The 288358-nt window shown below is 46.9% G+C and overlaps 1 protein-coding gene across 1 annotated transcript; it reads right to left on the bottom strand.

Moving 5' to 3' along the window:
- Positions 1 to 36725: 36725 nt before the first annotated feature.
- FAM135B (family with sequence similarity 135 member B) lies at positions 36726 to 191290 on the bottom strand. Its single transcript, XM_045508452.2, has 19 exons — positions 191214 to 191290; positions 156678 to 156757; positions 126434 to 126573; positions 123122 to 123192; positions 117888 to 118061; positions 114514 to 114640; positions 75037 to 75190; positions 72923 to 72972; positions 65973 to 66128; positions 65134 to 65207; positions 58154 to 58308; positions 52299 to 54318; positions 50234 to 50400; positions 45893 to 45984; positions 45116 to 45213; positions 43935 to 44086; positions 41330 to 41440; positions 39647 to 39760; positions 36726 to 39302 (listed from the first exon to the last, which is right to left on the bottom strand). The coding sequence occupies exons 1-19, from the start codon at positions 191288 to 191290 to the stop codon at positions 39097 to 39099; spliced, it is 4218 nt and encodes a 1405-aa protein (XP_045364408.2). The 3' UTR covers positions 36726 to 39096.
- Between the last annotated feature and the right edge of the window lie 97068 nt (positions 191291 to 288358).

The raw sequence follows: 288358 nt of genomic DNA on the forward strand, positions 1-288358 counted from the left end.
CGCACTGATGGCGCCACACAGACAGCTTTGAATTAAAACAGTGAGAATAATTGTATCTGATTGCTTCAACCCTCCTGTGTCTGAAATATCTCGTTCTTCCTCTTTGTATCAGTAGTCAGACGAGTTGGTGTCTCAAGCTCCATCTCCCCAGCCAGAGATCAAGCTTCTTTAGGGCTGATAACGCTTTGTGTACCACGCAGTTCCAAAGCCCCATCCAGTCCCACCACTTGGCCACGCAGAGTTTGCCGCTGCCCGGACGCACACCCAGACATGCCTCGCTTTCCCATACTCCTGATCTCCATGTGCCCTTCTCAGTGCCTGGGCTGCCCTTCTATGCCATGCGAGGTCCTGCTACTTGTCCTTCAAAACTAATTTCAAACATCAGCATACTCTCCCCTCATCCCAGCAGCGAGATACTCACTGATTTCTTTGGTTCAAATGGCACTTTTCATCTTCCTTTATCATTCCTCATCACAGTAATTACACGCCTGCCTTTCTCATTCGCCTCTCTCCTTGTCTAGCTAGACTGTAAGCTCTTTGAGGGCAGACACCACGCCCCCATGTCTATGACCTTATCTTCTGGACGAATAATTTCAGTCACATGGTTTCAATATCTCCTTGTGGAGTATTGTTGGCTGCCAATATTCTGGTTTATGTTTTTTTAATGGGTTTTTATGAAGAGAGTGATAATTTCTTTGTCTAGACAAAATATAGGATCAGTGATTCTCTTAAAAGCACCTTATTTCTACAAGCCTACTTTTCTGTGGCACCCACTTCCCAGATAACTTATTTTTGAACCAGTGCTTGAGAGGCTCCTTTTTCAGGTTAAGGATAGTGAGTGAGGAAGGGAGAACACAGCTGCTCTTTCTTTCTTTCCTTTTTCCTCCCTTCAGCCATAAACCTCAGGGTGAATTATGGTATGATTACATGAGTACAGAAGAGAAAATGAATCACGTATTTTTCGCAGAAATGGATTTCATCATTTCCAGCAGGTAGGCTCTGAAGCAGAACTTCCCATCACCGGCTGAAAGGCGTCTGTTTCAAAAGAAAGAGCTGCGCTCACTGAGGCCGCTCAGCCCCCCGCCGAGCCTTCTTCTCTCTTTACGCGAGAACCCCCACTCCTATGGCCAGAAGAGGACTTCAAAGTCACATCATCTAACTCCCTCAGGAGCAAAGAAGATGCCCCAGAAGGGGGAGAGGACCACACTGAAGTTATTCCAAACTAAATTTGTTTTGCATGATTAATGGACTCAGTATATTAACGGTGGATTCTGGATTGAATCTCAGCCCACTGTCTCACCCAGTGCCTCTCCCACTGCCCCACGATACACCCCCCACACCTCTGAAGACCACACCTCTCCATGGCTGCCTGAACTTCTTTTATCAGGCACCTTATTGGACTTCTCTCTGCTGGAATGTCTCATTACACCTTCAAATTTCCTTCTTCTGTGCTGGACTGTGGGCTCTTCAAGAATGGGAAGACTGCACATGATCTTCCTCCCTGTCCGTCACACCTGACCCGTCGTTTGTCTCATGAAGACACACGGTGACTGTTTGTTGAATGACTGCAGTAATCATAAATCAGGCTTCTGTCCTCTCTCTCGCTCTCTCTCTAGCAGAGGACTCTAATTTCCTACCTAAATCCCCTCTAAGAAGAATGTGTGAGGGCTGATGCGTCCCAGGGACCGTCCGACTCTCCCTAGTTAAAACCCTGTATTTCACCAGGACCTTTATTATCATTACCTAGAAACAGTTTGCCTGAGGACATAGAAGCAGAGGTATGTTACTCAGAAATTGGAAGCCACCTGAGAAAATACCTAACTATTTTGATAACTTTGTCTCAATGTGCCCCAGAGGCCTTGACTCCCATCTTGTGATTTCTTTTCTCCTTTTTGTGGGAAGGGAAGATATTAATAGAAGAAGATCATGATTCTTAAGCAAGACAGACTGAACTCACGATGACCTTTCCCGTAAAATACCTGAACTAAGGAAAAACGAGTATTGCTCCAATTCTCCACTTACTTGTTTGATGTGCACATTCTCATATAGTTGAAGAAGAAACTTGTCCCTTCATTTCCAAGTAAGGCAAAAAGAAGTAGAAGATGGATTTTGCTGTGAACGCAGTTTCCACCTTGAGATGGTGTCATGGGAAGATTTTTGGAGCCCCAGAGATGTCCTCGTTCCAATCCCCAGAACCTGTGCGTGTGTCACTTTGCAGGACAAAGGGACTTTGTAGATGTGATTAAAATTTCAGGCTTCGAGATGAAGAGATGATCCCAGGTTTTCCCGATGGGCCCAGTGTCGGCACAATGCTCCTTCAGAGCTGAGAAGCTTTTCTGGATGTGGTCAGAAGAAGTCATGACCAGACGGTCACAGGAGAGGCAGTGCTGCTGTCTTTGGAGATGGAGGAAAGGGGCATGAATTAAGGCAGGCAGGTGGCCTCTGGAACCCCCAAAGGCAGAGAAACATCCCCTCCCCTGGGGCCTCCAACAGACGGCAGCCCTCCCGACACCATGTCACAGGTAACCCCCATCAGACCCCCAGTGTGGACGGCCGTGGGATAATGTATCTGTGCTATTTCAAGCTACTAAGTGCGTGGTAGTTTGCGACAACAGCGTATAGAGAACGCATGCAGGAGGGTAATGGAAAGGGCCTGGGAAGCCCCTCTCAGCGCTGGAAGGACAGAGCTGCCTGGTGGAGTGTTTGGCTTCTGGTCTGTTAGGCTGAGGACGAGCACTCGGTTGTCACACGCTTCCGGTCACCAAGCTCAGGCTCAGGACCGTTTCACCGGGTCCGGATGCTCAGCTTCAGGTGGACGGCTGAACGCAGGATGGGGCTGTCTGACCCAGCAGCACGCAGCGGGGACCCCACTCACCACCCTGTCTCCCCTGCCTGGCTTATCGCCAGCAGGCGTGGAGAAATGTTTTCCAAAGAATAAAAACTACTGGGGCAGTGCAGTCGACCTGCAATAAGAGAGTGTAAAACCCTTGGATTGATCTCAGTCATGTGATATCCTGCTATGTGATATCCTGCTATGTGGTCTATTTTTTTAAGAAAAACCAAAGCATGGTCACATGCACAGAAAGAGAGCCTTTCTCACCAGCCTAATTCATCTCAGAAGTCAACAAACTGAAATTCTGAGACAGTAAGTGATTTGCCCCAGGATCACGTAGTAAATTAGGGAGGAAAAGAGACCAGGGATCTAACCCCTTGACCCTCTACAGTCTGCATTTTAGTAGCCTGCAGGAAAAACTGGAAACTCCATTGAAGAGGCAGAGCCATGACTATACGTAGCACAGGAGATCATTTAGAGCATGAACTAGTAATTTTGACACAGCACCCATGTGTCAAAAAGACGTATTTGATGACCACTTGCAGAAGCCTTAGACAAAGCCATGGGTGGCCAATCCACCCTCCAGTCCCCATAGGAGCAGGGGCTGTTTCTACAGAGAGGACAGTTACACCCACGAACGGTACCCATCCAAGTTCATGCCGGCATTCTCTGGAAACGTAGGGCACTGGAGCTGAGAAGAACACAGGCTTGAAATTTGGAAGGAGCAACATTCAGATATTGACTTGGCAGCATGAGAGTGTGGTAGGCAAGCGCTGGCCAGGAACTCCACCTCCGGAGTCCTCAGTGTGCTCATCATAAACCAGGGATAAGAGTGCATGCTCTGCAAAGTGATTGTAAGGATTTATTCATTCAGTAACCATGAAATGAAATCGCATAAATGCACAAGTGTCATACAGCCGTTCAATAAAATAAGAGCTTCTCACTTGGCTCTTTCTGAATTTTTCCCTAACATCTGAAAAGAGAGCTTGATAAAACACATATTGTGTGAGAAACGGCTTGTCTCCGTGCTGGGTAAATTCCAAGGCTCGGTTGCCCCCGCCCCCAAGAGAGGGGCTCGATGTGGTTTGTCCGGGGTCTCAGTCTCTGGCGCGCCTTCTCCTGGATGCCCTGTTCACTGTTCACTGCGATCGTGGACTCAGAGCTCCATCTCGTGGGCATCTGTGGACTTTCCTTTGCTTGTTCCAGACTAGAAAATCCAACAACGGCTTCATCTCTGCCAGACACAGAGGATAGAGAGGCCCCAAACAGCCTCCCTGACTTCAAGAAGTAAAATCCCTCGTGGAGAGATGTGCACGTTCACCACTGGCTGAGAGAGAAGGAGGGGCCCATTTAGCCTGTCAGGAGGGTGTCTCCCGCGCACCGGGGAAAAGGTGCTTAGGGGGGTGATCGGAGGCTTCCTGGAGGAGGTGGCAGGTCACAACAATAAGCGACATGCATTGAGGAAGGCTCAGTCCCGACATTCTTCTGAACACTTTATGTGAGCTAGCTCGTTTATCTTTACAAAAGCGCAGTGAGCACACGAGGAAAGCTGGTCTTCAAAGCCAGGTGGTCTGACTCCCGAATCCCTAAAGACTCAGCAATAATGCCAGTTGGTAGCAGCTACATAGCAGTTTGCGTTTCAAATCAAAGACAGAAACTGAGAGGGCCTGAGATCCGAGTTCCTTGACTCCAAACCCCCTGATTCCATATGAAGAGAACTACCTTCTCTCAACCCAGCCATGGCCAACGGACAAGATCTTTTAAAACTAACTTGTAACAGTGGGCGGGTGAGGTGGTGAGGCTGCGGTTGGGGTGCATTCCAGGGGGAGAAGTAACATGGGAAAGAAATGGCTATTGAAGTAAAGAGTGACTGAGGGTGACTGTCACTAGGTCCCACGGAGAGAGAGGCAGCAGGGAGAACGGGAGGGATGTTTTGAAGCATCTTGAACGCCCAGCTCTGCAGGGAGGGGACGAACACTGGACGCTGAGGGGCAGACTCCAGGTTGTACGTCAGCTCTTTGTTCACGGAGCTCTGTGACCCCAGATAAACTTATATGTATGCGCTTACAAACTGGGCATCATGCTTCCAGCCTCAGACAGCGGCCTTCTGGCGTACGGAGAACACCTTGGTGAATTCCCGGGACGGCAGATAGAGGGCAGTAGTAGACGAAGAAGCAGAACAAGGAGGGGGAAGGACAGAAGCCAGAACAGGGGGACATCTGCGCCTCAACACGAGGCTTTTACTCTGAATGTGATTTTTTAAAAAAGCATCAGAGGGTTTGGGGGCAGGATAATGACATGGTATGAGTTATGTTTTTAAAAGGGTTTCACGTGCAAGACACATAGACTTCACAGATACACTGTAGAGGGAACATGGCACAAAAGAATACACACTGTATTTACTTGTGCAAAGTGGAAAAGTGGGCACGGCCCCTCCATGCTGTCAGAAGCCAGGATGATGTCGAGAGCAGATGGTGCCTGGCGGGGAGCAGGAGGCAGCTTGAGAATGAACGAGCAGGTTCTAATTCTTACCTGGATGCTGGTTAGAAGGAGCGTTCAATTTGTAAAAACTTATCCTCCTGTGTGCTCATCCCTTTGCTGTATGTAAATGATATGTTAATAAAAAGTTTAAAAGGAAATATTCCCGTGGGTCCTGTAGGGGTAAGAGGTGGCCAAGAAAAGATACAGGACTCCAGATAAGAGGCTAACTCCACCATCTTGGTGATAGACAGCGAGGACCAGGACGAGGTTAGCTGGTGGAAGGTGCTAAGAAGTCGTCAAAGCCACTCTCCCCGTCTCCATCACCGCCTACCCCAAGCCACCATCACCCTCCGCTTCTAAGGTGTCCTTCATCCTTCACGCCTCCCACTTCTGTGGCCCATCTTTCCACAACCACGGTCAGCCTTCGCCCTCTTCTCTTCCCTCTGCTTACTCGGCTACAGCCCCCTTGGAGCTGTTGGCTATCTGGCCAAGCTCCGTTCTTTTTTTTTTTTTTTTTTTTTGACCTTTGCCTTAGCTGCTCCCTCTCTTCAGGATGCTCTTCTTCCCAGGGATCTTCATCTTAGTGCTTGACTCGGGGTTCAGTTTTCCATTCTGTAAGGCGCCTCCTCACTGTCGCATCTAACGCAGTCTCTCACACTCTCACTCACCGTCACCGTACCTGGCCTTGCATACTTTATAGCACTCATCATTTCTGAAAATGCTTCACATTGTTTACCAACAAAAATATAAGTCCATGAGAGCAGGGGCTTCACTCTTCCCTACCGGGTCCACAAAGCCCGGAACGGTATACAGCCCATAAAGTGCTTAAGAAATATTTGCCATGTGCTTGGCCATGGGCTATAGGAAGCTGCTGCATGGTTTGGCTTCTGCCAAATCTTGCACCTTCGTTGGTCACTACCTGTCCTTTGCCACTCTAGTCCACACCCTGACTTCTAAGAGTTTCTAATATACCCCCGTTGTTCTCCCCAGAGTGCCTTTGCCATTATTACTGATCTGGCACAGTCCCGCCCTGATGCTAGGTCAAGGATCCTTCCCCTGGGAATGCCCCAAAGGAGAATTGTCACCTCTGTCCAAGGTACCGGCCTTGTAGGCGTTCACAGCCCCACCACACCCACTGCACACGGGGCCACGACAAGGGGATACGTGTGTTTTTACCATGGGGCCAGGTGATGGTGGCCTCACAGTCTGGGGGGGCAGAGAAGATGTACTCATTAAAAAGTGACCACAGTGTGGAAATAAAGAGACGCAGACATAAATGATGTTCACATGCTGGGCTCTGAGAGGGATGAGGGAAATGAACCCATCTGGAGTGATCTGGGTGCCTTAGAGAGGAGGAGCTGCCCAAGGGAGGTTTGGAACAACGGTCAGGATAGAAATATTTGTAAATAGAAGGAAAAACATCCTACGCTGGTTGTACGTCGTGCACAAAAGCAGGGATGGAACATGCATGGTGGAGGGCTGAGGAAGTCCTCTGACGTGGACTTTCCAGTTACGCACGAGTGTTTCCCTGGTGCTAGGCTACTTGCTGGCAATGGTCAGCTTGAAGGCACAGAGTGGCAGGTTGTCACTGTCACGGACCCAACGAAGAGTCTTTCTGTCTTGGCCACATATCCTACACCTAGACCCTGTCGACAGGAAATTGAAGGTGTTCTTACAACTGCCTGTCTACCCTATATATCGTTTCCAAGTATTTTCAAGTATGAGACTGAGGCCACTAGAAATGAGACATTGTTTTCTACAAATGGGCAGCACCTTGAAGAGCCGAGCATTTGTCCTGGGTGTCGGTGTCCTTACACACCATGTTGGTGACCCAGAGCTGCGGACAGCAGCTGTTAGTCTGAGTGAATACACCACACTTTTCTAAACATGAAAGCCCCTAGTTAGTTCCTAGAATATAGGTGACCAAAGCTCCTGGTTCTGAGGATGGAAAGAAAGCCAGCTGACAGTACTGATTTAACGAATCCATGCGTTTATTGTTTCCCCCTCACCCTTATTAGCACCTGGCCCTGCACACAGGAAGGACACAAGGCCGAGCCTCGTTACTCAGAACAAACGAAGCACGGCCTGGATGAGGACCCCACAGAGATCTCCCGATAAACCACCATCCAGCGTGCAAGTCACGGCCTCTCTCTTCTTGGTAAGTGAATAAGGCAAACCTAAAACAGCCATCTAACAAGCGTCTCTTATTCCTCCTTATAAGGTAAAGTCTACCTCTATCTATTTCGCGAGGTGTGCAGTTTGAGAAATCGTAAGTCTAGGCCCCTGCATTCAAGCCGGATAAATCCAACCCAGGTTTTCCCAAAGTAGATGTTGTGAAAACGGACTCCACTGTGGAAAATCTGGATTAGTGTAAATTAAAGCGGATTCTATCGCCAGGACTTGGTGGGTTAAAAGCACGTTTTGACTCTCCAAAGGGGACTGAAGGGCGTTACCTTCCCAGCCACACTGACTGCAGGCCTTCCAGTCCAATATACAGCATCCTGGGGGTTAATGTTTCCTGAAACCCTCTGACACTTAACTCCCTGAGCTAAGGGGAAGGACTAGATTCTGTCAGTGACACAGATATCTCCATCTAATGTTAAAACTGAAATAGACAATAGTAAGTGTACTGGCCAATATTGTTTCACAGGGTCTGAGATGCAAATTGTGGTAGAAATTGCTGGATGTGAACATCTGTTTTTGCAGATAAGGTGTGAGCTCCAGGCTGGTGCAAGTTCTTGTCCACATTCGGAGCTACTGAGGTGGAGTCAAACTGGAATCTCCTGTCTCCTGGCCTAGTAGTATTTCTGACTTCCCAGTTTGGGTGGCAGCCTTGAATAGTCCGTATTGAAAAGGGCAATAATGCAGAATTAAGGTTCTATGCTTTAAATCCATATAACATCTGAGTGACAGATTGACTTAATCATTCAACAGTGTAATTTTAGATAAAATATTTAGTCTCTGAATCTGAATTTCTGCATTTATAAAAATGTTGAAAATAGTGTTAATAATCATCTGCAAAAATAGCAAAACAATATTAACAGCTCTTTTATGAAATTAATGCGAAAGTATTTGTGTAAAACGTGGTACCATCTGACACACAATGAGCACCAAATATTACTTCAATATAATATTTAAGATAACTACATCATAAAACTGGTGGATAAATGTATTTAAATGGTGGTAAACTCTCTACATACAACTTGAGGTGAAATTAAGGACAGAATAGAATTCAGTCTGAACAATGGAGAGAAAATACACTGAAAAACAAATGAACAGAATTTTGTGGAACTTTGGAACAGTAACTAAAGAGCAACATTCGCATTACTGGGGTTTCATAAGAAGAGGAAAGAAAGAGAAGGAAGAAAAAAATTTTAAATAAATAACCACTGTTCCCTTCCCAAATTGGGCAAAAGAAACCTACAGATTTAAGAATCTGAGAAAATACTAAATTGGATATACACAAAGAAATCCACGCCAATCTACATCATAATTAATCTTCCAAAAAACAAAAGACAAAGAAAAATTTTGAAAGCTGTCAGGGAGAAATGTGCAGGGGAACCTCTTTTCCAAAGACAGTAGATTTTTGTATATGAAAACATGGAGACTAGAAAGAAGCGGTCCAGTGTCTTCCTATTGTTAAAATGATTCAGGAATAAAAAGAAAATATAAACATTCTCGAATGAAGGTCAACTAAAAGCATTATTTCTTAACAAGGATATCCTTAAAGAATGCTCTCTAAATAGGAAGGAAATGTTGAAGGGAAGGTTGGAACTGCAACAGTACATCAGTACAACCTGGTCCAAAAGCCTCTGGGTTTGTACACCCCTGTGCACACACACACACGCACACAGAGATTGCAGACAATATTTAACCTTCCTAACTGGGATGCGCTCTGATATTGTTTATTCTCATTTCAATCCCTGGCATCCAGTATATTAAGTTAAAATAGTGTTTCAAACCTAAACACATTTCACTGTATAGTGAACACTAATGACTTTCTGCTCACTGTCTGGAAAGCCCCTGCTGAATGCAACGCCCAGATGCTTTATGAACCTGCGGCAGTGTGAGCGGTTGAGACCCACCACCAAGGCTCCCACGAGGCTCCTCTCCCACTTTCAGAATCAATTGCTTCAGCACTCGAGAGTTTCGATGAATTTACAAGGCGGCAGGAGAAAAACTGGTGTGTAGCCTCCACTGGATTTAAGCGTATTTTCCCCCCAACAATGACTTTTCACTAATTTCAACTGGATGAACAGAATGAGGAGACACATCGGTTAAGCACTGATTCTACAGTTATTGCTCTGCCTGAACAAGGATGACTTTCTTCTTTTTTTAGTTCAGCAGCGAATTTTCAAGATACATAACTATTCGGTCTCCATTCTATGCTTTATCTGCCAGCATATCTCAAAATGTGTTCTGTGGAACACCAGTTCCCCTGTACATATATATGTGTCATAAGACAAAAAGGTTTCCTAGCCAAATTGCTTTGGGAAACTCTGGGCCAGATAATGATAAAGCAGCTTGCATTACTGCGGAACTTCTTAGAGCTTTTAATCAACTGCATATATATGCAGTTTCTTGATGCCGTACCTAGGTCATACATCTACCTGAATAAATAAGCATCTTAACTTCAACACGGACAAAACAAACCTTTGGAGTCTTCCTTCCCCAGTGCTTGATCCTCTCCGTGAATCCTTCCTAACTGACAGCACCATTTTCCAGGTCCTCAAGGGAAAATATTTAGTTTTATCTTTGACTGACTTCTTTCTGATATAAACTCAAGCAGTCATCAGTTTCTGCCATTTCGTACCTTCAAAATAAATCCCAAATGCGCCCCATCTGAACTAGTCCAAATCACCATCACTTCTATCCTACATTCGTATAACTTCTAAATGGTCCCCTTCCTAATAGAATTGATTCCCTCTACCTGTGCTCTGCATGGGACTCAAAGTGGAGTCCTTCTATGGTGTAAGTAGAACCCTCTGCTCAAAATCTTCCACTGCATTCTTTCCATATTTGAATAACATTCAAAAACGTTCCCATAGACTTCAAGGACCAAGGTCACTTGGAGCCTAGCTACCTCGCTCACTTGGTTTCCTCCCTTTTTCCACCCTCAGCTGTTGCTTCTTCCTCTTTCTCATGCGCGCTAAGCGCTGTCCCTGGGCAAGGCTTTGCGTCTCCTTATTCTGTGCCTGTGATGCTGTTTTCCTTCTTCTTTTTGTGTTTCACGCCCCTGCATTATTCCGACGCTTGCTTGTTCACCAGTTTCGCCACCACTCTGCCCGTAGTCGCATCTTTCCTTAATCCTTACCCTCTTTCACTGCTTGACTTTCTTTTCCTTGACATTTATCGCTACCTTATATTATTTCTTGTATCCATGTCCACTTCCTGTTTCTGTATCTTCCCAACCAGAATGGACGCTCCCCAAGGACACTTCATTGGTATTAACAGCCACGCCCCCGGCACCTAGAGGCACACCTGGCACGGAGCAGGCATTCAACAAGCAAGCGCTGGGAAATAAACACAGCAATCTGAGTTATTTAGCATGGCATCTTCTCAACAAATTTTACAGTAATGCACCCCCCACCCAGAACAGCTCTGCCACCAGAGAGCCTTCTTTTTTAAATTCTTCTCCCAGAAAGGCCTCAGCTTAAACTACAAATGGGTGCTTTGCAGGGAAGCCAATTTATTATTTCATCTACAGTGACCACTGTCTCGGTCCACCTCTGTCTGTCCTACATTGACTTACAGCACCTGTTTTTGGTCTATGTCATCACCAGATGAAGCACAGAATCTTTCTAATAGTCTCAGCCAACTTGTTTTTGATGACCTTGTATAAGAATGTGATGAAAATAAATCTGGAGGAAGGTCGTTGGATGTAACTTCTTTCCTCTTGGGAAATACTTTGGATTACGAAGCTTTCCCCCCACCCCTTGGAGTAAGGCACCTGGAAATAAGTCTAGGCTGATAGTTCTGTCCTATCTCAGATTTTGGGTATGATGGCAGTAAGCAGTCAATGGTGTTAGATGCTGAGGACTGGGAAGAGCAGAGAAGCAGGAGGTAGGGGAGGAAGTGGAGCAGAAGGAGAAAGGAGGGGAAAAAAGAAAATAAAGGAGAAAGGGAAGGAAGGAAGGAAGAAGGGGAGTGGAAGAGGAAAACGAGAGAAGTCTCGAGGGAAATGTGGAGACTGCGGGTGAAGTAAAAGTTAAAAGAGACGGGAAAGGGGAAGGAAAGGGTGAGTCGTGAGAGAGGAGGAGGTGAGACAGAAGGTGGCGGAGATACAGAATCACTCCTCATCCTAAAGACCCAGCTTTCTGCAAAATCATTACAGTGGTTATAACAGACGACCAAGTGTCCTTGAGAAAGAAAATGAAGAGGAGGAGACGTTAGTGATCCCCCATCTCATGGGGGAGAAAACGAGGCTCGGGGACATTCCTCACAGTTCAGCGCAGCAGGAAGCAGGAGAGACAGGGTTTGAAGTCGAGTCTCTCCGTTGCTAAGCTTCTGCTCTCAGTACTGTATCTGCCATCTTCCTTTCATTTTCATTCACCGTATATTCACTTGAATTTCCAGAAGCTGAATCTATTACATAATTAATAGGAAAACAAACAAACGAAAAACACTCACCTTCCAGTGGGAAAAACAAAAGGCGTTGTCATGGCTGACTTATCAGGAGAAGACAAAGGAGCTGACAAGCCCGGAGCCGCAAGAGGGACCTTGCATAATGCGGGGGTGCACACTGAAAAGCGGGGCACACTGGAGACCAAGCAAGCAGATGGGTTCATTAAACAACCTTTGCACTTTATGAAAAGGATGCTAATAACTGCAGTATTTTCACTCCAAACAAGAAGAGTGCTTTGCATACTAAGAGTCCTCCCCATGTGAGTTTTTAGGGAAGGCCATTTCTTCTTAGAGACCAACCTTGCTGCCAATGCCCGCCCCGGGGGGTCATGGTCTTATGCGAGGGGGTCCGAGTCCTGGCTCCAATGCCAGCTCTTCCCAGCTAGTCTGCTTCCTTCCTGGGAAGCTTTGAAATTTCTGGTTGTGAATATTAGAGGTGGGGGTGGGAAGAGGACCTTTTCTGTGTGATCACGGGGAGGACACTTGGGATGATGTGGAAGAGAAAGAAGACTCGACTTAGAATTACCCACCAAGCCTAGTGCTTCCGGTTAACATCTGGGGAGAACTGGGCACATCGTTTACCACACTAGACTCAGCTTTCTCATCTTTAAAATGAGAATTACTTTCTTAGTTGTAACAAGATGGCGTAGACTCTAGTTTCCCTTCTTCTCCCAGCTGATTACAACTACAAACCCTGGAAGTAATATAAGAAACAACCAAAGGAGGGCTTGCGGAAGATTGTAAGGGGGGGTGAGTAAGTTTGGGACCCCAGAAAAGTGATGAAACGAAAAGTTAGTTCTTTAAGAAATAAACTTGAAAAATCTCTATCAAGTCTAATAAAAAAAAGAAGAAAAGGCACATATCACCAGCGAAACAGGGTGTTATCACTTCAAATCATCAATTACTAGAAGGCTAATGGACCCCTATGGTGATGGACTGAATAGTGCCCCAGCCAGAAAATATGGCCAAGTTCTAACTCCCTAGTTCCTGTACATACAGCTTACTTGGAAATAGAGTCTTTGTAGATGTCATTGAGCTAAGGCTGCCCAGATGAGACCGCCCTGATCAGCCCTCTTGTTGCTCTCCGTTGATTGTGTACTTAGCAGGGAAACAAGTGACTCAGGCATCACCCTCTGAAGCCCCAGCGCCACATGCTGAGATGACTAAGGAGCTTCCATGTCTCCATGAAATGTGAAAGGGGGTGATTGGTTGGGAATGGGAGGCGAGTGGAGATGGTGTGGAAGCAGGTACAAGATTGGATTAGGAGAGTGTGAGGACGCATTTACTAAGCTAGCGGGACAAGATGGTCTGTCTGGATTGACCGACAACCTGAAATCTGTCCTTCCTACACCTTTTACCTGTCAATAGCTAACACACATTTGCATGGTTTATTTGAGCTAATCAAACGAAGAAATGGCTTTTCTTTTACACTTCTTTTTCACCTAAGAAATTATTGCTTCCAGTTCTCCTGGGACCTCTCTGTTTTTCACCTCTGAAAAAGCATAAAGAAGACTGCAGAAATGCCCAGGGTCTCCAACCTGCACCAACTGAGCTAAACAGCCCCTCGTTCCTGCAGCAGGCACCCTGACCCCAGCAGGCCTCCGTTCCTTGTCAGAGTCCTGATCCACACCGGGGCTGTTCTTAGGGTTAGAAAGTTAGAAAGCATACAGATGGCTCTGCTCACTCATACTAACTCTGTCCCGTGAGGACATGCGTAGTTACTAAGGCCTTCCTTTCTCCCTTTTCTGTATGACAGCCCCTAAGATGCTTGAAGACAGAACCTGTTTCCTGCTGTACAGGCTGGTTTGGATTAACAGGTTTAGTCTTTAGAATTATATGTATATGAAAAGGCACGGATTACCAGTGAAACAGGGTCTAACACTTCAAGTCACCAGCTTTTAAAAGAACAGTGGACTTACATACACGTATACATGTACACATGTACAAGCACCTCTTAGGCGGTCAGCACGAGACTGCGCGTAACCACGTGGCTTCTCTGTTCCCTGAGCAGAGACGGAGGGAGTTTTGACAGAACAGCACTTTGGGAAGAAGAAAGTGTGTTGTCTGTCCTCTCTGCCAGAGTAAACTCTGTCTCGCTGGGTGCCAGGCACAGGAGAAAAGGGTTGGCCGAATGAGGAAAGAAAGATTCATATAACAAAAAGCACACAGACTATGACGCTTAACAGCTCTTCAGTCAAATTTCAGCTTTTATATTAATTGGATGACCCAGGCCAGGCCACTGTGTCCCCCTTGATTCTTAGGAAAGGACGATACCTATCTCTTGGGGGAGGGTGGGTGTTGTATCGATTACATTTTAAAATCTACCACACATCATCCTGTTTCTGGATTGACGTTTGTCTACTGGGTAGACCAGAGACAAATGCAAATTTTGCCTATTTTTAAATTTTGCTCAAATTGAGTTTACACTCAGAAAATGTGCAAGAACTTCCTTTACACGTATTCCCTTTGCTTCTGCTTTTCTAAACGGGCCTTAGGACTCAGATCGCAGGTTACAAGAGAACACAGTCCAGCTGTATTATGAACTAAAGTGGCGTCTGCGGGCTGGCCCGGGAGCCGGCCCGCTCATCACACGACTTTGATTGGAGTATCTACTGGAAAAGTCAAGTAACAGAACTTTGCCGGAAGTCAGCTTAGCCTCAGAGTGAGCACAGCTTGTTCCCGGGCCCAGCAGAGGAACCGGATTTTCTTCCTGTTTTTAAATGTATATATTGAATACTTTATCAATCAGGGTTCATTGGCTGAGAACAGAATCTCCTCCAGCTGGTTCCAGGGGACTTATTGCAGAGTGTGAAGGAGGTAATAGAATCACGGGAGAGCTGCTGAAACAGAGCTTCTAGACTGGGCTTCCGGGGCCCACCGGGGCGCTGGCCCGGCGGTGCAGCCGCGCTTGCAGGGCCTGTGGGCGTTGGAATGAGGACGTCGCCTGCCAGTCAGGGAAGCCGCTTCCAAGGTGGGACCCAGAGCCAGGCCATGGCCAGCTCACCCCGCAGATGCCTTCTTAGCTCCGCTCTGAATTTAGGTGAATGCACTTAATTGGACGCTGCAAATCATATCCAGAACTTTAGTAACAAGCAGAGCTGAGAAAAACGAGCAAAAACTTAAGTTTCTGACCCCTGCAGGACGGGCTGCTCAGGAAGGAGGTTGCCGTGGATATCAGCTGAGCCAATCCACGGTATTTACTAGAAGCAGCTTTTGGGGTTTTTTCCCTCAAATAGCTCTCAAGTTAAAAAAAAAAAAAAGTTGAGAATCCATTATTTACTTTTTCCCTTTTTTCCCTTCTTTCAAAATTTTACTATGCAACATCCAAACCTGTAATAATGTATAAATAATAAAGAAATGAAAAGTCATCTGTCTACAAAGGGGTCTATTTGTGCTAATCTCAGAAAAAATGGCCTCAGCGTTTCATGCTGGTATACACAGTGAGATACTGGAGAAAGTCTAAAAGAGACTTGGCAGAGTCCAGCCCTCTCTCCACGCTCTCCACGTTCATTTGCGCTCATTCTTATCTCTCTGCAGACACCTGCTGAGAACAGAAGAGGAGGCTGATGTTTTGAAACAGATGTTCCCCCAGCATCTGGAGCTCCTGCATCAGCTTCAGTGGCTCCAAGATGGTCATTATCCAAGATTTTTAATTGTGGTTTAAAAAGTACAAACTCTTAGGACTTCTGCAATATGATAACTATTCTTTTTTGTGGGGGGGAAATGTACCAGCAGCATGTAGTCATTGCACTCTGTTCTCCTGGGAAACGGGACAGTGAGCTTATCACTGACATGATCGCTCTCCCGTGTGCCTAATGTAGTAAGTGGGCTCACACAAAAGTGATGTCTGGACGTCTCTGGGCACCTCCAGGGTCTCGTCATTCGGGAAGGTTGAGACAATTCAGGGACACAAAACTGTAAAGAGACGATGACAACGACAGCATTGCTCTAGGGAATGACTTAGGAAAGAACACCGCCGTCCCAGGAGAGAACTGTGAGGCTGGTGTTGAAGCGAAGCCGCCAGGTAAACCAGCGGGCGTAAGGTCCAGCTGAAGAAGTCTCACTCCTGAGTGGCTGGGGCGTTTCTTCTTCTGTGATCTCCTTGTTAGTGGGGAAACCATTTGTGCCTCACCCCCATGATTCCATGTGAAGGTCCTACTTAGTGTAACAACCCTCTCCTCATCCTTTACTCTCCTCTCCTAGAATCAATGCAAAATTGGTAATTTTAGCATCACTCCTTGGCGACGCCAATAACAAAGGCATGGAAAAGCACAGCCCTTCGGTCACCATCTAAGCTTTAAGAGAAGACTGGTCACAGCCATTAACCAGCTTGTTCAACATACAATGACTTTAGGTTTAGGGCAATAGAATGAATTTCAGGACTCCCTGACTGATGGTTGAAAGGTTTTAATACATTCGGAGCCCTCCGCAGGACCGGTTCAGGACTGAGTGTGGACTGGCCCTGCACTGGAGAAGGCCGGGGAGGGCAGGGGGGACAGTAGGACCCCGAACCAAACAGACATCATGCTCTGTTGTGTGTCACAAATTCTCGATCTTACGAAGGGTGTGGCATTGAGACTTGCATGACTCTGGGAGTCAGGAGACTGGTTTGCCAGCTCTGAACCTGCGCTGTCCTGCCCCGCGGCCTTGGGTAAGTCCCTGAACATTCTGGGGCTTTAGCGTCCTCAGCAGTAATATCACATACAGAAGACTTGAAAACAAGGCATTTTACTGAAGATAAAGAGGGACACTACTAAATGATAAAGGAGTCGTTTTCCAAGAAGGCATAATACACCAAATTTTATATCCATCTACCAATACAGCTTCAAAATACATGAAGCAAAACCAGTAAATCTAAAGTTAAAAATAGGCAAATCCACTGTTATCATTAGAGATTTCACTACTCCTCTCTCAGTAATCAGAACAAAACAGAGAAAAGCAGTAAGGATACAGAAGAACTTAACCCAACGTCAGCCAGCTTATCTATTTGATATTTATAGAACATCCAGCAACAACAGATTTCTTTTCCCCCAGTGACTAGAGATTATTCACCAGCATAAACCATATTTTGAGGGGAATGGGAGGCTGTGGGTGGGGAGGGTGGTGGGATAAACTGTATGTTCTTTAGTCACATGGATTTAAATAAGAAACTGATAACAGCTATGTGGGAGAAAAATAGTCAAATATTTGCAAATTGAAGAACACATAAATAAATCAAGGGTCCAATACAGAACCAGACGGAAAATTAGAAAACATATTAAATTGAACAAAAATAAAAATAGAACATAGTAAAACACGTGGACGCATCTGCAGCTGGGCTTAAGGAGACATTTGCAGCATTAAATGTTTATATTAGGCAGGAGGAAGTTCTTATACCAACGATCTGAGCTTCCACCTCAAGAAACTAGAAAGCAATGCAAGTGAACCCAAATTAAGCAAAAGAAAAGAAAAAATAAAGAGGGGAAAAAAAATCAATGAAATTGCAAAGAGAAAAAAAAAGAAAATCAATGGGGGAAAGGGGTTTCTTTGAAAAGATCAGTAAAAATGATACACTGCTGGCCAGGCTGAATAAGGGAAAAGGAGAGAGGACACAAGTTGCTAATGTCGGGACTGAAAGAGGGGAATTCTCTAGACACCGGCCCTTCAGACAGGGACAGGATTAGACGAAACATGACAGATGAAGTTACACCCATACATCAAACAATCTAGTTTGATTAGATTATTTGATGTAAACTCCTTAAACTCCTTAAAATACATGCACTGCAAAAGCTCAACCAAAACGACATGGATTGTTGAATATCCCTTTATCTATTAAATAATTGAACTCATAGGTAAGTGATAGTTAAGTACAAAATAAAAGGAAAAATACTAAAGATCAGTCTTCTGAGTATGTATGCAGAATTTAGAAAAAGAAGAGCAGACGAAAGCCAAAGATAATGAGCAAAAGGAAGGACCAGTGTAAGAATACAATGTAACAAAACAGGAAAAACAGACTTTTAGGGCATAAAAATGAACAAAACACGCAGTTGGTTCTTTGAGGAGACCAACAGAATTGAGACCCCCAGCAAGAATGATGGGAGAGACAGAGAATACAGGGAAATATCCAGAGCGATCAAAACGGCCAGTATTCTAAATCCAAAGACATTAACAATATGTATATGATAAATAAATTACTAACATCTGCATTTGAAAACACAGATAAAATGGACAAATCCCTAAAACAAATCTTCCCCCAAACTGAAACAAAGTGTAATAAAATCTGAATAATCCTACTAAATATGTCAAAGATATACATGAAAATATCTTCAGGACAGATGGCCAGACCAATAAACTCTTCCAGGCATTTGAGAGAAGGTATTGTACTAACGGCACACTTCTTTCTGCCCCTCAGAAAATGGGAAACAGAGAAAGTTCTCTAACTCTCTTGATAAAGCCTAGATATAACTTCAGCACAGAAACTAGAAAACAGAATCACAAAAAATGAAAACTACTGGCCAATCTCACCCACAGACAGAAAATTTTAAAATTTTAAGTAAAATACTAATGGATATGTAATAGACTTAATAAAAAATGGGCATCAAGTACTTTTCAATCAAGTTGGGTTTATTTCAAAAATGCAAAGGTGACTTACTGATTGCAAATGAATCAATATAATTTACACATTCACAGAATAATAAAGCTGTCACATTGTCATCACAGTCAATGGAAGAAAATTATTTTATAAATGTCAGCATCACTTCACAATAAAAATGAAAAACTCCTAGCAAAGAATAGAAACAAACGTCCTTAATAGACAGTATTCACAAATAATTCTATAGCCAGTACAAAGAAATAAAATAAAAGAAGATGTATGGATTGGAAAGGAAGAAAAAAAAGTGATACCTTTTGCAGATAATATAGTTGCAAAAGTAGAATAATACATAGCAATGCTGACCAACCATTCTTTAGAATTAAGAAATGGATTTAGAAAGCCTTTGATGAGATCAATATACAAAACTCAATTGCATTTCTATACTTCATCAAAAATATGCATTTTGAAATGTCATTTAAAATACCATTAAAATGTCAACTGTCTAACAGTAAATCTAATAAGTGTCATATATGACCTAGATTCGTAGCACTGCAAGACGCAGAGGAGAAAAATATATGGATAAACGAATGAATGAATGAATGAAAGGAGAGAGAGATCCTAATAATGAATTGGAAGAACCACTATCATAAATATTTCAACTTTCTTCAGATTGAACCACAGGTTTGTGGTGATTGTAATCAAATACCAAACACTTAAAACTGGGAACTGATAAGCTGATTCTAAATATAGACGGGGTTACAAAGTGACAGTAACGGCTAAGGCAAACTCACACAGGGACAGGAGCTGGATGGCTCATTAGCAGGCAGTGAGACTTGTTACAAAGCTACAGTAGGAGCTGTTCATGACATTGCGGTGTTAGAACAAGTGTCAACCAAGAGCCGTGGCCCTCAGGCAGCTTCCCAGGGTTAGCGGCGCAGGATGGAGTCAAAAGGCTCAGATCTTGAGTTTTCACTTTTTCTTGTTGTGGCTTTGGGCATGACACTTAGTATCTCCAAACCCGTCCTTCATCTGCATATAGCAATGACAATCGTTCAAATGAAGGAATTATTATCAGGAGTAAGTTAAGTCATGTATTTAAGGTGCATAATATTTAACACAGCGTCTGACACCCCATATACCCCAGAAATTTTATATGTAGTTGTCAATGGGTATTAAATAGTTATGACAATATCTGGCCCGTGGTAGGTAATCAACGTTAACAGCAACCCTTATATTAATATTAGCAAAGCTAACATGGAAATAATTTTAGCCCAGTGCCTAGCACTTATTTCTTCACTCTTTAAAAAGGTTTGTGTATGAATATTCAAGAGTGACATGGAAATTTTAAAGACAAGCAGACTTATCCTTGGTCCTGAAGTAGGTTAATTGCTCCACATCTCCTGGTTTTCTGAAAGACCTGGAGATTGCAGGGAAAAAATGAAAACAGCTCTCTGGTAGTTACCCCTGAAGTATGGGGACCATGTTGATACTAACTAAAAATTGCAATTAGAGGAATTTCTTCACAGTGCCTCTGGGTCCCATCACCCTGGCTTCACTACACGAGTGTTTAGCCATTTTCAATCTGTGCCTCATTAGAGTCAGCAGCATGTGCGTTCTGCACAGACGCTTGGAGAGCAGCTTTGTGAGAAGGGGTCCCCCCTCACCCTCCCAACCTTTTCTACTCTGCAAGTGCCTGTCCTGCAGATGCTGGGGGACACCAGAGGGTGCTCTGGGACAGAGCCACCTCATAGCTGAGCCCTCCCACACCCCACACAATCTCCTTCTCTCAACGTGTGTGTGAGCAAAAGGCACGGGAGACGTTTGCCGTTTCATCACATCACTGATTGCTCGGCTCTTGTGGAATTCCTTCACTTTCCTGTGACCTGACCAGACGCCCATGTGGTCTAAGAGCTCAAATGCTCCAGTCAAAGGCAGGGGCTTTATTCCTGGACGGAAGAGACATAGAGGAATCCCACCACGCCCCCTGTTGCCTTGGGATAGCCACTTAACCTCTACATACCTCGGTTTACCTTTCTGGACAATGGGAAAGTAAAAACCATCAATCTGGCCAGTTGTGAGGATTGAACGCAACCCTGGGGTTATCAGCGTTGCCAGTCTACCTCTTCATGTTTGGACCCCAAGGAATTTCCTTAGTTAGACGGTCACCTTCATCCATCCACACCAGCCTCCAGGATATTTCCCAACTTAAACCTTCCGGGCTCTCCTCCATGCCTTTGCTCAAGACGTGACCCCTCCCAGATATGCTCTGCCCTTCCAGATGTGCCCATGGGACTAAAACATTGCTTTCTAGGGCAAGTCCCAGTGGACCTTGTTTTTCCCAGTTAGAATCAACCTCGCCAGAATCCAGTGGTTCTCAGCCCAAGGGGTTCCCTGCTGCAGCTCCAGGGGATGCTTAGCGGTATCAGCAGACACCGGGTGTCACAGCCAGGGCACTTTATCATGCGGGTAGAGGCCAGAGCTTCTGCTACACATCCTATGGGGGAGAGGGCGGTCCTCCCCAGCAAGGAATGGTCTAGCCCAAAATGCCAGCAGTGCTGAGGCCGAGAACCCAGCCATAAACACACGTGTGTCAGACCCCGAGCCTGGCACGCAGACCCTTCTGTGAACCCACTCTTGACACGCCAACCCCATTTTATACCTCAGCCCTTTCGCGTGTTGTTCTTCCATCCTCCTGACCTCACGTCTGAAACATTAAAACCTGTGAACTCCAGGAGGATGGGATTTTTTTTTTTTTCTGTTTTCTTCACTGCTGTATCCCCAGGTGCTCAGCACACAATGGCTGCAGGGGTAAGTGAACACTAAACACAGCGCACGCCCCCAGGGGTTTGCGCAATCTCTCCCCTCTTCCTGGAGTGCCTTCTTTTCTCCGTGATGATCTAACAGAGCCCTCGTTGTCATTCACCAGCCAAGCATCACCTCTTTGGGATGTTCCTCCGTGCTCCAGACGGAGGGGCCCGCCTCCTTCGCGGGGCTGTCTTTACCTCTGACATCCCTCTGCTCTGTTTTGTCTCACTGCGCTGTCACTCACGTGCCCCCACATTCATCTTCTCGACGTGACTCCAAGTGGCTTATTTATTCGAATACCCCCAGCACCGCTCCCAGCACCTGACGCTGAAGAGGATCTGAGCAAAGACGTTCTGAGTGAATGAGGGAACAGGCAGTGGCTGGACAGGTGACAGGCACGGGGTCCGGGTGAGGCTGGAATGGCGGAGAGGCACTTCACCTCGTTAGTGAGCAGAGTCTACCACTCAGTGTGCATTTATGATGCTCCTCCTCACCAAGGAGGTGCAGGGCCCCGTGCAGGGCACCAGCTGTTTACTAGCACCTTTTGTGGGCATAAACTGGGGTTTGTGAGAATAGAGAGTGAATTCTACAGACTTCTAAGAAAAAGAGAAATAGAGAGTGTGTGTCAAGACAGATGCAAAGTGTAAGTTGGGCCAGTCTGGGTAACGTCGTTGCTTTTCATGGAGGAGATGTCCCAAGGGAGAGCTGTTTGTGGGTTGAGGCAGACACGCAGAGGACTGGTTGGAGGCGAGGGGTCAGGTGGTCCCACTGCGTTTGGTTACAGTGAGGGTGGGACTCCGGGCAGGGCCGGGGGGCTGAGGAGGCTGTGGAGAGAGGAGAGGGAAGCAGCCCCGAGTGAGGGTGCACACTCACCTCCGGGAAGCTGAGCTAGCAGCGAGCCCGGTGCGGGCAGCAACTGCGAAAACCCCTCAGAATTTAAGGTGACTCCGCAGGGAAACAGAGTGAACGTGGCCGTCCAGCACTGCCGCCTTTGGCCTGTTCGTGCACGCCCAGAGTGAGGAAGAACAGACCCGGTGCCGGCCCAGGTCCAGGGGCCGGGGCACGAGAGGGGCCCAAGGAGGTCATTGTAGAAAACTGTTCACTAAAGATCTAAACAGACTCAGGAGTCTCACAGCTGGGCTTTGAGGCCTGTCTGTCTGACGCCACAGCACTTCAGATGAATGAGTAACTGGATGGATGGATGGATGGATGGGTCAGAGATTGAACAAATGAGTAGATGAAACCCCAGTTACCAGGCTTGACCGTCACATCAGAGTCGGAAGCGGTGGTTCTCAGGCCGGGCTGCTCGTTCGCACAGCTGCCGAGGCTTAAAATTATAGGGGGGAGGGTACAGCGCAGCGGTGGCACACGTGCCTGGCAAGCGTGAGGTCCTGGGCTCAATCCCCGGTACCTCCATTAAAAAGTTAATTAATTAATCAGTGTAATTACCTTCCCCCCCAAAAAACAGAAACAGTTTAAAAATAAATAAATTAAAATCCTATATTACATGGGCTTCACCCCCAGAGATTCTGGTTGAATTGGGGTGAGGCGTGAGCATTCGAATTTTTTTTTTAAAAAAAGCTCTCCAAAAATAGACAAATTAAAAGTTAAAAAATAATTTAAAAAAAAAATAGAAACTCCCAGATGACACTGCCGTACACTCAGATTGGGGAACCGCTTGGTTAGCGGAGAGGACATTCTCCCCTGGGCCTGGCTGCGTGGTGAAGCGGGCAAGGCTAAGGCTTGCGTGGCTGCTTTTGGAGGCCGGGAACGTGGATTTTTAACAGTCACACCCGGTGACTGTTGCCTTCCAGCAAGCCTGGGCATCGCCGCAGGAAGCGCGAGGCAGCTGACACGGTACCTCCCGTCCTAGGATTAGGACGAGGCCTGGAAGTGGCAACAGGCCTGATTTTGCAAGAGGCTCAGAGGATGTCAGAGCCGCCGGCCCCTCCTCCCAGTGACGGCCCCGCAGAGGCCGGGGCTGCTCTTCAGACGGACAGTCTTTAAATATTTAGATAACATTTATTTAATAGGGGCTTGGAGTGACTGATTTGTTAATAATGCAAAATGTGAGCACATCGATGCGTTTGTTTTGGGCATTTTACGGCTGTGACAGCGTTTTATAAGAAGACAAAATCGTTTAATAGAGAAATGTTGGGTTTCTGTTTTGTTTTGAATTTGGTTTGTATTCATTTCTACCTTTGGCAGGGATGGCGTCAAATTACACCAGGCAACTTACTCTGTGGGTATTAAGAACCCCTTATTGACCAAAGGGGTTGTTTATACTGCCTGGGGCATCATGCTAAATAAACCCTTTGAAGGACAAATAAAAAGAAGCGGTGTACTCTGCCCTCTAGTGGAGAAAAGTCTAGTTGCAGAGACTCATACACTACATAATAAAATCTCAGCCTTGTTCAGGGCACCACTTTCAACCAGCAAATAAGGAGGAGGGGGCTTAATCTCACCTCAGGGCGTATTAGAGGGGTTATTGTGTGTCTGCCTTATGCTGCATATTGTCCTAAATGCCTGGGATAGAGATGAACAAAACAGACAAGATCCTGGCTTCCATGAAATTGATATTCTGGTTGGAGAAGAGAAACTGAAAACTTTTTAAAATCCATATAAAAAAATGGGCAAAGGACCTAAATAGACATTTTCCCATAGAAGAAATAGGCCCACAGGTCCTGGAAAAGATGTTCTACCTCAGTAACGTCAGGGGAGAGCAAATCAAACCACAATGAGACATCACCTCGCACTGTTAAAATGGCTACTATCAAAAAGAAAAGAAAGAAATCCTGCATGGTGTCACTTACATGTGGAATCGTAAAAAAAAAAAAAAACAAAAAAAAACTGCTCAACTCATAGAAACAGAGAGTAGAAGAGTGGCTGCCAACTGCTGAGGGAGCTGGGGAACTAGGAAGAGTTTGGTGAAAAGATACAGACTTGCGGCTTTAGGACGGATGAGAGCCGGGGAGCTGGGGAGCCGGTGTAGAGCCCGGGGACTGCGGGTGGCCGCGCCGCAGTGCACGGTGCTCCCAGGGGCGTCTTCTTACAGAGCCGGGACTCTACCCTCATGGGGAGTCCAGGCGGGACTGGGCGGACCTGTACCTGGATCCTCAAGATTTTTTGTCCTTGGGACTTGGAACTTTAAATGAACTGTATCGGTTCAAACTCTGCAAATGCATTCATTCAATTAGGTGCAAGATCGGCTCTGTCCTTTTAAATTCATTTTACCAAAGGTACTGGCAGGAATAACAGAAAGCCTCATTGTTGCTCTAACTAGAAGCAGGATAAACCAGCAGCTCAAAAAAAATCTAAATTAAGTGCACGTGTTACGGAGAGGTTTCTTTTCCTGCTTCACCTTCTTTTATTATGGTAGCAGAGGAGGTGCTGACGGAATCTGTGCAACAGATTAAGGAGGAGTTTGTTTTTGTTTTCATTTTCCAGATGTAGAAGTTGATTATCTCCTATCCAAAGTTGGTTTGAGCAGTCATCATCTGCAGTAGCGATGCCCCTAGTTTTCAGAAAGTCAAGATTTTATAGATTTCCAAGACTGCTTTTTCACTGCCCAACCAAGCCCCCCTCCTCTAACTCCCACAGAAGAATCGTGGCGGGGGAAACAGTGGTGGGTGGGTGATGATATTCAGTGTAGCTGTGTTATCCTAGACAAGTCCCCAAGCCTCTCTGAATCTTATTTCCTCCAACTGTTAAATGGGAGTTGCCACCTCTACTTTGTCATCATACGACGTTTCTGCAGGCATCAGGAGAAGTCACCCAGCTGTGAGACAGCTGGTAAACCGGGGAACCCCCACATCGGAGGGGGAACACTCAGCCTCCATCACCTTGGCCCTTTGGTGAGCTGTGTGCCTCTAGGCAAGCTCCTTCTCTGAACTGTGGATTCTTGATTTATAAAGTGGACATCAGAGAGGACTCGGTGTGGCATGTTGCAGAGCATTATGGGTGTCAGTTGTGTGTGTTAGCTTTCCATGCTGCATGACAAGTTACCACAAACTTGGGGGCTCAAAACACCACACCTTTTTTATTCCATGGGTTCACAATCTCCTCTGCTCAGGGCCCTCCAGGGCTGCAGTCATGGTGCTGGGTGATCTGTGTTCCCTTCTGAAGTTCATAATCCTCAGGAGCTCGCATGTTATGGGCAGAATTCAGTTCCTTGGGGTTGCAGGACTGACATTCTGTTTTCATGATGGTCATCATCCCGGAGCCTCTCACACTGTGAGTGAGCTGGGATGGGAGAAAACTGGCCTCACTATTCTCGGGCACCCATGCCTGGGGTAGACCTTCCGCAGGACACGTTGGAGCTGGGTGGAGGAAGGAAGAGCCAGTCTTCTCAGCTGTGCCTGCCTGGAATACAGTCTCAGTGTCTTGGGGCTGGGAGGGGGCAGGGGGGTGGAGGTAGGAAACATTAGCAGAGCTCCCCTCCCAGGGTGAAGCCACAGCCCCAGGCTGGGGCTGAAGGGACAGGGAGCCCCCATCTTCTCGGCTGCATGTGCCCAGGACAGAGCATCGATGACAAGGAGCTGGGGAAGGGACAGCTAATCAGATTCAGGCTCAAATCCTGTGCACTGCCGCTGTTCTTGCTGAGATTTAGTAAAACTTCTTAAGTGAGTGCCTCTCCAGTTCTGTACGCCCTTAGGACAATTTCCCAAATCCTTTGACCCAGGAGGCCTTCAGGTTTCCCTCAGCCTGACTGAAATTCAGGTAGACTTCTTCCTGACTCTGGGCCCCTGACCTCCTTTTTCATAGAGCAAGTCTGAAAACTTGCAATTATAAATTATTCCTCTGCCCCTTTGAGATGTAAATCTTCTTAAAAGCCTTTTCCCAGTTTGACTACCGAGGGAAGTCTTTCTCAAAGACCCGGGAAACTTCTCTTTGAAATGCAATCATCAAGGAAGACAGTGTCACTTTGTCCCGGTCTCCGTGAAGGTTTAGGAGCCCAGCTTGGGGGGTGCCCCGCTCCAAGCTGCAAAACTCCCTCCTGCCATAACTTAGGACAAACCCTCCTTCCCTTTTGGATAAAGCCAGTTAGCAAGCAGGTGGCCCATGAGCTCCCTCTTGCCCAACCTCAGCTCAGCCTGAGTTCGGGTTTATCTCCCCTGTTGCAATAGCCCTGCAGAAAATATTCTTTGTCTTTAACTTGGTCCAGTGCCATTGCTGTGACACTCTGAGTGATTGTTTTCTATATACTTTTTACCAATTAAATTGCTGGGGAAGGTGTCCGCTTCGCTGCAGATTCCACCGTTCCAGAAGTCTCAACTCCTTGTGCGCGATGTTTCACCCTAGGCTGAGGCAATTCCCAGGTTTACTTATCCCCACGTGCATTCTTTTTTTAATGGATTTTTTCTTTTTTTTTTAATTTTTGGGGGGTAATTAGGTTTGTTTGTTTGTTTATTTATTTATTTATTTATTTATTTATTTAATGGAGGTACTGGGGCTTGAACTCAGGACTTAATGCATGCTAAGCACACACTTTACCACTGAGCTATGCCCTCCCCCACCACGTGCATTCTTTTTTTTTCTAAATTGTTTATTTTATTTATTTATTCATTTATTTTTAATGGAGGGACTGGGGATTGAACCCAGGACCTCACACATGCTAAGCACGCACTCTACCACTGAGCTGTACCATCTCCTGCCATGTGTATTCTTGATGCCAGTCACAAAGTAGGTTCATAGTAAATGGTGGGTGAATGGATAATAGTGAATAGTTACAAAGCCCCGCGGCCTGTGCTCTGTGCTAGGTTCTAGAGCTGTACGGATAAGCATGAGACAGAGCTCATAGGTGGCTGGATCAGGTCAGATCTTACAAGAAATTTAGTTTTTGTCCTAAGAGCAATGGACACTCATGGAAGCGTTTCAAACAGGAAGCAACATATCACATTTGCATTTTTAAAGATGAATTTGTGAAATGAGATTTTACAAATATAAGGGCTGAATTCCCCCCCCCATGGTGTTCTGACTCCGATGTTCATTAATTACACTGATTCGTTTATAATTATCATCCTCAAGACAAGAGGAGAGGCCACCATAGCCCTGTTGATAAGGGTGACTATGGAAAGGACATGGAAAACATGGCCAAAAGTTATTTCTATTGATTGTATGAGAAAATTTCATTTAATTTATTGGAAAATATATTATTGGCAGGATTAATAATGATATGACACCAAAAAGCAAATGTCAATGTTCAACCTACAAGCCCAGGACTTTATGAGAACCCATCTGACTCCTGGTCTCCCATTAAAAGGGCTTAGAGATCCTTCTTGATTCATATAAGAGTAAAAGCCACTCTCTGCCTTTCTGTCAGGAGTACATTCTTTTTTTAAGGGACAGGATAGAGCAAAGGAAACTTGGAGCAGAAAGCTTTATAAAAACAGGGTCCTTCAAGAGGCAAGAATGTCACCAGTGCTTTACATGGGCAAAGATTTTAGAAACACACAGGAGTAGGGGATGGCATTGGGAGGGGCTCTGGAAGGTGTCCTTGTGAGGCACTGCAGTTTAGCCTTGGGGATGGACGGAGACTCCAGTTCCCTCGGGGTGAGAGACAGGGGCACAGAGTCAGGGAATGGCTATGAGACAGGAGGAAGGGAGGCAGGGCACAAGCACTGAAGGGATGACACAGCCATTGAGGACAGGACCACCTGGCTAGAACCAAGATGGTGGAAGACTCAACTTCCAGTAGACCTTGAGCATCATGGCCCACCCACAGGTGCCATGACAGTGCCTAGGCTGACCATAAAAGGTCCAGAAGGGCAGGGGCCCAATTCCTGGAAATCCCTGCCCCTTCCCCAACATAGTTGGAATAATGTTTCTATTCATTATCATATGAAATCACCAAGCCTATAGAAACTAGTAATGCCACCCCTCGTGGTCGCTCTCTCTTGCTTTCTGGGACGGCCCGCACTCTGTCCGTGGAGTGTGTGTCTGCTTCTACTTTAAACTGAACACCCCACACCTCTTGGCCTCTCTCCCTCTCGTCTTTTGAGAAGGCCTGCATGCTGCTTACGGAGTGTGCATCTCTTAAGTCGCTCTGCCTTCTGTACAAGACAGACCCCATTCTGTCTGCGGAGCATGCCTCTCACTAAATCAGCTTGCTTTCCCTTTACTACGCCTTGCTGTTGAATTCTTTCCTGCACAAGGCAAGAATCTTTTCTCCCATTCTCCGGCAACAGTTACAGAACGTCCTTCTTTTACAACATCTACAAGCGTAAAGCTGATTCTCGCCCCTTGGGGGAAATAGAAAACTAGACCAGGAGATCTGGCCTGGCCACTGCTTTGGTTGCTGGACCCACAGCTGCCTCTGAGATTTAAATGATGCTTCTTCTAATATTTTTCATGGAGAAAAAATAGGAGGACTAAAGGGGTTAGATTGAACGGACACAATTGTATTAACCGAATTGATTTTTTCCATGAAGAATTTTTCACCCTTGCTTCTTTGCAAGTTGCTTGTGGGAGCTGAGGTCCAGGAATTAGGGCCCATGAGTGAGCTGCATCACGTGGGACGTTTGTCTTCTGAGCCCGGCTGAGTGCTTGGGGAGGAACCCCTCCCACTGTCCCGCCCCTGCGCTTCCCAATGGGATGCAACAAAGTTGGGCAACCTTACCACTTTGTCCGGGATCTCATGGGACAGGTCAGCAGAAGCACAAGAGAGAAAAATGAAGGACAGGGAAGGCCCACAGGACCAAGGAGTGGTGGGGAAGGGGTGGAGAGCAGGGAGATTTTAGACTAGACGTTCTCGGAACCCAAAGAAGGCTGGCGACTTTGCAATGAAGACCAGAAGGAAGGGAAGGAGCAGGAGAAAGAAGCAGTGACTGCAGGAAGGGCATCGGGAAGAGGGAACAGCCAGTGCAAAGGCAGTGGTGTGCCATATGTTTAAGGAACAGCCGAGAAGCCCATGTGTCTGGGCGGGAGCCAACAAGGAGGGAAGTGGGAGGGGGCACAAGGAGGGAAGCAGACTGGACGGGAGAAGTGACAAGGGGCAGGTGAAGCAAGGTCTTGTAAGTCATTATCAGGAGGAGATGAGCCTCAGAGACCAAGGTAAGCTTCAGCGTGAACTCAGGCACATTGCTGAACCAGCCTTCTGAGACAAATGACATTGGAAATGACACTGGCTCACAGGATTAAGAAAGTGCCTCTAGGGGCGGGGGTATAGCTCAGTGGTAGAGCTTGTCTTAGCATGTGTGAGGTCCTGGGTTCGATCCCCAGGGCCTTCATTAAAAAAAAGTGCCTGGCCACTGTCCGACACTGCAGGGGGGTCCAGGGAACACTGCTGACCCTCAGAGCCCATGCACAGCCCCTCCTATCACACCTGCTCAGTGATTTCGCATCTCTGAAACAGAAGCCCGAGGCGGGTAGTGAAACCAGTCCTGCCCTCCATTCGTCCTGCACCTGGGTGACCTCCCGCTTCCTGGTCAAGGTCACTGTCTCTCCCTGGGGTGCTGTTCTGAGACACCAGCCACCGTAGGGCATCTTCAACTGCATCTCCACTAACATTTTAGCAGAAAATACAGCTAGACCTGGAAGGAGGAAATAAGGATGGAGTGCTTTATTTTTTTCATTTATTGGAGACATACTTTTGGTCGAATACTTAAACTCCTGTACCTTGGACTCCTCACCCACCAGACGGTCCCGTCTGATAGAGCTTGGCAAGGGCCCGGTAGGGTAATGGACGTGAGCGCCATTTGTAACCTGTGATGGCTGCAGTGTGTCTTTACCTGACACCGTCCACATCAGTTTCAGGTTCCAGAGACTCTTACAGTGTTTGCATAAAATTAGAGTTGGATTAAAGTCTTGACTTTGTCACTAATTATCTTGGAAATAGATGATTAATTTCTTAAGCCTCTTAGAGTCTCAGTTTCTTTCCATCTAAGTCAGGGAAAATAATATTTCCTGCTTTTCACATTTCAGACTTGACTTGGAACAACGTGTTAAGGATCTTAAAAAAAAAAAAGAACATAGACTATTAAACTGGGAAGAATGTGTTTAAACTGGCAGCTTAAGCCAATGCTTTTTACTCCAATTTGTTTACCTTTGAACTCTCCTTGTCCGGGGCTCCTGGACATCACTCAGATGCAGAATCCATGCTGGGAGACCCAGGACCGGGTTCTCGGGATCCCACGGAGACTGGCAGTAGGCATCCAGGCAGCTCCAGGCTGGTTACCTTGCCATCTCCTCTGTGATCAGAGCCTCTGCTCACTAGCGCCCTACTTGGCAATGACTCCGCCATCTGGTCAGGCTCTTCCTTCTACAAAGACCTGGCCCCTACTATATTCTCTAGTCTAGCTTCTAGAAATATAGAGATATCCTTACTGGTTTGGCTAATTCTCCCCACCCGTGTTCTGCCTGTCTGTCTATTACAGATCACTGGCCAGTCTACAGCAGCTCTGTCCTTGGCTCAGCTGTTCATCCCCGATCCTATGAGCTGTGGCCAGTGGGAGTAGGGTCAGGTGGTGTAGACACCACACCGCACAGATTACAGAACTGCCCGGGGGCTCCTTTCCAGCAGGGGCTGTCTTCATGGGCAGTTTCTACTGGAAGGGGCAGTGGGTACCAGTACTTCTCATGAAGAACCTCTCCGTGTAACAGGAAACCGTGGGCTCTCCTTCCCAGGACAAGCTGCTTCCGATCCCCTAGGCATGCTCAGCCAAACCCCCAGCCAGAGACCAAGAATGCGTCCCTCCAGGGGGCATTTTGAATAAACATCTCTGACTGTTAAATTGTTCAAGTAATCAAGGAGCACTGAACATGGGGATGAAGACCTGGGCCTCATCCTCTCCTGTCCTGATCCTCCTAAGTTCCAGTTCAGAGTCTCCTCACTGCTCTGCTCAGCCATCCCAGGGTACCAGGGGCCCTAGTGTGCATCCCAGAAATAACACTGTTACTGTGGGCACATGTCCTCCGACTGAATACAGAAATGACTTCTTCAGCCGTCAGTGCATTCCTAAAGAGTGGCTGCTGTACATTCCAGAAACACGGAGTATTAACAAAAGAAAGTCAAAGGATTTTTTATTATTGTTTATCATTGATACACATCACGAGCTACACAAAATGCCAACCAAAGAGCAGATGTAGAAAAATAGTAGAATTGCATTGGTTCTGACGACTTATTCCCATCGTCTCGATTTTACAATTTCCAAGGGTGTGGGGGAGGTTGCAATTACTGTATATAGACATTGTCCCCAGAATAAATACGCATTAGGAATTCACAGTGGCATCAAGCTACACAGTCAGGTTCTTTTTCAGAGAAAGGGACCGTGCTGAAGACCCTGCCTCTCTTTACCTCCTAGAAGGTAGGAGGTCACACCGGAAAACTCAACGAAAATAGAGTAAAACGGAATAAACCCCAGAGCCCTGTGTTGCAAGATCAATACACAAAAGCCGTAGGCTGGTTCCCTCGGTCCAGCCTGAGTGTGAGCCTGTTGATGGACACTGCTGGTGGGCCATTTTATAGCTGATAATCTTATTTTTGTCTCTTAATTTGAAAATAAGTAGAAAGATTATTCACAGAGCATCCAAAGACTCTGCACTACAGATGCAGGACAGGGTGCTTTGTGACAGGCTGAGCTGCAATCTGCACCACTGAGCTCCTTCTGCTAATTTCCTATTGACACGGACTGGGGGACGGCAGCCCCAGGAAGCTCTGATGTCCTGCTCGAGCGGCACAGCAGAGATCACGGCGGCATCTCCTCTGGGCTGGTTTCCTCCATCCAGACCCTGCTGGGATGCTGGAACGCCAGCATCAGGAGATGGACCTCTTCTAAGGCAATGTTCTCAGTGTTTCCCATCTGCTCTCTGGCCATATTACTCTCTCTCCGTGAACATTCGTCTACTTCTGTGGGTGTCCAGTGCCCCCACTAGACTCTAAATTCTTACATGGCAGGGTCCCATCTGATTCATTTCTGTAGCCACCAGGGCTCCGCACAGAGCCAGGCAGAGACTAAATAAACTCTGTTTAAAAAGAAGTGCATCCAAGTGAAAGTTATAGGGAAATTGGGAATGAAAGTGAAGCCACAGACTTTGATTTTGTTCTGTACAAACAAGACAGTAGTTGGGACAGTGCGGTGCACTCTTCTAAGAAAAAAATTGAAAAAAAAAAAAACACGTAAGAGACATACACACAGGTGGTCAGATCTACCTGGGTTATTAGTAAATTTCCTTGGAGCAAAAAAGGTGAAATAGGGAATTTTGCCAAATGCAGTAAGCTTAACCTTGGGAGAAAAGACATTTCAGCCCAAGGGTTCAAGTCTTTTCAGTTTGATGCATTAAAAATATTCTGAGTGACATTCACAGAATTAACTCTTCCAAACTCCTTCACTTTGATACAAAGTTGTTCTCAGCTGTGTGTCAGGTCTCAGCCCTTCCTCTCCACAACAGGCTTCCCCTACACCCTGAGCAGGAAAATCATTCTGCTGCATAGGTCACACCTTCACGCACCGAACGGAGCTGGGAGAGTCCGTGCGGAAGCTCTTGGAACCACAACAGAACGTTCTGACTTCTGGAAGCTTACGCCTAAAGTTTCAAACAAAGTAACTTAATGAATCAATCTGAGGCCATGTGAAAACGTATTGATTGATTATAAAGAAAATCCCTTATAGGGCTAAGCCCCGCCACCCCCTCTACCAAATGTTAAGATGTTTCCTCGGCACAGGCACTGCTCCAGACGCTCTGTTTCTCCTTTTCTCATCCAGACCCTCCAACTGCCTTTCAAAATAGACATTTTTAAACCTGTTCTATAGATGAGGAAACTCGACCTTATCCCCCTCTGTATGCCCCAGAGATACAGTGGCTGTTGCCATTACAGAAAAATACCACCACGATGTCCTCGCTCATCAAACTGCTTTTCTCTCGCAAACACAGAAGCCAGAGGGTAAACGTGAGCCGAGGTCAGACCCTTCCTGCATGGGAGCCAGGCGCTGTGCATTGGATGAGAGGCTCAAGAAGAAAACACCACGTTCCAGAGGCACAGCCTCTTCTGCACTGACTGACTGAACCCCGGCTCTGCGCCTGGCGCTGGGGAGAGCGGCAGGGAGGCGCTGACAACCAAGACGTGGTTCCTGCTCTGAGGAGGACACGTGCGGGAGACCTACACAAACACAGGAATGAGGGGGAGTGGGCTAACGGAGCCATGAGAAAACCAAGGTCTGATGGCAAGACATGGAGCTGAGACTCAGCCTGATGCAGGAATCTATGGTTCATGGACCATCGAGGGCAGGTTCCAAACCGATCGTACAAGGGACTGATCCCCAGGTGGGCCTGACCAGCCACTCCCATGTGGGGAGAGCAGATGGAAGAGCACGGTCTGGGGCAGCTATGGAAGGGCCTAGGGAGGGGCGGCCTTGGGCTGCAGGAGAAAGAGGATTTGAAACAGTGATTGAGAAACATAGATGATTAACCCAGAGCCAAACAGGCCAGCCAGCCACCCCATCGTGCTCATGGACAGGGCTTCATAAAACCCCCTTTGCCACTGACTTATGTTCCCCTCTGCTGCCTAAGTTATTGGTTATGTGGGTGCCTTGTACAGGACTATGTGACAAGAAAAAAACTCGTAAGATTACGGTTGAAGAGATGAAGGCTTGAATTCCAATATTGATTTTAACAGATGCGAGACTCTCACAATTTATTACCTTCTCTGCGTTGGAGGAATTGTAGCACAAAGGATAAAATGGAGGGAAATGGAGGCTCACGGCTCCAACTTCGACTCTGCCACTGACTTTCGTCAAGTTACTTGACTTCTCCCAACATCCTCTGTATTTTGTGTGAGTTTTAAAGGACACATGAAATCATACAGGCACACGACCTAGCAAATCAAAGTTGAGCACTGGATGTTTCTTTCATTCCTTTGCTCCTTCACTTGTTAAAAATAAGGTAAATGATACAAGTTTCTACTGTAAAGCACAGGGAACTATATATAATATCTTGTTGTAACTTATGATGAAAAAGAATATGAAAAGGAAAGTATGTATGCATACACATGACTGAAGCATTATGCTGTGCACCAGAAATTGACACAACATTGTACTTCAATAAAAAGGTTTCTAAAAAGGTAAATGAGAGCCCACATGTGTCTTACCTCTAAAAATCTCTGAAATCTGTGTTGAGTCATGAAGTTTTGGGTTTGAGGATTGGGTCTTACAGTCATACAATCATAGCCACATCTATGAAATGAAGCCACAGACGTTCTCCACTTGACAATCTGGTTGTGAAAAGATCAGCTGTAGGGAAATAGCCTGGTTTAGATACAAACCCGCACGTCCTTACGTTTACATCTGGTCTAGCAGCCCCGCTCTCTATGGTGAGGACATCCCTTTGTGTGACTGGGTCACTTTTCCCTAAAATTAAAACCGGTTTGCAGAACTTGGCCCACTGAGTAGTGAGGTGCGTTGCTACCAGTCAACATGAGAAGAGTCTCTGGGAAGAGTCCAGCTTTTCTAGATGTTCCACAGAGCTTTCTATTGGGGTATCTCTGGTATGATGTGTAACGATAAAGAGATATCATGGAAAATAAAGCTTTAAAAAAAAAGGTAAAAGAGGAAGGGACTCAGAAAGACTTCAGAAGGCACCCTGAATGTATAGAAAAGTCTTCATGGGGACAGCTCTTCATCTAAAAAAAAAAAAAGCACGCATGCATGTATTATTGTCAGTAATGTCACCACTCTCACTTTGTCACACTTGGATGAAGACCCCTGGGGTCAGTGGAGGTTGGAAGAGCACAGCTCAGGACGCTAAAGATCAGACAGAGTCTGGATTAAACGACCCATTGTTTCTCTTCCAATTCTGAGATTCCACGGTTTTAATTTAAAAACTCACGGCTAAGAATAAAACACTACATTGTGTCGTTGCTCCGGACCCTTTCAGTGTTTAGGACTATACGATGTATCTTAATACCTCTACAGCCTCATACAACACCCAACATAAAATAGATTTTCAATAAAACAATGAAAGAAAAATTAAATGAGAAAAAAATCAGGGGAAAAAAGTTGATCAAGTTGATCCAGACGCCAGGACATGGTGCTTGGCTTATTAAAGAACACCATCCACTCTTCCTAAGGATGTTGGGACGGACACCTGGTAAGAACGAAGTAAGAAAGCACAGCTTTCTTCTTCTATGTGTTCACTGCCACGACCACTCTTCTTTTTTACACAACCTGTGCACCTGTACAGGGCAGCCCTGTGATTACCAATGCTCAGAAGTAAACACTGAAGTCAGAGAACAGCGTGGCAGAAAAAGTGTCAATTACATTTGGGGCTTTGCAAGTACCCAAGGGTATGCTTCCAATTCAACAACTCTGGAGAGCGAAGTGATGGCAGGGGGTGGACCTTCCTCTCCCGCAGGACCCTCATTACCGAGCAGAAATTTTCCTACTAGTGTCAACCATGGAGATTTCCTCCTTACATAAGAAGAAAATCCCGCGTGGCAGCTGACTTCTCACTCCTCCTCTTTGTCACTCTTGTACCCAAATCGTTTCTCCATCTGCCTGTCCAGCGCACCCAAGGCTCCCAGCTCTCTCTCTCTCATCTTAAACCTTTTACTCATTCTGTTCCCTCCCTGAGGGCCCCAGCCAACTCTTCTCCAGCCTTGTGTCTGTGTTTGGACATCAAGTCTCCCACAAGGCCCTTCTTGACCACACGCCACCCCACATCCCCAGTGCAGGTTGGCTGTCCCCCGTATGAGCCCCATCAGATCCCTACCACCTCCCTGGGGCCTTCCTGCTCTAATTTCCCATTGACTGTCCTTTCCTAAACTATAAACTCCCGATTCTTACCAATACACCCCCAGCACACAGCAGGCCCCCATTACGTATTTGTTGAATGAATGAATGATTGAATGAATAAATGAATTGATGAGCAGGTGCACTTGGTGGTAACAGACTGTGCAACGGAAGTATCTCATTTTTCAAGTCTCACTTTCAAAGCCCCCTTTTCAGCCTCCTCCAGGCAATGAAGACCGGACCTCTAGAATCACCTTGCACCGGCACATGCCCCACCAAAGCCCTCACTGCATCATGTGGTAATAACACAGCCAGATCTTCCTTGCGTTCTTCGAGGGCAGGGACTCTGCATTCTATCCCTGGGCCCCCACCTGGCACAGGTGGGAGTTGCTCAGTAAATATCTGCGGACTCTAGAAATTAACAGAGTCTGTTCTTGCCCCCTCTTCTCCCCAGGTGCATAGCACTCTGGTTGTTCTCAACCTGGCATGGAGGTATTTATTTTGCCCCAGCGTGACTTTAGATTTGCATCAACTTCTCTGGGGATATTTGGCTCATGAACAACAAATTCCAATTCATCTCAACATCAGTCATTTTTACTTCTAAATAGTTCTGAGAAACTTAACAACTCATTAAAAAAAACCACAAAAAAAACAAAATTTACGTTGAGAACGAAGACATACTAGACTATTTTCTTGGCAGGCATTTTGTTTATAATTTTATAATCAATTAGACAATGTCCCTGTCTTACATTACATATATATTTTTTCTGTGTATATATATTATATATCTATACTTTGATAGAAAGAGACATAAAAAAGCCTTTTCAAATGAGGCATGACACGCAACACTGGACACTCTTATTTATAATATAGAGATGTACTTTCTACACAATTATAATAGATGCTCAGAGGCCAGAGAGGGTTTACAAAGACAGCAGAGCACCCCTGTAAAAAAGAGGTGCACCATGCGACTGGACGTTTATTGCCATTAGTTCTATGTCCAGACAGCATATTGACGTTAAAAATGGCATCTGGTTATTGGAGAAGACGATGGTCATTGATTCACCCTGGCTCCATAACCGCTGGCTGCATGGTCTTTCAAATGACCAGGGAATGACAAACTTTGCTGATGGGCACTGGAAACACGAAGATGAAATGCTCACCAGAGGGGCAGAGCTCCTCATCTGGCCAAAAAGCAGAAGTTGCTACAAACATACGGTCCGTGGGCACTTGTCTGGGCCGGGAAACACAACATCATGGGCTGCTCTACAGGAATCAAAGTCTTCCTGGGTCACAGGTAACCAGGCTATGCCCACCAGGAACTGGAAAAATGCCCAGTGGCAGAGTGACCAGGGGACTTACGGACCCTACACATGTCAAGACTAGGATTCACTGAGAGTTCCAAGAAGACACACAGAAACCCGCAGTCTGCTGCGTGGAAGTCTGTCTGTCAGCTCCCTCCCCACCTTTTCCTTTCTTAAGAAATTCCTAAGTCTGCTCTCCTCAAAGTCGTCTGCCTGGACTTGTTTTCCATGGTCTACTTTGCTTTCCAGAGTCACATTGTTTAACATACGAGAAACTAAAATTCTCAGATGAGTCAAGAATCACTTGGCTTCTCACCACGGCACTGGTGACCATCACCAATCTTACGGCCCAGGAACCTGGTCCCAGACGAGTTTCCATACTTTCAGGAGGGAATTTTGCAGCAGGAGCTTTTGCCTCCAGACGACAGATCTCCCAGGTCAGCTATCCCTACGGTCCTAGCTCATGTGTCCCTGCAGTATGACTAATGATGCTTCTGCAGGCTTCCTTTAGCCCACAAAGTGCACTCAGCCTTTGGGACCGTATTAAACACCCTGGTAACTCCAAACTTCCCCTTAAGTCACCGACCAATAACAACTGGGGCTGAGTCCTCGATCTGACTGCTTCTACTCTCTGCTCTCACGTTTGTCCCCATTGTCTATTGGTTTTTAATCAATGGTGACCTTTCCTAGCCCTTTTATTTTCCTAAGGCAAGAAGACATTTCCAGTGCAAGATAACCAGCACCCTTCTGAGAGCTCCCCTGAGGTTTGAAACCCAGCACTCCTCCAACGAGATGTCTTTCCCCTTGCACGGAGAGGAGAGCTGGCCATGGTAATAATGGTCTTAGTTTTTTGCAAGTGCGTCAAATGCTAACATAGCATGTCTTTGGAAGTTTATCAGCAGGAGCTTCACACATGTGTGCATTAATCTCAGTGCCTCCTTCTGCTAGCTTTAGCTCAGTCAGTCTTCTCTATTGCAGACAAAGATTCAAGCCATCACAGAAACGACCTGTGGACCAGGGCTATGCATAGAAAGAGTCTGGGGAAGAAGGTGGAGCAGCTAGTTTACCCTGTCCCCCTCCAGTTACGTTCTTTGTAACAAACTTGCATTTACCGGTAGCACTGCCTGTATCTCCCCCAATACCTTAAATTGCCCCGCCCACTGCTGTTACAAAATCAAGTTGGAGTTTCTAAAGCCTCGCTTTGTCCCTCGTTGAGAAAACATGAGGAGAGAATGAGAGAGTGGGCAACACACTGCCTTGAACCAGCGGCACATTTGAATCTATGAGGATTATATTTACACAAATATGTTCCACTTCTGCACAGAGGTTAACCTGAGTTCTGAAATGCTTGTGTGCATCAAACATGATAAAGCTATGAACTGGTAACAGACTGGACAAATCTAGTTAAACGGGAGTGACCTCCCTGTGAGCCAGTGGTGGCAAGGAAGGTGGGCTCACCAACTCCAAGTATTCTGTTTCTTTATTTTTCCCAAAATTTTCCTAGAAAGCTTCTTGAATGAGACTCCAGGTGGCTAGCCAGGTTCGGCCAAAGTCTGTTGTCTGTTACACTGTGGGTTCAGCTTTCCCCAGTCTCCAAATGAAAGCACCTCGGCTGTCCGGTCCTATCCCCACCCTCCAGCCCTCAGTGCCTCCCTCTCTGAGCGCCACCCTGGAATGACGGAGGTCTGTAAAAGGATGTCTCAACCAGAGCTCTCACGGGTCTTAAATGTTTCCAGCAGAGCCCCCCCAAAGCCACTACTTGAAGTAATTGAGTCCCGCCACCAAGAAGAATTTCTCGAGGAAGAGTTCAGAGTCCAGCACAGCGATGTGAGCGGCTCGGCCAATCAGGGCGTTGGCCGTGTTGGGCAAGGCGTGGAACACGTTGTGTCGGACTAAAGTGCAGCCCTTGGCTTCCACCAGCGGGCGGAGAAGGTTGTCGATCATTTCCGCATAAACGGGCCCTGCAAGGAGGGAAGACAGATAGGAGGTCGGGGCAGAGTTCAGCGGCAGAATCTAGAGAAAAACAACACCGGATGGGTTTTCTCCTATCCCTGGGCAGAACAGCAGATGTGCCTCACAGGCATAGTCACTCTCACGGGTCCCTTTGGCTTTTTCAAATTGGGAAGTCACTAAAAGAGGAAAAAGACAAAGACGAAGATGAAGACAAACACAAAACGAAAATGAAGAAGAAAAAGAAGGAGGAGAAGAGAAGAAGGAAGATGAAAAGGGAAAGAAAAAGAAGAAATGAAATGAAGTGAAGTGAAATGAAATGAAAAGAAAAAAAAATAGAAGCAACGCGGCTCACCTGTGTGTCTGTCTTTGAGGGCAGTTTTACACATTTCGATCCTGGCTGAGTGAAATGGCACGTAGCGGTCTTGGGGAGAAGCAACCAGCACGACGTTTTTAAAATACTGCAGACCTGCAACAAGCCAGGCGGGCACTTTTTATCCAGGTTGTTTCAACTTACAGTCTCAGCTTTGCACACTTTGTGCAAACTTGCCCCCGAGAGAGGGAAAGGGGAAGACACCAGGCACAGCAGCCGAGCCGCTGCGGAGGACCTCCCGCTCTGGGAGGCTGAAAGGGGATTTGCACGTTAGTGGGAAGATGATGGCTTTGTCCTCATCGGCCTTGGAAGCTAGGGAGACACACAGCTCGCTACTGTGAACACTGAGTAACACGTAAGTGGCAAGAAAGCCTTTCTGGGCAGGGAATGCCACGGGGTCCACAAGGAAGTCAATGTAGTGTGGGGCTCCTCCTTCTCAGCCCCACAGTGCCCTTCATTCCAGCCCCGATTGTGTCACCTGCTTCAGGAAAAGTCTCTGACCTCATCCCCTGCGTGTAGTCTTGCCTCCCTGCAATCAGTCTCTCGCACTGAGACAGAGCCTCCCAGCCTATTCCTTCTGCCCCCAGAGCCCATCAGGGATCTCCAGGCCCGGCAGCGCTCCACCCCAGTCCTCCACCTGGACTCAGTGACCCTGTGCGGCTGCCTCCACTGAATTGAGTCTTCTCATCCAGGATCACAACCCCAGACCGTGTGCTGGGGGCTGGCTGGCTGGCCTCAGTAACCCGCAGGTGCAGGGCAGGGGTATAAACACTAGCCCTTTGCCCTCACTCAGGATAACTGCGGGGCGGCCCCAGGTCCCGAGCTCCCAGTGGGTGGGGCCCACTGACATCTCCAGGGTGACCACGTTGTGGTCCAACTGCCCGCCCTGCCCAAGCCTGCCTCCCCATGGAGGGATACCCTGCGGGCTCAGCACAGCACACAAAGACGGAAGTGAGTAAGGAGCCTGGCCACAGTTGTCATCAGCCCAGGGCTATGCCGAGCTCACATGCAGGGAGGCAGAGGTACCATCAGAGTCAGTGTCTATAAACTGATGGAAGACGCGGACCGCGAGACAAGACCCTGGGCCAGGAGAGCTTCCTCAGCAGGACGGGGCAGGACAATGGGTCGGCCCCTCTGCCCCTTCTGTGGACAGGGAGGTCATGCTGTGCGTGACCTGCTCATCCCCAGGGCAGGAAGGGTCTTCAACAGCCATGTGCATGTCCTCACCCCAGAATGTGGGAGGAGGTGTGACACCAAGCCTGCGGGAAGAACCCCCATCTCCCCCAGCACTGTCAACAGAAATGCACAGTGTCTCCCTGCCCCTTTTTGTGGTGGCTCTGCACCTGGGTGAAGGAGCTGTGAGCGGCGCACAGACCTCGGGGCTTGTGCCATTGGGACATTGAAAGCCTGGCAGGACATAGGGGCTACAGCTCGGCTGCAGAGAGGGCACTGCACACCAGCTCCCCTGGCGACGCCGCTCACAGCCAGGGGCAGACGGCCCAAGGGCTGCCGCACTCCCGAGGGGCCCGCGGGCCTCTCCACGCCTCCTGACTCCGCCCTTCCAGGAGCCAGTGAACTAGCGCTGACGCTAATCCGGGTCTGGGGGTTGGGATCTCCAGTTCACACGCATCACTGCCGCTAGGGGCTGCGGAGGGGGCCGCGCACCTGTTTTTTGGCTTAGTTGGTAGAGGAAGCATTTGCGCAGATCTGTGTTATCCCTGAAGGTCAGCTGCAAAAGGGACCCGGATTTCTTCAATTTCTGCATGAGCCACAAGCCTAGAAAGACAGAAACAAAACAAAGCAAAAATCAAACACATCAAACAAAAGGCAAAAAAAGAAACAGGGAATGATTAACATTAAACTGTGGTTTTTAGTTAACTTAAAAATGAGAGTACGCTGGGCAATTTAGCAAATACTTGTGGAGTCAGAGGGACGTCCGACTTCTCATGTCCTGGTGGCAGTGACGGAAAATCATATGGGACAGGCTTCGGGGGTCAGGAACTACCCAAATCGTTTGATTTTTCAATCCCCTTCCATAAATCTAGCCTAATGGAACACTCCTAAATAAAATTGAAAAAAAAAAGTAAGAATGTTCCTTAAAGATCTATTTAGGAAATGGAAGAGGGAAAAGCAACCATCCTTTAATGAGTCCACCCATTTACAGTGGCTACACTGACGTTAACACTGAGGAGTGTGAGCATATGTCACCACCTCCAAAAACTGAATTTGATAAAAATGCAAGGAAATAAACAAGGGTGTGTATATATCATGGTGACTGCCACGTAAACGTGTCTGCATGCGAGATCACTCTGGACACGCTGCACTGCAAGCATTCTTGGTAATGACTCATTTTTCAACTCTTGGTAGTGTTGCAAGGTTATTTTATTATTATGGGAAAAAGTCAAAGGTGGTTAAAATCATTTGTTTCTGCCTAAAGGAGCTTCCCTGGTTTGGGAGGACAGACAGCGTGACAGAGGGAAAAGAATCTCATTTGTTACGTATCAATGTGTCAAAGAGCTCGGGGTCACAAATGATGTCCTACAATAATGTAAAAGCAAACACATTGGCCCCACCTCATGTGAGGGCAGCAAGCAGCCCGGTCTGGCCTGGGTGTGGGGCAGGTACAGGGGAGCCGGGGTAGAGAGCCAGGAGCTGGGCAGGGCGCTGGAGCTTACTGGGGTGACCCCCGGATAACACGTAATGGATTTGGCCGACTGGGGACCACTGAAGTCTTTGTTAGGAATGACTTAATAAACTATTCACTATCGTACAAACCCCAATGACCCACTTCGGCTGCCAACACCAAATCTCGTCACCTGCCAGTAACCACCCCATCAGTAGCATCCATACGGTCTAGAGGGTCAGTCTAACCCCCGTCACATCACACGAGGTCCTTTATCACCATCAGGCTCCTCCTGACAGTGTCACTGCCATCCTGTGCTCCTGTCACAGAGAGCCACCTGCAGTTTGCTGATGACACCGTGCTCTCAGTTACTAAACACACTATTTCTTCCGCACAGAAAACTCTCCTACCGTCCACTGTCTTGGAAATTCTACTCATCTTCCGAGATTCACTGGGCCTCACTTCTTTGCCCTCCATGACGTCCCTCCCTTACAACACAGAGGAAACCATGAGAGCCTCAGGCTGCAGAAAGAAGTTTAGAAGCTGGCTAAAGACGACCTCCCATACATGTCAGTTAACTTCTTTTTTCCTTCTCCTGTTTAATCTTCAATAATTCTGTAATACACACATTCACAAAAGCACATACTATATATATATATGTGTGTGTGTGTGTGTAAACATATATGTGTGTATATATAATACACACTTATAGACATGTATATACACATGTATACATATAAAATATACATGCTTATAAATAGCACACACACATATATAATGTGCATGCTTACACACAGGCATATATACACATACAAGCATATACCATACGTGTATCCACACTTACACACACACATACATATCCACATTGGCCTCATCTGACAAATAAGGAAACTAATGGCCTCATCTGACAAATAAGGAAACTAAGTAGCATGGAGATTAAAGGTCTTGGCCAGAGGAGGCCCCGAACGTCTGGGTTAGAACTTACCGGTAGGCCTGTCATGGAAGTGACTTGATTCAAAGCCCATTTTGATAGACTGTTTGTTTCCACAAAATCCGTATGCTGAAAACTAAACCCTCAGTGTGATGGTGTTTGAAGGTGTGGTCTCTGGGGGGTGATTAGGTGATGAGGGTGGAGCCCTCCCAAGTGGGATTAGTTCCCTTATAAGAGAGACCCTTCCTCCATGTGCGGACACAGTGTGAAGACGGCTGTGTGTGAATCAGAATGTGGGGCCTCCAAATCTGCCGATGCATTGATCTGGGGCTTTCAGGCCTCCAGAAGTGCTAGAAATAGATGTTTGTTGCTTATAAGGCCCCCACTCCAGTTTATGGTGATTTGTTGCAAATTGAGACACCCACGCTCTCACCCCCACATCATTACACCTCTTCAGTTTTTTCCAGCCAAAACCCCAGGGCCATCACCTATTTATTCACAGAAAGTTGAAGCAGAAGAGATCCGGGGAAACCTCTAATCTAACCTCACCCAGCTCACGACCGGAAGAACGCCTTTCTAAGCCGGGTCTCCTGCCACCTCATGCTCTGCAGAGGCTCCAAAGTCCCAAGGAGGTTCCATCAGGCAGCGAGAGCATCTGTCTCGGCTGTCACCTCCCCTCTGCCCTGAAGGAACCGAGGGGGTGGGGAGAGTCTCACCTGTACTGACCAGGGTGCTGTTGTTGTACAGGGTCCCCAGGTGAGGCCCGGACAGCGACAGGAAGGTGTGGAGTTTGTTGAGGTAATACCGGAACCGGGGCCGTGTGAGGACCGATCGGATGATGATGTTGCCGAGAGAATGGCCAATGAAGCTGTTGAGAGGCAGAAGTGGTCCACGTGAGTGCGACAGCAGGAGGCCAGCTGCCCGGAACGCGCTGCACTGGGAACACCAAGGGGTGACCGCCCTCCACCTCCCATGGCACTTAGGGAAACCGCCAGTCCATCCCCACAGGGTTTCCGGACGCTGGCCACATGAAGCCTGAGATGGAAGCTCTGGCCCACGGTGGCTGGAGGAGGAGTGTGGGCATCTTCCCAGATTTGTGTTAGTAGAGCAGCCCCAACTCTGGTCTCCACGTCTCCCTCGGTGCACTGGGGGGTCCTCTCTGACATACGCATCTCAGCACTGACATCCCAGTCACTCACAGGGTAAAATCCAGCTCCTGAGCTTGGCTTATGAGGTTATTCCTGACCTGACCTCTGCCTGCATTCTCTGACTTTACTCAGGACACAGCTCTGAGCTGCCCGCTCTCAGCCCACAACAGCTCTGCTCCGGCGGGACTGCTGCCACAGGTCTATGGGTTCCACACATCACTACTTTCAGTCAATGTTAAGTAATTTTGTTAGAGAACAAACCACACAAGCTGTTGACTATCACCTTAACCACGTCAACAGTGACCCTGAGTTGTCATAGTGGAAGGACCCACTTAGCACTGACTGAAATCCTTTTATTGGGCAGGCAATACATCTCTCAGTGCTGGTCCCACTTAGTCAATGGGAAAACAAAGGCTCAGAGATGTAGGAAGCTTGTAAAAGGTTACACAGTGGAGCTGGGACGCAAGCTTGTAAGTGTTGGCAGAACACATTTAAAACCTAGAGATGGCTGTTAAAGTCCAATTCTCTTTCTACTGAGCTACAAAATGTTATAGTCCTGCACACAAGTATGGGCATGTCAAGCAGCCCTGGCCTCATTTCTGCCCTGAAACTAAACCACTCCATCAAAAGTCACAAGTGAACTTGTCCCAGACTCGTACACAAAAGGCATCACGCTGAACTTGTACACAGCAAACACTCAAACATGGCACCCCTCCCCCCGGCATTAACTACCTGTGGTTTCCTTTTACCTAATTCGCGATATGGAGAGGTTGTACAGCTGAATGTGCTGAATGATTTCATCCAGTAACCGATCCGTCATGGTGTCAAAATCCGCAAACGTGTCCATCTGGAAGGAGAGGGAGGAGACGGGCGCTGGGCGGGGCCGGGCGCGGGGCGGGGCCCTGGGCGGGGCCAGGCGCTGGGCGGGGCCGGGCTCTGCGCACAGGCCCGGCTTCCTCGTTAACCGTCAGGGCGCGTCCCGGGAGGGCGCCCAGGCCCGATGGGAGGGTTACCAGTGAGGAGGCGGCATCAGAGTGGGGCTCTGGTGAGGAGCCTTGGGGACCCTGGAGAACTTTCAGTTGGGAGGGTGGAAAGTAAAGGGACAGGAGGAAGAGACGGAGAAGAGCGGGCGTGCCGTGCCGGCTGCCACGCCACGGGCCGGGGGCTCACATGGGCGCACGGGTACCGCTGCCCCGCTTCGCAGAGGAGGGAACAGGCCCGAGAGGCGAGCCCCGGCCCCTTCCCCAGCGCAGACCTCAGACCGCACTGCCCCGCCACGTCCCAAAGGCAGGCGTCGGCTTTGAGAAGGTTCCAGAAGACACCTGACTCACACGTTCACACTTCTTCCTATTGCCTCCTCCCAGAAGGAAGCGAGTCCCTTGTCCCCAGACCTTCCACGTGTCTGGTCAGTGTTCTCTGACAAGGTCCCCTCCCACCTGTGTGGCCATAGACTCTCATGGCGACTTCAGGAGCCCGTCTAAGACCTGAATCAGGGGTTGTCTCAGTTCTGAAGTTTGTTGTCGTACCTGATTCTTTTCAGACATGAGGAAGTCCAGTTTTCCTCCCGGAAGCCCCAGTTCTATGAAAGTCTTTACCAGCCGGAGGTCTGCACTGTTCCCTAAAAACGACAAGCAACCCCACCAGGGACCCACAATTAATCACATAAAAGCTGACGCACAAGGATTTACTTCTCACTCTTCTCCCATCCCCCCACTTCCCATTTTTTTATTAAGCTGATAATAAGAACAACTGGTCCTGTGCTGCCCCCTCCCCCTGCCCACACGGGTCAGGCCCCTCCTGGTGGTCCCCCCTCCATGGAATTATTCCTCCATCTATAAATATGTGGCTTGTGAACATTCTGACACAGCAATGGCTGCAGACTCTCCACCCCCCTTTTCTTCCAAGTCAGTTCTGTTCACTCAGGATAAACAGAGTGGTGGCCCTTGCGGCTGATGAGGCCCAGTGTGACATCGACAAGTCCCCTCTCAAATCTGCTCCTCAGTACAAAGACTGTCTAGTTCTGCCACTTACATGTAGCCAGCAAGTCCCTCCCAGAGGCCAGCAGGGACATAGTTATCCACAGCAGAGCAAGGGTCACCCTTGGGAACCCGAGTCAGGTAAGTGCAAACTCCATGGGTACCATCTTCCAGAGTGACCAGCAGGGGCTGAGGAACAGGAGCTTAAGAACTTGAGGCTGCTGCTAAGCGCAGAGGATGGAGAACGCATCCCCGAAGTAAAAATCAGGTGGGAAGTGATTCTGATACAACAGAACAAACTCCGTATTCAAGTTTCGTTAAGCAGTAAACTTCATGCAGGCCACGGGGTTCGGCTGTAGCTTTTGCTTTTTAATTGAAGTAGAGTCGGTTTACAATGTTGTGTTAATTGCTGGTGCACAGCAGAGAGGTTCAGTGATACATTATACATGTATGTCACTTTTCATATTCTTTTTCATTATAGGCTGTTACAAGGTATTGAATATAGTTCCCTGTGCTGCACAGCAGGACCTTGCTGTATTCTCTGTTCTATATATAGGAGTCAGTATCTGCAAACCCAGAACTCCCAGTTTACCCCTCCACCCACCCCCTTTCACCCCGGGGCCAGAATTCAGTTGTAGCTTCATGAATTTTTTAATCTGTTCCTCAAAGGGATCCCTGCAGAGTTGAAAGTCAGAAGTTGCTTATGTGGCCAAATAGGTGACCCACTTCGCCACGTCACTGTAGCTTCCGCGCAGCTTATAAACTATAAACGATACCATTTACAACCAATTTTATGTTGTTCTTTAGGAAACTACCACACAATTCAAAGGATGGTGAAAATGCCACACAGGATATGGGAGACTTAAAGATATTTGATAGAATCTCTCTAATCTTTAAGGATGACCCAGTATAAATAAACACCCACCCCGCGACGGTGGCCCGTCTGAGCACAAGGCCAGGGATGCAGGGCAGAGCTATCAGACACTTAGGTGCTTCTAGGAAGTGTTTCGGTGTTGTATTAAGTTAAATTTTATTCATTCCTTCCATTCCGGACAATGAAAGCAGGCTCTTTGGTCCTTTTGTTCTTGTTTAAAGCTACCTAACGACATTCTAAGATCTGGCCTTACTATATATACATGCAGATAGACAGATATCTCAAGTGTCTATATTAGTGTAAGGAGTCTAAACAGGAGATGCCGGGGGCCCCTCTTCTTCAGCTACTGAGCAAGAAAGAACTTTCTGCAACTTAAAACTTTTTCAGAAAATATGATTTGATAGTGTGTTCAATTGAGGACATCTACAAGAATGTACCTCTTGGGCTTTTTGCACATGAAGAGTTGTGGAAATGTTCATGCCCATTACCAACGTCTTCAGTCCTCTGTTCATGTAAATACACCCTTGGAAGTAGAATTTGAACAAACGGATCCTGTGAAACTCTGCAGAGTTTAGGCACATGCACCTTGAACTAGAGGCATCACCTTCAAGAGAAACGGGTGCTTGATTGCTGGCTGCCTTTTGGGTGGCTTTATGCCCGAGGGATAACGCTAGGGCTGACAGCTCACTTTTCTGACACAGACACTGGTGAAGCTGCTCTTTCTCTACAACATTCCTCTTCTCCCACCTGAGTGATGGGAAAAAAATAAAAGTCTGTGGCCCGACCAGATTTCTTATTTTAACAAAGAGATGGAGAGGCACATCTCATTTTAATTTAGTATCAGGTAAATAAGAGGTGGACACTCGTCATGCAAGGCATGAAGCTAAGTTGTCCACAGATCCTGTGTTTAAAAACTCACAGGGTGAGTGAGAAAGTTGTTCCTTGTCTTTCTTGAAATCTTTCTGATTGCAAATCCCAGTTAAAAACAAGCCTGTCTTCAACACCTTAATACTTTTTAAAGAGAAAGTGAATCTCAAGCTCAAAGTCTCCTGGCAATGGGACAAGTCAGACTCCAGCACAGTTATTTCCTTTATAAGTATTTTCAGTGTGACTTTGTGTGTTGCATGTGATTGTAGTATTTAATTTGTGGTAGTGATTTGAAGTTTTATTTTATTTTATTTTTTGATGGGGGTACTGGGGACTGAACCCAGGACCTCACACATGCTAAGTATGTGCTCTACCACAGAGCTATACCCAACCCCTTGAAGTTTATTTTTTTAATAAATATATTCAAAAAATAAGACCATTTCAACACAAATTTTGAAATTAATAGTACGAGGTCCATGGATAGAGTAAATATGGGGAAGGGAATGTGTGAATGGCTGAGACTTGGGGGGCGTAAGAATCAAAGCAGAGAGAGGAGAGCTCACCAGAAAGACAGACAGACACCGCGGTGTGAAATGGCCTCTGTCCCTGGAGATGGGAGCGAATTAGTGCAACTGAATGAGGAAAAGAACAGGAGATGAGAATGGGGGGCGGATGCAGGGGTCAGACATAAAGAACATTTTATGCCAGGAGTTTTCTAAGCTTTCTAAGATAGGAGTTTATTTTATTTTGTTTTCTGAGAGCTACAGAGAAAGGTTTTAGGTAATGGAATGGCATGACCAGATCTAGTAAGATTTTAGGAAGGTGACTTGGGGGTGTGGGTGAAGGTCTGGGTAGGGAAGAGATGAGCTTGTTGGGAAAATGAAGAACGAAACGTGGGCTCTGGAGCCTGAGAGCTGGGCTGTAATCCTGGCTCAATCGCATCAGCCGTGGGACCCCGTACAAGGGACGTAGCTCCCTCCTACTGAGTTCTCCCACTTGTGAATGGGGGTAGCAATAGCAGCTCCTCTGCGGGGCTGTTGTCAGGATCAACAGCACTGATGTATGCTCGGCATCTAGAATGGCTCCTAGTCCCGGGTGAGTGACGTAAACTTTCCGGTCTCCATCATCATCACCATCTAGAGTGACCCACCACGGGATTCCTTAACACTCCACCAAACAGACCTGCTGACTTAGCGGCCTGATCTGTGATGCACGTAGCCAGAAGTTGATGCAGACAATTACATGCATTAGCCCCAAGAGCGAGAAAAACTCAGGATACCGAGAAGACTGTTATCATGCAAGTAAACGCATCCCCGTTCCCTAGTTGATCATCATAAGAAGGTAACCACAGTGCGGATCAAATATTGATCAGTCAATCTAAGAAAGAGATGGGGCGTGTTCTCTAAGCCCAATTTGAGGATTATAACCCAAGAAGAGCATCCCAGAAAGCCTCGAGAGTTGTTCCTCCTGTTAGAAGTCAAGGCATGTAAGTTTTTCGAGACAGAGAGAGCTGTACATTAAACGACGTATAATTGACAGTGCACAGATCTGAGCGTCTTCGTGGTGCGTCATGTGACCTCTCCCAAGGTCAGGAAGGAGTGTTATCTTCAGGGAGTTGTCTTGCTGATGCTGGAAGAACACTGCCCTTTGTGACTGAGCGGGCATTTCTGCCAATGGAGAAGGTTTGGCTGATGCATAATGCAGGTGCCCAGGTGAGGGGAGACAGCAGGCCAAAGGGCGGAGATTTTTTTGTTTAAATGTTTCTTGTCTTGCCATAAAACACGAATTTTCTTTCACAACAGGTTTTGCTCTTCATCACCAGTGACGCCCTAGAAAAGTCCTTCCACTTCTCTGACCCTCAGTTACCTCCCGGAGTCCATGTAAAGTAGACGTGGTTGATTTATCCCATTCATTCCTTGATAGTATTCATTCATTCATTCATTCATTTCTGCACTTCATTAACTCAACATACTTTAGCGCCAGAGCAATCCTCCCTTTGGGAGCAAGGCCACGCCACTGTCCCAGACCCTGCACACTGCTACTGTTCCACACCTGCTAACTGAACATCTGCACCTGATTTGAATTAATTCATAAATACTCTCATTTTTTATAGCACAAAATGTTGAGGAGGAAACCTTTTCAGAACTCACCATCCAGGCCATGGACACAGACTACCAGGTGAATCCCATCTTCCAAGTTTTCTTCCTCTTCCTCTGGTGGGAAATACGGCATATCAGAAGCTAGTACAGATAAGTCACTGTACAGAAATCCATCAATCTTCAGCTCTTTTTTAAATTTTTCTTTGGCCTGATAAAAACTGGAGAATACACTAATTAATCACAAGCCAAGCTGTGGATTCCATGTTGAACAGGTGATGAGTCGAGCTGGGATGTGAGAGAGATGAACACCTACAGGGAGGCATCAGCCACGTGGCAAAGGCTGAGTGTGAGACGTCAGGGGAGCCACTAGTGAAGGAACTTTGTTCTGAACAAGGAGGCAGGAACGCACCCCAGGAAAACCAAGGTCTGTAAGTATGTGAGTTCTGCGGTTTTCCATGTGGTTCCTGCAGGGAACAGAACTTCTAAGATTCCATCCAGCTTCAAGGATCCACACAATCTTTAAGACATCTCCTGGGAGTGAAAGTTTACTAACCTGGCCTCCATCTACTTCTCCAGCATCATCTCCCAGCCTCCAAAAAGAACACATTTCTCATAATTCTTTGCCTGAATCACATCTCCTGTCTTGATTTCCATGCCTTTGCGCATCTGGGTCTACCTGTCTGAAATCCCGCCTGGTTACCATGTCCTACGCCTGGCTATCTGACACGGTGGTGGTTAAGCGCACGGTCTCAGGAGTCAGACTTCCAAGGTCAGAATCTCAGCTTTGACACTTACTAGCTGTGGGCCGACTGCTTAACCTCTCTGCATCAAGTTTCCTCATTTGTAAAAGAGGAATAACACCCTTATCCGACTCACAAAGTCATCTTGTTTTGTGCATTCAGTGACATAAGCTACGCAAAATGCTTAGAACACTTGAAATCAGATTAAATACTTAAAAAAAATGTTATCTATTACTAGCAACACCATCATCACCGTCATCATCATCAACATGACGTTTCATACTTTGTCCTCAGCTTAGGTGTCGTCTCTGAACAGCTTCTCCGGGTCACCACCTCTATTCACACTCACTGTCCCCAGCCAAATCAGGTCCCTCTCTTTCTGGCTCAGCTGTGCACACAGGGACCACCCCATTTACTCAGCTGCCCTCATTTGTGTCTGTCTGTGTCTCCTCGCAAGACTGAGAACACAGAAACAACCAGGACATTGGACAGCGCCTGCTGAGCACTGGCTCAGTGGATGGCATGGGCATACGACAGGTATTTAATGCTCTTTATGAAACACGGGACCCCAAGTTGACCTGCCTGTGCGATACCTTTTGGGGATATCATTCATGTGTAACTGTTCAGCATTCTTCAAACAAGTAGATGAGATGAGATATTTTGATAAAATCATTCTATACTCGAATTAATCAAATAGATAGTTTAAAGGTGAGGGAGTAATGTGAATGCCAACCCAACACAAGGATAAGTGGATGGATTCCCATTTTAAAAGAAATGATAAACTTAAGAACCACCCAAAAGGAGAATAGGAAGAAAATCTGATGAAGTAGTCCTATTTCCAGAGGCTCTTAGAGAACTGCCCCCTCGAAATCTGCAAAGATGGAGCTACAACAACATGTATATGAGTTGTTCATCATAACAAAAACTGAAAAAGAAAATCTTAAATGTCTATCTCTAAAGGATTATTAAGTCATGGTACATTTACACAATGGAATAGTATTTAAACATTAAAATGATAATGCAGGGATAGATTGATAAACACAGAAAGATGTTTCTAATATATTAAGTTGGGGAAAAACTTAAGAGTTTTAAAGAATTATCCTAATTTTGCATAATAATAATATATACATTTAGGTGCACATAGGAAAATATGGAAGACTTACACAGTGGCTGTATTTGAGAGATGGGCTTATTGATCATTTTTACTTCCATATGCTATTCTGCATTTCTGACTTGGGTTATACGAATATATTATTTTATATAAATCAGAAAATAACTGCTATCTCAATGTTGAAGCAGGATGCATGAAATTGAGAAATATGTAGGAAAAAAAATCTCAAAGACTGCTGGGGTGAGTTAGCCATCAGCAAGCTTACCTGAACATCCTCTCACTGACTTCTTCCTCCAACTTGCTGGAGTGAGTAGGAACAACTCCAAAGGAGCCCAAAGGTTGATGAGTGATGGGAAACAGGGTCTGTTTGGGAGAGAATCCAGCCCTGGCAGGGGTCTCCTTGGGCACAGATGAGAAAGGGAGACACGTGGCAGTGCAAGACACAGATAAGTTGACGACCTCGACAGCTTTAAGGCTGTCCAGAGAGAAGGTCTCTGCAGGGCTCAGGTGGGACACCATGATGGAGGTGCCTGCCCTTGGCTCTTGGGTTCCCAAAACTTGGGAGTGAGTGGAGTGAGTCACAGTGGAGCACACGGTGCCTTCTTCGGGTCCATCCTGCAGGAAGGTGTCAGCTCCTCTGCTCAGCACTGGGCCATCAATGACGCAAGGTGAGCTGCTCTGCTCACCTGTTGAATCCAGGTCCACGGTGTTGGCAGCTGATGGACAGCTCACTTCAGGCACCTTATGGTGAGTGAGATTCTCAGCATCCAAGATGCTGCTGTTAGAAAGAGCTCTTCCTCCCACATTAGCGTCTTCAGGCGTGCCCTTTGGGGTCTCCGTGGGTGCTCTAGGAAAAGGTCTGTTTCTAGGGTTTTCAAGTGCTATGATGCGTGGTATTTTTAAACTAAGACCTTTGGTTTCAACACCTGGAGGGTTATCAGTCCTGCCATCAAGACAACAGGGTCCTTGAGGATCAAACCGACTCTCGTTACCTTTGGGGATATCTATGTAACCAGGGCCCTGCGGGCTGTCAGCATCTGGAACTACCTCCACAAGGGAGTGGTCAACCCCAGTGTCCTGAATTCTGGAGCCACCACTGAGTTGAAGGCAGTGTCCTGGGGCATCCATGCCCTCAGTGTGCGCAGCTGAAGGTTCAGCAAGACCTCCGCTTTGCTGCACCGAGTCCACATCTTCATTGGTCCCCTCTGGGCTACTGATCTGGGGCGCAGACACCGACTTGGTCAGTTTGGTGAGCGCCAGTTCCCGCTCCTCCTCCTCAAAAGGCAGAGAGCTGATGGAGGTGAGAGAAGCCTGGATCCCGCTTGGCAAACTCGTGTTGCTCTCGGTGTGTCCACCCTCTAGGGAGTTCCTGTGGAGGGCATGTCTTCGAACTAGCTGGTGCAAGACGTCCCGGTCACTGGGTAACTCCAGGGCTCTGCTTCGCGCCTCGGACCAGGCGACGGAGCTCGGCTCACTCTCAATGCCTGAATCAGAGATGAGGGAAGAGGATCTCTTGATGACCCCAGATAGCACTGACACTTCCTCCTGCTCCTCCGTGCGAGGGTCCTTCGGGGAAGCCCTGAAGTCCAAGGGATCCCTCAAAGAAGAGCTCAGTGGGTCACAGGGCTCCGAGGGGATGAGCCTCAGACTTAGCAGCGCCACCCCGCCCCCTTGGTCTGCTCCTTTCCCTAGAGCACTTAACTCATGGAGTGTGGTCTTCTCCAAAGAGATGGCATTTCGAGGACTTCCACCGGCTACCCCTTTGCTTAACTCAGTTCTGCTCAGTTCATAGTTTTCCTGAGAGGCCCCACTCTCGTGCTGAGCACTGACGACCACCGTGGGCTCGGCTCCGCGGGGCTCCTTATTGCTGGATGTCACTTCAATGTAGGTCAGCGCCGGGGCCTGGCCGTCCTCTGGGCTGGGACTCCTTCTGGGCAGGTCCTCGTCTGCCAGGGGGCGCACCCCAACGTCAGGCCTTCGGCCACTCCAACTTTCATCTTCGGGCAGATCTGCTTTGCTGTGGAATTCACCGACTGTCAGGTACACCTGAGACTCAGAGCACATATCCAGGCGTTTCGGGGTGGCGGCATTCTCATCTGGCTCTGGACACCGAATAACCTCTTCATCAGAGTCCATCTGGGGTGGTTTCATGGTGGGCAAGACAAGGTCTTCCGTCAGAGGGGATGTTCGGTTTACCACATGGCTCTCCTCTCTGTCTTTTACATTCATTATTGCAGGACTTGTTGCCAGAGCATCAAAATTAGGGTAAACACTCAAATTATGCCCTACAAAAAGAAAAAAAAAAAAAGGAAGAAATATGTGTTATAGTTTAAGAATCTATGTTCATAAATTATCCAAATACCTGATTCTACAACAAAGAATTTGTCTGGACTTCTGGTTCCTGGGAGATAACCCCTAAGTTCCTGAAATTTCTCAAGCGATTGGACTGTCTGCTCCTCATGGTGGGCCCTGAGCACTAATGCTGACCCGCTGGCTCACAGTGAGCCCTTTGACAGCCTATGCGAAGGAGGTGACTCAGGACAGGGACTGGCCACGCCAGGAAGACCAACCATGTGTTAAGTTGACGGGGACTTTGAGTCAGGTGACATCGGTACATCTCGGAAGGAGAAGTGGGCTGGGGACTGAGGTCCACCGTGTGGCCCACAGACTGATCAGTCATGCCTGCATTATGGAACCCTTGAGTAAGCTGCCCAGAGGAAGGGAGGTTTGCTCAGTCTCTCAAGATGCAAAGCACACGTCCAGGTAAAAAAGATTCATTGTTCACAATCTTTGTGCTAATTCTTGACCCAATCAAAGCTCACTCAAAGGTATGAGATAATGATGTCTTAAAGCTCCATGTAGTTTTTAAGTGTCTCAACAGTTTACTTCATGATAATGTTAATGATTATGATAGTAATATAACTTAAATCAAAGCACATGAAAGATTAAAACTTTCTGAAGAAAAAGGCCAGTCTTCTTTTTGTTTGCTTGTTTGGTGTATATGGAAATTGAGTAACATATCAGATGGCTTTCTCAAGAGATCTGTGGTGCAGGGATTTTATTCCAATTATGCATTATTGGGGGGGGCGGGGAGAGAGAAAAAGGAAATAAAGAAAGGAAAGGAAGGAGGAGGAGGGGAATGAGAGAGAAGAGAACAGAGACTAGAGGAGAGAATGAGAGAGACCATCTGTGAAGTTTGACCAAATTCAGGGTAATTTGTGTCAAAATATCGGAAAACAAACATGGGTACAGGACAGCTGGTTCTCTCAGCAAAGCATATGGGTTGTATCCTGGAGACTATGGCGAGATGCGGGTCATACCAGGCAGGGAGGACAGTGTGGGCAGAGGCCCAGAAGTCTGGGAGGTGCAGTCTGGTCGGGCACTGGGGGATCACCAGAGTGAACAGAGAAAGTGGGGGAGGGCATGGGTGGTACAGGTAGAGAGAAATCCATTGTGGGCAACACAGAGGAGCTCGAATGCTCTAGATGAATAGGGACTCTGGTCTTTATATTATAGGTAACAGGTAGATTGGTGGGTTCTTGAAACCAAAATGAAAGCGTTAACCAGAATTATCACAGACAGCTGAGACAGGACAGAGGCAGCCCAGTGAGGAAGGAGACTGTCCAAACAGAAATTTTAGTCTCACTACTGCAACTACAGAAAAACGAGGGCAGCGAAGGATCTGATTCGCAGAGAATGGATTTAGACTCACATGCTAACGACACCATCAACGTGCGTCCTAACTTGCACAGTCGCCCCTAAGTGTTCGGTGGACAAAACCGTCCACCACGCACAGCAGCCCTGCGGACCAGAACCCACGGCACCTGCTGCCCATTTCACACAGTTGCTAACTGTCGGGGGGAAAGAGATGCAGATCCAGGCCATCTGGCCAACTGTTAAGACCGCAGGAAAATGGCCCGGTCGCCTTGGGACAGGAGGGGGAAAGGTGGGTGGGAGAAAGGGTTACGGAGCACAGAGACAGAACTTGCGAGTTCCTGGTACACAGGGGGTGTTCTAGCCATGGTTCTACTGCAGGCCACGAACAAACGTCACTATTTTCACATGGAAACAGAATTCCTTTACTTCCCTTTTTGCATTACACCAAAAAAGGAAAAAAAGCAACACAAATCTGATAACCTCCCTGTAAATCATAGAAATTAAGGCCACCAAGCCCTTGAGGACGAAGGAAATAACTTTATCTGCTAATGCTTTTGCTCTGGGATTCGAGAACCACCAAAGCACATTGTAAAAGAACAGGAAGGTCGAGCCTGGCTCTGGGATTGAGAACGGACGCAGGTGACTCTGAAAACGTAGTCTGGGGGATGGAGATGGATCGGGTGAGAGGCCTGGGAGAGAAAGCAGTCTTGGGGGGATAGCCAGCAACTGTCTTGAGGTTATTCTAGAGAGATGTGACCATCAATGTTGGGGTCCCGGCCTCATCCGAGCCCCATGCCCCCAGCGCCGAACAGCGGCTGCAGAGAGATGCGGGTCCTAAAACACTCCGTAGTTATGGACAATGCGTGGCTTACAGGAACCTGCAACGGGCAGCTGGCCCTAGGAGACCTCCCCCAACCACGTCCTGCCGCTGTCTAAGACGCCAGGTGCTGACGCGGCGGGCAGGGGTTAGGTTAGGGAGGGGAGCCCCACGAAGACGGAGGTTGACCTTCCAGCTAATGCTGCAGGATGGATGGGGCTCAGCTGAAGTGAGGTTGATTTATAAAAAATAAAGATGTGCAGTGTCAGAGCACACATGAGTTGGGGGACTGAGATTTATATCCACGAGAGTATCTATTAATATGTATGGTAAAAAAAAAAACCTAGAAAGTAATCTGCAACAGTCTAATGATAAAAGTAGGGGGTCTGAGAGTGGGTGCTTATTTTAAATACTTTTTGTTCAGTTTTCTGTAGTTCAATCATATAACTATAATGAAGATCAACACACACACACACAGTCTCAATCCAATATTTAAGCTTGTTGGGACCCGCTGGGCAGGCGAGCATCTGTATCACTAGCACACATTTGAGCCGTCATACACACTGTCAACACTAGATGTCAGGGCACAACTGAGAACCAAAAAAACATCGTTTGTTGGCAAGGTCGCACTGTCCTTGGACATCACCTAGACTTTTCAAACATCCCAAGAACCTCAGATTGCAGAAACTCTGAAATTTAAATGGCCCGTCATTTAAATTATGGGCACCCCAGTAATAATGGCTTGAAAACACTTTGCAAACAGAGGACAAGGCAGACGCTGGCTTTGGAGCTGAAGCGAATTGGCTTTGCATGGTGCCTTTTACAGGCTGGGGGATCTCAGATTAACACTGATCCTCATGCTGCCTCAGTTCTTTGTTACACCGAGCTTCTGAGGGTGTCTATAGGATTAAAAACGTAAGGCATAGAAAACCTCCAGCATAGAGGCTGGCGTGTTTCTCTTTATTGTTGTTGTTGTTGTTGTTGTTGCTTTAAGGGATCATGGGTCTGTCTGGCTCTGTCCTCTGCGAAAGCTTGCTGGGTTTTCATAAGCAGGGCTGTGCAGGGGACAGACACTGACATCACTGTGTGCCCGGTGTGCACTAGGCTGTCTCCAGCTGATTGATCAGTTCACAAACAAACCCTGCACAGCACCAGCAAAACAGACTGTAATCTGTGTACGTACACACAGACATGTCTTCTCTTCTCCCTGAAATGAGCTCTTCATTCATTCGTCCATACACTTATGCAGCCCACTTTCTGCAATACTCTGCCTGGTTCACACCAGCCGTTAGGGTTCAGCCAGAAATAACTTCATATTTGAATTGCACATTGGAGATAAGAAAGGAGCCCCGTCTGACTCTCAAAGGGCTCCTGTGAGGGGGAGAAGCTGGTTCCCACTTCACAGGTGAGACACTAAATGCAACCCCACCCCAGGAGTCTCCAGTCTCATCTCCCTTTGGTTGTCAATTCACAGCAATGAAGCCATTCCAAATAACTAACTTACCCTGAGTTCTCGTTCCCCTCTGGGAACAGGCAAAATAGCCCATCACTGTGTTCCCACTGCTGTCGGGATCCAAACAGAGCCACCTACAGGAAGGCAGCGGGAAGCCCCACTCTTGAGTCTTTCCAAAACAAAGAAGACACACCTGTTGCGGGGCAGTCCACGTATCTGTCCTCGAAGATGACAGGCAGGGTGTTCCAGTCACCGTCAATGTCCAGGCACTCTGCGGGCAGCGGGGGCATGGTGGTGAGGTACTCCGAGTTCCGGATGTCCAGAGACAGCTGGCTGTGGGTCTGTATTCTGGGAAACGCGGAGCAGGTGAGCATCCAAGGAAGATATTTTTTTAAAATTTTTTTTGGGGGGGTAATATTTATGTAACGGAGGTACCAGGGATTGAACCCAGGACCTTGGACATGCTAAGCACACACTCTACCACTGAGCTATACCCTGCTCACGCACCCAAGGAAGATTTAAATGTTTTAAACTTGCTGCCCCCTACCCCCTTACCCCAAGGCAGCATTCGGAAAATGTTCAGCAGACACTGACACTCTCCATCTGTCTGTCTACCTTTTCTTTCCTCCCAGCTCCCTACCCAGCTCCCACAGCCCTCGTCTGCTTTGCCTCAGGACTGGTCTGGGTGCCAAGGTTAAAGGACATGGATTGTATGATTAAGCAAAACACCAAGGTACTGACCACATGCCAATTAGTAGAAAGGAATAAATACTATTCCAGTGGAGTGTGGGCTGAGTTTCTAAATGGCTAGGAATCCTAAATTAGTATTTTGAAGGAAAAACTTAAATCTATACATATTTTATTCTTATTTCTCAAACCACCTGTTGCATTTAGGGTCTGAGTCATATTTCACGCATTTGAATTCAGAACCATCTAAAATCTCTTTTTTTACTGCTTGCTCTGTGGACACCAGCATCCCTGATCAGGGCAAAAGTTCCCCTAGCTCAGGAATTGTGGTTTTCGGTTCCTCCGCATAAGACTTTAAAACGCCCCCATGTTGTTCCTCCACAGCCCAAATATCACTCCACAAGGAGGGTGTGATTCCAGACTGTGAAATTATCAGTATCCCTAATTCAGAGGCTTGGCTGGTGGAAAATACTTCCTCCCTTATCCTCAAGTCCTTACAACAAAGAAAATAGTTCTTTTTCCCCCATTCCAGGAAAATATTAACATTCCATCATTTTTTGAGACAATTAACTTGTTCACAAAACAGAAACAGACTCACAGACAGAGAAAATAAACTTGTGATTACCAGAGGGGAAAGGGGTGGGTGGAGGGATAAACTGGGAGTTCGGAATTTGCAGATACTAACTACTATATATAAAATAAACAGCAAGGTCCTACAGTACAGAGCAGGGAACTACATTCAGTATCTTCTAATAGCCTATAATGAAAAAGAATATGAAAAGAAACATCTATCTATCTATCTATCTATCTATCTATATATATATATATATATATATGTATAACAGAATCACTATCCTGTACATCAGAAATTAACACAACATTGTAAACCAACTATACTTCAATTTTTAAAAATTAAAAATTTTAAAATTAAAAAAATCTGAAACTACAAAACAATTCCCTCATTTTTCTCCATGCCAACTCAGTCACTCTTGCCCGAGGGAAGATGATACTTTTATCAGGTCGGTGAGTTTGGGAGGAGAATTAAGCACGCACAGCCACCGTCTGGTGGCCTCTCTGTCTCTCTGTCCAGCTGCAGCTTTTTCTGAGCAGCCTGACTCTGGAGGCCCCAACCACACAGGACTGTAGCTGTGCAACCTGGCACAAACCAGAGCGACTTCTGCAATTCAGCATCCCCTGGAGCAAACATGATGAAGACGAACATGTCTGCCTATCTGCTATTTTATATACGTACATCTAATATAAATATGAAATGTGTATATCTTATTTTCTTATTTCTCAACTGGGCCGTAACCAATGAAAGAAAAAGATAAGCAATTTATTCCCTCCCTCCAAGTCATGAAGGCTGCTGCCACTTCATCATTCTTTGACCCTGTGTCTGAATATTTAAATGGAATTTTATTGCAAGCAATTCTGCAACAAAATTTTCAGCCATCACCTGAACCTGGAAGTTTTGGTCCAGTTTTTAGTTTATTAAAACAGTATATTGATTGAACACCAATGTGTATAGGGCTGTGGAGACAGGCTAGGGGGTACACCTAGAAGAATGAAACTTGATTTTGGACCTAAAGAGCTTACAGGCTCATGACTAAGTCAGGTGATAAATCAATGGGACAGGAGAGTCAGAGCTAAGTTATTCTATGCAGGGAGTGATCTCCTGCTGGAATGTAGCTTCTTGAGCCTGGAGACATTGTGAATGTGACCACATGCCTAGAACAATGCTTATCATGTGTTAAAAAAAAAAAAAACTACAAATTCCAGGGCATATACACCATGAGACAGCACCGCGCACCTGTTAGGATGGCTACGATTCAAACAAACAAACAAACAAACAAACAAGTGTTGGCGAGGATGTGGAGAAGTTGGAATCCTTGTACACTGTTGGTGGGAATGCAAAATGGTGCAGCCACTGTGGAAAACAGTATGGAGGTGCCTCAAAAAGTGAAAAACAGAAATACCATATCATCTGGCAGTCCCGCTTTTGAGCATTTATCCAAAATAATTGAAATCGAGATATTTAAGAGATATTAGTGCTCCCGTGTGCATGGTAACACTATTCATAACAACCAAGACACAGAAGCAAGCTAAATCCCCACGGACAGGTGAATGGATGAAGGCAATGTGGCACAATGAAGTATTATTCAGCCATAAGACAGGAGGTTCTGCAGTATGCGGCAACGTGGATGGGCCTTCAGGACATTCTGCTAAACGAAATAAGCCAGTCACAGACAGACAAGCACTACATGATTCCATTATACACGAGGTATCAAAAACGGTCCACTTCATAGAGTCAAAGAGGGGCATGGCAGTTGCCAGGGGTTGGGGAGAGGGGGAACGGAGAACTGCTAATCACTGGGCATACGTCTCAGTGACGTGAGCGAGCAAGTTCCAGAGACCTGCTGTTCTAGTAGAGCGTAGGGGGCTCGGTTCACTTCACTGTTGTCTCAATGTCAGGTTGACCTTGACTGCAGGAGTGCAGCCCAGCAGCATACAGATACTTCTATTTCACAGGCTGAGAAAACTCTGCATTTTATTTTTCTGGTGTATCCTCTGGGATGACAGCTCAGCGCTATACAGGAGAGCCACAGCAAGGAGGCTGGGAGCCTGGCATCCGGACTCTGACAAATCCGTGTTTGCACCACGTGCTGGCTGTGTGGTCTATAACTTCCATCCTTAACCCCTCTGAGCCCAGGTTTCCCTTGTATCTTCTGTAAAGTGGGGACAATGACAGTTCTTAGCTCATGGGGTTAGTGTGAACATTAAATGAGCTAAGAACTCAGTACTTAGCACAGCTTCTTACCAGAAGCATCTCCCTAGACTCATCAGCACCAGGAAGGCAGGGGGAGTGCCTACTATGTTCAACCCTATGCAGATAGCATCTTGTAGAATGAATGATTTTAAAAAATGATACCGTGTTAAAGTGATTACTACAGACAACATAAAAGAAGGACACCTCAATTATCATTTTACAGGAACTGAGTCATCAGTACAGGCCTTCATATGCATCAACATTTTCACGGTCATTCAATCAACGAACCTTCACTGAACACTTCCTTACTGGGTGAAAAGCACTGGCTGACATGGTAAAACAGAAAGGGGCACAGGAAAGCACCCCCTTGCTACTAGCCAGTTCTAAATCATTTTTTAAATGCTTTTTAAATATTGCAACCCACACAAGAAAGAGTTTTCATTTTACATGGCAACCCGGACCATCACACACCCCACACACACACACACACACATACACACACACACTCTCTCTCTCTCTCTCTCTCTCTCTCTCTCCCGGAAACACATACATTGAAACAAAAGTTTCAAAAACGCTTCTCACTATTACTACCTATCGTATCTGATCCTATTTCATTTAAAACGTGCTGCTCCAAATCCACTCAGACGATTTCACAGTCCACTAAGTGGCTGTGACCTATTGTTTGAGCAACACGTGTGCCTGAACAAGATGGGTCCTGGCGGGCGAGTCTCACTTGCCCACCCTGATGCGGGAGGAGGGCTCCGCCTCCCAGCACGCAGGAGGCCCTCCCCGCAGCACCTCTCCCCCGCTCTGCGCCAGATGAGCACGCCATGCCCAGGCCCAGCGGCCAGCCTGCCAGAGAGCCCGCGCGCTGTCTCAGTCTGAGGTGGGACGCTCTCCCCAGCGCTCTGTATCTGTCTGTCCCTTAGTAAGTATCTCAATCTGAAATAAAACCTCCCTCTCTGCTCCACAGGTCCTAGTGACCCGGTTAAAGGTTTCCCTCCTCCTCCTAACTAGCCTCCCTGCTATCCTGGTGTATGCCTTCTATTACAGGTTAATGTCTACTATGAATTGAGTAGTAACAAGTTTATCTGATCTCTGAATCGACACCATGCAGCAAAAATTATCATCTCCTGTTATCGGCAGGGCTCAGAGCTCCGCTCAGATGTCTTCTTAGGGAGCCCGTCTCTGACAACTCTGTGAAATAACACCTCTGTACCTGCCACACTGTTACATCGCTCTACAGCATATACTACATTTGACATGTCCTATATACTTATCTACCTATACGTATGCTTTCAGCTACTAAAGCATGAGCCCTGCGAGACGGGCAATTTGTCTGTTTTGCTCACTGCTGGATATCCAATATCCAAAATGGTGTCTGGCACATAATCAACACAAAACAGCTATTTGTAGACATTCCTTCAAATCTCCCTTTTACATCTAAGAACAAGCTGTGAGAGGTTCAGTCACTAGTTTGATGTCACGAGTCTTCTGTTACAGGAGCAAGGTTTCAAAGCACGGATATGAGATTTGAAATCCAAGGTCTTTCCACCATAGTCACTTGTCAATTTTTTTTCAAGGCATCCATTACAATCATCACTGCACAAAGTCTGAACTCTTCATCCTAGTCCACAAGGTCCCACGCAGGCCCCCTACCTACCTCGCTGCCCACCCCCCCTTCTCCTACTTGCTCCTTCCATTCTAGTTACACTTGCTCCTTGACGCTTTCAAAGACTCTGTGCTCCCATGTAAGAACCTCTACAGCAGCCTCTCCCTCTGACTAAACAGTCTCCCACGTCAGGGTATGGCTTGTTGTAACCCCAGCCTCTGCTCAGATGCCACATCCTCAGAAAGATGTTCTTTCATCGCTTTGGCTAAAACACTCTTTACCCCACACCCCGTGCTGTGTTGGAGCCAGTTCATACTGGCTTCCAAGAACCAACTGTATACACCTCCCCCCAATCCACGTTCAGTGGTAACATACCAGGAGCTCACCCCTGACCCTGGTGGGAGCACGGACACACGGGAATCGGCAAACACCACAGACCAGAGTTTTTGTTTGTCTGTTTTTCTTTTCTGAGAACTACTTGCAAACATTTATGACGATGCTGGCCACACTCCTGCTCCTCATTTTCCTTGCCTTGACTTATTTGTCTTTACTTATCACTGTCTGAAATGCTGTAAGGTACTTCTTGGCCTGTTTCTGCACTAGAATCAGTGACCCATGAGGACAGCATCTTTACTCTGCTCCCTGCTGGGTCCCCAGCGTCCGTGTGTACAATAAACACCTGTGCAAGTCAGCATCCCCACCTAACACTGTCTGAGCAGAGTCTGTGGCTCGCACAGGGCGGGCCAAGTGCGTGGAGGTTCTCCTTCGGTCCTCACACTATTATCCTGCTCGTTTTAAGAAAACAAAGACTGGGTGAGCTTAAGGGAGAAAATAAATAAAAAGAAAACGAACTTTCTCAAGGATCGGCTGCAAATCAGTGGAAGAGCAGGATTTTGAAGCCAGGTCTGAGGAATATGTATCACCTGGACTTTGTACAAGCTGTTGCCTTCCAGGACACTACCTGCCTGTATGGCTGTCACCTCCATGTGTGTCCACACTCCTCAGGACACAGCCAGGGCCGGGGAGTCTAAGGTTTGCCTATTATTGTGATGACCCAGGAAGCGAATTTCTTGCAGTAGCCCTGATGTGCAGGACTTTGCTCAGGGGCCCTCAAAGTGAGTTTATATTTGTCAAGTTAACTCTTCCAATTTTAGTTTTAGAAAATACATTGTTGGTCCCAGCAGGGGGCTGGACTGAATGAATGAACGCATGAGTGAGTGAAAGACTCTAGATTTCTAGAAAAGCCATTTTAAGGTGCAGGTAACTTTTCCTTGGTGCCCCTCTCCATTGCAGAGTCCATGAGGCCAACTTTAAATGTTGCTGCACTTTCCAAAGAGAATGAAGAGTGGGGAGAAAGTAAGGTTATAAAGATGAGGGTGGAAAGATCTTCAGGTCTGTCTCAAGTGATGGATGAATTTCAAGGGTTTGTCCTGCTGGACTGACTGTGGGATTTCAAACATATTCCATCCACATTTATTTCAGAGGTAAACATACTCTTTAGAACAAAAAGAAACCCTCAGACGTGTGTCACCAAGACCAAACATCTTGGAGGAAGCATTGCTTCTGTCCCCCAGGAAAGCCGCGATGGGAGACAATGATCTCATCTTTTGTCAGCCCGCTGACTCTCCTAAGTGTGTTTTTCCGGTGGAAGTCAAACTTAGATATCCATCCATCCTCCTAATTAGGTAGTTCAATCTTAATTCTTATGCTAAATGCATTTCATAACTACTGCAAAGTCTCAGGTGAATTCTGGGCTTTTTTTTTTCTGACATAGCTTGTGGCCACACCACCTGCTTCTAATTCACCTTGCAAAGAAGACTCAGCATAGATGTCTTCAGGGACCTCGGAAGGCTTGATTCTGTCCATAGAGCCATAATGATGCTCAACACGAACAATAAAAATCTCTGGCTATTGACCTCCTCTGCCACCTGCCAGCTCTGCAATTTGTCTAACTCTTCTACCTTCAGAGAAGATGCACCTGGATGTGCAGAGGTGGGCAGACTTCTCTCCTTCAAGGTCAGACATGAAGGGAAGAAGTAACTTTGAACAAGAATGTCCTTGGTGCTCACTTTCGGGGTGTGATGGGGACATGCGAGAGGTTACTTACAGGTTTTCCTGAAAGGTCAGGACTGCAAATTTTTGGTGCTCCATATAAAAGAAGGCCTCGGAAAACCTTCGGACCTAAGGAGTAAAATGGCATTAGCAATTTATCTCATGGGTGGGTGTTGCCTTGACTTTCGTAAAACGAAATTGAGGTCCGAGGAGGGATGTGACATACATTAATAGGAAGAGAGCCCAGTGCCTAGAGGCTGGCTCTGAAACAGCAGCCTTTCCACCCCTCCACAGCTGCCCTCGCTCATCTCTAGCTCTTAGCACAAACTTGATTTACGGACACAATTTCATGCACGTTTACGCGTCCGTTCTTGCACTGCTTTCCGTTGTTTTTATATTTAGGTCTTATTTCCTCCACTAGAATGTAAGACACTTGAAAATAGAGACCATAAATAAATGCAGATGAAACGGAATTTGCAAAGCCAGTCCTGTAAGCACGTCCCCTAAGCACTCTGTAGGCTCAGCTATTTGCTCCTCTCGCAGTAAATGCGAAGACCGGCGTCTCTTATGATGCATGAATACCCGCCTCCCCGCCACGCACACTCAAGCGATGGCCAAGTGCACTCACAACAATGGACTGCATTTGAAAACACTTCTTCAAAACACTTTCAAAGCACCTGGCATAGCCCTTGAGATTGGCTTGCTGTCACCTGGGAGCCAAGGCAGGAATTTTATGAATGCAGGTTTGAGAGCCTAAGGGAGTTCACAGGAGAGCCAGGACTAGCGCTCAGGTCGGTCCCCATTTTTTTTCTGCCCAATGAACCAACGGTTGTACAGCTTCCTCGGGAGATGACTGGCACGTGCTTAGAGAACTGAAACCATTTGACACCTTACCCTCAAGGTGTGATGCTCCTGCGTGAGGTAAGTGGTCACTTGGGAGTGTAGCGTCACCGTGTCTAGGAACTGGGTCCACAGAGCCATCAGGTGGGAGGCCAGCCAGGCGAGATCCTTACTTATCTGCTCAGCTATCTTCTCTGGATTATTCAGCATCTGGGGAGGCAAAACGGTGGTGGTGAAGGACCTCTGCTCCGTGAAGCCACGGCAGTCTTCCTCCTGAAGTCTTGACTGGGCTTCTCAGCTTTCAAAGGATCCCTCTGCCTTCTCTGGACTCTCCTCTATATCCCGGTATGTCGTGAGCTCAGTACTCTGCAGGCGTGACCGTGACACCGGCCACCTGTTAATACCCACTACTTGGCAGGCAGAACACCAGGCTTTTTAACAGATGCCCTTTCCTATGGAACCCCTACAGTTAACCTCTGGTAACCATCATTGTTGTAACCATCATTTTACACCAAAATAAAATGAGAAAGGATTAAATAGCACACCCCTGGTCACACAAAGCCATAAGACTGTCCAACCGCAAAGCCGGAGCGCCATGCTGCCTGCATGCAGTAGGTGCTGTAAACCATCTCCCAAGAAGCGGTGAAGCTGCACCCTTGCAGCACCTGCCCAGCGAGGTGCTTTCCACTCGGCCGTGCTCAGCAGTACCGTCAGCACCTTCCCCCCGTCATTCCAAATTTTTTAAGGAGGATCCCAGATTGCCTTAAGTAAAGCCTGAAGGGCCCAGCCCACAGAGGGCCTGGAGCCTTCCGGGGAACCCCTCAGTTTACAACGAGGAGAGCCACCTACTCGGGACAACTCTAATTCTGGAGGGGTGAGAAGAGAGAGCGTGCCTCCGAGGTCAGCCCGAGAACCAGCGGGCAAAGCCCAGCAAGGAGTCCGAGCCTTCACCATTTTTCAACAAGAATTTAAAGTGCATCTCCCAGGCCCCAGGCTCCTGTTTAGAGTAAATGGATCACACAGATGAATAAGAGCCTGTCTCTGCCTGCAGAGAGCCGTGTTCAGGGGAGGGTACCCCTCAGCGGAAGGTGGGTTAACAATTAAGACTGCAGCCAATACTTCAGAACAAGTTTAAATTTAGTATAATCTATAAAAACATCCAAAACTATGCTGCACACCTGGAACTAACATAACATTGGCTGTCAACTATACTTCACTGAAAACATGTTTAGACTATCCCTACCCCTAAGATACGTTTAAAAATAAGAACACGGGATAAAAACGAGTGGTGGGGAGCTGTCTGTCTCGGATGCAGCCGAGACACACAACCATAGCCACTTCAAACATTCCTTCTTTGCTTCGTGTCCCCACTTCTTCATCTGCAAAACGAGTACGCAAAGCAAATAACTGTTTATTGGATGTCATAATGTGCTGGGAGATTAAGTTCAAAGCCTAGCTTGAAACACTGAAAGCTCCCTTTGCTACTCTTGGATTAAAGGCTAGAATAAGGCATGCTGGGTGAAGTATCTAAGAGTGAGACAAGCAGATGCAAAGAAATTCGACACCCAGCAAGACTCTTTAATTGTTGGTTATTGCTGCTTTGTAATGAACGGCCAGCTTCCGGATACAAGGTATCATTCAACTGCAGCATCCCTAAGCTGCTTCCTAAAAGAGAAAAGATCCATCCCTGATGACTTCGCAAGCTACAAACCTCCCAAGTGAGAGGATGACACTTCCTTTCTTCTGACGGAAGCATCATTTCCATCCCTGGCTCTGTTGGGAGGCAGGGAACAAACAGGGAACATCCACTCCTGGTTCAGCCCCATATGCATGGCCCGAAGTATTTAGAGGCAGAAAAGGAAGGATTGGGTTGGGGAAAGTGGGGGACGTGGTCAGCCACTGGAAAAGCCTCCATGCTGGAGAGTGAGGCTTTTAGATGGAGTATCATTGGCTTACATTTATTCTCCAACTAGTTACCCTTATGCTGAGTTCCTGCATCAGCCCCTAAGTTCCTTGCCTTCCCTCTGGCTACCTCCTCTCTGGCCCGGTGCACACCCATTGCTCCGGCCTCACCAACCTGCTTGAACACACAGCTCTTTCCAAGCACCAGGCTGCACATTCTCCTTGGAACGCCTTCTCCTCACATCCTCCAATCTCCTTTCTCCCTCCCTTCACCATTCGGACATGCCTGCTTTCCAGCAGGCAACTGTTTAAGGAGCCAGCGCAGTCCCTTTGTTTCTGATGATTTTTGAGGGGGAACATCTACTGTGCTCCACGTGTAAGAGGAGCCTCCCCCTCCTTGAAGTCAACTTGACCTTGCTCCCACTGCTCTCTGGGCCCCGCTCACCAGAGGCTGCCCTCCTCTGCCTTCACTCGGAGCTTCAGCCTCCTTGACGTTCTCGGTGCCTGCACCGCGGCTGTCGGACGCTGGGAGCTCTTGGTTGACTACAGCGGGGACCGCGACAGTGAGCGGCCCTCAGTAACTGGGCCTCCCTTCCTGAGCTTCTCACCCCATCGCCCACAGCCCTGTCCCCTCCACTCCGGCAGAACCGGCCAGCACAGCGTGAGCTGTGAGCTCAGCCACCAGAGAGGGAAGGAAAAGCCGCTCATTAAATGTGTCTTTCGGAGAATTATTTTTTCTCCCGAGTTGATTACACAAATGGTTCCAGATAAGATTAAGGAAGCTTCTAATTAAGCCACAAGAGGACTTCCCTACTCTCACGGATGCCTGGGCCTGTTCAGTTAACAGGTGACGGGTATGGAAGGGTTGTCTGGGGAGTCGAGGAGAGGCCCTTCATGCTAACAAGGAGGCAATTTGGACCCAACGCCGTTTCAGGTGAAGCTGCCTGAAAAATGTGCAGCCGTGGACATTATCACTCCTCCCACGCCTTTCAGCTGGGTCTAGCCCTGCTCCTTTGCACACTCACTCCCCACTCACCCCCCTTTGCTCTGTTTTCTGATGTCTGTTATGTGTGTGCAGCATGCTGAGCTCTGGAGAGCCAAAGATAAATACGTCCAGTCCTGGAAGGGGCAGGTGGTCCAGTGACAGCTCTTTACATCAGTAAAGTTGTATCTATGATGTACTAAGAAAGATAGGTCCTGAGTGCTGTACAATGGTCATGGAAGGCTTCCTGGAGGAGGTGACACCTGCATTGCGTCTTCAAGTAACCAGGTGTCAGGTTGAGAAAAGCCTGCCGCACATCCCCTGAACTAGCCGTGTTCTCTCAGCATGGTCCTCAGTCCTGGCTGCACACGGAATCACCGGGAGACCACAAAGTGTCTGGGCCCATCTCTGAGGGTAGGACCCCAGCATAAGGATTTTTCAAATGTTTCCCAAGTGATCTGAGTGTGCAGTCAGGGCTGCGTATCCCTTCCGGATCACAGCCCCTGCCATGCACCTGTCATCCCCTTTGTCTGGAATCACACCCACACAAGGGCCCTGCTGTGTCCGCTCCTGTTTCAGATCTCAGCTCAGCGCTGCTCACCGCGGCGGCTGTTTCTGATCACACAAGAGGGTGTCTAATAATAGCGGTGGCAAGGATGACACCGAGCCTTGCTAGGTGCTGGGCTAAGTGCTTTACAGGAATGCATCTGCTTAGTCCTCGTACCAATCCTGTAAGTAGACACTGTTATCACCACCCCCATCTGATGGCTAGGGTGACCACGGCACCAGGAGGCTAAGTGACATGACCGAGGTTACAGACATAGTCACCACGTGGGAGCCAGTGCCTGGACCCAGGAAGTCCAGCTCCCGGACCCACCACACGCTCTAGGCTGCGTGAATCCCACCACCCGCCGCGTAGACCGGCATGGCGGCTCCTACCCCACAGCATGCCACGTGTCTGTCCAACCCTCCAACTGACGCAGAAGCCTTGCAAGCTCCCGGCTGTAGCCAGAGGCTCTGGCTTGGGACGCAGACCTTCTTCATCGGCCGTTTTCCCTCCGGATGCTCAGGGCCTCTTATCCGGCAGTGTCCCGGAACAACTCTACAAGCCCATCTACTCACACGACTCAGGACCAAGGGTGACATGGAAGAAAGAAACTAAGTCTTTCCGGTGGGGGGGGGGGGTAGGGGCTCAAAACAGTCCCAGCTGTGTGTCGCCCTCTAGAATCTGTGCTGAAAAGCCACAGTGCCGCGGACCGTGGCGGGCCAGGCAGGAGGAGATCGCCGCGACCACGGGGGGCAGTCACCATCTAAAGCTGTAGTTTCCTTTGCTGGGAAAGCCTGTGTCCTCAGAATCAAAACAAGAATTTGGTGCGAGAGCCCCCGGACCAGTGGGCTCCTCCTCTTAAACCACCTCCAAAGGTGTTTTCAGGCTTAGATGAAATAATTCAAAAACCCCCTGGAAAGGGGACTGATTGCCTAAAACCCACTAAGTAAACAAAAGAAGCAAAGCCCCAGCTGCCCGATCAGGAGTCATTCACTGACGCCTAATAAGTAATTTGTAATATTTCCTTCTCGGAGGATGCAACTCAAGGAAAGACCATAGGGTAACCTGGGATCTCCTGAAAGTGTATGGTGACAGCCAGGAAATACTCTTGTGTGTGGAAGAAAGCCTTACCCTGCTGAATTTCAAAAGAAACTCGGCAGCTGCTTCCTGGTAGATACTCAGCATGTTTCGAACCCGCCTGCTGGACTGAAGCATGTGGCTGAGTTCTATTAGGGCCTTTCCCACCCTTCCTGGAGGGCACGACTCATCCCTTTTCTCATCAGGCTGCACAGGAGGGCTCCCTATCCTCAGCTCCAACTCACCTTTCCAGCCCAGCCCCCTGCAACCGGCCTCAGGTGCCCACTCCACCCTCCTGGGCCCCGGGCACCCACAGTGCTTCTGTCAGGGAGACTCCTGCCCTGTCATTCCACGGCTGCCCCCTCCCTGCCTCACTCCTTCCTGGCTGACTTCACACAGAGCCTGCTGCACCCCCTCCTGGGCTCCCCCAGTCCCCTCGACTTACGCTTGCTGGTCCAGCACCGACACTATGGACAACGCCTGCCTTAGGCGTGAACAAGTCTATTTAACACCAGGCTGTTCGTCCTGGGACGGTCTCTGCCATCTGTGCAATCCCAACAAACAGCAGAGAAGCTGGCACACAGTAGGTGCTTAAGAAACATTTGTAACAGTTGCATGGAGTTAAAGGTGCATACGAATTGCTCCATGCACTCTATGTTTTCAAACCGTCTTAAATCACTTGTAACAGTTTCCATGGCCCCATCCGTCCTTGAGACGGATGCACTTGTGTCCATGTGCACGGTTGGCCAATAGGTGGCAATGTCCTCCCTCTAAACACTCTGGGCTGTGAACGTGCCTTTTAGGGGGTGCCCGGGAGGAAGCTTTGTTTCTTTCGCCCCCAGCAGCGAACCAGCCTTTTATCAAACCCCAGAGCGGGCTGATGCACACCCCACTCCACCTCTCCCTCCGTCACCCAGCTGCATCCCTGCGCAGTCAGCGAATTTGGTGGCTTTGTATGCACCCTGAGGCAACTCAAAACCAGGGGCTGTTACCCTGCAGTGTGGGGCCCAGTGCCAAAGGAGGCAGTAATCTACATTCCCAGAACTTACTCATAACTGGAAGTTTGTACTTTCAGCCACTTTACCCGTTTCTCCCACCCCCACCCATCCCCCCAGCAACCACCAATCTGGTCTCTGTTTCTAGGAGCTTTTTTTTTTTTTAGATTCCACACATAAGTGAGATAATACAGTATCTGTTTTTCTCGGAATGGCTTATTTCACTTAGCATAATGCCTTCAAGGTTCATCCATGTTGTCACAAATGACAAGATCCCCCCCCCTGTTTAGGGCCGTATAGTATCCCACTGTATACACACACACCATGCTTTCTTTATGGATTTGGAAAGACACTCAGGTTTCCATGTCTTGGCTATTGTAGATAATGCTGCAATGAACGTGGGCGTGCAGATACCCCTTCCAGCCCGGGACTTCGTTTCCTTCCAGTAAATACCCAGAAGCAGCACTGCTGGATCATATGGTAGTTGTATTTTTAATTTTTCGGAGGGCTCTCCATACTGTTTTCCATAGTGGCTGCACCAATTCACATGCCCACCACCAGTGCACAGAGTCCCCTTCTCTCCACATCCTCACCAACACCTGTCCCTTGTCTTTCATGAGAGTCATTCTAACAGGTGTGAGGTGATATCTCACCACGGCTTTGATTCATCTGGGGAGCTTTTAATGAAAATTCAAATACCTGAGCTCCACGACAATATACTGTTTCAACCCTTTGAGATGGGACCCAGGAGAGGTGCACCTCTGAGATCCAAATGTGTCTCTACTGAGAGATCAGGGCTGAGAAATACTGGCTTAACAGACAGAAGTAACAGTTTGCAGTGAGGCAGTCTGTTGAGTCCGGCCCATAGCACTGATTAGCTGCGCCACCAACCCTGAGTTCCACACTCCTTCCATCTGTACCTGCCTCTCTCTATGCGAGGGTTACAGTGCTCGTCCAGACCATCCAGCAGCACGGGATGTGAAAGCGGTCCAGAGCTTGTAAGCAGCAACAGCGTGCACTGGCCACGGACGTATTAAGCACATATTCTCAACACATGCTTGTTGAACTTTTGGCAAAGGCACACTCCTATTTACAACATCATCCCTGTCATGGAAGCTAGCCTCCTGCCATCTGGGAGCCGCCTGAGCACAGGTGCGAGGTTTCTGTCACCCTCTGTGACAAACACGTAGCCAGTCCTCAATAAATGTTTGTTAAATGATGGGTAATGGACAAGTAAAAAGTGTGAATTTCAGGGAAACCAAGACCTGTTAGCTTGTTTGTTTTTTTCAAAATAGCTAGCTCAGGGCTAGGCACACAAAAGGTGTCTAACAGACACGATGATTTAGGGTAACGGGATGGAAGAGTATTTCTTCAGTTTAACAACTAACGTGAGGTTACAAGCTGTGTCTTTTCCTCTCTGATTTCTATACCAAGCAAGCAACCCTGTTCACCCCAGTGTAACGACTGCCATTCAGAAGCAAGAAGTCAGTTCCCTAATTACCTGCAGCTCTGAGCACAGCTGGGAGAGGGTTTCTTCAACAGCAAGTGACTCTAGGAAGGAAAAAGAAAAACACAAGTAAATGGACCCGCGCGGAAATGCAGCAGCTGCTAATGGAATGAAAGAAGCATAGATTCCAAGCTGGCAGTGAAGTTCCAGGGAAAAAAATGCAGCTCCCGTGAACCCTCCTTCTCTCGGTTCTGTCTAAACAGTCATGTTTATAAAGAGGGTGGCCCTGATTTGCAGCCACGTGACTTTGCACTGGATGAAGGTCAGCACTGTCCCAGAGATGCATTTCTGAGAAAGAGACCATCCCACATGCACATTGTGGGGTCCGATGCGATTCCACGTCCTGTCGTGCTTTTGCAGGTGTGTGAGCACACACGTCCACGTGGCACACCTGGGACGTGGCTGTCTGTCTCCTTCCTGCAGGTGGATGCTCAGAAGTCCAGGGAAGTGCAGTGGCAGAGCCAAGCCTACTGCCCAGCGCCACCGACCCTCATATTGATCATCTCAACCATTCACGCTGGCAAAGGGAGCCTGCAACCTGGCCGTCTTCTCAGCAGACACTGGGTGGACTCTGGCCCTTCATGGTTTCGCATTTGCCGTTTTGCCTGTGTTAGACCTCTCCCCTAGTTCCATGACACTGTGGCCAGGCCTTGCACGGGGCCACAGCCTGGGCTTTAATTAAAGAATTGTTGCCAAGGTGAGAGCAGCAAACCTTGAGCTCAGTATGGTCCTCAGGGATGAGCACACACTGCCCGCCCCGCAGCTGTCCCCAGGCCTGCGAGCCCCACCAGCTACAGTGGACTTTCGTCACTGACCATGCCCTTGATATCCGACCCAATGCCCGGCACATAGTAGCTGCTCAATAAAAACAGGGTGAGTGAGTGAAGGAACAAATACATTCAGCTCCTTTGGGTAAAACAAAAAAAATGCTGAAGCAAGAAGCCAGCTGTTACTGCACAGTCTCCAGTTTTCCTCTGAGCTAAGCTGGCCCTGATCTGTGCATGTCTCCACTGAGTGCACAAAACTGACCTGGAAAAGTTTCAACTTCAAGATCCCGTGATTCAAAGAGCAGGGCCTGACTTGTCTAGGGCATCAGAGCTGAGTCAGCCGCTAGGACGGCAGCAGAAGTTGAAGCCACAACAGGGCTGCGCCTACTGACCCACCCGACACGCCACGCGCTGTGTGTGAGGGAGCTGGGGCACCTGCTCCCAAAGACCCTGAGCCTCGCGGGGAAGAGAAACATGAGAATAAATGACTACGTGGCATGTTCAGTGTAGTAACAGACAACGCACGAGGCCGCCAGCATTGCCGAAGCCACGATTATCTCCGCAGGCAAGGTCGCAGGTGCAGGGAGGGAAGGTACCCGGCGAGGCTGCTATGACCCCTGAATACCAGGCCGAGGGCCAGGCCTCTGTTCTGGGGCAAAGGGCCTCATTAAATGAGTGCGACACGATCGAAACCCTGACCCCACCCCTGTCCCAGGCATCACTGAAGGACCTCTGTGTTCCTGTCTTGTCCTGCCTCACATCGCCATGTGACCCTGCGCAGTCCATTCACCTCTCCGCGCTTCCGTTCCACCATCTGTCGATCAGGAGGGACCCAGGCCCGATGATCAAGACGCCCAAGTCCAGTGACGTACAGGAAGCAACTCATCCCCAGGAAACCAAGTACGATGACCACTAAGAGCTCCCGAGAATCATCCAGATTGAAAACTACGTACGTCCGCATCTCTTAGGACTGTTTTATACTCTTGTAAGCTGCAATCCCACAACCACAGCCTAATGAAGGAAAGGCGATGGACACATTTCCCTTAGAAAGCAGCTTAAGGCTATGGACCAACAGCGCCAGGTGGGCGGTAGGTGTTTGGTTAATGCTCGATGGATGAATGAACGAGTAAAAACACCTGACGTGAGGCGCCGTGTCGTTTCCTTCTGCAGCCGCACGTCCACGTTTTCCTCCTGTTGGAACGATGGAGACAGAAGACCAAAAAACCTGCCAGGAACGGGGCTTGCTGTGACATGTACAAAAGCATGGCAGCTCTTCTTGAGCCCCAGTCCGAAAGCGGAAGGTCAGCGGCTGGGTGAGTCCCCCCGTGCCCGGCCCCTTACCCAGCTCCATGTGTGGCAGCTCCGGGACGTCCCTCATGATGGTCAGGAAGTAGGCGCGGAGCCCCCGGTAGGCGTGCAAGAGCAGGAAGCACAGCTCCCGGTGCCACTTGTAGGCGTGCTGCATGCAGTGCTCCGAGGGCACGTAGAAGCTCCCCTGTGTGCAGAGACAGAAACAAAAGCTCAGGGCTGCCACATGTGGCCCGGCCCTGAGGACAGCTGGGAAGGGGTTCAAGGTTCCAATAAAAGAGAGAAGTTGAATCTCTTTCTTATCCCTCTGTATGGGAAAACCACTGCAATTGGCCAAGCCTCTGTCTTATCCTGTCAAAATTAAAATAATATTAACAGTAGTAACAATGAGGACAATGATGATGAAGATAATTAAGATGGTGATGATGATGATGATGGTGGTGATGAAGATGAAGGTGAGGATGGTGGTGATGGTGATGATGATGGTGGTGGTGATGAAGACGGCTCTGACCTCACAGGTTTGGGACAACTGAACATCACCTACTTACAAGCCTCTTTCTCCTGCCACTATAAGAAGAGGCCATGGGACAGACAGAGGTGGGCTGCTTTTCACAGAGAAATGAATTTAGGAAGACTCTTGTATTGGTGGATGGATAGTGCTGAGAAGGAGAAAAACGCTTTGCTGTAAAATAGGACTCATGCTGTGAGCTTAAACAATCAATATTGGAAGTGCATTTGTAAGAGGCTGTGAATGTGAAGGTGCAGTGTCACTGCATTCTGTTTGTAGCTGTAGGACACGTTACACCAGCAGAATTACACAGATGTAATTTGTCTGATGAGGAGGAGATGCCTAAGTCCACACTTTACTTGGAGACTCAGACATGATGGAGTAGGAGGGCCAGGGCAGTCATGACTTTCTTGCGAGCCCAATAGAGAAGGATGTCTTGGGGTGAATTTCAGGAAGGATTTGTTTAAAGAGCAAAAAAAGGACCCTCACAGGGATAGACTTGGGCAGAAAAAGGGAGTTACTGAGCAGCAAGCTGGAGAAACCCTGGATGCAGGAATCAATTGCTCATGTGGCTGTGACAGGAGGGAGCGAATGTCCCTTCACAATCTCGTGCTTCCGGGCCTGTCCTGCAGAAGAAACTCCAGGTGGCATGTTGGTGTCACTCCATCCTCTTGGCGTCTGTGAATTGACCTGTGGAGCTGCTGATGTGGCAGCCTCCTGCCTCGTTCATTTCCTTTCTCATCCCTTGCTGACACCTAAGAGGACTGAGCTGGTCCAGTGGAGCAGGATGGGTCTGATAGGGGTCAGCCGTCATCTGAATGTCATCAGGGCTCCTAGCGTGCCAGGAAGGAAGGCGATGATGGGTGTAACATATACACATGAATCACTGCATTGTGATGACTGGGTCACATGATGCAAAGTGGTACAGATGAGGAAACCTGGATGGTCTGCTGTCACCGAGCTGAGGTGGCCTTAAGTCAGTGCCCTGGGAAAAGGCTGTAAGACAAAGACTGGCCTGCGGAAAGGGCATGGGGCGTGTGCTCCCAGGAGTAACACCCATGGGAGAGGGGGATGGGGCAGAGGGAAGAGCCACATTGCATTGCCACGTGGGAACACAGAGACCTCAGTCGGTCCCACGGGGAGCTCTGGACCTGCAGAGACAGCGGCCAGGTCTTTGCGCCCGGGCACTGACTGTCACTGGGTGTGGGTCACCCCAGGGAAGAGGTGTGACCTTGGTCAGCAGTTCTCTCAGAGAGGGTCACCTCCTGAGAAGGACTCGGCTGTATGCTGTTGGCTGCCAACATCCTTGACAGTGTGACAAATCAGTGAGTTAATCAGGTCTGAAGATGGAAACTGGGCCCACAGAGTTCACCAGAGAAACCCTTAGCAGCTCCCTTCCCTCCCCCAGTGCCTCAACTTGAACTGGGCTTTGCATGGTTAAGTCCCTTCTGATCTGAACTTAAGAGAAACTGTCAATAAGCTTTGGCATCAAAAGACTGTCCCATTTCACAAGCAGAACATTCAGTTGGCGGGGACATCCGTGTTCACCAGACACTCAGGGTAATCTATACATTCCCGTTTCTCATCTCTATTATATTAAGATCAGAAGACAGTGCAGTTGTAGGAAGACCGGCACAGCTTGTGCACAACAGGGAGGTGTGTTGAACTCCCCAAGTCTGTGGAGCCAGAAGGAACCCACTGTTTACGAAGCATCTAGATATTCCCACAAACTTCATCTCATCTGATCTCTCACAAGCACCTTATAAAGCAGATACTCTGATTTTGATATTCAAAATTGAATACAGGTAAGGTAAAAATCTCAGTATTACCAAAGGAAACACCATATAAAGTTCCCTACTGCGCAGAATCCAATCATTTCTTATATATCTTCCTGCAATATTTCCATATGCACATGTGCGTATGTGTATACACGTGCACTCATATGCATATTTGTCCTAAAAAAACACATCCAGACACACTCACATGCTGGGAAACGCTCTGGGTATGTCTCTTACTTCTTCTGATCACTTACGCCTTAAAGTTCTTTCTTATTGGACCAAGTAAGTGATAGGAACGCCAGTGCCCATTTCCCAGATCAACGACTGCGGCTCCAAGAATCTAGGGGGTTGCACAAGGTCACTCGGCTTTGCCCGCAGCAGAAAGGCTTCTCAAGTTCAGGTGCTAAATGAAGGCAGTCCTGTCTCATATGCCATGTGTGCCTCCGGTCACCACGGCTGGTGGAGGACAGCTGGTCGACCAGGTCTGCTTACTTTGACAGAGGCATTAATTTAAGTCCTGCAGTGCATCCATTAGCTGTGACTAAGCAGAATGGGAAGCAGACAGGAGATTAACAAAGGCATCAGATCTGGTAGCTACGAGTCTCCAGTCTGCTGGCTTCAAACACGCCTGAACTTCCCATTTTCTGGTCCTGCCACCTGCTCACAACTGCATTTTCTTATCACCGATGCCTCCTTTTGAAAGTCCTCCCAGACCCATTGTCAATGGCAAGGAATCTAGAAAGTATGTTATTCAGTTTCACTTTTAAGACTAGACGCCAATATATATGGATTTTTTGAGAGAGAGAGAAAGAAAATATTGGGCAATCTTCATAAGGCTGATTCAATATGATTATTGAGATAGAATGAAGTCAGAATGTTAATCGAAAGAGAAATCCTAAAAAAAAAATATGATTGGAGATCATTATAAACAAACAAATGCTGTTTTCCATAGATACTCAACAGCATGATTTTTAGAAAGTGAATGATTTGCCGCAGAAAATCCCATTAGCCGGCCCTCCAGGCCTGCAGAGCCAGGGCAGAAATACCAGCGCACCCCCGTCAGACATGCATGAAGTGGACTGAAAAGCCTTGTGCAACCTCCCCAGCACAAAGAAAGACCACTTCAGCGTCCCTCCTTTTCCACAGTCTGGAGTGGAAACCCTAAATAATACAGCAGGGTTCGTGCAGGGCAAGCAGGACATTAGGCTGGGTGTGAACTCAGGTGGGAGACCCCACCAACCCATGTCATCATCTGCTCAACACCTGTGAAAATGGGATCTTCACAATATGGCCTTCAGGGTTGCCGTTAAGGACTAACTGCGGACTTGCGTGGTGCTTCAGTGTAACATCGGGGTGCACTAAAAGGAACTCGTTTTGACAAGGACACACCCATCGATGGCCTCGGGAAACACGGCTATGGATTGTGCAGCTCAGACCTCAAAGGTTCCACACGATTCTGGGATCTGGATTTGCTAGGCCGCCATAATAATCATGCTATAGATATTTACGTCCTACACAAATGTACACTTTATATGACATATGTACACAACCTCATTCTTATTTGGCATGTGGTAACACTGGTAACTTTCCATTTAGTTCAAACACACCCACCATAAATGCAAAACACGTTTTTGTGTAAAAATATCCATCCATCTTCTGTATTATGATTATGGGAGAATGTACAAACGGAATGGGTCTGCAATATTCTGGATGTTTATTTGGAAAAGGAATGAAAGCTTGATCAGACCTCAAAATCTAAATCCTATTAATAGTAGCTGCTGTTCACTGTATGCCTGCTGTGTGGCTGGCACTGTTGTTTTTTTGTTTTCTGTTTTTTGTTTTTGATCCCTGAATTCCTCTTCTTGATGATGCAGTGAGTTTCTCATTATTATCTTTATTTTTTACCAGTAAGAAAATAATAACTCAACAGCATTAATAAATAACATTTATTGTTTGACCCTATTAAATGCTAGGAATTGCTACAGCGTTTATATATATTAATTGTTTCTTATTCCAATCCTATGAAATAAGCACAATTATTTATCTCCATTTTACAGACTGGAAAACTAAACCCCAGAGTGGTAAACAGCGTGTTTGCAGGGCTCACGACATTCAGGAGGTGAATCAGTAAGTCAGACACACTCTCAGCCTTGATGCCGAGCTTGCTCTTCGAATTCGGCTGCAGGAGGATGAAACAGCCTGTGTTCATACAACTAGGAAGCAGAGAAGTTGAGATTCCAGCCCATACTAAAGCCTTGGTTTACGAAGGAAACCAGCTCTATAAGTTACAAAGGGACTCAAACCCTCCTGGGCTAGCCTCAGCTTTGTGACTAACTCGCTGTGATTCCAGGAAAACAATCTTAACGCTCTGGCCTTTTCATTGCCAGCAACACACTGCTGCTATCTGAGTCAGGGGTTCCCAAGTTCTGTGCCCCACAACGCACTGGTGACTAGCTGTGAGTTGAACTACAAGTATGTCTTTCCAAAAATGGTTAAAATGTAGAAATCACAAATGATTTCATATTAATATGACTTCATGCAAAGTTGTCCCTACTGCCTTATTACTGGCACCCCACAGAGCTTCCTTAGGCAGAAGAAAGAGAGAATGAGAGTTACAGGCTTGGACAGACGGGTGGGCGCAGGGTGGGGGAGGTGGTTAATAGCCCAGGTCTGCGTCATATTCCCGCCCAGGCATCCGCTCCATTCTACATGTACATGCGTGCTGCCCTCCACCCACACGTGGCTACATCATTGGAGGTTCATACAATGACTCCTGAGTGATCACAGACAACGCTACGAGGCTCCAGCCGTAAAAGAAGTAAACTGGTTTTGTGTTTCTTTCCCTTTATATGTTTGTTGTGCTCCCACCTCCCCTCCTGGAAATCAGGAACGGAATATTCTTCATCTTCTGTTCCCATCTCCTTTCACACAGTGGGCAATCCCTCATCAGTGGCTGATGGGGGCCACCATGGGGGAGCTACTGCATAAGGTCCCACCAAGTGGAGCGAGAGCCAGTGCATGGCCGTTCTAGGAAGGCGCGCGTCGGGGATGAGAGCACTGCTTCTTCACTCTTGGTGTGTTTTCAACACGGAGGGACACTCATTACCATTATACTCCCCGCTCCTCTCTCCGTTTATTGTGCAGATGGTGAGTTTGGGATAAGAAACTAGACTTCCCTGTCTTCCTCTTGGCAGCGAGTCCTCCCTCAGATGCATTTATCTCCGTCTTCCTCAGCCCCGGCAGGAGCCTGGTGGACAAGGTGGTCTGCAAGGGAGACCCACATTTGTCTAGCACAGCTGTACCTAATTAAGTAGGTAATTCTCGAGTTCAACATCCGGGAACCCCCGATCAAAGATATAAACCAAATGATCTCACAACTTAGCTTGAACCCAAGTTTGTCTTATTTTGTCTCACTTTCCAGTTGGCTCAACACTCAGTTAGGGAGAAGAAGGTATTGTGTATCAGTTCCCCGTCACTCCCAGCAGATTTGATCTCCTTTGATGATGAAGTCACTGACGTTACTGTATCCCTGTGTCATATTATTTGGCTACTTGGGGTGCTCAGGACAAAATGGAGCAAACAAGGAGAGCTGGCCAGTGTTGGTGGAGGGTTAGAATAGACCAGTGGATTTCAACCACTGTTTTAAGAAATCATGGGGGTGCAATAAGCAGCAAGAAAGGGACAAGGTGGGTAAGGTCCCCACTTCATCAGAGCTTTTCTGTTCCCAGTAGTTCTAATGATGGGTTCTGCATAGGCATTCCTTTGAAAAAGAAGTCCTTAGGAGACAGAGAAGATGGCGGAGTAGAAGGACGCTCGCATGTCACCCTCTCCCACAAATACAGCAAGACCCACATCTACAGAACCACTCAGCCAACCAGAGCACCTGTGGAACTCCGACAGAACATCGCCCTCTTCAAAAGATAAAGACGCCAAAAATCTGGTAGGAGAAAAGGAAAAAAGAAAGAACAAAAGGCAAAGCAGTGCGGGACGGGTCCCGCGGGGAGAGAGCGGCAAAGGAGGACTGGCGCTCGCTCGCTGGGTCTCCCCTCTCCAACTGAGAGGCCAGCGGGATGGAGGGGGAGCCTCCGAGGATCGGATCTGTACAGAGCAGCCCTTGACTAACAGAACTAAGTTAAACGGGCACAGAGCGTCCCTCCGACACCCAGCCTGAGACGCGGGCCGGCAGCAGCGGGCAGGGCCAGGCTGCACAAGCCGGGCGTAGGACGGAAGTGGCTGCACGGAGGCAGCCCCGGGGGAACGCAAGGGGCTGCGCGCCGTGGCTGTGGGTGCACAGGGCAGAACAACCTGGGCCCTCCATAAAACAGCAAGGTTGATGTGCTCTCGGGGGAAGGGTGCACACCCCCATCTCTGAAAACCTGCGGAAAGTTTTCGGGGCAAGAGAGGCGGGGCTCAGGCACAGCCGCCATATCCTCCGCGCTGAGCACTCAGGCGGGGGCGGGGGCGAAACCGGCATCCGCACCGAAGGGCTTAGCAGCCTCAAAGGCCAGACTGAGACTGGCCTGCAGCCCGGGGCAGATAGGATCCTTCCATCCTGGTCCCTCAGAGAACTTGCTCCACAAAGACAAACAAGGAGCTGGGTTCTGGCTTGGAGCAGGGACAGGGCTGTCCCTCCGTCTTCCCCGAGCCCACCTGCGGAGCGCCGACCAGGGCGGAGCGCGCAGCCGCACAGAGCAGCGGAGCTACCGGCGGCGCAGGTAGAGGGAGAGCGGGCCCCCCGCCTTTCGGGCAGGAACACAGCCCCTGACCGAGCTGCTGGGAGGGGGCAAGACCCGCCCTCCTACCCGGCCAGTCTGCAACATCTGACTGCAGCATCCGGAGGGGCAGCGACCCGCCCGCCCACAGCAGAGAGCTGCACCCGACCCAGTGTTAGGAGGAGGCGCGATCGGCTTGCCGACAGGTGCTGGGAGCAGCACAGAAGAGGGCGCCAACGGAGGGCCTCTGAAAACAGCAAGCTGAGCTTCCAAAACAGGACGAAGACAGAAAGACTTCACATTAAAAGCACACAGACTCCAGGAGAACACCGACAACCCCCCCCTTTTTTTTCAAATCTGTTTTTACCTGTTCTATTTTCTATTACTCTCTTAATCTTTACTTCTTAATTCATTTCTATTTCTCTTGGGTTTTGATGTCCTGCTATTGATTAGACACAGGTTTCAGATACATCTATTCATCTCCCCCCCCTTTTTTTGTAAAGGTTTCAAAAGGACGTCTCAACCCGATTAATACTCTGCTTCAACTCACTCTTCTATTATTCATTATACACTGTTTTCAAACTCTTTCTCCCTTCTTTTAAAATTCTTTCTCTCTCTCTCTTATTTTTTTTTCTTTTTTTCCTAAGTTCTATTCCTAAATAGGCATCAGATAGATAAAATCCTTAAGGACCAAAATAAATAACTGATACTCCATAAACCACAGTGCCAAAGAGGTATGAGCAAGATGAAGAAGCAGAAAAACCTTTCCCAATTAAAAGAACAAGAGAAATCCCCTGAAAGAAAGATCAACGAAATAGACATCGACAGCCTACTAGATCAAGATTTCAAAAAAGGAGTGATCGAATTGCTGAAGGAATTAAAAGAGATAGTGTTTAGAGATATAAAATATGTCAAAAATGAAATTGAAGCTATAAAGAAGAGCCAAGTAGAATGGGTAAACTCATTGACAGAGATGAGGAATGATCTAATAGCTGTGCAAAGCCGACTAGATAATGCAGAGGAACGAATTAGTGATCAAGAAGACAGGGCAATAGAAAGCACCCATTCAGAAGAACTACAAGAGAAGCAAATAAAAAATAATGAAAATAGCATAAGGGACCTATGGGATAATATAAAGCGTCCCAATCTTCGCGTAATAGGGGGTCCCAGAAGGATAAGAAAGATCAAAGGGGATTGAAAAGGTTTTTGAAGAAATCGTGACTGAAAACTTCCCAAACTTAAAGAAGGAATCAGATATCCAAGTACAGGAAGCTCAGAGGGTCCCAAACAGGAAGAACCCAAATAGACCCACACCAAGACATATCATAATCAAGATGGCCAGAGTCAAGGATAAAGAAATGATTCTAAAGGCAGCAAGAGAAAAGCAAAGAGTAAGTTACAAGGGAACCCCCATAAGGCTCTCAGCTGATTTCTCTACACAAACACTACAGGCCAGAAGGGAGTGGCAAGATATATTCAAAGCCCTGAATGAAAAAAAGATGCAGCCTAGGATCCTTTATCCAGCAAGGCTCTCCTTGAGGATAGAAGGAGAAATAAAGAGTTTCACAGACAAAAAAAAAAGCTGCAGGAGTTTAGCAACACTAAACCCATGCTAAAAGAAATATTGAAAGGGCTATTCTAAATAGAAAAGCAGCAGGATGCTACAGAAATGAGAAACACACAACTGGAAAGGTGATAACTCATGAATTACAAATAAAGTAAACATGAAATTATAAAAGAAGACATACAAATCACTGAGAGTGGGAGAGGGAGGCAGGGAAATATAGAATACTTTTTTCTTTCTTTTTAAAAATTTTTTAACAGTAGGATGGGTTTGAGATCATGTTACTATCAGTTTAATAAAAACAGTTACAGTAATGGGTTGACAGATTTACAAAAAAGGGTAACCACAAGCCAAAAATTTACAAAGGAGTCACAAAAATTAAATAAAATCCATGATAATACAAAGGAAAATTACCAAACCACAAAAGGAAGAAGAAAGGAACAAAGAGGATATACCAATTCAACTGCAAAGATAAGTTCAAAATGGCAATAAACACATATCTATCATTAATTACTGTAAATGTTAATGGACTAAATGCTCCAGTCAAAAGACACAGAGTGGCAGACTGGATAATAAAGCAAGAACCTTCAATATGCTGCATACAAGAGACCCACTTTAGGGAGAAGGACACATATAGATTGAGAGTGAAAGGATGGAAAAGGATATTCCATGCAAATGGAAAAGCCAAAAAAAGCAGGTGTTGCAGTACTGATTTCAGACAAAACAGACTTTAAAACAAAGGCCATAAAGAAAGATAAAGAAGGACATTTTATAATGATTAAAGGAGTGATACAAGATGAGGATATTACACTCGTTAATATATATGCACCCAATATAGGAGCACCTAAGTACATACAAGAATTACTAACAGAGATAAAGGGGGATATTGATGGGAATACAATCATAGTTGGAGATTTTAACACTGCATTAACATCACTAGACAGATCTTCCAGACAGAAAATAAACAAGGCAACAGAGAAATTAAATACTACAATAGAAAAACTAGATTTGGTGGATATTTTCAGAGCATTACACCCCCCCAAAATAGGATATACATTCTTTTCAAGTGCACATGGAACATTTTCCAGGATCGATCATGTACTTGGGCACAAAAGAAACCTCAACAATTTTAAGAAGATAGAAATTATCTCAAGCATCTTTACTGACCACAATGCCATGAAACTGGAAATCAACAACAGAGAAACAAAGGAGAAAAAAAGGAAAGCATGGAGATTAAACAATATGTTATTGAAAAAACAATGGATCAATGAGGAAATCAAAGCTGAAATTAAAAAATACCTTGAGACAAATGATAATGAAAGCACAACCACTCAAAACCTATGGGACACAGCAAAGGCAGTGCTAAGAGGGAAGTTCATAGCGATACAGGCCTTCCTCAAAAAAGAAGAACAATCTCAAATAAACAATTTAACCCACCACCTGAATGAATTAGAAAAAGAAGAACAAAAAGCCCCAAAAAGCAGCAGAAGGAAGGAAATAATAAAGATCAGAGAGGAATTAAATACAATAGAGATTAACAAGACCATAGAAAAAATCAACCAAACCAAAAGCTGGTTTTTTGAAAAAGTAAATAAAATCGACAAACCTCTGGCCAAACTCACAAAGAAGAAAAAAGAGAGAGCACAAATTAGCAAAATAAGAAAGGAAAATGGAGAAATTACAACAAACAAAATAGAAATACAGAATATCATATGAGAATATTATGAAAAACTATATGGAACCAAACTGGATAACCTAGAGGAGATGGACAAGTTTCTGGAAACATACTGTCCACCAAAACTGAATCAAGAAGAATCTGAACACTTGAACAATCTGATCACTAGAAAGGAAATAGAAATGGCAATTAAAACCCTCCCTACAAATAAAAGTCCAGGACCGGACTGCTTCACTGGGGAATTCTACCAAACATACAAAGAAGAACTCATACCAGTCCTTCTCAAACTCTTCCAGACGATTGAAAAGGAGGGAATACTCCCAAACTCATTCTATGAAGCCACCATCACCCTGATACCAAAACCAGGCAAAGACACTACAAAAAAAGAGAATTATAGGCCAATATCACTGATGAACATAGACGCCAAAATCCTCACCAAAATTTTAGCAAATAGAATCCAACAACACATAAAAAAGATTATACATCGTGACCAAGTGGGGTTCATCCCAGGGACACAAGGCTGGTTCAACATACGCAAATCAATCAGTGTAATACATCACATCAACAAGAGAAAGGACAAAAACCACATGATCATCTCAATCGATGCAGAAAAAGCATTTGATAAAATTCAACACTCATTTATGATAAAAACTCTCGCCAAAGTGGGTATAGAGGGAACATATCTCAACATAATAAAAGCTATATATGACAAACCTACAGCCAGCATAGTACTCAACGGTGAAAAACTCAAAAGCTTCCCACTAAAATCTGGGACAAGACAAGGATGCCCACTATCACCACTCCTATTCAACATAGTCCTGGAAGTCCTAGCCACAGCAGTCAGGCAAGAGAAAGAAATAAAAGGGATCCAAATTGGAAAAGAAGAGGTAAAAGTGTCATTATATGCTGATGACATGCTACTATATATAGAAAACCCTAAAAGGTCCACACAAAAGCTACTAGAGCTGATTGAAGAATTCAGCAAGGTAGCAGGTTACAAAATTAACGTTCAAAAATCAGTTGCATTTCTTTACACTAACGATAAATCAACAGAAGAAGAAAGTAAAGAAACAGTCCCCTTTAAAATAGCACCCAAAGTAATAAAATATCTGGGAATAAATCTAACCAAGGAGGTGAAAGAATTATACACAGAAAACTATAAACCACTGATGAAGGAAATTAAAGAAGACTTTAAAAAATGGAAAGATATTCCATGCTCTTGGATTGGAAGAATCAATATTGTTAAAATGGTCACACTGCCCAAGGCAATCTACAGATTTAATGCAATCCCTATCCAATTACCCAGGACATATTTCACAGAACTAGAACAAATCATAATAAAATTCATATGGAACCATCAAAGACCTAGAATTGCCAAAGCATTACTGAAGAGAAAGAAAGAGGCTGGAGGAATAACTCTCCCAGACTTCAGACAATACTATAGAGCTACAGTCATCAAGACAGCATGGTATTGGTACCAAAACAGACATATAGACCAATGGAACAGAATAGAGAGCCCAGAAATGAACCCACAAACTTTTGGTCAACTCATCTTTGACAAAGGAGGCAAGAATATACATTGGAATAAAGACAGTCTCTTCAGCAAATGGTGTTGGGAAAACTGGACAGCAGCACGTAAAACAATGAAGCTAGAACACTCCCTTACACCATATACAAAAATCAACTCAAAATGGACAAAAGACTTAAACATAAGACAAGATACAATAAACCTCCTAGAGGAAAACAAAGGCAAAACATTATCTGACATACATTTCAAAAATTTTCTCCTAGAAGAAATAAAAGCAAGAATAAACAAATGGGACCTAATGAAACTTACAAGCTTCTGCACAGCAAAGGAAACCAGAAGTAAAACAAGAAGAAAACCTACGGAATGGGAGAAAATTTTTGCAAGTGAAACCGACAAAGGCTTGATCTCCAGAATATATAAGCAGCTCATACGACTCAATAAGAAAAAAATAAACAACCCAATCCAAAAATGGGCAGAAGACCTAAACAAGCAATTCTCCAAGGAAGACATACAAATGATCAAAAAGCACATGAAAAAATGCTCAATATCACTAATTATCAGAGAAATGCAAATCAAAACTACAATGAGGTATCACCTCACACCAGTCAGAATGGCCGTCATTCAAAAATCCACAAATGACAAATGCTGGAGAGGCTGTGGAGAAAGGGGAACCCTCCTACACTGCTGGTGGGAATGCAGTTTGGTGCAGCCACTATGGGAAACAGTGTGGAGATTCCTCAGAAGACTAGGAATAGACTTACCATATGACCCAGGAATCCCACTCCTGGGCTTGTATCCAGAAGGAAATCTACTTCAGGATGACACCTGCACCCCAATGTTCATAGCAGCACTATTTACAATAGCCAAAACATGGAAACAGCCTAAATGTCCATCAACAGGTGACTGGATAAAGAAGAGGTGGTATATTTATACAATGGAATACTACTCAGCCATAAAAACCGACAACATAATGCCATTTGCAGCAACATGGATGCTCCTAGAGAATGTCATTCTAAGTGAAGTAAGCCAGAAAGAGAAAGAAAAATACCATATGAGATCGCTCATATGTGGAATCTAAAAAACAAAAACAAAAACAAACAAACAAAGAAAAACAAAGCGTAAATAAAGGACAGAAATAGACTCACAGACAGAGAATACAGACTTGTGGTTACCAGGGGGGTGGAGGGTGGGAAGGGATAGACTGGGATTTCAAAATTGTAGAATAGACTACACTGTATAGCACAGGGAAATATACACAAAATGTTGTGATAACTCACATAGAAAAAAAATGTGACAATTAGTGTGTATATGTCCATGAATAACTGAAAAATTGTGCTGACACTGGAATTTGACACAACATTGTAAAATGATTATAAATCAATAAAAAATGTAAAAAAAAAAAAAAAGAAAAAGAAGTCCTTGTTTAATAAATAAATAAATTTTGAAAATCTCTGTGCTAAGCTAATGCCCCTTGAGTGCTCAGCTTTTCTGCTGTGGTCCTGAAGACAAGTACAAACTGTGTGGCTGAAAATCAGACCTCAACAAGCCCTGGCATTCATTGTTTTCATTCCTGATTCCCAGTTACTGGTTTTTTTTTTTTTCTCCTCTCTGTTTATAAGGCTGTTTTAAACAGCAATTTTTAAAAGATACTTTTTGATTCAAATTGATCCAAAATAACAGGGTTTTTGGTTTGTTTGTGTTTGTTTTGCTTTCATTTTGGGGGGTAAAGCAACAGAGTTCCACAAAAATTCAGTGGACAAGGGATTACGGAAATGTCCTGGGGTAAAGGGGTTTTGCTGCACACCAGCTTCAGCACCTTGGACAGTACACTTACTTGTCCTCATCGGACAAGGATGAGGCTAAAGGGGAGATGTTCTTTGCCTTCCATAAAGCACAGCAAACACACAGTCAATTAGTCTTATAATTATTATCAGTAAGAACTCCATATGAATTTTTCCACTGATGTACTTAAGAGATGGCGTTTTCTTTAGTAAATTGGTCAATTCCTGTATCACCAAGAGATTCTGACCTACTTACAACTTTAAAAGTAATAATTCAGTAGTAATTGCATAAACTGACATATTGACTCTCAATAATTCATAACCATCTTCTAAGTTACCTTAATGCCCATGATGTAATTTGGGTGAATGCATATTTTGTTGCTATTGATCCGTCTGACTTTACAGAACTGCATTTTTATGTTAGAGGTATTATGATTGGGAGTCCCTTTGGGTTTCTCTAAGTTCTTCAGCACATCAGTAGGGTCAGTCCAATTCCATTTATCATCATGATCCTAATTACTCTATATCTGGTGCTTCCTATCTGCCTCTCATTGTGCTGAACACTTGAGCTCCAGATGTTAACACACACTGCCCCCACCTGGAGGCAAATGTTCTTAAGTTAGAGGAACCAGGGACACAAGAGCAAAATTGTAGTGCAATGTGCTAAATGCCACACTAGAAGAAACCTTAGGATGCTGTGAGTGTGTGGAGAGCTGTGGTAGGGAAGGCTTCCTGGAAGAGGTGGTGCTGCAGTTGAATCCTGAAAGGCTAGGCAGGTAGAGCACAGATGAGAGAGACTGTGCCAAGCACAGGAACCATCACAGACAAAGACATGGAGTGAACAAGTTAATAAAGTACAGGGAAATATAATCAATAGTATGCTGCTAAGGAAAATGAATCCCAGAGAGAGAAGAAGGAGATGATGCTAGACAAATAGCCTGGCATCTGGTCACGGAGGGCCAGGCATAGCATGTTGATCAAAAATCAATTTCCAGACACCCAGAGACACATAAGACATGGACAAAATGTGCTGGTGTGCCCATCAGTGGGGGATGGGGAGACATGTTGGGGCCCCCCTTCCACGACTCTGGCCTCTCACTTGTCATTGCATCTGCCCTCCAAACATTCAGGGAAATTAAACTCATGATGTAAATTTACAAAAGTGGAATGGAAAGTGGAATGTCCTAGAGAGGTTAAGTAAATGGCCCTTGGTCCCCTAATTACTGAGTGACAAGCCCAGGATTCCAAAACAGCCCAGCCTTGCTCTGTTCTCCCACAGGGTGCCGTTCTGAATTCATCAGAATCCACATCTTCTCAACTGAGGGCAAGACAGTGAGAATAGGGACCATAAAAACAGCAGGAGTAAGGTGACAAGGCTATCAGATACACTGGATTAATTATGCAGCGTGTGAAGGGTCAACCGATTAATACTCCCATCCCCCAGAGGCCAGCTCCAAGATCATCAACTCAGATCTCTCTGCAGAGTAAGTGAGCTGTCAGTCTCAGTGCCTTGGGATATCGTGAGCACCCTAAGTGTTTCTACTTTGGAAGCTGTAGAGGTTCACTATGGTCTCCTAAAGATGTCAAATTCTACGCTTTTGTGATTTTAATTATGGAAGGTACTAACTTCCTTTAGCTGACACCTGGGCATCCATAATTACTCTCCTACTTTGAGTTCTGAGGTCTCTTGTGTGAATTGGGTCCTTATCTCTCCCCCTAGTCCTTCTGGTGGGTTTTCTATATATAGTTCATTCTGTAGGGAACCTGGAAAGGAGGCCAGAGCAGACCACGAATGAAAACAGACTCTACGTTCTGACTGCAAACTTGCAAACATCCATGTGGCTCCTTACAAACCTTCTTATCGAGACACACAGAGAACTCAGAATCACTTCTAAGTGTGAGGTGGGGGATGGCTGTCCGTCTCCATGTCAGACGGTGCCTACAGGGCATGGCTATGACTTGAATGAGGTGTGCCTGATCCCGGAGCCCACACTCCTAACTACTGACAATTCCTGGCTCCCTCTTAGCCCCTGCAGAAAACGGATCAGGCTGTTATGAGAGATTATTAAGGCAAATGGGAGGCCACCACATGAATACTGTCCTATCTGAATGCTTACTTCCATAAGAAATCAGCTCGGAGTATGTCTGGGGTATTTTTGGTTTTTTGTTCTTTTTGGAATGATCAGAGCAACTGTAAAAACCAAAGTAAGAGTATATGCATAATAAATCATAGTGTATCTAGAGCTTTTAAATCAACCCTGTAAGTATGTGTCATTATTGTCCTCATTTTATGGATCAAGAGACAGGTGGATCTCCTAGACACAGTGTCAGGAGTTGAGAGTTTTCTATAAAAATATTATCAAAATTAACAGACCAATAATAATCTGAACCCATTTTAAGTAAAATTTGGATTGTGTCCCTGACCATGCTGCAGTCAAACACTGCTGTGCAGTTTTAGTAGCTGCACCTGCCTCAGGGTTCAGGACCAACTCGTTAACAGTAAGGCCCCTGAAGTGGCAGCGGTGGTGTTGCACTTCAGTATTTCTCGCATGAGGATCAGGAATTTGACTTGTTTTTAGTGCTGGTCTGCAGTTACTGGCTGCTTATTATTGGCTAGTATTTTGTTAAGTACGGTGAGCACCTTCTGCATGACACATAGCCTAGTTGATAGTTGTGATTATCACCTCAGCTATAAAATAGTAATGATAAGAGCGATTAACTCCAAGAAGCATGGTGGGGAGCATGTTTCCTAAGACACAAAATAGAAGTAGGGGACTTAGAAGAATATCTGGCAAAGAATAGGTATTTGTATTACGGGAACAGAAGAGATGACAGAGCCTAACATGCAAAGAGAGGCGAGGTCAGAGGGCCCAGCAGGGAGGGTGATGCTGTTGGCCATCGCACTGGCCACCACACTGTACAGACACTGCCTCCCTTTCCTCTGAGCGAAAGATGTCAAGGCATAGAAAGTGGAGGTAAGGGAGAACCAGAATCCTATTTCTCTGGTCTTCCAAATATAAGTGATCCTCTGGGCTTCTGAATTTCAGTATTATAGACAGAGCCTTTCAACGAGATGAACAGACCATTTGAAAATTGTGTCGACCAACGAGAACTCTGCAGACAGTAGATTCCCTAATTAAGGTGACCAGAGTCAATGCATCATTACAATGTAGAAAATGCTTAAAAACACTCTACATTCGAAAATGCTGAATCTCTGTTAAAACGTTTACAACTTTGACATTTTCATTTTTGAGTATTTTACCTACATTTGTTCTTCATTAAAAGCATTTCTCCAAACTGTTTGCAATGTTCAGCAATTTTGTTAGCAGTTGGCACACTGGATTCTTAATATTTAATCTACTTGAGAGCAACATCACACAACTCAAACTGAACAAGCAATTTAGTTGTCAGATCCTCATAAAACCCCAAACACCTTTCTGATGAATGTCTTTATTTTTAAAGTCTAGTTTGAAGGAAGGCTCCGACTTAAAGAAATAAATTACTATTCTTCGATTCAATCGGATATATATAAGTTTCTTAAAAATTACCAGACAGTTGCTACGTGTGATATTTTAAAAACACGAGAGATTGCTTGTTTCTCAACAGAGATCCTAGGATGAGAATGTTTCTCTTCTTGGGAACTCCTCTGTCATTTCCTTTACTCAGATGTTACCTTTAACAATACTTCTACATCGAGGCAAGAGAGACCTCCTTCAGGAGGAGTTCTGGGGGTTCTGACTCTAGTTATGGTTGATATTACTACAAACAGCCACATCGTAGAGAGAAGTCGAATGTACACACATACAACGTTCAGCCTCATGCCCAAGTCAAGCATGTTTACATTTCTTCAAGAATCACTTATTGGGTGTTGTTTCAGGGCTAGGCACTAAGTGGAATGCTGTTAGGAAATTTTTTTTAAAAGGTTATTGGTACATGATTTCTGGGTTCCAGCCCTTCATAGTTTAGTGTGTAAATCAGCAGGCAGATGAATGGTTTCAGTGCAGCTTGGTAAGTGCTATGATAAATGTATACACAAATGCTACTGTAACACGTACACACACACACACACACACACACACACACACACACACACACACACCCCTGTATCATTCTTGGGCCAGTCAAGAAAGATGTCACGTAAGAAACGACCCTATAATTTTTAAAAAATAGATTTTAAAAAGGAGGATGAAAATTCCAGGCACACATGTGAAGGCTTATGTTGAGGAAGATCCTTTTGCCAAAGTGAAAGAAACTTAGTTTGGTGTCAGCATAGCAATAGCACACATGTGGGGATAAAGCTGAAGCTGTGTTTAGATTTAGAGGCAGGAGATGAGGCAGCAGGAAGACCTCTCTGGTTTGTCATGATGATACATTTAAGGCTCACCATCTCAAAGCACCCTAGGTGAGACGGAGCAGAGGCAAGAGGGTCAGAAGACAGGAGGTGAACTGGGAAGCGGTCCATCTTCCAGGCAGAAGGGCATCTGGTTAGGCAGTGGAAGAGGGGAAAGGAGGGTCACCAACCCAGGATGCCTTAAATAGAGTCTGAAGGGATCAGTCACTGATGTGGACGTAAGACAGAAGGGATCAAAGGCAGTTCTGAGGTTCCTGGTGACTCACTCAAATAAGCAACGTAGGGGAAAAAAAAAAAGCTTAGGTCCCAGCAAGATGACCAGATAAACAGATGTGATGGTTAAGATTCAATTTCCGGAGTCCAACAGCTTGGGTTAAAATCCCATCACTCACAGTCTACTTGCTCTCGGGCCACTTACTTACCTCTGTGTGGTTTCCTTAGCTGTTTCCTTATCTTAAAACGAGGGGAACACTAACAGCTTCTTCATAGGGCGCTAGCGAAGGTACATCAGATGACGTGTGCAACGGCTTAAGACAGGGGCTGGAGAAAATGAGGACTCAATATATTTTAGCTAAGACTATTCTATTAATTCACTGAAAGTTTGGAGTCTTACCCAAATATTATCTATGGAAACACACCCCCTATATCTCTGAATTCACTGCCATCATCACCAAGACAACTGTTACGTAGCAAACGTAGAGTCTTAAAACCAGGATCCAAAATTTGTCATGGGGACAGTCCTAGGTAAGTCACTTCCACTCTCAGGTCCTCAGGTGCCCCTTCTATGAAAGGAGTTAACAAATTACAGGGGTGTTACGACTATTAAATGAAACAGGGTGAAAGGGAGTGCACTGTGGGACTCAGGGATGGCGTCACCATCACTCAAAGCATCAATGCTGATTCTCAAAAAGCTGAACTAAGGCATTGGGAAGTGTTCAGGGGCCCTCCGCTATCCAACCCTATCCTCTGCAGGAATGGCTCGGATCCTATAGGCAAGGCTAAGCCAAGGTCACAGCATTCCCCAAAGCCCCCACAGCTATCCTGGCAGCCAGGAGCAGACACCATTTTCACTGAAAGTCCTCTTGGGAAAGAGAATGAAATCAATATGAAACAAGACTCTGTGCTACCCAGAGAAAGCAGCCCATGAGGCAGAGAGGACGGCCAAAGCCAGGGAGGGATGAGATTCAGTTCCACTAATTAATAGTAGAGCACTGTGTTAAAGTGAGAGGTGCCATCCACATGGCACAGGCCCACAGACAGGGAGCCAGTCTACACCTGGAACAGTCTAAAGGTATAACTCATTCCAAGAGGGTTTCTTCGTCATGTCTACTCCTGCAATAGGAGGTCCAGAGGGAATGCTGGCAGGGAGTTGCCAATAAAAATATAAATGACCATAATAAAACTTTCTATGAGGTCACGACCAAGATTTACAACTATGTATAACTATGGTGGGGGGTGTAGTTAAATAAGAGAGGGCATGCCTGATCGATTCAGGGGTAGGACTTTTCAGAATCAATTCTAGTAACATCCACATCCATACATGTGATATTTATTGAGTGCCAGGTGCTCACGCAGATGAGGAGGGTTATAGCGTCAAGGAAGGTGTGGGCTGCCCTCACTGGGCTTTCCGTCTAGTAGGGAAGACACAGCCGTTTCCAGCGAGATGGGCAGTGCACAGGGCGAAAAGGGCAGAGAGAGATCACTGGGGTGTACAACCTGTCTAGGTTGTCAGGTAAACGCTCCTTGGGCAAGTAACATTCATCCTGGATCCTGAAAGATGCACCAGGAGAAATCTAAAAAAAGAAAAAAAGGACAAATCCTAATGTGCTGCCTTTCTCACTCATTTGAAAAAAAATGCTCAGTCCCCTGCTATGTTTGCTAACAAACGCTACTTGAAAAACATGGCTGTCCCGACACTAACCATTTTTTAAAAGCTGGGCGCTGGGACCCTGTAACCAGCGGGCTGTAGCGCTGATACAGGCTCTTGGCTACAGAGTCCACCAGCTTCTTCACTTGTCAGCTGTGCAAATTTGGGCAAATAACTCCACCTCTCTGTGCCTCGGTTTCCTGATGCACAGCATAGTTATAAGAATGGTAGCCTCAGAGCTGTTGTAAGGGCCACATGAGCTAGTCTATGTAAGTGTTGCCTGTCGTCAACATTATCAAAATCAGCACCTGACAAAGATGCCCACGTAGGTCAAGAGCCCAGAAAGATCAATCCACAATCTATGTGCACATAAAGAGTAACGCAATTAAAAAATGTGCTTTGTGGCTAGAATTGGCTATCTATCTCCACATACTCCTATCTCTTTGTAGCTTACGCATTGGAAGAATGGATTTGGGAATTCTAAAAGCCTCCTCTGCAAAATGTGGAAAACAAGCCTTGCCTCTGGACGTCCCATGAGTTATTTATTGCTCACTCATCATTCCTGCCCACGGCAATAGCTAATGAGGCGCTGGATGCAGCAACATTCAAGAAAGACACGGTTCCTTCCTCACAGCTTTTGTAGTGTTGGGGACAGGATGGGAATAAAACTTAAGAAGTAGATTGTTACTATGGAACAGCCACCAGGTGAAGACAGGAATCTCAAGTGTTCTTTCTAGGCAGGCTTCCAAGTTCAGGGAATTCTCGTTTCTGTAACAAAAAATTGTTTATCTCTCTCTTCCAAGTATAACTGACAGATGCTAATGGCTGCAAATGTAGTGTTTCAGGGACACATGATAACTTCCAAATGCATGAGCAATGAGACTTTGGGGAAAAACAAAAAGGAATCCACGTAAATGAAGTTCTTGAGTTAAAATTCTTTTGTGTATATGAGCAAAAGAGCAATAATTCAACCTCTCTTACTTACAGTTGTAGTGGTACTAAAAACGATGAGAAAAATTAAAACAATAGAATGAAAATCAGAGAAGAGATCTACCATGTATTTGATATTGGCCAAGTCCCCATCACTTTAGATACATTAGCCACAAGAACAGTCCATAGGGCTAGCGTTATATTTTGCTCAGAAGCACAATGTAATTTAGTGCAATATACAAAAGAGAGCTTTAGAATTATATAGACAGGGGGAGGGTATAGCTCAGTGGTAGAGCGCGTGCCTAGCACACACAAGGTCCTGAGTTCAATCCCCAGTACCTCCATTAAAAACAAACAAATAAAAACCTAATTACCTCCTCCCCCCCAAAAAATATTTTAAAATAATAAATAAATAAATAATTTTTTAAAATGTTATATAGAGATGGGTTAGAATTTTGTTTCAAATAACTGCCCTTGGGGAAAATGCTTGGCATCTCAGATCCTTAGATTCTTCATCTATAAAATGTGTCTCACAATGAGAAATACTCATGGATATCAGAAGGCTCAGAAGAGACCCTGTTTGCAAAAACTGAGCACTGTGAACAACTCCCAGTAGTAGCTCAATAAATATCCCTCTTTATTTTTTTCCGGGAACTGGATTTCTCGCCTCTTTAAGTGTGCTACAGCTGCTGAGTCTACACTCCAGAGATCCTGTTCAATGACCTGCCTCCCCCAAACACACACACAAACACCCACACACACATAACACACACGAATAAAATGTTCCCCATCAGATAAAGCAACACAGCCAAGAAATTTCTTACCAGGCCCTGGCAACGTGCCCTTCAAAAAATAAAATGGAACCAAAGTGGAAAAATTAAAACGTTTATAAAATCCCAACAACAAACGTAAGTTGAAATGAGTTGAACACAGCGCAGGCAATGATAAATATCATGTGCTTACTTACCAAGCTAACTCAACATGCGCTTTATGGGCAGATGCCATTAATAATCACACAGCCGAACCCTAGTGATTTGGTCTCCATGGGAACAGAAGGTAATATTCCACTACTGTTCTCTGATGGATCTTTTATTATTTCAATATTTGAAAAGCAATTTTTCAAGATGATAGAAACTATCAAATATATTCTATTATGCATAACATTGGAGATAGAGAGTGTGGGGTTTTGGAATACTCCATTGGTCCTGCTCATTTTTCAGTGAGAAAAAGAGGGCAGTGATTGGGAGAACAGGCTGATATTTTGAGGAAAAGATCACAATATCCAGTTTTCCTGTAACTTCTAGAATTGCTAAGCCCAGAATCTGCCCCTGGCAGCTTTCATTATGGGACTGACTTCCTGCCTTCAGTCATTTAACAAGAGCCCCCCAGGTACCAGCAAATGCCGAGCCCTGGTAAACGCAGGAAGAATGCTGAGCAATTACACAGTAAAGAGCATTGAGTCTGGTTAAATATTTGAGATGGAGACTGAGAAAATATCAAAAGAACAGTTTAGGATAATAAGTGGGAAAGGCCATACCATCCTCCATCAGCCAGAAGCAGGAAAAACAGAGTCGTCCCTGAATTTTCTCTCCCTCACCCAGATCTCCTTATTCTCCCCTCAAATGCCTCTTACTCTTTACACTCCTCCTCCCATTTCCTGTTATCGTTACCTGGAGGCAGGTTCTTCCCGGGGTTACTGCAAGCCCCCCTCTGCCTCGTCCACTCCTCCTTTCTAGGAATTATCCGTGTAGCAGACACACAGTGTGCATGTGCTGGTGATAAGCTGCTCATAGAAACTAGCACACGTATAACAGCTTATGGAAGCTTGACCTGGTGCCTTGCACTGTGTCATATGTTTTAATATATTAACACATTTACATCTCACTCTAAACCTCTAAATGTTCCATATTAATATTATTTATAATTTACAGATGACTTTAACTCAGGTATACAGAGAATAAGTAACTTACTTAAAATCACACACACACACACACACACACACACACACAGACACCCAAAGACACACACACTCACGCACAGAAAGGACAGAGTCAAGAATGGCACAGGGCCAACCTGGATCCAGAGTCCAGGGTTCACAGCAGATACCACAGGCACTAAGCAGGTGTATAATCTGAAATGCTTGGGCTCCCCAAAGATGCCACTATTACAGTAAGAGTCCTCTGACACGTGGCTGGGTCATCCTTTTAGCTTGGAATCTGGAGATGACCTGCTGTTTCATCCAGACCTGCATTCTTGCAAATGTAGCTCCAATATCACTCCAACCAGCAGCTAAAGTGCTACCCTTCCTCTGGGGCACCCTGGAAAGGCCCTACCGTGTTCAGCTGCTGCTGAGAAACAAATCACCTCGTCTGGGAAGTCTGAAGCAACACTGCCTAGGTGCAGACTCTAGACCTCTGCCCACCAGCTGATTCCTTGAGCTTTCTGTGTTTCAGTTCCCTTAACTTAAAAACGACCCTAAGAATAACCTGGCTCATAGGCTGTCATAACAATTGAATGAGTAAATAAATATAAAGAGCTATGAAGTATATCTGGCACATCAGTGATGCTGATGGTGCCAGTGGTGGTAGTGATGGCTGTGGTGCTGAGGATTACAACAAGCTGTGTCTTTACCCACAGAAGGCTTCTGAGAAAACTCACTGTCAAGCTTTTTATTCAAATAGCTGGTGTAGATTTCAGCTCATGCTTTACAAGGAAATAGAAAATAGAATAACAACAAGAAGAACTTGCACACATATCATTGTGTAAAGGTCCCACGAAAAGTGGGGGTGGATGGCGGGGCAGGCACAACTGCTCCAGCCAACAATGAGCAGTAGAGACCAAGTTTACTTTCCCACTGGAAGTAACTGAAAATCCTGATAAAACATATGAAACAACAGTACTCAGATATTGGGCATCAGGCTGCAGAGACTACAAACAAAGCGAGTCCTACCACTGTCCTAACAGGCTGCCTGCAGGGAGCTCCTAGGGCATTACACAGGAAAGTGGAAATTCAGCAAATCCTGGAAGACTCCCTGAATTGAGGAGACTGAGCTGAGAGCAAGGATCCTGGAGCTTACAGTACAGAATACCAGAGAGGGGAGCAGAGCAAACAATTCCCAGAGCTCATGCGCAACTGAGAATAACTGGTGTATCAACAAATCAGATCGGAAAACCTCACTATTCATCACAAGACAGGTAGAGAGCTCAGAAGGGCATTGTCCCAGAGTAAAGACCTCACTGGTCCTTCCTAACAAGCTTTAAAAGCAAGTCTTGGGAGGATCACACTGACTCCAAGTAACTTAAATGCCTCCCATAACAAAGCTCTAAATATATAATAGATATGTAGTATGATAGAACACTGAAAATGAAAAAAGTGAACTGACAATGCCTGACATTGAATCAAAAATTAGCAGGCATACAAAGAATCAGGAAAACAAAACACATAATGAGGGAAAAAATCAAACAATAGAAATGGATCCAAAAATGATACAGATTGACAATGATTTAAGAAAAAAAGTTCTCAGCAAAGAGAGTCACAGTGAGGAAAAGACGGTGAGGTAGAGAGTGGGAGGTGGAGACTTGGAGGAGAGACAAGAGGAGATGGAGAGGGAGGGAGAGAAGGAGTTGAGAAGAGGCTGAAGCAGGAGGAACACAGAGCAAAGGGGATAAACAAAGTACGCCATCTGAGTAAGAGAGAAATGAGAAAAGAGATGCCTGGCAAGAGGACAAGACAGACTTAGGGGCAGGAACAGGAAGTGACAAAAAGAGACATAAATGTAATGACAGCGAGACAGCAGAATAGTAATCACAATTGTAATGTATGATTTATTGATATAATTATTTGTTTAGTATATAGAACCCCCCATCAATCTCCCCCTACCAGTATCCTGCTTGCCCGTGACAGCAGGACAACACCTGTCTTTCTCACCAAAGATGAACACGTACAAGGATACAGGGAGGTGTCCAAGGTACTGAATGTGTTAAAAAAGAAATGGAGTAAGTATCACTGTTACTTTACTGACCGGGGGCTCTGAGTCTCAGAAGGTTCACTGACCTCCTCAAGCACAAAAGCTAGTAAAGGGCAGAGTCCAATTTAAATATGGGTGTCTTTACTCCAAGTCTAAGGCATGCCTAAGAGCCAGAACATAAAATGATTCTTTTCAGTAACCAGTGCCAAGTCTTTAACTCCTCAATGAATAGTTATGTCCAAATTATAGTTTTCATTTCCTCAGCTGGAGCAATTATGAGTACAGAGAGGCCCAGGGAGCATTTCTGCTACATTTAGGAGAGAGAAACATTCTGTGCAAGGTGCAGGTGAGGGTGAGGCAATGGGATGGACAGGGCGTGGCAGTGTGGGAGGGTGCTGCTAAGAACATGATGTTCTTCACACGATGGACTAGGTTCCCCCAGATGCAGATTCCAAGGTCAGGCACACAAGTATTAGACATAGTCTGCCACACTGGATTCTCTTCTGCAGCTTTCTACTTGAATGACTGGAGGAAGGCAAGTTAGTTTACCTCTCTGAGCCTCAGTTTCCTTGTGTCCAAACTGCAAGTGATGACAGTTAACTGAGAGGGTTACCATGGGCATTAAATAGGATAAAGCCTACAAAGCTTCCAGAGCCACGTGACAATGTCTGTTCCCCTAGGGTCCACGTTGAAGGCGCCTGTTGGTCTGGAACTGCACACGAGGAATAGTAACTGCCCCCAATACTTGCAATCTAGGAGCTCAAAGTCTAGTAAGAGACTGGCTAGAAAACAAGCAATGACCATGAAATACAAAGGTTGCAATGATAAGGATGAGCAAGAAGGTGTTTGGGATCCCAAGAAGGGCCTCTGGGGAAAGAGAAGAGGGTGGGAATTGGACAGAAAAATGCTGCCATCAACAGCGCCTAATTAGAATATTCAGAATCATTTATTTTAAAGCTTCAGTTGCCTTCCTCACAGACATGAAACAAATCCCCGTCAAGACAGGAATGTTACTAAGCTCTGCCTCCAAACTGAGCACTGGTATGTGTGCATCACCCCAAGCTCAGTGAGGTACAAACTCAAGGACTAAAGTGACCGATTCTGGGTTTGCACCCACGTGTGTCCAACTCCGAAGTCCACACCTTTTTGGTTCATTCCAGGAGACCTCCACTGAAGGATAAGTCAGAATTACCCAGGAGATTTTTTAAATTACTGCTCTCTAAACCTCACTCTAGCTGGGCTGAATCAGAATCTCTGGAAATAGGGCTCGGACATGCATAATCTTAAAAAAAAAAAAGCTCCCCAGGAGGTCCTGATGTGCACCGCTGGTTAGTAACTATGCACGGTCCCCAACAGCAGGGGCAGCCCCAAGCAAAGGCTCTTTCTGCCTGTGGCCAGGTTCATCTTCAAGACTGTTTACTGTCAGTAAGAAATAAGAAGCGCAAATGTGTTGGACTGCTGATGGTTACACTCATGGCAACAGACACAGAGAGCTAAGAAGCCATGAAGCTTGACAGGCGTTTGTTCGCGGTGGGGAGACCTGTGTCTGACAAGGTAGTTTTGACAGGTTGAGCTGAACAACAGGCTCTCCCAAGTCAGCTTACTGGGGGTAAACGGTACACATGCCAGGCGTTGGGCTGCCTATCTTAATTCCCCCTTCTTCCTTTTAAGTGCACGTGTACCTTTAGTCCAGGGTGAGACCTGGGACAAGGAGGAAGGAGGGGAGAGCGGGGCGAGGCTTGCAAGTGCTGCCTGCGCTGCAGCAAGAGGCCCTGCCCACCCCCTGCCCCCCAGGACTCTCTCCAGCCACCTGCTACAGCATCTGCTCTTCCTGGACCAGCTACCATCTTAGACCAAGGACAGAAGCAGGGACCTCGGGGAAATGAGTGTGCACTGGTCCTGCTAGTCTGCTGACTGGGCTCCAAACAGAACACGGCTCCTTTGTGAGGACTGCTTCATCCTTCTGGCAAACATAACCGCACGTGCCTATGTAAGCACTCACATGTGTGTGTCTGCACACACCACACGAACACTGGCCAGAGCATCACCAAAAAGTCAGTTGGCCCTTTGCTGTGTGTTTTCGTTATTGGAGGAAGTCATTTAAAGGAGGGTCACTGGGTTCATATCCCTACTTGTTCTCTCCCAGCAATATATCTGCCGTGTCTTCCTTTTTGATACCCTCGGCACGGGGCTTGCAATAAATCGAGTAAAAAATTGTCACCACCCAGGATGCCTGGTCCTGACATTGGAGACCGTCCATGGTCTGGCCCATTTTCTACAAAACCCCACCACGCATCCTAGATCTCAGGCCACACTGCAGCCTCTAAACAGGTTTTGTACATCAGACTTCTAGTCTGATAAATATGGACTCCTCTCTCCAGAGACCCATAGTTACACTCAGGGTAGGTCAGACAGTGCTGAAGTAACAAAAAACCCTGAACTCTTAGTGTGTAACACTATGGAAGCTGAGTTGTCACTAATGCAAAAGCTACTGTGGATGTTGCAAGCAGTCCTCCTAAAAGCAGGGACTCAGGGATCCAGGGTCCCCTCATCTTCCCACACTCCCACCTTTAACACGCACTCTCCAAATGTTCCACAGAATGAGTGGAAAGCCTGGAGCACCATGCAAAACATTCTAAAGGTATATGCCTTATGTATTCCACTGGTGGGAATCCAGGCATCTAGCCCCAGACCAACTGCAAGGGAAGCTTGGAAAGATCATTTCAAATGTGCATATTAAAGGGAAATGGGACTGGTGAGAAAACAGCCAATCTCTGCCACCACTGTCATTCTGATCACCAACTGTCTATTGCCAAAGCAATCCTGAAGAAAAAGAACGAAGCTGGAGGAATAACCCTCCCAGACTTCAGACAATACTACAGAGCTACAGTAATCAGAACAGTGTGGTATTGGCACAAAAACATACATATGGATCAACAGAATAGAATAAAGAGCCCAGAAATAAACCCACACACCTCCAGACAATTTATCTTTGTCAAAGGAAGTAATGACAGTCTCTTTGGCAAGTGGAATTGGGAAAACTGGACACCTGCCTGTAAATCAATGAAGTTAAAACACTTCACACCACACACAAAAATATACTCAAGATGCTTAAAGACTTAAATGTCAGGAGACCATAAAGACAGGACACCATAAAACTCCTATAAGAGAATACATGCAAAACATTCTCTGACCTAAATGTAACAATGTTTACTTAGGTCAGTCTCCCAAGGCAAAAAATAAAATAAAAGCAAAAATAAACAAATAAGACCTAATCAAACTTTCAAGCTTTTGCACAGAAAAAAAAAAAAAAGAAGGCCCATAAGCAAAACAGAAAGACAACTTACGGACTGGGAGAAATTATTTGCAAACGATGCAACCAATAAGGGCTTAATTTCCAAAATATACAAACAGTTCATACATCCCAACAATAACAAAACACAAGCAACTCAGTCAAAAAAAAAAACGGGCAGAAGATCTTTTATATGCTCTTAAATCTGCTTCATTTCTTTGATTTTCTGCCTCCCAATCTCTCTGAGAGACTAAATGGAAGCTGACTTGAAGCTTTCTGGGTCGATATGTGGGAGAGTTGGGGCATTCATCTGATTTTTGCCCTGAGTCACTATCACTTTAACTGAGTTTTCCTGGGCTCTGTCGATCAATGTTTGTTTGTTTTTCTTTTTGATTTTTTAAAAAATAGTCATCTTAATGTTTATGTTCAAAAAGTAACAGGCTTTTCCAACTTTGCCACCCCCAAATTTCTGCACAGACTTTCTCTGTTCCTTTCCATGCCTGTTTGAGACAGCTAATTCTTCCCTAAGCTCACCTGTTTCTTGTGACGCGCCACCAAACACACAGTGCAAACACAGTGCTAATGTTCTGTTTTCCAACCTCTTTCCCCAGAGCAGAGGTTCTCAGCCCAGGATGACTGTGGCTCCTAGGGGACATCTGCCAACGTCGGGAGATATCTGTGGTTGTCACAGGTGAAAAGCAGGTGCTATTGGCATCTCATGGGTAAAGACCAGGGATGTTGCTAAACACCCTGCAATGCACAGAGCAGCCCCCACAGCAAAGAATTACCCCAAAGTGTCCCCAAAGTGTCCCCAAATGTCGATAGTGCTGAGCTTCAGAACCGTCCCCTGAGAGACACAGCTCAGCAGGCCTGTGGTCTGCCATCCATGTTCTCAGAGATGACAGTTTACCAAATATTCTGCCACCCAGGAACAACAGTCCTCATACCCCCATTTCCTGATATCAAAGCCCCATTTCTCGATTCTTCATTGCTAAGGTCAGGGCCATGCATTTCAGGTTTTTGTTGTGCATGGCTCGCAGAAAGAAACACATTTTTCTTAATTAATTTTAACTGCTTAATAAGCCATCGATAAATCTCACTTTCTTAATGTCATTTGTCTTTTCTGTTTTTTCCCAAAGTCTGAGATAGGTCAGTGGCTCTCCACATGAGGTCTCGAGATCCAGTTCTTTGGTTTTGTGTCACTGCCATCTGCGACAAAGGACTCTTGACGTCACCACAGAAAGGAAGGAAAGGCCAGAGGATCAAGCCAGATGTTTGAAGAGCGAGGGGATGAGGCTTCATTCCCGTTTAATTGTCCAGAACCTAGTCTCAAGGCTACAGGCAACTGGAGGTGCATTTGGGAAATGTGGTCCTCAGGGGAACCTAAGAAGAGCAGAGGGGCTTTGGGACCATTGCCACAGCCTCTCCTTCCACACCCACCCTGCCCAAGGTTTGCATTTCCTGATTTAGCCCATTTGCATGGGGTGGTCTCTGCCGAGGTCACACAGCACGGATTCGGGGGACATCAATTCTCGAATCTCCAAATCCTTCCTCCCACATCAACGTCCCTTCCACTAAGAAGACCACATTAAATAGAAAAGGCCTTTTCTTTGGCATCAAGACTCTCACTGGGGGACATGCTCCAACTAGATGCCCAGAAAGAACCAAACTAGTAACCACTGTTCTGGGCAAAGTCAATCACAGGCTCCCGCTATTGACCACGAAGAGCCGGCGGAGAAGCTGGGCCCCACACACCCACTGAGGGGGAACGCCTTCTGCTCAGAGCTCGCTTGCAAATTCACGCAACACTGACCGTACCTCGGCAGAGCTGGAGCACACACGCAGCCAGCCCCCTCGTGGCTGTAACTGTGCCCCCTTCCCTCACTGGGTCATCTGGATCCGCGCTGGTCAAAGCGCTTGAAAAACAAAGCCACCTCCCAGATTCCACGTGGTGGACCCGCTCACAGGCCAAAGCCCCAGTCAGGCCGATACTCTAGTCTCAAATCACCCCACACACCTATGTTCCGGTTAAGAACCTTCATATTCTTAGGCAGCCTCCTCCCCCTGCATCTGGTCTCCCACCATTGACTTTCCTCATGAAGCTATTTTTCTTAAATAACAAGTCATCTTGTTAGAATGACTGCATATGGGATGGTGAGACCAGCAAAGCTGCGTGGAGATGATGCTGGAGGATTGGGCTGTTGGATCACGGAGCCCAGGCTCTTGGTCAGCCACCGTCAGGGAGCTTCAGATCCTTGCCACACTTGATCTTAAGTCACCCTGAGCGGTCAACCCTGTTACCCTTTGTACACCGTCTGCAGGATCCCAGCTACCTCCTCAGCCTCACTCTTAACCCTAACCCTCTTGGTCTCTAGGTCTCAGCCCCACTGACTATAGCATCCTTCATCACACCACTTTTTCACCTCAAGGCCTTTGCCACAGCAATCTTCTAACTCATTCTTCCTCCTCCAGGACCACTGTCAGCCCAGAGGACGCCTTCATGCTATCAGAAAGAGATCTCCCTCCTAGGTGGTAAATCGGGGCAGGGTGCGGGGGAAGTCGCTCATCTGGGTGGACACAACCCTATCAATGCATAGCCTGGCAAGTGGAAAGTGGGTAGGATTTCAGACCCAATTTGCCTGCTCCACTGGGCATTTTTGTACAGTGTACAACTCACGCAACTCTACGTGACAACCCTACTTCCCCCCAACTTCCCCTTGCTCGGGGAAGCTCCCCTGTACCTCAGACCAGGTCAGGTCCCCCGTAACAGCAGCCTCTTGGTATCTGCGACAATATTAAGCAAGAATTTGTGTTTTCTCTTTCTTCCTCCCTGACAACAGGAAACAACGTGTACATCTTGCTTTGATCTAAATCCCCAGACTTCAGTAAGCAGGGCATGTCAGATCTGCAATGAGTGTCTGTAAAACAAAGGATCAAATACAAATGTGCACATCCAGCCTCGGCACAGGTATCTGGCACTAGAGATCATGCATTTTCTCTGCTGCCACTCTCCTCTTGCGTTGTTACCTACGAGATGAAAAGTCAACTTAAATTCCCTCTTGCAGAGTAACCTTCCCTCAGTCACCCCAGTATTCTTGAACCCCTCTCATTACATGTTCTAGCAGAGCTATCACACTGTAGGTGATTCCTTCTGTTTATCTCACATGAAATTATTTTTTCAAAAATTTTTTTTTCCTGTCAAAATTGCAAACTCCACAAGAGCAGGAATGGGGCTAGTTTGTTCATGGTGACTTCACTCCTCCTGACGCTGGAAGGTTAACGATAACCATGGTCTGAGTTAAGTGCACAAAGAACGGCTTAGACTCGAGTTCCTCAACGGCAAAAAGGAGCGAACATTAATGTAACTCCTGAGGAAGGACAGACCTGTGCTGAAGGTTCAGCGCCTGGTGCTGTGTGACAGACACGCCTCCACACTCACTGGAGGATTACAGGAGATGAGCAGGTGAGCCATGGCTCCAAGCGGGCAGAAGGCAGGGGTCAGACCCAGCCCTGCAGGGACCACGCGCTGAAGTTATCAGACCTTCTGTTTCCTCAACTACGTCATGTGAGAAAGCCTACTAAAAATACCCAGCACAGAGCCTACCATGAGTACATGATCGCTGCACTGGCTGATGTAATCACATTAGAAGGTAAATGTGACTTGTGGTGTCATCATCACGCCATCCCTGGGGTGGGAACAGGAGGGGAGAGAAGACAGCGGGGAGACAGGGATGCTCAAAGATCGAACTACCTTTCCCATCTGCAATCAGGCAAGATTTAGAGTCCCAGGTTTCCTCCTCCCCATGAAGACAAGAAGAAGAAACAGGCTCAGAGGGGATAAGCGACTTGCCCAAGTTCTCACGGCCCATCCATGGAAGAACCCGGCCTTAGCCCTCCAAATCTGGTGTTCTGTTCTTGCCTACATGCCCCGCTGCTCCCTCATCGTGCACTGACTCAGTACGTGTTTATGGAGTGTCTGCGGCACAGGACACTGAAGACAGAGCAGGGGGGACACTGGGCAGTCTGGAAAGGGGCACATCTACCTCATCTCTGCTACGTGACATCACCCATCACGCCTAGGAACTTTAGAGAGGAGCAAGGCATCTGAAAGCCGCCAGTGTGGACTAACGGGAATTTTCACTAAGGAAAAGGATGGCGGGTAAGTAAGCGATACTGTAGACTTCAGCCTGAAAAGCCCATTTCCACTGTTTATACCCTCCTTCAGAAACGACCTGGAATTATGTTGGATGCATATGCGGATTGATGTAATGAACCACATACTGAGAGCCCACCCGAGCCTATGCAGCGTTTAGCAACCTGCTGTTTATTTCAAAGGATTTTAGTAAATCAGATCATCATTTAAATGAGAACTGTAAAACTATTTAATTTTAATGGAGAGGGTGAACGCAACAGGATTTGCCATCTTAATTCTCAAAACAGTGAAAGGCATTACATACATTTTTTCTTAACTGTAAAACATGCTTCCCATTAAATAACTACTGTTTTCCTCGTAACTTCTCACCCTTCCCCAAGTGGTTAACCTCAGGGTATATTACTCACAAGTTTCGAACAGATGTCCTGCACTCAGCAACTCATTCACACGCGAGTGTTTGTGTAACACACTCTGTGTGTAGGTATCGTGCTGGTGGAATGAGTTTCTACAGAGAACAGGGCCAAAGAGAGAGCTGAGACCCAGGTTTATGCCTGCCCGTCGTGGGGAAGTTATCTGGGCTCACCCGGCCGTGCTTTTTCACATCTCTAATCAGCAAACAAAAGCCAAGGAAGAATCATTGTTCCCAGGGCCAAATTATGGCTACTGTGGGCCCTAGGCGTTTTCACCCATTAAAAAAAAATAGATTTAAAATTAAATTTGTGTAATTGCATTGATATAAAGATGAAAATAACCCAGATTGTATGATATCCATTTTTTAACCCAGACTATATTATATCCTTTTGTTGGTGTTGTTCTGATTCGAAAAGAAATTAAAACATTTCATTGGCCCCTGAAAGTACCGTGGTCCCTCGGTACTGGGCCCACTGTGACTGATGGCTGAGTCAGCCCAGTCACTTCTCTTGTGTAATCAAGAACCGAGGGAGGTATCATCGCACCTGCTCTGTGCCTCCAGTGTTAACTGAGCACCTACGATGTGCCAGCCATTAGAATGGCCACCGTGGGCGACAGAAATGAAGGTGCCCCAGCAGGCGGGGGTGGAGGCTGCTGTGTTCGCTAGCGCACGTCACATCACTAACTCCTCGCACAGAGCCTGACACGCAGTAGATGCTTCTTAAGTATTTGATGAGTGAACAAACCAACGGCAGCATCTCTGCTACTGGAGACATCACTGTCCAGAGGCAAAATAATGAAGCCTTAACAGTAATAGTGAGTGTCTGTGTCTTCCCTGTGTGACTCCACATCCTTGTGAAAGGGGCCTGGGGGTGACAATAACAAGCAACGGTGCATTTCAAGTAAAGGGTGAAGAGGAAAAGAGCCCAATAAAAATGGAGCAAAAGGAGAAAAAAATCAAGAGCACGCCCGGGAGAGGGGAGATGTCTGACTAGAAGTCAGATCCGTGCCTCAGTTTCCCTTCCCATCCCGCCCTGCCAGACACACGCCTCCCATCAGTAAGGGAGAGGCTGTCCTGCTACAAGGCTCGGCACAGAGGGACGCTGTAACCCATGCACTGTGTGCGCCTGCGTGTCACATGAGCCTTATTCCCTTCAAGGAAGATGCCATCCTACAATCCTCAGTAATCCGACTTAAAAGGGAGCTGGCGCATCCTCTCAACGACACGTGTTCCTCTGTGTTCCTCCGTCTGGGAAACCGCCTTCTAAGTGAAGCAGAGGGTGGAGGGAATCACAGGCAGTCATCTGCCCTGGCCCAACGCACGGCATCCGTGATCTCCACAGCTGGGCAGAGGACCAGGGAGGCTGAGCGCCCCGGCTGGGGAAAGATCTGTTGGAAAGTTAAATGCCTAACAGTCTACTTGCAAGGGCTTTTGTTCTCTTGCATTCAGATGTTCTCAGATTCCACGGTTTCAGACACCCAACAAAGGCTTCCCAGGCAGGTGCACTGTGCCGGGCAGACCCAGGTGAGTCGGTCAGAAGCACGCCTGCCCTGGCAATGCAGACAAGCCGAAGTCCCCCTTCTCTGGTTAACCATCAGCCTAGTGGCTAATGACCGGGGGCGGAGCTGGCATCGGGCTTGATCAAGTTAAAACTCCAGCTTGGTCTCTGCCCAGCTGTGTGACTTTAGAGACATAACTTAACCTCTCTCTGTCTCAGTTTCTTCAGCTTAAAAGGAAGTGGGAAGCAGTGGTGGGAACTGACAGAGTCCAGGTGCATTCACGGCTTCACAGAGCACCTTAGTGCAGAGCACGTGTTCAAAAATGCGACTTCAAGTGACCAGCAGCACCCTTTCCACACAGTCGTGGGATTTACAAATTCTACTTACACCTTTTCCTCCCACACTCGGTCCCATGACCCACTGAGGGTGGGGACTGAGTTGTGCGCATTTTAGCCCCTGCAGCCCACAGAGGCCAGCATGCAGGAGGGGCTAAATAAATGACTGGCAGATGGATAAATAAACATTGATGCCCTTGCCTGAGGAGGCGGAGCTCTGGACACAGGGGAGTCCTAAAGGTGGCATCTGTCTGCCATGTGGCCGTTCCTGCCCCAGGCAGTGGAACAACCCCACTCATCTCAGGGAGAAGAAAGAGGGTGTGGGGTGTCCTTGCAGGGAGAAAGGGATTCTCTGGATTTTGAGTCACTGGATTCCTGATCTTCAGTGAAAACATCTGCCAGATCCTGAGCACTGATTAAGGATGACGGTTACTTTTATATGTCAATTTGGCCAATCCACGGTACCCAGATGCCAGGTCAAACATTATTCTAGATGTTTCTGTGAAGGTATGTTTCAGATGAGATTAACATGTACATCATTAGACTCCGGGTAAAGCAGATTACCCTCCGAAATAGGGGTGGGCCTCCTCCGATAAGTTGAAGATCGTAGAAGATAAAGACTGACACACAGCACTAGCTGCCCTCCCCACTCTAAAAGAAGAAGGAATTTGGTCATTTGGTCAGCAGACTGCCTTGGGACTCAAACTGTAACTCTTCCCTGGGCCTCTAGACTGTTAGTCTGACCTGCAGATTTTAGACTTGCCAGACTCCACATTCACGTGAGAGAATTCCTTAAAACAACAACAACAACAAAAAAGCGTAAATACAAAACAGAAATAGACTCACAGACATAGAATACAAACTTGTGGTTGCCAAGGGGGTGGAGGGTGGGAAGGGATAGATGGGATTTCAAAATTGTAGAACAGATAAACAAGATTATACTGTAGAGCACAGGGAAATATACACAAGATCTTAAGGTAGCTCACAGAGAAAAAAGTGTGACAATGAATATATATATGTTCATGTATAACTGAAAAATTGTGCTCTACACTGGGATTTGACACAACATTGTAAAATGATTATAAATCAATAAAAAATGTTTTAAAAAATGAATCAATCACACACACACACATATATGTACATTTATGATCCTATTTCTTATTATCCCATTGATTCTGTATTCTCTTGAGAATCTAAACTAATACATCAAGCATGTGCCAAGTGTCCCCAATTGTAGCAAGCAGTGTCAGAGGTGTCACAGTATAAAACAGCAGAGCAAAGACTGAAGGAGGCCATCCAATCCTCTGTCTAAACATGGAGAAACTGAGACCCAGAGAGGGCAAGTATCTGGTTCAGGGTCATAGAGCAGGTGGAGCAGAAGCCAAGAACGGGAAACATCTAAGACCCTCCATTCCATGTCCGACCCACAAGACAACACTGGGGCTCTTGGAGTAACATTCGATTTAATTATGTTCATGAACTCAAAGAAAAATAATACCAGCAGAGGGTTTTATCGAGCACTTTGGTGCCAAGCTCTACGCTCGAGGCTTTTATACGCTTATTTCATTTAATCTTCTCAGCCACCCTGGGAGGCAGGCATCAGAATCCTCTTTGACAGATAAGTCAAGAGCAGAGAGGAAAAACAGTTCTCCTAGGGCACAGCTGCTGGCTTGCGGGGAGGGGGCGGGGGGCAGAAGCTCCTGCTCCAACCCTGAATCTGAAGCTCTGCCTGCCTAACGGGCTGCAAGAAAGAGCGGGGCGGCAGGGCCAGAGGGGCCTGGGTCCATGGGAAAGGGCAACCCTCCCCTCCCCGGGACTGTGCACACCACTTAGCTCATTTTGCTGTGAATCTCTCGTTTCTGCAAATGTCTCTGCACCGAAAGGCTTATTTTGAAGAAACACCTGTTCTCTCAGCCTTCCGGCTGATGCTGCAATCTGCACGGATTCCGAGGTTATTTGCTTAATGCTCTGGGCTTCTTGGGGGATTTGGATGCACAGCTCCCATGGGAGGCAGGGGAGTGGATTTCATTCTTCGCTTGGCAGCCCTGGCCTGGTGGGAGGGCACAGGGTGGGCACAGGGCTCTGTGCCAGCATAACTGGATGGGACCCAAATGGAAAACGCACCGGAAAGGAATCAGGTCCTGAAAATAACCCACTGAGCTGAGCTCAGGGAGCAAGTTCACTGCGGAGCACCCACAAATGAGCTCTTTTATCTGACTCTTGTGGAAGGCAGGGATGTTTCTTTGATATGCACCTTTTTCCTCCAAAATAGCCAAGAAGAGAATGGGGGGCAAAAACTATACTGTCTCATGCTCCTGCTGTGAGTCCATCTCTGCACTGCTTTTACACACGTTAACTCCTGAAATCCTCTCTAAAATACAGCCATTATCCCGTTTTAGAGCGGAGGAGCCTGAATTCCCACAGGATGGAGAGAGTCCCCATGCCACAGCGTATGCAGCAGGGCAGGCGTCTGAAGCCAGAACCTTCTCTCTGACACGTCAAAGGTAGAGGTCTGGCTGGGTCGCGTTCAGCATCCTCAGATGGAACAGAACTAGATGAGCCAGAATGACCTACGAGGTTCCCCACCCCACCCCACCCCACACCAGTCTCCAAAGGCAGCCCCTCTGGGCACCCACGTGTCCACAGAGATGCCCTCTCTCTCCTGCCCTCCCCACTTCCGGTCTGCCGCCCTGGAAGGCAAGGAGCGCCTGGGCGGCTCAGATCTCTCACTGCTCAGAGTTCTGCATGAACACAATCGTGCACTTGTATCAGCCATTCATCCAACACACATTTCTTGAGCACTAAGTCTGTGTACCAGGCACGGTGCTGGGCCCTGGGCATGTGGTGCTGAAGGCAACAGCCTCTGTCCCTCGCTGCTCGGAGCCCAATGGAGGAGAGACAGAGATGCCTAGAGCTGACTGCACGGAAAGCATTTGGGAGAGAGCACTTCTTCCTAGGGAATCAGAGAGGGCTCCCCAGAGGCAGTGGCATCTGAATGAAGCACTGGAGGATGGTCAGAAAGGCATGCGTGAGAGTCCCCTCAAAGAAGACACCATATTAACATTCTCACATGCTCGTGTGGCCCCAGCAAAGGCCCTTGTCTTGGATGTAAGTGTCAAAGACGCTCTGAATTGATCCATGGCCTCTGATGTCCCATAATGTTTCATGCCACGTCGGGAAAACACTCTGAGCTGGAGGTTTCCAGGTGGATCTGGGGGTCTGGGGGTGCTCTGGGGCCAGCACGTGTCAGGGAATAAGAAGCAAGACTGGGCAGGGGGAGAGGCTGAGCTGGGACGTGGTCACAAGCAAGGCTTCGGTCAACCCCTGGGAAGTTTGGAGCAGGGGAACCTGCAGGGGTCGGGGTGATGGAGAAGATGCACACAGCATCCCCTGATGATGGAGGAGGATGCTCGGCCCTGGGGATGCGGAGGGAGTGGGAAGTCCCTGGCTTCTATCCCTCCCCACACCCACCCCGGAGCCCTGAAGCCATCTGTGCTCTGGAGATGACATGGAAACCACCACCCCTGCCGGCTGCAGTCCACTCCCTGTTTATGTCACCAGGCCCTTTGTCAAAGCTGAGGACACTGGTTCCTAGATGCTCTGTGGTGGCCCAGGGTCCTGTAACCACAGGAGTCCACCTCAAGCAGTGCTCTTTGCTCATAGTCTGTTCCTTCCTGGGCACAGAGCCCCGTCCCAAGTTCAGGTCTCCTGCTCCTCGGGAGGAACTTGGCAGCCTTCTCCTTAGCCCCCGCAGTGAGAACATGTGACATGGCAGCTTGGACCAGGTGGAGGGACACTTGACTGGGACAGCTTTTTCCACCAGACCTCCTGCCTGGGTCTCACAGGTGATGTCCCAGGAGAGCAAACTGAGCAGAGGACCCGCCGCGCTGGAGGGTCTGGGGACAGGACACGGCTGCACAGGGAGATGCAGCACCTCGGTGGGGGGCTGGCTGAGTGGACGGCCTTTCCCACTTACAACACCTGCTGCATGATGGTTAGCTATGTGCGCCAACTTGATATTTGTTTAAACATTATTCTGGGTGTGTCTGGGAGGGTGTTTATGGATGAGATTAACCTTTGAAATAGTGGAATGAGTGAAGCAAACTGCCCTCCCCAGTGTGGCGGGCACTCCCAATCCACCAGAGGTCTGAGTAGAACAAAAGGGCTAAGTGAGAAAGGGTTTCCTTTCTGTCATTCTTTGCACTGAGACGTCAGTTTTCTCCAGCCTTAAAACTCAGACTCAGATAGACGCTTACACCACTGTCTCGCCCAGGTCTCCAGGGGGCAGACACGGTGTAGAAACTCTCAGCTACCATCATCGCGTTAGCCAACTTCTTGTAACACATTTTTAGTGTAGATAAGCCATTTAAATTTATCTTAAAAGATTTATTACAGATATAAGGGAAACACACACACACACACATATCTTAAATCTATCTATCTATCATCTATCTATCTTTTATTGATTCTGTTTCACTGGCGAATCCAAACAAATGGAGTCTGGTTCTTTCTGAGCAGGCTCCTAACAATGACAATTATGTACTGGCTCAGGAGAAATATGGACAAAGTAATGCTATGTGTGCCAAAGCCCCGAGCATCACAGAAGAGTGACAACAGGTGTTCCTTGGGAAGAAGGATCGAGGGGAAGAACAGGATATGCATATTTACTGAGCGCCTACTGAGTACCCAGTACTAGTCTGGGGACTTTATAGCCATTACAGCAATGGATACGCATGTTACCGGGGGAGGCTGTAAGTATTAGCAACCCCACTCTACAGGTGGGAAAACTGAGGCTCTGAGAAGTGAGCAAATGAAGGGTGGAGCTGGGTTTTGAAATGAGCTCAATGTAGATGGGCTTCTGAGGTGACACACAGTCCAGAGGACGCCCTTTACATCATGTCCCATGACCTCCATGGAACCATATTCTTCAAGGGACCATACAGAAGAGGTGTCGTGTGAAGACGCTATGACCCACATCTACCCAGGGGCCTGGCATTAGGCACACATTTGATAAATGTAACCGTAACTAAAAGAAGGAATGGATGAACAGATTCTCTCAATGGGACATTTGAAAGGAGCGGAAATCTCATAGACCATACACAGCCTGGAAAGCGAGATTTGCAAGTCTCGGGGCCACCGCTCCAGCACAGACATTACCTCTGAGGAAGTCGGCTTGCAGTATCCGGCTCCAAAGACCAGGTTTTCCAGGGAAAGGCTAGACTGTTCTGGTCCCGTGTCTGGGCCGCCTCTACCCAGCCAGGAGCCTCTTCCTGGACGAGTAAAGCTGAAAAGAAGGGAATTGAAAGAACTGAAAATGTATATAATTTTTCTAAAAGGACATTAAGAAAATGATGGGGCCATGCAGTCAGCCCCTGGACTGTGTTATTGGGGATCCCATGAGACAAGTCATTTAGAAGGAGTAGGTCACCCCCCCAGGGGTGTTGGGTGGGACAGTTTTGGATGCCACCATGACACGTGGGTGCAACTGGCATGTGAACTTGGGGGCCAAGGATGAAACACATCCCACTGTGTGTGCCAAGAAATACTCCTAATGCCAACGGCATGCCTGCTGAGACACAGTGAGGCAGAGCTCCAAGGTCACGTAACCACACGGGCGGATGGCCTGGGCTCCCGTCCAGGCGGGCAAGGGGAGGTCCCAGTCCCGCCTCTGCTCCTTTCTTTGGCACAACCTGGAGTGAGACTCTTTAACCTCTGTCCCCTCCGCGAACCTCCGTTCTGCAGAAGAACGTAAACCAGCGTCCACGGCCATGACCCTCGCTAGAGTCTAGAGGGATCGTGGATTCAAAGGCTGTCATGATGGACGAGGCACTCACTGTGTCAGTGCTGGCTGGAAATACTGTAATCTGTCCCACAGACAGAAACTCAGACCCTGCCCAGCTCTGCACGTCCTCACAGGACCCCCTGGCATGGTATGAGGGCAACCATCCTCTGTAGGATCAGAGGATGTCAGAAAAGCCTGTGTGATCTGAACTCATCCCACCTGGGTGGGATGATAATCTCCCTCTCCTTTAATCTTTCTGATTTTCACCAACTGACATGTCGGTAAAGTCTACTTAAACTCATTTTTCCCTTTCTTTCAGACCCCTCTATAAAACACGCTGGTGGTTAACTGCCTTATATTGTGAATGCTATTTGACAGGCCTGTGTTATTCCCCCAGGGAGAGTCACAGCCTCTGATGGCAAAGAGGGTCCTGATAACACAGCCTCAGAAGGTATCGTCTCCATCAGAGGTGCTCAGGAAATATCTGCAGAAGGACTTAATTCAAGAGACCCACATTCCAGATTAAAATACGGACAGGGAAATAAAGCTCCCATTACATTCTGGTTTAACCCACTTATTCAAATACTTATCAGGCTGGTGCCGTGCGTCAGGCAGCACGTTAGGCGATACGGGGGCAAGGCGATTAAGGTATGGTCCTATTTGTAAAGGCATTTGGGCCTAGAGAGGGGGGTGGAGTAAACTCAGTCCAGGGAGCACAGGAGGGCAGTTTATAAACCAGACTGAGTGAAAGGGATGAACAGTGAAGGATGACACATAATCAGAGTATGTTTGGCCCAGGGTTTAAGAGGCAGCCGACCGAGCTGGTCTGCCAGGGTTGAAATTCAAGTGCAGTGTCTTTAAGCTCCGTGGGGAAAGTTTTAAACCTCCCAGTGCCTGTTTCCTCGTAAGTCAGAAGGCTTGATACCAGCACCTGAACAGTGGCTTTGCTGTGAAGATTCCCTGAGCTGGGCCAAGTGCGCCTTCCAGCGCAGTGTCTGGCAAACAGTAACAATTCAATAAACGCGGGTAGTTATTGTCAATAATACCGCAAAACAATACAACCTAATCTAGCCATTGTTAGCTTTATATAGTTGCTGTTGCTAACACCACAAACACAATCCAGTAGAACAGAATCAATACTCAGATTTGTTTAGCACTGAGATTTGAAGCAAGTCTGCAGCTTAGCTCGAAGGTGGAGAACAGGAGAAACGAAGACCACGTGTGTGAGCGGCGACGCTCAGCGCGCAGGCAGGGGCAGACTGCAAACTGATAACTAAAAGAACTCGTTATTTGACTCAAGTGTGGCCTTGACTAGCTGAATCCCTCAAGCGAAATCCATAGTCCCCACGTGAGGGTTAAACACTGAAGGTTAAACAGACATCAGCCTGTTTCAGGGGAGGTGAAGGATCTTTGGAGGTTAAATTTTAATTTCACACCTGCTTCTTCTTGACTGGGTTTAACAGAGGCTGCTAAAACTGCTTTTCTGGAAAAAAAACTGGAGCTGGCCCTATTTGACAGGTATTTCCCATAACCTTAAAGGTTCCCTTTGTTCCCAACCACTGCGAGTGAATTAATAGAAATCCTTCCTGCAGAATCCAGAGAACAGAAGACAGGTCTATTTTTACCCCCATCCCTGGAGAAGCCGAAACTCTGATGGTGAATTACTAACTGAGCTCCTCTCCGGCAAGGTTGCCACAGATAAACTTGCAAAGGACTGTTTCTGTCAGAAGGTTAAACTTTCTACAAAGAGGATCTGAAACAGCCCATTAGCAAGTGGAGCCCAGGATCAGCAGACGGGCACCGTGACTGGGTGAAGGCCTCCAGGACCAGCACCTCCTGTCACGTCTCCTGGCCCAGATCTCATCTCCTACTCGCTGACCTCTGCAGAGGACGGGGACAGTGACCCCTGCCCAACAGTGAGTGGGGACTGGAGTCTCCCCACAGGCATTTCAGCCCCCGGCACTGAGAAGTGTCCTGTAAAGGGACACTGGGAAAGTTCCCTTCCAGAAACTCAATGCTGCAAGATTCCATCCCAAAACACCCCTTTGCACACGTGTGCCACGCATGCCCACGTGCATGTGGAAGGTTCTGAAGTGAGCTGATGCACACATTTGGCCGTGCCAGGTACGTATGTGAAGACATCTGAGCACAGTACAATGTGCTAACTGTTGTCAGCTCTGTGCCCCCAGCTGCAGAATTCCTAAGACCTCAGGGCTTCATGGGGCCATGGAGATGCTCTGGGACCATTCACTGAAAGGGAGAGCACAGGGCCACTCAGGTGGTCCTGCGTTCAAACAAACAGCCATTGGATGAGGGGGGAGGAAACCGTGTGCCTGGCACTGTCCTCAAGTGAGAGTCACTAAAACCTTATGTAGACGGAACCCTTTAGTGTTCCTGTTTTAGAGATGAAGACTGTATCTCAGGGATGTTAAGTGAGTCCTTAAATAAGGTGCAGTTGGAATAAAAGCCAGGCCACGTACAGTCTCCAGGTCTCATCAGCAGTTTGCAGGTTTTCAGCCCCGAGGCTCCCTACCCATGTCCTCTTAACCCCAGGTGCCCTCCCCACACCCCTGCCCACCTCGGCCCTGCCCGGCTCGAGGCTCAGAGCTGACATCTTGCACCTGGGAGAAGCTCCCCTGGTCTGTCCTGAACTCTCCCCGCCAGCTCTCAGCATCTTAGCCACACCCAAGACTAAAGCATAACAAGAAACTAAAGCCGCTCCCGCACCGCGAGGCCCGTCACCTCATACCTGATCAGGGGCTGCTGCAGAGCCACCAGGGCAGCGTGGACAGTCACCGAGATCACAGACAGGTGGAAATAGTCAAACATGACGGGGACCTGGTGGTGCAGACCCCTCCGGGGGTGGAAGTGCAGCCGGAGCGCACGGCTGCTGATCACGGGCACTCCGGCCATGTCCCTCAGCCTGGAAGGCAAGCGAGTGAGCTCAGTGAGTGGGGGCGGGCAGGCGGGCCCGGCTGTCACCTGGCAGGGCCACCGCATCCTTGTTCAGGCACAACCCCCGTGCCCACATCAGCCTGTTCAACCCCTGCAGATACTCTGCCAGGTAGACATCGCTTTCCCGTGATTGGCAAATGACGAAATGGAGGCTCAGAGAGGGAAAAAAACTCACGGGACCTTACACCGAGTTGGAACACACACTCTGTGATCACCAACACCAAACTCACCTGTCAGTGATGGAGAGATGCCAGGACACTCTCCCAGGCTCAACAGGGAAGCCCCCCTGGACCCCAGCTAGCCGCTTGCTCTTGTATTTCCCCCAGACACCCTGCACAGAACTTCCTTTGTCTCTCTGTGTTTCCTGCTAGACTCCTACCTCTCAAGGGCAAGAACTGTGACTAATTCATTTTTGTACCCCTAACACCAAGCACAGAATGAGGCAGACTGTAGAAACCAGTCAAGTACTTGCTTATTACAAGGAAGAACTGACTGAACGAACAAATGAATGACCTTCCCCCTCAAAAAGGAATGCTTAAAGTGGGAACGGTTTCATCAAGACCCCCCCCCACCTCTGCCCTAGCGTGTGTGTCTGATTCCTGAGAGATACGCCAAATGGCAGACAAAGCCGACCAGAATCTTTGGTTATAAAAATGGGGTTAATTTTCTCTAAATAAAAGCCATCCAGTGCTCATGTCCAGCTCTGCACACCCATCACTCAGGCGGCCTGGGTGTCCCTCAACCAGAGCACTGGAGAAACCCGGACGGAGCATCTTCCGTGAGCAGAGAGGAGAGCTGAGAGGCCGTTCAGGGCAGAAACTTCCCCGTCCTTCCACAGATGAGAAAAAGAGACACAGCGAGAAGAAGGAGAGGGGAGCAAGCCCCCAAGCCCGCCTAAGGGGTTTTACTCCCAGAAGCCCTTGTTGCTTAGAGCCTGGATACAAGTGAATGGCAGACGAAAGAGCCGATTCCGTCGGGGGAGCCCGGTGTGATTCCACAATTAGCCGACGGACAATGGCCGCCTCGCTTTCCGGGAAGAAACGTGATGAAGAGGGACCGTGGGGTGTACCCGAGTTTCAGCACGTCCTTGACATTAGCACTCACTTCAGTCCTGACAACCATCACTGAGGCCTTCCTATGAACCGAACATGGTGCTTCTGCCCTTAATGCAAATGACAATCACAGAGGTATTAGGTGCTGTTACTCATTTCTAGACGGGAAGCAAAGCCAGCAGCAGTTAACTGACTTGTTCAAAGTCAGGAAGCAAAACCGAAACGCTCGGCCCAGGTCTGTCTGGCCGCACAGTTTGCTCTGCGTTACTGCCTGTGACTGCTTCGAATCCATTCAGACGCAGGCTCCTGTGAATCCGAGGAACAGCCTCCGGGCTTGAGCAGCAGGGGGTGAAACACGTGTCCGGGTAGCAAAGATGTCCAAAATGTTAACAAGAATTTAAGCCACTTTAATAGGAATGAAGAATTCAGAATGAGGGAGGTGATAGCTCTTTGTTGCTCAGGAATGAATAGAGCTAATAAATGGAGATGAAACTCAGTCTAGGGGAGGAGGTCTCAATTAGAAAAAAAAAAAGAGAGATAAACCAGACAGCATTGAGAGGAGAATGTCTGGGTCCTTAGAAAAGGAACTAAAACAAACAAACAAACAAACAAATCAAACTAACAAAAAACAAAAAATACAAAGAGAGTCTCGGTGTTTAATTGGAGATGAAAAGATGGCTTAAAGCATCTTGTTTATCTGAATCACCATCCAGACTGAGAATCTATGAGTGGTTGCAAGGAGTTGAGGGCAACTGAAGAAAGGCACACAAGCACGACTTGTTCCTTGAAATAAAGAGGAATTTCCGGACAGGCAGACCTGTCCAGGGACAGAACGAAGATGACGGGGAGGTGTGAGCCCCTGTCCCTGTGTAAACACACGCTCATGGGGCTTTGCAGAGTAGCAGGTTCACATGTGAGGGTAGGCTCGAGCAGGGTTCCTCACCCTCAGTGATACTGACCTTGGGGACCAAATAAGTTTGCTGGGTGGGGTGCAGTCCGATGCATTGTGGGATATTCAGCAGCATCTGTGGACTCCACCCACGAGATGCCAGTAGCACCCGCCCCCCCAGTGTAACAATCAAAAATGTCTCCAGCAATGGCCACATTTCCCTGGGGAACAGGGTCGTCCCAGCCACATCGAGAGCCACTGGACGAGATGGACGTGAAGAGCCTTTTCACCCCTGATACTAGATTCACATTCTCTATTTTGATCCCGCTCAGGATTACACGGCTCCAAAGAAGCTGACCGCTTGGGTCATGTTTCAAAGCCCAAAGTTTACCCCCAGGATCTGCTACAGATGCCTTGTCATCCTTAAACCCAATTTATGAAAATGAAAAAATATGGTGTTTTCAACTCCTCCCCAGCCTCTGGCTTCCTGTTCCTGTTAGCTAATCTCATACTGCATGAAAACGCACAGCTCTGATTGTTATTAAATGCTTTGTACCATAGGAAGTGACACAAGGAAGCCTGGCCCCGCCTGCATCTAGAAAGCCACGAAGAGGAAGAAGACATCGATCCCATAGAGGCCAGGCCCCTGACCTGGCATCACCTCCCTTAATCTTCATAACAGACCTAGGAGGTACAGGATCTGAAATAATGTCCATGTTATAAATAAGGCTACTGAGATCTAGAAAAGTACAGGGATGGGCCCAGTGTCTCACAGTCAAGGATCACAGGCCTGTTGCTGAATTTTGTACACTTTGTCTGGGCCAATCTCCTGGACCCAGCCCCTCCACTGACCACTGTTTTGATGGTAAGAAGGTCACATTCCTTGTGTCCACCATAACTTATCACTGAGGCTGCCTGGAGGGCTGGGTGGGGAGTGACTTATAGGCTGTTTGGGATAATGGCAGGGTTCTGTGAGCAAACGAAAATGTCTATCGTGGAGCTATGGATGAACGCCTCTGAGGGAAGTGGGCATAAGGAGATAGGACAGGAGGTGTTAATAAAATTAATAAAATGAGTGAGTGATAGAAATCTCAGATGGTTGAGGGGAAATATGAGAACCATAGAGGCAGGGACTTCACTTCTGAGTTTATAGGTTAGAAAGAAGCTCAGCCTCTTGAGGGGCTTCTGAGTCCAATATGGTGCTAGAACATCAAGTCTTGGGGATGGTGTGAGGAAGATAGGGTTTCTCAAGCATCCACCATCCCACCAAGAGGAAAGCAGAAGTGATGAGAGAAGTAGGTGGGCAGAGGGGCTTGGAGTCCAGATAAAGACAAGTGTGAGGAATCTGCAGTGTTGAGCCCCAGACACAGTGGCAGGACCATGGACAGATCCTCCTGCCCACCCAGAGATGAGGCGCGACCATTCACATACACAATGGCACATGCCTGTTCTCAAAGCACAGACACAATCAGGTCTCTGACATTTCAGTCCATCGGTGGTTCAGATCCCCTCCGATTCAACTTCCCATGTTATGAAAACTCCCATAGCAATCAGACACATCTCAGGGCTGGGACAGTCCTTGAGAGGGAAATGAAAGTGCTAACAGGGACTCTGAAATTTGAAGGGGCTGGAGAACCTTTCCACCCACATTAGCCCAACCTCATCTCCCACTCTCCACTGGAGAACGCGGAGCACTTGCTGAAGAGGTTGTTTAGAGAGATCAGAAGTGAGGATTAACTTGCAGAAAGTGGTCGGCATGGGCTGAGATTCTGCTAGCAGAACAGATGAAAAGTGCCTCCGTCTTCACTTTAAGCCTAATGAGGGGAGTCTCTACATGAGCATACCCCATGTCCCCCAGAACACAGGTCCTGGTGCCCGTCCTGCAAAGGTCCTCAGGAGAGAGGGTGAGGGTGGCTGGGCTGGCTGAAGGAAGAGCGAGCAGCTTGGGCTGGAGCCCCTCCCCAGTGCGACATGAGGGTGAAAGTGCTCATTTGTCCAACATCCAAGGGCCAGATGCGTGTTCCTTGGAGAAGAATCAGCCCAAAGAGCTTCCCGCGAGGAGTGAAGGACTCAACCGTAGGAGGCATCACTGCATCAGAGAACTGCAGGGGCTCAGGGAGAGGGGGACTGCCACAGGGGTGTATCTGCAAGGAACGCACAAGAACACCCCAAGAGCAGAGAAAGCAGGATTCTGCATCTGCCCTATGAGGAGCCGTGCAGGCAGCTGAACCCATCGCTTACAGCTCTTTGCCTCTTCCGCAAGCTCCTCCCTCCTCCTTGCGCCTGACCCTGCAAGGCCCACATGCCCCGGGGGGAAGGAGGCACGAAGCTCTATAAAGCCGCTCAACATACCCTGTTGCTGCACTGGGGGTTCCCTACTCTGGGGCCAGGAGGTGGGGTGCAGCAGAGAAAGGGGGCAGTGCAAATGAGAAGTTATAAATCAGATGAGAGTTTGGAGTTTGGGCAATACATTCGACTGGATTTTTTAATACCTGAAAAAAAAATGACCATCTATCTATTACACGAAATAACACGGGGAGGCCCCGTGACCTGGTGGTTTACCCCGGGGGAGGAGAAGGAGGCCTCAGAACAAGTTTAAAGGAAGCAATTATGAGAAAGAAGAGCGCTGCTTCCGACTGATTTAATCAGTAGGTTACACCCTAAACGGATTTCCAATTTTCAGAGAGTTGAAATACAATAGCGGATATTTAGTAGAAAGATGAGGATTCTGGCAGAATCTCTGATTCTGAAGGGGTCTTGAGGTTTGCAGCCTCATAAGGTCATTAATCTAAAGACCTAATGAGTACTGCAATGGAGGGGTCAGACAGGAGAAGTTACCAGGTAACACACTCAGGAGGTCAGGAGTTTTCTGTGCAAGCCGCATTCGAGCTACCCGCCTAACATGCATGCAGCTTGAAATGACCGCGTATTCCTTGCCCACATATGTGAGCACTGAAGGGACACCACAGCTCATCAGGACCTGGGCTTCTGAGGAATGTTCGTGGCCAGGGGGATACCCCAGGTCTGGGGAAGGGCTGAGCAGAAGAAGGTGCACTATCACCGCCCGAGGGCTCCAGGGCCACTCACTGCTGCTCGCTGTCCGTGAAGTGCAAGTCCACCTTGAGCTGGAAATCAACTTCACTTAGCGCCTCTTCCACCTAGAGGAGAAGCACAGTATAAGGACTGGAGACGTCAAATCTAGTCCAAATGAAACAAAAAAATTGCTGGTCTATTTCCCTAAGTTTAGAAAAAGAATCTCACCACAAAATGAATGTCATTTACGTGTTAAGCGGAATTTCAGCGCGTGTTCTATGGAATTCCGGTTGAAGAGGGTATCCGTATTACATGCAAGTTAGAAGGAAGGGATTTCCATAGTGAAATTTGGGGAAAAGCCAATTTGCAAAAAAAAAAAAAAAAAGTTAAGCAATTTTTCTATATCGTAGGACTTTTGAGAACCTTATTTCCCAAACAGCTTTGATCTGGAATCCTTTTAAGCAGGAGTGAAGTGTTCCGTGCACCTGCTTTGGAAAGGGTGGAGCAGCGAATCTGCATAGAGGAAACCCCACTTAGCCAGAGATGGGATAACGGTGCAGGTGAGGTTACTTCAGGCACCTTCACCTCCTCTCCTTCAAGTTCACCGAGGAGAAAGCTCACGCTCAGGGAAGTGAAGTCATTTCCCAAGATGGCTCAGCTGCACAAAGAAAGCTTGTCCTTCGTTTCTGTCCTGAGATCCGTTGCCTTTAACCATTTATGCTTCAAGATCTTCAGCATTTCATGTCCTACCCATGGCTATTTCCATTTTTAGCTTTTTAAAAAAAATCTGTTTTCATTCATTAGCACGGGAATTTATTGTTCCACCTGCCAGCTTCTCACGTGCATCTAAAAGACGGTAGCCCCCAGTCTTCCTTCCTGCACTAAACACATCACCGCCACCTCCCAGGGAGGCACTTGCTAAATTCCAGAACTCGCTCTGCCCCTAACTCCGGAAACCCAGGTAAGTAACTGCCCCCCTGTGACAGGACATTGTCTCCTCCCCACTCCCAGGCTGGACGCACCTCTTCTCCTATGTAATACACAACACGTGGTTTCGTCCATCTTAACATTCGATGCTTCCTATAAAACTGTTTCAGGTTTATAACCTGACAGCCCATGAGATAAATATCATCTGCAGCCATGTTTCGTTTAGTCCTCATAGTATTTTTTTTTTAATGTTTTAAACAAGGAGCAAACGGAAAATCAGGCAATTTCACATTCCTACTGCAGGTTTCCAGCTTCTGAAAAAACAGGCCCTGCATCTGGCTACGCTGGGCTGGCATTCCAAAGCTGCATTTGAATCGGGCTCGGGAGACTCAGTGACAATACCCATCCAGCCTGTGGCTAAATCCCCCTGGCCCTCTCCTGCCTAGTGTCCCTGTAATCTGGTGTCATTAAGGAGAGACTAGTCTTCACCATTCCGGTCCTCCAGCTCCAGGAATAGCACCTGCCACATAGAAAGTATTCCTGCGTCTTGAAGAATAAATAAGGCTCCTCTCCACGCCCACCTCTTGGTTGGTTTCTGTTTCTTTGCAAGAATATCCTCATTCTGGAGGGATGGAAATCTCTTAGCCAAAGGCCTCTTTGGAAACATGTTCCTGGTGAAGTATAATTCAGGCAGAGACATATGGATGGAATTTATCTTTAGCTCCCCAGGGTTTTAAAATTTGTTTAAAAAAATTTTTAAGCATTTGAAAGTTAACATTTTGCTGAATCCAAGTGCCATGAATAACTTCCTCTCCAAGCTTTGTTTTGCATAATCATGAACCCAGCTTCATGCACACCACCCGAGCAACACAGACTCGACACCAGCTTCTGGGCAGTGAGGCTGGCACAGCCAGCCCTCCTAACCGCCTCGGAGTATGCATCTGCCTCGTTAACAAACATCCGCGGCAGGCTCCCATTTTCAACTTGCTGCAATTTCTTTGGAACAAGGAGAGAAAGCCAGGCCCAGGACAAGCTGTGGCTGGATTAAGCCTGGCTACGAATTCATTGATGTCTCAGTGAATCTTGAATTGCAAGATGCTCTGGAATGTGGTCCCTGGTTTCTCAAATCACTTATTTCACTGCTGGCTGTTGGTTACCCACTCCTCCCTCCATACACACACACACTCACACATGCACGTATACACATCCACACACACATGCACACACTCACACATGCATATATACACATGCACACACACACATGTACGCGCACGTGCACGTGCACACACACACATGCCCTTCCAGTGCCCTGCCTTATTTTGATTAAAGAGATTGTTTCCTTTCAAGGGTGGTTTTTTAGCACCAGGCATCAGTTTTGTAGAGTAGTGGAAATTCTAAGAGTAGCTAGTATTTACGGAAGAGTTCCAGTGTAGGACACTGCATACGACAGTGACCACTGTCCCTACGCTATCTTACTTAATGTGGATAAACCTGTGAATTAAGAAATAATGTCCCACAGGAAGCAAACTTACAGATACCAGGGGCGAAAGCAGGTGGGAAGGGGCAAACCGGGAGTTCGGGGTTATCTTCTGTAACCTGGTCCTCCTCCTCCTCGGGAGGGTAAGCATCTTGTTGCTAACAACCGTATTTCCTCCGCCTGGGCTGCAGGAAGCTCAGCACGGAACGTGCGGGCCACCACCAGCAAAGGTCCAGAGCTACGCCTGCGCCTTCACATTACATTTAACTCAGGTTTTAGTCCCCTTTTTTGTTTTTCCTCTACTTTGGCTCATTCTGCTGCTATTTTTTTTTCCTTGTACTAGTCTATGTATTTTATCAGCCTTCCCAAATCTTCTGGTGGGGAGAGGTGGCTCACAAAGTGTATGTAAATAAAATACCCAAGCTACTCCACATTTCTTACGCTCTGCCACTTTTAATTTCTTTTATTTTTTAACTATCATTTTTGAAGTATAGTCAGTTTACAATGTTGTGTCAACTTCTGGTGTACAGCGTCATGTTTCAGTCATACATATACATACATATATTCCTTTTCATATTCTTTCTCATGATAGGTTACTCCAAGATATTGAATATAGCTCCCTGTGCTGTACAGTAAACATTTGTTGTTTATCTATTTATTTATAGTCATTAATATCTACAAATCTCAAATGCCTAATTTATCCCTTCCCACTCCCTTTCCCCCCCAGTAACCATAAGTTTGTTCTCTATGTCTGAGTCTGTTTCTGTTTTGTAAATAAGTTCATTTGTGTCTTTTTTTTTTTTTCGTATTTCACGTATAAGTGCAGGCAGGCTCTAAAATCACATCCCGACCTGTCAGATCTCAGAGCCGATCTACAGCTCCTCCTTCCCTTCCCGTTTTCCAGGCAAAAGGCACCAGGAGGGATTGGCGAGGCGGGGCTGGCAGTCGATGCCACGACTTACCCTCTCACCGTCTAGGAGCAAGTGAGCACGGAAGACCACGGCATCATTTACAGGCACCTCCTCATTCCTGTACAGGATCTGAAAGACCCGGCTGTGCACGGTGCTCTCGTGGACGCAGGCTGAGTGCAGGCTGCCGCCGTCTGCAAAACAAGGACCAGCAGGAGCCCGTGAACTCCCGGGCTGCCCTGGACCTGCAGCCTGCTCGGCTGTCAGCCCAGATCAGGGAAAGCAGTGGCCCCAAAGTGCATCCCAATTTCCAAAGCTCAAAACCCACAGGTGAATGAGATTCCACCATGTAAGATTTATGTCCAGTGAACTGGGCTGGCCTCTCAGAAAGAACCGTGTTCAATCCTTTCTAAATCATAGGATCATGGCTAAATCATTTCATATGCTGTGGGCGTTGCTCCTTGGCTGAAAATTAGTACCTGCTAAGTCTTCACCTGCTCACAACTTCCCCTCCCTCTGCAAAGCCTTCCACCCCCCCCCCCCCGCCTCCTGGAAATAATGAGAAAAGCACCGAGATAAAGACAGAAACTGGTCTTTCTTCTACAAGGACGTCTGAGTGCCCACAGAACCTCTCTCTACTGAAGTGTTTTCTGCATATCACACAGGAGACAAAGGACACTCTGTCTTGAGTTTTAGGTAAACGTGCTTGTTCTAATTATATTAGAGATCCAAGTTTTTCAGGAACTTGTTCAGCTCCACGTTTTCCAATACATTCTCAATGTACCCTAATCCCCTAAACATTGTCCCAAAGTTAAGTTGAACTTGGAAGATGAATCTATCCACTGAGGCTGAGACCTTCCTGCATCCGCTGACCAGGGTTACTGTGGAGAGTTAATGGGCAGATTCCTCTAAATCACTTAACACACAAATCACTAAACACAGCTGGAAAAAATATAGAAATATTTTAAAATAAATAATGCTAATATTTATATAATATAAGGCAAGGATTTCCTATTCATAATAATGGCCAACGATGTGGTATTTCACAACTTCCTAAGTGCTTTTCTAATGCGTTTCTTTCCTTAATCATCATAGAAAATTGCTAGGGTAAGTTTTGCCGCAGATGACGAGACCAAAGCTAAAAGGAGAGGCAGGTGTCGTGATCGCTGCTATGTGACTGCTATGTGACGAGGCATTGTGTGGCTTCATCCTCACATCCACCTAACTAACAACTGGAAAGGACGTCTCAGGTGAATAACTGAAATGCACCCATTTCCTAGCAAGAGGCAGGAAACTCTACAAAGCCCTTCTGAAAACCTGAAATAGCACAATTGCCAAGGGAGCTGAGAAAATAAGAAAAATCGGCCTAACCAGCAAAGGGAAGCTGCTTAAGTGCCTGGTGCTCTGTCCCCTGATGGCTCACACAGTCCCTTGGACACAGGGACAGAGGGTCACTGTCACTTCCCGATGCACAGTGACACCTCAACACCACCTGCCTGGCAGCTTCAGAGCACGGGAAAAGAAGTGCAAAATCCCAGGTGGTTTCCAACGCTGCTCAGATGTGCCTGATCTAATTTGCACTTCATCATGAAGGAAATAAAATGACTGGCCGGATGCAGCCCTGTTTAGACCTGTTGGCTTCAAATTGATGTGGCTTTTAAGCAGAAGTGATCCTTATGTGCAAATGCCTTCCCGTTCTATTTGCTACACCAGCCCTTTCTCTGTCACTGTCAAGGCCTTGGTTGATAAATAAGCCAGACCGACGACGTGGCAGAGGATGGATGGGGTAAATACTCTGAAGGTCAGAGCAACACTAAGCCATCTAGTACCTGGAGGGACAGCCAGCCAAACAGTTCCATCACTTGTCTTCTTGGGCAAATGACATCATGCCTTGTAACAGCAGTTTTCCACATGAAAAAAAAAAAAAAACGGGTATGACCACACTGACTCCCTGGGATCAGGGGAGACATGAAAATAAAATAAATCAAGATCTGAAGACCAGGCACGTACTAGGCATGCAAAATGCAGTAGGATGACTTTTGAATTGTGTTTAGAAAAAGGTCTTAGCACTTTCTGTTGAGTACATTTCTGTGGGCCACCTATCGACGGGAGATTGAGCTCCTCTGACTTTGAGCGGATTGACAACCTACATCACGGGACTCAACAGTATTTGCAGAAGGTCATCACAACCCAAGGTGCCCCATGAAGCCCAGGATGAGGCATTTCTGATGCCCCAGGGGACCTTCTGTGGTTTCCTCATCACTATTAAGTAGGACATAAAAGAACTGTGCCTTCTGCAAAGGAAGGTTCACTGAACAGGAGACACCCTCCTGGCCTGAGGGCATCACTGGGACGGCACCTGGCTGCTTTGTCCCCACTGGGATTCTCCCTTCTTCAACACGGCAGTCCACGCTTGGACACCTTCCTCATCAACCTGGGTCCCTCTTCCTGGCACCCAGAAGGAAATGTTCCTTTCTTCTCCTTGGCCAGGCCACCTGAACTTTCTATGACTGGCTCTCCCGCTCATTCTGCAGAGCCGTCCTTGGCTGACAGAGGGCGCGCATTCACATCGTGTGCACCCTCACCCTCCTCTCTGCACCAGGCGCTGGGCACCCAGGGGTGAGGGCAGTACCCACTCTCTCCATCCTTAAAGACCTGTTCACACTTTGGGAAGTTACCCTTTCCAGGGTGTGGGGGTAAAAAGCCACTTTTCTCTTTGGACCGTTTTTACTCATTGCGTGTTGACCAGGTTTTTACCTGGTCCAATGGGACCCAAGTGGTCCAATGGGAAGGGGCAGATCAGAATCTTCCCCAACATCTGTATATATCAGGGTTTTGTATGTATCAGGGTTTTGTATATATCAGGGTTGACACCCTGCATAAGCATCATCTGAAAGGAGAGTCAGAACTTTGAGGGAAAACAAGACGAATGGAAAGAAGGTGGGAGCAGCACGAGAAGGGACAGGAAGGAAGAGGGGGGAAGAGGAGGAGAGAAAAGAGAACAGGGCCGAGGAGGGAGAGGAGTATTCAACGGCTCCCACCGTCCAAAGAGTTCATTTCAAACAGTTTAATCTGGAATTTCAGGCCGGAAAGCAAGAGGAAAGAAACTTTGAGGTTCTGCTGTTTCTTTTCCCCAAAAATGTGTGAGGTCAGTACTTCGCACATTGATGCATCTCTCAGGGTTTACAACTCAAGCAATGACCTTCCCTCTGCTGAGACTCTCCTCCAGCCCCAGAGGACTCTGAGCACAGATCACAAAGCACAGGCGGTATTCATGCGACATGGACCCCTGCCCCAGAGCCCACGCCAGAGCACCTTCATGAGCTATGGATTGCACCCACTCCCATTCCAAGAACACAGCCGTGGCTCTGTCTGCACACAGGAGCTCCCCAGAGGATTGGGTTTGTGCTAAGCAGTCAATACTCTGGGGGGCCCCTCCAACCCGCCAGGCCTGAGGACAGCTGGGCAAAGTCTGGGCTATTTGAAAATGAAGATGCTAAGAAGCTATCCCAGAATTTCTTCAAACCCAGGCCACATTCACATGCGAGAACCTTCCAAAACATTAGAGTTCATGGAAGTGGAAAAAACCAAGTTAGATTATGAGCAACCCAAGGTCCGGACCTTGGATATTTTTAGGAACAGGACCTCGTTTAATAAAACAAAGATGTATGTTCTAGAACTTGCCCCACCACTTCTTCACTGTATGGCCTTGGGCAGGACAGTAAATTGGGCTTAAATGAGACAAGAACCATGCCCTGCTTATGTTACATAGATGTGAGGCTCCGATGAGATGAGGACTAAAGAAGTGTGGGTTCAGCGTGAAATTCTCCAAACTCAAGCTGATTTCCTGGTAGGATGAAAATGATAAGGATGATGCCTATACTAGATAATTTTCTGGCCATTTCGAGGAATAGGAAGGACAGAAAGTCATCTTGAAGCCAAGCTTTATTGTTGTTTCTAACCATTTCAAAGAAGAGGAAGAAGAAAAAGCCCCCTGAAGCTCAGTTTTCCCAGAGCAGGACCAGAATGATGTCCAGGATCAAAGGAGCAGTGTCTGACTGGAAAGACCAGTGAATGCTCACTGCCAGGGTAGAGAGGCATGAAGTGACCTTCTGTGATTCCATCAAGGCTGCTACCTTCCCCACAGACCTTTTCCCAGGAGTTCAAGTGGAACAGTCTGCTTCGAGAGAGCAGGAAATCCTGGGATCCCAGGGACGAAGGTCTTGGTGACTTCTTCTGGAGTTTGGAAGTTGGGGAGACTGTTAGACTGCGACAGACTTTTTCTTGATGCAGGAGGTATTAACATACCACGTGGATCAGGCATGGAGAACTTGTTCCTGGAAAGAGAAGCACCTTGAGGAAAGCTGGAGTCCAAGATGATGACTGGACGTTCCCCACGACCAAATGGTTTACAGGTAGAAGGCAGATATGGTGTCACCGTGAGCTGATAAGTTCTGTGGACCCATCTAACCTAGCGCAAAGGCTGTGCTTTGAAGAGCCACATCTGGGTATGTGAGTTCCACCTGAAGAGAAACAACCTGGGGTTCTGAGGCTGGTGCCCCCGAGGCCCCCGTGCAGATGCCTGCAGAAGCAAGTTCACCATGGAGAGGGCACCTGTGTGGCCACGAGAAGCTCCCAGAGCAAGGACTGATCAGACCCAGCTTTCTCCTAGCCTGGCATTCAGAAAAAACACCCCGTTCCACTGTGGAATCCCAGAGCCTCCTGGACAGTATGAGGTGGGGAAGCAGGTTGGCATTTCTGCCCACAGGGCATTTAGGGACACAAGCCCTTTTGTGGACCATCTGAAGAGATGTCAATATACTTGCACCTTCCACTTCCGAAGCATGTCAGATTGATGACACATCCACAAAGAGCTGCATTTTAGTTGTCGGGTGATTGCCATCTGAAAGGATGTCACATGTCTTTCTTACTTTCTACTGAAGTACCCATCCATGCATGGAATATTGACTACTTTAATGCACATAAACATGAGTGTATGCCTTATTCACAATCCCAAATTAATATGTTTCTGTGGTTTCTGCTATAAAATACATTAATTAATTCATTAAATTCTTATTAATCACCTACTATGCATCAGGTCATAGACAAAAAGCTGGGACCCAGTCCTCTGCAATCACAGGGCTCCTGGGGGGCTGTGTCTGTCTGCAACATCTGTCTGTGGAGTAAGGACGAGGAGTCCCTCAGTCTTTCATCTCCACAGACGTCTCCTGGTCTGAGCGAATTTCTCATCTCTCCAGATACATCACGTTATTTACAACATCTTATATAGGCCACTTTGACAACTTTAACTGAGGTGGCAGATTATGGACCACAAACTGCACAAAATTGCATACATGTCATTATCTGTAACAATGATTTGAAAAAGTCCCTTCTCTGTAAGATGTCATACACACAGAACTCTTCTGCTCACTTCAAACTGCTCCACAGAAGTGAGCCTGGGATCGGGTGGCCTGAGTTACAGGCACTTTACGTCCTTTATCTCACTTGACCCTGGGCATGAGTCTTTATCTTACTCGTGAGGGGACTCAGGGTTGGGGGGTTGACATCCTCAGCAGCACGGGCCGTAGATGGGAGAACGGTGGCTCCAAAGCGCGGGTTTGCTTTCATTCCTTCACGTCTCAGTGTGTTTATTATTTAACTAAAGGACCACACAGGCGTGACGCCAGTCAGAACACTAGACACAGCGCCAGTCACTGGTGACGGAACAACAATGATAAGGAACAGTCTGCCACGTTCAGTGCCACACTCCCCAGCTTGCTCTCTCCTCACAGCACCCGTGCTTTCACCATCACCCCTATTTTGCAGAAAAAGAACTGAAGTCCTAGAACGATGGAACAGCTGGCTTTTCATATTGTACTCCTCAAGTATGCCCGGAATCAATCAATCAATCAATCATTAACGAGTGCAGGGATGAGGAGGGGTGACTTCTGGAAGGCTCCCTCCGTTGGCGGTACTTCCTGACTTACTCCACAAGAAAACCTGATCTGCACAGCCGACACCGTGGGCTGCCAGAGATTCGTGTTTGCAGAAGGAGGTCAACCAAACAAAAAAAAACGCAGGAAAAAAATACCATTTAAATTCCTGAAAATGAACAAGGGCTGCTGATGTAACTCATCAGTAAGCATTCGGCCATCAACACTGATGGGCTTAATTACCTAACTGTAAGCCGCTGGGCCCTGCCTGTTAGAGTGAGCCCGGGAAGGTCAGCACTTGAGCGCACTTTATTAGCCAATAATGTGCATGGCTATATAATCTCAAAAGTAAAAGGCCGGCGTGTCATCTTTAACGTGCTCCAGGCCACCTGCTGGGCGTCCTTCAGGCCAGTCCTAAGCGCTGCCCAGTCTCAGGTGTTTTCATCGTATGCCGATGACAGAGCCCGGTGCCCGGTCTTGTACCTCACGCTTTTGTAAGGACAATGCACAGACTGGAGTGAAAAGACATGGATTTGCTCTGGGCTCTGCCATCCATACACCATGCACCTGTGAACAGAGGAACTTACCTGGTCTGAACTTCCATCTCCTTATCTGTGACCTGGGGACGGGAGTTCAAGGGTTGGGAGGGTTGGACGGGGTGACCTGGGAAGGTACCAGGCACAGAGGCTAACATGTAGCAGGCGCTCAGAGAAGCTGCAGCGAATGCGCTTCTGGGTGGGCGGGCGTGTGTAGCTGATGTGACTCTTAAACATATCCACAACAGAACCCTAGCAGCTACCAGCAGAACCCTCAGGGGAGGTGGAAAGGGAACCCTCAATTGTTTTCTTTTTTTTTAATGGATGTACTGAGGCTCAAACCCGGGACTTCATGCATGCTAAGCACGGGCTTTTCCACTGAGCTTCGCCCTGCCCACCCTTAACTGTTTCTTGATGTTGGGAAGATGGCGGGCTTGGGCCAGGGCAGTGGGCACTGCCTGGAAAGATGGAGAATCAAGAATCTCCCTGCCAGGGAGTCACTGAGTGAGATTTTGACTCTCCCAGCCTCAGTTCTTTCACATCCCCAAATGGCAGTAACAGTAATATGACTCAACAGAGTAGTAAGAGGATTGCTTAGCCCCCACCCCGCCTGCTGACGGCAAGTAGCTAAGTTCATGGTTTCCCTTTCACCTCGCTGCTTCCCCTGGACGGCACCTCCCGAACCTCCCACCTCTGTGCGTTCCACCCAGATCTTGCTAGTTCCAAGACTTCATACGCCACTGATAAGCTGAAAACTCTCAGATGTCTGGCTGTAGCTCCATCTCTCTCCTGAGTGGACAAGGTCCCTCACCCTCGTGACATTACTCCTCTGACATCAAAACGCACCATGCACTTGCATATCCAACAGAGGACCTCCGGATGCATTTCCCACACATGCTCCTCCCCCATCTCCTAACCACAAGGAGGAAAGAATTTCCGGGCCACCTTTGATTCCCCTTTCACCCTCACCCTCTCTTCAAATTCCCCCCAAATACTTGGGTTTACGTTTAAAAATCCAGCTCTGATTAATCTAATCCTTTTGGCATCGCTTCTTAATTTTCTCCCCATACAGAATATGGAAAACTTTATCTTGACTTCTCCCATTACTGCTCTGTAGTCTATTAATATAAAATATAAATCAGACTCCATCACTCCCCCACTGTCGCTCTTAGAATAGAACTGAAATTATTTGCTGCAGTTTAATTGGCCCCAAATGACCAGTTCGGAAGCTGCCGTCCAGGTGAGGGCTTAGCACAGAGCCAGTTCTTTTCGTGGTGTCCAGGTCGGGCAAATATTTATAAAACGCAGGACTGACCAAGGCTCCAAGTGACCGGATCACAGAGAATTGGCAGCAGTGTTGAATAAGCATTTGAGGAAGTGAACTGAATCTTGGCTCAGGCAGCTAGCTCCCCGAGGCTGTTCCCTGCTACATCCTCACGATGACCCTGGAGCCACAGCTATCCCGCTCCCTTGCAAAAGGGACTAGGTCTGCCTGAAACACACAACGTGGGGTTTTCTGAGAAAGGTAGAACCCAGGCTGCCTCTTCTAATCCTGAAACCCATTCTGTTAAGAAGTCATTGGGAGCCCCAGCAAAAGGGAGGCAAAGAGCCCTGTTTATGTGATTCAGACTTTCCTGAACCATCTGTCTCAACCATATGCTTCCCCAGGAGAACTAAGTACAGCCACAATTGCAGCTAATCAGATACCTGCAGGCCCCGCCCCACGGCGGTCCTGGTGTGTTCCAAGGAGCACAGGGCCCTTCTCCAGCCCACGGTGACCTTGGCCTTAGTGGGAGACCACAGCACGCAGGGGACAGTTGTGACTTGCTATGAAAATGTCAGGAAGTCCCCAGAGGCACGGCAACGAGGTCAGACCAGGTGGTCGCTCTGCCTTTCTCTTCCAACAGGGATGGAGGATCCCTCCAGAAGGCCAGCTCCACTACCAGGGCTGAGCTAAGACTGTCCAGTCCAGAAGGAGATCAGCACCCCAAGGCCCCAGCTCTCGAAGGGCTGAACCCAGCACTGTCCCCTCCCCAAGCCATGAACGAGCGGTGCTCGCCGCAGTTAGGGGCATTCTCACCTGGTCTCTCCTCCCATGCCTCACCTTTCATCTATCAGGACCGCTCCCTCCATCCATTAGGGCATGTATTTAGGCCGGGCCAGGAGTCAGGAGAGGGGGCGGGATATTCCACATGGTTAGCACAGGTACCAACCAATCAGAATGCATGTAGGCACAGTGATGTGCTGTGTCCTGCAGGCACACATCCTTTATTCATGGACCAGAGGGAATGTGAAGGTCTGGGAGAGGGGCCAGGCTAGCTGGCCAGTGGAGGAGTGGCTTAGAGATGTGAGTGCAGTGGCAAATGTGACAAGTGTTCATGCCAGATGCATTGGTTGAAGATCACCCCTGGTTAAAATGAACACGGCATGTCCCTGCCATGTGCGGGTCAGCCCAGCCTCCCTGCTGAGACCCGTCCCTGCAGTGAGAGCTGTCTCCAGATTCCCATGTTTTCGCCTCACTCATTCTCCCTCTAAACTCCAGCATCAGCCCAGAGGAAGCTGCGAGCCTGTCCCCCAGGGCATGGGTGGCCTTGCAGGCGTATTTCCCCCTCCCTCCACCAGCTCCTTTTCTTCCTGCCGTACATCTGCTCCAAGTGCCACAGACGCACAGGCCGTCTGTACACAGACTTGGGAATCATCCCAGGGCCAGCTCTCCTCCCTCCAACTCAAACCACCTCCATCACGAGATACCCCCAGGCTCTCGAAGTTGCTCAGCATACCTTAGAGTCCTGGACTCCGATGGGTCAGCCTGACTCAGACCTGGCACTGGCTGAACCTAGCAACTGACCTTCAACTTCACACACAACAAACGCAGTACAGGGGGTGTCTCCCGCGCACCCTGACCGAACTTGCTGATCTGAACTCCGCGGCTCAAGCCTACAACTGGACCAGATCTGGCACAGCTGGCGTGGATGGTAACCACCCACCACCCACTACTGTGGTGCTGACACTTGCGGGAGCGGAAGCCTCAGGGACTGAGGTGGGATCTGAGCCCTTCCCATCCTCCTGGCCTACTTCAAACACTCGCCCTTTCAGCAAGCTGTCTCTGACCATCCCAGCTTGGAGAGAATGTCCTCGTCTGGATCCTACACGTTTACTCCTCAGCCCTCTCCTCCAGGAGACAGAAGATGCTCCATCTTTGGCTGTACCCCCTCAACACACTAACACCCCATCCATCAAAAACACAGGATTCCAGGGACCGGAGACACAAGACAGTCCCTGCTCTTGAAGAAGGCCTGTTAATCATTCTCTTCCCTCGAATAAACGTTACCATTTCCTCCACCGTTTCACCTTTTGAATCTGGTACTTATGACCTAGTTCAGTCAATTATAGAAATATGCAGGATGGCGGGAGGAGTGTCAGAGGATGGTTTAGGCCTCTGGGATGCAGGGTGGTGCTAAGAGGCCCGGGTTAGTGTCTCGATTTTTCCCCATGACAACGACATGATGTCCCTTTAATCCCTTTGCTTCCTGTAAAATGGAGCCATCATCTTTAATTGCAGTATTGTCATGTCAGTATTAGACCCTGGAAACAAATGCCTGTGGTTCACTAAGACGAACACTATAGTTCAGTCTTCTAATTACTTTCTTAATTATTTGGAAGTGGGTACAGATTGACAGCAACTTTTACCATGCTAAATACAAGTTTGTTTCTGATTGGACCTGGTTATGTATTGCTCATTTTCAGAGGTCCTAGCATAGAGCTTGCTTAAAGCCAGTAATTTATATTTTTGAATATTCTTTTTCCTATGACATTTTCCCCACTAAGCTTTCTTCTTCTCGTTCATCAAGGGCCCCCGGCTCTGTCCCTTCTTCAGACGTTGTCCCAGTGCCCCAGGCAGAGGTGACTGCTCCGGCCTGTTCCCAGAGCAGTTTGCACCAACTTACTTAGAACGCTTGCCACACAGAGTTACAGTTCTGTGCGACTGGCCTCTGAGCCTGCAGAGTGCATCCCTCACCAGTGCCTTCCTGGCTTCTAGCAGGACTCTGGCATCAAAGGCACACGATTAATATTTTTTAACGAATTGATAGCCTCATCCTTATCTCAGAATCCTGTGTCTCCTCACAAATGTCACCGCTTCCTGGAGATGTTCCCTTTTAGTGTAGTTACTACATTATTACAAGCAGCCCAGGCTCTGAAATCAAATCTGCATTTGAGTTCAGGCTTTCCATTCATTTATAATTTTTTTTATATTTTTTTCACCTATTCTTTCAAAAACAAATTGTACTGAAATATAATATACAGTACAGACTCCATTCTAGGTTACTTAGCACAAGATAGTGGGTGTAAGTCCTCGAGCGACGCTTGTTGCTCATCTATTTTATACACAGTAGTCGGTCTCCACTAATCCCAGACTCCTCCCCTGCCCCTCCCCTGCCCCTCCCCTCCCCTCATTAAGCACTAATTCTCTGCACCTGTGAGTCTGTTTCTGTTTTGCTATATGCCTTTCTTTGTATTACTGTTTAGATTACATATATAAGTGATATCATTCAGTATTTGTCCTTCTCTGTCTAATTTTACATAATATTCTCTAGGTCCAGGCATATTACTGCAAATGGCAGAATTTCATTCTTTTTGGTGGCTAAGTAGTATTCCATTGTGTGTGTGTGTGTGTGTGTGTGTGTGTGTGTACACATCTCTATATATGCATCTATACAGATCACATCTTCTTTATCCATTTGCCTGTTGATGGACATTCGGGCTGCTTCCATGTCTTGGCTATTGTAAATACTGCTGCTGTGAACATTGCGGTGTATGTATCTCTTCAAATTAGTGTTTTTGTTTTTTCGAGATATACACCCCCTTGCAAATTACTTATGTTTTGGGGGCCTAACAGTCTTCATATTAAACTAATCATGAGAGCCTCTTCCTCTAAAGGTCACTGTGGAAGTCAGACAAGACCATGATGGGTGTCATTACTTTTATTAAAAACGCATACCTGCTCTCACCTCATCCTTCCGTGCTCACACCTGTGCTGTGTATAGTCCGTCTTCTGTTTTATTCATCTTGGAATCACTGTATCCCCACCCATGTGCCCCCTCTCATGGTTTTGTAAGCTACCTGAAGGCTTAGACAACAGGATGGTCTCTTTCCTGGGACCTAGGTAAGTGCTCTCAATAAACTAGATGTTTAACAGGAGTTTGGCAAGGTACGAGGTGGGGTGGTAGCCTGGCCATCCCCAAAGGAAGACTGAGTCCTCATTAAGGAAGGCAACTTTTCTTTTCTCATCTGAGCCTCTATCCTAAGTCTGAGAATCCACACATCAATATGGGGACTAATAGCCAAAAGAAAAGTACGTAGTCCTACACCCATTTCACAGATAGGAACTGGGAGTCTCAAGAAGATGAAGAATCCAGCCCAAGGGCAGAACAAGCAGTGGAATCCAGAATCCTACCTCCAAGTCCAGGCCCCTCCTTGATGCTCACTGGGGCACTGAAGGACTATTTCCAAGGATGTTTCAATGCCTTTGTGTCTGAGCAAATTCTATAAAGAGCATCTGAAAGTCACAGAGGCACCTGCCTGGGTGTTGGCCAAGGCTTAGCCAGTTGGCTCCAAAATCAATGCACGCCCAGACCTACGTCCTCAGAATCAATTATTGCAGCTTTAGATTCAATCACCAGATGGCCTGTTTTCTCAGGCTCATTTTCCTTCATGCCTCCACCTTGGTGCAGAGGTGACTGTGCAAACTTGCTGATGTGAACCATGGCCACTATCCCCCAGCCAGTGTCACTGGGCTCAGGGAGGGGGCGCAGCTCACCTCCTGGACATCCCGGCAGAATCAGCCCCACCCAGTGCTGGGCACTACATTCCTCATGAGCACACAGCATCTGCTGGCTATTTAGGTACATGTCTGTATGTGGTCCCTGGGGTTCGCTCAAGCTGTAACTCATCTCAGCAGCCAGAGGACTGGGCGCTGGACCCGAGAAAAAGTAAACTTTTCACGACTGGAGGGTTTCAATTATTTTCACTTCCTTATTTTACATCTTTAACTTCTCCTAAACTAGATCTTCCCCTAAGTGAAGCCCACTTGCTCTCATTAAAATACAATACGCACAAAAGCCAAAACTCTCATCCTTTCTGGCCACCACTCTCTCCCTCCTTGCCTTAGCGGTGACACTCACTCAAAGAATGTCCCTACTGGCTATCGCCACTTCTCATCATTTTATTCACTCTTCAGCCCCCCAAAATCTGGTTTCTGGCCCCTTATGACCACCCAAAGAGCTCCTATCAAGGTGATTAGTGCTCTACATGTCACTAAGATTTCTAGGAAACTTTTAGGGCACACCGTGCTTGAATCCTCAGAAGCATTCTGTCACGCTGGCCAATCCTTCCTCCTTGAAACATCCTCTTCCCTCGGCATCTGTGCAATCAAGCTCCACTCCTTTCCTTTTGACGCTCTGGTAGATTCTGTCTGCCTCCTCCTCAGGGGCACCTCTCTGACAGTTAGCAGGCCTGCACCCCCCTGCCCCAGTGTCACCCCCCACCTCCCTGACGGTGGTTTGTCTGACTTCGTAGTGTCTATTACTATTGGAGGCATATTGTCTGTCTTCTATTCCACCCAGAAGGTGAGCCCTAGGAGAGCAATGAATTTGCCTGTTTCACACATTCCCCAAGTTCTGTCATGAAACAGAAGACGGCACAAGAGCCAGGCAATGAAATGTACGTGTCTTACCCAGACTCTTCCTCTAGGTTCAAGACCTCTACGTTCAGCTGCCTACTTGAGATCTTCTGTCGGGATTTTCAAAGACACCACCTACTTTACATGTTGAAAAGTAAATTCTCCATAGCACCACTAGAGAGAGAGAGAAAAAAGCGAAGATTCTGGTTTCTTTCCCAGCATTCCTTATTTTAGTAAATGGTTCTATGCTCCAGCCTGTCGTGTAAACCAGAAATCTGAGCGTCTCCTTCTCCCTTGCCTTCCGAGTGTGGTCCCTCACCCAATGCTCGTTCCTCTCCATCTCAGCCACTGACGCGCCTGCCCCAGCTCGCCTGGCCTCTCCTCTGGGCGCCTCCATGGCCTTCCTTCTGCTCCACCTGCCTCTGGTTCTGTCTCTCCACAATCTTGCCAAAGGAGAGTCTTTTCAATATGCAAATAGGATCAATCTGCTTCCCTGCTCAAAATCCTTCGGTATCTTTCCATGCCTCTTAAGATAAAGGAAGAAAACCTTTTTTTTCCTCCTGCTAGAGTTCTTGAAGCCAGTTTGCCCCTTTTCATCTTCGTCTTGCTCGGGGCTCCCTCGTTTACTGTTTTGCAACCACAGGGGCCTGCCGCCCCCCCGAGTCACCACATCACCTTTGCCCTAGGTATTCCTTCTGCCTGGAGTGGTGCTCCCCTTCCCTGTAGACCACGCTGACTTCTGCGCATCCACCCCTTTCCCCAGAAAATGTTCTCGCATCTCCCTAACACCATCAAGCCCGTGGTCACAGGCTGTTGTGACACCATGCGTCTCTCTGGGTGTCGTGACATTAGTTGGTGTGAAAGCAGCTGATTGACGGAGTCATCCCCTACATTAGACTACATCTTCTGTGAAAGACGGGTTCTTTTTTGCTCAGGTATCTGCTTGATAGATCTTTGGTGAACGTGAAATTGAAAAATATATATTTTTAGGTTTGAAAAAATATATATAAAGATTTTAACCTATTGATTTTTTAATATTTTTTAAAGAAATCATTTCATTCTCATTTGATCAGGACCCCCCAAAAAATCATAAAAATATAGAGAAGTCAAGTGATCCACTTGATGGAACAACAATCAAACTGTGGCCATGATTCAAAAACACCCAACTCCTTGACGCTGTTGATGTATAAACTCTCTGAGATTGTTTGCTCCTTTAAAATGGAAACAGAGGTACTTTTCTCCAAAGATTGTTATGAGGATTTATAAAATAGGATTTACAAAATACCTAGCACAGTGCCTGGTCTATTCTGTTATAAAATCAATAGAGATTTATTAGTGCCACTGCTACCAATCCATGAAAATGCAGGTCATTCTTTGGCACCTATTTCAGAAAGTTGAGGCAAAGTACATTTACTTCAACGAAGATAAACAAGAACATTCATTTTCAAGAGGCTTGACTTTTATCGTACTTTAAACTAACGATATCGACCAGAACGGCTCTAAACCAAAGCCATCAATCCTGGAGAACGTGGGCTCAGGCAAGGCTTTCAAAGAGGATTTAGGTGAGAGGGAAAGTGTCTTTCAGTGAGGTCTGGGAGTGATGTGCAATTCTCGTCGTTCATCTCCTCATCCTTTCATCCACCCATCCACCCATCCACCCACTGACTCAACACGTCGGCACTGAGCGACAAAGGTGTGACCACAGGTGCCCGAGCTGTGGCCGTGAGGAAGAGTTTCCATCCTCATAGGACTTACACTGGACTCAGGGGAAACACTCACTTACAGTGTCATACATGCTACAAGAATAGATATTGAAGAAAACACGGCACACGACTTGGATGGAGGATCGCGTGAGCTTGCAAAGATGAAAACAGGCATCTGACGGATCATTAAAGTTGAAGTTTGACAAAGGCCACAACAGATCCTGCAAACCAGTGTGAAAAGCTAGACTCAAAAGCAGAGTCCACATAGGGAGTGGGTGAGAACCACGGCTCTGAGCTCCTCCGTTAGGTTAGAGGAGTCCCGTGGCATCAGGTGGAGAAGGAAGAAAGGATTTGGAGAGGGCATATGCACGGATGTTTCGAGAAAGCTGTTGCTATGAAGTCTGTCTCTATTTACACCACCTCCAGTGGAGGAGAGAAAAGCAGTGTTGGTTCCTCTCAACCCAGCACGGAGCGCCTCCCCGAACAGCCTGATACAGACCCCCCCGGCTGGGGACCAGAGGACCAGTGCGTGTTTCCCTCCTTGGTAAGTCAAGGCCATCCCATGCAGCAGGACAGAGGCTAACGCACTGGGATAAGCTCTTAGACGTTCAGAATTTATTGAGGCAAAGGAGACATTATTATGGACCAGATGTGAGTTTCGTAGGGATGAGCGTTGACCTGGTGCCACTTTAAGGCTAGTCAAATGGGACCATGTGGTGTGACAAGAAGACCTCAACAGGGAAAGTATGGAAGGGAAGTAAGTCCAGTTACAAGACGGAGACGAGCGCAGGCTGAGCCAGCAGGGAGGTGGTGCAGAGGTGCTGACGTGGGACCCTGGGGGTGCAACCCATTAGCAGAAAGGCAGAGAATATACACCAACAAGTTAGCCATGGTTTCTTTGGGGACAGGTGGGGTCTTGCCTTTGGATGGTGGTCAGAAATGTCTGTGGCCTAATTTGTCATATGCTCAAGGCGGCTTTAGTCATAGATCTCTGATGTACTCCCACTCATAAAAGGGTGAAATCTTTGAAATGACAGAGCTGTGTCATTTATGCAGAAAATTACTGAGATGGCCACTCAGTGCTGCCTCCTGTGTTACTCTCCCTCCTGCCAGCAGCCCTCGTGCACTCTGGGGGAAGCAAACCAGGGTTGTTCATTCATCCATTAAATGCATGGCTTTTTTCTTCCATTCATGTTATTTTTTTTAATTGAAGCATAGTTGATTTACAATGTTGTGTTAATTTCTGGTGTACAGCATAGTGATTCAGATATATATATACATATATGCATATATATATATGCATTATTTTTTCATTATAGGCCATTATAAGGTATTAAATATAGTTCCCTGTGCTATACAGTATAAACTTGCTGTTTATCTATTTTACATATAGTAGTTAGTGTCTGCAAATCTCGTACTCCCATTTTATTTCTTCCCACTTCTTTTCCCCACTGGTAACATAATTTTGTTCTCTATGTCTGTGAGTCTGTTTCCATTCTGTAAATAAGTTCATTTGTGTTTTTTAATATTCCATGTATACGTGATATCATATGGTATTTTTCTTTCTCTTTCTGGCTTACTTCACTTAGAAGGACAATCTCCAGGTCCATCCATGTTGCTGCAAATGGCATTATTGCACTCTTTCTTATGGCTGAGTATTCCATTGTATAAATATACCACAACTTCTTTATCCAGTCATCTGTCAATACACATTTAGGTTGCTTCCACGTCTTGGCTATTGTAAATAGTGCTGCTATGAATATTGAGGTGCATGTGTCTATTCGAATTAGAGAGTTTTCCCCAGATACACGCCCAGGAGTAGGATTGCTAAATCACTCGCTTTTAAAGTAAGGTGTACTCTGAACCATCAGACTATCTATTCTAGTCTTCAAAGAGGTTGACTTTAAAATTAAGAGGAAGTTAAGGGAATTCTTATTTATCAAACATCTGTATTCATGAGAAAGCCAGAAAGCCAAGGGCCAGAAAGTTCAAACTGTCTCCAACAAGAAAGGACACTTCCTAACCCAGCAATAGCTCCAGCTTCAGGTGTGACTTGATTCACTGGCAGGGGGATGAAACCCGAAACCTGAGGCCCTCTCTGCTCTCCCTTTCTCCAGCTGCCTTTGACTGTTCTTCACACGACAGGACCGTGGATACAGCAGTTTCAGAACTCTCATCCTAACATCCCAGTAACCAGGAGACTAGACAGTGAGGACCGGTCCCTCCCTCTGAGGTCCCTCAGAGGTCTTGGCCTAGGACCTCGGGATATGTTGATTGTCCTCAGCCAATCAGAGCCAGGCCTGGAGTTGGAAATCAATATGCCACAAAGCTGGACATATGAAAGACATACACGTCCGAAGGAGAACTGGGTTAATGTTGGTAGAAAAATCCAAATCCAGAAAGTCAGCTTCCTCGAGAGTGCCATGTGCGAGGCTGGGAACTTCCTGCTGTTTGATCCATTTAGCTGAACAACAAAAAAAACGAGGCCTCTTCTTCCCCCAGGGAAATTAAACCTCAGGAATTTTAAATGGATTTCCCACTACTTAAACTGCATACGGAAGGCCTTTCTCAGAATGGAACAAAAACAATTATGTAAGGTAAAAATGTTCATTAAGTTTCAAGTTCCTGAATTATAATAGCCACTTTTCCATGGACTAGTGACCTCGGTCCATTTGTCTAATAGCTCTGGGTCTGCAAGGTTTCCACTTAATCTTTCAAGTCCCTTTTGGTCCTAAAACTGTGATGTATTTTGCATTTAAATCTCCTTTCTCTTGTTCCTATTTCAATGACTTCAAGGCAATGATATTGAGAGTCTTTTCTCAATGAAAATTAACTACCAGAAAGGAGATTTCAGATCCTAATAGTTCCTCACAACTCCTGATTCGATTCCAAAATCCTACCGTGGCTGGTTCAATCCTTTGGTTAGAAATCCTGTGCCCAGACTCCTCAAATGCACAAGCCCAAAGAAGGCTGACACCAAAAGCAGCAAAGGTCCCAGGGGGTGGGCTTCTCAGACTGCGCTCCTAGGGTGGGAACTGTCTCATCAGAGAGGAAGGGCCCTGATCTAGGAACCTGGCATGCGGTTCCCACGGGGGTTTTGACATTGATTCTTTGGGTCTACAATTTTCAAAGAGACAATGTCTCCTTATCTACAGAACATGGGTGCTGACCCTGATGGATACCAGGCACTGGGTACTGGGTCATCTATGCTAAGGATGGAGAGGAGTCATAACAGCCCAGTCCCTTCCTTCATTGAGTTCCAGGCTGCAGGGACCAAGGGAGGGGTCAGGTGGCTTTTCCGTAAATACACGCACGCAGCGATGACTACAAAAAGGCACAAAGGCACCAGCACATGGCCAGGCTGGGGGACACTTCCTGGGGGAAATCGACTTCGGGAAAGTAATGAAGCAGGAGTGGGAGCAAGGAGGCAAAGGGGAGGGAAGACAAAGGAGGTACGTAAATGTCCCACCTTCTAGGTGCCTGCACGTTAGTGGCGATACTAATGCGCACGGTAAGAAGCAGCAGGAATCGTGAGGAATGTTCGGATAAAATATTGTGGGAAGATTATAAGAAGCAAGGTGATTCTTAAGTGAAAAGATGAGAAGTTTTGTGTAAGTAGGAGGAAGAAACTGAGCTGGGGACAGTGCTGATCTGGCAATACCAGGGCATAACCGAGAAAAAAGGAGCGGGTTGAGCGTATCTGGTAGGTATCACAGGACAAGCAAAGGCAGCCACTTCCTGGGGGAAACAAGAAGTCATCCAGGCTGAGCCAGGGCATGTGTCAGGGGAAACTTGAAGAGTTTTATGTCAAAGGCCTTGAAGATAAAGCTTAGACATGTTCGGCGACGGGATGCTTTCTACTCCCTATCAGAAACTTCTCTGTAACGTTCGGCACTGTGGCCTGGGACGTGCTCTCTCAAGTCCAATCCTGCCCTCGTCCTTGCTTTTTCTCTCAGTTCTCCGGCTGTTCCTCCTCAGGCATCTTCAGGATGCTTTTCATCCGCTCACCCCGGACGTCCATGTGGCCCCAGCAGTCCTTGGCTGCCTTCTCTTCAAAACGCACAGAACCTTCACGTGTAAACCTCTGCCCAGCGCCGGCTTTCATCTCTGGGTATTTGCTGCTGATTCTGCACAGATGAACCTCAGCTCAGATCTTCCCTGGAACCAGCTGTGACTTCCCTGTGGCTGGGCCATGTGTGCATCTTGTCACACTGAATCATTTTAAGGCAGTGGCGACCCATCTACCCCCTGCCCCAATCCCCTCAACTCAATCCTATATGCAAAGCTAATGAGTAAAACATGCAAGCGTGATTTTATTAATGTAATGTAGCTTGTATATTTCAAGTGTATAATGTTTGCTAAAGAAAACCCATGAAACCATGAGGCCAGGATTCACATGCAAGGTTGAAATCAGGAGCCACAAAGCCATAGATACGCTTTTTTTTTTCCCTGATTGCTTAAGATTCAACACATTGAGCATTTCCAGGAACCACTGTTTGTATTTGCGTGACAAACACTTGATTACTCCTGTCCCCATCCCGCACTGTTTTGGTTCTGGTTTCATTTTAATCCCCCCATGATCACTATTTGCCTTGAGATTACTCAAGAATTCTAAAACTGACTCAATAAGTAAAGCTCAGGGTCGAGTTTAGTTTCTAAGCTCCATCATTACATCTAACGAATGCTCCTCCTCATGAATACTGAAGTGAAATGTGAAGCATGGGGAGCTGGGAGTGAGTGCTGAAATCACAGGTAACCAGACCACGATGACCCGGCATGCCATCGGCTCTCGTGTCGTTGCACGACTCTGTGCTGAGTGGTGGGGCAGCCGGACCTGGCATCCGGACCCCTCACTTGGGTGCTGCAGAGGGGGTGCCTGTGTGTACGGTGTCACGTGATCAGATCTGTGCACGGCGGGTTAAAGGTGGCTGGACCTGCTACGTCAGTCCCACAATGGCGGACAGTTGAAAAAAAGACAGATAGAGGGTGAGGAGGAGGAGAGCAGCTGACATTTCATCACTATAACCAAGTCGTCAAGGCGACCCTGGGAGAGAGGCTCTGCGCCTGTGGGAGCCGAGGCACCGGGCACCTGCCTCACTGCTTCAGAGAGATGGCGCGAGGACGGGAACCCAGATAGACTGCAGGAGTTGTCTTGTGCTCCTCTGTAGATCTTCCATGTGTAAACATTCATGAAAATAACAACATAAACATTTCCTTCATTGCATCTTTTTGAAGAGATTAAAAATATTTAAACAGTAAAACTGGAAAGACACAGGCAGGACCCTAAGAGCACATCCACAGAACCCTGGCTGGGCAGCCCCTGAGGGTCAGACTTTGCCGTGACTCTGACAGCAGCAGTGGGAGGGACTGAGGAGGGTGGAGGCTTGAAGGGAAGGGGGCCGGGTGAGAGGCTGAGCCCAGGAAGAGAGACTGTGAGCCTGAACCAGAGCGACGTCCCTGGGCACGGAAGGGACCCAAAAGACCTTAGGAGGAGGAGAACGTCCCAACTGATAAGGCTGGAAGTTTTTAGGGATGTGGATGGCGTTCAAGGAGCAGTTCTGGTCCATCTTGCTGAACCAACTGGGCAGCAGGACCATTTATTAACACAGCTGATTTATTCCTTCCAGTAACACTCACCTCAAGTTCTGTGCTCAGCACTGCGGGTGGAGGAGGGAACACACCAGGCCGGCCAGACTCAGGAGCCACACCCACTGGGTTAGAATCCTGGCTCCATGATCACTACCTGGGGGCCTTGAGCAAGTCTGTGAACTTTCCATGCCCAAATGTCCTCTCCTATAAAAAGGGACCTTTTCATGTAACTTATCACTTAGGGAAGGTGTGACAATGAAGTACATTCATACACATAAAAACCTAAAATATTTGAAATAACAGTCTCTTTCCTGGCACAGAGAAAACATGCAGTGTTGGTTTACTGGCACTAGCATTATTTCTAAATTTTAGAGGAGACACAGACAATAAATACATATGTAATAAAATTAGTTGAAGTAGTCTACAGAAAAAGGAAGTAGAATAAGAAATTGAGTGACAATAGGAAATCTATTTTTAAAACACTAGGCAATAAGCTTCTCTGAGGAGGTGACATTTGAGCAGAGGCCTGACCTGAATTCACTGAAGGAGCAAGAGAGGAACTGCTAACTTCCAGGAGGTGGGAGCCCCAAGTTCAGAAGCTCTGAGTTGGGAATAAGCTTGGTGCATTTAAGGAAGAGTGAAAAAATAAAAATAAAAAATAAAAAAGGAGGAGTAGAGTGTTGGGGGAGATGGAAAAAAATGCATTTAAGGTCAAGGAACAGGTCATAGCAGGTGCCTCCCAGGACCTGCTAAGGACTTTGCATTTTGTTTCAAGGTCTACAAGAAGCAATGTGATGTATTAGTTAAGACCCAGGCTGCCTGGATGGGATCCTGACCCCACCTCTTCCCAGGTGTGCACACAAGTATCTTCATCTATAAAGTGAGGGTAATAATAACCCCTACCCTACAGAGATGTGAGAAGCGAGAAAATTCAATATATGCAAAGAACTTAGAACAGTGCCTGGTGCACAGTCAGCCTGCTATGTCATCATCGTTATCATCATCATTAGAAGATGCTGAGTAGGGGCCCAACATAATCCAAACTGTCTGTAAGAAACACGACCCTGGCTTCTGTGTGAAGGTGATGCAGGTTCGCCTTGGGCAGTGATTGCGACTCAAGTAAACTGAGTCCAGAGGATGGTGGAGAGAGATCACTGCATTGGACATGGACTGAAAAACCTGACTTCCGGATGGCTCTGGGCATCTAGATTTCCAAGTTTCCCTGAGAATATGTGTGTACTGGGTCAAGCTAAGTCAAGCATTTAAAAAATCACTGCCTACTTAAAGTGGATGCATTATTAGGGAAAAAACTATGGAATAAAGTGGAAGAAAACTCTCATGCTTTTCCTTTAAGAACATCCTGAGTAAAAGCCATACTCTTCAGAGATCATGTGTTCCTCAGAGCCTCTCCTTGGGTTCTTCCCAATTAGCTAACAAGACAAAACGGGGAATCCTGTGTCCACAGCTGTCCGAGCACACTACAGATATGAAAAGGTCAAGACAGGTACTTTCTGTTAATTTTCTTGCATGAGCAATTTCAACCGAAAACCTTCCTCTTATGTTGAACTATCATTGGAAAGAAAGGGTCATTTGACAGGTGCGTGGAAAGCCAATTTGTGGGAAAGCCTGACCCGGCAACCCCACTCTCCAGGGCAACCCCGCTCTCCAGGGCAACCCTACTCTGCTTTAAAATGGATCTTATTCAAATCATTTTGCATCTGTCAGGGAATTTTGCTTTGAGTGAAGCTTCAAGTAATATTTTCCTAATTTTTTTTATTGGGCACACATTTACAGCACAATGAATCAAAGGCACTCTAGCGAAGGCAAGAGAGCCTTTGATTCCTGATCTTTTAGGAAATAAAAATGACTAAAAGTATAATGGAACATGAGCTGGGAGCTTTATATCTATTAATAGATTTAATGTTGCCGTTTCCCCAACTTCAGTTCCTTACATAAAACTATCATGACTTTCACTGTGCCCTCAAAGCACGTCTACTAGCGTTACCTAGCATTTCTCTCTTTGTTTTGTTTTAAAATGTATTTGAAAGGGAAATGTGATGCCATTCTCTTAAATAAAAACTAACCCACAGTTACTTTCCATATATAGATATGGAAGATACTGGTGAAAAGAAATCAACATTATTAAAGTTTAGCCAGGAACTCTTGACAGCAAGAGAGGTTGATCTTTGCCTGCTCTGTTTGCTAAAATGAAAGATTGGTAAAGGTCAAGGATAAAGACTTATTAGCCTAAAACACATTTTTCCCTTGAATTAAACAGAGGTCTTGAAAAAAAATTGAAGAAGAAACTTTCCCATGGGAATTAATATTCAGGAGCATTATCTCACAGGTCCCCCAACTCCATCTTGATTACTCCCAGGAGCACCAAGGGAAGTAGGGAAAGGCTCTTCTTTCCAAGAGGTAATCCTAGAATAAAGGCTGCCGTTCTCCGCATTCCTGTTCCCACATGTTATATGACATGGCCACATAAATACATCCCACAAATGAGATGTCGGAACAGCTGCATGCAGCCCCCGGGAGGACCTTCAAAAGGAAGAGGTTGCGTATCTTCTTACTCTGTTTTTCCTTCTCCCTCTGGCCTGTGGTTCAGAAGTCAGCCTGGACCCTAAGGTGACCTTAAAGGTGGAAGCTGAAAGAATAGAAAGACAGCAGCAACTTGGGTCCCTGATGGGGACCACGTGGGACCACCATGCAATGTGGTCAGCTCACCTTGGACTTTAATGTGGGTGAAGAGTCACCTTTTACCTGGTTAAAGCCCCTACAGGTCTTGTCTCCGTTACAGTCCTATACAAGTATTAACCAACATTGGTGCTCACAACGTGTTGTGGGAAATGCGAGTTAAGTCTTTGAGTGTGCTGCTCCTTATCCTACAGATAAGAGGCCTGAAGTGCAGTGAGATCAAGTGGCTTGCCCAAAGGCACAAGACCCATACAAGACTGAGCCAAGATGTGAGTCCAGCTGTCTCTGCCTTTGTAGCCCCTGCCCCCAACCATCCTGTCTCTGGCAGGCAGTCCAGTTCAACCCACGGTCATGATCAAAGTTGATTCTTAAACGAAACAGAGAAATTGAAATTTTCACTTTTTATTATTCAAAGGAACCAGCATATCAACCAGTCGGGTAGTCCTGGGCTCTACTCCACACACAGGACATCCTTTTTCCACACTTCGTACAGTGTGTCCCATCAGCTGAGACTGTTTAAGGCCATGGCCACCACTGGCAGGATGCCTGGGGTCTACAAGTTGCCCAAGGGCCTAGAAATGATCAACATTTTTTTTTAAATGGCATCCAAATTTGAAGATAAAACTGCAAAGTCAAAATTGATAAATGTTTAATAATGTTATTCTTTTGAAGTTCCTCAAAATAATATGATACAATCACATTTAGTCTTCATAGAAATTTCATTCCATTTGCAAAGACTTTATAGGTAATTTCTTTTTTTCACTTTGCAACATTTCCTAAGTATGAGGAAAATCACCACTGCTCATGCATAAAGAGTTATTTGGCGCTAATTCATTTCAAAAACCCCATTTCCACAGGAAAAAAAACTGTATTCAGGATGGGAAATTATACATTTTTATGTATTTCCTAGGAAGTGGGGTGGGGTCACTAAGGATGAGAGTGCTTGGGACATGATGGGAGTTTTTGAGACGGCTCTTGGACCCAGTACGGGGAGGGCAGGACCTCTGTCCTGGTAAAACAGCAGGAATTGTACCCTCAAAATGTTCCTCCTCCCTCTGTTCCAGGGGTTCTGATATACCTGTGCTTCCCACTGTGCACTCCCTTGGATTAAAAAAAATCTGTACGTAAATGGGGGTGTAGACTCCCTCACTGTACATGAGAGAACACTGGACAGAACAGATTTTATCATCCGCACAGTGAAAAGAGAGTTTATGCCCCAGTCAGAATGAATCTCCAGGAGAGTCTGGACCAAACAGAAGCAGGCTTTCTGCAGTTCAGTGGTCACTATTTCTATCAGCCTCAGCTAGCTCAGAAGGAAACACTTGTTTTCATTGCATGATTACACTGTTTGCCATTGGCACCGATAAAAATGCATCTGAGAGCAGATGAGGCATAAAGACCCTCTGTCATACAGGTCCCTCCTCAAGGGACCTGTCTCTCACGTGAAGGTGCTAAGACTTCAGAATCTCTGCTTGTAACTGGAAGTCACTGTGGGGAGAAGACTAAATCAGCCAATTACCCACCGTTAGCGTCAGCTTACTAGCGGCAATCACAGGATTCCAGGGTCTCCCAGAGCGGAATGGACCTCGTGCGTCCACGTGTGAATTTCCTCTTCAGTCTTTTCTCCACGTATCCCCTAGTCTCACTCTTAAGGGTGTGACTTAGGAGGCGGGGGAGGAAGAACTAAGAAACTGTTTGCAAGTCCCTAGGAGCTTCTGTGAGGGCAGGTCCTTGGACCACATTGTGAGAAACTCTGCTGAGGTTTGAGAAGGACCTCATCCCGGACACCTTCACCACGGGTACCCCAAATTCCACACACCAGGCTGCATTCTCAGGCTCTCAGTGACCACGCAGCCAAATCAGGAAGACGTTATCTTGCTTCTTTTGGATACTTTGGTTTTTTGTTTCTAAATAATAATCAGGGATTTTTTTTCTTTTTAACAAGAGTTTAATGACTATTGAGAAGTCGAAACAGCTTCCTTTCCCGCTGAAATGCTTCCTCCCCCCCCATAAACAACCTGTTTTGCTGAGCATTCAAAAACTTGTTATTTTTTTTTAATGGCATGCAATTCAGCCTCCCTCTTCCTTTCATTCTTTGTCCAAGCTCTGCCCTCTGGTCTTGCATTTACTAATTCAATAAATACACCTGTTATGCCGACTGCACCCCAGGTACTCCAGCAGGCAACAGGGAGCCAGAAGGGAATAAAGCAACATGGTACCAGCACTCTGAGGTAGAAATGTAATCCTCAGCTTCCACATTGAGGATTAATATTATCCAAAATAATAATAACAACCACCACCAAAATAATAATAATAAAGCCTCTTCAGTTTAAAAAAATTAGAAAGACTGCATATACGCACACTCTCATACAAAGTTCTTTTCATCGGCCACTGTCTCATACCACGTGGAAACCTCTGCTTGGAGCCTCCAGCGATGGGGAAGCTCACTGACTCTGAAGACAGCATCTGCAGCGGGGCATCAAGCGCTCCAGAAACATCGCCGGGCGCACAGGAGGCACTCAAGAAGTAAGTACTGAATAAGCCAAACCCAGCAGGACTAACATTTCCGTCCATGGGACCTTCACCCACATCTGCAGGTTCTGGCTTCTGTAATAAAACTAAATGTATCCAGCATTTATTCAGGCTGAGGACGGCTAAGTACTGGTGTGTATGCACATTTTCAATTCTCACAAGCCCATGAACAACATATGATGATGATTATGATGATGATGATGATGATGATGATGATGATGATGATGATGATGATGCCCATATTACAGAGAAGGAAAATGAGGCACAGGGGGGTTAGGAACAAGTCCAAGGTCACCCAGGGTGAGGGGGACCCACCGCCTAGTTCTCAGCCTGTGTGTGCAGTGAGCCAGAGACAAAGCTAGTTCTCCCATCAGTTAGGGAAGGGCTCTGCGGCTCATGCATCCTCTCTGGAGGATGCCTCGGGGCCCCACACTCCCCTCTCACCTTTCTCTCCAGGTGTGTTTGCCTGGAACACGGTACCCCAGGTGCAGGCTGCCCCCACACAGGTGCAGACTGGTGGTGATGCGGCCAGAGTGAGGAGTGGGCAGGGGGCCCAGGAGCCTTGTACAGGGTGGAGGGAAGCCCCAGGGCAGGTGTGCTGATGGCAGGGGAGTGGAGACAGACTCAGAAGACAGCACTTGGGCCTTCCCAGTGAGGCTTCCGGAGCCCTCAAGGCCTCCCTCCTGCTGAGCCCTCGTCCTCTCATCCTGACTGTCACTCAGCCCCTCTGTTCCCCACACCAGCCTTTGAGCCATGAGAGTAGGGTCAGCCATCAAGCTCTGGGCAACCGTGCCCAGTTAGGAACTGGGATTTTATGCTTCAGTATCTCTGCAGAAAGTGCATTACACGTGAGGGAGATGAGAGCATTACCCCTGACAAACGTGGCAGGAGGGCAATCAAGGAGGTCGCCTGAGGTGCGGGTGTGCATGCGGCTAGTACCCACATGCGTATCCTTAGCTGATCCCTAAACAGCCCTCCAGGGTCGTTTCTACAGGGGACTGAAAACAGAGGCCACGGGCACGGGGTCACTGGGAACCCAGGTGAACTCGGGTCTGGCTAACTTCACACCCTGTTATTATTGTATTATGAGGAGCTGCTACCCTACCTCTAGTAGATTCCAGATACAGATGATGGAGAGTGGACCAGAGAGGAGGGCCTGTGGGCAGGTGACTCAGCTCCCATGTGCTCAGTGAGACCACACGGGATGTAGGGACACAGGGCAGGGAACGGGCAGGTGGAAGACAGGCCTGGGCGCATTTTGACACAGGTCCTCGAGAAGGGAGCGCCTGCCCGATCCTGCAGGGGCTCGGGATGTGAGCCATATCCTGAGACAGAGCAGGCAGCCCACATCCCTGCGCTAATAATCACTGGTTCGGGGAGGGGGAGGGGGTGGGGGGCTGCGGGATTCCAATTCCCAGGGAAATTCGAATCTAGGAGAGAGTGCTTCCAGGGGCCTGGAGGGGGGGGTCCTCCGAAGCACAGTCCTGGGTGCAGGCACTGAGAGCACCTGCAAAGGGGCAGGAGAGGCACATGTGGGGGGTGGTACCTGCTGCGTGTGTGCAGGGAGTGAGACAGGAATCAGGAATTCTGACGGGGGCAGGGGACTGCCCTTAGAGAACAGGCCTACATCCTTTCTGCCAGCCTCGTGGACTAGAGGGGTGGACGTGTGAGGAAGGAAGGGACAGGCACTAAAAGCAGAAGGAACAGCAGGAGCAGAGGCAGAGACGCAAAACCATGGGACCAGCAGCTGAAGACTCTTCCCAAAGGAGGGCTTTGGATGTCAAGCCGACTTTAGATTTGATCTCAAGGACAAAGGCTAGGCCACAAAGCTGGCTTGGCCACTCGAGGAGCTGGGTCACCAGACCAGCCGGCAGAGCAGACTGCGAGTCAAAGGTGGGGGGCCCTGGCTTCAGTGTTTTGAGTTGACTGCTGCGCGGGGCAGAGGTGAGCGCATCTTCTCAGTCTCGGCTCCCCCAGGCTGGTCCTTCCTGACAGGCCTGAGCAATCCTCCCGCCCGAGGAGGGCACTCGGAGCCTGGGGGCTGGAGTGTGTTCCCTGTTTGATATGCACCATGCAAACAGGCCTGTTTGATATTTAGGTGCACTTTAATGGACCCAAAAAGAAATTTGTTTGATTCATTTGAAGAATAAATGTCTCTCCCCACCCCCTACATGGTGACACTCTTAAGTGCTTCCACTTAATGGAAATGGAAATTACCTCTCAAAACATTAAGAAAACTAATCATGGCAAATTTCACACGTTTCCATGATTCAAGGTGCCATCCCGTCTCCTGCTTTGATGAGCAGTGACTAGCAGATGGCTGTTTTGCACCAAATCACTTAGCACAGCCTCAGTAAGCTTAAACGGCGGCCCTCCCCGATGTCTGACTTAATTGGTCATCTCCCTAAGGGAAAATAATATTTTTTAACTTCTCCAGGTAGGAAGAGACTGCAAAGCGTCATTTTGGTGGAAAAAAACAGCCAAGGCTGAGCATAGTTAACATTCATTCACAGACACAGATGTGCCAATTACCTGGAACCCTGAACTCAGAGGAAAACAGAAAACACAACTGTGAGACCCAGAAAACACAGGCAACCCTCTGAAGCAAGCAGCATCGTAATTTTTAAAGATTCCTTACGTCCAGTTTCTCTTTCTGGAATATCTTAACCATCATATTTTAAGTGACCATCATTCACCTCCACCTCTCAAGCTTAAGGCTTTGGCTCATAGGAGGAATCTGAAAAGTTCCAGAAGAGCCCAGGGATGTCCTGGCCTCAGTGAATCGCTCGAGCATCACCTCCAATATATACTTCTCTGTTTTTGGTGATGACCTAGACCCAGTGGCCTTTCAGAGTCATCCTGACTGCTAGCCCAAACCTCTCACAATTCCACATCCACAGAGAAGAGGCTCCCTTCTGCTTTGCTTGGTTTTTTGTTTTAAGTAGTCCCCTCTGTGCCCTGCCTCCAGTTCTCTGAGCAGCTGTGACTCTCTGTTACGGCTGTAATGTGGTCACCGGTTCGCACACCTGCCCCTTCCGTAAGGCGGGGATCTGGCTAGAATGCCCAGGGGAGGATTGCTCCTGACGGCTGCAAGCTCAGAGTCTGTCGCAGTCTGTCCTGTGAGATATGGAACTAACTCAGACAAGCCGGAACCTCCAGTTTTCCAGAGACCTTTCCTAAGTCACCTTTTAGAAAGCCCCGAAAAAAGAAAACACCAGAGGGTACAAGTTACGGCCGCACGTCGCCCAGGCAGCGATGACCTTTCTACTTACTCCACAGAATCTAAACACAAACACCTGCCTTGAAAGCACTGCACATCCAGAGAAGTGACGTCTAAGTCGCCCCGTAACTGAGACGCATTTCCATGTGACACGGCTACCGGAGAACAGATGTCTCTAAAAAGAGGACCAGAGCAGGTAATTCTGCCCCTTGATGTACGAGGCAACATCTTGCGTTTGAACAGCACAGGGTTTGTGTCTCCCAACTGCTGTCATTTCATCTGGCTGTGCCTTGAAACGAAATCAGTCTGCTGGCTTCAACGAGCCCTCCCAACGTGGCCTCCAAACCCGGCCATAGACGTTTCTCTTCTCACCTTGGCCCCGTCCAGATCACCCACCTCAGCAGCTCCCTCATCACCCCATAAACACCGTGGCTCAGTCCAGTCCCAGAGATACCAGGACCTGCCACCTCTGCCCGGAGTAGCCTTCCCTCCCTCTGCCTGCAGGGCCGACGTCTGCTCACACCTCCAGGTCTCCTTTGAGACCACATCTCAGGTTCCACCTCTGCTGTATTTATTACTGTGACACTTCTGTCTCCCCCAGAAGACTGTGGGCACCTCCAGAGCAGGCAGGCAGCGTCTCCTCCCCAGGGCTGTGTCCCCAGGGCAAGCGTGGGGCAGATGCTGCCAAGTGAACAACCACTGAATGCGTAATAGCAACACTTACCCTTGCTAATGGTTATGGTGAGCGGACCATGTGCCAGGACCGTTCCAGTCATTTCCCCGCATAAGTCATTCGGATCTTAACACAAACTTCCTATCAGCCCCACTTTATAAGCGAAGAACCCAGAAAAACAAATTGGTTAACTGACTTTTCTAAATCCCCAGGGCTGAGAAGCGCCAGGAGTAGGATCTGAACCTGCAACTCTCAGAACGGGAGGCCCTCCCCACAACTAAATTCTGCCTCTCTAAACACAGCAAGATTTTCCTATTTCTGTTTTTGAGATAAATGTGACCCAAAAAAGCCAAATTAAATAATTTGTCCCCACAAGATGACTCCACTAATAATTATCAAAGACATCAAGTGTTTTGACTCCTTCTAGAGCATTCTCAGTATCTCATACTTGATTAACTAAACATATCCCATCTTCTTCCTCCCTGACTTGATGTTAGCCAAGCCCCTATAGCCAGGTTGACCTTCAGATGCCAGCTGATCCTAGAAGAGTGTTCTTTTTTCCCTTCAGCCAGGTTCCCCTTGCAACAACGTACGCACATGGCCAAAACCACAGTAGGTCTCCATTTGCAAAGTCCACTCATTCAACAATAAACCACGATTTACTGAGTGCCTCTCTATGCCTTGCACTCTGCTAAGCCCTGCCATACAGGTGCCCCACTGCCCTCCTCCTGCTCACCTGTCTGCCCAACGATGGAGGCGCTCAGTCTGTGGGGGATCCTTGAGGACACCTTCAAGGTCACTCGGATCTGATAATACCTAAGAAGAGAACAGAGGACAGGCTGCTGAATATCAGATTTCTTATTGTCGGCTTCTTCTAAAAACGCCTAGACTTAACCCTAAAGGTCGGAAGGAACCAGGGAAGCGTCTGGGCAGCACGCACGGTCACCCAGCATCGCAGAGAGATGCATGCTGTCAGCACAGGGAGAACGGGGTGAGACGGGCCGAGCTGGAGACAGGAAGTTGAGTTCATTCGAGATCATGAGAGATACATAAAAGGTCGGTAGCGATGGAGTGATAAAAGGGAAAAAACAGGTCTTAAGGCACAGGTACATTAAGGAGTATGATTTATCTTTAGTCAAAAAAATCCATTTTATAGGAAAAATAGGTGCTTCAGTGCATGGTGGGCAATCCATAGGTAAACCGACTTGCTATCATGTTGCAGCGAAGTCTTCCTTTAGAAACACAGCGGCTGAGTTGCTAATCCTGTGGCTACTGCCAAACACTCTTCCCAGTGAGTTTATGGGCCCTTCTTTGTATCATGTTACCCCACGTCTGGACTCAGTCATTTCAGAACTTCAAGCACGTTCTCATGCTATCAGGAAGCCCGCTCCTCTGTCCCCTTTTGCCACACACGCAGAAGCCCTTTATGAGGTTCTGTGCCTTGCAATTAATGACCCTTTTGTCTGCAAGCACTTGGGAGCATTTCTGGCCTCGTAATTATTCTCCCCTTCCACTGATTTCAAGCCCATGATGTAACAGAATGTGAATAAAACGAAGGGAAATAGAAGTAAAATAGACCAGGAACACATCGGTCTCTCACGGCTCACCGAACTCGCAGCTGGGAGCTATTCCGCTATTGACTCTGTCGCACTGTGAACACACACAGAGAATGTGTCTGAGTAGATGTGTTTATGTGTATCTGGTGATCCAAGGAGATGCAAGTGAAGAGCACGGGCCCTGCGTTCATGTAGCCTGGCTGACATCGTGTGAGAGCTGTGTGATTTTGAGAACATCACACAACTTCCCTGAACTTACTTTTGTATCTGTAAAATGAGGATTAAAGGAAGGAAGGAAGGAAGGAAGGAAGGAAGGAGGGGAGGAAGGAGGGGAGGGAAGGGAAGGAAGGAAAGAAGGAAGGGGAACTGTCATGCCTTCTGCTTCCAGGAAGGATGGAGTACACATACTTTTCCCTATTCCTCCACTAAGTTCAACTAAAGGCTCTAGACAGTCGACAGAAAACACACAAAAGAAGATTCTTAAAGGTGAAGAAAAAAGCAAGCTGTCTAGGGACCTCAAGTTCCAAGGGAAGACATGATGGTGAGTCTTCTGCATTTCTTTTTGCCTCACACACCACAGAGAGAGGCCAACCACCCAGAAATGCTAATGGCTGAAGACAAAAAAACAAAAACAGAAAACAAAACTCTGCTTTCTCTAGACAAAGGACCAGGAAAGCAGCCGCCTCAGAAAAATTTGATGACAGTCGTTCTACCCTAGTTGACCAACACGGAAATCACTGTGGCTTTGCCTCCACCCACACTGGCAAAGGCCAGTGGGAGCCTAGGTGTCCCCCACTGCCCAGCTGTAACCAGGCACCTTCCCCCACCACCCTGGCGAGGGAAGGTCTGGAGTAGGGAGCTAGATTCTCAGTACGAGAAGATGGCAATGAGAACCCCACTAGCCTGGGTTAAGTGGACACCATTTGGGGAGCCTGGGTTTCTATCCCCACACAGCAGGCACAAGGGCACACACATGCCCAAGTGATCTTTGACAAAGTTTCAAAAGCAATTCTATAAAGCCTTTTCAACAAGCAGGCCTGAAGCAAACGGACATCTGCAGGCCAAAACAAAACAAAACAAAAATTCAACTGAAATCTTCACTCTTCATATAAAGATTCACTCCAAGTGGATCATAGACTTAAATGCAAAATACAAAACTTCTAGGGAAAAAAAAAAAACAAACAGAGGAAAGCTTTGCAATCTAGAGCTAAGTAGAGAGTTCTCAAATTTGACACCAAAAGCATGATCCATAAAAAAACTGATAAATTCAGCTTCCTCAAAATTAAAACTTTTGTTCTGTAAAATGTGCTACAAAGAGGATTAAAAGATAAGCTACTGGCAGAGAGAGAGTATTTGCAAATCACATGCAGTGGATCCTCATTACTTGCAGATTCTATATTTGCAAATTTTCCTACTTGCTAAAGTTTATTTGTCACCTCACATACGATACTTACAGCTCCTTGGTGGTCATTCAGAAACACACTCACAGAGGCAAAAAGCTCCAGTCACCTCGTGCAGGTTTTCATCTGAGCTGAACAAGACAACACGTCTTTTCTCAGCTCTCAGACTGTAAACAAGTGTCTCCTTGCCCTTGACCCATTGCCACTTTTTGTTTTTCTATTTGTTTTGCTTTTTGTTGGTGATACTGATATTGGAAACGGCCTCTGAGTGCAGAGCTAAAGCACTATCCGAGTGTTTCTAAAAGCAGGAAGGCTGTGATGTACCTTATACAGGACATAGTGTGTTAGGTGGGCTCGCAGTCTGAGCCGTACCGCTGCCAGCCATGAGGGCAATGCTAATGAGCCAAATATATATATATATATATATATATATATATATATATATATATATATATATATATATATATAATTTATATACATGCCTTTAAACAGAAACACACCTAAAACAAGGTTATGCATTGACAAGTTGATGAAAATGTTGTGACCGGAAGCTCCCAGGAACAAAGCCCTGTATGTCCCTTAGGAGCAACGGCTCACGACCATCATGAAATCCACAGAAGACACACTGTAACAAATAACTACGGGCACTGCCATCTGTGTGAGGGAGACTGAGGCAGAGTGGAAGCTCCCTGCACCGTCTACAGGAGACAGCTAATTACCATTCGCAGTAGCTAATTACCCTTGTGCAGAAATGTTAGCTGCGTAACGCTCAATCGTTCAGTTCTTCAAGGGAAGACGGAAATTCGGAATTTTAATAAAACGTCTTTACATTTTTATATGTTGGTTCATAAATCAATGACAATGACAACAGCAAAAGCAAAACCAATTAGCAGCAGCAACCACAGCCACGGCGTTAACAACAAAGCGCTGTGTTGACAAGGTAAAATACATCTGCAAGCTAAGTCCCCGTGGGCCAGTGACTGGCAAACTCTGATTTGCACAAATGCAAGATGTCACTTTCAGCATCTCTATAAGAAAAGACCGATGCATTTCAGTGATTTCATCATCACAGGAACGGGCACAAATCCCGCCACCGCCACCACCACCACCACCACCACGAGCAGTTGTAATCGTCTAACGGTTTCTTTTCCAAACATAAAATAAGGTCATTGCCAGAGGCTATGCATCCGTTTTCCATCAGATTGTGTGCTTGGAGCGGTTACAGTTGTGCTCAAGATTTAGTAAGCATCTCTGTGCTAGGACCCCTTCTAGGAGCTTCCATGGATGCAGATGCAACTGCGGTTGCTCCTCCAGTAAGCCTCCATAAAGAAAGTAGTACCTCACGTGTTAAGCAAAGAAGACTCTGGGCCATTGGAGATACCTCACTACTTAGCCAAACGAAGCTGGCAAGGGGTAACCGCGTCCTAACTCCAGAAACAACAGCAATTTGGTTTTGCCTGCTACATCTCCTAGGAGTCGCGCTTTGTTGCAAAAATTGTAACTCTTGTGTAACCAACTTCAAAGCACTGTCTGAATTTGTGCTCCTTAAAAGCACTTGATGTTACTGAACCTGACTTCTAGTAACCAGTCATCTTGCAACTTCAGATGCTTTATAGGCACATGTTGAAAGAAATATTTCCATTAGGTTGGCCCATTTGGCTTCTGTCTTGATTAAACAGAATGTTCAATCCCCTTTAGCAATTCTCTTTTGTCTGACGTGAAGTTTCTGCCAGGTCATAAATTCATAAACATGTCACACACGTCACACACAACGTTGTTCGGTCCCTTCAGGAAATCTCTCATGAACTTACCACCACGTTCATCTTAAAGATGAGAAAACTAACCCCGGGAGATGAAGGCATTTGTCCAAGTCTCATATTCAGTAAATCCTGTTAGCACATCTCCTGCAATGACCTTATTCTTCCATAAGTAGATATCCTTCAGCCATCCTAGAGCCACCTTCTTACAGCTGTGGTGATTCAAGGAAGACACTATAAAGAAGGGAAGAGGCAGGTCACACCCTTGGAGAGCAAGCAAGTGGTAGGAGAAGATGGGCAAATGAGCTCCAGCCAGAAGGACCAGAGAAGCGCAGACCAAACTTCAGACAATGTGCTGGCACACTGGAGTAGTCTAGCTCTGCACAGGCCTCCTTTCAAGAAATAATAAAACAGTCATCCTTTATTGCCCCCCATCTGTTAGTGAAACACGGAACTATGCCTTTTACATAACATGGTAGGTGAAACACTGTCCCTTCCAAAGATATCTACACCCTAATCTTCAGAACCTGTGAAAAAGCATTCAGGTAGTGGGTGGAATTACAGTTGCTAATCAACCGGCCGTGAAATCAGGAGGTGATTCTGGATTACCCAGGGGTGCCCAATGTAGTCACCAGGCTTCTCCTAACTGAAAGAGAGGGGCAGAGAAGAGAGGGACGGAGGAATGCAACGTAAGAAAGTCTCCACCAGCCATCCCTGGCTGTTAGGAGGGAAAGGACCACAGTCAAGGCATGGGGGCGGCCAACAGGAGCTGGAAAAGATAAGGAAATAGACTCTCCTCTAGAGCCTCCCCAGAGGTGTGCAGTCCTGCCAACATTCTGATTTCACCCCAGGGAGACTCATGTCAGACCTCTGACTTCTGACCTCCTGGATTGTTGGATAATAAATCGCTAGGTAATGAATACATTGTCATAAGCTGAGCCACTAAGTTTACGGCAGTGTGTTGCATCAATAATAGTAAATGCACGCATAGAGGCTTTCAGATTTCCTCCTCGTAACAGAACTCCTACGTATGACCACCCCTGTGTTAACAACATGCAAACTATCGCTCAGAGAGGTTACTGAATCTCCCCACAGGCACACAGCTAGTTAACGGGAAGTTTAGGGATTAAAATGCAGGGTCATTGGACTAAAACCAAGCTCTTATTTGGGGGAGGTAAAGCCTGGCGCTTTCCCCTGCAGAAGGTCACCTCAATTTCCTCATCACCGTTTTATCCCCAGAAGCCCAAGCCGACCCATTCTGATCGCTAATGTACTTCCCTCTGTTTTCTCAGAAACACATTAAGAATAAGAACGCTGCTTTTTACTTCTTTAAGTGTCCCTTGGAGCTGTTACTAAAAGCACCGTACTAAAGGGAGAAACGCATCTAATAAACATTCGTTCTCAGTTGATTATAGAGATATCTGTTACCACCAGCTACTGGAGGAGACAAACCGTGTCCTATTCGTTTCTGTACTTCCAGGAACTAATGTGGTGCTGGCACGTAGCTGACACACGTTCAGTGCCAGAGGGATGCGTGAGTAAATGAATGAATGAAAACTCCAATCACAGAGACCCCCTCAATAAACCAGAGGGACAGACAATCCAGTCCCAACACCGACAAGCGTGTAAGTGGCTCAGAATCCACATGCAATTCTTCTAATACTAATAAAGCCAGAAATATTATTCTGTAACGGGAAGACAGAGACCCATGTCATGTTGTCATAACCACTTTCCTACCAGACAGATAATGAAACCATCACTGTGACCCAGGGACATCTGACATGACCCAAAGTACGAATCACTGTGTTTGTGAAAAGGTCAAAACTGATTCTCAGGAGTCAGAATGCCTAGGTTCCAGAACCAGCAGGCAAACTTAATAACTGGCCTTCTCTGAGCCTGTTTTCTCATGGAAGATGACACCTGTCATGGTCTCACAGAACTGTCATAAGGAAGGAACAGGATGGTGTGTGTAGAGCCCTAGGGGGGACGCTCAGCCCCCGTTTCATCAAAGATAAAATACTCGTGTCACCGTTACCTAGGACATGTGTGAAATAGACACCTGCCCCCAGACATGAGCCTAGTCCGCCCTCCAGCCTCACAGCTGGGGCGAAGCGGGGGCAAAGGTGACGCTCAGGCGGGACAGGGTGCAGAGGTGACTGTGGCGCCCAGCACCTCATAGTTCAAAACGGCGGGCACAAGCTGCAATGCTCCACTGACACGGCTCTGCCCACGCGGCTGGGGGAAAGGTCACCTGTCTTTGAGCCGCCCTAGGCAATGCAGCACAGCAGTCAGGAGTGACCTCTGGAACTCTGCCTGGTGCTGGCCGTGCAACCCTGTACAGCCTGACAGTGGAAGACTCGTTGATCCCAGGGCGGAAGTCTCTGGCCTAGCAGGGACGCCAGGGAAGTCCTGTCAGTAAGAGAGGACTTGGTGTTCCAGAAAACTAACAGCAACAAAAAGACTCAGGAAATGGCCAACATATTTTTACTATACACTCATAGACTGATTCATCCGTTCTGACAGTGTCCACCCACCACAAGACTACAAAACCATTCTGTTGGATTTTATTGGCCTTGGTAATGATAAGATGCTTTTTTAAGAAAAGTCCACTCTGATATTTCAGCAAACTTGTCTGGATACTTCAGTATGGTCAAAACAATGGTTGTAGCCATTCAGTCAGATTCCACAGAGGTTTGCTCTGACACCCCTCCTCATTCCTTTATCCTCATCTCCTTGCTGATCCAGAAGGGTCTGTGTGGGGCTCACACTGTGAATTGTCTGCTCAATGTCCACAATTCCCTCCTTCCTTAAAAAAAAAAAAAAAAAAAGAAAACCAGGCTTTGCTGGGGAAAGCGGTGCACCTCCCTGAAAGTACCCTCCTTCCCGACTCCCCTGCAGCTAGGAGAGATCCTGGCATCCTTCCCTGGCTATTGAGAGAAAAGCATACACTGCCACGTGCAGCAAACAGGAAAGTCTGGAAGGAGAAGACTCAGTTTCATGGCCCTTGGGCTGCGTGTCCCTTCTCTGACTTTGTCTTCTGACTTAACACAAATGGAAACCAATAGTGGACATTCAAGCGGCCACCTTTCAGCTGTGAGGACGAAAGCTGTGTGAAAAGGACGGAAGACCAAAAAGACAGAAGCAGCCTGAGTCCCTGATGTCATCAGTGGCATGGAGGCGCCATCTGCTTCTGGACTTCTTGTGACACCCATGACATTTAAGCCAGGGTTGGTCATATGCCTGAAGCCAAACACAATCCTTCCAGAAGGAATCTGACTCCAGACCCCCCTGGGGCCGTATTTTCTGTAGGGGAAAACTCGGAAGAACTGCCGTAGGCAATCTGACTCCTCTTACTGACTTTTCCTTTGGCAGTGGAAAGCTTAGCTTTTCCTTGCAGTCAGCCAATAAAATCTAAGATCCCAAGTTGGACTTCTTAGTTGAAACAAAGCAGATATTTTCAGTTCACCAGACTTTAAAGCTACTTCGTGGAGGAAAAGGGATCTCTTTGTGTAGTTGAACCTAACTCACTGGAATTCTCCAACAGGGTTTGAAGCCAAAGTCCCAAGTGACAGTAATTGCTCGCAGCTTAACTCTCTGTGCATATTTCCTGAGCACTTCCAGGAAGTAAGTGGTCAAAGGCAGAAACTGCAAATCAATCTCTCTCTTTCTCTCTCTCTCATACACACACACACACATGCATGCACGCACGCACACACGCACACACACACAACAATGGCAAAACTGAGTTGCAGTTGGATTCAATCAAATTGTTTTTAAATCGAATGTCTACAGAAGCCCATTCACAGTTATTGCACTTTAACTGGCACTTCACCTACCAGGCGGTGGTGTGTCAATGGTGCAAAATGTCATGTTCTTTGACTTCAAGTGGGCAGCGTGAAATTGGCCATGGTGCGAGTGTACGCATCACGGAAACATGAAATGTTATGACTCTTCCTTTTCTTTAGAGCCAGTTTTAAACGTTCATCAGCACATCACTGCTGCCCCCTCCTCTCGTTACTAGCACCACGCCGTTCTTTTAACCAAGGGGAATCTGAAACCCAGAGAGGGCAATTCAGAACAATTCTAAGAAAGTCACTGCTGGGTGGGACTCCAACTGCTAAGCCTTTAGGAAGAATACTAGATTGCTCAGACACCTCACTGAATAAAGCTGTACTAATTAGGCGTCTGGGGTAATTCTCCTGTAAGGTGGAACAAAGAATGACCTTCACAAGAGGTGTGCCCTCGGCATACAGACTTGCAAGTCTGAACAAAACATCGATAATTCTTCCCCCATTTTCACCTTTTCTCATGCACATTAAAAACCACAGCAAAACTACAGCAGCAGTAACACCAACAGTGACGTTTTCTGTGCAACTTAAGACAATGCAAAAACTCTCTGAACTTCAGTTTTCCCATTTGCAAAGGGGGATATCCGTTACCTCCTGGCGTTGATACAGACAGAAATAAAAATCGATGTGCAGAGCAACCCTGGGCTTCAATAAACAATGGGTATTATCTTTGCTGTTGTCATTTTTAGATATCAGTCCCAATAGGTTCACAAGCAAATGCTCCTGTTCACAAAAGCAGGCCACTTAAGGAACTGAAATCAGTAACACAAGCAGCCTTGGTGGAGATGCTCTGGAGAACAAATGAGGTCGCAGAGCCGCTGAACTGGAAGGTGCCTCCCCTGGCACCTCCCTCAGCTGTTTTTAGTCGCACTGGCTGGTGGACCTGTTGTTCCTACCTACTGCGTCAACCCAGATGGGGTTTCTAATTTGCATGAGTGGCCATGTGTCAATGTTGCTCTCAGAAAACTTGGTGGTGCCAGTTTCCACGTCACCCAGAAAAGCAACATTGGCAGGTAAAGTGAAGGCTCCTTCTCAACAGCCAATGTGGAATGGGATGTCATCAGGGATGCCTGGCACCTAGTGCACACCCAAGAGGTGAAGGTTCTCTTCCCTTTCGATTGGAGGCAATTTTGATTTTCTTCGCATTTGTGTTGCTTGATTTAATGACATCGGGTAGAAGCAGGCTTGCAAGCTTCTCGCACAGCTTGAAATGACATGGGAAATTTAAAACCTCAGACCAGAAAAATCTGCTCTGCAATATCACACTGGGACCAGGGTCTATGCAGAGAGAATTTTTCTAATGAGTGAGACCCAATCCAGCAACCAGGTCCAAGCCCTCAGAGGGTGGGCCAGGGTGGGGTAGCAAACACAACTCACAGGTCTTTCATGCGGAGGGATCAAAGGCATGGAAGGAGAACGGGCAGTGGATCCCAAGAGGGCTGCCTGCACCTCACACAGACCAGGTGTTTAACGCTGGACTCACCACTTACGAGGGGTGCGTGACCTTGAGCAATTCATCTGACCTCTCTGAGCACTGGTTTTCTCATCTTAAAAACCAATGGTTGTAAAGGGCAAATGGGACACTCCAAGTAAAGCTCCTGGTACAGTGTATGAGACATGGTCAGCACCAATTCCTTTTAAAACTCTAACTGTAATGATTAAAATCTTCGTGCCTTATCCAGATGTTGCCATCCAGAAGTAGACGCAGAAAGGGGGAAGGAGCTGGCCAAGCCCACCGAGCTAACTTGCAGAATCCACGCCAGAATACAAGACTGCTCACTTTGCTCACTGCCCAATCTACTGCACCAATACATCTGGACGAAATTTAGTCCTGGGATATATATTGACATTAAGTGATAAGACTTTCTACACAAAGTAAGTCCTCAACAATCATTAGCTGAAGTAATTATTATCATCATTATTCTAATCAAGATAGCCTCGTGGAAGGCACTGTGCCACACTGGGGATGAATGATCTTTGGAATCGAACCTGGGTTTGAATCCTGGCTCTCCCACCTGCCAGGGGTGTGACATTAGGAAAACCATTTCCGCTCTCTGAGCCTCCCTTTCTGTGTTAGTCAGAGACAGCCACACGCACCGGGAGGTCTGTTGCAGGAATAAGTGTGATCGTGTGTGAAAGGCACCTACACGCTATATACTCAGAAAATACCAGATGCCTCAAGCATCGTTTTGGACGATGTCACCTTCTGCCCTGCTTCCTTTCTAAAAGGCACAGGAAATCTAGCATGAGTCACATTTCCTGCATGGGCTGTGACGACAGGTAAAGCAAGTTACTCAACCTCTGTTAAAAACAGTTCGATCGATGATTGACGTACAGACAGACAGAGATGAATAAACACACCTGCCAACTGTTTTCTCAGAGGAAGGACCCCTGACCAATTTCCAGCCCTTCCCATCAGAATGTGTCTCTTTTGAGAAGAAACTGTCATCACCGCACCGCGGTTCATTTTCTTCCCTCGGCTGCCATATCTCTTAATTGCCTTTTGATATAAAAGCTAACAGGGGCCTGAAGCCATTCTGGAGATTTCAAGGGGTTTCCTGATCTGGGTCAAAATCTCCATCTCTTCATCAGTCAGATCTTTATCTCCACAAAACCATTCAGACAGAACGTCAACAAAGAAGTCCCTTAGCGCCATCTGACCAAGACGTGTGCTCTGTAATTACAGTGGGGGAGGGGTTTTAAATCAAAAGATTGTTACATGAAGCCAATTGTCACTGCAGAACTCCTCGGGTAGAAAGCAAGGAGTCAGCCTCCAAAAGACTTGGGGAAGCAGGAAGTTTGCCCGGAAGTTTAGGGGAAAAAAAATAAGAATGACTGTCCTTCAACAAGCCTTAAAGCACCTTGAGAAAAAAAAAACACTGCAAGATGCTATTGACTCAAAGGAGATCTAGGGCTCAGTCACCTGTGAAGAGATAAGGAACCATCAGTCAGGGACCTACGGGAATTAGGCTCAGACCAGTCCATGGAATGAACTATCTCCAACACCTGCACGGGAACAGCTAACGCCTAGACCGGTTTCCTCCACACAGGATCTGCCTTTTACCAAGTTCCTTCTCTGCATCAGGGTCTCTTTTCCCACCGTCTGACACCCCCGGGGGGCCTGCTTCATGCTCCCGAGGCGTCGGCCTCTGCTCCTAGTGTGACGTGCTGCTGTCCCGTGAATGCCTCCTGCGCCTCCCCACGTCCCCATCTCTGCACGCCCACTCCCCTTCCTCGGGATGACTGTCTCAAACATCTCCAGAACTGTCCTCACTTGTCAGGACTCGACTCAAAGTCTCCCTCCCCAGCACGTGAAGAGCTGGGTACCACCTGTCACCCATCCTCCGTCCTCTGAGTGCCTGGGGCCCCACGGCTGCAGACGGGTGACCCTGCGTCTCCCGCATGCTTTCCAGGAGGGCTTGCCCTAGGGGAACCCAGCACCATGAGGGGCAAGAACCATCTCCTGCCCCTTCCTGTCCACTCCAAACCCCCAGCACCGTGCCTGGTGTCCAGCCGTCCCTCAGAGCAGGGACTAGGGAAACGATTAACACTTGGATTTTTTCGTCCCTGTTGATAGGAAATTGCCTTAAATAATTTTTTTCATCTAAGTATAGTCAATTACAGTGTGTCCATTCCCAGTGTAGAGCATAATGTTTCAGTCATATGTGGAATCTAAAAAACAAACAAACAAACAAACAAACAAAAACCCACTTGGATTTTATCTGCTTAGCCCAAGAGCCAGCCCGCGAGCCCTTTGCTAGAGGAACCTGTGCCTTATTGATTCCTACAGCCTCTTTCTCCAACCTATTCATTCAGGGAAATGAGTGGCAGCCCTAAGGCTTCTCCGGTGGCCAGAGCACGGCCACCAGGGTTCTTGCTGCTGACCTCCAGCAATACTGTTCTGGCACTGTTTTTCCATTTTCATGTCACCCGGACTTTGCCTTACAGCAAACAGCTGTAGATCTCAGAAAACATTCATCCACTCAACTGCCAGCAAACCAGCAGAAAAAAATGGGTTCACTGTGTACAATCTTATCTTTGTTTAAAATGCTTACATCAGTGCATGTTTGTATATATACATGTGTGTGTACATATACGCAGGGAACGTATATATGCAGAAAAGAAGTCTGTACGTTTTGTAAAAGTTTAGAAAGATTTTGAGAAATAGGATTTTTGTTATTCTGCATTTCCTAATTTGTGTAAATAAATGCATATTTTGTGCAGTAGGACAAATGCCTCAAAAATAACATGGTCCTCGGGAAGTCCCATGCAAAGCACTAGACAGGACTCCCCAGTTCAGTGTGGTCTTTGGGCCCCAGTTTTGTTGTCCACACCCGCGGCCTCATGATGAAAACGATCTGCCCCATGGAGCCATCCTCGCGCGTCATAGAAGTCAGGTTGGTGCCCATCGGATCACCCAGCACTGTGCCCAGGGAGTTGCTGATGACTAAAGGAAGAACTTCACCGAGGTGCATTCACTGTGACTTTGGTGGCTTTGCACCAAAGACTTTGTGGAGGTGACAGACGAGGGAGCCACAGCCAGTATTTAAATGACGTCTCAGCTGGCTCACCCAGCGCCCCCTTCCTCCTTCTACTGTGGTCTTCATGTAACTTTGAAAAGTCCCACCATGCATTGCACATATTTTTAAAACCCCAGAGGATCATACATGTGTTGGCTGGCTGTGGGGCATGAATTCAGATTCGAGAAGCCGACTGTTATCATGTTAAAAAACTAGCCAAACTTGTATTTTAAACATAAACCATATCGACCCTCTCCCCCCGACCCCAGCGCATTCACCTCCTTGCTACATGAAGCCGGGTGGGCGGGCGGTGGTCAAGAATGGATTGGACTCAAGAAGAGGGGCACCTAATACATCCAGCAGACTTCGAGGGCAGCAGGACAAAGGAGGGTGGATTGTGGAGACAGGAAGCTGCCATGACCTTTGACAAACGTGGGGTGTGAACTGTGTCTAAACGGTGGCGAGGACAGGCCTTCAGCTGAGAGCTGCAGAGTCCCAGCTCTAAAACCTAAAGGCAATCCCTCCCTGCTCCGTGTTACCGAAGAGTCTTGCCCACTCACGCCTCCTGCCCCAGGCCCCGCTGTTAGGCCCCCAGGGTGCCCACTGCAGGAAAGGTGGCCTCCAAGGAGACGTGGCTGAGTGCATCCTGTCCAGCAGACTCCTGAGGGGGACAGACGTGGGGGATGGAGAGGGAGCAGTTTGTACCTTGTCCCACCACCATTCAGTCCAGCCTGCAGTGGGTGTGATGCTCCATCTGATTTCCTAGCACCTGACCTGCTGGGAGCCCAACTCAACCATCCCAGGATGCGCAGGAACCCCCTATCGTGTGGAGAACTACAGCCCTTCCCAGAGGCCCCAGTCAGCTGTCTACGGGGAGGCCTGGGACGGACGGTGAGGGTGTATGCAGCACTGCCACCCGGGGCACCTCTGCAGGCAGCACCACCTGCTTCACAGCCCCCACGGCCAATGCCAGAGCTCCTTCTAAAACTACCGTGATGCCACAAGAACAGTGTACAAAGCACAGAACAGGTGACAGTCACTGAGCCCCTGCCTGCGCCCCAGCAGTGTGACGAGCATCTTATTTGGTGTCTCAGAAAAGCCTCCCAAGAGCCCTGTCCCAGAGGCACTACAGTCTCCCTATGTCCACATCCCTGTGTCCATGTCATTGTCCAAACTGTCACCTGCAAGCAGGACACGACACAACTGGGAAGTGGGGGGCAGGCCCTGGTCCCACAGCTAGCCTACCCACTAGTGAACCCAGGACAGCCTGAATCCCAGGGCCCGTGCCCCCGCCCACTATTCCTCATCTCCGCATTGAGTCCCTGACCATCAGGCAGCCCCGCCTTTGGAGACCCTCCCGAGTGGGTGGCCTCCAAGTTCCTCCACCTGGAACAGCGTTCCTGCCAGCCGGCACTTCCACACGCGTCACCTCCTCCCCTGCTGCACCCTGGGATGTGCCAGCCCCGTGCCAGGAAGCTCCCCCGGCCCAATGCCTTCCACACCCACTCACTTCCAAAGGGTTGGTTCAAGGCTCACTTTCTTGACAACCATAAATGACCACACCCTCCTGGAGGATCTTTTGTTCCTGCCTGTTCTCCAAAGGCAGCCCTGTGTCCCTGCATCACACACGTGGACTCCTCTGAGACCACCGAGCAAGGCAGGACCCGCCCAGAAGCTCCTCCCCACCCAGGCAGCAGGACCATCCGTCCCTGCTTGATCTCTGAGTCCGTGCAGGCAGCTGCAAGGTCACAAAAGGCACAGCCTCCTTTCAGATCAGAGAAGGGGGATGGTGCTTTAAACTGTGCTTGTGACAAAGAGCCCTCCAGGCGACTTCAAAGGGCCGGTGGTAATCACACTGTTCTGAGAACACAGCCACGTAGACCCCTGGGAGAAGGGGGACGTCTGAGAGGGCGGCACTGACACTCTTTTAGCACGTCGAGGTGGACAGTTAAAGGATGACGTGGGGGAAGGGACAGGAGAAAGCAACAGAACCAGGGTCCCTTCCCAAAGCCCAGAGTCCCTAGGTCTTTATGACAGGGTTCAGAGATGTCTGCTAGTCCCTCTGTTTACACAAGCATGCACAGGTGCCCACAAACAAGCACACACGCAACCGTCATGCCCACAGATGGAACCACACACGACGACAGGCGTGTGCACATGGAAGCATACATGCTCACACACTCGCGTGCACACAGCATGCATGCACCGGAGTCAGAACCGACTGCAGGGAAGTCTCCGTGTTCATTGACCAGTCAGCTTTTCCTTTAGTTCCGTGCTGCAGTGAAATGCACTGATTCTTGAAAAAAAGTGCATGCATTTTTTTCCCCTTAAAAGTTTGCACCAGGAAAAATATGTGGAGACACTGAGACTCTTCCACTTGTGGCTTGAAAGACTGGGAGTGTCCTTTTGAAGCTCAAGGGAAAATCCAAGCCTGAGGGCTCAAGGCAGAGGGAGGGCAGGACATCTGAGCACCAGAGCTGTCGGGGGAGGGGGGCACTGGCTCTCGTCAAGCCTGCGGTTTTCGTCTCCAGAAATGTGGGAGCAGGAAGAAGCGAGTGGCATGTTTCCGCTTGTTCACTTCTCCCGGCCACTGCCACCCTCGTTACAGCTGCCACAAGCAGCCACACAAAAGGCAAGGACGCCACTGATCCCAGCTTCTTCTTTTTTTTTTTTTTTCTTTGCTTTACAACTTTGTGTTTCTGGTGTCCCGCATAAAGATTCAGTTATACATACATATGTGTAGAGATGTGTATGTATGTGTTCTTTTTCATTATAGGTTACTACAAGCCACTGGATAAAGCTCCCTGTGCTGTACAGCAGGGCCTTGCTGTTCATCTATTTTATATATAGTAGTTTGTATCAGCCAATCCCAAATTCCCAATTTATCCCTTCGCACCTCCTTTCCCCACCCCGACCCGAGTAACCGTAAGTTTTTTTTCTGTCTATGAGTCTGTTTCATAAATAGATTCATCTGTATTACTTTCTAGGTTTCACATATAAGTGTTGTCCTGTGATATTTGTCTTTCTCTGTCTGACTGACTTCACTTAGTATGACCATCTCCAGGTCCATCCATGTTGCTGCAAATGACACTGCTTCGTTCCTTTTTGTGGCTGAGCAGTATTCTGTAGTATAAATATAATGCATCTTCTTTACCCAGTCATCTGTCAATGGACATTTAGGTGGTTTCCACGTCTTGGCTGTTGTAACAGTGCTGCTATGAGCACTGCGGTGCATGAGTCTTTTTAACCACAGACCTCTACCTCCGGCTGCAGACGGAACTTAGAAGGGCCCCGAGGGTCTCCGAGGCTCCAAAGCCAGCTCCATCCCACCTCTAGTCTCTATTTACAGCCACAGGTGGTTGAACTGAAGCTGAGGAACCGTCCCCAGCTCCTACACTGAACCGCAGCACGCGCGGTAAACCCCGAGCGCCAGGGCCAGCCTCCGCTAAAGACGAACTCGGCCGTACCCTGCTCCCATCAGCCAATGTCCAAACGGCGGGCTCCCACCTGCCCAGTTCCACTCCCCACACAGGAGTCCCGTGACGTTCTGTTCTTCCTTTCCCTCGACTGCGCCCCCAGTCATTCGGCCACCTTCCCACTGCGCCCGCCCTGTCTCCGGCAGTCTCACTTCGTAAGCGGCAAACCTGCCCAAACACTCCCTGCATCCCCTTGTCCTCAGTGAAATCCTGAGTCCCTGAAGGGCTCTGGCCCCGAAGCCCTCTGGAGGAGGCGCTGGTTTTGTTTTTCTCTTATCCGGACACCACGAGACTGGGAAGCGGAGTTCAGGGATTCTGTGCTTTCCATGGCCACTTCCAGACCACCGGGACCCCATCCTCTTGTCCGAGCTTTACTTTTGAGTTTGTGCCCCTTGGCCAAATCACCCCATCCCTTTTCTCCCCGCCGTCCACTGACCTCCGCCCGGAACCGCAACAGCGGGTCACCTGTGATATTCCTCTCCGGTCCAAACGCTGCCATTATCCTAATTTGAGTTAGATCATCAGATACTCCCAGATCCCTGAGTTCCTCACCTCTAGAGAGCCCCCTCCTCTCCTCCATCTCATCTCTACAAATCTCTCTGTCTGTCACACTCTGGTGCTTTTAATAACAGAAACTCCTCAACATCCAAAATCACCTATTCCTGCATTCATTCCCAGCCCATCACCTCCTCTCCCTCCAGGTCACCTGCTCAATAAGCTGCCACTCCGACATCATCAGAATCCTCAATCCCTACTCAGTGGACTTCAGAGGGAAGCAAGACCCCTCCTCTGTTTGAAAAGCATAACGGAGCATAGTTGGGTCCCAAAGAAGGTGGATGTGTTTGCTTCACGTGTGGAAGTGGTGAAGGGTCCCCACAGAACAGCTAGAGGGCCCCTTTAAAGAGGCAACTGAGCCGTGTCTCTCCCCTACATCATTCATCCCATTTTTAGACAAACCATTACGTGTTCCCACCGTTGGGTAGTGCCTCACGTGCTGAGAGCCAGCAGTGAGAAGAACAAATCAAAATCCCTGCCTCTGTCAGCTGACACTCTAACAGGAGGGTCAAATACATAAAAACAGGACACCTGAGTTATGGACATGGTACGTTGGAAGAAGACGAGGGCAAAGAGGGTCTCACTGGGCAGGGCAGGGGGTTTGCTGCTGCAGATTTAAAGTGTGATGAGGAAGGTGATGTGAACAGAGACTGAAAGGAAGTAAGACATTGGGCTTTGCAGACATGCTAGGGAGGAATGTTCCAGATGGAAGAGGATGCCCCAAATACCCAGGTTGGAGGAACAGACAGGTGTCCAGAGTGGCCAGAGTGTCAGGAAGGGTCTCGGGGGCCATCGTGAGGACTTGGGCTGCTGTCCTGAGTAATGAGGAGTCGAGTCATTGGGAAGTTCTGAGCAGAGACGTGATGCTCCCTGGCTGAGGTCTTAAAAAGAACCTCTGCCTGCTGTGCTGAGCCCAGAGGGGAGCGCAGGATCAGGGAGGAAGCAGAGAGACCAGGCAGAGACAGCGGAAGGCATCGGGTGAGAGAGGACAGCAGCTTGAGCTGTGGGGGCAGCAGTGAAGACAGTGAGAAGAGGGGCTGGGTCTGGGGTACCTTGTGAATGAGAGACAAAGGCATTCCTGGGGGATAAGAAGAAGTGTCAGGAATGAGGCTGAGATTCGATCGTGCGTGGCTGCCTGTAATTCTCAAAGGCAGGATGCCCAGTGGGATATAATGGAAGATCCTCAAGCGGCCCATCGAGGCCATGCAGAACCTGGTACTTTTTAAAAAATATATAATTCACATGTATTTTTAAAAATCAAACACAATTAAACAGAATATTGTTTAAGTCCATGAATACTCCACTTTAGAAGGATAACAGAGCTGGGACGCTGTACCAAAACCTCACACACAGCCTTTTTCTCTAACTTGCTCTGTTGTTTTTTTTTTTCAGTTGAAGTATAATGTTGTGTTAGTTTCAGGTGTACAGCAAAGCGATTCAGTTACACGTAAACATACATACATTTTTTTTCAGACTCTTTTCCATTATAGGTCATTACAGGATATTGAAGATTGTTCCCCGTGCTCTACAGTAGGTCCTTGCTGTCTATCTACTTTATATACAGTGGTGTATACACAGCTTTTTTGTTTCTTTAGCTGATGGAACAGTGCACCTCTGTACAATCAAATATTGCAGTGGAATAGATACTCAGTTCATTCAACACTTTCTCAAAGACAGAGGTGATTAATAACTTTATATGTAGATATACACATATTTTTTGCTAAGACTGAGCACAAGCAATAACACCTACGAGAATCCGGTATCAGCTCACCTTTCCAGCAGCCACAGTGTCCTCGCTTCATTTTCTGGACGACCCTGTCCCTGCCTGGGGCCAGCCTCATGCCTGTCCTTCCTTCAGCCTCTTTCCTTCCACTCAAACTTGGCTATTTTTTAATTAACTTCCAAGTCTCCGTTTAAGTGCTACTTCCTCCAAGAGCCCTCTCCTGAGCCCCCGGTCTAAATGAGGCACCTCCTGTCATAGTTCCTTTGCCACCTGGACTTTACATCGTAGCACGTATTTTTTCATACTGAATTGGCGGCTCAGAAAAGGGCGTTCAGATTTAATGACTCTCCCCCACTGGACCGATGTTCTGTGAGAGCAGGGACTGTTTGGCTTGGGTCATAATCATGGAAATGGCACCCAGAGCTGTGTCGAGTCTACAGTAGACACTCAGTAAGTACTGTTTTATTGTTCAATACAAAGATGAGGAGGGTCCAGATATTTCAGCAGAAATCATCCATTCGTCAGCCAGCTTTAATTGAGCTCCACTCTGCGCCAGCCCTGAGTGGCAACACTGGGGACCAGGAATCGATGGACCCTGGATGCCAGGCCTTTGCAGGTAGTAGGCAGGTGTTAACACAGAGGTAGGACAAAGGAAAGCCTGGAAAAGGCTCCCGACCCAGGCTTAGCCATAAGAAACAGGTGACATCTGAGAACAGACACAAATCGTAAACAGGAGTCAGCAGGGAGAATGTTGCCAACGGAAAGAATGCTCCTAGCAATCGCAGGGGAAGGTGCAAAGCTTGGAAGCAACAGAATGTACAGAATCCTGGCTAGCTCCCAGCAGACAGGGTGGGTGGGAAGCAAGTGAGCTGCTGGAATCACAAGATAATCCTTGGCTGAACACGGTGGTGCCCCGAGTGTATTCATCCAGACCCCTTTGGCGTGGCCTCTGAGGGCTTGGTGATATGAACCCAGCTTCCTGCCCCCTGCTCTATCTGGAGCCGCTCCCCACCCCAAACCACCCAGTGCTCAAGCTAAAGCATCTGACGTCTCAAAACAAGGGGGGACCCCAATCTCAGACTCTCAGTCTTTCCTGGACTCTCCAAGGGCAAAATGGATTCTGCCTCAGAAGAGCTCCCATATTGCCTCACACGACCTCTGCAGCCTCAGTTTCCACCCCCAGGTGGTAGGTGTGCAGAGGACTTGCCTGAGTTTCTGCGAAGGGTAAGTGAGACGGGGTAAGCACTCAGCAGAGGGCCTGGCACGTAGCCAGGGCTCCTAATGCTCATCCCAGGCACACTGCACCACAACGTGGGTCTGTTTCTAGGAGTTGGCAGCTCAAGGGAAAGGTCTTGCACTCATCACCTCTGGGTCCCTAAGAGACCGCCCCCCGACTGGCATGCAGGGACTGATCGCAGTTGGATGAGCAAATACATAAAAGAGCAAAAGAAAGACTCCCTGGAGGGTGGGGACAGCAGGTCTGCGGCAGGAAGAGGTCTTCTCCAGGAGGAGCTGGCTGCTCACCCGGAGATGGAATTTTTCAGAACAGGATCCCGCCAGCACCGAGTCCTAACCCTCCGAGACCATGTGTCCATATGTTTTCCAGACACAAGAGTGGAAGCAGAGCTCAGCTTTTCAGAACGCAAACCACCGCTTCCTGTGGCATCAACAATCCAGAATCCCACGACTGGCTTAGTCTCAACATGAGAGGATGAAAAGGATGACAGTGCTTCCAGGAAGTCTCAGGTCCTTGGCACCAGCAGCAGGAACGATCACACCGAGAAAGATCCCAAGGAAGAAGAACCAAAAAGAAGGGGGCGCCCAGTTGCTTCTGACCCCACAGGAAGGGGCAGCCTGCTGCTTCCATGGTGAACAGCCCTCCTGCATTCTTCTGAGATTTTTAAATTGCTTTGTAGATAATCCAGGTAGCAGCCTTCCGTCACCCACCATCTGTTCTGCTTGTGTGTCTCCAGGGGTTGGCTAGTCGGGGCCGGACCCAGGCACACCAGGTCCGGGAGAATCAGAGATCCTCCAGTCCGTGCAGGAACACGCAGCCCAGCCCTGCCTCAGACCAGCGCTGTCCTTTCACGTGAGTCACAGCACGTGGGTGACCCTCAGTTCTTTCACCAGCGTAACAGTGACACAGCACCACCGCGGCCCTGATTTCACGGGGTTGTTTAAGAGTTGAATGAGATAATAAATACAAAGCCTAGAAGAGCTGCAGGCTCGGGGCTCAGTGCATGCTAGCCGATGCGGTGGCTGCGGCTTTTGCTGTTATTGCTCCAGGGGTTTTCAAACAGGTGTGATGAGCCCCCAGGTTCCGATGAGCAGCCTCGGAGGTTCCAGCCTTGAAATGTCGCCCAGACCTTCTCCACCTTCTGCTTTAATACGCCAGGCTTTTCTTTAAGGTCCACTCTGAAGAAAGGACGTCAACGCTTTTCAGAAGCGTGTGAAGCTGTCTGACCTAAGACAGCATCGTCTTCCTGCCACCAAACGTGTGGCTTCCTCAGACTCTCAGCCATTTAACCCCACCTTCTTCAGAGTGAGGACGCTCCTGATGCGCAAAGCAGCCCTGCCCGCTGAAGACAACGCCCTTGGGAAATATCTCCTGATACCAAGGACTTAAAATGCGTCTTCCTTTCACCGCAAGGGTCTTCATTCTGGCCTCTGAAGAAACGAAGTGTGAATCCAATGGGTTTTCCTGAAACGGGGATCACGGTTCTGAATCCTCTTCAGTTCATTCAACTCCTCCTTGTTGGGCACGGCTGGGGCTTAAGTTTGCAGGCTTAGAGGACTCACTTGTCAACGCACTGCCAGGTGTCCTGGATTTGACACCTGGATGGGACATGCAAAGCCCCAGAGGTCTGACCAGAGCAGAGAGGAGCGAGCCTTGCCCAGCCTCCCCACGGCTCCAGGAATGAGCCACCCGAGCCAAGACATTTGAGTCGGGCAGATCCTCCTCAAGCTCGCTCTGGACCAGTGCCGCTGGAGACATTACTGCAACAAAACGAACAGTGTGTTTCTGACCCTCCTCAATTCTCGAGTCCCCAGTAAGACATCTGGGGGCAGAGGGCCCACGGTGTGGGTTTCAGAAGGGAAGCACTGTGGCTTCTGAGCGTGTGGGATGGAAGTGAGACCGACTGGGAACGGAACCGTCCGTAGCCTACATGGCTTCAGTTAGTCTGTTGTTGGCTGAGGTGGTTTGTTCACGTGTCAAATGGGGAAGGTAGTACCCGCTTCTCCAGGATAACTGACTGAAATCACCCAGATCAAGTGCCTAGGCCACCCCGAGGACACAGCAGGCACTAAGCTCTGGCTCATTCACTTTTTGGTTTCTTTTTGTGTTTGTTCATTTAGTTCCCCAGTATTTGCATAGGTTGGGCCACACGTTACATATTTGATATATTCATGAGGAGAGGAAGAGTGAATGGGAGAATGAATGAATAGATATGTCAACAGACAGACGGACAAATTCTCACTAGAGCTAGTTTTGTGGCCCGGCATGCATCCCTGTCTGCAAAGCACGGACAAGACTGTGTAAGCTTCGCAGTGAGCCCGGGGCAAGCTTAACCCCTGGACTGATGCTACCAGCCGTGGAGCTCTCTCGGGCGAGCTGTGTCATAATCATAATGATGATGATGGTAAATAATAAATATAAAGCTAAAAGTCACTGGGAACAATACACACGCGTGTCATTTTGGCTTCACGAGAACCACAGGCGGTAGAGACTGCCATTATCTCTTTTTCAGAAATGGAGAGATGAAGTAATTTGTCCCGGACCACATCACTCTGAGGCCTTGGGATCAGGACTCAGACTCAGACACTCTGACAGCAGAGCCCAAGTCCCAGCCACTGAGCAGACCCCCTGAACCTCCCCCATGTTCTCGTCCAAGAAGCTTCCTCATTCACACGATCCGCCAAGATGAAAACTACAAATCCCACGTGACGTTCTTAATATAAACAGACGGTACTACACGTTAACTCACCTCCTTCACCTAAGTCAACACTCCTGTTTCCTTATAAATGAAAGGAAGACTGCCGGACGACAAGGACATGAGGCAATGTGCCGTCCTCACCCGCTAATTAAACCCAACTTTGGACAATTTTGCAAATCTACCCTTTCGACAGGTGGATGAGAACATGGGGAAAAGAGCAACATTCAAGAGATGTTCTTTGGAACCTAGTCACACAGCCCACTCCACGTGTGTGCACACACGCACGCGCACACACCCATGCGCGTGCACACATGCATGCAGTGTGCCACACACATGGACACGCACACACGCGAGTGTGTGGCACATCTCTGACATGACCAGTAGAGAGAGACTGCCACAGGGAAATCCCAAGAGAGGACCATGGCAGGCCACCGCTGAGGGACTCACGTTCCACTGAACATGAGTTTTTTTGGCTGTGAGAGAAGAGGTCTTAATTAAGGAATCAGGAAATCTGAGATCCAGGATTCTTCCACCACCCAGATGTCTGGCTATTGCAAAGCAAAGTATCTCTTCTCTGCACCCAGGTTCCTTATTCGTATATTAAGTAAACTTGAGTTGATGGGAGCGCATTCCAGGTAATGGAACAGGCAGTGCCAAGGCTCTCAGGCAGGGTCATGCCCGGAATAACCAAGGAACCACAAAGAAACTACCGCAACAGGAGACGCGTAAAGGAGAGAAAGAGCGAGCCATCCGTCGCAGGGATGCTGGCTTGGTTCACAGTGAACTGGAGAGCTACTGGAGAGCTGGAACAGAGGAGCTCCATGGTCTGGCTCATGCTTTGGAAGGACCATCCGGCTTCTGTGCTGTGACGGAACTAGACATGAGCCAGGGAAGCACCGGGGAGACCAGACGGGAGACGACTGTGCAAATCCAGATGGGACAGGACGGTGGCTAGAACCAGTGTACCAGCCAGAGAGGGGAGGAACATCTTATACTGGATTTGTGTTGAAGACAGAGCCAATAGGACTTCTGGATAGTGTGGACATGAGGTGTGAGGAACAGAGAAGTCAAGAATTGCTCTAAGATGTTGGCTTCAACACCCAGAAGGATGGAGTTGCCGTTAACTAAGATGGCTTGTTTGGTGGAAGAGGTTTGGGAGGGCAGGAGGGCAGGTTTCCAGTCTGGACAGATCAAGTTTAAGATGCCTTTTAGACAGTGAGATGACAGTGGGTGGTCAACACCTGCTGGGCAGGTCGGAAGTCTGGAAGAGAGAAGAAGCCGATACGTAAATTGGGAAGCCAGTGGCTCACAGGTGGCATTTAAATCCACGGGACTGGGTGCCCCAGGAAGTGAATGTGGCGAAGCACTGCCAAAGTGACTGGTGAGTCCCTGAGGCACTGAAAGGGAAGTGTTTCAATAACAGACAGGGTTCCTCTGCCTTAAACATCAAGAGCCATGCAGGGTCTTCCAGCCACACTTTACTCCTCGTGTTCAGCAAGCGCAGCTCAGCCTAGGAACCCTGGGCATCTCCTGAGTCCCCGGTATCCATCCATCCATCTTCTCTGCTCCCCCCTCCCTCCTCTGTCCCTAAACACTTGAGTCTCAAGATTTATCTCAGTTGGGGTGGACAGAGGCAGGACGAAATCCCATCTTGCCATCCATGACTACGCCCGTTCCTTACTGCTCGCTCTGTTTTCTCAATGCCCTGCACTAGGAGAGTACTAGGAACCTTCCCGGCTATAAACAAAGGACATTGGTTCCATCTCACTGCTGTTCCTTACGGCTCTGTGGCTCACTAAGTCACGTGGAGAGAGAAATCGGTGGCGGGCTTTGAGCTTTATACAAACCCCAGCCACTACCAACCAGTAGGGCTTGGAGCGCAGGAAGAAACCCCTTTGTCACACAGCTCAGGAAACGTCTCCTTCATCATCACTGCCCAGTTCAGGTAAGTACCCCCACTCAGGAAATCGGAATTCAAATGTGCGAGTGCCAACTACCTTCCAGGCAGGTGCACTCTCTCCCTGCTGCAATGCATCCAATGATGTGCCAACTCCCCTACTGAAAATGGTCCATGCTCTCCCCTCCTGCATCATCCCTAGAGGAGAAAGTTCAAACTCCCCAGGGTGCACTCCCACCTCCCCCGGGAACCCGCTCTGTGTCTCTCCCCCTGCTCGGGAGCCTCAGCTGGGACAGGGCATCAAGTGGCAGATGCCTGTGCCCATTCGCTCTGCTTTGGCTTAAGCATCCTGAATAGCAAACCCATTTTACGGGTCAGCCCTCCCGGTACATGGTGAGCTCTTCCTCTGCAAGACCAGTTCACATCTGTATGTGCTACCAAGCTCTCTGGCTCCTTGCTCTCACCAAACACAGAAACAGCTCTGACAAACGCCAGCCTTGACCACCCAAGGCCAAATCCAAGATCCCTCAGGGTCCCCAAACCCTTTGATCCCTCTGCAACATCAGAATCTGAGGATGCTCCCTCCTCCAGACTGTCCCCTCTCTTCTCTTCCTGTGACTTCTCTCCTCTGATGCTTTTGGCACCTCCCCCACCTCTCTAGACCAGACACTTGGGCATGTTTCTCCACCTTCCAATGTACTTAAATAGTGGTTTCTCTCTTGAAGTCTGGCCTTGACAACAGGATAAAGAACAGTGTTGATAACACTGCTTTGGAGGCAAACAACCACGAATTCAAACCCTGACTTTGGCATGGGACAGCCGGGTGGCCTTCGTACTCAGTTTATTCAGCTGTAAAGTGAAAGTCATAACACCTAGCTCATAGGGCTGTCGACAGCATCAAGTGAGTTGATTCAGCAGAGGTCCTGGCACACAGTCTGAGCTCACAAAGTGTCCAAAGTCACCGAACGATTTCCACCAGGCTCAGCCATGCCCATGAGCAGCTAGACCACAGCCCTGGCTCCTACCTGCTCTCTGGAGTCAGATACCCTACTGCCTCCAGGGACCTCTGGACCCGCATCATCTCCTCTGGCTGTCTGGTCCTCCTCCCCCTCAGTTTTATCTACTAATCCACCCCGGGGGACAGCTGGCTATCACTGTGAATTCTCTTACCCTCAACATTACATAAAAGCACCGATCCTTCCCATTCCATTGCTTCAAGCTTTTTCCAACTCTTCTTCCTCTGAGCTATCCTCACCACCTTCATCATTTTCCCCACTCCACCTGTCCTCCTCTTTGCTTCCCAAGTGTCATTTCCACAACGCAAGTAATCAAGTAATTCCCTTACTTAAATTGTTCATAGCCCTCCTTTACCTACCAGGTGCAATCTGGGCTCCAGGACACAACAAGTCCACCCTTCAACGGTCAGTCTCCCTGCAGCATGGCTAGTCCCCACCCTCCCACTCCATCAACAACACCGTCTCCATGCAGCATGCCTGAGCAGCGTGGCATTTCCCAGGGGGCGCCAGTATCTTTTTCATCTCCAGGACTTCACACATGCTGTTCTCAATGCCTGAGATTCCCTTCCAGCCGTTAGTAGAATCTTCCTCTTCCAGGTGATTTGCCCTGAAGCCTCCTGGGTGAGGAGAGGGCATTCCTGTCCTCCCTCCACACCTCGGTACCTTGTCCATGCTTGCTTCTTCCATCTCTGACATCACCTTGCTGACTTACATCTCTGTCTCTCACGGTACCTTGGAAACAACTTGAGTTCACAACTGTCTTTCTCGCTGTTCTGCCCAGAAATCCTAGGACACAGCCAAACAAGAGCAAGAGCTCAATGTCTCCTGAATGAGTGAATTAATGCGCAAATAAACAAGTGAACAAGAGAGGCCCCCAGGTCTGTTTCACAACAGGGTGATCTGCACAGGAGTTCCATGGGAGGGATGGCAGACATCCCCACCTGAGGAGGAAGACGCCAGGAAAAGCTTTAATGGATAAAGAGGGTTGGGGGAGGGATAGGTCATTTCCGAGGGTCCTATTTAAGGAAAGAACTTTTGTCAAGGGGGTGCGAATATATCTGGTGAAGAAAATGCCTCTGGGGTCTGTCAGTCACTAGCTGGGAGGATTCAACTCCTGGTACATCATCCTCTCATCATTCAAGGAAAAGATCCAGGGAGGTGCCAGGCAGCCAGGAAAGGACGCCTGAGCAGGAGGCCCCCCGGGAAGCAGTGCTCTGCAGCTATGTTGTCTGCAGCAGTGCGTGGTGCTTAAGGAACCGGCGGGGGAGTCATCACAACATCTGAACGCCCTTGTCTAGCCCACGGGAAACCACACCTGCTGCCTAGTGGGGTGGAGAGCAAACGCGTGGATCCGGGGTGCTGGCACCCCCAAAGTCCCCCTCCACCTCGCCACTTGCAGAATGTGCAAAACTGAGCCAGACTTTGACCCGTGTTCGCCTCAGCTTCCTCTGCGATTTAGGAAAGACACTACCTTATTTGTAGAATCATGAGGTCACATGAGGTTGGTTGTCATTATAGAGAATTTACATTTTTTTCTACTCCAGATAAATTCTGGTTGACTTTAGTGGGTTAAGACATAAAAGACAGTTTCATGCAGTGAAACTAAAGAGATGGTTTTTTTCAAAGAAAGCGTAGAGTTCCACCTCTTCTGGGAACACGAAGCACACTGACGAAAGCAGCGTCTGCCCACTTCTAGGAGGTGTGACGGAGGCTCAGGCTTCCAAGGGTGTCTTGTCTTTTCCCCAAAGTTCCCAAATAGTCATGTCAGTGACCCAAGTGTCAATTCCTGGGATCTGTGGAGCCATGGAGACCCAGACATCAGCTACGTGGGAGATTTTCAGATTTCCACTGTTCACAAATGCTCCTCTACTCAAAAGGCGGAGAGAGTCACTGCCTGATGCCATCAAGATTCTTAATCAGTGTGTAACTCCTCCGAGCTTGTAAAATGCCTTTTGCAGAAGTTTAGACAGAGATGGATAAACAGAGCTGGGAGTAAAGTGAGGACCATTGGGCTGGCAGTCATCTCCTCCCTCACCTTGCTGGAGGATAAAAGTGCTTGGTCAAACAGAATTAATCTCCGTCAACATTACCATGGACTTAGAAGCAAGACAAATGAAAAAAGTTATCCATTTTCAGGCTGTCCTGTTTCCTAACTGTAATAGTTTCCAAACTATTCAAGAACAAAAATGTCATGACGAGTTCTAAATAAGGAAACGCATTTTCATATTTAAAGAAATAAAAGAAGCAAAATGTCCAAAAATAGAGCACTGGTTAAATAAATTATGATGGGATCCTGTGATGGGAGTCTTTGCAGCTAGTAAGTATATTGTGAAGGAACGAACATGCAGGGTTATGAAAAATGGTCACAACATGGAAAGAGAGAAAAATATAGAACAAACTGACATACTATATTTTCGTAAAGGAAAACACTAGTGCACAGGAAACAGAGGTGCGCTGTTTGCTAAGTGAAAGAGGAGAGAAAGACAAAGAGATATAAACACACACACACACACACACACACACACACACAGAGTTCTGGTGACTAAAGTGATAAGTGTATTGTGAAGAACAAGGAAAAGTACAAGGCCGTTAAGGACCTCACTCTCTTACACCTACTCTGACCCAAGATCCTCTCAAAGAACCTTCTGGAAAAGAAACATCCTGCAGTCGAGAATATCTTTATGAACTACAGTATTTCAGCAGTGTCCTTAAAGTTACTATTTCTTTAGAAATGCACTGTGTACTTGAAAGTTGCTGAGAGTACACACACACACACACACACACACACCAGTAACTATTTGAGTTGAGGGATGTGTCAACCCCACTGCAATCCTTTAACAACATATACATATATGAAATCATCACGTGTACACCCTAAACTTATACCATGTTACATGTCAGTTGCATTTCCATAGAGCTGGAAAGAAAAGAAATGTGACACTTGCACTTGGTAGATTGCAAATAGGAGGTCAAGAACAGAAAGCAGGATTTCCCCCACTGAAGCCAATACAAATCAGCATGGAGTCCATTCGCTTTCCCACCAGCAAGGGGACCTGGGTGACCACTATGAGTGAGCATTAAGCCCCTGCTAAAAATGTAAAAAGGAACCCTCACTCCAGAGTCCAACCAGGTCAACGGTCTGTCCCAGCCCCAGCACTAACCAGCTGAGGACCGCCTGGTGCAGTTTTTGCTGGAATCAATGGGGTAAAAAGGGTAGAGTGAGTCTAGCCCATCTTGGCAGCATGGCAAAGCTGGCTCTCTAACTAGATGCTTTACAAATATCACCTCGTGATTTCTAACAGAGATGCTGCGAAAGAAGTCAAGAAACTGAGGTGGCTGGAGAATATTAGTAACTTGCCCCCAGGTACCCGGCTAGTAACTGAAGACATGGGATTAGATCCAAGATCTGTCCCTTAGACCAGGTCTGTGCCTGCTTTTCTGTCTGCACTGTGTTCACGACCATGTGCCCTTTCGTCGTCCTTGAGAGGCCTGAGTGAGAACCACTGTGAGCCCGAAACTAGAAAGGCCCACACTACCCAGGGGCTCTCTGCTCTGCCTTTATTCCTCCAGGAGGTTATTAGACCCTGTGGGTGGTTCTGAGCCCATCAGAGAGAGACACATTTTAATCTCTGCAGGGCACGCTTCAGCCCCCTGGAAGGGTCTTTTCTCTACAGACCTGCTGAGCATGTCTTCAGCCAGGGGTTAAGAGGATAAAAGGCTTAAAGCAGCAGGTTTATGAAGTCACAGATTCAAAGGTTTAAAAAAAAAAAAGAAAGGAAAAAATGGGACAAAGTCATGTTAACAGGAATATGGATTTGCTAGAAAAATAATCTAGAGGGTCCATCTATATAAGCCCTTGGGTAGCTGACGTCTGTTCATTCCCCATAGGAATAATTATTTTAAAACACCCTTTTATGGGGAAAAGATAAGATTTTTATTAAACTAATAATTACGGAATTCCACGGACTCTTAAAGATCATCAAGCCTGTCTCCTCTCCTTGCTAGGTGGAACCCTTGACTACAAGTGATAAAAACCCCAAATCAAACCGTGTGTGATCCCCATTCCCTTTCAAAAGCATGGGGATGAATGGAAAGGATCTCAACATATTTTAATAAGAGAAGTGGAAAAAAGGGATGGTCTCTGACAGAACGAGACAAATCAATTAATTGATCTCTGGCAAGCAGAGATAATTGTATTTCTGAGTCTATTAAGGCACATCAGGGCTGGTTAGCTGATTACCCAGGGCAACAGTTGTCACTGGGCATCAGGCCGCGAGGGGGAATGTCAGGGCACAAACATAAGATGGCATTTTCTTTTGGGAATCACTTGACTTAGGACCTAACAGTTTTCACTCTGGTATTAAAAAGGCAGATGAGTTTGTTCACAGAGGATTTCAACCCTAACATTTCTATGAGCCTTCGACCTTTCACATTGGATTGTATACCGTTGATTGTAGGTCCTTTTGGTGCAACTGTTCTGTGGGCAGGACAAAATTTATATGCAAAATCATCTAAACCCTCTGGGCAGAAAAATCTTTTCAATGACATGATAGAGAAGGCAGTGGAGGAAAGACAGGAGATGAATCTGAGTATCAAATGCTGAACAACTTCACTCAGAAAAAAAATCAGTTTGATTCAGGGCCTTGTCTTGAGAAAGGAGGGAAGGGGACAGGGCACAACATAGCCCTTGAGGATACGAGATAAACTGGTTAGAACCAACTCAGACCAAGATGGCAGGAGAGTCAATTCCCAGTAGACCCTGAGGCCCAAGATGGTGGAAGATTTGACTTCCAATAGACCTTGAGCTTCAATATACAATCACTGCAATACATCAGCATGGTGAATGACATGCCCACAGGCACCGTGGCAGTTCCCAGGCTGACCATAAAAGACCAAAAAGTGTGCAGGGGGTCCTATTCCTGGAAATCCTCACCTCTTCCTTAAAACAATATGAATAACCCTCCTACTTGTTAGAATATGAAATTATCCAGCCCATAAAAACCAACCACCCCTGCACCTCACTCTCCCTTCTGAGATGGACCACATTCTGTCTATGCAATGTGTATCTCTCTAAATAAACTTGCTTTCACTTTACTATGGCTCGCTCTTGAGTTCTTCCCTGAGCAAGTCAAGAACCTGCTCTCCGGTGACAGCCTGAATTAAGATTCAAAATGAAATTTGAATTCATTTTCAAGGATGAATGTTAGCTCCCTTTCAACCAACAGTATTAGAAATGAAGGTTCATGCTCTCATAAATAGGTATAAATGAGTTATTAATATATTAATGACTTACAAATATCCATGCGATGGGTTTTATAATGAATTGTTCACTTAAGCATTTCCTTATGAGAAAATTATTGTAAATGAAATAAGATCTTCTCTTCCACTTTGTGACTCCCAGAACCCATGCTAGAAAGTTAACATGGAATCTCTCTATAGGTTTCCGAGCAGAAGGCATCACAAAGAGAGTTAAGATCCAGTCTCCTACTGGGGAAGAGGAGATGTCATGATCATATTAGGAAAGAAGAGATCGGCGTCTCCTTTTTTTTTATGATGAAGAGGTTATCAAGGCTGAGGCTACTTGGCATGTGTCTCCGCACTCAGTCCTAATCCAGCCATTCTCAACCTTGGAGTTACCCAGGGAACTTGAGAACATGCAGGTGCCTGGGTCCCACCCCAGCATTTTTCGTTTCTTAATTTGTCTGGAGGGTGGATTTTTCAGTTCTCCAGAGGACTTGAGTACACAGCCTAGGTTGATATTTTCATAGAAACTTTTCTGGCAGTGCTTCCTGTGCTTTCAACCAGAATCACCTGGAGAACGCGTTAAAAAAAAGTTTCCTCTGGGAGTTTGAGATTTGCAGATACTGACTGGTATGTATAAAATAGATAAACAAGTTTATACCGTACAGCACAGGGAACTATATTCAGTATCTTGTAGTAGCTTATGGTGAAAAAGAATATGAAAACAAATATATGTATATTCATGTATGACTGAAGCATTGTCCTGCACACCAGAAGTTGACACAACATTGTAAACTGACTATACCTCAATAAAAAGAAGAAGAAGAAGGAAAAAAAGTTTTCCGAAGCCTCACGACCAGAGATTGTGACCCAGCAGGTCTGAGATGGGGCCCGAAAATTTGCGTTTCTAATCAGCTCCCAGGTAACGATGATAATACTGGTCCATTGGCCACGTTTGGGATTGTACTGATTTAAATAGGATGTTAGGAGTTAGGAATGTTCATCTTCATGACTATCATTTAATAAAGACCCGTGTGGGCCCACACCGAAGCTGTTACTGGTCAGCGAGGGTGCAACCAGGCTCTATGCTGGGCACTGGCTGTATACGGTCATACACGACAGGGTCCTTACCCTTAAGGAGCTTGAATCCAGTTGAGAAGAAAGTAAAGCCACACATGACATCGTAATCATTTCCTTTTGCAACCCAGCCCTCCCCCCACTCCCACTGCAATCTAAGAAAGTTTATGGTGGCTCCCATTAGCATCCTTATAATCACAAGTCTAATAAAAGGTAGTCTGAGACATGATGCTGTGCACCGGAGACTGACACACTGTAACTGACTATACATCAATTGGAAAAAAAAGACAGCCTGGAATAAATTCTGTTACCTTCTTACCCCCAGCCACTCCACCATTCTTACTCATCACTTCACTTGGGCCTTTCAGGTGGGCTTTGCTTCCTGACACCCCCTGCCGAGCCCTTCTGTTCCTGCCTTTCCGGGTCCTCTGCATGGCAGACTCCCATCCATCCTCCTTATTTATTTATTTACTTATTTATTTATTTATTGCAAGGCTGGGGATAATTAGGTTTATTTATGTATTTATTATTTTTTAATGGAGGTGCTGGGGATTGAACCCAAGACCTCGTGCATACTAAGCACGCACGCTACCACTGAGCTCTACCCTCCCTCCACCACCCATCTTTCAAGTGACAGCTTAGCTCCTCCCTGGACACCTTCTCTGACCTCACCCCCAGGCTGGCTCCCCACTTCTGTTTCACTTCACAGAACCCCAAATCTGTCTTTGTTAGAGAACGTATCACACATCAGGGTCATTTCCTATGGACGTATCCGTGTCCCTCATCAGCTGGCAAACACTTTAGGCAGAGTAGCCTTCGTCTCCACGCTTGTAGAGCCTAATCCCGTAACATGCTTACTAGTGTTTACAGTCACGCGTGTGCGAGTGGGCGACAGGATAAAACACGTAAGATACGCTTTAGAAAGAGAGAGAAGCAAGCATCATAAAAACTGGGCTGAATACAGGAGGTGAACATGAATATACAGAAATGGGTTGGAGAGGAGGTTCTAGCTGAGCTGGGAGCCTGAGCTGGAGCCTGAAGTTTCAAGGCAGGTATTCAGAGGACGCGGGTCAAGAGTGGCCCGAGCACAGACAATACGATGGAAGTTTGAAGGTCAGACCTTTCGGGCTCTGAGCACTAGGCTGAGGTGTGAGCCCAAGAAAGCAGGAGAATTTTTAAACAGGGGAACAAGATGGTCACATCAACCCTTTGGGGTAATAGCTCCACTAACAGGGTTAAGGCCAGAGTGGAGGCAAGGGTTTACCCATGGAAGTGATAGCCCCTAACAGCACCTGTCTCATGGCTACCCTCCCAGCCGTTCAGATGAGCCCATGAGATGGGCTCTGTCCTCCCCAGTTTACAGTGATAACAGGCTTTAAAGGGACACTTCAACGTTCTCAGAGCTTATGAGTGGCAGCGCCCGGCTTGAAAGTCAGGTCTGACCCCAAAGCCAGGCTCCCCAGTGCCTCCCTGCCCCTGCCTCTTTGTCAGGCTTCCAAGTGCAGGGGTGACAGTTCATGATGCTCGTTGACTAGTTTGAAGAGAGGCTTTTCCTCTGAGAATTCGCCTCAGTCAATACACACTTTGGATACAGGAAAGCGGCCTGTTTGTTCACAGCAAGCACCACCAAAGGCAGCACGCACTGAGGGACCGCAAACCCTACTGACACTTATGAATGTGCTAAAAGCAAGTAGCCCCTTGAGCAGGGCAAACCCTCAGATGCTATTCTCAGTTCTGCACCCAGGTGGCTCCAACACAGCATCTCACAGCAAGTCAGGGCTGCGTGTCTGTCTGGGCAGATGGGGTGGGTGAGCTGGCACGCCTGGACGGAGGCACAGGAGGCGCCTCTCATTAACCAGAGGAACCTGGCGGAACCTGATGACCACAGTCCTACTCAGTCCAAGGAAGGGCACTCTCCATCTCTCACAGCCCCTCGCTCTGATTTCTACCACCTGGGGACACTGTGGAGCACATAATCATACATCCTCACACCCCAAAAATGGGCCAGCTTCCCCAACCCCACCTTCCTTCTCTTTGATCACATCAGTAGATCATTTTTCATCCAGGCCCCCACCCTGCCGACTGGGTTTGGATTGCAGCCATCATGTCCCCACGGAGTACTTGCGAGGTAAAGTAATTACACTTCACCATACACATGGCTCCTGCGGGATTCAGAGAAGAAAGTCCTTAGCACTTGAGCATCAGGGATCATGCCCGACAGGAACTCCCCCAGCAGCTGCAGGATCCTGGCTGGCACCATGCCCAGCCTGTCCACAGCTCCCCGCAGGCAGAAGCTGGGGGCTGGGGATTATTAACTTCAAGGTCTCACTGCAGATGGGACCCGAGAGGTCCTAGAACTCACTCCATCCCCCTTCATCCAAAAGCTGCCCTGGCCTCTTTATGGATGCAGCTAAGATGAAACCCACCCTCAAGCAAGTCTGACCATGAGATTGCTCCCTCACCCACATCAAAGTGTGAGCCTAGATGTCCGCACTCTTCAACTCAATTGTTGTTTTAAGCCACTAAGTTTTAGGGTCGCTCGTTATACAGAAAAATGCAAACCAGCAGATACCTATTGTTTTGCACATGAGTTTGTTACCTTGGGCACATCTCAAATTCAGTTTCTATGAGCTCAGTTTCCTCATCTGTAACACAGGGGCAGGACCAGCAGCCTCTGTGAGTACAGGCAGTTCTCGTCCATGTTCAGATGCTTCGTACAACCACTTCACATCACCATTGTTGACAGTGACCCCGAGATGTAAGTCTGTCCTGAGGACTTTCTGCGATCATACGTGTAAAGCACCAAGTTCAGAGCACATCCTCAGAAAAACTGGAAGCCTCTATATTTTAAGTTTTCATTTAAGGAGGACATTGTAAATTCTCCGTTTTTGAGAGATCTGGGCACAGGTTTTATGACATGAGGTTTGGGGAGATGGCCCTTAGAAATATTGATCATACAGACACCTTTTTATCAGAGCTACACAGGCAAGCTTCATTTCCAGTAAATCCACTTTCCTGTAACACTGACTGACAGGTTTAATGGAAAGAGCAAGTAGGAAGAGGTGCAGGAGGAGAGAAATTAGCATTTTCTAGTCTTTGTCAATCTACGGCTTATTTTCAAATGCACTAAAGGTTTAGATTTTCTACTTGGCAGGAAAAATCACACCAACCCAAAATGTCCTATAATCTGAGCTCACCACCATCACACCCTGCCACAGAAAAAACAAAACAACAAACATATAAACAAATACAAATAAGGAAGCATACTCACCCCCTCTGAAAGAGATCCACATTATAAAATTTATGTAGCTCTACAGAAAACTCAACCGTTCCTTGTACTTCAGACATGATCTTTTTGGTTCATTACCTAAAAAAAAAACAAGAGGGAAATGAGCAGCTTGAGATCACATTAGCCAGACACAGAGAGCTAGGGCTTCTGCAACAGGAACCCAAACAGCACTAACTTAGACAGGCAAGAGGATCTGACCCATGGGACCACGACGTGTCCACTGGATGTCATCACTCAGGGGTTCCTTTTGTAGGAAAAGACACAGAGAGATGAAGTGACTTCCATGATGTCACACAGCTCACACCTGCAAGAACTGGGACTCGGACCCAGATACCCTAATTCTAAAGCTAGGCTAGTCCCTTTGCCTCTCCCCATCTGTCAGCACCATGGAGAGTGCCACCCCCCAGCCAGGAGCACCGCTTCATGGCCGACAGGGCAGGAACCCCAGCTGTTTCACCTTCTGCTTGTGTGACCTGGAGTAAGTCATTCAACTTCTCCCATCCTCAGCTTCCTCATCTGTAACATGAGGACTGGTAACGGCATATAACTGACAGATGATGGGAAGATTAAATCTGTGACATAGAGCATGGTGCCCAGTTCTAGGCATGTAGTAAATAGTCCACAAATGGTAGCTATCATTAATAATAGTTAATAATAATAACTGAAGATGGCTTTATCGTTGTTAGCATATGGCATCCACAGAGCTAAGGTGTCTGGAGTAGCACAGACAGATATGTTTTCTACTGAGCAGGGGAAGCAGAGGGAGTCACCAACAGATGCTAAACCCAACTTGACAGGTTGTTAACTTCCCAAGCCAGGAGACCCTTGGCCAATACTAAGGTTGGATAGGAAAGACAAAAGAGTCCAAAATTAAAATATTCCCAGTCTAGAAAGAGAAATAAACTGACAGGGAGACTCAAGGCAGGCTGGATTTTCGAAGGATATGAAATCATCTAGATACCAGGCATTTGGAGAAGGAAAAGAAACTGACTTCTAGTGAGTATTAATTATATTCTTGGTGCTGCATGAAGCATTTTATGTCAGTTGTCTGACTGAGTCCAAGAAGAATCTTGCCCCATGTCACAGATTTAAAAAAGGATCTGAACGTCTCTAACCTGGAGCCCCTCTGTGACTCTAGAATGTTCTAGTGGTGTCTACTTTGGTAAGCAGCCTCAGTTACTACCATGTGTAATGGGGATGATATAAGCTACCTGGGGGGAAGATATCAGGTGATTACTTGCAATTGAGCAGGTTCTGGGGGAACTAGAAGGTTCTCAATAGGTAGGAGCTGGCATGATCTTGGGGAAGGGGGAGAATGAGGGAGGAGGAGGAGAAGGAAGTGGAGGTTTGTCTCTCCTAGCTGGCAAGTGGTGACTGGCACCTAAGTCTCCTTTCAAAACCCCTCTTCTTTCTGCCCGCAAGACACCTCAAGGACCAGACCATTACTGGGGTTCAGAGCCCAAGCTCACTGCAGCTGACAGGGTCATGCTAGGCCAGCTCCCAAGAAGAAGAGCACAAGGGATTAATCAGGCCTTCACTGAATCTCAGCTCTGGCAAGGGTGCCTCCCAGGGCACATTCCCAGGCCCCACAGGTAAACATTTCTGAGGACACAGAATTCTGCATACCAAATTTAAAATGCAGCATTCAAGGACCCAACCTCTGTAAAATCTGCAGGATGGAATTTCAGGATGATAAGCCTGCAAAGGCCAGACTCAGAAAATGCACTGAAAACCCATTTCCCTAATGGGAGAGCCATCCAGGCGCGCCCTGGTCCCGCCTCATGCACCGCAGCCAGTCAAGGTCCGAACTGCCCTTCAGTTTCGATTTCAAGGTATTTCCAGTAAAAGCCTGGTGGAGGGGCCAGCAGAGAAAGCTACTCTGTGCTTCAGTTTGTTGTCACCTTAAACAGCAACCACTGCATCTTCCCCACTTTCTCATCACCCCTATCAGTCTCAGTCCTCAAAACACAGCAGAACTGGCAAAGCCGCGCTTGTGGTTCTCAGTTGCAGTAACACCTGGACCCTCTGTGCTCTCTGATCCTGGCGGGAGATTAGAGAGGAACAGAGGGAGAAGAAGAACAGTACACACCAACACCCCAGCCCACCACACACTAAATCCTGCTCCAAGATTCCCATCCATGACTTCATGTTGCCTCAAAACCTCTCTGAAGCAGGTAAGACTGACCCCGATTCACACAGGGGTGTGTCAATGCCACATGAGGGGAGAGCTCTGATCCAGAAGCCCACGACTTCAGCTTTCTAGCTCCATTCCTTACTTGCAGAATGGTTGAGACAACGTGTGTGTGTGTGTGTGTGTGTGTGTGTGTGTGTCTTAGAAATTAATGTTTAGAAGAAAACAGATTTAATGCATAGAGACTACCGTACGGAATAATGTTTTCTACTGGGAAGATGCACTGTAGCATCCTATGGCTCAGGACTAGCAGGATATAATCCTGGAACATGCAGTTGCAAATGCAGCTTCTTGGCGGGAAACTGCCTTTTCCTTTTGAACACCATGTGATTCGTTATAACCAAACATTCAGTTACTCAGTGATGAGGATGAGCTCCCGTTCAGAATATCAGTTGAGAGCTCCACATTGATTTTGCTGGTAACCGTGCCACAGCCAATTTGTAGGAAGCGCAGGAATCTGCAGGAATCCAAAAGCTCTGGCTTGTTCCCAACCCTCCCCAACCCTTCTTTGGAACAGAGGGAGCATGCTTACAGGGGCGGTTTACAAGTGCAGTCCCCCAGCCGGCGGAACCAGCACCCCTTTGTTTCTGAAAGCAAATTCTCATTTTCAGGTCCTACCCAGACCTACTAAATCAGAAACTGCAGGAGTGAACTCAGGGATCTGTGTTTTCACAGGTCCTCCAGGGAACTCTGAAGCAAACACTAATCTGAGAACCCCTGGTGCAGAGACTAGAGTTGCAGAGTTAAGCAGATCCAAGTGCATTTGGTTCCTTGTGAGCTGTGTGACTCTGAGCCCATGGCTTTGCTTAACCTCTCTGTTCCTCAGTTCCCTCCTGTGCAGTTGGGAATAATAAGAGTACCTGCCCCATAAGATTGTTTTCCCGATCAGTGCACACACAACATGGGCATGATGCGCACACAGGACAGACACGCGGCACATGCTTCACACATCCAGCAGACACACATACATCACACGCACACATCCATACACACCCAGGCACACACACACAACACATGACACGGCACACACAGTACTCAACACACCCACAGCTGCCACGGTGCTCACCCAGTGCACGCCCGACACCCACACACACAACACACCCCACCCACAGAACACACACCATGCGCACACACCCCACACACTGCAGACATCTCTGCACTCACTTCCTATGACAACCAGAGCCACCTACAGTCTAGTCATTTCAACCATTCTGCTACACGTGGTGTGCTCCTGGGATGCTGTGTCACACAAGCACCTCCTGCAGGGATGTGGGGTGTCCAGGTGCTGTGCTGACGGAGCTCAAAACTACATTCAGAATAAACAGAACAAAACTATGTTCAATATCTTATCATAACCTATAATGAAAAAGAATATGAAAAATGATGTGTGTGTATATATACACGTAACTGAATCTCTATGCTGTACACAGAAACTAACACATTGTAAATCAACCCTACTTCAATTAAAAAAAAGAGAGAAAGAAAAAAGCTGGCCTTGCCCTCATGATGCTCAAAGACTGGGGAAGGGCAATCAAGCAGCCGTCCCAGAGAGAGTGACGGGCCCGGGGCCGGGAAGGCCTCCCTGGGAAGGCTGGTTTCTGAGTGACCAGGTCGTGCATGGATCCATGTTCACATATGCAAGCTTCCCTCTAAAAAAGTGAATCGTTCCCCATCCCACCTCCAGCGGGTCTTCACAGCCTCAGCTCACCTGGCATCTGCACGCCTTCCCTGGGACTTCCTTGCACTCCATGCAAGGCTCCTGGACCCCCGGCCCCTGGCCTGCTCCTCACTCAGCTGCATCACCACCAGTCTGCACCTGTGTGGGGCAGTCTGCACCTGGGGTATCGTTTTCCAGACAAACACACCTGGAGAGAAAGGTGAGAGGGCAGTGGGGGGCCCCAAAACATCCTCCAGGGAAGATGAACAACCCTCAGAGCCCTTCCCTAGCCAATGGGAGAATCACCTTTATCTCTGGCGCACTGCACACACAGGCTGAGAACCAGGCGGTGGGTCCCCCTCACACGGGGTGACCTTGGACTTGTTCCTAACCTCCCTGTGCCTCATCTTCCTTCTCTGTAAAATGGGCATAATAATAATGATACATTCTTCATAGGGTTCTTGTGAGAATGAAAAATGTTAATATAAATATCATTTGCAGCAACGTGGATGGACTTGGAGACCATCATTCTAAGTGAAGTAAGACAGAAAGGGAAAGAAAAATACCATATGATAGCACTCATATGTGGAATCTAAAAAAAAATTAAATTAAAAAGAAAAAAGAGGACACTAATGAACTCATCTACAAAAGAAGCAGACTTGCAGACATAGTAAACAATCTTATGGTTACCAGGGAAAAGGGGTGGGAAGGGATATATATGGGAGTTTGAGATTTGCAAGTGTTAACCACTATATATAAAAATACATAAAAAGCAAATTCCTTCTGTATAGCACGGGGAACTATATTCAATATCTTGTAATAACCTTTAATGAAAAAGAATATGAAAATGAACATACATACACATATATATGCATATTGGGACACTGTGTGGTACACCAGAAATTGACACATTAGAACTGACTATACTTCCATTAAAAAAATAAAACAAAAATAAAAATAAAAAATGTTAATGTACATAAGCCACTTAGAATGGAATCTGGCATGTAACAAACCCAAGAAGAATGCTAGTTAATTTTATCACAGAAGGCAGAACCAGAAGAAAGAGTGGAATAGCATTTGTTTAAAAAAAATTTCTTTATTGAGTGGCCCCCATAGTCCTGCCCTGTCCTGGCAGCTCCCTAACCATCACGGCCACCCAGTTGGACATGGAGTCATCTCATCGTGTGACGAACTTCCCATATCACTGGGGTGTCCAGGCAAAGAATGGGGTCCCTATTTCCCCGTTTTCTGGAATCCCAGGCCCCTGCCTTGTGTTTAAGTGACAACTGAATGTCCTTTCAGCCACAGGGACCAAAGACTCCATAATCCCCAGGCAGGTCATGTTTACCTTTGTGTGACAAGGAATGACTCCTAAGTCAGAGAGCGGAAGAGAGAAGCAGGCTGTGACGTCCCGGACCCCGGCTCAGCCCTGACTCCCACCACCTCATACGTCACCTCTCAGAGCCTGGATTGCCGCGTCTGTACTTCAAGGGAAAACCCACCTAACAGAGTGATTTGAAATGGTAACTAATGAAAGAGATCTCTGCAAAGTACTAAAATGTTCTCATTGCCAACAGGCTCTTAGTAAAGTATGAGGAGAAATTACTTGGGAACCATAAGCACGTTCCTTACTCTTCCTTGAGGGGAGAGAGGACTAGGAGATACTGACGAAGTCTCTGGAAAACAGGCGCCGGGTCTATTTACGGGTTTCGGAGTTCTCCAGGGCTAACGCAGTGGCGGGCACTCGGAACGGGTTCACAAAGAGGTGCAGAATTAATGGATCCAACATCGCGGGGGTGGGAGAGAATCCTTGTTCTGCATGGCCTGCAGCTCTCTGCCCCAGAAGCAGGGCCAGAAGATAGATGTGCATTCCTTACCCTGGAAGCACCGCCAGTGACACCAAAGGTGCAGCAGAACATCGCCATCTACCCACTCACCCGAGCGTCAACGGGGCATCACCGTCAGTCCTCTCTCCTCCCTGCTCCCGCTACACTCCGAACACGACCCCCAACATCCACATGCCGAAAATCCCCAAAGTGAAATTACTAAAAGGTGGAGCCTTTGGGAGATGATTGGGAGGGTAGAAACTCATGAATGGGATTAATGCCCTTACAAAAGAGCCGCCAGAGACCTCCCTTCTCGCTTTGCCATGTGAGGGCACCAGGAGAAGTCTGTGACCCTGCTGGTACCCTGATCTCGGACTCAGAGCCTCCAGAACAGTGAGAAGTAAATGTCTGTGGTTTACAAGCTCTCAGCCCCTGGTATTTTGTTACAGCTGCCAGAACGAACTAAGACCCCACCGAAGACAGATGGTTGTTAATTCTCACTGTCTTTAGTTCCTTGAACCCAACCCCTTCTCTCCATCTCCGAAGCCTCTCCCTCGTTGTCCAGGTCATCATCCTCTTGCCTGGGCTAGTCCCACCTCCAGGCAGAAAGCTTTACTCCCCACTCCATGTCACAGCTGAGCCTAAACCCACTTCCCTTGGTTCTTACACCACGTGATCTTTCCAGGTCCGGTCTCTCCACAGGGAAGTGGCGGGGGGAGAGTCAGTGCATCACGGTGGCAATGAGCATTAAAGATCATCACGAAGATAAAAAGCTTCAGTCATTTTCTGGCAAACTGTCAATCACTCATCGGTGGAAGCAGCTAGTATTTTTATTCCTGCCTGCAACATTGTTGGCAGAAATGCAAAAGGCCCCTGGTGCAATCCAAACCCAACGCACAAATCCTCTCTGCTGTATTTTAGAGGTTCTGGGCTCCCTAGAGGCCTGGTTTCCGTGTCAATTAAAGCGGGGTAATGTTTGTACTTTTCATTGTGTTTCTAAAATGTCTCCTCAGTTATTTACATTTTCAAAAATGTTTTAGAACATTCTCAGTGGCCCCTGAGAAGATTTGTTAAAAATATTATGGCTATTTTGGAGAAATACCATGTCAATACCTCATCAGATAGTGCCTGGAAACAAATCCTTCTACAAACACATCTTCCTTTCAAACGTAATTTTTCTTTTAAAACATCAATCTTTGAAGTGCGTGGCCTTTGAAGATTAAATGAAAAAAAAAGCATGTTGATCTTAATACGTTATCAGCATTGACTTTATGGAAAGGGCACTCAAAGTCGCTGTGCTCAAAAGATTGTAAGTCATAGGATTACAACATGGTAAGTGGGGAAGGTTCTGGAAAGGACCTTCTGATGCCATGGTGCAGAAAGTGAGGACAGAGAAGGGACGCCAGACCACAGCCCAGCAAGCTCCCGGGGAGCCACGGTCAGAACTGAGGTCTACAGGGATAGGTACCATGGCAGAGAAAGCGAGGATGCCCGGGGGGAAGGCCACAGCCCAGCAGGGCAGCCTGCCCGAGCCTGGCCAGTCTCAACCACACAGAGCTCAGCCCCTCAGCAGCTATAGGACGGTAAGCACTCCGTGCCTCAGTTTCCCCACATGGAAGTTGCTTTGGAGCCTGGCATCTGATAAATGCTTAATAAGTACAAGCCAGCATGATGTGGGCACGGCAGGAAAGAAACAATCATCTCCTTCCACCTGTGACTTACTGGACCCCCTGGCGGGGTCTCCCAGGGGGCAGGGGGCAGAGAGGAGGCCAGAATTCACCTTGTCTCTTGTCTCTGACTCTCACTCATCACAGCAATCAGTCAAAGTCTTTACCTCCGTGATCTCCTCTGATCATTGAAGGTGGCCCCCAAGAGAGAAAAAGAGCAGGGCTGGCACCCCCGACGTCTGCATGGTGATGGGGAAGGAAGTGGGCAGGACAAGACTCCTCAGCATCTCAGCGCTTCAGACTCACCGGAAACTCAGGGCTGACTTGGCTCAGCCCCTTATACGGGGGCCGAGGAAACAGGATGTCTGGGTGGCTTCGGGGCTTTCTCTCAGAGCCACCTGAGAGGGGATCCACGCGGGACCTGGGCCGTCCGGGTCCTTGGAGTGGGATGCTCTGTGCGACGTAGCACAGACAGACCCGCCTCTGCTGCAGGGGCTTCCAGACTGACGCCCGTTTCGCCTCAGCACAGCCCAAACCTCCAGCAGAAAAACCATGCCCTTCAAATCTGGGACCTTCCTGCATTGCCAACCTACCTTCTCTCATGCCGTCACTCACCCTCACCAGCACCTCTGCAGGGAGCCTCAGCAAAGCGCCCCAACGCCCTCTGAACACATCTCACCTCTGCACAATCCGTAATCTCCAGGAGATGGTCCACCTCTCCCCTCCCTACATGACCAGCTCCCTGTGCTGGAATGTCCAACACACCTCCTCCAGGAAGCCGTTCCTGAGCCGCCAGGCCGCCACCTTCCCGACACAAGCTCTCCTCTACAGCCCTGACCAGCTTAGATTCTGGGAGCACATCCATCTTCAGGTTGCCCTGCGAGCTCCTTAAAGGAAGGACAGCCTCCGAGTTTAGCAAATTTAAAAAAAAAAAAAAAAAAACCACAGTAGAGAAGAGAATGCAATAACGTGTGCAGGACAAGTGAGAGAGAACGAATGAAAGACTAAACAAATGCAAAAAAATGCACATATATATGGGTAAGTGAATGAATGGGTCGATCATTCTTCTTTTCACTCAAGTATACAGTTTCCCCGAGCACTCGGCACCAGCCCCAACTTAGGCCTTCGAGACTGAAATAACTCCCAGCCTTAACACAAGCCTGAGTTCCTTCCGTCCTGGCGTGGGTGTCCGCGGAGGGGGAGCGGGAGGCGGAAGATCCATCCTGCCCGAGGGGATTCCAGGCAGGAGCCAGCGGCGGTCGGAGAGGGTGCAGCAGCCGACGGCAGCGCCACTGCAGGGGACACACTGTTTATCCTTCCAGAAGCCACAGTGTAAACAGGAGAGGAGGTGAAAGCAAGCCGCGAGGCTCCCGCCCCCTGAGTCAAGGCTGGCATTTCAGACGCGCGGTCTGTTAGTGCCCTGGCCGCGGAGCTTCGGGAGGGACCCAATTTTGCTGCATCTGTCGTTAGCTTCCCTAGGGCGGCTGTGACTCAGCCTGTGTGTGTGTGTGTGCGTGTGTGTGTGTCTCTGTTTCCACGCAGACCACCCACCTCACTATTTCCAGTCTTCGTCTTTGGTAAATTCTTTTACCACCCATAACACCGGCCTGTTGTGGGACACAAGGGTGGCTGGTTGGTGACACGGTGACACACAGGTTGGTAAAAGAATTCAGCAGAGATGAAGGAGGAGAAGAGCAGAGGAGTTTATTGGGTGAAGCCGCCATAGCCAACAGTGGCCACACAGACGACAGGCGCCCAATGTGAGCCCCGAGGGCTGGCTGTGGGGGTCTTTTCTAAGGCCCGGTCACAAGGTGCCTGATCGGCTTGTGCGCAAGTCTCTGACTGGCTGCAGGTGAGACAGGAGGTTTAGGGTCCACGAAGCGGGGGTGGGGGCGGTGGGGTTTACGACGCCAGCTCGGTGGAGAGGTGGGCTGAAACAAGCCGGCCGGAGCTATCTGCGCTTGGGCATCACCCAGGGCTGTCAGCTGGTGGGGGAAACACACCCAGGAAAGAACATGGTTTATCTGCTGCGGGATCCCAGGCAGACATCTGAGAGCCCAGGAGTGGGGGTCACTGGACTTGGAAGGGCGTCGGTTGGCCCCACTTGGCCCACCGTGTTCCCCGTCAAGTACTATGGTGGGGGGGAGCACATGGGGAGCCTGTTCCTGGGCCACGAAGGTGGCACATCAGGACCGCATGTGTGTAAGAGGCAGGGCGGGTGGAGACTGCCTAACAGGACTCACACCTCAGGAAGCCTGCGCATGCGTGACATGGGATCGCTAAGGTGAACATCACCACTTAGCTGGACACCATACACAGTGTTATCTGACGTTCAGGAATGGAGGACAAGGGTAAACAGCTCACTATGGCCGCCGGACAAGGGGGGCATCCAGGGCTGGCCGAGGGGGGAGGAAAGGGAGTCCCCAGAGCCAGACTCTCTCAGCCCTGCCCCTAAAGGGCCACACCTCATAGGGTCTGTACCTCAGTTCCTCCCTTCAGCCTCCCACAGCCCTGACTCCCAGCACCGCACAGACGCCGGGGAGCTCGGGCCTCCTCAGGCTCCGTGGGATATTAATTCGTTAATTGAAAAGACCTGGATCACGTATGGAAAACACCTCGCACAGTCACACATTCAGATAAAGTCTGGAACGTAAGCATCTCATTTGAATAAATGTTTGCCATTCCTGTCTTTGCAACAGCCTTTGCAAACTGCTCCTTCATCTTCTGGCCCGAGCCCAGGAACCCCTCCCACCCATTCTAGCTTCTACTCCCAACTTGCACGAAACTCCAGGCCTGCTTCAGGGAACTCTCTAGGCCAAGAAGACTAAGTAGCACTTTGCTATGTGTGAAGACATTAGCTCAATAGTGTAATTCACACTAAAGTGTGAATGAAGCCAACAGTTGGAGGGGAGCAGAGGGGAGGATGCACTTTAAAGCAGGAGCCGAATAAACCCTGTATGTTGCAAGCGTGTAATCTTTTTGGAACTCAGTGAACACTCCCAGCCACCCTGTCGATCTCGTCCCTTCACTTCAAAGTCACAGAGCTAAGCTACTCTGCTGTCTACTGGCGTGGGACTTCTTCTGAGCCAAAATGGGACAAGAACAGTGTTTTGGAATTAGACCTGAATTTGAATCCCTCCACTTTTTAACTTTGTGACTTTGAGCAAGTAACACAGTATCTTCCAGGCTTCTGGGTTCTCATCTATAAAATGGGTCTGGGGGAAATCAGATTAGCCCGAGACAGCCCCAGCACAAGCAGGGGACGGTGCGCTAAGCGCTGGTTTCTCTTCTCCCGTCCCTCCCACTCCCTTCCCTGCTGCAGGCCTCTGGAAAGGATTTAGAAACGACCTCCCAGAATGTGTTCAGAAAATATTCTTTAACAGGCGTTTCTTCCCCAAAGAACCTCTTGGTCAAATAAGTTTGGGAATCACCAAATTAAGCAAGGTTAATCCTTGACCCTGCAGGACTTGTCAAAGTCTTTAACATGCTGGTACTTCATGTCTTCAAGGCAGGAAGACTATGACATTGATTTGTTAAAATAATAATAATAATAGTAGTAGTAGTAGTAGTAATAATAATAATAATAATAATGATAATACATTTTAAGAGTGTTCTCCCTGCCTTGAACAATGTTATCTAAGAACAATGAACATACTTCTTGAAACTTAGTTTGCAGGCTGAAGGGGCAGATTTCCCAGCAGAAAATCCCCTACTGCCCGAAAGAATTACTGTGATGTCAGTGTGGGGACCTCTGCAGGGGAGAGGAACCCCAACAGGTAGCACCAGGCTGGAACCTTAACGGTAGTGTACCTTCCCGCCCCCACTGAGCACTTGCCTGACATCTCTTCTCACTCACCCCCATCCTTGTCCCTCTGCATTGCCCCTTTGCATGCCTCTCGAGTTGGAGTCTCTGATGTCCTGGGGAGCAGGGTAGAGTGTGGCATAAAATATGTATCCACATAATGACCATTGAAAGGATGGAGGGAGGAATATGTGGCTAGATGGATGGACAGATGCATGGATGGATGGATGGGTAGATGGATGGATGGATTTATGCATGCACATGCATGCATATATGCATGGATGCATGGATGGACAGAGAGACAGATGGAATGGTATGAGAGCCAAAATTCTGATCAAGGAATCATCCCACCCATATTGGAACCTAGCTCTTCCATGGGCACACCATATGCTTGTGACGTAGTCAAGTCCCCTCTGGGCCTCAGTCTCTTCATCTATGAAATGGGGAGGCAGGCCAGATCAGGCCAGGCAGGTGACCTGCATGAATGCATGGAGACTGGGGGTCATGTGATGAACCAGAACACAGCACCCCTGAGCCCCAGTGATGGCAGCCTTGAGCAGAACAGACCTGGAGCTGCACAACCTATTTTTCTAAAAGACAGACATCTTATTTACTAGGTGAAATCTCCTGGTATCGATTATTGGCAATGAATTTAGTAATTTTCAAAACCATCTTCAGTCCAAACAAAACCCATCTGTGGAGTGTGTGTATGCCAAGGGCCACCAGTTCGTGAGCTGTGGACCAGATGGGAGTGAGCCAGTATTCATTCAACAGCCGCCAGGGGCCAGGACTCCAGCTATGTGCTAGCACATCATTGCTCAACCTCCCATCAGTTCTAGGGGTGGTTACAGCCATTATCCCCACTTTACAGATGAGGGGATAGAGGCTCAGGGAGGCTAAGCAACGTCCCCATCATCAGAGGACCAAGATGCAGCTGGGGGCCTTGAAGACCCTCCTTCTGTGACTGGCACACTCCCACGGTACCCCAGCCACGTTCCTTTTCCCTGGTACTCACTCAACCCCACAGCATCTCCGTGAGGGTCAGTCCTCCAATTTTACCAACGATTTCACTGGGTTCAGTGAGGCCCCAGTGCCATGACTGGTGGAGACAGGTCCCAACTCAGGTCTGTGCAACTGAGAACAGTAGTGCAGAGGCAGGCTGCTGGCTGGGCACACACCGGGAAGCTGGTGTTTCATGCAACTCCCTGAAAGATCGGGGGGTCACATAAAGCCACCTAAGCAAATCATTTAATAGTGTGGATACAATTACATCACTGTGTCCCTTCTCAAGACCTTCATTTTCTCTATTTCGTTGCCCTTCTCCACCCGCCACTGATCCAGCAGGACACGCCTGATACAGTAAGGTAACGTCTTTGCCTTCCTCTGTGCACCTGTGTCTTCCAGGGAAACACACCCTGAATCCCAAGTGTGATTTTTCTAGTAAGACTGCACTGACATAAATTATATTTAAATGTCTCCACTTGTACAATAAATTGGCCAGCACAGCCCTGCCATGATCTCTGCTCTTAAGCCCCCCTCACGGCCTCAGGGTCCTCTAAGGAATTCCCCACAGAACTTCCAGCCCCAGAATAGAAGGAGCCTGGCGGTGAGACATCGCCCCTGCTCGGTTAGCATGAAAGGTCTCCCAGCTGGCATCACAGATGTGATCCGCTCGGAGCCAGCCAGAGCTTGGAAAGCCAAAGGAGCTCTAGGGGAGGGGAAAAATCCAAGGGTGAGACAAACCTGAGTTCGCATCCAGACTCTGCCCCTTACCACCTGGGTGGCCGTGGTGCTATCACCTGACCTCTCCGAGATTCGGTCCTATGAGATCACAGGCTCTGGATCTGGGCACCTGTGAGGATGGATCTCATCTTCCCAGGTCCCAGGTGAGACTCCTTGGGCACAGGTCCCATTTGTGCAGCAAACATTTACTGACAATCACACGCTTGGCTCTGGGCACTCGAGCCTGAAAGAGTGTCACTGGCCCCTGTGCTTTGCGGGCAGAAAGCAAGAAAATTCTGACTCATAAAGACCTTGATTTTAACCACTCTGCTGCTTAACGAAGAGAGAAGTTTAGGCCACTATTTAACTTTGTGGCACCTCATTTTTGTTATCTGCAAAATGAGAATAATAGTTACCTTTTCATATGTCTGTGACAATTACAATAATATATGGAAAATCCCTATCGCGGCCTTCAGGTCACAGCCAGTGCTCAACAAAGCAAGGCAGGCAGTCACTCGACTGACATCCTACGAACAGGACTCAGGGCATCGGGGTTGCAGTATCAGCCTCTCGGGCAAAAATTCATCATCACTTACTTTTTCTGTTTACGGACCTCAATTTACCCATCTGTGCAACGAAAGGACAAGTGGGCTTTCTAAAGAGAGTGTGGGCTCTGGGTCAGACCTGCACCAGAAGGCCAGCTCTGCCCATCGTGGCCCTCTGGCCCGGGGACCTCTGAGGGCTCCTTTCACAGACGTCCCCCCCACAGAACTCTGAGTCCTTTGTGTGCCCTTGACCACGTGTCTACAAGAGGAGCAGGGGGCCAGCATGTGACAGGCCGCACTGTCACTGAGACTGAACAAAGGAAGAAAATGATAGAATGAGGAGGCTGGCAGCCACTTCCCAGCTTGGCTATAAAGACCGTATGAACAAGCAGACACTCATTCTTGATTGTGTTCAGGCGCCATGTGATCTACGGAGCCACCAGGATCCAGGAATGAGGTGGGGAGGATGAAGAGGGGCTGGAGCAGGAGCAGATTCACCGGGTCCTCCCTCCCCAGCACCCAGCACCAGCCCCTGGATACTGTCAGTCAAGGCTCGCTAAGTATTCATGTGTGGATACCTTCACTGATTGATTCTAACCTCACAGCAACTCTGTGTGTAACAGTGATCTTGGTGGGGAGACTGAGGTCCAGAGCTGATAGGAACATAGATTTTTTTTCCACCACAAGCTTCCAATCTGCCCATCTCCCCACACACAGGAAATCCTTACCCAAGGTGAGGTGCACTGACTCAGCTCACCCTGCCTCCGCATCCTGAGAGCATCCGTAGCTGCACAGAGCAGGAGCCCGTCTGGTTGCCCTCTCCCTGGACCCACCTCCAGCCAGCACTCACTTCTCCAAAGGACACATATGCCTCTAGCATTTATCTGTAAGATGGACATGGCTCATTCATTCAATCACAGAACCAGAGGATTCAAGGAAACATATTAAACACATAAAAAGACATTCCCTTGACCTCCCTGCCCCAGACCTCAGCTACCCTGTGCCTCAGCTGGGACGTGCAGTCCCCCAGCCTGCAAAGCAGTGCGGCTCATCACCCAACCAGGGAATCACCTCTGATCCTGAGCTGCCCGAGAATCAGCGAGCTGCTTCAGTCCACTCAGATTTCACAGGCATTTGTGATCTTGCAGGGGGCCCGGCTCTGTGACAGATGAAGTGTTTCCAAGAAGTCCGGAGCCAGACAGCCAGCATGCAAAGCCCAGCCCCACACCAGGGATGAATCACAAAAGTGTTATTCTACATGAAAGAAGCCAGATACAGAATGTCATGTATTGTATGATTCCATTCGTAGGAAATTCCAGAACAGGAACATCCACGGAGACAGCACTGTGAGGTTTCCAGGGATGTGGAGAGAAGTAACAGTGAGTGTTGCTAACTGAGAATGGGGTGTCCTTTTACGGTGATGGAAATGTTTTGGAACTAGATAAAGGGGATGGTTGCACAACACTGTGAATGTGCTAAATGTCACTGAATTGTATGCTTCAAGCTGAAATTTTGTATTATGTGAATTTCATCTCAATTTAAAAGATACAATCTCCTTCCTTAAAAAGCTAAAAATAGAGTTACCATATGATTCAGAAATCCCACTCCTGGCATATATGCAGAGAAATCTTCAATTCAAAAAGATACATGCACCCCGATGTTCATAGCAGCACTACTTACAACAGCCAAGACACAGAAGCAACCTAAATGCCTATCGATAGATGACTAGATAAAGAAGATGTGGTATATATAAGTACAATGGAATACTACTCAGCCATAAAAAATAATGAAATAATGCCATTTGCAAAACATGGACTGACCTAGAGAATATCGTACTAAGTGAAGTAAGTCCGACAGAGAAAGACAAATATATGATACCACTTATATGTGGAATCTCAAAAAATGACACAAATGAACTTATTTACAAAACAGAAACAGACTCACAGACACAGAAAACAAACATATGGTTACCAAAGGAGAAACCGGTGGGGGAGGGATAAACTGGGAGTTTGAGATTAGCAGATACAAACCACTATATACAGAACAGGTAAGACAACAAGGTCCTACTACACAGCACAGAGAACTATATTCAGTACAGGTAAAAACCTGTAATGAAAAAGAATATGAAAAATAATATATGTGTGATTGAATCACATGTTGTACACCAGAAACTAACACAACATTTGTTAATCAATTATGCTTCAACAAAAAAAAAAAAATTTAAGTTAAGGTTAACATTACTATATATAAAACAAATGAACAACAAGGACCTACTGTACAGCACAAGGAGCTATATTCAATTCAGCTACACTTCAATAAAAAATAATTTTTTTAAAAAGCCAAGGTTAAGTTAAAAAATGCAATCTCCAATATCACACGTTTATATTACATCCAACAGCTCGGTAAAAACCACTTCATTCTAAAAGAGAATAACCTTATGATTTTCTTAAGTCTGAGCTGACCTCAAGGCTGCCTGCCCCTCCTGGTTCCACTTCTTGTTTCGACCCCACAGGTAAGCCTCCTTCTCCCAGGGGCCAGAGCTCCGAGAGCCTGACGTCAGCGCGCGGGTCCCCAGGACATTTTCTCTGAAGACGCCACACGCTGGGTCTTCCAGCCCCAGACAGGAGAGAGGCGCCGTCTCCTCCCGCCCACCGCAGCCCCCAGGTGCCCGGAAGGAGCCCTTCTTGGGCAGCCGGACCAGCCAGGGTGGCCACCTCCCCCCCCAGACGCTGCATCTACTGTCACAGCCTACGGAGGCGCACACCAGCCTCGGCTGCCTCTGCCCACCCTTAGCCCTGGGGGTAGCGCTCTCCCGGACCCGCGTCTGCTGCCCTCCCTCAGCTCCCAGACGCTGCAGGCTCAGAGGGCGGCTCTGCACCTCCGCTCTTCAAGGACTGTGGGGCCTCCGGGGGGCTGCTTCACACCTTATGTGAAAGGGGACGGTGCCGCCATCCAGCGCCCACTGGGGCTGCAAGCAGTCACAGCACAGACACTCCAGAGTGCGGGCCCCCTGGGTCCACACAGGGGAAAGCACCCAGGGGAGAGAGGAGGCATGGACTGGATTTTCAAGGGCATGCAGTGTAGCCCAAAGGATGCTGAAGTGGGGGAGGATGGAGGGATAAACAGGGAGCTCAGGATCTGTAGATATTAACTACTGTACATAAAACAGAGACAGCAAGGTCCTACTGCGTAGCACAGGGAACTACATTCAATACCTGTAGCAGCAATAATGAAAAAGAACATGAAAAGGAATATATATAATGTATAACTGAATCACTATGCTGTGCACCAGAAATTGGCACAACATTGTAAACTGACTCTACTTCAGTTTAAAAAAAATAGCAGCTCTTCTATGGGTGACTTCACATTAAATCTGCTCAGTTTACATGTGGAAACCTTGCTACCTTCCACCCCTAGCCCTGCAGGCCCCGGGTGACAGGAGCAGATGCGCACAGCGCACGGAAGAGTGAGTCATGGGTTTTACCAGAAATCAGCCAAGCTCAGAGACCCCTGAGAGGAGGCAACCGGCTCATCAACCTGCAGACACGACCCCAGAGTGTGGGAGTGAAGGCCTGATTCGGGGACAACGCAGACGTTATAAGGTCTCACAGGTGGGTGGGAGAGGGGAGATGTGGGGAACAGAGAATGGGAGGAAGTTCCCCCAAAGTGAGAATCTTTTCATTTTAAGGCAGCGTGTTGATGCAATTAGCTTATGATGAGAACCTTTGTGAAGCAGCCATGGAAAATATGCTATTGAGAGAACAGCGCTCAGACCCCAAGAGAAAGTAATAAACATTCTTGTCCTCAGTCCTCACCCCTCCCTGGCCTGCCTCCAGCCTTTAGTTTCCCTAATACACCATCTGGTAAATTCTTTGACAGACTCTTGCTTGAAGATTGACTAGGAGAACAGTATTCACTTTGTGACTAGAACTTGAACCCAGATCCTCCAGGACTCTGGACCAGCTCACTCTACAGCAACACTTTCCTACTCATTTGGTCTTAGTCTCCCCATCAATAATAATAATAATATATTTTTTAAAAGACACCAACTTAGGACTCTCACTGCATAGCACCATCTTAACTAACCCACGTGTCCTTATTTTCTGGGGAATGTCCCAGTTAACGTCGTGCCCCAGCAGAATTATTAACGGGTCCTCACTCAGGCTTCGAAGCGGCCGCTTGTGAACAAGACATGCCGTGTTCACAGCAGCCCTCTAAGAGATGCCTCATTGCTGCTGCCCATTTACACATAAAGCATGAGGCCCAGACAGACGAATTATTTCAGCTGAGTGTCAGAGCAGGACTCAACCAAGTTTGCCTGAAACAGAGGCTGAGCTCGAATCTCCCTCAATCATTTCCTCTCAGTGTGAGTGGTACCCCTCAGACCCCAGGGCAGGGGAGAGACATTTCTTAGACTCCATCAAGGGAGTTCAGGGTAACCAAGGGGGTGCAGCGCGAAGGCTCTAATAGCCCCACTGTGAGCAGAGCAAGCCCTTCTATTTTTATAGATGGGGGAGGGGAGGGCTCTGCAAGAGTTCCTTGGGGGAAAAGGTCTAATATTTTAAAAATTGAACAAAATGGTTTTATTTATTCCTGATCACCAGTGCCTAAAACAATGCTGGGCACGTTGGGTCCCAATACTTATCAAATGAATGGATGAACTATGATCAACATCTAATATCTTCCCAGGCTGATGGCTACTTTGAACATGACCGACACAGACTTCCTGGTGACCAATTACAGTCACGGCAAAAGTCATGGAAATAACCGTGTCAGAATCATCCAGCCCCAACTTCAGAGCGCATCATGTGGAAATACAACAAAAAGTCCTAATTACAGGAATCCTGGAGCTCCCCGACCTCGTTGGTAAAAAGTGTGCCCTGGCAAGGGCATAAAGCTGGAGACACAGGGCACATCACGCAGCCGCTCACCCAGGGCCCTGTCTAGACTGGCACGCTGCCGAACACCAGCTCCGGAGCGGCCGGGGCGCAGGGTGCCGTTCCCGGGATCAAGAGCGGGTAGGAGACTTGAAGCCCAGGCATCTCCGTGAGGCTGGTGTCCCAGCGCCTCCCCGGTTTATCCCAGTCTCACCTGCCACCCACCACCTTTGGAGGGAAGTGGGAGGAAGGGAAGAAGGCGAGGAGGAGGACCAGGAGATGAGTCAGGGGAAAGTAGGGCAGACGCCTGCTCTCCCAGCAGCATCCCAGATGCGGAAGGAGCTGCCTGATGCAACCGGTGGAATCTCCTCTTTCCTTGCCGGTTGCTGCTCAGCCTTTGTTTAAACCCAGACAAGACAGGGAACTTTCTACTTCCAAGGCCGCCATAACCATCTTCTCTTTGGGCAACCCATAGCTTCGCTCCACACTTATGGGAAGGTGACTCCTTCCCCTAATTGTACTTTTTATGTTTTCTTAATAATATTTTAAAACTTTTTAAAAGTTTTTTAAATTTTTTTTATTTTGGGGGGGCAGTCATTAGGTTTATTTTTTTTTATGGAGATCCTGGGAATTGAACCCAGGACCTTGTGCATACTAAGCAGGCACTCTACCACTGAGCTATACCTCCCCAAGTCCCTCCCCTAATTTTAGACACCTGCAAATCCCATATATCCCACAACAATCCCATAATATGCCCTGGGTCCATGTTCCAAGAAGCTATAATGTTTGAGAAATACTGTCTTAGATGAAGAGTCGAAACCCTGGCAGACTAGCTGCAGTTTATTGTTGAAAGTTTGGTGACTTTGCAGAAACTAAAGCCTCAACCGTGTCAGTACCTCTGATGAGATTTCATAGTGCAGCGTGCTTAGCGAGCAGCTGGGGAATGCAGGAAACTCATCATACGTTTGAGTTCCAAAGGAAGACCCCTTGGGGATCATCTAACTGAGCATATTTTTTCTACAAAATTATGAGCCTGGACACTCTTTTATATGAAATATTTGTTGGTGTTACATCAAAAGAGGTTTCCATGCTCAACCAATCTGAGGAGAAACTGGGTTAAGCAGGTGTCAAGGTTGCGGGACTTCTCAGAGCCTTTGATATGACTATTTCCTCTAAGATACTCCAAGCAAATCTAGTACAGGATCTGTCTCTACCTTCCTTGATTATGAAGGTTTTACTTTGTGGGTTATCACCTGCACTGATGGACTAGGATCCACTCTTTGAGAAAAGCCAGTATCATCAAATCCCCGAAAAAAGCTCTCATTTACCAGCTCTGCAGCCTGCAGCACATCACTGAAGCTTCCTGAACTTTGTTTGCCTCCTTGGACTCCCCAACCTACAGCTACAGACAGAAGTGGAGTAACTATAAAACAAGCAAGACTCAGCGGGCACGGCGCACTCGTGGTGCCTCTCTTCCCAGACTGACAGCCACTGACTAAAAGGAACCCATCTGTTTGCCTGCACAGGCTCTGAGCCAAATGTTGGTCTCAGGGATGTTTTCACATCTATTTTCCCAGCCTTCAGCAAAAGGGAAGAAAAATGGCCTTTTAATTCCAGCTACACAGCGCTGGGACCTGAGGAGTCCAAGGATGAGAGACTTTCTATCTAATCTAGTATTTTCCTGCAGAGGTAATGACCAATTGCATTTCCTTTCTCAGGAGCTGATGATGAGGGTGACTGATGGACAAGAAGTACCACATCCAGGTAACACATTTCAGGGTAAAGTTTTGAGAGTAAACTCACCTCATCATTTTTGAACACCGTCTGGCTTGATTGGGTCTTCACAAAAAGTACCAGCATTCTGGGAACTTAGGCTGGGTGAGCCCTGATTTCCACAGATATTTATACTGTTCACATGTAATCCAAAAAAAGAGGATTTTTAATCCTATTTTACAGGTGACAAATCTGAGCACCAGAGACTGGAACTGGCTTCCCAGTGCCAATGAAGAGCCAGGCTATACCCTGACCTTGTGCTCAGGGCACAGTGACCTTGAAAGCTTAGTCCCTTCAGCACATTCTACACACTTCTCCAGTTCTCTCTCTGCCCATTCCCCTCCCCAAAGACACACTCTCCCATCCAGCCAGCCATTCATTTAAAAAAACAAGGTGAGGAAGGTATAGCTCAGTGGTAGAGGGTGTGCCTGGCATGCACGAAGTCCTGGGTTCAATCCTCAGTACCTCCATTATGAATATATGTATGTTCATGTATAACTGAAAAATTGTGCTCTACACTGGAATTTGACACAACATTGTAAAATGACTATAACTCAATAAAAAAATGTTAAATACATAAACAAACAAACAAACAAACTTACCTCCCCTACCCCCCAAAACTTGAACTTTTGATTGCTACAGGGCAGAGGTCCTCAATTCTGCTGGCAGAATCTGGAGGCGTTTTTGGTTTTCACAACTGGAGAAGGTCACCAGCATTTAGTGAGTAGAGGTCAGAGGTGCAGCTAAGCACAACACAATCGTGTCGAGGGTGAGAAATCTTGGGTAGAGTGTATACAGTGAAACTTGTACACCTTGCACAAAATTCTTGCACTGTGTGTGTGCTTTTCATGTATTAAATTAACCAACCTTCAAAACAGCATCATGAGATCAGTACAAATACTACTCTATTTCAGAGGAAGACACGGAAGCCGAGAGTTTACTGCAGTTGCTCTGGAACACAGAACCGAGATTCAGATCCACAAGTCCAGCTTCAAGACCCACATTCTAAACTGCTGTTCACAGTTGAAGAAGACACTGTCCATATTTCACTGCGGTGGTAGCAGTGGCAAAGTTCTGCGGCACACACAGGAGAACCAAGGCCAGGATACACTGCCCTGGGATGTCACCTGGTGCTGCCACGTGTACAAGGCAGGCCTGGGAGAAAGCAGGCAGCAGTGGGGCTGATATGATCAGGAAGGGCTCCAGGCCCCCGAAGGGTTGAAAGGCCTCTGAGCTGATTTCCTCAGTAGCAGAAGCGGATCACGTCCCTGGGAAGGCAATACAGCGTAGAGACAGCGTCTGGGGATCGCCTGCACTGGCTCTCTCTCCTGCCTTGTTTTATTTCCCCGTCTCCTGCAACCAAGAATCACCCTCCCTAATACTGTGCGCACACAAGCCTTCGTCTCCAGCTCTGCTTCCTGGACCAGCTAGGCTAAGATAGACAGTGTCTATCCCAGCAGAGTGGTCCTGTCAAGGGGAACTATTGACCCTTCTCTCTCTGTGGCTGGGTGACCCCAACTGTGTCCCTTTTACTCTTAAAGTTTTACAAGTCCATATCCTTTAATTTTGTTCTCACAGCCTCTCACCTTCCCAGAGCACGTAATAAAGCGCCTGTGCAATGGACAGGTTTTGAATCACACTGATGAGGAGTTTCCCACTTAACGCTCTCCTCCGGAATCTATACCTTCTTGCGCCGCCCCCCACCCTTGTCCTTCCTGCCTTGCTGACACTCCCCAGCTCGGGTTTCCCCCACCTCGCCATCTGTTTCACACTCTCAAGTCTTTTCTCATCTGTTCCTTCTTAACCACCGGCCTTCTGGTTAATTCCTCAGTACTCTAAATGACACACTTAAAGGGTCATCCTCTCCAGTAACCTAGGACACCTTCCCCGAAGACCCCTGTCTGGTCTACACATCCCTTGTCTGAGCTCTCTGAAGCACCTCAAGCATCTGTCCACCTTGAATGATTCATTGTTCTCAAAAAACACCGCACACTCAACTGGGACAGGGGTAAAGATCTTTTCTTGGCTGGCACCAGAGCGTGCCATTGCTCATTATCAAATAAATGATAAACAGAATCAGGAAAGTAATGGCAAAAAAAAAACAATTTTCTCTTGAACACTGTGCTGAGAAGTTCAACCTGAAACTGAAAGCTGCTCATTTCTGTGCTGGAAAAGAGGAGACGGAATAAAAGCACCAACTCTTTCAACCAGTTCCACACAGAGCCCACCGTCCGATCGGTCACCGGTGGTACCCCGCAAGGCCAAGATCCGGCTGCCCTCATGCCTTGGAGAGCTTGTGAGATGACGGGGTGAAACCGCAGAGGAGATCTGGGGAGATGGCGACAAGCATTTTTCACCTCCCTCTTCACCCTGCCTAGAACAGCAATCCTCCCCTCCCAGCCCCCCACCTCCCGTGCTAGCTTTACTCCCCAGAACAAGAACATAAAGTACCCAAAGTTCTATAACCTGAGAAGTGTCTCTACGGATCAGAGACTTTAAAACACTGAGGAACTGCTGTGTAATTTAATAATTCAATCTACTTAAAATCCCTTATGCCTGTGCACACGCGCGCGTGCGCACACACACACAGAGTTCATGTACATATACGTGCACACGAACACGTACAAACACGCACATTCGTACGTGAGCATGCATGTATGCATGCACACACCACAAAACTGGAAGCTCAGTATCACCCAAAAGAGCTCATTCAGTTTCCACCTAAGTAATGAATACAGAAGATGCTCATGTCTTTGTGACCTGTGACAAATTACCCACCCACCGATCCTCCGTTTCCTCATCTGTAAAATCAAAACCATCATGTGCCTGCAGGGCCACACATCACAGGTAGCAGTGATGATTACAGGCGATCATGTGAGTGGAGTAAAACTCTGAAATATAAACAGACGCTTTCTTCCACACGGACTGCTGTCCCTGCACTCCCTTCCACTGGGGGCCATGGGGCAGCCTGCATCCCCCACCTCCAGAGAGAGATCGCACATCAGAACCGTAGGCACAAAAAGAGCAAAGCTGGTCCTTGAGTTAAAGTTTCAAAACACTTTTGAATCTAAGGGGAAAGATTGCAATCTGGTGGCAAATATTCTGGAGTTTCGAAAGTCTAGGAATTTTGACTACATAGTAACTTTTAGAAGATCATATTGTAACCTATTCTTCCCCCTCCCCAACCTAGAAACGACTTAAAGTTTCACTGGAATGGGCCCATTTGAGAGAGACTTGGAGAGGAAGCGGAGCTGGCTGTGCCTCTGGTGCACTCCCTGCTAAGAGGCCCCATGCTCCTTCCCCACCCTCAAACCTGGCCGAGTATCCCTATTCTAAAGAGAGAATCAGAACCCCCAGAGGACTCGAAGGAATCTCTGCAGAGTGTATCTGTGTCCTCATCCTTGGGTCAAGCTTGGGTCAACATCCCTGGGTCGACAGCAAGTCCTCAGGTTTCCTAGGCTGACTGGTGCCCTATCAGAAGGACCTTATAAGGGAGTCACTGAGACAGAAATGGAAGGAGTCCTTGGGATAGGGGGTGAGAAGTTAATGACTCAGGATCTTACAGGAAGATATAAAACTCCAAACATGCTGGGGAGGGCAGGTAATAACCAAGAGTTAAATGGCCAATCTCCCACCCTCCATCTCCACCTCCAGTTCTGTGACTTTATGCAGGCCCATGAACTTGGCTTCAACAGCACAGAAGAGGGAGGAGAGATTCTGGATTCTGTGATGGTTGTTATCTATGACTTGGAGGTTAGACTAGAAATGAGGTCCAACCTCAGAAAATCAGCTGTATTTCTTGTAAGCCTGTGTCGGTGAGCTATGTCACCATGAGTTAAGGGCCTTGCACAGTATCTGGTCCAGAGCAGGTGTGCAGTAAGTACCAGTTTCCTGCCTACGATGTCAAACTGACCCTGAACTTCCTGCGACGCACCACAGATCCCAGTTTAGCTCTCTGTGGTGACAGTGACAAAGGATTTCATCACAGAATCTTTGCCCAGTGGGGAACGTGTCAGGCCAGCTCTCTCAATATAAAGTTTGGAACTGAAACTCAGGGAGGTGAAGAGATGCCCCAGGACACAGCAAGGCAGCAGCAGGGAGCAAGCCAGGACCCAAGTCTCTAATTCACACCAGAGCTCCTTCCATTTCCCATAAAGCTTCCTAAAGGGCAAAGCTGAAGATGACTTTGCAGGAGATCATCAATGATTTAAGTGGCTGAAGACAGACGGTCTAGAGGTCGTTAGTGCAAAGAGCTAATTAAGAGGACACTGTCCCAGGGGAAAGCCTTTACTCTCCAGAGTCTAAGAATGAATGACAGTGATACAGTAACTTAACTCTAACCCCTCAGCTCTCCTTAGGCCCATCCTCTGAAAAATGGCCTTATCTACTTACTCCTTTATTAAATATTTCCACTGGCTTCACAACGTCTGTAAACTGAAGTCCATCTCTTCAGCACAGCACCCAAGGCCCTCTCTGACTTGGCTTCAATGCATTTCCTTAGCCTCATCTCTCACACCAGCCTTCCAGGCAAACTCCTCTTCCTTCCCTTGGCCACAACATTTTCTGAGACATGCATCACGTTGCATTTTATGGATATTAATTCTCAGGTAGCTTCTCAAAGTATACTTACTAGGCACTGGCACTACATAAGCTTTGCAATGCTCAGTTAGCCAGAATCTACTGCATTGATTTGTCTCTTACTTCAAAATATGCCCATCACAAATGCATCCCAAAGCCTTGTTGGGCAAACATGGTCATTATTATCTTTCACTGAATCTCAAAATCACACACTCCAAGTATTACCACTAATAATAAGATCTGGCATTGAGTGAGCGATAAGTAGTTACCAGGAGCTCTCCTGAGTAATTTTACACTCATGGACTATTTGATCCTTATAAAGACCTTTGAGGTGCAAGAAGTCACTCCGATATTAAACCTGGAAAAGATTCAGAGAGGGAAAGTAACTTGACGAAAACTCAGAGTACATGAAAAGTGGGACTGGATCTCAAAGCGCATATGTTTTAGGCACTGTATTTCAGCCACAGGCACTTACTCAGAAGCATCAAGTGCAGCTGGAAGATCAAGCATCTCTCTGAGTAAGGTTCCACATACACGAGACATGGTGGCAGAGGGAGATGAGACAGAGCCCATTCTTGTACCCCAAAAACTGGTCAGAGGGAATGCAGCTGTATCCCTTGCAGGGGTGCTCCCTTACAGAATGCCCATTATTCAGAAGGACTTCACTCATTGGCTTCACTGAGCGTTCCATTTGGAATGGCTCCGGCGCAATGGAGACGGAAGAGGCAACTAAGCCTTATTCACCCTCTTCAGAGTGTCAGAACCCAGGGTCAGCATCCACCAGGCTCCGCTTTCCATCCTCCCTTCATCTCTTACTCAACGTGGACCCTGAGCTTGAGTCAAACACAACTGTTTGGCAGGCACTGTCCTCGGTGCTGAAGGCACACAAAGGAATGAGGCTTAGTTCACGGCAACCAAGAGTTCACAGCAACTGGAGAATTGTAGTACAATCTGGTAAGAACAGCGAGAAAGGAACCTACGCCTCAAATCATACATCAGAGCACTGCGCCGAAAGACCAAGAACCGTGTGGAAAGGTGCTTAAACTTCTTTACAATCTCACAAACGAAAATTAATATCATAATTTGTTATCAGTTCATACTGACCAGATGGTCAAACTGAAAAAGGCAGACAATGCCAAGTGTGTGAGGATGTGAAATAAATGCAACTTCTATGGATGGCTGGAGCAAGTGTGAACTGATAGGACCCCTTTGGAAAACTATGTAGCAATATTCACTAGAACTAAATATGCACATACCCTATACCATAGCTATGTCTTCCTTAGTAACACCCTCAACAGAAACGCCTATACATGTGCGTTAAAAGACATGGAGAAGAATGTTCTTCTTATGTCTTGTAATATTCCAGTTGGGAAGTACACAAATCTTAGCAGAATGGGTAAATAAACTCTGGCATACTCATACTTTGGACACTTAATGGTAAAATACTACTATACACAGAAATATGGATGAATTACACAATCATGTTTGAACAAAAGAAGCAAATGCAAAAGAATACATACCATATAATCCTATTTCTACAAAGTTCAAAAACAGTCAAAGACGATAACCTAAGGTGTCAGAAGTCAGGATGGTAACTACCCTCGGCAGTGGCTCGGGGTTGTTACTTTTAGAAAAGCACAAAGAGGATTTGGGAGAATTCATACGATGTTCTGTTTCTTGATTCAGGTGCTGGTTAAACCAGATTTTTTGAGTTTTGACAAAAATCCGTTGAAATTATGCAAGTGTGTATTATTTCAATTATTTTTTTAAAGTTTCTTCCATGGCACTAACATATTGAGATATGCTTTTTAACTTGATTTTTCCAAAAGCCTTATGTTTTATCCCGAGATGAAAACACATTACCAAAGACAGAGGTTAAAATTTCTGAGCCTTGATCTGTAAGACACAGTCGCAAGATCTACCTTCACAAAGTCGATGTGAGAACTAAATTGGAAAACAGATTGCAACAATTTACAGGCACAATAAATGCCTGCAGGAAGTGAGTGAGCCTCAGCAATGCCGTCCTTTCACTATGTCCCACAGAGGGGAAAACAACATGGCAGCATCCACTACAATTAGATTTTTACATATCCCATCACACAGCTATGCCAACCTAGCTGCAGAATGCAGTCTTTAAAGAGATTTTTATATCATGCCCTGATAAATCCCCATGTGTCAATTTGTGTTGCTTTGATGCACCCTTCATTCTGGCTATAGTAGCCCCCTACTCATCCCAAAATCACCCTGTGTGTTTCTGCACTTGGTTTTGGCCTAGATTGTTCTGTTTGCCTGGAATTTCCACCTCATCAGCCTGTCCAGAGCACCCCTAATTTCTCAGTGCCCATGGTGCCACGTGCCACCTCCTCAAAGGCTTCTCTTTTTAACTCTCATGCGTTGTCCGTCCCTCCACTAACAATAATGGCATCACCATCATAATCAGTTGCTGTTTATTGTTGGTCATCAGTGCGTCAGGCTCTGGGATAGATGCTTTACATATGTTAATTTATATTCCAATTTATCCCTGAAATAATACTTCCCAATTCCGTGGAGCAGGAAAGTGCACAGATCTCAGCCATATGGCCCCACGCCCAGCCTGGGAGCTCTCCATCATGGCTGGAATGCACAAAATGGTGCCTGGTGGGGCTGTCAGAGTCCAGGTTGGTGCTGGTCGGCAAGAGGGACCACCCTAGAAGGTGACGGTGGAAGCTCAGATTTCTTAAGGCCCAGGCTTGGAAGGTAAAGGGCAGCCCTTCAGCTACATCCGATTCTTCAAGCCAGGTGAGAGGGCTGACCCAGATTTTAAAGGGAGGAGGAAGAGGTTCTGGCTCTCCACAGGGGACGGGTGAGGTCACTTTGCAAAGGGCAGGAGATATCATTCCACGTACCTATGGAAATGAAGTCTCCTGGAGCATAATGGTTAGAGTCACGTTCTTCAGAGTCAGACATTTCAGCTCTGCCATCAGCTGTGTGTCCATGAACACGTTATCTCCCTCTCTGGGCCTCAGGTCCCTCACTTCTGAAATATGGGGAACAGCAGCTATCCCACGAGATTTCCGAAGGGAGTAAATAAAGTAACACACAAAATGAGTTTAACACTTGCCCCAAGCAGAACAAGGCTCCACAGGCAGTTGCTGTTATTAGAGGGACCATATCATTTATTATCCAATTTGGGAGACTTCTGAGAGTGAAAGCGGGAGGGGCGGCTTTGTGCAACTATGTGGAGACAACAGGTATACACCGAGATTTATATTCACCTCCAGCTAATATTATCATTAACCTTTAAAAATTGTTTTTTATTGAAGTATAGTCAATGTACAACGTTGCATCAGTTTCCAGTACACAGCATAATGCTTCAGTCATCCATATACATACATGCATTCCTTTTCATGTTCCTTTTCATTATAGGTTACTACAAGATATTGAATACCATTCCCTGTGCTGTACAGAAGAAACTTGTTGCGTATCTACTTTCTACAGAGTAGTTAGTATCTGCAAATCTTGAACTCCAACAAATTTATTATCATTACTGAAAATGGGGAAACTCAAAGTCAAAGCGATGAGTAAGCTTGCCCAGGTTCATGCACTGGTCTGCACACCCTTCACACGCTCCTGGAACTCCTCGTCCATGCCAAGCGCTGGGCAAGAGGAAACGCACCCTTGTCACAGTGGAACATACCTTCTAGTGACAGACTAAATTGGCAAACAAGGAAATAATTAGTTTCCTGTAATATGTCATTTAAGGAAATGGGCCTGGGTAAAGGAAGAGAAAATGCGTTAGTGGGTCTGGCTTCAGCTGAAAGAAACAGATAATTCCTAGTCAATGGCTTAAACCAGTGCTGGCCCACGGGCCTGGCCTGACGCCTGCTTTGTGAAAATGTATTGCTGAGGCACAGCCAACACCCGCGTGTTTACATATTCTTCTGGTTGCTTTCATGATGCAATTACAGTCTCGAGTACTTGTAACAGGTCACAGGCCAGCAAATCATAAAAGACTTCCTATCTCTGGCTTAAACAATACAGAAATGTAACAAATGTCTTTACCGGGTCCCCTCCCCTCCACATACACACACAGTAACTCAAGATTCAGAGGACAATGACGTCATGCCCTGGGTCGTTTCTCAGGCTTCATTGGTCTTTTCATCCCCTGGCTTTTGGGTTACTGTTTTATCCAACGCTGGTCCCTTTAGATCTGCAAGGTGGCTCCAGCTAGTCCACGTACTGACACAACATCAGAAGAGACAGCCCCTCGAGACTGCTTCTCTTGGGAGGGAGAACCATCCTTCCCGAGGTCCCCACAATGCCCCACACCCCACCGTCCAGGGCTGACTCACGCAGCCATCCCTGAATCAGCCACTGGAAAGGGAGGGGACGAACAAAACGGACGGATGCCAATCAGGAGCATCCCTGGAGCAGGGGGGAGGGTCTCTCTCTCCCAAATCACATTTCAGAGGGGTATTCACCCAAAATAATGGGGGGCAACATAGGAGAGAACCAGACACCTACAGTGTCTGATATGAAGAGAAATAACAGATGACAAAAGGGTCCTTTTTTCCTTCAGAAAGAGTGTTCAGACAAGGACTCAGAGGACGTGACATCTGAGCACAGCCCTGAATGACAGAACAGGAGCCGGCCTTAAAGACATGGTGCGAAGGGGCTTTGCGGGCACAGCGAGTTGCTGGTAAGGAGCAGGGCCGGTGTGCAAAGGCCCTCTCTCTGGACCCAGAGCCTGTGTGTGGCCCCCGCGACTCCCAGCCGCCTGCTGAAATTGCTCCTGCTCTTCAGCACGTCTCTCACATCTTGGTTTTCCCGGAAGTCTCTGGTCGCGTCCTCCAGACCAGATGCGCCCCCTGCCTCATTCCCCGGCCGGTCTCGGTACTTTCCTCAGTCTCCTCGGTATACACTTAGGGGTGGGTTAGTTTTGCCTTCTCTCCTCCTCTCAGGAGATAAACTGTGTACGACGAGAGACCGTATCGGATTCAGACCCAGGCTACCATGATAAGCTCTAGCAGCACGAACACGTAGCACATTCCTGATGAACGTGCACTGAATTAGACACAGCAGTGGTGCTGTTTGCCTCATTTGTTAGGGCTGAAGTGGCCCCAGAAGACCTTCATTTTCTGGCAACAGTCCAAGTGCCCAAGCAAAAGGCACACAGAAGGAAAGACAATGGACCCCATTCAAGCATCAGTTCCTGGAAGACTCTGACGGGGAAAGCGCAAGTCAGAGCAGGGAGGCGGAGGCAGGGGAGCAGCGGGCAGCACCCAGACAGTGAAAGGGGAAGGACACACGTGGAGGGCCTCAAAAACCCTAAGCAAATTAGGTCTGATTTTTTCTGACAATAAAAAACCACTGAACACATAACTTCTGATTACCTATTGTGCCTCAGGAACAGCGTAAGCTCTCTGATATGCATTGACTCCTCATAAAGAGACGGCTAAATGGATGTCATTTCTATTTCATAGATGATGAAATGCAGGCTCGGCAAGGTTAGGGGGCTGAGGGTCACATGGTGAGAAAATGACAAATGCCCCAGTCTATGACCTTTCTTCTCAGCCGCTCAACTGACCGATGCTTTAAGCATTCACTTCAGGAAGAAGACAGAGAACAGGTTTGCCGGGGAAGGGGAGACAGAATAGGTCGGGGCACCCGTGAGGAGCTGCTGCAATAATTCACAGCAGAGGAGCATGTCTGGCTCTAGGCATTGTTACCAGAATCAATCATACTTGGAAACTCAGTCAGGGGAAGAGAAGGGAACCGCTGCACATGGTACCAATGCACCCCCTGGGGGAGGCGGGCTGTGAGAAAGCAACCTTCTCTGCCCGCGCCCCTGGTACGAAGGCAAAGCTTCAGCAAAACTGTCCTTGGGATTCTTTGCTCTGACTCTGGCTACGCATTCTAAGCTTAGACAAGCTTTAGTCACAAGGGCGAAATATTATTAGTTTAGCTGTGTTTTAGCTCCAGCCTTCTCTGTGAATCATGCGTGCATGAATCATAATCACCACTCTTCATATTTTAGAAGCAAATGTATAATTTTTCTTACCCAAGAAAAAAAAATCCATTGCTGTCTAAATAGGAATCTAATGTTGTTTCTGCAGCTCTCGGATTTATTCAATTCTGAGCTTTCATTTTCTTTGGAAGGGAGAATAATCAGGAAAGCTTAAATTAAAGAAAAAAAAAAAGGAAAGGAAAAAAGAAAAAGAAAAGGAAAGGAAAGGGGAAGAGTGAAGAACTTGGAGTTCTATAGTAATTTACTGGCCCAAGATCACACACCTGCAGAAGCAGCAGAAGATGAGGCTACTGTTACAGTGTGCAGACGCCAAATCCCGGGGTCCTGATGCTCCTGCCCACCCCACCCCCAGGTCACAGCACAAGAAAGGGTGACTCCATGGTGTGGCTCCCTTTGGAAGTGACATTCACAGCACTCCCCGACAGGTCTATGACATTTATTGTCTACCGTCCTCCTAGGACACTGCATTAGCACTTGGAAAGCTAGTCATCTCTGAACCTGTAACTGGATACGAGTTGGAGATACCAGCCAAGCCTGGTTCTTAGAGTTAACATGAAACGCATGGCTCAGGTACGTGGGGGGTCTAGGCCATTGTCACATAACTACAAAACAGTGGCTCCAGCCAGACTGGAAACCTCCCAGCTCCACGACATGCCCTGAGCAGTCCCACCACCTGCCACTGACCACAGGCCCCTCCAGCCACAATCCCTTCCCTTGCTCTTAGAGCTTTCATTCTCCCAAGTCCAGCTGAAGCCACACTCCAGCCTCCACCCTGACATCCCGCTGACGCCTCCTGACCACGCGGGAACCGAGGGTGCCGTCTTCATTTTACCAGCTTCAACAGCAGTGTCACTGCCGCAGTCAAAGACAGTAATGCTACTACTTTATTACTTACTCAAATGCAAGAATAACATTCTTAAATTAAACATTAATTATCAAATGCAGTAACAGTATCTAGAAATAGCTTATGCATAAGAGTTTTGAAAGATTTTATGTATTTTCAACTACATTATCTCACCGTCTCAATTTTCTCTAAGAATCAGGTCCACAATAAACATTTCTAAATAAATCCACATAAACTGATCAAAACACATATTTGAAGGCCACACACTGCCCCCTGCTCTTCTCTAAAAGTGATCTTTCTAAACCACCGCTTTAGTCACGTTGCCCTTTTGTTTAAAACTTGTAGGAGAGACTTCATCTGGTTCCCCCACCGAACTGCAGGAAGCTACCCCAGTGCACAGCTGCAGGCTGCGGTCTGGATTCCGCAGATACTTCAGAACCACCTTGTCAGCACGGCCATGTCGACCAGGGCTGTTTGAACCTTCTACCGCATCTCCTGTCCCTTCGGGCTACACCATCTGTGACAATATGCATGCCCTGCTGTACTGGGTGGGCTGGTGTATCCTACTTTGTAATAACAGTGTCATTAAAGAGGTGGGGCTGGTCTCCAGGACCTTCACGCAACCTGACATACAGGGAACATGTAATCTCATGCTTGTCTTAGCTGTGACAACACAGGACTAAGCAACACCCTTGGTGATAAAATGATGAGAGAACCACAAGAAGGGAAGTTCACTGGCCATGACGTAGTAGGACCAATACATATGAACTGGTGAAAAGATCCCACTTACAATGGGCATGTCTTCAATTTCCCTGGAAAACACTCTTGCCCTGTTTTCGATGTTATATGTGTTGTTACCATGACTGAGCAGAGTGATGGGAATGCAGCGTGGAGAAGCGGCTTACTCTATGGAAATACATGTTGAAATGTATTTATTTGGGTTGGACAGCAGGGATCAAAGTGTCTGCTGGTTTTTACCAGTGGCCACCGCATCCTGAGTACAGCTTTCTGTGAAATGCACATGGCAATCTGGTCTGTGCTCCCATAACAAAAACCTGGATTCTGCTGGTGTGACCAGGCTGGAAAATCACAATCGTCTCCAAATCCAAACCTGGCAGCCATGTGTCCACCTTGAACAGAAACCCTTACGTAGTACACGGACACAGGTGGGCATGCTGGATTCAGACCGATTTAGCCATCGGATCTGATTCGAACGTGACTCTGTAAACAGTGTGTGAACTGGACAACTGGAATGTCTTGGAATTAAACAAGCTGGTGATGTTATTTAAGGGCCTCGCGACCTTGGGAAAACCCTTTCCTTGCTCCAAGTCTTAGTTTCTTACTCTGTGTAATGAAGACAAGAATCTCCCTGGTACGGTTTGTGAGGCTAACATCTAGGAATGGGTCTCCCACAGTGTCTGCCTTAATATACAATCAGGATCATGGAAATCTCCTTTCCTTTGCCTCTGGGACCTGATCAGCCTTGGCAGACGGGATGATGCATAGACAGAATGAGGTCCAAACGCCTTAGTTTGTTTTGCCAGGACCCCACGTGCCGACTTCTGCCAATAGCCTTTCATCACCTTTAACCCCCAATACTGACCCACCTCTGCAGGTCGGCAGGACTGTGACGAGCTGCTGTTTCTGATGAGAATGTTACATTCCTCAGGAGTTTAGGAATGGGGGGGGGGGGTAACAGCATGTGGTAATGACATTGGAGGGGAAAAAAGAGTATAGTCATAAAACCCAAACTTGAGCTAAACCCCCACCCAGCTCTGCTAGTTCCTAGAAAGAGGACCCATGGCCAGCTGCTTCAGTGCTTTGAGCCCCAGCTTCCTGGGCTGTAAAATGAAGATAAGACCCACGTTTCAGCAGCATAAAGTGAAGGGAAGACCCGCTTACAGAGGCACTGGGAGGAAACAACATGCGACTGTGAACCTAACGGGCGACTGACGGCAGCTGTCCAGCCCACGGTGGCACGGATGCTCTTACGTGAACACCAGCGCTCGTGAATCCCTGAAACTAGCGTCACTATTCGGCAGAGCGATGGAATTCGGCATCCTGGCTGGCGCGCTCATGCCGAACTCACCCATTCTCAGATCATGCTGTGACTAGTTAAAGAACTTACTTGTGCCTCGATTCACTCACCTGTGAAAAAAAAGAAAGCCACCCAAAATCACAAAAAGAGTCACCTTCTTTGTCTGGAAATCTGCTCGTTTTCATTAACCTAAAAGGTTTCTAGCAATTTGTGTTTGTAAAGCACTCTGACATCTGAAGAATAAGAGGCAATTTAAATGCAAAGTTTTATTATAACATCTTTTCATGATTATTACTCAAGGGACTCTCAAGTACGGAGCTCCTACAATTTCCAGCTCTCATCTAGGAGAAGGCACTGTGTTATGTACTTAAGGGCTAGGATCCTACAGACTTCCCAGTATTTCTTGGAATTCTGCTTCCTTGGCAAAACTGTGGAGTCCAGTGGAAAATATGATAGTAAAAGACAGTGAAAGAAAGGAGAATTTGAAGGCATGCAAATACCAGCTAAATTCCAATTCCTCTTAAAACTACCAATCAAGTTCAAACTGCACTCTTATTATTGCATTCCTGTTTCCTATCTATGCGGCTTTAGCATGAGGGCAGGGTACCGCTCCTATAAAAGACTCTAACATTTTCGGCCAGAAGGACCAAAAGACAGAAATCAAAGCAACTTCAACCTTTGTAAAGTGAAGCAGCAACCTAGACATCAAAGCAGCAGAGAAAGGACTCACACATCCTGTGCATACGTTCTGTCCAAATCTCGGCTCACCCCAAAACCGTGCCCGGAGGGGGCAGGCCCCACGTAGCTGTACGAAGATTACAATAACTGAGCTGAGATGTGAGCTGCTGCCCAAAAGGTAGAGGCTACAGTTTGAGTTCAAGTTAATTTCCCACTAAACAAACAAGCCAAGAAACAGCAACAATAACATTGACCGGAACATTAACAACACTCACTGGAAGAATGTGACTGTCTTCATGACACAACACTCAAAATATCCAAGGCAGAGTCCAAAACTGTTCAGTCCGCGAAAATATGTAAAAATGTAATTCTTAAAAAACAGTCAATGGAGACTGACCTCAAGATGACCCAGTATTGGAATTAGCAGCCATTCTAACTGTGCTCAAGGACATAATGGAAAATATGCTCACAATCAGTGAAAATCAGCTGCAGCACTCGCATACCCCTTAGACTTCAAAGGGAAAAAATAATGAGAGACTCCTATAAGGTTGGGAAGTTTTTATCTCACAAAGATATTGGTTTTAGGGAAGTTTACACCGGGGGTGGGGGCTGGCAAAGTATTTAAAGAGACCAGCTAAAGGAGCCTGGGAACTTAGTATAAGCATTAATTAATCAATTGATTAATCAGAATATGATTGAACACACACTAGATTGCAGGCATGGTTCTAGAATTGACCCAAACCACTTACCAGCTTTCCTGGACCTGCTGTTACACATTCAGCATAAATTACCACTGCTTTGTGTTAGATTATCAGTCTACATCACACAACTGACAGTGGAAACTATTATATCTGGGTCTTCTCAAACCTTATTTTATGCACCCTGTCCTCAGTCTCCCTCAAAGCTCTCATTTATCAGTCTAGTATCAAAACGTTGCCTCTCCCTGTGGGGGGGGGTGTGTAAAGAAAGAGAATAACATAATTTTGAACCCTGGTAAGTGATACGAAGACAATAAACAACGTAGAAGAAAGTGTGCCAAGGGTAAAGAGTGGGTGATTTTTTTGCTTCCTTCTGTGAGTCTATGATATGGATTTACACCTTATCTTGGGCAGTTAGGAATCATTAAAGACACCGAAGCAGCATTAGCAGTGTCCTGAACGATGGCCCATCCTCACCTCATGCCTACTTTTTATGGAATTGCTGTTGCTCTTGTAATATGCACTGATTTTTGGTTTTAAATCTTCTTCCAACCCCCACCCCCAATAGAAAGGCAAGCCCTCTGGGCATGGCGGCCAAGGCTCCTTCCCCTTGAGTCTGTGTCCAGCCTGGTTCCCGGCACACAGTAGCCCCAAGCACATCCTGGTCCTACTGCTTAATGAAATGGAGCAGTGACTAAAACCCAGCTTCCCGGGGGCTGCATTTTACTTGTTAGCATTCCATGCCTTTTAATGGGATGATCTTCTTCCCCTGTAATTGCCATGGAGACTTGGCAATTGTGGGTGGAGCAGGAGAGGCCACTGTGCAAACAGGTGAACAGTGACAGGTGGGACTCCTGTTTGATAATTAGTATCTGAAAAAACCAGTGGGCCATCACATTGGCTTGACTCAGAACATCTCTCACCAGGCCATTAACCTTTAGAAAACACAGATCTCAATTAATTTTCAGAGAAATTCGATTATTTCCTGCTCGCTTGAAGGCCTTCATTTATCCACGGGGAGCTTCACCAGGCAAAGGTCCCAGCGCGTGCACCCAGGGAAATCTTTGTGGAGAACCAGCACAAAGGTGGTGTTCTTCCAGATTACAAAGCACCTTCACACTCATGGGCAACTGTCATCCCATAAAGGCCCTGACTGGTCGGTATAAGGGAAACTGACAGCACACAGAACAATAAAAGAGGTTTGTGAGTTAAGTAACTCATCATGCATGGCACCATCAAGGGGGAACCAAGGCCAGCTTGGTCCTGAATCCCACACTCATTCCATGACACTGTGTGATCTCAGGGCACCAGTCGCATCTTCAATCCTAAAGGAAATGTCTCACACAAAGCCACAAAACATTACAGGAGGATTTAGTCTTGGGGGAGGGAGCTTTGGGGGGCTTCCTTTGGACCGGAGGTCATCACGAGATCCTCCAATTCTGTAGATGGGGTGCTTCATAGTAACACGCTATTTGCTTATTATTTTTTTATTCTTTGCCCCCCTAGCAAATATACTCTAGGAGACCAAGGATTTTGTTTGTTTGCTGCTTTATTCAATACCAAAAACAATGCTTTCACACAGTAGCATGACTAGAATCCAGCTTTTCTTAGTCTTAGTCTAGTGTTTTCCATTTTTAAATAATCAGGTTTAATGTGAAGAAGATGGAAATCATAACTGTTGACAGTTGAGCATCTTTTTAGAAGTCACTGTGTGTGTTCCTGTGTTTAGTATTTCATTCGCTCTACACCTATTTAGAGCACCTGTTACGTGCCAGGTACACACAATATCCTTCATACAGATGCTATTATCATCCGCTTCCAACGGGTTTTAAAATACCAATGATTGTATCCAGCTAGGACTCAGGTTCTGTCTTCCAGGCCTAGAATTGATGTATCTTTCCATTATATTGTCTCCACCTAACCTTCACCATCAAACACAAAGAAAAAATAAAACAAAGCCAAAAATTAAAATTAAAATGGTGTGTGTATATATAGATGTGTGTGTGTGTGTGTGTGTGTGTTTATACAGAAAGAGAGGAGGAGAGACAGAGACAAAAACAATCAAAATGATTCTGGAGGGGAGCCAGAACATTATGCCAGACACTCCACAGAAAGCAAAATGTAAAAAGTAATAGATCTTCAATTCGCCAAGTCCCTGGAGTAATGAATTCCAGGCGAACCATATTATGTCCAAGAGCCTTGCCATGCAGAGGGGTTCCCACTCCCCAGGGGAAGGGCTGATGCACTGTAGCTGGGTCTGTAATTTGATATGAAAAAAACAGCAATGAGGTTTGGGAAATGGATCGATTTTAATGCAATGCCACTGACAAGTCAGAAAGAACCAGACAACGGTCCTCGGGAGAACACGCCTGCGTCACCTCACGGTTTACTTTACCTGTAACTAAGTTAGTGGCTCACAGTTGGAGGACAGCTTCTCCTGATGACGGTCAGAACTCCTCCTAAGGCTTGCGTTAATGACTCCACTAGGTCTTACATCCAGACAGAACTGTCTGTTCGTTGTACTGGGTGAAGTCGAGAAGTCAGTCCATGAGCTGCCAGAATTCCAGGCAGTGAGAGCCTCGTGCCCCATCACATCTGGGTGAAGCAGACTGTATTAACCCCAAACAGTAGAACAGGAAGCAAATGTTCCAGAACTACTAAGTGTTTGAGACAGAATCTGAAATCTAGTTTATCTGACACAAACAACTTACTTATCTATATATATTTTTCTCTTACTCGGTCATACCGGTTCCAAAGAGGATCTCCAAAAAGGAGCCAGGAAATACCAACTCAATTCACTGAGTCAGTACTACATCAGGTGCACTGAGATGTCTCAGCCTTTCACTACAAGGAACAAAAATAGGAAAAAGCAAACAAAAAGAGACACTGTGTGATCTTCTAAGATCTTACATCAAACCTAGAAGGTAGAACTCACACAAAGGTGCTAACTGGTCAATCCAAGACATCTTTATCTTCAAAATTCTCATTCACTGTATCAATTCATTGAGAAAGTGCTTAATCAGCACTGACTATGGCCAGCACTGCCCTGGGCTCTGAGAATACAGCCGTGGATACGACTGACACACGGAACCCAGAACACACGTGGAGGGAAGAGACGGTGACAATAACCAAAATAACGACAAAGAAATACGCTGCATGTCAGGTAACACCCAGGTTCTATGAAGACAGCGAAGGGTGGGGCGCTGAGGAGCCCTTCTGAAGGTCAGTACGCACAGGACACAGTCTATGCTAAAGCGACTGCAGCCTGAGTCCCCCTCCCACGGCTTCCTGCTTCCGCTGAGGGGGAAAGAGCCTTGCGTGCTGATTCTTCTCCTATGACCTGATTTATTGAGCTGAATCAGGGTCCTGAACAAATCCAACGAAGACATGAGAAAGCTCAGAAGCCACAGCACAAAGGACAGAAGCTTGGGAGGGAGGTCAGAGAAGGTCAGAACCACTTGGGTTGGGTGTATGGATGGTTCATAGAATAGAAATAGGAATCAGAGAGAAAGTTCTTGGGAGACAGTGACTGTCCACACGGAGATGGCTGAGATGAGCAGAGAGAACATGAGTATTTTAAAGAGGATTCCCTACACTTTAAGAGAGAACCCCTTTTCACTCACCCATCTGTGTTTTCTTTTGGGAGCTTTTCTTTCTTTTTCTCAATAGAAGTATAGTTGGTTTACAATGTTGTGTTAGTTTTTGGTGTACAGCATAGTGATTCATATACATATGTATGATATATGCATGTATAGATATATAACTAAATATATAAGTATATATATTATTTTTCAGATTCTTTTCCATTGTAAGTTATTACAAGCTATTGAATACAGTTCCCTGTTCTATACAGTAGGACCTTGTTGTTTATCTGTTTTATATATAGTAGTTTGTATCTGCTAACCCCAAACTCCTAATTTATCCCTCCCCCACCTGCCCCTTTGGTAACCATAAGTTTGTTTTCTATGTCCGTGAGTCTCTTTCTGTTTTGTAAATAAGTTCATTTGTATCATTTTTTATTCCACATGTAACTGATATCATATGGTATTTTTCTTTCTCTTTCTAGCTTACTTCGCTTAGAATGACAATCTCTAGGTCATTCCACATGGCTGCAAATGATAGTATTTTATTCTTTTTATGGTTGAGTACTATTCCACGGGTGTGTGTGTGTGTGTGTGTGTGTGTGTGTACACACACCACATCTTCTCTATCCAGTCATCTGTCGATGGACATTTAGGTTGCTTCCATGTCTTGGCTGTTGTAAATACTGCTGCTATGGACACTGGGGCACAGCATGCCTCTTTTTGAGTTAGAGGTTTGTCCCACTATATGCCCAGGAGAAGCACTGCTGGATCACATATTTTAGTTTTTAAGGAATCTTCATACTGTTTTCCATAGTGGCTGCACCAAATCCTCGCCAACAGTGTAGGAGGGCTCCCTTTTCTCCACACCCTCTCCAGCATCTATTGTTTGTGGACTTTTTAATGACGGCCATTGGCAGCTTTTCTTATATTTCAATGTCTTCCATTTTGTTGTTGGTATTGCCCCATTGTCATTTCAACAATAATCTATTAACTGTAAATAAGCTGAGAGCCCATGAGGCCCCAGTTTACCCACAAGACAAAATTACTACCTGAGCATCAGGCGTGTGCCAAGCACTAAGGCTGCATGCTGAACGAGAACTCACAGTCTCATGGGTAAGAAAGGCACCAACTGCTCTTCACGCAAATAGTTCATTCACTTAGTTGTATTAAGTGGAATGAAAGGCAAGCACAGGCCACAGAGAGGCCTGTGCCGGGGAAACCCACCCAACCTAAAGGGCCGTGAATGGAGCTGACCAGGACTGAGGCTGAGATGTAAATTGCATTTAAACAGAAAAAAAAAGGAATGCTATTTGCAAAAGGAATGACCTCTTTGTAGATATAAACATCATAAACACAATAGGAATTCTATCATCTTATAACCCCAAATTTCTTATTTCATCCACCCAATCTACCTTTGAAAGTAGAGGTGACCCTGGTCCACAGGAGGAATGAGAAGCTCAGGAAGGCTGAATGTGACCACAAGAGGCAGAAAGGCGACATGAGCCATCATCTCTTTACAGAAATCCTCCAGGCCCACCATAGGAACGAGGGCTGTCCTGGTCATCTTCGTGGTGTGACACATGATCTCAAGACTGAGCATCTTAAAAACAGCACTCTCTTAAGTTTCTGTGGACCTGGAAATTGGGAGTAGCTTAGCTAGATGTTCTGGCCAGGGTGTCTCCTGAAGTTCTAGTCAAGATGTCCGTTAGGGCTGTGGTCATGTCAAGGCTCACCTGGGGCTGGAGTACCCCTGTCCAAGATGGTTCACTCACACACCTAGAAAGTCGGTGCTGGCTGTTGGGTGGAGGCCTCAGTTTCCCATGTGCCTTCCCACAGGAAAGCTCAAGTGCCCTCATTACATGGCGGTTGGTTTTTCCCAGAGCAAATGGTTCAGGAGAGAAAGGAGGCAGGTACAACGTTTTTATGACCTACCCTTAGAAGTTCAGCCCCATCATTCCTGCCGCATCCCACTGATTCCACAGGTCAGTTTGGGAGAAGACTACACAAACACACGAACAGAGTATCAGGAGGTGGGAACCCTGGGGCCATCTTGGAAGCCATCTACCAAAAGGACTTGATTCAGAACTTAGAAATGAAGCAGAGTGAAGATGCAAGTCTGCGAGACAGGGGGACCAGAAACTCCCAGGGCTGCTTCCACCACCTCCATAACACCTCACCCGCCACAGCCACCCGGGGAGGGTCCTCCTTCACCCACATTTAGAATCCTTCATGTGAAAACGCCACGTTAGGAACAGCTTGTTCTGGGACAGTGCTGAGAGGTTAGTAACAAACATCCCCTCCACAAAACACCTGTCACTTACAAATGTGTATTTATTGTAGGTACCCTAATTAATTCTTGCCTTTTACTGTCCCCTTTCTCCTGCTTAGGTCCAAGGGAAAAAATAAAATGAAAATAAAACAGGCAAAATGATGTCCATCATTTACCCCTCAGTCCTGATGTGCCCAGGACCCCTCAGCTCTACAAACCAAAGGAGCTCCTCCCTGAAGTCTGGTATTTGCTCAATTAGCAGAATAATAAAGGTCAGTTCAGAAAAGGAGCAGAAGGCAGGGGAGCCCCTTAAGCTAGAGGTCAGGGTTCATAGTCAAGGTTACTCCCATGTGCTGCCCTGAGCACCTTTCTTAGAAGCAGTGGAGTGTGGTGGTTCAGACAGTGAGTTTGGAGACTAACTGCCTGGGTTCAGCTGCCAGCATTCAGAACACCTTAGTGTCATGACTTTTGCCAGATGACATACACTGTATGGGTCACAGTTTTAGTATCTGTACAATGGAGACTGCCACAGTACCGCCTCCACCAGGTGAGGTACAAACTACGGAAAGCAGGAGGCTCTTCACTGCTGTCTTGGCAACGCTCCACTCTCCTCACTTCACTGAAGGAGACTGATTCTCAGGGAGGCCCGAGTGGTGTTTCCCACCGTAATGCAGACGGGAGAGCTATGCCCAGGAGTCACGCGTCCTGTCTTCAACGGGTAGGTGCCGCGTTAGTCCCGACAGGCGGCAGAAGGGGAGACCAGTTCCACTCGGGCAAGAGAAAGGAAAGGTACCTGCAGGATAGGTCCTTTTAAGTCCAATGGTTTTAAAAACAGAAAGAATGATTTTGAGAATCCCTTTGCGACAAGCAGCCTAAGTGCTTATGCCATTGCGTTGGCCAAGGTTTTCTTCCAAGGCCAATTCTCCTGGCTGAGAAATGGGCCGAGCCAAAAGGAAAGTGGATGACTGGAACACAGCCATGTGACAGTGTCCCATTTTCTCCTCCATCCATCAAATGGAAGATAACTGCCCTCCCTGGAATGCTGAGGGATTTACAGTGTGAGTTCCCCTGGCAGGACTTCCAAATTCCAGCATCTTCCCCTGGAAGGGACCAGGGAGTTTATATTTATCTGAACCACCTCATCAAACAGAAGAAGAAACATATTATAGAATTGTCTTGATATTATCAAGCAAACAGTGCAGAACCAGGAGAAGTTCTCAGGTCTTGCTTTCTTCCTCCATTACTTAACACTTAACAATAAAAAGAAAAGGACCTCTGTACCCATAGATTAAGTCCACTGGAGAAGCTTCACTCTGATACCATGTGCCTTCACGGACAGAGAGCATCACTGAGCCTGGGAACAGCAAGGATGAGAACAACTCACTGGAGTGGACCTACTACGTGCCAGGTACTCTGCTACAGGTCCCCATACATAGCCTGTGTTCTCCACAAGAGTGTCGTCTCCTCAAAAACAAGAACTCTGCTCACCATTTCTGACCCTGTATTATCAGTCCCACCCAGGGCTTGGCATACAGCAGACATTCAACAAACATGTCGAGTAAATGAATGATCTCACTTAAATTTAAGAAACCGAACAAGCACTGAGTAAAAAGGGGAGAACTGGGATTCAGCCTCATTGAGTGATTTGTCCAGTCCATTCAGGAGTAAATGTGGGAACTAGGAGTAACTGTGTGACCTTCAGAAAGAGGATGCCTTTGGGGGATCTATTTTAATGTGGGAGTAAGACTGCTTCAAATCCAACAGAAACAGTGTTGTTGGTAGACGGGTCCTTCTGAAGGACTTTGAAGGTTAACCATGTCTGCAAGCAGTTATGCTGGTTCTGCCCATTTGCTCAGCAAATTCTTTGGCCACAGACAGAGAAACAAAAACCAGCGGGACCTTGCCTGCAGAACTGTCACAGATCTCAGCGGTGGAAATCCAAAGTAACCAGGGTCTCATATTCCGTAAGTTCCAAGCAGTTGGTCTGACAGACTCTCTTAGTAAGTTTCAGCCAACTACGTGAAACTGGGTATAACACAGTTGAAATAATAATAATAACTGCAATGATATAATGACCAGGACAAAGTGCCAGCCGCCGTTCTAAAGGCTTTATGCATATAACTTCACTTAATCCTCACAACAAACATAAGAGGTAGGTTATTATTATCATTTATGTTTATTTTTATTACAATCCCCATTTTACAGATGAGGCAGCTAAGGAAGGGTGAAATATTTAAATCCAACAGACCAACTACATCTAAATGCTGACTCTGACATCACTGTCCTCGTGAATAGATGAGGAAGTGGGTGGATGGGTGGATAGATGTATGGGTGAGTCAAAGAGTGGAAAGAGACAGGAAGCAACTAAAGGAATGTCACTGTTATGGAAACACCATCTCTAAGTATCCAACCTAATCCATGACTCCCGGTGGGGATCACTGTTGTGTGGGCTGAGTCATTGCTGGATTGTTGGGGTGGCCAAGAATGAAGGCTGTGTATGCGGGCTCTGAAGTCAGATACATCCACCCACATGCCAGCTCTACAACTTACATAAGGCTTGCCCTTCTGTGTGACTACTCTGAGCCTCAATTTCTATAAAATGGAGGAAGCTTAAATCTCTATAAAATGAAGGAAATAGGTGATCAACTCAAAAGAGTGTATCAGGATCAAATACGACCCGGCACATAGTAGGCGCTCAGCAAATGTATGTTGAAAGGATGTGCAAGAGAGTCAGCAACACAACGGCGCCCACGCGGGCAAGCGGCCTGAGTGAAAGCCAGGGCTCAGCGGGTCTCTCTTACATTATTATTTTAGCAACAAAATCCCCCAAATGCAAAAAAAAAAAAAAAAAAAAAAAACCATGAAAATCTCCAGATTTAGATTTTAAACCCTCATGCCCATCACTGGGCATGCAGCTGAAACTCGCGGGCTTTGCAGACATTCAGCTCATCAAAAGGAACTCACTGCTAATTGTGATCCACAAAGACGGTAATCCTCTTAATCCTTTGTCTCTTGCCACTGCAGATTTGCACTTTGCCAAAAACAAGTGCATTTCTACAGATGGTGAAGGGAGTTGGGAGAAAGCATTTTACTGAGGGACGGCAAGGCTAAGAGGTGTTAGCCACTTCTGTGTAACCCAGGTTCCCAGCCTGGAGAGGTGGCATCATCTGGCCCTAAGATGGGCAGCCCCTGTGCCCTAGTCACGGCGCCTGTGAGCAGTGGGTTTATCTGGGTCTCCTATGAGCAGCTCCGCTAACTCCCAGGTAAAACCAGATGACTACAAAGCCTTCTCAGCCTTCATCTTCAGTGGAATATCCACCAAAAGATGGTTTCCCCATAGTCCTCTGAAGCTCTTTAGAAGCACACGTTCCCCCATCAGAGAGAGGATGAAAAGGACACTCATGTTCTAAGAGTCCTGCTCGGCACAGACCGGCACTCAGGGAGATGAAAGGGAAACTGGGGGGTGTACACACGAGCCACACCCCCTTCCTGAGTCTTCTCCCACTTCTCTCATCTCTGACATGGAAAGATGAAACAATTGAAGGGCCAGGAAAATCATTCTAGAGAGCTTTGGGGAGAATAAAACTGGGACACAAAGAAGATATAAAAGGAGAAATAAAAGGAATACAAAGTAAGCTTTCATGGAGAATTTAAAATAGAGTGTAATCAAAGAATAGCCAAGATGTCTCTGGAAACAAGAGGGGATTGCATCCAGGTCCATGTTAGACCTTGGAAGGTGACTGGGAACCGGACAAAAGGGAAAAGAGCACTGCGTACATGTGTGCACAGATGTAAGGAGGGTGGCAAGGGCCCAGAGACATGGGGAACCAGGAAGTCGGACATACCTGATGGCTGCATCCATGAGGAACCTGCACAGAGTGCGGGAGGCCCCACGGGGTCCTCCTCAGCGTGCTGTCTAGCCAGAGTCTCTCAGTGTGTAACACGCAAACCAACCGCCTCAACATCACCCAGAGATGGGCATTGAAGTTCAGATCCTGAGCCTTTGTACGGAGCCATGGTCTGTGTCGTGCCCCCTGGCTATGCACTGAATGTCTATGTCCCCTCGAAATTCCAGTGCTGAAGCCTCATCCCCAGGGGGATGGTGTTTGGAGGTGGAGCCTTCAGGAGCTAATCAGGTTTGAGTGCGGTCATGAGGGTGGAGCCTCCAGGAGGGGATTAGTACCCTTATAGGAGAATGAAGAGCCCGGGGCTCTCCCTTTCTGCCAGGTGGGGGGCCATGAGAAGTCGGCCATCTGCAGCTCCGAAGAACCCGACCATGCTGGCACCGTGACCTTGGACGTCCACCTCCAGAACTGGGAGAAACAAGTTTCCGCTGTGATATGGCCCCTAGTTTACGGTGCTTTGTTAGCACAGCCCAGGTTGACTTAGACATCCCCCCAATCAAAAATCCCATATGGAAGCCCCAACCTCCAGTACTTCAGAATGTGACCGTATTTGGAGATGGAGCCTTCGAAGAGGTGATTACATTAAAATATGGCCATTAGAGTGGGCGTTAATCCAATGTGGCTCATGTCCTTTTAAGAGCAAATCTGCAGGCCAAGAGATACTGGGACAAAGGCCCACAGAGGAGAGACTCTGAGGACCCAGGGAGGAGGCAGCCCTCTGCAAGCTACAGAGAGGGGTCTCAGAAGATACCAACCCTGCTGACACCTTGATTTTGGACCTTCAGCCACCAGGACTGTGAGAAAACAAATGTCTGTGATTTAAGCCACCTGATCTGTGGCATTTTGTCACGGTAGGCCTAGCAAGGTAATAAACAAGGCTCAACAACTCAACTTGGAAGAAGGGCAGTGAACAGCTCTGGTGTTTCCAGTGCCCCAGGAGATTACTGTCTGTGCGAAGTTGATGGCATGGTGGGGGGTAGGGGGCGCTGGGGGGTTCTGAGCAGGGATTTGACATTCATATTTCCTTTTATACGGATCTCTATGCTTTAAAATATTTAAGACAATCATCAACTTTACATATAAATTATGTATTCTTATGAGCATAAAATGGCTTACGCATTATAGGTTTCCTCGCTAAACAAAACGGCGCAATGGCAGCCCCTCACATGGCAGGAGCTCAATATATATTGAATGACTAAAGGAACAGACTCAAAAATGAATGCACTCTGGTTTCTCAAAACTAAAAATAGAACTACCATATGACCCAGCAATTCCACTCCTGGGTATATGTCTGGAAAACATAAAAACACTAATTCAAAAAGATACACCCCCGCCCCACGGTTCATAGCAGTGTTATTTACAATAGCCAGAATATGGAAGCACCTAAGCGTCCATCAACAGATGACTGGATAAAGAAGATGCTATATATACACACATACATACACACACACACAATGGAATACTACCCAGCCTTAAAAAAGAAGGAAATTTTGCCATTTTCGGCAACATGGATGGACCTAGAGAGCATTATTCTACATGAAATAAGTCAGACAGAGAAAGACAAGTATCATACGGTATTACTTATATATAGAATCTAAAAAATACAACAAATTAGTAAAATAGCAAGAAAAGAAGTAGACTCAGATACAGAGAACAAATGAGTGGTTACCAGTGGGAAGGCAGAGGGGCAACACAGAGGTAGGGGGTTAAGAGGTATAAATGATTAGGTATAAAATAAGATACAAGGATATACTGGACAACATGGGAAATACAGCATATATTTTATAGTAAGTATAAATGAAGTATAACCTTTAAAAATTGTGAATCACTATATTGTACACTTGTAGCTTATATAATATTATATATCAACTCTACTTCAACAAAAAAACAAATTTAAAAAAAGTGAATGCACTCTGACAGGAATCTAAATGACCAATTAAAAGATGGGGCTCTGAGGCATGATGGGAGAATCTTATGTAAGCCAGATGAAAGGATTATGGTTCAAAATATAATGGTTAAAGGTCACTATGGGGAGTAGACTCTGGAAAGGATTTCCTGGAAAAGGGAGTGAGTAGACGTGCCCAGACAATCTCATGCCCACAGCCTGTCTCTTTAAATAAAGCTTTATTGGAACACAGTCACAGCCATTCACTTCCATACCATCCAGGGCTGCTTTCCCACTGCAAAAGCAGTGCTGACCAGCTGTGACAGAGGCACAACCTGAGACACAACCCAAAAGGTTCACCATCTGTCTAGCGGTTTACAGAAGCTGTGTGCTGACGCTGCTCTTGGGCTCGCTTCATTCTCTGCTGTCTTTCGAGTTACACTGAGTTCACAGAGAGTGGCAGATGATGCTTTTTCTGCCAGCACAGGACTAATTTAAGCAAAGGAAAAATGACGTGTGGGATAGCTGACTTGCAAAACTGCCAGCATGTGCCAGTGGCCACACAGTGCCCGGGTGTGGGAATTCCTTACACAGAGATGCCCAGCAAAATAAACGAAGTCACGGCTTCTGAATTCACATAGCCACCCACCCCCACCCCCAAAAAAAAGTCTGCCCAGAGCACAAGGAATGGGGGAAAGCGATGACCACAGTGGCTGTGATATTCTGTGGTGAAGAATGACAGCGACTCAGCAGAAGTGGTAACTGAACAATCAAAGAAAAGACATTCCAGGACTTACAGCTGTTTCGTCATTAACAGCAGCAGGGCTCCCAAAGCCCGTTTCCTGCGGGCATGGAGGGAACTGGTTGGTATTGTTCCAGAATTGCTTCTCCCAAAACGCTGCAAGGGGGAGAAGTCAGATAAAGGCAAAAGAGCAGTGGGGATCTGGAAGGAAGGCTTCAGTGTCAGGGAGTGTTGTAAACCCCCAGTGTTGTAAACTTTCTGATTCGTGAAATCAGAAAGTTGAAAAGGCACTTCAAAAAATCCTCCCAATCTCTTGCCCAGTCTGCAGCCAGAGAGGGCTGCTTTCAGATTATCGACGACCACAGAGATCTTTAACGCCTTAGCAACAATCTCCTCAAGGACCAAAGTGATCATGGGGGCCACAGGGTGTGCAAATACAGTACTTAAACGTGGAGGACAGTGATGCATGGTCAGTCTCCATCCTCTTCAAAGATAACTGCACCCTGAAGCTCAGTTCTGCACAGATTCGGATTCAAATCCCAACTCAGTAGGGCCTGACACCGCCACAGAGGGCTTCCCAGCATCCTACAGTCAAAGCGTTTATATTCCGAGAGCTCAGGTGTTCCTGCCTCCTCCTCCAACCGAGATCAAGGGGAACTGGAGAGGTAAGGAGAAGGCTCCCTGCGGAAGTCTAGGAGTCTCTTTAACTTCGTGAGCAGAATGGGTGCTGGGTCGGGACTGCGCTGGTTGATGTGAATCCCAGGTGACCGAGGGCGTTACTTCATGTCTGTGCTCAGTTCCCTTGGCTGTAAAATGAATGTCACAGAGGAGCCTTCCTCCTGAGTCTGTTATGAGGACTAACTGCTTTAACAGTTGCAAAAACACTCTGGATGGGACTGGGCTCTTAGTAAGCACCCTGGGAGTGTTAACCATTGTTCCTTGCTTTACCGAAGTTGAAGCACTCACATGAGTGGGACCCTGAGCTAAGTAAGCACCTCCCATTCCTTATCACAGTGATTCCCCACGGCCACTCTACGAGGCAAAGGCATCACGGAAACTTCACAGGTCAGGGACACACTTCGTTGAGAGGTGCACAGCAGTGAGCAGCGGGGCCCGCGTGGACGACTCCGTGGACTACGTGGCTTTAAAGCCCATGAGAACGAAACCCAGAGCCGCGCTGCGATGCCCAAGATGCCCACCGCCCTGGAAGCCTGACTTCTGAGTCCAGAAGACACGCCTCCAGGGTGAGACACACCTACTTCTGGAAGTGAAGGGGAGAAAAGGACACAGTACAAGTCTGGGAGCCAGTTCACCCCAGCATGGCAGATGCTACTGACTGTCTCACCCAAGAGCAATTCACTCCCAGTCTTCTCCATGGGCACCTGCCCCGCCTATAAAGGCTAGGGACAGGAAGACAGAGCATCATCTCCCCAGATTTAACCTCTAGTTTAAATAGCCAGGTGACCCCACTTTGGCTGATGAGATAAAAGGGAAAGTATTCTGGAAAGAGTTTTTGTTGTCATAAAGGGACAGACAAAGGAGGTGAATGCTTGGGGCTGCCCTTCCCATTCCTTCTTCCTTGAACACAGATGTGATGGCTGGAGCCTTGGTCATCATGTTGTGACATGAGGCAACAAGACCATAGCTAAGGATGGCAAAGAACTTTCTTTGAAAAACAGAGAGTTGACCCCTTTTTATAAGTATGAAGAAAAAAAAAAGTCAGGAACTGATCACCTCCAGGCTTGTTAATTAAACAACAGTTGAAGCCACCACCTTTGGTCTAGTCTACTGTTACTTAGAGCTGACAGGAATCTGCCTGACACTGCAAGGAGCTCAGATCTACAGGGTACTAGGCACTCACCATGAGCCAGCAAGTGCCCAGATGCAGGGGACAGGTGCTTGTTCTCCAAGGAACACTCACTCTCTGGAGAATCAATCCTCATTTGTTTTTAAAAAGGAAATAAAATCAAGTATCAGAAAACGTCCATTTCACTTTGAAGATTTTCACTTTTTACAATGAGGAACCAAAGAAAAGGTTTGAGCAGCAGTGTGACACATTAAAGACAGTGTATACCTACAAGGAATTACCAGATAAATCAGTTACAGAGGGCCTCAGCACTGACACTGACTCGCTCTTGGAGTCCACGATACATGAACTCCTGTTAAGAGATGTAAACGAAACATTAACAAACACCCCACCTATTCACGGTTCTCACTGACTCCTCATGAGAAGCCTATGAAATGAGTGGGGTACTTAACAAAAGACAAAATTCAGACCTCAAAAATCTAAGTCAGTCCAGGACCTCACACCCAACTGTGACAGTGCTGGCATCCAAGCCCCGGCCTGACGCTGTCTGCAAGTCACGGCGGCAGTGACATTGTTCCCTGAGTCTTCCCAAAACCCGCACATACTCAAAACCAATGAGCTTCTCTCCATTGCATTCAGCCACCAGGGTGGGAGAGAGTTGCTAATAGCCACCCACCTAGAGCAACATGAGTCATGTGGCCGTCATCCTGCTCAAACGACACAGCTTTACAGAGCTGCTGGTTTCCTCACAGAAACCTGAGTCACCTTCACGGCCAGCTGAGTTACTTCTCCAAGGTTGGCTGGATAGACACAAATAATCACAATAATTGAAGCAATAAACTATATCCATCCAATGCAAATATTTCCAGAGACAAAGAAAAATACATATATATATATGTGCTACTACAATTATTTCCCTCCCCTTTCTGCTGACCCCTACTTTCTCATACACCAAAGGCCATTTGGGGACAACATGTTTGTTCTACTGCCCTTCGCATTTACTCGTGGTTTTATAGCTTTGCAGAGTGCTTGCCCATTTGGTAGAGCACGTTCTTTCAGGGATTCAAGAGGGTGGGGGTTAAGGCCCCAGTGTTCTGCTTTTACCTAAGTCATCTCCAGAGGAGGCCGTTTTACTGTTAGGTACATATTTGCAGTGAGAGGCGGGGAAGAACCACAGAGCCAGGAGGTTCTAACCCTCCTCCTGAGAGCCCGTGGGGCCTAGAATGCAGCCCCGAGACGCAGGGGAGAGGTGGGCGGCGTCAAACCCAGGGCAACTGAGTGAGGCGACTCGTGACGCAACCCCAGCAGCTCTGTCCTCTGTCCACCTGCTTTACAGGAAGGTTTTAATTCAACTTCATTTGAAAAACAGGGAGTTGGTGCCTTTTAACAAATAAGTTAGTGACTTTCCCTAGAAAATGCTGCATAGTTATCCACTAGCAAGGACCAGCATGAGATTTGAAGAAGCAAGGTGGGTCAAGATGCTGACACAGGCGGGGGAGATCCAGGGCACATCTGGATGTGGGCCCAGATTGGGCAGAGCCACTACCCAGCCCAGCCTGCCTGAGGGTTTCACCCACAGCCTCTCCAGTGGTTCCGGGTGGTCAGGATCTGAAGTCTGCTCTACATACCCAGCCAAAAATTACTAGTAGACAACTGGTAGACCATTTACAACACATTTTTTAAATAAACGAGAGAGTAAGAAATGACAATAAATTGTGACCAAGCCCACAAGCACCGCTTCTGTGTTAAAAAACAAAGTCGAAGACCGAGAAGTCCCAAGAGGAAGGCTCTGCTCCTGTATGTGTGGTCAAAGCACGGGGCAAGTAAGCGCCTCACCGGGTTCTGTCACTAAGCAGGTGGAGGAAAGAGAAAAAGAAAAGAGGTGGTCACTGCCTTCCAATTCCTTAAAATCTAATGGGAGTGAATGTTCCCAGCACCATTATTTACAACAGCCGAGACATGGAAGCAACCTAAATGTCCATCAACAGATGACTGGAAAAAGATGTGGTATTTTATATATATATATATATATATAAATATATATATATTTACATTTATATTTATTTATATATATTTATATATATTTATATATGTGTGTATATATATATTTATATATGTGTATATATATAGACATATAAAATATATATTTTTATATATGCACACACAATGGAATACTACTCAGTCATGAAAAAGAATGAAATTATGCCATTTGCAGCAACATGGACGGACTTGGAGGTGTCATTCTAAGTGAAGTAAGCCAGAGAAAGATAAATATCATATGAAATCACTTACAGGTGGAATCTTTTTACAAAGTGACACAAATGAACTTACTTACAACACAGAAGGAGACTCACAGTCATAGAAAAGAAACTTAGGCTTACCAAAGGGGAAAGGGTGGGGGGATAAACGGGGAGTCTGGGATTAGCAGGTGCAAACCAGCACACATAAAATGAGCAGCGAGGCTCTCCTGCACAGCGCGGGGCCTGCACTCAGTGCCTTGTGATGGCCTGTAGTGAAAGAAACTAGCCCAACACTGTAAAGCAACTCCACTTCAATCAAAAAATAAATTTAAAAAAATTTAAAAATCTAATGGAGTGAAAAGGCCAACAACCAAACAATCAGGATTCAAGGCAGAACCCACGGGGTAGGGATGGTGAGAGAGGAGAGGCGGGCCAGCCAGGAGCTAGAAAATGGGGAGACAGTTGCTTCAGGGGACTCAAGGAGGATGAAAGAGGATTATAAGAGGGAAGGCGGTGCAGGGATTCTCAGACAGAGCGAAGATCCGTGATCATAAGTTGGGAAGCCCAAGTGAAATGGGGGAAGCACAGAATCCCAGTTCCACCGGCTCCTGGAGGCGGAGTCTGTGCCTCAGGGCCTACGCGGGAAGTGGCGGTGAGGATCCAGGGGCGAGGTTCCCCCGACACCGGTCCTGCACAGGCACAGCAGGGGCTCTAAGACACCGGGGTCCTTGACCCAAGCCGCCGTCCTGGAGGCACATCAGGAGAGAGAGGAAGCGGCAGGCGTGGGCACCTCTCTCCAGGAGCGAGTTAACAAAGAGAAGGAGACATAGGATGGTAATCGGAGATGGAGCCCAACGGAGGGAAATTTGGGGGCAGGGGACTAGAGTGTTGAGCCCGCGCAGTTCTGAGAAGGGTCCCGTGGAAGGAGATGTTAAGATTTTAAGACTGGTGGAGCAACTCTTTGAGGGGAGATTTTAACAATAACAATAATCAGCATTTATTGGGCAATTAAAAATAGCAAGTTTTATGCTAGACCCTTAAATTGTATCATCTCATTTAATTTGTAGACCCTTAAATTGTATGATCTCATTTAACCTGCTCAAAAATTATATGAAGTAAGTACTCACCACCTACTTTTACAGACTAGGAGACCGAGAGAGCTCACATGGCTGTATTCACTCATGCCTTCATCACATACTATTTGACCATCAAAACCGTGTGCCAGGCATCACTAGATAATGTAAATGAAGAAATAAGGTGGGCACCATCCTCGACGTCAAGAATGTTGCAGTACAGAGTGAAAGACAGTAAGATGGGTAAGATGTCACCAAGCAAAGGGCAGCTGAGAGGAAGCGAGGACAGGAAGCGCAGGAGAGGTTCTTACTCCCTCCCGAGATGGGAACGGCCACCTCCTTGGCCTGCTGTGTTTAGTTCCCAGCATGACATCAAATAGCCCCCGCTCAGACCCAGACCTTCAGAGAAGGACTTCTCAACAGACTGCCCCCCTACACAGGATACAGGGTGCACCCCACGGGCCAAGAGTCCCATTTGCATCTCTGAGCTCTCTGGCCTCAGGGACGGGCAAGGGCCCCTCCCAGTGTAGTCTAAACATAAAAAGTTAGCCTTAGAATTCAGGATGAGGGAAGGGAGACAGGAGGTTTGCGGGACTGCAGCTCCGAGATGGAAAAACACAGAATGGAAGGATTTCAGGATATTCTGCCATCACCCCAACAGAGATCCTTGGGGCTGGATGGCAGTGGGCCCGCTGCCCAGAATGCTAGAAAAACAAGTCAGAGCATATTCTCATGGAAAACGCATCCAAACATTCTGTACCACTGCATTAAGTGCCTGGGTTGCCTCCCACCCCATTCTAGGCCCTGGGATATGGCAGTTAAAATAACAGAAACCGTCTCTTCCTGAACTGAGCACTTAGCATTCACCCAGCCCTATTATAACACTGTAGCTCCTGAGGGAAAATACATTTGGAAGTTGGGGGAAAACTGTTGCCTGTACACATTGTTTAAAGAACAATTAATAAGGAAACAGCAACAATCTGGAATCATAGGCTTGAGGGCAATTTTGCAATCAAGAAAATTAGAGGCTGCAGTTTCAGAGAGAAACTGTCAAGTGGAATGCGGGAAAAGGAGGCACAGACCGAGCCAGCCCTCCCAGCGTCCAAGTAAACGCTGGGGCACCATGTGGGGAGTCCTGACGTGGGGAAGGGAGGGAGCTGCGCTTCCCGAAGGTGTGGCCATCAGGTGTTTGACACCCGCACGCCGCCTGTCAGTCACCTTCACGGTCCTTTCCCAGGGGATGCTTGTGAAACTCCGGCTCTGAGCCTGGCCCCACACACTAGGGCCTCTTGGACACACCCTGTCATGTAACCTTCACCTTCCTGTGAGGGGTTAACTGTATCTCCCATTTATGGGTGCAATAATTGGGGTTACACAAGGTCAAAGACTTTGCCTTAAGATCACCTGGTAAGTGAGGGGCGGATGACAAGAGGAACTGAAGGCCATCCAATGCCAGATACCCTGCTCTCTTCACTCGGGACCTTGTTCTTTTTCTGCTGAGCTGCATCTCTGAACTCCTCTTTCTTGCTCAGGAGTCTGGCCTAAGCACCAGCAAACGCAATCTCAACTCGTCGGGGCTCAGGTGGGTGTCGCCCCTCGAGCCCTGTGCCTCTGTCCAGCCCACTCTTCACTTAATGAAGCCACGTGCAGCCGGTGGAAACTCCAGGAGCCCAGCTCTGCAAACAACCGACGCCTCTCTGCCTGCCCCGGAGCCTGGCCTGGCAGCCGGCCCCCTGCTCAGCCCTCGTCTTGCTCTGGCCAGCAGAAACGCAGCGCCTCCAAGTCCAGGAGACGGACCGGTGCCTGCTCTTGACCCGCCTTCTCTAGCCCTGAAACCACGACAAGTCAAAGCAAGCCAGAGAGCCGCACTGTGACCCAGTTAAAGAGAGTGGGTCAGAATCTCGGTCAGGAGTGGGAATTAGGTCAGTCCTAGGCTGCGAGTGAAGTACGCTCACCGTGAACAGACGAGAATAGGAACTGGCACACAGCAAAGGGCAGTGCGATCGGCCGGGCAGGTGAGTCCAGCGTCTGTGTAAGAGCCAGAGCGCGGACGGAGCCACCAAACGCCCCCTGGGTGACGCTTACGTGGAAGAGCCGGTGTCTGGTACTAGAAGTTGTTCACTTGTGTTTGCTCAAGAAATAATGGCTGACCAACTGAACGTAAAAACTAAAATAAGAATGAAATGATGCCTTACAGGGTAAGAGGCAGCAGCAAATTCACCTATCGACGCCCATGCCGCCAGCCTGGGTTAGGAGACCTTTCTGTTTTTAAAGCTCCTCGTTCACCGTAGGTGAGGTGGGGATGTTCTGTTTAACTGACTCTACGTCTTGTTCAGGAGACGAGAGAACGTCATTTTTGCATCAGTCCCTGTTGTTGCGTTTTTCCCTCCTTATTAAGGACGGTGTGGCAAATTTATATAAGCCTTGCTTTGATGATTCAGGATCAGGAAGCTGTGTCATCAGTGAAACGCTGCCTGTTTTCACATGGAATAAGTATTAAGGAGGTGCGACAACGTGAGACAAACGGAAGCAGATCCCAGCGCTGAAGGTGGTTAAAGAGCATTCTTCCTGGTTGTTTTCCAAAAACCTATCTCCTCACTCAAAGGGCGAACTCCAAAATAAAACAACAGACCGAGGCGAAGTCTTTGGTCACTAAATTTCTATGTAATCCTTGTCTTCCCCAAATACTGACGGGGAGATCCCATTCGGCTTATGCTGTCAACCTGAAGAAGGAACTGAAAAACACAGCCTGCCTCACTGCCTCACATCAGTGGCTGATCAGTTTAACCCTAGTGTTCACCTAAGGATGAACAGAACAAAACCCTCTAAAACTGCAAAACATACTTGAAGTATTCCTGAGGCACTACTGCTGAAATAGTTAACCTGCATTTATCAAGCCCCTAGACCTGTGGCATCTAACATCACAGGTCCAGGCACATGCGATTATCTAAATTTAAATTAATTAAATGCAAGTAAGAACTCATGGCCTTCGTTCCACCAGCCACATTTCAAGTGCCCGGTGAACATCTGTGGTCAGCGGCTGCCACGCTGGACGGTGCACACAGAGCCCTGCCGTCACCACACAACGCTGGCCTTGACAGTACTGCCTCAGACCTGGCTTCCGGTGTTTCTGAAATACAGGAGGCAGAGAAGCATGGTACATGACATTATGAGAAAACAGGCAACTCCCGCACGTGGGAGTTTTTATGGCACACCTGGCCCGTCCTCTCAGTCACTGTTGCGAGTAGAAGGTTGAGAAGAGAAACTTGAGGGCCTGTGCTGGGCCTATCACATAGCTATGAAAGGTCAGGCTCTGACAACGTGGCATAGAGCCTGCTGGTGTCGGTGAGACATGTCAATCCCTCAGCGTTGTAACTAACTCTTTAACTGGCATGTGTGTGTGTGCACACGTGTGTGTGTGATTTTTCTTTTTCCAACAGCCAGGCTACTTAAGACTTAATTCTTTAACCAAAATACCAGCTAGGCTATTTCTAGCACACATCCGTTGTCTTAGGAGACCTCAACTTTTACTCTGCTAATCTTAGACCATTTTCCTTATTTCAAATTTAGACCTTTATCCAGCAACTAAATGCCAAGCATCGCTGGCCGTCTCTGCCTGCCCGTCCTATTTGTTCACTTTCCATAAACAACCGTCTGTGTATCAAAACCGTATTTATTTGCAGATCCATTTGGGAGCTTTATGATATTTTCCTGCATTACTCAAAATAAACAAATGGAAAATGGAGAAACTAAATATACTAATATTAGCTGAAATGCAGTTTAAGACAAAGAGGAAGAGCGAGTAAAGTAGACAGAACCTCTTCAGTCTGGTTTTAATGCATATCAGAAGTAAGCTGTTTGGTTACATGTTTAATTCTAAAAAAAAATTTTGTAATTAAAAACCTAGGAAGTATTGATAAGACATGGCTGAAGATTACACAGGCAAACGGTGAAGTGTCATAATCATGGAAATAGGTTTTTAAAAGTTATAAATTGTGAGTCCATATCAGTAAAATATTCCATTGATCCCCAAGAGAATTTCACCGACATACATCACCTCGTAGAAATGCAGCTCTCTTCAGACTCTGAGTCAGGAGAAATAAAAGACAAGACTTACCCTTTCACTTGTCCACTTAAAAAACAATTTATATACCGTGAAATCATTAAATTTGAAAACAAGAAATCATTAGAGAAAATCAATGGAACCAAAAGCTGATTCTCTGAAAAGATCATTAAAATCAATAAGCCTCTAGCCAGGGTAACTAAGAAAAAAAGGAAAAAGAGAGGACGCAAATTACTAAGAGAAATGACAGCAGGGACATCACTACAGATCCCATGGACATAAAAAGGATAATAAAGGACTCCTGTCAACAACTCCTTGCTCACAAATTTGATAACTTAGATGAAATGGACCAATTCTCTGAAAGACACAATCTTCCAAAACACACACAAGATGAAACAGATGATCTGAATAGGCTTACATCTACGGAAGAAACTGAATCGATAATTAATAACCTTTCAATACAGAAAGCAGCATGCCCGGTGGGTTCACTGACGAATTCTAACAAACATGTAAGGAAGAAATTATACCAGTTTCCTACAATATCTTTCAGAAGCTAGAAATAGATGGAACACTTCTTAATTCATTCCATGAAGCCCACTTTACTATAAAACCAAAACCAACAAAGCCATTACAACAACAGAAAATCACGACATAGATGCAAAAATCCTCAACACATATTAACAAATTAAGTCCAACAACATATAAGAAGAACTTTACACCACAATGAACCTGGATTCATCCAGGTGTGCAAGGTTGATTCAACATTAAAAAAGTCAATTAATGTAACCCATTCTATCACCAGGCTAAAGAAGAAAAGTCACATGAATGTATCTTTAGATGCAGGAAAAGCATTTGACAAAATTCAACACCCATTCATGATAAAAAAAAAAACCCTCAATAAACTAAAGATAGAGAGGAATTTTCTCAACTTGACAAAAAAAAACTACAAAAACAAAAAAAGAGAGAAACGATAGCTAACATCTCACTTAATAAACTTGGGGGGAAATTAACTCAAAACTGATCACAGACATAGATGTAAAATACGAAACTATGAGACTCCTAGATGACAACATAGAAGAAAATCCAGCTGACCTTGGGTTTGGTGATGATCTTTTAGGTACAACCCCACAGGCACGAGCCATGAAAGGAAGCGCTGATACACGGATCTTCATTAAAATGAAAAAATTTCTGTCTGTGAAAGACCATGTCAAGAGACTGAAAAGACAAGCCACAGACTAGGAGAAAATATCTGCAAAAGACACACCTAATAAAGGATTTATATCCAAAACATACAAAGAACTCTTAAAACTCAACAATAAGAACACATGCAACCTAATTTAAAAATCGGACAAAGAGCTTAACAGGTAACTCGCCAAAGAAAATATACAAATGGTAAATAAGCACATGAAACCGTATCACATACAAATTAAAACCACCATGAGATACCACTATACCCCTATTACACCAGAGAACACAGACGACACGAAATGCTGGTGACGGTGTGGAGCAACGGGAACTATCCTTCACTCCTAGTGGGAATGCAAAATGGTACAGCCAAAAAATAGCTACAGGCGCCTTTTATGAACTGGGAAATTATGAATGCGGAGTATATGTGGAATGGCATCATGGAACTGTGTTAATTTTCTTCAGTGTGATGATGTCATTCAAGTCACACTGAAGAATATTTTTCCTGCGTAAAGCATGCTTAAGTATTTGAGTTGTATTGTCTTGAAATCTGTAGTTTCTTTCCAGGTGCTTTAGAAAAAAATGCATATATTCATATGCAGATAAAGGAAGTATTCCAGTATGTTAACAACTGCCAAATCTAGATGTAGGAAATGTAGGTAATCACTGTGCCTTTCTTCATTTTTTTCTGGATGATTGAAAATTTTCATAATAAAATTTTTGTGATACAGAATCCCTATGGAATTTACAGAACCTGACATGTGTCAAAACTCCAAGGCAGTTTGTATTTGAAAGCCCTTTTTTCTTTTCTTCCCTACTAATGGAAGACTTCCATTCTTCTAACAGTTTTATTTACATGTGTCAAGGAGATCAAATGAGAGAAATAACTTTATCGTACCTTGTGACTCATCAGCCTTTAGCTTTTGATGACTCAGTGTCCATGGACAGAAGAAAGCTTGCACAGTTTACTAACACGAAATGTTCTACAAACTTCTCCCAATCGCAAAGGAACTGATTTCATTACGATCTTGCTTCCATTATTTTCTCCATTCTCCTCCTCCTCTTACTTTGCCTGTCTCTTTGTGAACAGGGTGTTGAAGTTTACATGCAATATTTAAGCTTTCCCATTAAATACCAGGCATTCATTGCGCCTGCATGTATCACCACTCGCTTTCGATTCAGCCAGCTTTAACAAGAAAGCCTCCTCTTAAACATCCAAACTTTTTTAAAATTTAAATATACATACTTTTTCATTTAAATTAGAATTGTTTTCCCATGTCAGTAAGAGACAAGGAAAACAAAAAATTACCAAGTTCTTACAATTAAGGAACTCCGTGATAAAAGGGTAAAAGGAACTGGCAATGAATAGACATGGGAAAGGCAAGACAAGGACATTTTTACAGGGCAATTTAGTAACTAGGCACTTCTCAGAACAGACCCAAGTAGCTTAGGTGGCAGCTAATTTAATACAAAACCTGGGTACCAATTGGGCACCCTGAGAAGGTGATTCTACATGACCCTTCACATCTTAGGGAGGTAAGTCGGAAGACAAGTGTTACCCATTACAAACGGACAATGGACTCACCCAGACACCAAGAGACGGATACAGAGCCCTCTGCTCTAGAACTTCAAGTATGAGGCTCCCCAGTTAACCAGGTAACTTCACATGTCTGGAGGCACGATGTCGTGGAAGGGAGAGCAAAGCCCAGGATAAGACTGAGCGGATACAATCTCTCTGAATCTTCATGCTAATGCTACCTAATAGCACTGGAGGAGGAAGGGGCAGGATTTGCATCCACTAGCTTGGGTGACAGTCTCTAACCCAGAGTTCCAAGCATCTTCTGCAAGTGGCAGCATTAATTGAGAAAACACAGTAATTGCAGCAAGGCACCCAGCACAGCCCCTGACAGGAGTTCACTGACACCTTCAGTTATTAATTCAACACCTAGGACGGGGTGGCACACACCAGGGGCTGCAGTTTCAGAGGTTTGCAAAAGCAGACGTGTTCTCTTCCACTTGGAGCAGGCAGGCTAATGAAATCACTACAGAAATAAATAATGCAACAGAAGGATAATTTTCACAAGTGATATTCAATATTTGAGCTGAAATCAGAAAGACATAAATAGGAAAAAGCCAGAGGCCCTAAGGCAAGGGAAGAGGAAGCATGCAGCTTTCATGGAGTGCTTCCTAAATATTTCCAGAACGTTCATGACCAGCAGATAACAGGGACCGTCCAAACGCACAGCGGCAGACACATGGATGTCATACTCCATGCACACTTGGTGTTCATGTACTCACTAATGTTTCAGGACTCAGTGTGCCTAGGCAGAGCTCACCGGAGGTGTGGGTAACTGCCAACCGCTATGTTGCAGGCTCTTCTTGATCTAATTAAATAATACATTGAAAATATTATCAACTATTTTTTTTTAACTTGTGGTTGGACCCCAGACAGAAAGCTTCTATTTGATTTTCATTCATATTTGAATGATCAACATTGTCTTCACCCTGAGGTTTCCTTGGGGGAATGTTTTAAAGTCACCTGTCCATTTTGCAAGGGCAGTTTAATTAAAACTGAATACAGTAACCCACAAATGTACATAACTGGGCCCCATAAATGACAGTCACAATAAACTGAGTGTGAAAGGACAAGTAAAAACACTCCTCCCATCTGCCTTGTTAGGGTCCATCCCTCCCTCCCTCAGGACACTCACCCTGCAGGTTGTCACCTGACACGTGCACGGGGGAGGGTACCAATACCATGCAGAATACTGAACATTCAAAAGCCCAATTTCTTACTTTATAATTACGAAACCAATATAAATAAAATTTCTAGCATTTTCTGTCTGGGGTCGCATGAACTCTCTTAAGCATTCCCTGACATGTGTGCCTCTCACTGGGGAAACCACCGCCTTGGGTAAATAAAGGGCAGAGGGTAAGGGAAAATGTGGGCTCGGGAGGTGGAAAGATTGTCATAAGCACAGACCACACTGAAGCCCGTGTTCATGCTTAATGGCACCTGAAAGCCTGCGAGGGGTTCCCAGCGGAAGGTGGGGGGTGCAGCACCCCATCTGCATTTTGGGAATTTCAAACGGACCACAGCTTGGGGTGGGGTGCCACCTTCTACCCAGAGGACATGAAACCCTGTGAGTCCAGCACAGAGCACACGGGCATCAGGGATTCTAGTCAGAAGCACAGCTGTTAATACAAATTATCACATTGTGGAAAAATGAGAATAAACTGAAATTAATTAAATTCTTCTTGAAATGTTTTCACCTTTTGTTCCACCTAAGACTGATCATGTGATCAGCTTGTCTCCTGACTACTTACAGCTTTGTATTAATAATGAGAGACAGAAACATCTGGTAGGAGAATCTGAAACTAAGCGTTAAGAATAAAAAGTACTTGGGGAGAGATAAATTAGGAGTTTGGGATTAGGAGATACAATCAACTCTGTATAAAACAGATAAACAACAAAGTTCTACTGTACAGCACAGGGAACTACATTCAACACCTTGTAATAGCCTATAATGAAAAAGAATATGAACAAGAATATATATGTATGACTGAATCACTATGCTGTACACCAGAAACTAACACAACATGGTAAATCAACTCTGCTTCAATTAAAAAATATTAATTTTAAAATGGAAACTATAAAAAAAGAATTAAAAAGTACTTACTATGCATCCAGCCTGACTCAACCTATAGTCACGCCCTCATTGCCACTGAACAATCTGTAAAAATATTCTAAACCCTTTTCATGTCATTCTTTGCTTATAAATCTTTCAAGTGTCCGTGAGGAACACAGAACAAGGCACAGCACACTTGGCGTGCCTTCCACGCCCTCTAGGGTAAAGTCCCTGCTGATCCTCCAGGCTCCTGTCCTGCTCCGTTCCACCACAGACCCCACATTCCCCACGGACATATACACCCTGGAGAGGTCTACACTCTTATAACCATTTCCTTCCTAAATGCTAAGATGTGGTCATTCTTGAAATGGGAATCACACTCTAAGGAGGAAAAGTCATTGTTCCGACCAGATTCAGCCTAACATCTTTTAAACCAATTTCCCAAAGACTCTTTGGATACTGAAGGCAGCTGTCTGCTGCCAGTGAGAATGATGCCCTGGTAATTCACAGCACACAACCAGGGGATCCGCCATCTTCAGAGCCATTATGAAACGACAGTAAAAACGAACAAGAACAGAATTGTTGACCAAGTGGTAGTTATTTTTAGGTTATTCCTTTTTGGCGTACCAATGTAAGAGAGAGAAAGATTAAGAACCTTTCTATTCGATTGCACGTTCCTTGTTTTAATTCAGTCTGAGCACTGTGTAAATGTGCATAAAACTATAAACAGAATGAGCTCTGTCAAACGCAAGCTATCCCTGGGGATCGCAACACTGCAAAGGGTGCCGTGGGATGGACCTGTTACGCACATTACACAAAGATCCATATTTCCTGTTTTGTTTGACTTTATCAACTTGGGTAAAACTTTAAATAGATTCAGTGATTCCATCTGAGGATGGTAAAACCATTTTAAAAAGTCAGCCAGTCAACAGAAAACAAAGACAGCCCTGGTTCCTTCTTTCCAGGGCAGAGAGAGGTGAAAACTGCCCCATGGAATACACAGTGGACGTTGTGCTGGGGCTGTCTGTGCAGGATGATACGGATGGCTGACCGAGGAGTGAGGACTTTGAAGCCAGACAGACTCCAAGTAACATTTCGGATCTCTCGTTCATTAACTGTGTGGTCTTGGGCAAAGTATTCATTCTCTGAGCCTCAACTTCTCTCCTGCTAAATGTGCATAATCATACTACCTTGCTCACATGGCCACAGGGACAAAGGAGAAAAGGTCAAGGGGTAAGTACAGTGGGGACTCCATCCCTGCCCCCTCTGCTTAGGTGAGTTTTATTCCTATCCTGTTCCTGCTAGAAATGATGCAAGTTCACTGGGGTTCTGGGTGAAGCACAGAAGATGCGGTCCTGAGCATCCCTGGCTTCATTCCTTCAAACGGAATGTCCTTCCCACAGGCACACAGTCTGCCCCTTGCTTCATGGGGGTCTTCGTTCAGATGTCCTCGTCCCAGAGAGCGGCCCTGAGCACGCGAGCTAAAGCAGTGCCTCCCCGCCGGCCCTCCCACCTTCCATTTTGCTGCATTACTTCCTGTCACATTCTCTTTCCTTTAACTTACGTATTGTTTGACTCCTGCCACTAGATCTGAGGCTCTGGAGACTGAGGACTGGGTCTGGTGTGTTTGCTCTCTCCTTCCAGTGTGTTAAGTAGTACCCATCCCACAGTAAGTGATAAGAAACAGTTGTCAGCAGTAAATGAATAAAATAATTTACATGCTCACTTTGGGACAAGACCTGGTACCATCTTGTGCTGTTACCAAACTGTGTAACATTTTGCTCTTTTTGCTTCCAGATTAGCAAAAAAAAAAAAAGCCTTTTGAAGTCATAACTTGTTTCCCAACACAACAGGCAGCCAGAAACTGGGTAATTCAGCTCAACTCTTTCAGGCTCCAAACTTCCTGCAAGGTGCTGTGTCGTCTGCTGCAAGCTCTCCTTTCTCTCCTGACCCCTTTGAAGCTGGTTCCCACACCATCCACAATTCTTTCTCCTGCCCTTTTCTTTTATCTTTCTATAGGAAAGAATCCAAAATGCTCTAACTGGGGAGTCACATCAAATCTCATGAATTCAACTACAGTCTTCATGCCAGTAACACTGGTATTTCTATCTCCAACTCAGATCTCTCCCAACATCCACAGACTCTGTGGATATCTCATAACCAGACACCATATTGCAGCTCTGAAAACTCGTCTTGGTCCTTTCTTCTTCTGTGTTTCCAAGCAGCATTGCTATTTATCCTGTCACCCAAACTAGAAGCCCAGAGTCAGCCAAGATTCAATGTGCTGCCTTAACACCCAAAGCCAATCCATCACCAAGATCTGTCAATCTGAAATCTGCAATAGTTCTAGAATTTGCTTGCTCCGTCCCCACTGCACCAGCCTTAGTTCAGACCCCATCACTTCTTACCCAGAAAACAAAATACCAACACCACCAAAGGATGTTGGGGATGTGGAACAACAGGAACTCTCATCATTCTGGTGGGACTGCAGACTGCTACAGCCACTTTGGAAGACAGTCTGGCAGTATTTCAGGAAATTCTACACACTCTTGGCATACAATCCAGCAACCCTGCTCTTTGGTATTTACCCAATGAGCTGAAAATTTATGCCCCCACAAAAACCTACACACTGATGTTTTTAGCAGCTTTATTCAGAATTACCAAAACTTATGATCAACCAAGATGTCCTTCAGTAGGTGAAAAAAATCCATAAAGTATGGTACATCCAGACAATGGAATATTATTCAGCACTGAAAAAAGAGCTATCAAGTCATCAAAAGACATGGAGGAAACTTAAATGCGTATTACTAAGCCAGTCTGAGAAGGCTACATACTATGTGATTCCAACTGCATGACACTCAGGAGAAGTCAAAACTACAGAAACAGTAAAAAGGTCAGAGGTTGCCAAGAATACATGAGAGACAGATAGACAGAGCACGGAAGATCAGGGCAGTGGAACTACTCTTCATGATAGTAAGTTGGTTTTGTCATGTCATAATAAATTTGATACATGTCATTACAAATTTGTCCAAACCCACAGAAAGCACAATGCCAAGAGTGAACCTTGATGTGAAATTACGGACTTTCGGTGACAATGATGTGTCAATGCAGGTTTATCAGTTGTAACAGAGGTACCACCATAGTAAAGGATGTTGACAGTGGGGGAGGTTGTATGGGGGGGGCAGGTAGCATATGGAACTCTGCACCCACCACTCAATTTTTCTGTGAACCTACAACTGCTCTAAAAAATAAAGTCTATTAAAAATAAACCACCAAAAAATAGCCTCCTATCTAGTTACATGGACCCATCATGGCTCTATCTGATCAATCCACCACAGAGCCTAGAAGGGCTTTTCAATAGAAATTCGATCAAGGTATCCACTATCAAAAAACCCTTCCGGTCTTTACAGTAGCTCACAAATTAAAGGGCTCTGGGCAAAGAGTTAGCAAATGTCTTTCCCTTTCTGCATTAAGAATCTGACCACTGGATAAACCTGTTTCCCTGGAAACAGATAATGATGTTTTGTGTGTGTGAACTGTATCACTAAACACCACCACTTATTGCAAAATGACTCATGTTGGGGAGATTATCTCTGGACTGGGAGAACTATGGATGTTTGATGAGGGTGCCTTGTTTGGGACTTCCCTGAATTTCAAGACTCCTGTACGGAGCATATGTTTTCAGGGGTCTTAGAAGCAATGCCTATGGAGTTGTTACAAGAGATAAACAGCTCCGGGAAGGCACGAGGTTCTCCAGCCAGGGTGAAACCTCCATCAGCCAAAGTGGGTTGTTCCTCTTTGCACCCAAGCTTTCTGCTGAATGGCTCCTGCAAGTACTCCTGCTGAGGGGAACACCTGTGGTTTCTGCGAAGGCCAGTACCAAACGTAGCCTGTGGCTGTCCCGTGAATCTGAGTGCCTAGCTGAGATAAAGAAGACACTCTGGTTGGTCCTTGCCTTTCTTTCAAGTTTCACATCCTTCCGCCCTACGCTAAAAGAAAAACATTATTTACATTTGCCAGCGAGTATCACGAGATCTCTTTCCTCCCAGCTGCCTTGTGTGTCCTTACTTCTTTGCCACCTACCCGGGTTCTTCCTTCAGTTCCGCCCCACAGTCACCTCCTCTGGGGCCCCTCCCCAGACCATGCCCCAAGCCGGGCAAAGCCCTCCTTCATTTGACTCCCCATCACCACTAATCTCCCTCACTCTGTATTATCATCACCTGTTTATTGACCTGCTTTCTCACTCAGAGTCCTGCTTGACGGTCATGGTTGCAAGGTCTGCCACTTCATGGTTGTCAAAGCCGTTTTTGGAAACATAAGCTGGTCATGTCACTCACAAGGGCAGGCACTTTCGGTTTCTTATCCAAAAAACATCTCCCCTTTCTCTCTCCATGGAACACAGACTTTATCTGGCACTGCCACCTACCAAAATAGGCACGTCTTCAGACCATTCTTTAGCTCAGTGGTGGTCATGAGACCTACTTCAGGACAGGGAGATATTAGGGAACGTGTATTGGATGGGATTATGAGAAAGCGATCATTTTCTTTAACAAGAGATCAACTTAGTGGACATAAGTCCTTCACTCTTCATTCTTCCTGCTTCCTATACATCGGAAGTACGGACGCAATGCCTGATGGTAGAGGAAAGACCCCACAACCAGGAATCTGAGAAAGCAAGCCGCGTGCTAAAGACGGCAGAGCAGGAAGCCCGGGGCGCCCATCTTCGTGATGACTTCCCACACCCAGCAGCAGAAGCCAGACCCGTCACCACCCGAGAGAAATAAAACTCCATCTGGACAACCTACTCTCATTAGGCTTCTACTGCCACAGCTAACCCATTTCAGCTGCCACACAACTATGTGAGACCCATTCTCCAACAGGATTAACTCTCAACCCGCTGCCGTGAAACCGCTTTCCATCCCTGGATACCTCATCACTCCCACCTCCCACCACCTCCTCACCCCACATGCTCTCTGAGTCCCAATCATCCTAACTGGTCTCTTAGCAAGTTCCCGAAAACCCCATTTTCCTACAGGTCCTTGTCTTTGCACATGTTCTGACTTAGAATGACTGTTCCCCACCAGCTTCACCTGGAGAAGTAAAACTGGCCTAGCAAGCCTGGGGGGCACGTCACCTCTTCTGGGAAGCCTTCCTTGATTCCATAGTTCCTCCGTACCTGGAACTTCCAGAGCCCCCCGTGACTGTTTTTGCTACAGCCATGAATGAACTGCTTTCTAATTATTGGTTTAAACATCTGCCTCTTCCTCCATAACTTGAAACCTGGAGAGCAGAGAGCTCACCTTACCAGGCATTCAGCACATGCGTAAGGATGCCTCTAACTCCACTGCCTCTCCCTACTGAAGCTGTGACCTTTTCCTCTCTAAATTATTTATTAAAATAATACATAGAGATAAATAAAATCGAGATAACCCTAGGGCTGCTATATAACACAACTCCAAGGGACAGTGTACTGTGTTCTAACCAGTGTCCCATCCTTGGATGTGTGCAGAGTAAAATGCTACTGGCATCCTGGGAGTTGAGCACTTACATATTAAATACGATAATGCATAAAAAGTGCCCACAGGAAAGCCTGCTAAATAAGTTCAATAAATATTAGCCACTGGGATGCTAATGATGCTAATGACTGTATTTTTGTATCCTCAGCAGTGGACGTGGCCCTAGGTAAGTGCTCCACAGTATTTCCTGGATGCAGAAGTAAAATGAAACAACATGGTCCTACTGCATCGCACAGGGAACTATATACTCAATGTTTTGCAATAACTCATAATGAAAAGGCATATACATGTGTAACCAAATCACTATGCTGTCCACCAGAAACTAACACGATACTGTAAATCAACTATACCTCAATTTTTTTTTAAGTAGCTTAAAAAAAAAATGAAATCCAGGTCTTTTACTCTTGATTCTAAATTATAAAGCACTCTGAAGTCCCAGCCTAAAATAATAACAAAATTCTGGTGTTACCCCCAGGCGCCTAATTTTCCCACCAAAATAGCTCCTGATCGCTAGCCTCTGGGGCTGACCCCGCCAGGCAGACTCCATGCCTGCTTAAGACAGTCTGCTTCCGGGCACAGTGCAACCCTGGGGCAGGAACTTTCCGAGGAGGTAGGTTCTTGGTGGAATGAATTGTGTTGGCAGGACTGGGCTCATCAAAAACAAGGCTAAATAATGCGGCTGTCCGTTGGAACTGGCTGTCCGCGGGAGTGTAGCTCTGGATCTACCATTTCTGAAATGTTCATCTTTCTGTGTACTTCCCCCAGGGCTCTCTGGACAGATGAGGGCTGGAGAAAAGTGAGTGGCCGTTCACAACCCGTGCTCAGCCCCGGGGAGCCTGGCTTGGTGAGCAGCTCTCAGCCTGTGCTGGTGACTCCAAGGGAATCTCAGAGCTTGTCATTCTGATCCAACTAGTTCCAAAGCATCTGCACTTTGACGTAGTGGGACTACCCTATTTCCGTGGGTCGTTGCACTAAGTTAAACAAGAAAATCCTACTGGAGCAATTATAAGTATTTAGTATATGCCTACAGACTGTGACACAGATTCCATCTTTAAATTGCCCACAGTCTAATAGGAAAGAAAAATTATGTATGCAAATGCCTCTATTAAAAGAAAAAAAATAAAAGAAGCATATATGAAAAGCATAAGGGGGAAAAAAACAGTAGAGGCTCAGAGAAGGGACAATTCAAAGGAAATCTGAAATTATTTCTAAGTGGAAGAATGCTCAGCAGAAAGACCACCAGGAATTACTTCTTCATCCTTTCTTATTTTAAAAACGGGGAAAGTGAGCCCAAGAGAAGCAGGTCAGCTTCTCCTCATTAACGCTGCTCTGGGAGCAATCCTCCTGCACCTGTTTTGTAACTTACCCTCGGGAAAGAGCTTTGGAATCAGAGGACCCTAAGTTAGAATTTGGGTTCTGAGTCTGATCATCTGTGTAATTTTGGGCAAGTTACCTGATCTCTTCGTTTGTGAAAATGGACTGGAAAGAATGCTTTCATCTCCAAAACTGTCGTGGCGGTTCCACAAGAACAATCCACGAGGACTGACTGGTGCAGGGACAGTGTTCACGCATTTGTTGATGAAACACGTGAACGCATGCATGCATGAACGAACGAGGGAGCGTTTAAGTGCCCCATCTGGAGGACGGAAGGAAAGAAACGACTTACTGCCTGCTGTGTCCGGCCTCTCCCTCCTCTGCCCACTGGGAAAATGCAAGTCCCAGGAGAGAAGGACCAAGGCTGTCTTGCTCTCCACAGGGTCCCAGCATGTAGCATGATGCTCGGCAGATCACACGTACTTGACATTAAACTCCTTTTACTAATAAAGTAGTTATTCATTCTCAGTCCTCTTGCTTTGTGTCATGCATTTGTCTAAGTCCTGTGCATGTGGCAGTAGGTCATTTAACAGTCCAGGCCACCTGTGAGAAAAGTGGTCTTGCTACCTCTGATTCACAGATGAAGAAACAGATTTGGTGGTAAGTTTTCCAAATCAGAGCTAGTGAGTGGCAAAGCTGGAAGAGGGCCAGGACTTTCTGAACCCAAATGCTTTCCTTGCAATCTTCAGATCAGTTTTTTTGTTTGGTTTCGATTTTGTTTTTGTTTTTATTGAAGTACAGTTGATTTATGATTTCTGTTAGTTTCTGGTGTACAGCACAGAGATTCGGTTATACAAATATAAATATAAATATATAAATATATAAATATTCCTTTTCCTATTCTTTTTCATTATAGGTTCTCATAAGATATTGAATGTAGTTCCCTGTGCTATACCGTAGGACCTTGCTATTTATCTGGTTTACATATAGTAGTTTGTATCTGCTAATCCCAAACTCCTAATTTCTCTGCTTTCCCCTGTGGTAACCATATTTTGTTTTCTATGTCTGTGAATCTCTTTCTGTTTTGTAAATAAGTTTATTTTTGTCATTTTTTGAGATTCCACACACAGGTGACATCATATGGTATTTCTTTCTCTGTCTGACTGACTTCACTTAGTATGATCATCTCTAGGTCCATCCTAGTTGCTGCAAATGGCATTATTTCGTTACTTTTTGTAGCTGAATGGCATTCCATTGTATACACACACCACAACTTCATCGGATCATCTGTTGATGGACATTGAGGCTAGAGCAGTTTTCTCGTAGGTCACTGCTGGGCGCGACCAGGCAGGGAGTGGGCCTGAGCAAACACCAGCAGGGCAGGTTCTGGGGACAGAACTAGTGGTTTCTCCATTCTGCTGAGGGGCCAGTGTTTAGACTGGCTGTGGGAACAGCCATGGGAGTCCAGCCCCTCAGGGCTTGCTTCCACACAGCCCACCTGGCTCTGCGACTCTATACCCAGGTGTCCTCCCAAGCTCCAATTTTAATGGCAGCCCCTCCATTCTATTATTTTTGCACTTTATTGAAGTATGGTTGATTTACAATGCTGTGTTAGTCTCTGGTGCACAGCATAGTGATCCAGTTATACTACATATATATTCTTTTCCAGATTCTCTTTCATTATAGGTTATTATAAGCTACTGAATGTAGTTCCCTGTGCTCTACAGTAGGACCTCGTTGTTTATCTACTTTATATATAGTAGTAACTGCAAATCCTTGCTCCTGTGTCTGTCCCATCTAAGCCAGCGTCTGTCTGCACAAGTGCCCTCTCGCGGCTACTCCACGGAACCACTCTAGAACCAGCACCAGGAATCAAGACCTCACAACTAAGGGTGAATCGGAATCGGTGAAGTTGCCCAGACGCAGATGCGGCGGGGTGTGCGGTGAGGGGCAGGGGGAGGGCGTGGGGGTTGGGAGGGTGTATCTGGAAGGGCAATAACACATTGTGCTAAAATTATAAATGGATCCACCACCCCCTCTCTGGGGACACCTCACTCCCTGTCTCTCTGACAGCCATAATCAGGACCCCAAGATTTCCTGCAAAGGAAACTTCAAGCACCAAGCACTTCACTCCTGCCGTAACTCACATCATATGCCGCTGGGCACCAATTCGGCCTCAGTTTTAACTAAAACGAGATGCGTCTCCAAGGAACATACTGATTTTATGCTCAGATGTACACGAAGATTACATTAGCATCCCAGAAGTTTTGATACATACATTCATCACGGACTTTCAAATGCAAACACCCAGGGGGGCATGCAATTAAACCACACAAAGAAGAGACAGTTCTGCAATTTTAGTCCATGTATTTTCTTTCATTGTGGTTTGAGACAGACCATGAAGTTCAAAGTGGGAAAGTAAACACTTAAAATTTCAACTGCTTTTACCTGAACAACCAGGGGGACACACACATCGCCCTGATTTATTTTTTCCTTTCCTTCCTTCCTTCCTTCTTTCCTTCTTTCTTTCGTTAACCTAAGCAGGCCCCTAATTCCATAAATCATCTTTGCAAATAAACGCATGCAGTTTGTCATGCATAATCTACATTCAAAAGATTTGAGAAGCAGACCTGGTATTAAGGGTCATCAGATAAATCCTGCCCTAACCCTCTTTATATTCTAAGTCAAAAACAGAAGCTTAATCACATTTCCCAAATTTGAACAGCTTAGTGCTTAAAAGCTAAATGTTTTTGACCAAATAAGAGTTTTTGAGGGGTGTTTTTTGTTTTTTGTTTTTTTTTTTTTGGTCATTTTAAAAATAATCTACAGCTGAGTTTTAGGTGCCCTTTACAAGGGACACCTACAGGATGGCTGAGGAGGAATAAACTCTGGGATCAGACCAATCTGAGGGTCAGGTTCAGGCATCCGCCTGGGTATCTGTGCGACTGTGAGCAAATTATTTCCCCTCCCTGTGCCTGCGTCGCCGCAGCTTTAAAGACGGTTCCTGCGTGAAGACTGAATAAAACTACTACAGCATCAGCACATAGTAGGTACTGAGAAAGCACGTCCCTTCCCTCTCATCTGCGCGACTCCCCTGATTCAGTGACTTATGATCATTTTCTGTCCCCCGTTTACACGTGGTTTTGGAAAGAAAGGGAAAAGAAAAAACCGAGGGAATCTCATTCTGTTATTCAGAAGCAATTATATTAATATTCACTTGATTCTCCCAAAAGGCTAACACGAGTCAGCACGTTTCAAATACCGAGCGTGATGAATTCTACCTTGGGCGCCAGATTCCAAAGATAATCTTATCTTTAAACATTTCCTTTCAGCAAACTAAAAAGGGCAATTTATTCTTCAGTGCATTTTATATTCTGATTTTAAATCAATAAGGCTTCACAGAAACCATGGTTCCATCATCCACTCCTTCCCTGCAGGAATACCCCAGCTATGATGATGTGCACCCAGAAATTAATTTTCCAGATAATTTATACTAAATCCTTTCAATACCGATACTTTTATATTCAATCTCAGCAATTTCTGATATAACTCATTTTAGAAATGATTCTCCCATGCCTTGTTTCAACAGAGTTTACAGACCATAATTTAGTTCTTCCTTGATGACTCATTGTCACACTTCCAAACATAAGTTATTGCTTAGTGCTGGTATGCCTTGATGCTCTCAAAGACCCCTAAGGGCTGAACATCGCCGAGTTCCTTCACTCAGGATCCAAAGGTCCTGCCTAATGGATACCCCTTGGTCCACCCCATAGAGAGGTTCCACTCAAGGAAGAGTCTCATTCAGGTTCTCCCGTTTTCATGGTGGAATGTCAATCTCACCATCCTCTTCGTTGATCTTAAAGTACACAGATGAGTCTTTAATCAGAATAAACACTGATTAATCACCGAGTGTGTGTCAAGTATCATAATAGGTTATGTTGGATTTGGTTTGTTTCTATTTTTTTTGCATTTAATTTTCATTAAAATTTTCTTATGGGTTGCCTCTGACCGTTGTTTCAGAGTCAAGGAAACCGAGATCAATACAGGTAAAGTAACACACAGTCACCTAGAGAGAAGCTGAGATTATGACGAGCTTATCAAGAGTGTTGCTGAAACTGCACACCATAGACCCCACGGGAAATAAGGAGAAAAAGAGGGTTAATGAATGAAAAGAGGACAGATCACTGGCCAGAGATTTCCACGAAGTCAAAGAAGAGCATGAGTGGAAAAACCTAGCAAGCAAGCTAGGAGGGAGGCTGGGTTCAACAGGTAATTTGGTACGTACAACAAGCGTGAGACGGGAATGACTATGGCTGAGTGGAGTCGAGGAAAAGCTATCCAAGCTGAGAGGGTGAGGGCCAAGCTGCTCTAGGGCTCATTGAGCTGGACTTGGAAGGCATCAAAGATAATGGCAAGACTCGAGGTGGTGAGGAAAGTAAGCCCCAGGTGCCAGGATGACCAGTGACTGGGCAGTAGTGTGTGAGCAGAAGACCAGCACATGGATGATCGGGCTGGGAGGTACCAGTGTAGCTGGCACCCCACCGCCATGCTCCTGGACCAGTGATGACGACGAGACGTGGCTAACTAGGGAAGGGGGTCTATAGCAGGGCTCCTTGGGTACCAACATTATAAAGTTTAAGGCGATCTTTTTAGAGTATGTTTTCATGATTCCTTTAGGGCACAGACATTCTAAGAGGATCAGAGGGGTTTATGGTTAGATGTCATGAGCCCCCAAGAAGCAGCTGTGGGGACATTTGTTTCTCTTAGAGGAAGACTTGGGGGGTCTAATGGAAATAAGTGGAAATACCCATTAGAATGCAGTGGGCGCTCTGGTGCTTCACCCTGCTCCCCTCTGCAGGCTGCTGTGCCCGTCCCTGAGTTCCTGGATCCTGGTCCCTGTGTGACGGGGCGAAGGGCAGAGGAGGCTGCACCTGCACCTATGCCCGCCTTCTTCCCTGTCCGTTTCTGCTTTCCTCGCTCCCTCTGAGGTTTCTACCGAGAGCACACCATCAGTCAATCACCTGGCCCAGAGCACTTGCAGGTTCTGCCTCTCAGGATGGAAGATGTAGGTCCACAGCTCAGGACCTGAGACAGGAAACAGGTAGGACCACTCCACTGAGGCCAAGCAGCTGTCCGGGGTCACTTGGCTAATAAGTGTCAGAATGAAGGGAACCGACTAACCTGGTTTGTCTGGGACTGAGGGGGTTCCTAGATGCAAGATTTCCTTTTCAAACCGGAACAGTCGCAGGGGGAAAAGAGAGACAAGCTGGTCAGTCTAGGCAGAACCGGGATTCGAACCCAGGTCTGCCTCATCTAATGGTGTCTCACCCTAGACGGTGCTCCTTCATTTACGTGAGAGTGGCCTCGTGGATAACCTGGGCACCTGCCATCTCAGCTTCCACCAGAGAATACATCACCACGTGACGCTGATGCAGGGATGGTCGCAGGCTCAGGGCAGCCCCATCCCTCTCCAAGGACACGCATCCTGAGCTGGGGTCCAGGGGCGCACTTCAGGGGACACAGAACCCGTCTGATACAGTTATTAACTTTTTTTTTCTGAGAAGCATGACTGTAGATTCCATCAGCTGCTCAAAGTGATCCTTGACATAATTAAGGTTAAGAACAATTGTCCAAGAACACGCTGCTTTTCTTTCTGGATTAAGCAGAGCAGTGGGGGAGCTGCACTTATGTCTCATACTTACTGGTCTCAAGCAGAGCTGTTTCCCAGTTTAGGGGCCAAACACCCAGCTCTGCATTCACCAGAGCACGGCGGTGGAAGGCATCCACCTCAGCCCTTAGTCCTGGGAGGAAATTTTCTTTCTTTTTTTTTTTTTTTTTAATTTCAACTGAAACTTGAAAGATACGTGTCCGGGCTGGCTGAGGAGACAGGAAGGGCAGGCCATTCCAGGGGGCAGGTGCACGTTTCAGGGTGTCCCCGAACAGGACGCCCACCCGCTGACCTGGAGCTCTAAGTGGTGCTTACACAGGGCTGTGGCTGTTGGTTCTTCAATGGGAAAAGCATTACTCCGTTCCTGAGGATTCCTGGTACGAATTCTTCTCTATGTGCTTTGATAAACATTGGCTGAGTGCTCCCGGAGTGCCAGGGAATTTTGTTAAGTATTTGGTGCAGCTGTAAACATGACCAAGCCCCTGCCCCATGGAGCTTATTATCTTGCAAAGGAGAGAAATCATTTTTTTAAGTAAACAAACAGATCTGTAATCATATTCAGATAGATAGTGATGAATGCTATGGAGAAAAATAAAGCAAGCTCCGAGGCTGGAGACCGGAAGGGGCTGTTTGACGGGTGGTCCAGGGAGACCTCCGTAAAGAAAAGACTTGGATGAGGGGACAGAGGGAGCCACGGAAACATCAGGGGGTGACTTTCCTAGCCAGCACTGGAAACAAAGTAAAAAGCCCTTAAAGAAAGAGGATGCTATAGAGCGTGTGCTTTGTCTATTTTGTTTTATTTTTGAATGGGTTGAATGGGCAGTGCTATTGACCTTGTGAGTCTAAAAGAACATTTTTATGTCTTCATTCTAGATGCTTCCCTTGAGTGGTCACCACTACCTCCGTGCTCCCAGTGGGCACCTATGTGCTAAGGATTCTCTTGTCTTCATTTTCAGCCAAGAACACCTTTCTGAGCTTGACTTAGATCTCGAATTGCCTAAGATGTACATGGATTTCCCCAGAGACCTAAAAATCTACTTACTCAAAAGAGCAGTCAGCGTTCCCCTCCTCAAAATCTGTGTCCCCCGGCCAGTGAACAGCAGCGACACCAAGCCATCAGGCCAATGTGTGAAGCTGGGGCATCCTTGATATTCCTCCACTTCTAGATACTGTCTGTTGAGTCACCCCCACTTCCCAACGTTCAACTGCCTTAATCATTCTCAAGCTTCTCCTCCTTCTTCATCCCTATTACCTTAACCCTGGCTGGGCCCACCACTGCCTCCACACACCCTGGGTTTCCTGCAATAGCTTCCCATCAAGATTTTAGGCTTCTCCTACTGCATCCTCTCCACTGCAGCCAGAATCCAAAGCGTGTATGTGTGTCTGTCCTTCCCACTTCAAAGTCCTCCCACTGCTGAGCAAAGCTGGAGGCATCACATTTTCTGATTTCAAATTCTATGACCAACCTACAGTCATTAAAACGGTATGGTACTGGGATAAAAACACATGCATAGACCGATGGAACAGAAATAAACTCACTCATGTACAGTCAGCTTATCTTTGACAAGGGCGTCAAGAACACACAATGAGGAAAGGATAGTCTCTTCAGTAAGTGGTGTTGGGAAAACTGAGTATCTGAATACAAATGTGTAAAACGGAGCTCTTCTCTCACCCCCACACAAAATCAACTCAAAATGGAAAAGGAAGGACTTAATATCTGAAACCAAAAACCTCCTGGAAGGACACACGGGGAAAAAGCTCCTTGACATCAGCCTTGGCGGTGACTTTTTGGATATGACACCAAACGCACAGGCAACAAAAGTGAAAATAAACAAGTGGGTCTACGTCAAACCAGAAGGCTCTGCATAGCACAGGAAACCATCCCGAGAGAAAAAGCAACCCACACAAGAGGAGAAAATATTTGGAAACCATCTGCCTGATAAGGAGTTAATACCCAAAATATGTAAAGAACTCATACAACTCAACAGCAAAAAAAAAAAAAAAAAAAAAAAAAAGCGTTGGTGAAGATGTGGAGGAAAGGGAACGAGGCACACTGTTGGTGGGAAGGGAAATCAGTACAGCCATTATGGAAAACAGCATGAAGGCTTCTAAAAAAATTTTAAATAGAACTACCATATGACTCAGCAATCCCGTCTCCGGGTGTGCGTCCAAAAGAAGTGAAATCAGGCTCTCAAAGAGATACCTGCAAGGCCACGTTCACGGCCGCATATTCACGGCAGCCACGGTACAGCAACTACCCGAGTGCCCGTCTGCAGATGAGTGAATAAGGAAATGCGGTGCAGTCATAGAATGGACTGCTACTCAGTCTTTTAAAAAAAATTAGGATATCTTGTCATCTGTGACGATACAAACGGACCTGGAGGCTGGAATGCTAGGTAACAGAAGCCAGACACAGAAACTCAACCACTGTATGATCCCACTCAAATGTGGAGTCTAAGAGAGTCCAGCTCAGAGAAGCAGAGAGCAGCATGGTGATTGCCAGAGGCTGGGGGACGGGCAGACGGAAACATGCTAGTCACGGGTACAAAGTTTCAGTTACGCAAGATGAACACATTCTGGAGATCTAATGCACACACTGGTAACAATACTGTATTATATACTCCAATTTGCTAAGAGAGTAGATCCTAAGTGATCTCATCACACCCGACTTCAGTTTTACAAAGATCACTCTAGCTCCCTTGTGTAGAGGATACTGGGGGAGCAGAGACAGAGGCAGGGATGTCCATTAAGAGCCTAGCACGTTCGTCCAGGTGAGGGGTGAAGGTGCTTAAACCAGAGTGATCATGGGAAAGATGGAAAGAAACCCCTGGGTGTCACCTGCATCCCTTCCCTCCTCCTGACCTACCTTCATGGTCAAAATCCCTAGAATGTTCCATTGGTATTTTTCTGGGAAATGATAGTCTGTTCACTCATCTGACCCTCCTCCATTCTCCCTCCTTAGTATTCCTTCTCTCACTACTTCCTGCCCATCACTTCTCTACATCTCAACTCTCATTCCTGAATTCAAGGCTCTTATCTGCAAAGTCTCCTAGGAGGCCATCGTATTTCTTACTTGATCCTTCTTTTCAAATCCAGCGTCTACTCTGAAGTTGGGTCAAGCGGTCTGCCCGACTCTAAACTTTTCTATGGTTCCCAAGATCTGCAGATGAGAAGGCATGCTCCTTAGTCTGGCTCAAAAGACTCCCAAAGATGTGGTCCCTGTTTACCTTCCCAGCCTCCACAGACCCCACTTCACCCCTTGTGGTCCAGCCTTGGACCACACTCCTTTGCTACCTCCTGCCTCCAGGCTTTCATGTTACTTCCTGCTGCTGAGCGCCCCTTGGCCATATAGAAACACCTGCAGATTTCCTTCAGGCTCACTCTCTTCTGTGAAGCCTTCCTGGACAGACTCTCCTATGAAATGTGTCAAATGCCCTTTCTCTTTGCTCTCTGGAACCCTGCATTGATTACCTGGTTCATTCTTCTGTCTGCAAGTCTGAGCCCCCAATTATACAGGGCAGGCTCCTTGCTTGCTGACCCCCAGGATCTGGCGTGATGAGTGACCCACGACAGGCTACTGATTCAGAATTCCTATACTGGGCACACACAGGGTCTCTCCATTTACATCACAGGTGGAGGGCTGCAGGAAACAGCCCTGGTTCACAGAGCCAGTTTCCAGCGATGCTAAAACCCTCCCTCAGGAATTGCTCCCGCGATCAGTGTGCAGCCGTCTAGAAATCATTCATGTTTGAACAGAAACACTGGATGCTGCTGAGCGCCCAGGGTCTGGGAAGATTATTAGAGATGACCATGAATCCCCTCCAGCTCTAGCAGGTAAGACAGGACTTCATACAGTTTCTCGTATTTTGAATGGAGATCTTCCAGGATGGACCAAGTCTTGCCTGAGGTCAGACAAGAAATGGAGTGGGAACAAGGAGAGGAGGCATGGTGTATTCAACACCTCCCTACGTCCCAGGATTATATTAGGGACTCTAACCTTGTAAACTGGGGACATTCTAAAAGAGGAGAACATGGTGGTGAGGATGGGGGAGGGGCGTTAAAATCTAAGGTTTGGACAAGTGGTGAGTTTTGACCAAAAGGACATCCTGAGGGCCACAGAGGTAACCTTGGTGAGGAGAAGCATTAATTAGTGGACGGAAGCAGAAAGTGAAAACAGAGTAAGATGGGGCCATTGAAATCACCTAGGCTATTTACAGGTTAAGAAATAGAGGCCCAGAAAGGGGAGGTCAGGTCTACAGTCCTGTGGCCAGCTGGGTTCAGAGCTAGAGGACTCAGTCTGAACCTTTAGCTTATTCTACTTTTTCACGGTATCTCACATGAAAAGAGGGTTCTGTAAACTACCACTATCTTCCTTTTTTTTTAATTGAAGTACAATCAGTTACAGTGTCAATTTCTGGTGTGCAGCCCAAGGCCCCAGTCACACGTACACATGAACACGTTCATTTTCATATTCCCACTATCTTCTTCTTAGTAGTTCCTCCCTCCCTCTCTCTCCACCCTCACCCCCTCTAAAAGGTAAGTGAAACAGGGGGATAGACAGAAACAATGCATTTTGGGACATTTCCAAAAAAAAAAGTTAGAACCTTCTATTTTTGGCAATTATATCTGTCATTTGGAAATTACAGATATCACATATTATGTGCCAGAATGACACTTTTCTTAATGTATGTCTTCCCAGCCCATCTTGAAAAGTAGCTGTCATTATAATGGAATGCAGATAAGGCAAATGGCTGGGGGCGGGGGGCAAAATGATTTACTAAAGGTCACACCAAGCTTGTAAGTGGGTAACGAGCCAGGATTTCCAGCACGTCCTCTGATGCTGTGTAATCAGACATAAGAGGTTTTGCTCATTTTCTAGGACAAAAAAAAAAAAATTGAAAGAAATCATTGTTGGGGTAAGTTATTTTATATTTAGGAATTGCTTTTCCTGCATAGCTTTTCATGCGCTCCAGGTACTTGGCATCTCTGTGAGACAGGTGTTACCGTCCACATTTTACAGATGAGAAAACTGAGGCACAAAGAGACCAAGTGTCCTAGCTCCCAATCCACCTAGAACCAGGATTCAAATCTAGGCTTTCTTGATCCGATCTATGGGCTTTTCCATTACACTGGAGCTGAAATCAAGGAAAGAAATTGAAGGGAGAGAAATACACTTTCACGTTAAAATTCTCCTTCAGCTGTTGCCAGCCAATGCTATTGAAGGCCATTCAACACTAGATTACAGCTATTCTAAAGTACCCACTTGAAAAAAAATGAGCATTTTTAAGGCAAAGTATGTGTTTCTGTTCTTCTTCACTCTGCTTCAGTGGGTTGACCCTAAATAATGCACAACAACCCAGCAAGCATCCTTCAGGCTTCCTGCACATTCTGAGACGGGGAAGGCAGCGAGGCCAGCCTTCGTGCCAGCCTCTTCCTGTGCAGGTGGTCATGTCGCAGGTACAGCTCATGCACGTGATCAATAATCACCCATCGTGGCTACGCTACAAGCAGAGGCCTCACTCATGGGAGGAAGGGCCAGGTTCCTGCCTTCAGGAAGCATGACATCTAGAGAGAAAGCAGGCATGGGTGCAAGCAAGAACAACATGACACAGCACAGGCTGTCCCAGAGCCGGTTCAAAGCACTGCCGGAGCACAGGGGAGAGCCCAGGAAGGCTTCCTGGAGGAAGGGGCATTTGAATTGGGTCATGAAGGGGAAAAGGAAGTGAGCAATGATCACTCCAGGCAAAGACAGTATGAGCAAAAACAGGGGTAGAAAAGAGGAGGAAATAGTATAAGACAGCCCAGCCATTCCATCAAGCTGTAAGCATTTAGTCAAAATTGGACAAACATTTGGTAAACACTCGGCATTACAGAGCACAGCTGGATAAAGGTGAATTTTGCCCAAAGGAGCTCACAATGTATCTAACGTCTCCATCTAACCAACATTTAAATGAGTCCCCACTGTGTGCAAATCCCTGTTTACACTGTAAACTAAACACTTAGTCCAACTCTGCGATGAGCAGACCTCAGTGTTCCCAAACTAGATAAGCATTGCATTTGATGCCAAAGCCCTTGACCTTCAACATTTGTAAATAAGGGTGACATGCTGTTTTTCCCGACAAAGCCCCCTTTATATTTCCTTGAGTGTATCGTGGACAAGACTACAATGCTTAAGCTGTGAGTCATTGACCAATATTTCTACTCCCTTCTCATAGCTGATGTCTGTTTAATGCTTTGCTGACCTGAGGAAGAAAGTTTCTCTAGAAAACAATGATAATTCCTTTTATTTGCCCAAGACATTAGGTTTGGAGAAGTCCTTTCCCATCCATCCTCTCCAATGTGCTACTAAATTGTCACAAGAGGCTGTCAAGCTGCAAGAATCGTTAGCATCTCCATTCTACAGATGGGAGAAAGGAGTCTCAGAGAGGTGCAGGAGCTCAAGGTCACACAGCAAGTGAATGATGAAGTCAGAGTTCACATCCATGTTTCCTGACTCTCAAACTGTGTCCTCTTTTCTCTACACCTTACTATCTGCCCAGAATACAGTAATATCATCCTCATTATGACACAAATCCCAAATGAAATGCTGGTCAAATCACATCCCCTTGGGCAACACAACTACAGCATAAATTAAAAGCCCAGTTAAAGAGCATGGCCTTTTAACTGGGACTTATCTCTGTCCCCTGAGGCCAGGATATAAAGCAAAAGCCTATCAAAGTCAGTGGCCCATCTTGGAAATTACCCAGAGACCCACATACCCATAGGCAAGAGCCTTTAGACCCAAATTGTTCACCTAACTTTATCTCCCTCCTCTATGGTCTTCAGGGGCCCTGGCCCTTGCAGAGCTGGGTTTGAAGTCATGCCCAAACCTTTGCCCCTCTCTCTGGCCTGCAGATGAGGTTAACGGCCCATCACTCTGTGGGAACAGCGCTGGTGCCTCTCAGCTCTGACACATCGCTTATAGTCAGGAACCTGATGGAAAACAATGCCTCCGTGGTTCAAACAGAGAACGGAAGCAGAATCCTCTAGCTGTTTCGAAGTGGGGTAGTTTGCCAATGGCTAGCGTCCCCTTCGGCCAAGGGGACAAAGGCTGTTTTATACTTCATGAAAGTCTTGTTTTGCTAGCAATAGTTGGGGGGGGGGACTGGCCTGAAGTGAGACAAGGTAAAAAGAGGGGAGATTTTCTGACTGTTGGTTTATAATTCCATATCTACCTTCACTCCACCCCTTACAGCCAAAGGCAATAAACAGGATAAACTCCAGGGATACCTCTGCATCCCAAAATGGTAATAGTTTCTACTCCCTTCATCTAAATTTCCCCTCCAGTTGCTGGGTTTGAAGCTGACCTTACAAAGCAAGACCTGGTGTGTGCTCTGGTCCCTTTCCATGTCACACTTGAGCTGCAATGCCCCCCAACCCTGTCCCCAGCCAAGCCACAGAGAGAACAGGTCCTTGGGTCAGCCTGGATCACAGAGATTCGCCACCACTGCTCCTTTCCTCCCACCCTGGTCTTCTCCCCAACCTGCCCGGGGTTCACGGGCTCAGAGGACTTGCTCGGCAAGGGTCCGGATGTGCCCCCTCAGCCTCCATTTGGGGCTTCTGCAGGGACCACCTCGTTATCATTAACCCAGCACCTCCCCACCAATCACATCAGATTTCCCCTCTTGCCCTCTCAAGACGTGCCCAGATGTGTCTTGAGACTAGAGGACAAGAGACTGGGGGAGACAGAAAGAGATAAAGTACATTTCACGGCGGAATCCCTGTTAAGTAATAGAAAGCCATCCAACTAGCAACCACGCTTCCAGAAACGTCACTGCCACAGAGGAGAGTTTTGCAGCTGCCGACCCTGGAGAGCTCTCACCTACCTGTCTCCCACTGCAGGGCTCCCCTCTCTCGCCTCCTGGGCCACCGCTCCTGGGGCTCTCGCTCTGCAGTTTTCGCCTTCTCCGGCCGCCAACACTTGCGGCGGCAGTAAGCGGCCCGCCGAGTCCGAGCACCTGCGAGCTGGGTCTCGGGTCCCCGCAGCAAGGCTGCCTGGAGGAGGAGCGAGAGGATGCTGCCCTCGCCGCCGCCGCTGCCGTGGTGCTGATGCGGTTGCTATGGTTATGGAACTCCGCAGCTGCCCCCTCTCGGCGCAACAGCTGCCCAGCCGCGGCCTCCGGGCAGCCCCAGTGAACCGGGCGGGCGGCAAGGTTGCAAACACGGTGAAAGGACTCGCCGCCGCCGAGGCACAAGAGAAAGGAGCGGGAGCCTGCGCTCGCGCCCCTCAGCTCGCGCCCGCCGGGCTCCGCTCACCTCCGCGCCCTTGCTCCTCTCCTTCGCTCGCCGGGACGCGGCCAGAGCCCGGCGCCGCGCGCAGCGCGCCCTCGCGGCCCGGAGAGCCCGCCCTGCCGCCGCCGGCTGGCCCGGCTCCCCGCAGCCCTGCGCGCCGCCCAGAGGCTGCGCGTCCGGCGGGGCGGCGCGGCGCCCGCTCCCCCAGCCTCGGCCCTCTCCGCGGCGAGGCGGCGCTCGGAGCCTGGGGGCCGGGCCCGCCGCCCGGGAGCCAAACTCCGCCCGCTCGCCCGCCCGGCCGGTGGGGGGCGCAAGCAGCCGGACCCGACGCCCACCCGCCCTCGCCAGCCCGGCCTGGCCGCGAGCATGCTCAGTCTCCACGTCGGGAGATGCCCTCCCGAATTGGAAGACTGGGACGCAGGGGAAATAAAAAGGTTCTCTCCAGACCCCCAGGGAAGGGGGATGGGTGCCTGGGGCCCGGGAGGGGAGGGAATAGTGGTGGACTTTGAAGAGGGGCCCCGGGGCAACCCATTAGATGCTTGAGAAAAGGTTAAATAAAGCCCTGAGCATTCTCTACCTTCTAAACAGCAGTAGCTGTCAACCAACCAACTCACTCGTCATTTGCTGGTCCCCTACTTCATGCTGGACATTGAGGGTTCAGGGATGTGTAAGCTGGTCTCTTAAATGGGGTGAGAGTGGGGTCAGGTCCAGGGGTGGGGCCAGATGGGTGGCTTAGGCGGGTCGGCCCACCCTACTGTATGCAGGGAGCATTTCAGACGTGGCAATTGGGGTTTTGTTCTTTTTGTATCTTATTGTACATAATTTGCTCCCACTGCGCATGTATGCAGTTATTTTTAGTCCCTTATAGTTTCTTTGTATCTATTGATGGGGTGATGCTTGTCCAGGTGCAGGCACTGCAGCAAAGGGTCCTGGTCTCGGGTCTCAGCCTGCCTCAGGGGTAAAGAGGGCGTTAAGGCTGCCAGGAGGATCAGGAGGAGGGTGTTGCTGCAGCCTGGCCAGGGCAGAGGAAGGCCAGGTCCTTCCACCTTGCTTGCCCGCCCCGCCGCACCCAGCCAAGCCTTGGACAGTGCATGTTCTCTGTCAATGTCTGGTGAATGGCAAATAAATCGATATTTATTTCTCCACAGAGAAATGGTATGCCTTTCTTTCACAATTTTGGTTCTTACAATGTGGTCAAAATCACATGACCAGCTCGTTTGCTATTAACACTCCATTTTTCTGCAAACTTGTTTGTGAAAAGCAATGCAAGTCCCCACCATTTCCTCTGAGTCCTCAGCAGTGCAGATGTGCCCTGAGCACAGGGTTTGCTTGTACTGGGATGGGTTTCCATCGCTGGGTTAAAAGAGCCCCAGAATCTATTGTGAAGTGAAAGCAAAGTGCAGAATAGAGTTCATTGTAACTCTTGTGGAAAAAAAAAGGGGGGAGACACCAGTGTATATTTGTATTTGATTATTTTGGCATAAAATATACGGGAAGGCTGTGTAAGGAGCTTGGTAGAAGTGGACATTCGCTATGGGGGTGGAGTTGGGTGGAGAACTGGGGGGATAAAATCTGAGTAGGAATGAGATTTTCAACACACGTTTATAAAACTTTGTGAATTTTGAGTCAAAAATAAATCGCACACACCTGTCTGTATGTGTGTGACATATATACGTATATAAAATATGTATGCACTTTACCCATATCATGTTTAACATCCATGACTAGATTCTTAATGAATCTTGAGATAACCTTTAATGCAAGATGCAGCTTGTCCCAAATGAATGTGTCCCAAGACCTACTCTTCGCACCCATCCCCAATTCCTTATGTGGCAAAAGAGGATTATGACGTTACTGTGAAGCCTTCATATTCAGTCCCTGCTCTGCTCGTGAACTAGAGGTGAGGAGAGAGGAGGGAGCACAGAGACAGGAACTGAGGCCAGGCCAGGAGCACCAGCGCCAGCAGAGCTGTGTACACCTGGTCATGCGTCAGGACCCAGGGCTCCTTCCCTGGACAACAGTCCCTGGTCCGCAGTGGCCAACATGACACCCAAATATCATGCAGCTGGAGTGATATCCTCTGGGCCCAGAAGTTCCCTCACCCAGTGCCCTCCTGTGGACAGGCACTGGGAGCCCTGCACCAAACTGGTGCATTCGCAGCCCGACAGGGTAAGGCTCTGAACAGTCAGGGGGCTGCAGAAAGCCCTTGCCACCGCCCAGTGGAACCAACTGAAAAGCACAAATAACCCTCCACCTTCCACTGTTACCCTCCCTCCCAGGGAATGACCCACCATCCATCATACCACACCAGCCAGAAACCTAACATCATCCAAAGCTTCTGGTCTCTCCGCCTCCTCTGTATCCCCCTCATCTCCCACACATCTCACTAAATACAAGCTTTGGCCAATGCCACCAGGTAAACAGCTCTCAAAGTTGTCAATAGCAGGGCCCCCATAGGAGATATTTTTGTAAAGTCCTTCATCAGGAGGCTGTGAGTGATGGTGTCTAGAGAAATGGGTGTCATCTTCGCTTTATGTTTTGAGGTGAGCAGCTGCAGATAGGATAGGAGGACCTTGGTTCTGGGACAGCTGCAGAGCCCCATCCAGCCCCAGGGCTCTGATGCAGTTGGAAGGTGACACCTCACATGGTAGAGCTGAGCGCTGAGAGATACAGCTAAGCGTGGGGTGCTCCTGGCTGAGTTTGGGCCTGGGAGGGTGAGGTCACCCTCTCTCACAGGACCACAGAGGCTCAAGCCCCTTCAAAATGAGTGAAGAATCACAGCCAAGTGGACCAGCATTTTTATCACTTTGTTGCAGATGGCAGGTTTTCGATGGTGACATCCTGTGGTAAGAAGCAGCAACTGTCGTTTCTTATGCCAGTTACCTGTCTGTATGTCTTCCTTGGAAAAATGTCTATTCATGTCTTCTGCTCATTTTAATCCAGTTTTTTCTTTTTTTTAATATTACATTGTATGAGCTGTTTATCTATTTTGTGTATTAACCCCTTACTGGTTTTTGCAAATATCTTCTCCCATTCAGTAGGTTGTCTTTTTGTTTTGTCATTGATAAATGCGAATAAAAACCACAATGAGGTATCACCTCACACCTGTCAGAATGGCCATCGTCAAAAAGGCCACAAATAACAAATGTTGGCAAGCATGTGGACAAAAGGGAACACGTGTGCTCTGGTTGTGGGAAGGTACGTTGGTGCAGCCACTATGGAAAAAATATGGAAGTTCCTCAAAAAACTAAAAATAGAACTACCATATAATTCAGCAGTTCCACTCATGGGTGTATATCAAGAAGAAACGAAAAGACTAATTTGAAAAGATATGTGCACCTCAATATTCATCGCAGCATTTTTTACAATAGCCAAGACATGGAAGCATCCTGTGTCCATCAACGGAGAAGTGGATAAAGTGTATATGTATGTGTGTGTGTGTGTGTATACACATACACACACACATACATATACACACAACAATGGAACACTACTCAGCAATAACAAAGAATGAAATTCTGCCATTTGTCACAATGTTGACAGACCTAGGGAATATTATGCTTGGTGAAATAAGTCAGACAGAGAAAGACAAATACTCTGTTATTACTTATATGTGGAATCTAAAAAATAAAACAAACGAACATATATATAACAAAACAGAAACAGACTCAGAGATATAGAGAGCAAACTAGTAGTTACCAGTAGGGTGAGGGAAGGAGGAGGGACAAGATAGGGGTTGGGGACCAAGAGACACAAACCACTCTGTACAAAGTAAGCATCAAGGATGTATTGTACAGCCCAGGACAATGTAGTCATTATTTTGTAATAACTTCGAGTAGAATATAATCTATAAAAATATTGAATCATTATGTTGTACACCTGAAACTAATTTAATATTGTAAATCAATTATACTTCAAAAAGAAAAAGGAAGAAGCAACTGTCATGAAATGCGTATCAGACTCTCAGAGCTCCACAGGATGGGGACCTGCAATAGCCTTCCCTTTGGACCGCGTCAGCCCCATGTTTTAGGACAGTTTGGAGGAACATTTGCTGACAGAAGAACACAGACTGGGGCAGCTTGCCCGGCCTTAAAAGCTGGCTTTGCTACTTCCAAACATGTGTCCTTTAAGATCGAACTTGACCTAATTGTATCTCAAGTTCCTTTCTGTAAAACAGGAATGATAATAAATATATCTTGTATTTTCTGTGAAGATTAAATGGACTAAAATTTATATGGCTGTAAGTGGATTAAAATATATGGATTTAAATGGATTAAAACTTAGAACTGTGCCTCATGCAGAGTAAGGCTTGTACCTATGAGCTGTTATTATTTTTTAAATGTTGGCATGAGTTGGGGAAATAGAAGAGGTACGATTTTTTTCCCAAATGAGGAAACTAAGCACAGCTAGCTGTCGACTGAAAAAAAAATGCAAAACCTAAATGTTGAGAATTATGTTTTATTTGACAGATTTTCTGAGGACATAAACCCAGAAGACAGCCTCTCAGATCGCTCTGAAGAACTGTTCCAAAGAGGTAAGGGAAGAGGCAAGATGTACAGGAGTTTTGCAATCTAACCAGGTCGTCAGAGCATCAGAAGATTACTATAAAGAAAACCAGATATCTCAAGTTAATGAATTTAGCTCTTTTCTTTGTATGGGAAGTTGCAAGAGTGTGGGCTCTTTGAAATCACTCCTTTGATATGCACCTTGGCTACCTATGGCCAGCATCCCGTTCTTTCCCATCCTGCGTCCCCTCTGGGTGCACTGTTGGGGGTGGCTGCAGCGGCTGAGGGCTTGGCTGTGGACAACCTGTTTGTTTCCATCCTGAGTTCCCTCAGGGCTCACCATAAGAGCAGCTGTTGTGGCTGATGGCTCGATGGCCGCAGCATCCTTTGCTGATATGGCAGTCAACATTTTTCATCCACAGAGCTAACAGAACTTGTCCAAGCTGGAAAGTGGCAGAGTCAGAGTTTCACCGTAATCAATGGTCCTGGGGTCTATACACAGGACTGCTATTGGTTCAAAATCTTCAGAGCTTCCCACAATGAAATCTGAAACTGGCTTCCATACATAGAAGACAAGGAAAGATGGAAGAAAGAGGCAGCCACTCCAGATTGGTAGGTGGCAGCTTAATAAACAGGGTATTTACAGACAAGGCTTGTCTTGGGCAGCCACAGAACAAGTAGACCTCTGCACCCTCTAGGCCTGATCTCCAAACTTCATAGAGACAACTTAATGGGGTTCAGTCACATGCACTGCCCAGATGGCCTCAACAACATGTTGCATTCTCAAGGCTGTGTCCTTGACAAGGGCTCCAACTGTGGAAATGGTGGGCAGAGCTTAGGGTCAAGGAAAGGGGAGGGAGCAAGGAGTCTCCTGTTGACCTGGTCCAGGTCCTGGGTCAACTAGCAATCATGTCCTCTCCCTTGACCTCCTCCAATATACTCTGAGACATCTCAAGAAAGTTTTGTGTGATGAATGACTGACTGATGGAATGCCAGGCGTAAGTTATGTTTACTTATCACACTTAATGATGCTCATTACTTCACTGCTGAGAAAAGCTAGATTCACTATGGAAAAAAGAAGTTAGTTGGTAAGAAATAAATCATTACTGTCTTTTAGAATGCAGAAACTTAGGGAGAAAAGAGGGGAACTCGAGTTGATAGTGAGTATGATGACATTAACAAATAAATGTCCCTACTAAGTTGTAATGATATCATTTTTCAACTCAGTAAAGAAGATATATCTGTGTATATGTATATATACATAATTTTAAGTCAGTGAATCATTAAATTAAATGACTACAGTGGTACTCTGAGGACAAATTCTTCCTTTTATAAAGGACACAGCCTTGGGAGTTGGCCAAGACCTTCTCACTTCTCGTAATCGAAATGTCTGGGACTTCAATACCATTCCTGTCTGCAGAAACTCCAGGCCCTGTTCCAAGGCCTTCCCTTGGTGAATTACAAAGAGGAAGAATTTATCATGAGCCTGCTTGAGATTTGATTCCTCTTCTGTGAAGCAGGATATGAATGCTGCCCCTGTGGGATGGTTCTGGGGATTAAAGGACCCCAGGGTGTTCAGGTGCCCAGCATGGACCTGGACCCTAAAGGGCCCCAGTTATCTTAGGCCCATTCCTCCCGGATACCTGCAGTCTCATATTGTCTCCCCAGACACAAATTCCTGTGGCTCAGATGCCCTGTAGGGGATGTAAAAGACTCAGGGACCAGGTGATAATCTCCCAGGAATAATATAGTCAGGGAGCTATGAGCCCTTGCTTCTAGTCCTAGAATCTGCTAATAACCAGCTCAGTGACCTTGGGAAAAATCATTTTGAGCCTCAGTTTCCTCATCCTTAGAATGGACAGGGTTTATAGAAAGAGCACTAAGATCCTTTCTAATTTTCTGGCCATGGGTCTCCAGACCCGCACTCCATTCCCTCCGTGCCCCTAGTGGCTCCATGAAAAAGGGAAAGTTTGGCATGAAACTCAGCTCAGTATATCACTCTGTTTCATATCAGTGTTTTCTCTCTTAATTGAATGTATTTCCTGTTGTCTTAAGTTTTTTTTATTATAAAATAGATTAAACAGACAAAATAATACATAGGTGTATATGTAATACACACCCAGAGAGTGAGCATGCTCACATCTGTCCATTAAAAATAATTTTTCAAAAACTGGGTGCAGTCAATTCAGTTTAGGAAAAGATTGTTGTCCCTACCTCTGCAATGTCGTGTATGTCCTTTGTCATGTATGTCATTCTCTTGGCTTTACTCCACTGGTTGGTGTTATTCTGAATTTTGTGTTATTAAGTCCCATGCTTGCTTTATATATTAACATAAAGATGCATTGTTTAGTTATTTTGGTAAAAGAAATTAAATTGTATGTATTCCTCAAAGACCTGGGTTTTTTTTCTCATGTGTTTGAGAGCTAGTCATGTTGACTAAGGTAACTGTAAAGTCCATCGTTTCTATCCCTGCATAATATTCCTTCTAAGAATACAGTGGAGCTCATTTAATGAATTCTACTAGTGAGGGATATCTGGGTTGTTTCACCCGCATGTGTATGTGTGCTCCGTTTCCAGTGAGGGTGCAGTGAATATCCATCTGCTCGTGAATATCTGTGAACATTCAGGTATGCGTCTCCCGGCACACCTGTGCCAGCTTCTCTTTCTGTTCAGGACAATTGCTGAGCTATAGAGTACGTGTGTTCCAATTTACTGGGTAGAATCACATTATTCTCCAAAATGAGAGCATCATTTCACTTGTATCAGCAGGGAACATGAGTTTCCATGGCTGCCCATCTTTCCAGAACCTGGATGATCAGAATTTGATTTTGCCCATATGATGGATTGGAAATGGCATCTCATTCAGAACAAGTTTTAATTTGCACGTTTCTGATTACTCATGACGTTCAGAGTTCTATATGTGTTTACTGGCCATTCATGTCTCCTGTTCTCTGAAATGCTTGCTGTTTGGCCAGTTTTTATTACGGGATCACTTCTCTTTTTCTTAGAGGTTTGCACGAATTTGTCATATTTTTCGGTTTTGTGTGTTCACGTTATCTCGCAGCTTGTGGCTGTTGCTTTTCCACACGTCCCTGGTGCCTTCCGAGGAGGAAGCAGCTTTGTATCACTGCCGGTTTTACCCTCTTTGTTCTTTGTTGATGATTTTTAGGACTGCTTCTCTCTCGAGGACATTAAGATCCTCTGCTGTATTACTCTTTCTTAAATTGTAATTCTCTGCTTTTTACCTTTAAGTTTGTCATCCAATCTTCTCGCATTGTTTATTTTCTGGGCCATCTCCCCCCCACCCCCCCGTAATCTTCAGTGCCAACTCTGTTCCAGCCGAGTCTGTCATCCATGGAGGGGACTGTCTCTGGGTTCTCCATGTGGCTTCATTGATACAGTTTTTTTCCCCCTCTTATCAACAATATGTCACTGTTTTTCACACTATAGTTTTACAATGAACTTTTCTATCCAGTAGGGCAATGCCACACACCTGGTACTTTTTCAGGAATCTATAAGCGATTCTTGACAACTCAAGACTGCTGAGAATGGAAGAACTGGGACTAAAGTTTCTTTCTTTAAATGTTAGAGAAGCTTTTGTTGAGTTTGATGACATCATCATGTTTTTCATTGGAATCGCTCTGAATAGAGCAATTTAGAGTAACTGACATATTTATGTAAATGACTATACATTTATTTCAGTCTTCTAACGCAATAAAATTTTATAATTTTCTATTTACACTGCTTGTGAACATTTGGTTAGCTTTAGACCTGGGTACCATTTATATATATGTTACTAGTTTCAGTGTATCCCTTTGAAAGTCACATTTTCTAACCATCGGTAGATAGAAATGCAGTTGACTATAGCATCATTTGTTGGAGAGAGCCCTGTAATCGCTCACTAATTCTACTAATGTGTCTATAGATTCTTTTCGTTTCTGATGTAGAACTTGTGTTATCTATGAATAATGATAGTTGTAATTTTTACTTTCCATATTTTATAGGAATTATTTCTCTTTTATGTCAGTTCCCTGGCTGAGGTCTCCTGCAGAACATAGAATGGAAGATATTGACAGTGAGCAATCTTCCCTTGATCTTTATTTTAAAGAGAAAGATTTTAACAGTTCAATACTGGGTATAGCATTCCATTATTTTATCTGTAGATACTCTTTTTTTTTTACCAATTTAAATAAGTTTCTACTCATATTACTAAACTATTAAAATAATAAATGTTATTGCAATTTTATCAAATTTTCTTTTCAAAGTCTATTAAGATAAGGAAGTAATTTTTCTCTTCACTTCTGTTAATAGAGCAGGTGGCATTAATGTGTTCTATAATGCTGATGTGAATTTGCATGCTTGGAATCAACTCTAGCTGCTCACAAGGTACCGTCTTTTTGTATGTATCTCCTCTTCAGACTGCCAGTGTTTTTTTTAGAAATGTTTCATTATGCTCATTAATGAGATTTGAATTTTCCTTTACTCTGTCCACCTTGTTTAGTTGTAGAACCAAGGTTACAATACCCTCTGAAAGTAACTTGTATGGTCTCCTCTGATTTTCACTTTTTGATAAAATTTATATGATATTAACAATAATCTGCTTCTTGAATGTTAACTCAGTTGTAAAACCATTGGAGGGGCTCTAATGTTTTCTTTGTGGGAAGAGTTTCAATTATTGATTCAGTTGCTGGACGGAAGAGTAGTTACTGTTGCCGAAATAGTGTCCCCCCTCCAACCCTGGAAGAGCCAAATTAAAACCCAAAGACCCGGTCTTGGAGCTCAGAAGAAAAGAGGCAGCTTCATTCCTTTGCTGGGCAAAGGGGACTCACAGCAGGCTGGTGCCTTCAAAACTGTGAACCCACCTTGGGGATGGGGTGGGGTGTTATATAGTAATAGCTCGAACAACAAACAATCAACAGAATCATTTTCTGGTCCTAAGACTTCGAGTGGCGTCATGATGCCTCCAGGCAACCAATTCTATAGACGCTAGCAGTTGTCACTTTTTCCATCTCTTTATCTCATAAGCATCCAAGGCATGGTCTTCTTGGTATTTAGCCTATTTTGTAAGGTTACAGTTCTGTGAACTTCTCCCTGGAGAGCAACTCAGAAACCAAGTATGATTATTACCTTCCATCACTGGAATAAAGCAGAAACAGTAAAATTAACAGCTTTATTTTAACTGCAGGCCTGGAGCTGCGCGTAGCAACTGGTCAGTCAGGTCAGTTGACCGTCTTAAGGGCGCGCATAGAATAAGCGGATCTGTTAACCTAAATGTGGCCACTTTATTCATCCTTCATCACTAGGGGAGCCCCAGGGATGGAGGAGGGATGTTAGGTCAGGACTGAGCCTGTTTATAAGCTGAGGGGAAAGGACCATTGAGGGTGAGACTGAAGATAGGGGAGAGAAAGGGAAGGATGTAGAGAGAGGTCCCTGAGGGACAAGAGGAGGTAATTCCAGCCCCCTGTCGCCTGGGGAAAAAAAAAAAGCACAACTTAAAAGTTGAGAATTGTGTTTTATTTGGCAGATGAACTGAAGACATAAGCCCAGAAGATAGCCTCTCAGACAGCTCTGAGGGACTGCTCCAAAGAGGTGAGGGAGGAGCCAGAATATACATGGGTTTTTGCAACAAAAACCAGGTAGTCAAAATGTCAAAAGATTACTGTTAAATAAGGAAAACCAGATCTTGCAAACTGCAACCCAGCAGGACCCTGCGGGGCCTTCCCAGGACAGACCCCCTCCCCCATATCTTCTGCTGTAGCCCCTCTCTGAAGGACCCAGATAATAGAACCTCAGGCATATTCCCTGAGTTTTTCAGATGCTAAAAACGACCACCAAAAGGAAGAAATTAACTACTCGATGATCTTGAGCAAATAGCCCCCAGACCTTCTGGTGCCTAAGGACTGACAATGTTGACTGCCCTGTTCCCTCAACATCAACCAATCAGAAAATTGTGCACGAGCTGATCAGGTACCTGTGACCTCCCCCCCACCCTCACATGGCCTTTAAAACTGCTTTGCTGAAACCTGTCGGGGAGTTCTGGATTTTCTTGGGCATGAGTTCCCTGTTCTCTTTGCTCAGACCTGCAATAAACTTTCTCTGCTCCAAACTGAATTTTCAGTTTGTCTGGCCTCACTGTACGTAGGGCACACATTTGGTAACAAAGTTAAGGAATTTAGCGCTTTTCTTTGTACTGGAAGAATCAAAGGTCTGGCTCGTTGAAATCATTCCTTTAATCTGCACTTTAGCTCTCTAGGGCCAGTGTCCCGTGCTCTCCCATCCGGAGTCCCCTCGGGGGCACTGCTGGGGGTGCTGCAGAGACTGAGGGCTTCATGGTCTGCATCCGGTTTCCATCCTGAGTTCCCTTAGGGCTCCCTGGTTTGGGCGGCTGGGGCGGCTGTAATGTGATAGCTTGATGGCTGCAACATCCTTTGTTTACTGATTTGGCAGGCAACATTTTTTCCTTCACACCACCCAACGTCCTGCATAAGTCAGACCATAGGCTGGGGGAGTGGGAGCCAGGGCCCTCCTCCCAGATGCGGATCCGCTGGCTCAGCTGCTGTGCTGGGTTGTCGTGTTAAGTTGCAGTTTAGGCACTTACTAGCTGTGTGCTCTGGAGTAGTTTCTGAACCTCTCTATCCCTCAGGGTCCCCATTTTTGGGTGGGGATGATTAGGTTTATTCATTTTATTTTTATTATTATTTTTTAACAGAGGTGCTGGGGATTGAACCCAGGACCGCGTGCTTGCCAAGCCTGCACTCTACCACTGAGCTATAGCCTCCATTTTTCATTGCTATTTATTAAATTTTATTCTTTAACTGAAGTATCGCCAGTTTACAATGCTGTGTTAGTTTCTGGTGTACAGCACAGTGACTCAGTTACACACACATGTACATATAGATAGATTCCTTTCGTTATCCTTTTTCATTATAAGCTACTACGAGATACTAGAGTTCCCTGTGCTGTACGGGAGGACTTTGTTGTTTATTTTGTTTTTCAGTACTCATAGCAGTATTCCTACTACAGAGGGTGGTTGTGGCAAATGTTCCTCAAACTCCGGCATTCTCTAATTGTTACTTACAACAGCGATGATGATTGTTACTGTAATTTAAACACATGTGAAAACTGAGGCCCAGAGGATTTCAGAGAACTTCCATGTCCCCACAGTGAGCCAGAAGCCGCAATTCTGTTTTGTTTTGTTTTACTTTAACCTCAGCATCCTTCTTCCCTGAAGTGGATGAATTGGGATAATACGGGTAAAGTACCGCATTCGTCAGTGAGGGCTGCCAGGACGAAGCACCGCAGACTCGATGGCTCACTCAGCAGATACTTGTTTTCTGTCAGTTCCCGAGGCTGGAAGTCCTAGCTCACGGTGTTGGGGGGTTGACTTCTTGCGAGGCCTCTGTTGGGCGTGTAGGTGTCAGTGTTCTCCCCGTGTCTTCACGCGGTCTTCCTTCTTCATGGGCCTGTGTCCTAATCGCCTCTTCTTCTAAGGAATATTGGATTAGGGCCCCTTCTACTGATCTCATTTTAGCTTAGTGGCTTCTTTAAAGGCCTGATTTCCGAATACAGCTACACTGTAAGGACCTGGTGGGGTTAGGACTTCAATTTACGGATTTTGGAAAGGTACCATTCAACCCACAATAGATTCTAATGACAGATTCTGACACAGAGAAGGTGCTCAGGAAAATATGAAGTCTTATTTTCATGGCATGGCTACCACTGGGCCTTATCTCTAGAGTTTGATGAAAACCCCATGTTGAAAATGTCCATAGCAGCAGCCCCCTCCGCTTAGCCCTTTGCAAGAGCCTGGGGGAGGCACTCACACGGCTCCAGGAGCCTGCTGTGCCTGTAGGAAGGACCCTTCTGAGCAAAGAGAGCTCATGCAAATTCCTCTGCATAGCGCTGCTTCCCCTGGAGCCTTGGGCAGTGAATGGGTTAAGCCCTGCCTCCCTGCCTACATCCTGGTCGGACATCAGTGCAAATTCAGTGCAACCAAAGATGGGCCTGTGAACCTGACTCCCTCTGCCCGTGGTGTGGGCGGTACTCCGGCCAGTGGTAACTATCATCTAGTTTGATGGCTAGGAAACGTCTTTTTCAGGACAGACAAACAAACCAGACTTGAGTTGGATCTCACCTATACCCACTGCAGGTAGAAAAAAGAGAGAGAGACTCTGAAACACCTGGCTTTATTTGTCTTCACTTGAGTTCATAATGCACAGCCCTTTCCTGCAATACAGCGTCGTTTTATCCTCTGCCACTTTCCAAGATCCTTCTTCACTCCCTGCCATAGTGTGCCCTTCTTATTTACAACACAAATGGCGAGAATAGACTTACAGACATCTCATTCAGTCCTGAGAAAATGGGCTGTGTGTGAGGAGCTGGAGTTCCTCTTCCATACCAGAAGCATCTGTGGTCCCCTTTCAAGGACCAGAAACTTCGTAACACTGGGCACACCTGTGGACGAGAGGATTGCATGAAGTCTATGCTAAGGTCCCTCCCAGCTCTGATGACCTGTGATGCAATATATGGCCCCTGCATCTGGGGTGTATGCATCTCTGACTGTCCCTTCTTCCCTCACACTACAACAGAGCCAAAGCCTCAGAAGGCAACTCCCATCCCGGCCACTGCAGGGACAGAGGCTGGGAGTGATGGATGGAGAGGGAAGTGACAGGTGGATTTAGGAGAGTGTATGTAGGAGGAAGCAGTACCATGTCCGTGCATTTGTGTCCTCCTATATCAGACAGAGGGCGTGCTCTGGCCCCTGCACAGTGGTCAGTTCTGAGAGCACAGCACAGCTCAGCATCTTGGAGGGGCCTCCGACTTGTGAACGGATCATCCATCAAACACTACAGGAAGCTCACCAGAGGACAGCTCACTCCGCCGAGGGGTAACCCAAGAGGTTTCAGAAGAGGGGGCTTTGGTCGTCTGCTGGCTGTGTAACCCTTCACAAGTCCTTTACACAGGCGGGCTGGGAGAATGAGGAGCGTTAAGGAAGCATGCTAGGAACTGTTGATTGCTTTGCAAATGAGAGTTATTATTAGGAAGAGGGTTGCCCTGGGACGTGAGGAAGTTCAGACTGCTTAGCATGACAGCCTACGCGACTGGCTACAACTCTGACTCGTGTTCGCAGCCTCTGCAATGTAGTCGGTGCTCCACACAAACAGCGCAACTTGCCATCTCTCAAGTCGTCTGCGTCTTGTCAGGTTTCCATGCCTTGCTCCCTCCCTCCTTGCTGTTTGGCATATAACTGCTTATTTATCAGAACTAAAATCTCACATCACCCTCCTCACACACACAACGTGCACACAGGCACAAACTAAGCACCGTTAGCCATTCTCTCCTGGGCAAACTGATCTCAAGTCCAGAAAGACCAAATTCATAAAACAACCCTCAGTCACCTTTTTAAGATGTCCCCTGATTCTGATATCCCAGCAGATAAGGAAAAGCTCCAGGGAAGGTCTTCTTTTCTTGAGCCAACCTGCAAAGTCTCAATCAGAGTGAAGCCCAGTGTGGTGATCTCAGAAACAACCTGTTCCTGGGATTCCAGGATGTCCAACCTGCATTGTTTGTGGTAACACGAACTGGGAAAAACGTTTTAATTCACGGTCATGGAGGGGATTGTTTTAATGCACAACGATAGAAGGGATTGGTTGAATAAAATAAAAGAGAATAAGCTATTAGTCAATCATTAAAGTTATGCTTTAAATGTACTTTAAAATAAAGAAAAATGTTCTATTATGTGGAAAAATTGGAAAAATCAATTGTGTGAGTTTTACATTGTGATTCCATTTTTGTACAAAACTAAGAAGAAAAAAAATAACACCCTGGGGGGAGGGTGTAGCTCAGTGGAGCACGTGCTTAGCATGCACAAGGTCCTGGGTTCCATCCCCAGCACCTCCATTTAAAAAATGTGTAAATAAATAAACCTAATGCCAGGCACTGGTGCCTACCCTAATTACCTCCCCTCCAACAACAACAACAAAAATTAACAAAAAGAACACCCTGAAAGTATTTAAAACCAAGATAGTCTCAGGGAATTGGAAGAGCAGGAGATTTTAATCCTCTCTGCTATGCTTTGCTACATTTTCTAAATATCCTATAAGAAATCATTCTTTGTGTCATCAGGCAAAAATAAATGTGGTTTAATGTTTTTGATCACCTAGATTTGAACAACCCAAAATTTTGAAATTCTAGACTTTTGTGTATTTTAATAGTTACCCATCCATCCGTCTTTCCTTCCATCCATCCACCCGAGGGAAAATAATTTTCTCACTACTTAGACTCCCTGAGACCGCTGGGACATAACAGAAGCCCCTGGGAGGGTTGGAAATCTGCCAGTTCAGAAGGAGGGGGTGCCGGGACTGTGGGCTGGCTCGCTCTTCACGTCCAGCTCTGCCTTATGCTGAGACCTGAGCGCACATCACAAAATAAACCAGGAGTGTCTCCTCCATTGCAGCACGTTGTGCGGAAGCAGACCAGGAGAGGCAGGTGTGGAACCCAAGGGCCAGAGGCACACTGAGCAAGGTCCTAGATGACTGTCAGACTCTGTGCACAGAAAACAGTGGACG

Source organism: Camelus bactrianus, chromosome 25 (genome assembly GCF_048773025.1).
Source record: "Camelus bactrianus isolate YW-2024 breed Bactrian camel chromosome 25, ASM4877302v1, whole genome shotgun sequence".
NCBI lineage: Eukaryota > Metazoa > Chordata > Mammalia > Artiodactyla > Camelidae > Camelus > Camelus bactrianus.

What these genes read in the sequence shown, in the direction of transcription:
- FAM135B (XM_045508452.2), bottom strand. Translation starts at nt 191,290, where the DNA reads ATGTCTGAAGTACAAGGAACGGTTGAGTTTTCTGTAGAGCTACATAAA. An exon ending in CTGCAGCAGCCCCTGATCAG is followed by an intron (nt 114,641 to 117,887) that starts GTATGAGGTGAC and finishes CCTTCTTTTCAG; the next exon opens with CTTTACTCGTCCAGGAAGAG. An exon ending in TCATGTCTGAAAAGAATCAG is followed by an intron (nt 45,214 to 45,892) that starts GTACGACAACAA and finishes CTCTCCTTCCAG; the next exon opens with ATGGACACGTTTGCGGATTT.